Source organism: Mobula hypostoma, chromosome 4 (genome assembly GCF_963921235.1).
Source record: "Mobula hypostoma chromosome 4, sMobHyp1.1, whole genome shotgun sequence".
NCBI classification, from domain to species: domain Eukaryota; kingdom Metazoa; phylum Chordata; class Chondrichthyes; order Myliobatiformes; family Myliobatidae; genus Mobula; species Mobula hypostoma.
The window spans coordinates 41,842,045-42,078,364 of record NC_086100.1 but is presented as its reverse complement, the minus strand read 5'-3'; the positions used below and the strand labels follow the sequence as shown (position 1 = coordinate 42,078,364).

Here is a 236,320-nt window from a genome sequence, read left to right as displayed (position 1 = left end):
TCAAAGTTGCTGGTGAACGTAACTGGACAGTTGCTGGACGAAGGGTCTCGGCCTGAAACGTCGACTGTACCTCTTCCTAGAGATGCTGCCTGGCCTGCTGTGTTCACCAGCAACTTTGATGTGTGTTGCTTGAATTTCCAGCATCTGCAGAATTCCTCTTGTTTGCGTTTTTAAATATCCTTCTACTCTCAGGTTTTGTTATTATTAGCATGCAGAGATGATTCATATCACAGTGGATAATTTTAAATATTTAGAGCCTATATGTTACTGCATACTCTGGTGGATGTAGCCAATTCTTCCTTAAAAAAGTCAATATTCAGAAACTTTTTTTGAGTTCCTCAGCTATGAAGTTTTAGCTAATCTATACGTCAGCAAACAAAATGTTTCATTTGTTAACTCACTACGAGGCATCTACTAATCTACATTTGAGCAAATCAGTAAATTTAAAATGTTGCTTCCTTCCATACAGGCGAAGTCCAGATTGTTTAACTTACTGCAGACTTTTATAGCATTTGTAGTTCTTGATCAAACACTTGCAAGATTCTGTATACATGCTTTCTTCTCACCACTGATGTAGTAAAGCATTTTAGATTGGTACATGGGAAGTCACACAGAGCTACCACTCCATCACACTGCATTGCCACAGATATATGGCCCACATAGAGCTCTGGTTAGAAAGGTATTTTGCTAAAATCAACAAAAATGGTTATTTTATCTGTCGAATATGTAGTAGTATGAGCTAACATAATTTTTTTAAATTAGGCACAGATCCATCCAACTCAGAACATCTGCAGTAAAACTTTAAACATGCTTGTGCTACAGCAGCTTTAATAAAGTACTTCACAATTTACTTTGCCTCATAGTTGGTCATTTTACAGCTGTAACTGTGTCTTTTCATTGGGAATATTTGCTGATTGAGGACTCCTAGTTTGCTTATCCTTCCTGTAGTTCTGTTGGTTTGTCATGTGTTTCTGTGATATCATTCTGGAAAAACATTGTATCATTTCTTAATGCATGCATTACTAAATGACAATAAAAAAGGACTGTGTCCTCATAATCTAAAAAAGTAATCCAGGTCTCAAGAGGGCACAGAGCACCGCTGCCATGATACCCGTAAGTTCTTGATTTTCAAATCACATTTTACTCATTTGAAGGCAGTGGTTAATTTAACTACTGATGTTTGCCTTTGCCATGAGGTAACAACTTACAGAAAGAGGTCTACATTTTCAGAGTCTTGCTATAGATCTTTACAGCCTCCGTAAAATCCTCCAAATTCATTAAAAGGATAAGAGAACCAACATCAGTGACCTCTCCCAGTCCAAAATCCCCAGGACCCAGTTACTCTCAAGTAGCTACGTTAGACAGGCCACATTGCTTGCAGGCCTAACACCAGATTCCCAAAGCAGATGTACCATTCCAAGTTTGGTCATGGGAAGGGATTACCAAACAGACAGAGAAATGTGCTCAAAGTCGCATGTGGAGGAAATATACATGTGCTGAAACAAAGTGCCTACTCTAAGCTAGTGTCAGTCGGGTTGGATAGGAAGTGGCTCAAAAATTGCTGGTTGGAAATTTAAACCTGAGAGGGTAACGGTGGTGGCAATACAGGCAAAACCCTACATTACTGAAGGGGGGGGGAGTGGGTTGTGTTCCAAAAAATTGTCCGAATCAAGATTTTTCCATAGCACAAAAAAAATACAGTGTATGTGCATGTCAAGAAATGAAAGCTGAAACTAAAGCAAATACTGACACATAAATTCCATGAGAGTTAAATTTTAATCTGTATCTCATATTAGTTGGCATGATTTGTAAAGTTAAATATGGGTTTATTGAGGGGTTGCCTACATATAAACCACATTTCAAATGAATATTTGATTGCAAACTTTCAAGCTTCCATTTCCATTGGAGGTAACCCTTTCCAGTTTAGGACAGCCATGGTAGATATTACATGCACAAGCAGAACAAAATGGATGTCTTAACTGGGAATGAGAGACAACTTCCAGGCAATACATTACAGAGTGGACATCTCTCCAATACAATGCACAGGTTTCTGCAGCGGTCCATAAAGCAACACTGGAAACTAAAATACTCAGAGATCAGATTGTCTTTTGATTGTCACATCTATCAGAAGCTAACAATGCAATGTTAGAGATAAAAATTTCATTTATCACACCATTGTAGAGAATGATATTCTGTTTACAATACTGCAATTATTTTAGATTTCCAAGTTTGTAGCTGGTATATTATCAAATTCCTCATTGAAAGCTGTGTGCCATTATTACACTTTCACATTTATCCACATATTTCAGTCCAATGTCAAAATCTGTTATATTTCTTCAGAATCTAATTTGTTTGTACATAAATGCTGAATTGAGTTAATCATCTCCTAAAACTTTTAAGTGCTGTATTAAGTGATTTCATAATCTAGAAATTTCCAGCTGTCATTTTAATAATACCCAATGATCAGGAATACAAAAGCAAAAATGATGTGACTGTTTAGAATTCAAAGTAAGAACAAAATGCTGGAAACTCTTTCGCAGCAGTCGTCATATTAAGACAAAGAAAAAGTTAATGGGGCACGTCAACAGCCTCTTTCTACGCAAACAACAGGAATTCTGCAGATGCTGGAAATTCAAGCAACACACACCAAAGTTGCTGGTGAACACAGCAGACCAGGCAGCATCTCTAGGAAGAGGTACAGTCGACGTTTCAGGGTCTCGGCCTGAAACGTCGACTGTACCTCTTCCTAGAGATGCTGCCTGGCCTGCTGCGTTCACCAGCAATTTTGATGTGAACAGCCTTTTTCTTGTATGTTCTGATATAGAATCACTGATCTGAGATAACTTTGTTTCTCTTACACAGGATTTTGTTGACAGGATGAGTATTTTCAATATAGAAAGATAATGTGGCCATTATGGAGACTCAGGAGCAAAAATAGCTGCTGAATATGGCAAATGTTTCAAAAGGGGCACAGGAAGAGAGGCAAAAGCGATGGGGGCATGGCATTGCTAATCAGGGATAGTATTACGGCTGCAGAAAAGGAGGAAGTCATGGAGGGATGGTCTGCTGAGTCATTGTGGGTGGAAGTCAGAAACAGGAAAGGGGGCAATAATTCTACTAGGTGTTTTATAGACCCCCCCCCCCCCAACAGTAACAGAGACATCAAGGAGCAGATAGAAAGGCAGTTTCTGGAATGGTGCAATAATAATAGGGTTGTTGTGTTGGGTGACTTTAACTTTCCTCATATAGACTGGCATCTCCTTAGAGCAAGGCGTTCAGATGGGGTGGAGTTTGTTAGGTGTGTTCAGGAAGGTTTACTGACGCAATATGTAGATAAGCCAGCTAGAGGAGAGTCTGTACTTGATCTGGTATTGGGAAATGAACCTGGTCGCAGGTGTCAGATCTCTCAGTGGGAAAGCATTTTAGAAATAGTGATCACAACCCTATCTCCTTTACCATAACGCTGGAGAGGGATAGGAGCAAACAATTTGGGAAAACATTTAATTGGGGCAGCAGGAAATATGATGCCATTAGGCAGGAAATTGGGAGTAGATGTTCTCAGGGAAATGCATGGCAGAAATGTGGCAAATGTTCAGGGAACATTTGCATAGAATTCTGCATAGGTATGTTCCATTGAGGCAGGGAAAGGATGGTAGAGTTAAAGAACCATGGTGTACAAAGGATGTAGAAATATAGTTAAGAAGAGAAGAAAAGCTTATGAAAGGTTCAAGAAACTAGGTACTGTTATAGCTCTAGAAAATTACAAGAGTGCCAGAAAAGAGCTCAAGAATTAAATTAGGAGAGCTAGAAGGGGCCACAAGAAGGCCTTGGTGAGCAGGATTAAGGAAAACCCCAAGGTATTCTACAAGTCTGTGAAGTGCAAGAGGATGAGCTGTGTGAGAATAGAACCAACCAGGAGCAATGGTGGAAACATGCATGGAGCCGTAGGAGGCAGCAGAGGTATTTAATGAATACTTTGCTTCAGTGTTCACCAGTGTAAAGGACTTTGGCAATTGTGGGGAAGACTTACAACAGACGGAAACGCTTGAGTGTATAGACATTAAGAAAGAGGATGTGTTGGAGCTGTTGAAAGGTATTGTTAGATAAGTCTCTAGGACCAGACGAGATATACCCCAGGCTACTGTGGAAAATGAGGGAGAAGATTGCTGAGCCTCTGGCGATGATCTTTGCATTATCAATAGGGGTGGGAGAAGTACCAGAGGATTGGAAGATTGCAAATGTTGTTCTCTTGTTCAAGAAAGGTAGTAGAGATAACGCAGAAAATTATAGACCAGTGAGCCTTACTTCAGTGGTAGGCAAGTTGTTGGAGAAGATCCTAAGAGGCAGAATTTATGAGCATTGGGAGAAACATAATTGGATTAGGCATGGTCAGTCAGCATTGGCTTTGTCAAGCGTAGGTTGTGCCTTACAAGCCTATTTGAATTCTTTGAGGAGGTAACAAAACACATTGATGAAGGCAAAACAGTGGCTGTAGTGTATATGGATTTCAGTAAGGGATTTGATAAGGTTCCCCATGTAAGATTCCTTCAGAAAGTACTGAAGCATGGGATGCAAGGAGACCTTGCTTTGTGGATCGAGAATTGGCTTGCCCACAGAAGGCAAAGGGTGGTTGTAGATGGTTGTATTCTGCATGGAGGATGGTGACCAGTGGTGTTCTGCAGGGATCTGTTATGGGACCCCACCTCTTTCTGACTTTTATAAATAACCTGGATGAGGAAGTAGAAGGGTGGGTTAGTAAGTTTGCTGATGACACAAAGGTTGGGGGGGGGCGTTGTGGATAGTTTGGAGAGTTGTCAGAGGTTATAGCTGGACATCAATAGGACTGGGCTGAGAAATGGCAGATGGAGTTCAACCCAGATAAGTGTGAAGTGGTTCATTTCGGTAGGTCAAATTTGAAGAAATAATATATTATTAATGGTAAGACTCTTGGCAATATGGAGGATCAGAGAGATCTTGAGGTCCATGTCCATAGGACACTCAAAGCTGCTGTGTAGGTTGACAGTATTGTTGAGAAGGCGTATGGTGTGATGGCCTTCATCAACCGTGGGATTGAGTTCAAGAGCTGTGAGGTGATGTTAAAGCTATACAAGACCTTAGTTAGGCCCCATGTGGAGTACTGTGTTCAATTCTGGTCACCTCATTGCAGAAAGGATGTGGATACTATAGAGAGAGTGCAGAGGAAATTTACAAGGATGTTGCCTGGATTGGAAGGTGTACCTTATGAGAATAGGTTAAGTGAATTTGGCCTGTTTTCCTTGGAGTGATGGAGGATGAGAGGTGACCTGATAGACATGTATAAGATGATGAGAGGTATTGATCGTGTGGATAGCCAGAGGCTTTTTCCCGGGCTGAAATGGCTAACACGCAAGGACTTAGCTTTAAGGTGCTTGGAAGTAGGTACAAGGGGGATGTCAGAAGTAATTTTTTTCACACAGAGTGGTGGGTGTGTGAAATGCACTGCCAGCGATGGTGGTGGAGGCAGATACAATAGGATCTTTTAAGAGGCTCTTAGATAGCTACATTGAGCTTAGAAAAATAGAGGGCTATGCAGTAAGGAAATTCTAGGCAGTTTCTAGAGTAGGCTACATGGTCAGCACAACATTGTGGGCCGAATACTCTATGAATCCTGAGTAATGTATGTTACGTACCCCGTAACTGGGTTGCCAAACCAGCAGAAATGGATCACTCAGTTGGAGTCTGGATTACTAGAACTAAGAAAGTTTTATTAAAGAAACAAGCAACACAGTACTCTAATCAAAAGGATAATAAATGCAACAGTTCAGCAATGATAAACATACATGTACACAGAATTAAGATAACAGGATCAATCAAGCTCTATCATTGTCTAGGGGTAAATGACCAGTTTCAAAGTGACGCAAAGTTCAGTTCAATTTAGTTCAGTTCAGTTCGCAGTAATCGCTGCCGTGGCGATGGACAGTGTGGGGGAAGGAGAGAGAGAGCAAAACGAATGAATATTCAAAAACGGCTTCCACACAGACCTTCGCAGTCAGCTTTCGGGCGAGTCCTTTGTGATGTCATCTGAGGTCACCGACCGTGACCCCTCCGTTTCCAGATACGATCGTTTCCCTGCGGTGAACCCGGCACCCAGGCAAGGGTGGACACACACCAGGTTCCCGCCGATCGTGCCTTTCCACCCTGTGCGGCTATGGCCTGGTCCCGCAACCGGCCTTCCAAAACTTCCCACCGACTTGTGAGAGACGCACCGCTTCCAGGGTCTCGTTACCTCGGGTGTCGTGTGTGTCCTGCCTTAGCGAACCTGTCCCTTTTTATCCCCCTGCTGGGGTATCGCCTGTCCATCACTTCAAACAGTTCAGGGTTCAAAGGGGGAGCCGATCTTGACAGCTCTCCTTCTGTTAGACTCTCCCGTCCCTTCATTAACATCTCCAAATGCTGCTCCATTGTTTTCCTTATCTCTCTCTCTCTCCTGAAGACAGGTGGCAGACCAACTGCTGATCCCCACTGGTGCCAGCACAGGACAGCTAACATCTTAATCTATGTGTATTCTTGTCACATGTATAACCTGACTTATGGAAATCTCACTTTATGCAAATTTCCCCCTACATTTTAAAAGCATTTTTCAAAATGGTGCGGTAATAATAAAATGGTTCATGTTATTCATTAATGACTGAGTATAATATGTATTCCTTTGGGTGGTGTTAGCTGATAATTCAGTGAAATAAAAGACTTCTATCAAGTGTATTTAGAGCAATCTAAAATGGGTAGCTGTAGAAAATGGACATTTCTGGTACAGAGGTATTGGCTTACAGACAGTAGTCAGGAACAGAACTTTTACATAACTTGAGGACTGCGTGCATTGTTTATTCTTTTTCCATTTGTATTTACTGAAAAATTACTCTTCAAATACTGTTAATATTTTACCAAATCCTTAGTTATATCTGCTACTTATATGAAAGAACATTTTGCATGTAATAATAATTAAGTTTACAGGACATGTGGTACAATGAAGGGGCATATTTGAAGAAAATATTTTCATTAGTTGATAGTGGACACAAACTGATTTTCATATCACAGGAATGTATTTGTAATCCACATTCTAAACAGACTCAAGAGACTTGATGTGAACAAGTGAATTAGCTTTGAAGATGAATGTAGTAATCTAATATATTTGTAATAAAAGTATGCATTTTATAACTATATTTTAGAAAAGTTGTGACTTGCCAAGCAATGGTTCTGAAAATTTATTTTGTATAATTATTTTTGTGCAATTTTGAAATCCCCACTTTGTATGGTGACAGTTCTGAATATTTCAGAATTGGTGGCATCAGCTTTCTAAACTTGAGCCCTTACAAATCTCTTAAACCTGGGCAAATCTTTTTATTAATCTCTGATAAAGAACCATGACATAGTTTCATTTTCTGTAGAATTATGTTTATGCTATATGATTGCCAGATCCCTCTTTTAAACATTAAAAATTCTAATGTCCATCATTAACTCTTAGTAGTCCCAAATACCGCGTATTATAAATGGTTTGCTGTGTAAATAATGAAAAATTTTAAAAGAGCATACTAATGATCTGGGGTCATTTTAAATGTGTTGAGAAACAGGCTTGTGATTTTATACAAACATTTCACACATATTTTAAATAGATTTTTGTTCCAAATGGAACAAATATTATAATTGTGATAACTGGTTAATTATAGAGTATAGAGCATTTTCTCCCAATTTTTTTGTTTTAGTTTTAGCTTTAGTCATACTTTATTGATCCCAGGGGGAAATTGGTTATGAAATGTTCCCTTTCATAAGAAATTAACATATCAGTCAGGTTCCACAAATTGTTGTACCTTTTCTGTAACTTTATGTTCTTCACCTATGAATCCATGGATGGCATTCATTCAAAGACGGTGTCACAACTGACTTTGGATTCATTGTTAGTTAATACTTACATAGATTTCATGACACAGGAACATATAGCGTTATAATAAATGAACCATGTAAAGAGCTGATGATGGATTTCCTACAATACACATTATCTATTTCCTTGAGCTAACAATAAAAAGGAACTAGCCTCAAAATTACAGAACCCACAGCACAGACATAAATCAAATGGCTCAAATGATTAATGCCAACATTTATGCTCAAACTGAACCTCCTTCCTTGCTTCTTTATCTAATGTTATTGAGATATTATAGTCAATAGACTATATTAGTGCTTTCTAACATGAAGGAAAAGAGAAAAGGATTGGATATTCAGCATGACAGGTGAACTTCAGGTCAATGACCTTAATCAGGACTGGAAAAATGAGAATACGAACATGTTTTGAATTGTATAGAGTGGGTGGTGAGAGATGAATGCTTGAATGAACAAAGGGAATATCTGTGATAGGGTGTCAATAATGGTTAAATATAAAGGAGCAACACACACAAAATGCTGGAGCTCAGCAAGTCAGGCAGCATCTATGAAAGGAGGTTAACAGTTGACATTTGGCACCATGGATGCTGCCTAATTTGCCAAGTTCCTCAGCACTTTGTGAGTGTTGCTCCAGATTTCCAGAGCTTGAAGTCTCTCTTGGATTAAATGTAGAGGGTTAGATTGAATGCAAGATTGTTCAAAAGAAACAATTGTTTTCAGAGTCTTCACAGAGAGGGGAATAAATGCTAATTAATCACAACTGATCTGTCTGCAGGCATGTAATTGGAGTTGAAAAATCCAACATGCTGGAACTGTGAAATGCAGAACACAGCACCTGCTGGAACTTTGAAATAAAAGAGACATTCAGTGGATAAAACAACATCAGCTGAGCTGATGTGACAATTTATGGCCTTACTATAGAAAGGTTAGTAATTTGAAATTATTGAATTCAAAATTGAGTCTCAACTTACAATTTAAGTCTCAGGTTGCAACATACCTTGATGGATGATGAAATGCTGTTCCTTTGCTTATTGCTCTGATGAAGCCCAATGTAAACTTAAGAAATAGCATCTCAAAAATCTATCGAACAAACTGGAAGAGACAGTTATTAAGAATGACAGATTTTTTTACAGCATAGAAAGTGGCCGTTGGATCTGTGTCAAATCTATATAAGCGTAATCAAGATATTCCTACCCCAATGTCCCCCTCCCCAAAGGCTGCCGAATTCTCTTATCAGATACCTAGCTAGCTTTCTTTTGAATAACTTATCCATGAAACTAAAACCCCTCAATAGTAGAATGATTTTGTTATATTGCTTCTATATCCTCTTAAAAACAGTCACATCTTTCCCAGAGTGGGACACCCAGAAATCAACATAATTATTTAGTTGTTGCCAAACTTGTGTTTGATATGTAAATAAATATTTAATGTCCAACTATAGGAAGTTTGTTACTGGATTAATGGGAAAAAGAAATAAAATACAAAGGAGAACTAAAAATAACGTAACATTGAGTGAATAATGACTAACTGGAACCTGATTTAAAAACTAAGAAGGACGCAAGCATGATTAAAGCTGAGGTACCAGATGAGAGAAAAGTTTATTTTATGGGATTGAGCATAGGTCTCTAGTATGTTGAAAGAGTTAGGAGTAGGAATAAACCATACAGCTCCTTGAACTTGCTTTGCAATTTAATGTGGTTGTAATTTAACTGATATTGGTTTCACCTCTGCTTTCCTGCATGTTCCCCATAACCCTTGATTGCACTGTAGACCAAAGAGTATTTATCTCAATAGTGAGTACATTAAACAATACATTACTCTTGCGACTTTTATAAATGACCTGGATGGATGGGTTAGTAAATTTGCTGATGACACAAAGGTTGAGGGTGTTGTGGATAGTGTAGAGGGCTGTCAGAGGTCACAACAGGACATTGATAGGATGCAAAACTGGCCCGAGAAGTGGCAGATGGAGTTCAAACCAGAGAAGTGTGAGGTGGTTGATTTTGGTAGGTCAAATATGATGGCAGAATATTGTATTAATGGTAAGACTCTTGGCAGTGTGGAGGATCAGAGGGATCTTGGGGTCTGAGTCCATAGGACACTCAAAGCTGCTACGCAGGTTGACTCTGGTTAAGAAGGCATACAGTGCATTGACCTTCATCAATCATGGGATTGAGTTTAAAAGCAGAGCGGTAATGTTGCAGCTATAAAGGACTCTGGTCAGACCCCACTTGGAGTACTGTGCTCAATTCTGGTCGCCTCACTACAGGAAGGACGTGGAAACTATAGAAAGGGTGCAGAGGAGATTTACAAGGATGTTGTCTGGATTGGGGAGCATGCCTTATGAGAATAGGTTGAGTGAACTCGGCCTTTTCTCCTTGGAGCGACGGAGGATGAGAGGTGTCCTGATAGAGGTGTACAAGTTAACGAGAGGCATTGATCGTGTGGATAGTCAGAGGCTTTTCCCCGGGGCTGAAGTGGCTAGCAGGAGAGGACATAGTTTTAAGGTGCTTGGAAGCAGGTAGAGGGGAGATATCAGGGGTAAGTTTTTTACGCAGAGAGTGGTCAGTGCGTGGAATAGGCTGCCAGCAGCGGTGGTGGAGGCGGAAACGATAGGGTCTTTTAAGAGACTCCTGGATGGCTACATGGAGCTTAGGTAGTTCTAAGGTAGGACCCTGTTTGGCACAGCTCTGTGGGCCGAAGGGCCTGTATTGTGCTGTAGGTTTTTCTATGTTTCTATTAAACAATACATTTTACACAACTATCTTGGATAGCAAATTCCAAAGATTCACAACTCTTTGAGAGAGGAAATTTCTGTTATCCTTGCCTGAAATGCCCAATTCCTTATTCTGAAACTACGCTATTTGGCTGTCAGTTCTCATGAGGAGAAACATCTTTGCATCTACATTTTCAAGAGCCTTCAAACCACCTCTCACTCCAAAAAAATCCAACTTTTTCTCATTAGGCAACTCATTCATCGTCAGAATCAACTTGCTAAACTGACGTTGTACTGCCTCCAAGTTCAAGTTAAAGGAGCTGGTGGTAGACCTGAGGAGACCAAAGGTATCAGGGGGTCAGTGTGGACATGGTAGATGATTACAAATACTTGGGGATACAAATTGACAATAAATTGGACTGATCAAAGAACACTGAGGCTGTCTACAAGAAGGGACAGAGCCGTCTCTATTTCCTGAGGAGACTGAGGTCCTTTAACATCTGCCGGACGATGCTGAGGACGTTCTACGAGTCTGTGGTGGCCAGTGCTATCTTGTTTGCTGTTGTGTGCTGGGGCAGCAGGCTGAGGGTAGCAGACACCAACAGAATCAACAAGCTCATTCGTAAGGCCAATGATGTTGTGGGGATGGAACTGGACTCTCTGACGGTGGTGTCTGAAAAGAGGATGCTGTCTAAGTTGCATGCCATCTTGGTCAATGTCTCCCATCCACTACATAATGTACTGGGTGGGCACAGGAGTACATTCAGCTAGAGACTCATTCCATCGAGATGCAGCACAGAGCGTCATAGGAAGTCATTCCTGCCTGTGGCCATCAAACTTTACAACTCCTCCCTTGGAGGGTTAGACACCCTGAGCCAATAGGCTGGTCCTGGACTTATTTCATAATTTACTGGCATAATTTACATATTACTATTTAACTATTTATGGTTCTATTACTATTTATTATTTATGGTGCAACTGTAATGAAAACCAATTTCCCCCCGGATCAATAAAGTATGACTATGACTATGACTATTCTTAAAAAAGGAGACCAAAACTGTATGCATGTGGCACCACTGTCTTCCACATTTCTGTAACCTTTTTTTCAATTATACACCTTCTTTCTTGTAATAAAGGCCAATATTCATTTTCTTTGTAATTCCTTTCTATCCAAACATCCTAACTGTTGCATAAACAAGACTACTCAAAATTATTAAAAATATAATAAGGTTCCATTTAACGTTCTTTTTAACGTTCCTTTCAAACAGCCCAACAACGAACACTAAAATGAAGTGGTTCATTTCTATTGCACCAGATCTAATCTGTAATCTCAGGATATTCCTATTCTGGACAACAGCCTGTGGAGCCTCACGACAAAGCTCATGCTGCAGGTTCTGGACTTCCTCATTTGTAATAGAGTCTTGACCTTGCAGGCATTTAAGTTGGGCAAAGGTCAGATTTTGTACACAGAACTTTTAGCAATGACCAGCAACATCTGATCCATTGGTTCTTTCACTGCTCATGCAAACTGACCTGCTAAGTGCTTACAACATATTACAAAAGGAAAGCAGAGAGCAACAATTCAAGGATTTTTTTTAAAGAAATTAAAGGAAGGTACCAGAAGAAATGGCTTCACCTAGTGTGGTAAGAGTACATCTTACCAGAAGAGGAGGTTATTTGAGAGAAGAGTGTAAATATATATCCAATATTCTTTATAAGTGGGTGAAAGAGAAAAGAGTAAAGGTGATATTCCTGATAGAAATAATCCACTGGAAGTAAGGGATTGTTAACATCTCAGATTGAAACCCTCCATCAGGGCCTGCTAAATTCCTTCGGCAGATCGTTTGTCACTCCAGATTCTATTACCTGCACAAGTGCTTTTAAGAATTGTTTGAACGAAATGTCCTGTTTCTATTACATAAATCTTAAATGATCTTGTGTAAAATAGCTAGATTTTTGAGATGAGCAGAAAAAAACAAAACTTTCTTTCTGGGAAATTTTTGTTGCTAATTGGAACTGAGAGGGAGCTAATTGGAAAAGGAAATAAGAACTCCTGCAACATGTAAACAGTTCTTCAAGCAGGGTTATGGAATTAGAAAGGAAATAACATACTATATTAAATGTTGATTATGGAGATTATAATTAATTACAGATATTCATTGGAGTGATCAGTTAGTCTCACAGATTTCAACACCGGACTATTTCTATGCACTGTGTATATCGATGATTTAGAAATAGACCTAAAGGGAATATATTTTGATAATAAGCAACCAGCACTAACTGTACAATTTGTGGAAGCAGACTCTGTTGGGAAAAAGCAGAGGGATTTGGGGATATATGTTTACAAAATATTAGATGAAACATCTAAAACTGATAACAATTGTATTAACAAAAATAATGGAATTTTAGTTTTTGTCAGAAGAGGAATAGGATAGAAAAATCACATGGTAATATGAGGCAATGAAAAACCTTAACAAGACTTCTGAGGGATACTGTGTATACTTTTGGACTTCACCCTACAAGCTAGATATCAGATACAATTTGGGACTGCAATTGCCTACAAAAGAACAGTGACAATTCTTATTGACCACAAGGAACTTTGGGACATTTTGATGATGCAAGACATACTATTTAAATACTTTTTAAAATTTCATGCTCAGAATGGAAAAGGATAAACAGCAAAGTTGCTTCAGCATAATTTTTTCCAATGTATTTATTCAAGGGATGTGGATATCATTGCCAAAGCACTTTGAAGGCGAAGAAATCCACAATACACTGCAAGAACAAAGCAGATTTTCTCCAAGTCACTGTGGTACTTGGCACTCTAATTTATAGGAATCCTCAGTTCTGATAAAAGACTTAACACCATAAACCATAGGAGTAGCACTGTTCCCGCTAAGCTGCGCAGGTACAGGCCATGCGGTAACTGAAATGCTCCCATGCGTGTAGCCTTTGTTATTGCACAAATAGAATTTGAAGCTATGCTATAATCATTGTAAAATGCCCCGTAATTGTGTGCTAATGAATATAATCCATAGATTTTCCAAATAATAAATATACACGACCTTTACTTTGAAACATTTTAGAGCTGTGACATATTTACAGTATCAGTGTTTCAAGTTACAACACCGTTACAAATGGAAGTCTGTAGCTCATTATTAATAAACCACCACCCCACTGAACACTGACGCCAGCTAGTCAAAACATTTTATTTTTGCCATTGCGCCTATCAGTTGTTTTAAATGCCCAATGTCATTTACTTGTGTTGTGCATTGTGGTTTGTGTTTGTTTGAAGTAAAAAATTCTATATTCTGACTTATTGTTAAGTAATCTTTCAACAAAATCTTGATTTAATAAGAATGTTTAAATTTTAAAAATTGTTGGTACAAGATAAAAAATATTTATTACAAAACAAAAAAAAACAGCAGTTTTCAGGCAGTGTAAAAATTTCTTGCTTAGTGCAATGGTTAGTCTGCACAGTTGTAAAAAAAATTAGAGGGAATGTTGAAAGCAGAATTAGGCAATTTGGCCTTTTGAGTCTGCTCTGCCATTCCATCATGCCTGATTATTATCTCTCTCAACCCCATTCTCCTGCCTTCTCACCGTAAAATTTGATGTCCTTACTAATCAAGAACTTATCAACCTCTGCATTAAATCTATCCAATAGTCTCCACAGCTATCTGTGGCAATGAAATCCACAGATTCACCACCCACTGGCTAAAGAAATTCTTCCTCATCTCTGTTCTAAAGGCATCCTTCAACTCTGAGCTGTGCCCTCTGGTCCTAGACTCTCCTACTATAAGAAATGCCTAGACAATACAAACACCCATGTTTGTATTCCCACAATCCTAATTAATAAGTTACAGAACTGGGCTTCTGTACCTCCCTCTGCAATTGGATCCTTGACTTGCTAACCGGAAGACTACAATCTGTGTGGATTGGTGACGATATCTCCTCCTTGCTGACAATCAACACTGGTGCACCTCAGGGGTGTGTGCTCAGCCCACTGTTCTACTTTCTCTATACCCATGACTGTGTGGCGAGGCGTAGCTCAAATACCATCTATAAGTTTGCTGATGATACAACCTTTATGGTAGAATCTCAGATGGAGACAAGAAGGCGTACAGGGGTGGGATATACCAACTAGTGGAGTGGCGTCACAGCAATAACCTTGCACTCAACACCAGTAAGATAAAAGAGCTGATTGTGGACTTCAGGAAGGGTAAGACGAAGGAACACATACCAATTCTCATAGAGGGATCAGAAGTGGAGAGAGTGAGCAGTTTCAAGGTTCCTGGGTGTCAAGATCTCTGAGGATCTAACCTGGTCCCAACATATTGATGCAGCTATAAAGAAGACAAGACAGCGATTATACTTCATTACAAGTTTGAAGAGATTTGGTATGTCAACAAAAACACTCAAAAACTTTTATAGATGTACTGTGGAGAGCATTCTGACAGGCTGCATCACTGGTATGGTGGGTGGGGGTGGGGGTGGCTACTGCACAGGACCAAAAGAAGCTGCAAAGGGTCGTATATCTAGTTGGCTCCATCTGGGGTACTAGCCTGCAAGTGCCCAGGACATCTTCAAGGAGCAGTGTCTCAGAAAGGCAATGATATTATGCACTCAACAAAATATTAGTTTAGGGGAAAGGTTTTGATAGAAATTTAAGGGAAGAACTTCTCTGAACGATTGCACCTATTCTCACTAAGCAATAATAATTTCCTTTAGTTTAGCAGTAATATGGTAGATCTACTAGAATTGTAACATGAAGGAGAGACTGAATTATGGCTGTTGTGAATGAGAATAGAAAGCAAACAAATTAGTGTATTTTTGAGCCTTGCTAACAAAGAAAATCATTCACCCATCCAAACCTATCAGTTTAACAATAGCAGTAATTTAATAAACTTACCCAAGACATTTATTGCCTATCTTCCCTCTGCACTATCAATCCTGATGCAACTCGACTCAAAACATTCAACATCCTTTTGCCTCCATCGAGGCTGCATGAACCACTGGGTTCTTCCAGAGGTACGTCTATCAAGGCTATGCATCCAAATAATGCATAAAGTTCCCTATAACCTTTATTTTTTTATTGTATATTTGTCAAATATTGTCTAAGATGGCACTGGTACACATCAGCAGATCTCTGCAAATCTCAGAGATCTATGTGGTGGCATGTGTGTACTTGCTTAATTTTACTTTGAACTTTAAAGCTTTACTTTGTATATTTATAAAATGTCTGTATTCAGAATTTTAAAAGTTTGTTTTGGTCTATATAGTACTTTGTATCTATGCTCCTTTCGCTTATTAGTGACTTTTGACAGCACCACTCATTTATCTTTGGAATAATTGACATACAGGAATATATTCTTTGTGAAGCACACTGAGATATTTAAAAATGATGCAATAAAGCACTATTTTAGAACATTTCTTACTTGACTAATGCATTTCATGTAAAGCTTTTTCTGGGTACTTCAATAAATCTATTGAAAGTATTGTATTAATTTTCTGAGTAAAATACAGCACATTCTTTAATGTAGTCATCAATCTTAAGGAAAGATAAATCTGTAACCATAAAGAAAAAGCACCATCCAATGGACTAAAGCCAAATATTTCAAACCCACTTTGAGAGAAGGCAATTATTCAGTTTTCTCATTTCTGTGCAGACAACTAAAACATGTAAAACACACTAAAAAGGTTTGCTAATCTTCAATGTTTTAAGAGGAATATTGTAATTTCATCACCTTTGATGTTATGCTATATTAAGATTATTTAAATCAGATCAATGTGTTTGTCCATTGCATTCAATTCAAATATCCACAAGATATTTTTGTAGCAATCAGCTTTGATTAGCATTTTCATTTGAGTCAAAAGCTGGAATCAATTTGTGTGAATCATTTATAATCTTTTGAGCGACATCTTAATAGTCTGGGCTATAGATCCAGGATTCAGGTCATTAATTCATTTTTCAGTTGTCAAATAAAATTTAAGCAAAATGCTTCAATGGTCAGGGTGCTCAGGAATTGGCAAAGAAGTTGTAGTTTTGATGCTTTTCGATAGTGACCATAAATATAGATTAATGCTGTTCCTCTAACTAATCAATATAATTGTTAATTGGTTACCGATATGGTTTACAGTCAACTTCCATGAAATGGAGTAAAAAAACGCATGTCACACAATGTAATTCCACCAAAATTGTAAGAAAAAAATGTCTTCCTGCTTTCTTTTTGTAATGGCACATATCTGGCAGAAGAAAGATTGACAAATCAGGCTGATCTCAAGTTCAAATTGTGCATTTAAAAAAGTAAGAAATAAGACAGATTCTTTCTTTCTCAGGTGTTTATCTAATTTCCATGAAATGAGTTAGTCTCCTTTCAAGAACTTGACTCACTTTGTTCTCTGTGGCAATTCCCAGGATAAATTCCGAAAAGATAATTTTTACACAAAACTTATTGATGTATACTTACATTCAACGATGCGCCAAACTGTTTCTGTTCCAGTGGCATGCTGCAAATAGCCAACCACTGGATAAATATCATGTCAATCTAAGCCTGTTCCCTTACATCAAGATACCACATTCTTTCTGCTATTTATGCAGGACTTCCGTGCACTTTCAATGCATAGACTGGAAGCTCTCAATGATACTGTGAATACTTCTTTTCCATTTTGAGCAGTCATGGCCTCAAAATTCCCAAGAATCATTGGGAATATCACACAATTTCAAGGATACTTTGAGCACATCTTTGAGACCTTTCCTCTCTCTGTCTAGTAATCATTTTCTGCCACAGAGCTGCGAGTATGTTATTGGATATGCAAACAAATGTAACCCACTCAATGGAAAATGACAACCAAAACTATACATGATACTCCAAGTATAATAGAACCAAGATTCAAAAGTTCAAAGTAGAGATTTATTTTCTCGTGGGCATTCACAGTAACTACAAAGAAAAACAGTAGAAGCAATGAAAAACCACACACAACAAATATGGACAAACAATCAATGTGCACAATACAACAACCTTTGCAAATACAAAAAAATTAAATATTTAAGCAATAAATATTGAGAACGTGAGTTGCAGATTCCTTGAAAGTGAGCCCATAAGTTGTGGAATCAGTTCAGCATTGGGGGTGAACGAGATTATCCCATTTCAAGAGCCTGGTGGTTGAGGGGTAATAACTGCTCCTGAACCTGGTGGTGTGGGACCTGAGGTTCCTGTATCTCCTTTCCATTGGCAACAGTGAGAAGAGAGCATGGCCTGGATGGTGGGAGCCCCTGATGATGGATGCTGCTTTCCTGTAACAGTGCTCGAAAGATCCTGTCAAAATATGAAGAGATAAATTTAATGGGGCAAGCACAGTTAGAAACAATGGGTCAAACAGGATATCCTTGGTTTGTAATTCTGGGGTAGGGGAAGACGGCATTACAAGATTTGGGAACCATCAGTTTGGAGGCTGTGGAGGGACGATCTCCTGATCTGTGGTGGTACAGGAGAGAGCGGCCTATGATTATTTATAAGGTCATAATCCAGGGGTCAGAATGAGGAGGCGTTGGAGAGCTGCTGTCTAGCCTCTGCGAGGTAGAGCTCAGTCTGCCTCCATCATGGCACTATTTACTGAGGAAGATTAAAAGTTTGTTTGTGGCCAAGGAATATCTTATTAGAAATTAAAACAGCTGCAACATTTTACAACATCTCCTGTAAACATACCGTTCCCTCTTCTCAGTTCCTTCATGTCCACCTCATCTGTTCCCAGGATGAGGCGTTCCTTTCCAAGACATCAGAGATGTCCACTTTCTTCAAACAACAGGGTTTTCGATTCCTCTACCATTGATTCTGCTCTCATCCACACCTCCTATATTTCCCAGACATCCACACTCATGCTATCTTCCCAGTACCTTAACAGAGATGGAGTTCCACTTGTCCTCACCTACTATTTCACAAGCCTCTGCAACCTCCACCATCTTCAACAGGATCCTACCACCAAACATACCCTTACCTCATCCCCACTTTCCACAGGGATTGTTCCTTCCATGATTCCCTTGTCCATTTGTCCCTCCCAGCAAGCAGAAGACGTGCTACACCTGTCCATTCACCTCCATTCAGGGCTCAAACAGTCCTTCCGGGTGAGAAAAATACTTCATCTATGAATCTGTTGGGATCATCTACAGTATCCAGTGCTCCTGATGCATCCCATTCCAACATGTTGGTTCGTAGCCTCCTCTTCTGCCACAATGAGGCCACTCTCATGTTGGAGGAGCAACACCTCACATTCTGACAGGTAGCCTCATACACTGATTTCTCCAACTTCAGGTAATTTTTCTCCTATCCCCTTCCCTCTTCAATTCCCCACTCTGGCCCTCTTACCTCTTCTCCTCACCTGCCTATCACCTCTCCCACCCCACGCCATGCCACTGCTCCTGACCTTTCTCCCATGGTCCACTCTCCTCTCCAATCAGATTCCTTCTCCAGTCCTTTAACTTTTCCACCTACTACTCCCAGCTTCTTACTTCATCCCCTCCCCCCCCGCCCCGCTCCCAGTCACCTGGCTTCACCTGTCACCTTCTAGTTTCTACTCCTTCTTCTCCCCCGTCTTCTTATTCCAGCTTCTTCCGCGTTCGTTTCCAGTCAAGATGAATGGTCTCGGTCCGAAATGTCGACTGTCCATAGATTTCCATAGATGCTGCCTGGCCTGCTGAGTTCCTCTATTTTGTGTGTGTGTTGCTCTGGATTTCTGGCATCTGCAGAACCTCCTGTGCAACATACTACAGTAAATTGCCATGTTTTAAAAGATTTACAATAGTTCATGTCATACTCCTCTAATCTCCGAGGTGGAGATAGAAGAGACTGCAGATGCTGGAATCAGGAGCTCTTAATCTCCGAACAGTCAAGGGTGAGTGCTGCAAAGTGTTGGGGAGTGAAGTACTGTACGTGGAACCATCCCACTCGAGTCCGGCCGCCCTCCTACACCACCTGGGGGAGGTCCTACAAAGACCGGGAGCCTTACGACACTTTACGGCGAGTTGCGCTGTTGTTGTTTGCCGTGTGTTTTGCTTACCGTTGCCAAGGAGCTGTTTCCGGCGAACGGCTGGCCGACTGCCGGCGATGGGGCTTCGTTGCACGGTGGCAAAGCTCGAGTTATTCAGTTGTAAGTGCTATAACATACGGTAGCCAAATAACTGTTCTGAACTGGAGCTGAATGGGGATCAGTAATTATAAACAGGATGGGCCCGATTAGCTCGGCCGCATGTTTCCAACACCTTATTCAGGTTATCTGGAAGGATCAGTTTTAACTAATGAGAGATCTTCTTGATTTGTATGCGTTTGTTCTTCTTTCGCGCTTTGTAAGTGACTGTTTTCTGTAGTATCAGGAGAAATAAATAAAGACGTGTTCTCTCTTGAGAAAGGTGCGGCTTTGAAAAAAAAGCATTAATAAAATAAATTCCATGTTATTGCATCACAACCCGTGAACTTCCTGTGCTACAGCACAGCGTCAGTCCCCCTACATCGTTCAAGAATGACTATCCTTTTCAAAGGGTGATAGAGAATGTTTCCCTTACCAATGATGCCAACATCAAATTAGTCAAAATAAAACCAAATAAGGTGATGTCCTAGTTCATGGAAGGCAGAGTATGTTCCGAGTCCCGATGAAGGGTCTCGGCCCGAAACGTCGACTGTTTTTTCCCCTTTATCGATGCTACCTGACCTGCTGAGTTCCTCCAGCATTTTGTGTGTAATGCTCAATATTTGCAGCATCTCTTCTGTTATATTCACTTCCATAATTCTCAGCCACAAAGGAGATAGATTGGCATATTCAACTCCCACCACCGCCCTTCCTCCCCACCCCCACCAAATTTGCTTTGGCAGACAGAAGCATACCAAAGGAAAGAGTTCATCTGATTTTCACTGCTCCTGTGCTGCCAAGTGACCAACAAAACAAGCATAGGACAACAGTAGTGATGGGTTTACATTGCAGGGCATTTGTTCTGTACATTAAGTACTTCCGTTTAAATTAAAACTATCTCAGTCATGTGAAGACGGGTGCTTGTTATTCTTTCGGTATTCATTTTATGATATACATATGCAGTTTGTTTTCAAACATTCAAGGTATTTGTTTTACATTTTTGTCAATTGTTTATGTGCGTGGGGGGGTGGTATTCTGGTCTACAGATTTTTTCTTGATACCTTAAGTTTTTTTTTACCCGTAATGAACTTTGCCAAACTCATCTGCTGGTTTTTAAACAAAATTATGAAATAGAAGGGGAACAAAGGAATGAATATGAAATGATATGAGAAAATCTAGTGTGCATGATTCGTGGCAATGCGGTGGCTTCCCTTTGTTCTTGGTGTTATGCAGCTCAGAAATAGGCATTTTAAGCTGACCAAGGTGCCACCTTGATTGAACTAATTTCTTTTGCCTGCATTGGGCCTACGTCCCTCTAAACCTTCACTATCTGTGATCCTGTCCAAATGTCTTTTAAGTGTTCTGATGATATCCATCTTGACCACCTTGATTGGCAGCTCATTCTTCCTGCTCTCACATTGAACCTTTGGCCTCGTTTAAGGCTGCCCTGCCCATGGAAAAACACTGTCCATCCACCTTGCCGATGCCCCATGATTTTATAAATCTCTTTTATAATAACAATAGGTTTCAGGAAATAATTGTTCTTTTCTTTGATTTCCCTAACTTCATGACCTCCATGGTAAATACAGATAAAATGCATTCACTTACAATCTTAATTATTTCTTATGATTCCATACATAGGTGAGCGAGTCCCTAAGGACCCGTTCTCTCCCTAATAGCCCTTTTTCACTTAATATACTTATAAAATCACCTAGGATTCTCCTTTATCTGATCTGCCAGATATATCTCATATCCTTATGTGTTTTTTTTTGTTTTAATGTAGATTGACAATGAGGTGATAGTACAATTTATGGATCATGGGGGACAACTTGACGTATGAAGCTGAACTAAATGGTTTGATAAAAGAGGTAGGTTGGAAAGAGTTTGCCATTTTGGACATTAAAAGATTTCTAACCTAAATTATTAACAATAAGCCAAATTTACACCGTCCTTGTCACTACTGATTCTGCAAGATTGCTCTTTTGATTGTAGATGTGAAGTAAATGTTACAAAAAGTTCAATCTTGTCCATGTCAGTTGATATACCTGTTGAATGAGTTTAATTAATGATGGGCAATCTCCTTGATTCCTGGAAATTAACTAATACAGCCTGGTGTCACATTTCCACAGATTAGAACTGTTGTTTCATATCTTTAAAATGCAATATTTTGAAATAAAAATAATTATGTTTCCACATTTTTCCTCCTCTCATTCTTAGTCATTTTTTGATCCCTTATAACCTTTTTATTTAGTCATAGTCATACTTCATTGATCCCGAGAGAAATTGGTTTTCATTACAGTTGCACCATAAATAATTAAATAGTAATATGTAAATTATGCCAGTAAATTATGAAATAAGTCCAGGACCAGCCTATTGGCTCAGGGTGTCTGACCCTCCAAGGGAGGAGTTGTAAAGTTTGATGGCCACAGGCAGGAATGACTTCCTATGACGCTCTGTGTTGCATCTCGGTGGAATGAGTCTCTGGCTGAATGTACTCCTGTGTCCAACCAGTCCATTATGACATGTCCAAGATGGCTTGCAACTTGGACAGCATCCTCTTTTCAGACACCACCGTCAGAGAGTCCAGTTCCATCCCCACAACTTCACTGGCTTTACGAATGAGTTTGTTGATTCTGTTGGTGCCTGCTGCCCCAGCACACAACAGCAAACATGATAGCACTGGCCACCACAGACTCGTAGAACATCCTCAGCATCGTCCGACAGATGTTAAAGGACCTCAGTCTCCTCAGGAAATAAAGACGGCTCTGACCCTTCTTGTAGACAGTCTCAGTGTTCTTTGACCAGTCCAGTTTATTGTCAATTCGTATCCCCCGGTATTTGTAATCCTCCACCATGTCCACACTGACCCCCTGGATGGAAACAGGGATCACTGGTGCCTTTGCCCTCCTCAGGTCCATCACCAGCTCTTTAGTCTTTTTTCACGTTAAGCTGCAGATAATTCTGCTCACACCATGTGACGAAGTTTCCTACCGTAGCCCTGTACTCAGCCTCATCTCTCTTGCTGATGCATCCAACTATGGCAGAGTCATCAGAAAACTTCTGAAGATGACAAGACTCTGTGCAGTAGTTGAAGTCCGAGGTGTAAATGGAGAAGAGAAAGGGAGACCTTGTCTGACCTTGAGTAGGAATTAAATTTCTGCACTCTATATTTCCAAGTTTTTTCACTTTAATTTCACAATCTGTAAACTTAATTATTGTCCCAGTTAATTGAGATAACTGATTTCACTTGTTGTGTCTGTTTCAGATATTGGTCTTTTAGGCACTTAATATGAGTAAAGTTAGAAAATCTAATCATATAATAAAATTAATGACTATGCCCTGCCACAGAAAACTCTGATCCCTGATTATTGGGAAACTGGTTTGAGGAAAGGGAGACTTTTAATACAAATTGACACCAGTGAATACACTAATTCAAAGAAATGGAATCGTAATTTTCATCCTATTCTCATTTTGAACCTGAGATAACTTTGTTTTCTCTTGCTGTCACGAATAATAACATTTACCGTTAATCATTTCAATGTTGACACTTTTAATAAATCTACACCTTAAACTGTTAATGTTTCTCATGCAGTATTTAAAGTTTGCAGCTTTTGACGAAACAGTGAACGCGTTTGATGAGGAATGCAAGAACAAGGGAAAGACCATCCCAAAACCACCAGTGAGTGCTGGCCAAAATTCAAAGACATTGCGCATTCAGGTAAAGTGTGTTCTTTGTACCATTAAATGAGATTTGTTTAAGTAAAACGGACTGCAGTTAATATTACATTCTGAGGTATTTTTGAAAAATTTTATGTATTCAGCATTACAATAAATATCTTAAAATGAAACATGTTTTTAGGTAGATTGATAATGACAACATTATCAATGTCATTATCAGGCTGCATGGCACACTGATCTGAAAGGTTAGATTGCATGGGATTTGGGTGAACTAGTGAGATCGATTCTGAATTGGTTTAATGATTGGAAGCAGAAGATGATGGTTAACATCCAGTTCATCCAGTAGGGTGCCCAAGAGGTCAGTTTTGGTACCTCTGTTATTCATTAAGCATGTAAATGTTTTGGATATGAATGTAAATTGCATGTTTAGTAAGTTTGCCGATTATACTAAATTAAAGAATCATGTTGACCTGTACTGAAATATGCCTTTTTTGTTTTATATTCTGTGTTTTTGATTTTTTTTGTTGCTCTTTGTGTGATTATTTTTTGCGCGTGGGAGGGATTTGATGCTTTTTCTTTGATTGGGTTGATTCCACGTTCCTTTGTTTCGTGACAGTCTGTGGGGAAGACGACTTTCAGGGTTGTACACTGCATACATACTTTGACAATTAATGTATTGTGAACTTTGATAGTAAAGCAGGTTGCAAATAATTGCAAAGAGATCTTGATCGATTAGGGAGATGAACTGGGGATTTCAATTGAAAGAAATTGAGCTGATGCATTGTGGACATTCATACCGGGGGGGGGGGATAGAAGTTATACAGTAAATGACAGGGCACTGATGAGTGTGGTAGAACAGAGGGACCTGGGAGTACAAGTGCACAGATTGCTGGAAGTAGGCAGGAGGGTGATGAAAGCAGTTAGCATGTTGACCTTCAGTCGGGACAGAGACATTATGTTGCAGTTATATAATTTGTTGGTGAGGCCACACTTGGAGTATTGCGTGCAGTTTTGGAGACCCTGTTATAGGAAAGGCATTGCTCAGCTGGAGAGGGTACAAAAGAGAGTTATGAGGATCCTGCCTGGACTAGAGGTCCTGAGTAATTGGGAGAGGTTGGCCACACTGGATCTTTGTACCCGAGTGTAGGACAAAGAAGGGTGACCTCATATAAGTTTAAAAATCATGAGGAGTATGGATAATTTGGACAGTCATATTCTTTTCCCCAGGTTTGGGAGTTTAAAAGAAACCTGAGGCATCCAAACCAGGACCACCAAACTCAAACAGTTTCTTTCTCTAAGCAGTCAGACTGATCTACATCCACACCCACTAACTCCAGCATGACTTTATTATTTTCTGTCAGTCACCTTAAGTGCAGTCTCGCATCGCTTTTAAGGACATACAATCAATTTATTAATATAAGCTGTCTTATGTATTTCTGTTCATTGTATTTTTTTTATTATTGTTGTGTTCTTTATCTTAGTGTTTTTTTTTTGGGCTACATCGGATCCAGAGTAACAATTATTTTGTTCTCCTTATACATGTACAGGAAATGACATTAAACAATCTTGAGAGGTAACCTCTTTACATAGGGTAGTGAGTACTTGGAATGAGCTGCCAGAGGAAATGGGCAAGATGGATCCAATTGCCACATATAAGAGGCAATTAGAATGGGTACATGGGTAGGAGGGTTGTGTGGAACTGGAACTAGCAGTGGTTGGCATGGACCAATTTGGCTGAAGGCCTGTTTCATGCTGTATTACACTAATGTGTTAAGTCACTCCTTACTTTTCAAGAATGTGATCAAATGGATAACTGAGGCTCCAGTATGACTCAATCTATGACAAAGCTGCCAGTTTGATTTTTCATTCCATCCACTGTCCTATATATTCATCTGCTCGACGCAAACTACCAACTGTATTGCATTTGCTTACTAAGTCTACTTTGATAGTATCTGCCAAATCCATAGGCAGCTTGTATATGAAAACCCTAAATCTTTATTGTTCCCTTCAATTCTGACTCTGGAAATACATTCCTTTTCCATCATCACTGGGCTCAAGTTTTGGAACATTCTACCCAATAACTTTATGGGGATATTTTCACCAGAATGTTTGTAGCAGTTCAAGAAAGTAACTCACCATGCTGTTTAGGTCAATTGGATATAAGGAAAAAAATACTGGTTTTGCCAGTGATGCCTGTATTCCAAGAATGAATGACAAATAAGCTAATAATTAAACTGAAAGTTCAAAATTTATTATCAAAGTGTATAGATGGCAACATGTACTACCCTGAGATTCACTTTCTTGTGACCATTCACTGTAAATAGAAAGAAACATTAATAGAGTCAATGAAAGGACAAACAACCAACACACACAAAATGCTGGAGGAACTCAGCAGGCCAGGCAGCATCTGTGGGAAAGAGTACCGTTGATATTTTGGGCCAAGACCCTTCAGTAGGACTGGAGGAAAAAAGATGAGGAGTAGAATTAAAAGGTGGGGGGGGAGGGGAGGGAGAAACACAGGGTGATAGGTGAAACCGGGAGGGTTAGGGGTGAAGTAAAGAGCTGGGAAGTTGACTGGTGAAAGAGATACAGGACTGGAAAAGGGGAATCTAATAGGAGAGGACAGAATGCCATGGAAGCAAGAAAGTGGGAGGAGCACCAGAGGGAGGCAATGGGCAGGCAAGAAGATAGAGGGAGGGAAATGGAATGGAGAATAGTGAAGGTGGGGGGCATTACCTGAAGTCTCATGCCATCAGGTTTGAGGCTACCTAGACAGAATTTAAGGTGTGGCTCCTCCAACCTGAGTATGGCCTCATCGTGACAGTGGAGGAGGCCATGGATAGACATATCGGAATGGGAAGTGGAATTAAAATTGGTGGCCACTGGGAGATCCTGCTTCTTCTGGCGTAGGTGTTCGGTGAAGCGGTCTCCCAGTCTACATCGGGTCTCACCGATATACAGAAGGCCACACCGGGAGCCCTGGACGCAGTATATGACCTAACAGACTCAGAGGTGAAGTCTCTCTAGGAAGAAGTACAGTCGACGTTTCGGGCCGAGACCCTTCTCCAGGACGAAGGGTCTCGACCCGAAACGTCGACTGTACCTCTTCCTAGAGATGCTGCCTGGCCTGCTGCGTTCACCAGCAACTTTGATATGTGTTGCTTGAATTTTCAGCATCTGCAGAATTCCTTGTGCAGAGGTGAAGTGTTGCCTCACCTGGAAAGACTGTTTGGGGCCCTGAATAGCAGTGAGGGAGGAGGTATATGGGCAGGTTTAGCACTTGTTCTGCTTGCAAGGATAAGTGGCAGGAGGGAGATCAGAGGGGAGGTACGAATGGACAAGGGGGTCGCTTAGGGAGCGATCCCTGCCGAAAGCAGAAAGTGAGTGGGAAGGAAAGATGTGTTTTGTGGTGGGATCCTGTTGGAGATGGCAGAAGTTAAAGAGAATTATGTGCTGGACGTGGAGGCTGGGGGGGTGGTAGGTGAGGACAAGAGGAACCCTCCCATTGATAGGGTGACGGGAGGATGAGATGAGGGCAGTGTTGATGGTGCAGGAAGGGAAGCCCCTTTGTTTGAAAAAGGAGGACTTCTTCGTTCTGGAATGTAAAGTTTCATCCTTAGAGCAGATGCGGTGGAGAGGAGGAATTGAGAGAAGGGGATGGTGTTTTTACAAGTCACAGGGTGGGAAGCGCTATAGTCCAGTTAGCTGTGAGAGTCCTTGGGTTTATAATAGACATCAGTAGATAAGAGACAGAGACAAAGAGATCAAGAAAGGGGACAGAGGTGTGGGAAATATGCCAGGTAAATTTGAGGGCAGGGCGGAAGTTGGAAGCAAAGTTGATGAAGTCGATGAGCTCCGTGTGGGTGCAGGAAGCAGCAGCAATGCAGTCGTCGATATAGCGAAGGAAAAGTGGGGGACGGATACAAGGGTAGGCTTGGAACATAACCAAAAAAGACAAACAACCATGTGCAAACGACATCAAACTGTGCACATACAAAAACAAAATATATATAATAATTAATAAATACGCAATAAATATCAAAAACATGGGATGAAGAGCCCTTGAAAGTGAGTTCATAGGTTGTAGAAACAGTTCAATGTTGAGCTGAGTGAAGTTACCCCCTTTGGTTCAAGAGTTAATGGTTGAGGGGTAGTAACTGTTCCTGAAGCTAGCGGTGTGGATCCCGAGGCTGCTGTACGTCCTTCCTGTTGGCAGCTGCAAAAAGAGAGCATGACCTGGATGGTGGGGCTCCTTGATGGTAGATGCTGCTTTCCTTTGACAGTGCTCCATGTAAATGTGCTCAATGGTGGGGAGGGCTTTACCTGTGATGAACTGGGCTGTATCCACTACTTTTTGTATTTCTTTTCCGTTCAAGGGCATTGGTGTTTCCATACCAGGCCATGATGCAACCAGTCAGAATACTTTCCTCCGTGCATCTATAGAAGTTTGTCAAAGTTGTAGATGGCATGCTGAATCTACATAAACCTATAAGAAAGAAGAGACACTGCCATGTCTTTGTAACGGCAGTTACATGCTGGACCCAGGACAGATCCTCTGAAATGATAATGCCAAGGAGTTTAAAGTTGCTGTCTCTCTCCGCCTCTGATTCCCCTATTGAGGACTGGCTGATGGACCCCCAGTTTCCTTTACCTGTGGTCAATAATCAGCTGTTTGGTTTTGATGACATTGAGTGAGAGGTTGTTGTGGCACCATTCAGCCGGATTCTCAATATCCTTTCTGCATGATGATTTGTCATCAGCTTTGATTTGACCCACAATTTAAATATGGCATTGATGCTGTACTTAGCATCACAGTCATACGTATAAAGCAAACAGAGCGGTGGGGGGGGTGGGGGCTAAGCTCACACCCTGTGGTGCGCCTGTGCATCAAGGGATCCCGAAGTAGAAGAACAACTTCTCTTGGAAATCATTATCTTCATACCACCATTTTTTTAAAAAAGCAGACAAGTAACTTTGTTATCCCATTTTTCAATAGAAAAATTTACTTGAAGCATTTGATGAAGGAAATAGAAAGGCATTCTTCAAACTTTGGGAGCAGCACATTTCACCTCATGCTGGAGAAAATGATCAGCTGCTTAGAAAGCTGGAGTTTCACCTTCATGTTCATTTTGTCATTTATCCTTTGAAGAACACTAGTGGAAAACCTGTAAGTTAAATATAAAATACTGAATTATTTTCTTAATTTCCATGTAACCAATATATTTTAAAATTTTCCTGAATTTTGTACTTAAATTTACCTGTACCTTTCTTTTGTAGAGGCTTGGAGGGTAATAATATTGTTACAAAATGAAATTGTTTTAACTCCTTTTTATTGGATAATACAGTACTTTGTCCAGCATTAATTAAGCTATTTGAGAACAATGCCTGCCTTTCTGTTGGCTTTGTGGATATGCCTGCCTTTTTGTTGGCCTTGTGGATATGCCTGCCTTTTTGTTGGCTTTGTGGACATGGGCACCGGTATGGGTCTTAGCTATGCCTGCCTTTTTGTTGGCTTTGTGGACATGGGCACCCGTATGGGTCCTAGCTATGCTTGCCTTTTTGTTGGCTTTGTGGAACAATCTATGTTCCAAATCTATTCTGGTATCTATCCCCCACTTTTCCTTCGCTACATCGATGACTGCATTGGCGCTGCTTCCTGCACGTATGCTGAGCTTGTTGACTTCATTAACCTTGCTTCCAACTTTCACCCTGCCCTCAAGTTTACCTGGTCCATTTCTGACACCTCCCTCCCCTTTCTAGATCTTTCTGTGTCTATCTCTGGAGACAGCTTATCTACTGATGTCTACTATAAGCCTGCTGACTGTCACAGCTATCTGGACTATTCCTCTTCTCACCCTGTCTCTTGCAAAAATGCCATCCCCTTCTCGCGATGCCTCCGTCTCCGCCGCATCTGCTCTCAGGATGAGGCTTTTCATTCCAGGATGAAAGAGATGTCCTCCTTTTTTAAAGAAAGGGGCTTCCCTTCCCCCACCATCAGCTCTGCTCTCAAACGCATCTTCCCCATTTCACGCACATCTGCTCTCACTCCATCCTCCCGCCACCCCACTAGGAATAGGGTCCCCCTTGTCCTCACCTACCACCCCACCAGCCTCCGGGTCCAACATATAATTCTCTGTAACTTTCACCACCTCCAATGGGATCCCACCACTAAGCATAGCTTTCCTTCCCCCCCCCTCTGCTTTCCATAGGGATCGCTCCCTATGTGACTCCCTTGTCCATTCATCCCTCCCCACTGATCTCCCTCCTGGCACTTATCCTTGTAAGTGGAACAAGTGCTACACATGCCCTTACGCTTCTTACACTTCCTCCCTTGCTACCAGTCAGGGCCCTAGACAGTCTTTCCAGGTGAGGTGACACTTCACCTGTGAGTGATATACTGCGTCTGGTGCTCCCGATGCAGCCTTCTATATATTGGCAAGACCTGACGCAGACTGAGAGATCGTTTCGCTGAACACCTACGCTCTGTCCACCAGAGAAAGCAGGATCTTCCAGTGGCCACACATTTTAATTCCACGTCCCATTCCCATTCTGATATGTCTGTCCACGGCCTCCTCTACTGTAAAGATGAAGCCACACTCAGGTTGGAGGAACAACACCTCATATTCCGTCTGGGTAGCCTCCAACCTGATGGCATGAACATTGACTTCTCAAACTTCCGCTAATGCCCCACCTCCCCCTCGTACCCCATCCGTTATTTATTTATATATAGATATTTTTCTCTCTCTCCTTTTTCTCCCTCTGTCCCCCTCACTATACCCCTTGCCCATCCTCTGGTTCCCCCCCCTTTTCTTTCTCCCTAGGCCTCCTGTCCCATGATCCTCTCATATCCCTTTTGCCAATCAACTGTCCAGCTCTTGGCTCCATCCCTCCCCTCCTGTCTTCTCCTATCATTTCGGATTTCCCCCTCCCCCTCCCACTTTCAAATCTCTTACTAGCTCTTCTTTCAGTTAGTCCTGACGAAGGGTCTCGAACCGAAACGTCGACTGTACCTCTTCCTGGAGATGCTGCCTGGCCTGCTGCGTTCACCAGCAACTTTTATGCGTGTTGCCTGAAATTCCAGCATCTGCAGATTTCCTCATGTTTGCGTATTTGAAAACAATTTCTTTTTGGAAGCTTTGTATTTCAGAAGTTAGAGCAACCATATAGATATTGATTAAATCAAAAGAATAAACTTCAAGAAACAAAGTTTTATGTTTGACCAGAATAATATGTATGGAGTGTGGAGGGAGCACTTAATCTGTACATTCTTCACTTTCTTGTATTTAATATTTAGATCATTTTAAGAAGCAACTCTCAAGTTGAAAAGTAGTTCTTCACACAGACATAAAGTTCAAAATGTACCTATATCATGTACTTAAATCACCTGCTCAAAATTGAAAAATATGTGTTTTCACATGTTATTTCTATGATGTATTGCTCTTTAGTTGTCAATAGACAATCAATATGGTTGCTATTTGCCACATCTGGGGCATTTGTATCTGAATACCAAAGCAAGTAGATATTTCATTGTCAGCAATGGGCTGTGTTGAGGTAACAAAATTTATCCAGCAGATGGTGCTGATTTATCTTTGTATTTTTAATAGTTTCACATTTCTGTATCACTGAAAAATTCAAGGACATTTTCTTGATTTTATTTGTAAATGTTGAATATGGTAGGAATGGTCTAGTTGTTCAAGGCATGTCATATCAACCAAAGGTCTTGGGTTCAGTTCTTACTGTTTTGCGTTTGGTTTAACTTGCCACATTGGGTAACCAAAGGGAATGATCACTTTGGTGAGAATTTAGTGGACTGCTGATTACATAGGAAATTATCTTAATGTTGTGCTTGTAATGATGAGGGTATAAAAGTTGGATATCAGTTTTCTTTTAAATTTACAGTGCTAAAACTTTGCAAGATAACAGTGTAGGTATCCCTACATGTCAAGTTGATGATTCACCTCAATATCCTCCTGATTTCCCCCATTATCACTCCATCTCTTTGTCCTACCTTTGTCCTACCTTCTGTCATCTTTGTCATCTTTGTCCTACCTTCTGTCAAGTTAATTCATCTTATGTAATATGAAGAAATGGTTGTGCATTCTGGATCCCAAAACCAATTCCAGTATCATTTTGGCTGTAATGGCATGGACATTTGCTTTCCAATTCACTGTATCTCTAGTTAAGTCATTTTAATAGAGATGCAGCACTTTATCTGCAATAACCCATTCTACTCTTCATTACCCATCTGAAGGGATCTTGGTTTAATTCCCATTCCAAGATATGAATATGTTAATTACGTAGGTGAAAATCCAAATAAAAAATCAAATGCACAAAATCTGAAATAAAAAACAACATAAAAAATGGTGAAAACTCTCAGCTAGTCCAGCATCATCTTTGGAAGGAAAAACAGTTAACATTTCATGTCCAAATTGACATCAATATTGGACTTACTGCATTTTCTACCAGTCACACATCTATGATGAGCTCAACGTTTCGCTCACTATTAGTACAAGCTAACTTATAGGCATGGCCAGGTAAACAACACATGACATAGACAGAAAAGCATAATCACCATCTATCTTCCCCATTAACCCACTGGATCTGGTTTTGGCCAGTCACAGATGTTCTCTTTGTACTGTCTACCCTTTCACCACTTTGCAACAAATATCCTCTATTATCATAAAGAACTGTAAATAATTTTTCTTCCTATACCCCATTTCAACAAGGAAGCATATATTAAAAGAACTTCTATAGTACTAGGGTCCATATTTAAATTCAGTTTGCAAGCTCTTCCTCGGGTATTTAACTGGTTGTATTGTTTGCAATGTTTTCAAATTTGCTAGCATAGCTTGACTTCTGTAAATGAAGCACACACCTGTATTTAGATTTGACTTTGAGAGGAATCTGATCATGTGCTAGCAGGGAACTTAATATAATGATGGTGAATTTTTTTTTAAAACAGCTTTTTTAACTCTATAAGAATATAACATACATTTTTAAGTTGTATTACATTGTACCTTTCAGTAACAAGCAGTCACATTGCCTTGGTTGATGTAAAGTTGCTGCTATAGAAGATGAATGTGATGAATTGCAATGGAATATATTTTTGATTTTTTTTCTGTATTTGTAAAATCACAAAATAAAAAATTTGATACAGAAGTACAGGTAAAACGTGTAGTTCAGAATTATCTCAGCACTTAATAATTTTGTGTTTGAGATGGAATTCCTCTGGTACCTAGCTGACTGTTATGTTGTAAATGGAGTATCTTTGCCAAGACTGAAACTGTTCTTGGAGTGGAGATCATGCCCAACCTGATCTTCTAGGCTAGTTCTTCTGCTCTACATTATCCAACTTCCACGTTCTTTATTCTGTCTTCATCTTCTGACTGTACCCATTCACTTATTAAACAGATAACCCTGTTTTATAGCATATTCCCCATGGTCACCCTCATTTTACCTTATGTTAGCTATGCCCCATCCCCACATTCTTTGCAGATTTACAAACTGCTTTTATCCCCATTACAGTTCTAATGAAGTGGCCTGAAGTGCTGAGCTTTTTTGAAGCACTTACTGTTTTTTATTGAAAACTTCCTCTTTAACTTATGGTCAGAATACATAATTGTTCATTCTATATCATTTCTTTTGTGAGAAGCAGACACCACCACTTTTACAGACTATTAATTTAGATGAACACTATTTATCAGATTGATATACATACTAAAATATGCAGTAGTGGACGAAGCATAAAAATTGATACAAGTGGTTAGCTACAAGAAATTAACATAATTATTTAAAATATATGTTTCTCATCTCGTAAAAGAAAATTTGCAAAGAAAAGTAGAGTAGCAATGGTTGATTGAATGGAAGACATCAGACAGCATCTCAAGAGTCACATAAGTCTGTGTTAAATAAAGTGTGTTTACTAAATTGAAGCATGGTTAATTGAACCTCTTTTTGTTAATGCTAATGTCTTTTCAACAGGACAAAGATGATTTGGAAGAAAGAACTTCTCATTTCAAAACATACCTAGAAACTAGAGGTGCAGCATTAAGTCAGACAACAGAGTTTTTGCCGTTTTATGCACTGCCATTTGTCCCTAATCCCACAGTACACCCTTCTTTTAAGGTGCTTTTTCAGGTATGAGCTACTTTATACTATAGTTTACTGGATGATGGTGATTTAGTAACCTGTGACATTTGGATATATAATAAGTTCTTTACATTTTTATGGTATTTTCTTTTATATACGGATTAAATCTCAAAGATGAGATTTTCCCCTTGGAGCCTATAAAATAAAGGAATCTCTATTGTGGGGAAGTGTATGCTGACAGAACCATTAGCTTTTTTCTCAGGATAACACTAAGATTGATGTATCTTGTGTCAGAGTACCGCCTTTTTTCCCTTAATAATTTCTCTGAGTAATTTTTTGTATGTCACTGTCTTTTTCACTGGTTCATTGAAATTGTAAGACAGTATACCAATGTCCTTCCTTGCTGCTCGTAATGCTGCTGATATTTAGGGCAGCAATGAATGTCCTCCATCTCTGGCAGTGTTCAGGGCTTCTTTCATTGTGTTAGTAGCTTCCTTTGGGTTTCCACTACTGTCAGTCGTGCAAGTCCCTGGTGGAGACTCAGGAATATTGAAGCACTCAGATGTAGAAAGAGTCTTCATTGCTGTTTCAGTAACAGTTTTGTTTTACCAGTCAGGGTTGTTAGCCCGAGCTGAGTCCCTGAACCTGGACGACCAGGGGACCACTCTTAGTCTGTCCTCTACACTTTGACCTGTTTGGCGTAGATGACCCTTCCAAGAACCAAAGCATAAAGCCCTGACCCCTGCCAACGTAGGAGTCATTGAGGTATGCAAGCCTCCAAAGCACAACAAATTTGTGGTCCTTTTGGAGGTACTAGTGTCCAGTTTAATGATAACTGAAAGCAAAATTAATTGGTGTTAATGGCAGTCACTTCTTGAGATCATGAATCTGTATGAAGAACAAGTCTGGCAACTTTTTAATTTAAATTTTGCCGTGTTAATTTTTTTTTACATTCTTAGCATTAACTGATGATCAACAAGAAAGAGTTAGGTAGTAATTTCACATGTCCAAATCAGCCAAAATTATTTCTAACAAATGAATTACATTGAAGAAAATAAACATCAACATTTTGAACACTGCAAGTTTCCAAAATCAGGAATAAAATGGAAGTAAATAGAGTTTTTTTTTTACAGGTGATGGGTGAAGGATTGTCAGGATTTGTTCCTCATGTTGTGTTGCTAATCTTTAGTGTCCACTGTTGAAGGGATTTTACAGATTTTCATAATGACACCTGAGATCTGGACTAACAATTTAAAGACCTGAGTTCAATTCCTACCATGGCAGTTTTGAATTTAAAATCATTTAATAATCGAGTATTTTGGGGCGGAAAAAGGAACAATCAGCCGTCTTAGTAAAAACTACTGAAAAATCCATCTAGTTCAGAGGAAAATATTTGCCATCCTTAACTGGTCTGGCTTGTTTGTGACCCCAGATCAATTCTGTGATTGACTCCTAAATGCTCTCTGAAATGGCTACCAAAACATTCAGATATATCATCACTACTACATTCATATAGAGAAAAACAATACAACCAGACATCACCTGCTGTTTTGATTTAGCCACCAAATTTAGGGAAGACAAAGTTGCTCACGTCACTGTCAACAAAGTGCTTCTCACAGTAAGTTAGGAGAGCTGTCAAGCAATAGACTGATATGGTCATAGAGCTGTACCTTACAGTCAATGTTCCATATTCCTATCTCAATCCCTAGATGTGTCCTGTCCTATCAGTATGATAGACCCACCAGAAGTGGCAGTACAGTAGCATATAGGCAGGAGATAGTATTCCTGAGAATTTCACTCTGGGTCCATCAAATCTGTCATCAGTCGTGAGTGCTTCTATGCCCATGTCCAAGAGTGGCTTGCAGGCATAACTATAGAAGGAGCTCTAAAGAATATAGTGCTAGACTGGACCTGTAGCAGGTAATAAATAAACTAACATGTGAAATAAATCTTTGTCCTCGTGAGTCGTATGTGTCAGATACATTTGTCCATGTATATGTATATATGGTATACTAACTGCAGGACGGGTCCCTGTGGAGACCAAGTTCCAGCTTCACATTGATGACAGTGCCCACGATATTGTTGGCACTTGAGTCTATCTAATTGAGATAGATTCAAAACAGATATGCAGCAGAAAGCCCGGCAAGGATCAGATACTGTGGACCACCAGAAATGTACACTACTATAATCTATAATCTCATGCATATCCATCATTTTACCAAGTTTGGCCCATTGAAGGGAGCAGAAGGGAATTCTGAGTGTAGCACCAGTCATATGTAAAACTGATGGAAGTGTCAACCAAGTGAACAGTACAACATGTAAAAAAGGAAAAATAATCATTGGGTTGGACTGAAGCTTTATCCAGTCATGTCTAATTATGATTGATGACCAACAGTTAAATACCTAACAGAAGAAGAGATTCCAAGAATATCCTCAGTCTCAACGATGATGATGCCCAGCATCTGTGTGCAAAATAGATCTTGGCTTCCCCTCTAGCCTCTACCATCACAAAAGTCAAAAACCAGCCATTACATTTTCTGACATTACATGGAGTGAGCAGACTGAGAGCACTTGAGACAGTGATTATTGACCCAAACAACTTCCCAATTGTATTACTAAATAAAGACCTACAAACCAAGAGTACCTGCTCCCTTGCCAAGCTCTACCAGCACAGTTACATCAACTTGATAATGTGAAAATCTGCTTGTGTATGTCCTGTTCACAAAAAGCAGTCAAGTCCAATTCTAGAATTTGTCATGCCCTCTCAATCATCTGTAAAGTGATGGAAGTAATGATGAACTGTGCTACCAAATAGCACTTATTTACAAACAAGCTATTTGCTAATGCCCATTTTATGTTTTACCAACCTTAGCAGAACATTGATGTAAACATGGACCAAACTGAATCAGAAACAGGTTGATTATCACTGACAAATGTTGTTAAGTTTGTTGTTTTGCACCAGCAGTACAAGACATTAAAAACTACTGTAAGTTTCAAAAATAAATAAACAGTGCAAAGAGATGAGTATTGAGGTTGTGTTCATGGACTGTTCAAAAATCTGATTGTAGAAGGGAAGAAACTTTTCCTAAAATGTTGAATGTGGGTCTTTAGGTTCCTATACTTCCTTTCCAATGGTAGTAAAGTGAAGATGGCTTTTCCGTCATGCACAAGGCACAATTCAGAGATGTGGTGGAATTCTATCCACTGGTATGGATGAGTGCTGCTCGGACAGCTTCGTACCCCACCCACACTCTGTGTGTTATGGCACTGTTTACAAAACACAGTGCAGGTATCCCCTATGTACTCCAACAACTCTTCGCAAACCATTAGCCTTTGCCACCAGAGATGGTGAGAGCATCAGGCATGTGGGAACAACTCCCCTCCAAGTTAGTGCATTGGAAATATATCACTAGTATTTCAGTGTGGTTATGTTTAAATCCTCGAGCTCCCTGCTGAACAGCACTGTGGAAGTATCTTTATCAGACTTCAGCAGTTCAAGAGGGTGGTTCACTATCACCTTTGCAAGAAGCATTGCGTGCAGTAAATGTTGGCCTTGCTTGCGATGCCTGTAACTCAGAAAACGATTACATCTTTTAAAAATCATTTAAAATTCTATCAGTGGCACACTGAAATATTAATTCTTAAGGGAATAATATTGATCATGTCTGTTGAACTTTCATCCTTCTCATTCAGGACTAAAAGTCTTATAACTGCTAAGAATAATATTTAAGCCCTGGAGTTTTTCCAAGGTCAGTTGTGAAGTAGAAAATGGGGGGGGGGCGGGGCAAAAGGATTAATTTACTCTCTAGTTTTATTATTCCTTTGGGCAGATACATACAATACTGTGCACAAGTCCTAGACACATGTAAAAAAAAATTCTGTAAGGCAAAGATGCTTTCAAAAGTGAAGAAATGAAAAGTTACCAAATAACAAAAAAATTACTATCGAGAGCAGTAAACAGTAAAAAAACTAAATTAAATCAATATTTAGTGAGACTGCCCTTTGCCTTTAAAACTGCATCAATTCTCTTGGGTACACTGTCGTGCAGTTTTATAGGAAAATTGGCTCGTTCATTGCTCTAAGCACCTTGGGGAACTTGCCACAGTTCTTCTGCAGGCTTTGGCTGTCTCGCTGGCTTCTGTCTGCAGGTAATCCCAGGCAGCGTCAATGATGTTGAAGTCAAGGGTTTGTGGAGGCCATACCACCTGTAGCAGAACTCCTTGTTCTTTGCACTGAAGATAGTTCTTTATGACCTTGGCTGTGTGTTTGGGGACATTGTCCTGCTGCAGAATGAAGTTAGGACCAATCAGACACCTTCTTGATGGTATCGTGTGATGGGTGAAAATTCGCTACTTCTCAGCATTGAGGACTCCATTAATTTTCACCAGATCACCAACCCTGTTTGCAGAAATGCAGTCCTAAACCTGCAGGGAATCTCTGCTGTGCTTCACTGTTGGCTATAGACACTCATCTATGTCGCACTCTTCAGCTGTTCTATAGACAAACTGCCTCCTGTTTGAGCCAAAAATTTCAAATTTTTGCCATTTTTCAGCATTTCAATCCTTGTGTTTTTGTGTATAGATGAGTCTGTTGGCTTTGCTTCCAGTTTGGAGGAATGGCTTTTAGCAGCCAATTTTCCATGAAGACCTCTTCTGTCAAGACTTCTCTGGACTGTAGAGGAGTGTACCTGGGTTCCAGTGGTTTCTGTAGGTTCAAAACTGACAGTAGTGCTGGACTTCTTCCAAATTAGAAGGGACATCAGATTGATGTTTCTTGTGTCTGCTGCACTCAATTTCTGTGGCCGACCACTGCATTTCTGGTCTTCCACCTTGCCCATTTCTTTGAGCTTCTTCAAAAGAGCTTGGATATCACATCTTGAAACTTGTCTGCTGTGAAATTTCTGCTTGGGAGAGACCTTGCTGATGTGAAAGAGACCTTACTATCTTGTTGCTGTGCTCACTCTTGCGTAGAGTATAAGAGTTGATGATTTGAAGGATAAACTGTCACATCTGCCACACCCTCACCTTTTAGTTTAATTGGTCCTTCACTCAGTTTGATTCCTTCTGCACCCATTTTTGATTTGGTTCATTCAACTCATTGTGTCATTAGCGCCTGTCTGTTATCTTTGTTTAATCATGCACTGGGTTATATACCTAAAAAGTAATCTAATTTTTATTTGAAAAGTGGTCTGTTACTTAATATGTTACTTTCTTTAATGAAATACGAACATTTCTCTGTAATATTTTGTTTGGAAAATGTGCTTGGAAATCTAAAGTTTGCACTTTTCTACTGACACACTAATGCAGAAAACAAAAATAAACATCTAAAACAAAATTTATATGAAAAATCTAGGGTGCCTAAGACTTTTGCACAGTACTGCAGTTCTAGGACAGTAAAAGATTTTGAAATTGTTGTATTACTGGGATAAAAAGGCAAGATGCATATTCCATCATAAAAATATATAGTTGTCCTCTCTTCGACGGGAGTTCAGTGAAACCATCTCTCACTGCTCCCCATCTGTAATTTCTTCGGCTCTTCAACTTTTCGACCGCACTTTGACTCAAACTCGTTATCACAGCCATATATCCTTTCTTGGAACGTGCCTCCGTCGCCAACTTACTCCAGTTGGCTTTAGGATTCATTTCCAAGCCTCTCAATTTGGACCTTCTGAGGATCCCAGGTACTCACATTTTATTGACTCTGCCTCTCGCCACTTCTCCCGTCAAGCTCTGAAGGCGACGCTCTCCACCATGAGGAGGTACTTGGTGTCCCTATCCCAGACCCTTCCACACCTTCGGGACACTTTCTTCGCCATCTGTAATGGTCCTACCCGTTATTTCATCCTCCGTCAGATTCACGCCTGCAATCGCCGTTTTTTTGACTTTGTCATGTTAGGCAAAGATCGCAAGATTCTACATCTACGGACTCCAGAGCCTGCTGGCCCCGACGCTAGCAGGCATGAACTTCAAATTGCGGCCCCTGCCATTGATCTCGGCGGCTCCAACACCTCAGGACATATTCAAAACCCGGACTCCAGCAACGACCATGGACACATTCGAAGTGATTGCGCAACCACCAACTGCGACTCCAGCCTTGAACTCCAGGCCGGGTCTTTATGTGCTGCTATTGTGACTCCCGTTTCCCCTTCCCCCACCACCACTCCGCAGCCCCGTCTTCCTCAGATCCCACCGTCAACTCCTGGGCCCTCAGAGGCTCCATCTTCCTCTCACCCCAACCCTCCCCTCTCCACTGACACCCCCAGCCTCCCCCCTCCCGCCTCTGATCCCAGCTCTCAAGATTCCAGCCTTGAACTCCAGGCCGGGTCTTTATGTGCTGCTATTGTGACTCCCGTCTCCCCTTCCCCCACCACCACTCCGCAGCCCCGTCTTCCTCAGATCCCACCGTCAACTCCTGGGCCCTCAGAGGCTCCATCTTCCTCTCACCCCAACCCTCCCCTCTCCACTGACACCCCCAGCCTCCCCCCTCCCCCCTCTGATCCCAGCTGTCATCCGTGCCGGGTCTTTACCATCCCCTCCGACCTTCAACTGTCGGAGGCAGAATGCTCTGTTCTCAGTAAGGGCCCCTTCGCCCACACCTCAGCGAGTTCCGTGTTCGCCATGATGCGGAACTTTTCTTCCGCCGTCTCCGAGCCTACTTCTTCGGCAAGGACTCTTCCACCCCCACCGATGACCCCTTCTCCCGTCTTCAACCCTCCTCTTCTTCATGGACACCCCGCTCTGGTCTTCTGCCTGCTCTGGATCTCTTTATTGCTAACTGCCGACGGGACATCAACCGTCTCGACTTCACCGCACCTTGTCCCCATTCCAACCTCACTCCTTTGGAACGCTCTGCTCTCCACTCCCTCCGCACTAATCCTAACCTTATTATTAAACCCGCTGATAAGGAGGGTGCTGTTGTAGTCTGGCGTACTGACCTCTACCTTGCCGAGGCACAGCGACAACTCGCGGATACCTCCTCTTATTTACCCCTTGATCGTGACCCCACTAAGGAGCACCAGGCCATTGTCTCCCACACCATCACCGACTTTATCCGCTCAGGGGATCTCCCATCCACTGCTACCAACCTTATAGTTCCCACACCCCGCACTTCCCGTTTCTACCTCCTACCCAAGATCCACAAACCTGCCTGTCCTGGCTGACCTATTGTCTCAGCTTGCTCCTGCCCCACCGAACTCATTTCTGCATACCTCGACACTGTTTTATCACCCCTTGTTCAATCCCTTCCGACCTATGTTCGTGACACTTCTCACGCTCTTAAACTTTTCGATGATTTTAAGTTCCCTGGCCCCCACCGCTTTATTTTCACCATGGATGTCTAGTCCTTATATACTTCCATCCCCCATCGGGAAGGTCTCAAAGCTCTACGCTTCTTTTTGGATTCCAGACCTAATCAGTTCCCCTCTACCACCACTCTGCTCCGTCTAGCGGAATTAGTCCTTACTCTTAATAATTTCTCCTTTGGCTCCTCCCATTTCCTCCAAACTAAAGGTGTAGCTATGGGCACCCGTATGGGTCCTAGCTATGCCTGCCTTTTTGTTGGGTTTGTGGAACAATCTATGTTCCGTGCCTATTCTGGTATCTGTCCCCCACTTTTCCTTCGCTACATCGACGACTGCATTGGCGCTGCTTCCTGCACGCATGCAGAACTCGTTGACTTTATTAACTTTGCCTCCAACTTTCACCCTGCCCTCAAGTTTACCTGGTCCATTTCCGACACCTCCCTCCCCTTTCTAGATCTTTCTGTCTCTGTCTCTGGAGACAGCTTATCCACTGATGTCTACTATAAGCCTACTGACTCTCACAGCTATCTGGACTATTCCTCTTCTCACCCTGTCTCTTGCAAACACGCCATCCCCTTCTCGCAATTTCTCCGTCTCCACCGCATCTGCTCTCAGGATGAGGCTTTTCATTCTGGGACGAGGGAGATGTCTTCCTTTTTTAAAGAAAGGGGCTTCCCTTCCTCCACTATCAACTCTGCTCTTAAATGCATCTCCCCCATTTCACGTACATCTGCTCTCACTCCATCCTCCCACCACCCCACTAGGAATAGGGTTCCCCTGGTCCTCACCTACCACCCCACCAGCCTCCGGGTCCAACATATTATTCTCCGTAACTTCCGCCACCTCCAACGGGATCCCACCACTAAGCACATCTTTCCCTCCCCCCCTCTCTCTGCATTCCGCAGGGATCGCTCCCTACACAACTCCCTTGTCCATTCGTCCCCCCCATCCCTCCCCACTGATCTCCCTCCTGGCACTTATCCGTGTAAGCGGAACAAGTGCTACACATGCCCTTACACTTCCTCCCTTACCACCATTCAGGGCCCCAAACAGTCCTTCCAGTGAGGCATCACTTCACCTGTGAGTTGACTGGGGTGATATACTGCGTCCGGTGCTCCCGATGTGGCCTTTTATATATTGGTGAGACCTGACGCAGACTGGGAGACCGCTTTGCTGAACATCTACGCTCTGTCCGCCAGAGAAAGCAGGATCTCCCAGTGGCCACACATTTTAATTCCACATCCCATTCCCATTCTGACATGTCTATCCATGGCCTCCTCTACTGTAAAGATGAAGCCACACTCAGGTTGGAGGAACAACACCTTATATTCCGTCTGGGTAGCCTCCAACCTGATGGCATGAACATCGACTTCTCTAACTTCCGCTAAGGCCCCACCTCCCCCTCGTACCCCATCTGTTACTCATTTTTATGCACACATTCTTTCTCTCACTCTCCTTTTTCTCCCTCTGTCCCTCTGAATATACCTCTTGCCCATCCTCTGGGTCACCCCCCCCTCCTTGTCTTTCTTCCCGGACCTCCTGTCCCATGATCCTCTCGTATCCCCTTTTGCCTATCACCTGTCCAGCTCTCGGCTCTATCCCTCCCCCTCCTGTCTTCTCCTATCATTTTGCATCTCCCCCTCCCCCTCCAGCTTTCAAATTCCTTTCTCACTCTTCCTTCAGTTAGTCCTGACGAAGGGTCTCGGCCTGAAACGTCGACTGCACCTCTTCCTATAGATGCTGCTTGGCCTGCTGCGTTCACCAGCAACTTTGATGTATGTTGCTTGAATTTCCAGCATCTGCAGAATTCCTGTTAGTTGTCCTTATTATCCATTAACTCTTCATATTACCTCTTTCAGTAAGAGTAGTTTCCTTCAATGGAAATTGGTTTCAAGTTGGTTTTGGATTTATGTCAAAAATGTTGGATCTTCTAAACAGATCTGATTCTGACAGGTCAGCCTCTATACACTTTGCTATTAAGTATACTGGTACATGAATAGGAGAGGTTTACAGGGATATGGGCATAACTCAGGCAAATGTGATAGTTGCCAGGGATGAGTTGAGCTAAATAGGCTTATTCTATACTATATAATACTCTTGACTCTGGCTAAGTAATAAGTAAAAAGAGCCAAGTAACATCTCAAAACTGTTGCACCATTTATAAAATCATAGATGAACCTTTTAAAGTTCAGTTTACCACTGGATTCTTGGATCAGCTTGATAATTCAAGCTCATAGGACTAGATGTTTCAATCCCTTTGATAAGAAGAACGTAACTAGGTCATAGCATAGAGTTCTTGACGTGGGGCTTGATTCGTGGCAGATGCTTCCCGGGGTCATCAGGTAGGCACCCCTCTTCTTAGATGTTTTGTCAGTTTAAGCCCACTACATTTCCAGAGGGCTCAACAGTGCGACCAGGCATCCCCGGTGCACCCTCCTTCACATCTGGCCACCGATGGGTCATTTTACTCTTCATCCATAACTTGTGGCTGCTTCGCTCGGCTATCTCCGAGAGTTCTTTTATAGCTTGCCGCTGGCCCTGGCCTTGGACTCCCAATCCCTTCAGCAATCTAACCATGGAAATAGCTACAAATCGTCTGTAGCCAACCTCTACTGGGAAAGTCTGGACCTTCCATCCATGCTGCTTAGCATCTGTCGGCAGCTCAGTGTATCTTACATGTTTCCGCTCATACACCTAGCAGACTGTATCTTTCCAGGGCACTGTGAGCTCTGAGATTACTACAGCCTTCAGACTGCTGGATCACAAGACCAAATCTGATCTGAGGGTGGTAGTGGCTATTTCCGTGAGAAATATTAGCCTTTTGTCAAGGTCAACAGCCACGTTCCAGTCTCGAGCAGGTTCCAGTTTGCTTGACACCAACCGTGTCACTGGGGGAGGCACTGTCTGTCCTTGCCGGACAAAGGGAATGTGGATCTTCCAGCCATATGGGGCTTAGAGTTGTTATTCAGCCTTTGCTTCTCCACAATATGGCGGCCCTTGCACAGTATGGAAGAAATATCTGCCAGTTTTGGTTCATTTGGCCTCATTGTTACATTTGAATTTAAAATCTGTGAATTCAAGTTCAGCTGCAGAATTAAAATTTACAAACTAAAAATTTAAGCTTTCAGAGAGTAGAACTGCAAGAGGTATTCTCTTCAGTTGAGACTCTTTTTGAAAAAAAAACCTTCACCTATTCTCTCAAGGTATCAAATAAAAACAACATACAGGGAGCCCGGGGAAGGTGTGCTTTGTGGTCCTGGCGAAAATTTATTAATTGATTAGTAATGAAAAACGTAGATTATCTCATCATTGTCCCATTGTTGTTTATAGGGGTTTGCTGCTCTTCAATTCATTAGAGCAATGACTACATTTTGAAAGGACTGTAAAGTTTTGGAGAAATCCAGAGATAGTGACAAGCGCTGTTAAAATGAGCAAATGTATTGTAGTATTCTGCTGTCGTGCAGCAAATGGCCTGCTACTACTGTAGTTTGTAACTTCCTATATCATATAATTTTTCCCCAGATAAAGGTTCTTTGTCCCTTTGCGCCTCACATCGCAAAGGTTCAGAATAACCTTCTGCTGTCCAAATAGGTTAGATTACATAGATGCTAAGGTATCAATTCTACCATTATTTAAACCAAGTATTTCAGGTTTTTGTTTCTCTATTAGTTTTTCCAAGAATCAAATCTGTCATCAGTACTTGGCATTGGGTGGCAATCCCGAATAAATATTGTGCTGCACTGTTCTTTTCAATGCAGCTATCCTATAGAGTGAAATCTTGTAATTTTTAGAATTCATGGTAAGACCAACAAACAATCTGCTTATGTTTAGGTGATCCTGGAGAAAACAATAAAACAATCAAATATAAATTGTCAAGATTGAATAGCTAATATACTAATTGGGAAGGTGGTCCTACTGTAAAAACATTCTACCGAAATTGTCTAAGAACCATTGGATTTAGTTATGTGTTGGCACAAAACAATGCAGTGGGATTATTTTCATGATCAAATTGATTTAGAACAATGACTGCGAATTGTCCTTGTGAAGCTGGCACAATGAACATTACTATTGATTCACATATTCTAAGAGGATATGAAAAATATTGGCACAATGTTTTTTCCTGGTGAATGATGAAAAATGTATTCATGATGACATGCATAATTCTTATGTTTCTGTAACACACTTCTCCAGCTCCCAAAATTGAGCAAATATGCTCTTGCTTCATTTGTTAATTATAATAAGGTAGTATAGCAAATTTGTCTAATTTTAAGATTAGCAGTAAATAATGGGTTTATTTATTACTATCAAAAGTTAACATTTGATATCTGAATGTTGCTTTCTATCAGCTCTAGACAGAGCCTATTCAGCTATTGTAAGGACATTAAGTAAGGGGATGTTATACTTCTAGCAATTAATGCCAATTTAATCTGTTCTAGCACTCATAAATTATGGATTTCCAGGATTATTTTTTAACTTCTACCTTGAAATGTTTCAGGAATAATGGCTATTTTTGCCTTGCACTTATTTTCTTATAATGGTTCTTTTAATTTCACTTTGTTTTTCAGGATTCTTGGATTCCTGATTTGAAGATGAAATTGCAAAAATTTCTTTCTGCGAGTTTAAACGTTCCCAGTGCCCCAAGGCTGCTGTCTTTATTTGTATCCTTTTTTAAAAAAATCTTAATCTCCTTGAAAATGTTTATCTTTTATGACTGAGATTTAGTCCTCCAAAGGCAGGTATTAGAATAATACAGCACAGGAACAGGCCCTTCAGCCCACAATCTTGTGCCGAACTCACTAAATTAGTAATCAAATGCCTAACCAAACTTGTCCATTTTGCTTACACAGTGTGCATATCCTTATATTTCATGCACGTTCATGTGGCTATCTAAGAGCCTTTTGAACGCCTCCACCACTACCCTGGGCAGTGTATTTTAGGCACCCATCATTCGTAAATATCTCCTTTGAACTGACCCCATTTGACTTAAATTCATACTCTCTGGTATAAGACATTCCAATACCGGGGGAAAACTCCATCTTTACCATCCATGATCTTATGAATCTGTATAAAATCTTCCCTCAGATTCCACTACACCAGACAAAGAAAATTAAGATTGTCCAATCTCTCTTTATAGCTCATGCCCTCTGATGCGGGCAGCATCCTGACAAACTTCTTCTGCATCCTCTTCAAAGCCACAACATCCTTTCTATAATGGGGGTGACCAGAACTGAATGCAATACTCCATATGTGGCCTAACTAGAGTTTTATAAAGCTGCAACATAACTTTCTAATCTTTGAACTCCATTCCTCAACTTATTAAAGTAAGCATGCCACACGCCTTCTTTACCAGCCCATCAATCTGTGTGGCCACTTATGGATTTGGACCCCAAGATCTCTCTGCACATCAACACTGTTCAAAGTCTTGCTATTAATAGTGCATTGTCTTTGCACATTTGCCCAGACTAAACTCTTATCTGCTATTTCTCCACCCATATCTGCAACTGTGCTGTATCCTGCAATATCTTTGCCAATCTTCTGTGTCAACACCAATCCATATATCATCTGCAAGCTTACTAGCCTACCTATCTACATTTTCATCCAATTCATTTATATGGACCACCAACAGCAGTGGTCCCAGTACAGTTCTCTGCAGAACGCCCCTGGTCACAGACCTCCAGCCAGAATAAACCCCATCATCATTACCCTCTGTCTCCTATGGGCAAGCCAATTCTGAATGCATATGGCATATTCACTGTGGCTCCCATGCATTATAGTCTTCTGGATGACCCTCCCATGAGGGACAATGGTCAACACCTTACTAAAATCCTTAGCTCTACCTTTATCAATCATCTTCATCACTGCCTCAAAAATATCAAACAACTTAGTAAGAGTAAATTAGTAAATATTTGGAGTATAAGCAGTGGGGAGAGGATGCGTATAATGGAAAGATAAAATGCTGCAAATACTGATGGTTTAGAATGAAGGCACACAATAGTGAAAACACTCCGGCAGCACTTGCAGAGAGAGTAGTAGAGCTGAACAATAGTAATGGATATATAGTCCTTTTTCCGAGAAGATAGACAACAGATGGACATATGAACAAGCTAATTTATTAATTATTTGGCTGCTTTATTTTTCTGATGTTACTGTTTGTGGTTAGTCTCAGCCTTCTTACTTGAGGAAAGTTTAATTGCCTGTGAGATGGGTATGACAGAATATCTCATTTTGTATAAATTGCGAATAAGTGGGAGAGAGATGAAGAAAACAGAAGAAATACCTGTTATAGAATGGAGGTCAAGAGACAGTGAATGACACAAGTGATGGATAAATCTATTGATCTGGAATCAAATCTAATGAACCCCTGTTGCACTCTTTATCTCAAGTCTATTCTTTCTTAGGTTGGAAGACCAGAAATGTATAGTTTTCCACATACTCAAATCCTCTTGCCGTGTAAGCCATATGGCTTCCTAATCGCATGGTGTAACCACATGTTCACTTATGCCCATGTCCTTCTGAACACCAACATCATTCAGTCTCTCACCGTTTAAAACAATACTCCACTTTTCTATTCTTTTTATCTCCTCTTATTTTTTTTTATTTTGTATTTCATCTGCCTGATAGATATCCATTCATTCAGCCCATGAAGCCTTTGATGTTAAAACTTGGGGTACTAGCAGGATATAGAGGTTGTTAATTTATATTACAATTTCTATAAAAGTTAAGTGTTTGCTGAATGTAAAAGTAATTATCCTTGACCTATCTTTCAAAGAAAGAAAATGGACACGAGTACAAAGGTAATGCTGTTCAATTTAATTTGTGACTTTTAAGATTGTTATTCATTATTTTCACACAAAAGATGGTGAACTTGTAATCATCCAGACATTACAGAAACCTTTTAATCCTTTTTTGGGGTGAAAATTTAAACATTTGACAATTTACTACAATTTTCAGATGATTTTCGATATTTTCAGCTGCTTGCCCACTTGAATATTTTATTTGAATAATGGTACAAAAATACTACTGTCTTTTGAAAGTCCAGTGGTATAAAAAAATTATATAAACAAAATTATTCACTGACAGTGCCCATCTTATTGTGTTATATAGTATTCCATTGTATAAATGGAGTAACTGGTCCGACCGGTTTATGTTGATGTTAATGACCCAATTTACCATCTTCCCATCTTTCCTCATTCAATCCTGGTGTCTTGAAATTGTTGGAGACGTGTTGATAAAAACAGTGTGTGCTGAATTTTGTAAGTTTTACATAAGGCCTTCAGTTCATAAAGCTGGGAACAAAATAAAGAAGTAGATCATGACCCAATATAGCATGTCCATGACTCCTCGTGGCAAGTTACAGTCATGCTTGAGTATTTGTTATTTGGGAATTGTCTGTCATCATCACCAGGGGGTTTCACAATCTAGGCTTCAGTTCAATATTGCAAACAAATTACTATCCTTAGTAAGTCTATATTTGCTTTATCAAATTGAAAGAAAACTCTTTTTTGGTTTGTGTTCATTTAGGGATTTTTTTTTGATGGGGAAATAGGAACTTTCCCATGGGGGTGGGGGTAGAGAAATTAACACCAGAGACCCTGAGTTGGCTAAAATTATAAGAATAAACAGCAAGAAGACATGACAAATTTTCATAAACGCAAGAAATGCTGTAGATGAAATCCAAAGCAACTCACACAAAATACTGGAGGAACTCAGCAGGTTAGGCAGTATCTATAGAAATGAATAAACAGATGACATTTCAGCCTAAGACCCTTCAGGGCTCAAAATGAGAGGGGAAGGAGCCAGAACAAGCTTGGGGAGAGGATGGAGTACAAGCTGGAAAGTGGTAGGTGAAGCTAGGGTGGGGGAGTGGGAATGAAGTAAGAAGCTGGGATGTGATAAGTGGAAAAGGTAAAGCCTGGAGATGAAGGAATTTGAAAGGAGAGGAGAATGAATATTGGGAGAAAAGGAAGGCGAGGGGACACCAGAGGGTGATGATAGGTAGGTGAGAAGAAGAAAAGAGTAGGAGGGGGACCAGAGTGGAGAACTGAAGAAGAGAGAAGTGAGAGGGGGAGAAAATACCAAAACTTGGAGAAAACAATGTTAATGCCATCAGGTTGGAAGCTACACAGATGAGGTTTTCTCCTCCATCCTGAGAGTGGCCTCCTCGTGGCAGTAAAGGAGGCCAGGCACCAAAATGTTGGAATATGAATGGGAATTGGAACTAAGATTGATGGCGATCAAGAAACCATGCTTTCAGCAAATGGAGTGAAAGTGCTCGACAAAGCTGTTCCCTAATCTACGTCTGGTTTCACTAATGTAGTGGAGGCCGAGTCCAGAGTAGACGAACCTAACATAGTTACAGGTGAACAACAGGAATTCTGCAGATGCTGGAAATTCAAGCAACACACATAAAAGTTGCTGATGAACGCAGCAGGCCAGGCAGCATCTCTAGGAAGAGGTGCAGTCGACGTTTCAGGCCGAGACCCTTCGTAAGGACTAACTGAAGGAAGAGTGAGTAAGGGATTTGAAAGTTGGAGGGGGAGATCCAAAATGATAGGAGAAGACAGGAGGGGGAGGGATGGAGCCAAGAGCTGGACAGGTGATAGGCAAAAGGGATACGAGAGGATCATGGGACAGGAGGTCCGGGAAGAAAGACAAGGAAGGTGTGGGGGGACCCAGAGGATGGGCAAGGGGTATATTTAGAGGGACAGAGGGAGAAAAAGAAGAGTGAGAGAAAGAATGTGTGTATAAAAATAAAGTAACAGATGGGGTACGAGGGGGAAGTGGGGCATTAGCGGAAGTTAGAGAAGTCGATGTTCATGCCATCAGGTTGGAGGCTACCCAGACGGATTCTTTTTCTCTCTCTCCTTTTTCTCCCTCTGTCCCCCTCACTATACCCCTTGCCCATCCTCTGGGTTCCCCTCCTCTTTTCTTTCTCCCTAGGCCTCCTGCCCCATGATCCTCTCATATCCCCTTTGCCAATCACCTGTCCAGCTCTTGGCTCCATCCCTCCCCCTCCTGTCTTCTCCTATCATTTCGGATCTCCCACTCCCCCTCCAACTTCCAAATCCCTTACTCTTCCTTCAGTTAGTCCTGACGAAGGGTCTCGGCCTGAAACGTCGACTGCACCTCTTCCTAGAGATGCTGCCTGGCCTGCTGTGTTCACCAGCAACTTTTATGATAGTTACAGGTGAAGTGTTGCTTCACTTGGAAGGACTGTTTGGGGCTCTGAACGGAGATGAGGGAGGAGGTGACTGGGCAGGTGTAGTACTTCTACTTGCAGGGATAAATGCCAGGAGGGAGATTGGTGGGGAGTGACAAATGGACAAGGGAATTACAGAGGGAGCAATTCCTTTGGAAAGCAGCAGCTGGAGAGAGGTAAAGATGTGCTTGGTCATAGGGTTCTGTTGAAGATAGCAGAATTTGCAAAGATGTGCTAGATGTGGAGGCTCGTGGGGTGGAAGCTGAGGACATGAGGAACTATCCCTGTAGGGCAGTGGGAAGATTGGGTGAAGGTGGATGTCTGGGAAATGCAGGTAAGGGGAATATCAATGGTGGAGGAAGGGAGTTTTGGGGTTTCCCTTCCTCCACCATCGAATCAAGAATGGAGTTTCCCTTCCTCTACCATTGATTAAATTCACTTAGTCCATTTCTGACACCTCTCTCCCTTTTTTTCAATTTCTCTGTCTCCATTTTTGGAGACAATTTGACTACGGATATATTTTATAAACCTCTTGACTCCCATGGCTATCTTGACTATACCTCTTCCCACCTGTCAACTGTAAAAATACCATTCCCTTTTCTTAGTTCCTTCATCTCCACCGTATTTGTTTCCAGGATGATTCTTTCCTTTCCAGTATATCAGAGATGTCCTCCTTCAAAGAATGGGGTTCCTCTCGATGAAGGGCCTTTCATCTGACTACTATCTCCCCTGGTGCTCCTCCTCCTCCCTTTTCACTCATGGTTCACTCTCCTCTCCTGTTAGATTCCTTCTTCTCCAGCCCTCTACCTTTTCCACTTCAGCCCTTTGGCTTTTCCATCACATCTCAGCTTCTTTCCTTATCTTCCCCTCTCCCCCACCCACCTGTCTTCACCTATCACCTGCTACCTTGTATTTCTCCTTCTTCCACCTTCTTATTCTGGTTTCTTCCCCCTTCCTTTCCAGTCTTGATGAAAGGCCTTGGCCTGAAATGTTGACTGTTTATTCAGTTCCATAGGTGTTCCTTGACTTGCTGAGTTCCTCCAGAAATTTGTGTGTGTGGCTCTGACAGTTTTTCATATTTTCTTATTACTTAGCATATTCTTATTCACCCTATATTTCCATCAGCTCTTCACAGATTATACCACTCCGTAACACTATGGGCAGTTTACACTAGCCAATTAACCTAACAATCCTGAACCACATTTCCATCTTGCACCCACACTGTTTGTTAAAATCTGACCACAAATAAAACTAAATCTATCATAGAAAGTTCAGAGAGGAAGTAAAAGAGATAATGAGAGAGAAAGAGGGCATGAGAAAAGATTCGGCAGGAAACACAAAAGTGTGTCTAAAAGTACTCTAAAGATGAAGCAAAAAAGGATTTTAAGAGAAAGGAAGAGCCTTCTGAGGATAACCAGGAAATCTACTCATGGAGGCCAAGGCATGACTGATGAACTAAGTGAATATTTCACATTGGTCTTTACCATGGAAGAATCAGAATCAGGTTTATTATCACTGACATGTGTCGTGAAATTTGTTGTTTAGCGGCAGCTGGACAGTTCAACACATAACATTTGGATACATACAGTAAAAAAAAATTTTAAATGATGCAAAATAAAAGGTCGATCAGATGTCTACAAGTTGAAGTCCGATGGACGTAGCCCTGGATCTGCCAGAATACTGGGGAAGTCAGAGCCTGACTAGAGACCCAGAGGCTGGGGCTGGAGGACTGTCTGTTTGTGTGAGTGGATGGGAAGGAGGGAAAAAGCTTGTCTTGTTGCTGTACTGTTGTTGTTGCTTGTGCTGTTCTGCTGAACATTTTGGGCATGCTGTGTTAGCATCAGAATTTGTGGTGACACTTGCGGGCTACTCCCAGCACATCCTGAGGCTGTGTTGGTTGTTAATGTAAACAATGTATTTCACTGTATGTTCCGATCTGCATGTGATAAATAAATGCGTCTGAATCTGAAATAGTGAGGTAGTGTTCCTGGGTTCACAGACCAGACAGGAATCTGATGACAGAAGGGAAGAAGCTGTTCCTAAAACATTGAGTATGCATCTTCAGGCTCCTCTACCTCCTCGCTGATGGTAGTAATGATCAGAGGGCATGTCCTGGATGGTGAGTGCCCTTCATGAGACATCACCTGTTTAAGATGATGGTGGGGAGGCTAGTGCCATGATGGAGCTTGTTGAGTCTGCAGCCTTCTGCAGCGTTTTCCAATCCAATGCATTGGTACCTCCCTGCCAGATGGTGATGCAACCAGTCAGAATGTGGTACATCTGTAGAAATTTGCGAGAGACTTTGGTGACATATCAAGTCTTCTCAAATTCCTAATGAAGTATAGCTGCTAGCCTGCTTTCTTGATAATTGCATCAATATGTTAGGCCCAGGATATATCTTCTGAGATGTTGACATCCAGCAGATACTTGAAGCTGCTCACCCTTTCCACTGCTGACTCTTTAATGAGGAATACTTCTCCTGATTTCCCCTTCCCGAAGTCCACAATCAGTTCCTTGGTCTTACTGACATTGAGTGCAAGGTACCACTGAACCAGCTAATCTATCTCAGTCTTGTATGCTTCCTCATTATCATCGGAGATTGTGTCGTCGGTGATTTTGTAGATGGCTTCTGAGTTCTGCCTTGCTGCACAGTCATGAGTGTAGTGAGATTAGAGCATTGGGCTAACCATGTGTCACTGAAGTGCATCTGTGTTGATTGTCAGCGAGGAAGAGATATTATTTCTGATCCATACGAAATCACTGGAGTCCCAGTAAAAGAAGATGTAATTGTGGATGAGATAGAAATTGAACTTAAAGTGGATAAAGTAATTATTATTGGGACCACTGCTTTTCTTAACTTTGGTGTACTACCCCGTAGTATTGTACTATTTTCCAAATTTGCAGATAATAAAATTTAGAGGCATAGTGACCTGTGAGGAGATTAATGGCATATTTCAAGGAGATATAAACGGGCAGGTAGAATGGCAGATGAAATTTAAGCATTATACTTCAGTGAGAAGAATGGGAAAATGCAATATAAATTAGAGGTCAGATGTCCAAAATGGGTAAACAAACTGAAAAACCTTTGGATGTAATTGCATAGTTCAAAAAAATTGGTAGAGTGAGGAAATGATCAAAAAAATCACATGGCATCCTGACCTTTAACCTGGCAAGACACTATCAGGCAGACACTGGCCTTGACACCAACAATCAAAATGTCACAAGAAAATTGTTTCATGTCGGGTGGTTAGGATGTGAGGAATCACAGTGGAAGCAGATTCAATTATAACATTCAACAAGTGCTGAATGACTAGTTTAAAGGAAAGAATTTGTAGGGTTTTTGGGGGGAGGCCTGAGAAAGGCACTGGGTAGATTGCTTAGATCCAGTGTGGATTTTTTTAAGATCAATAGCCTCCTTCCATGTTATGACTGTACTATGTTTCAGGAAATTACCTTCGTCCAGGTAGGATGCATCCTAGTTGCTGAGGGACTGGACCAAAATGCAGAGGCCTTGGTAATCATCTTCCAGGATGGTGTCTAAGGACTGTAATGGTTTGATAAATGCACAAATGGTAGAAGCATGCAGGATCGGTTGGGAAAACCAGACTGGTAATGGATCTCAAGAGACTGAGTTTGTTGTATGCCTGAGAGATGGCTTTTTAGGTCAGTTTGTCAGTGAGCCTACTTGGGGATCAGCTATACTGGATTGGATGTTACGTTATGAACTGGAGGTGATTAAGGAGCTTAAGGTAAAAGAACTAAGGAAGCAGTGATCACAATATGATTGTGTTCAACTTGAAATTTGATAGGGAGAAAGTAAAGTGTGATGTAGCAGTATTTCAGTGGAGTAAGGGAAATTACAGTGGTATGAGAGAGGAGTTGGCCAAAGTAAGTTGGAAGGAGCTGTTGGCAGGGATGTCAGCCGAGCAGCAATGGCATGCGTTTTGGGGAAAATGAGGAAGGTGCAGGACATGTGTATTCCAAAAATGAAGAAATACTCAAGTGGTAAAATAGTACAACCATGGCTGACAAGGAAAGTCAAAGCTATTGTAAAAGCAAAAGAAAGGGCATACAACAAAGCAAAAATTAGTGGGAAGATAGAGGATTGGGAAATTTTTAAAAACCTATAGAGAGCAACTAAAAAATTCATGAGAAGGGAAAAGATGAAATGTGAAAGCAAACTAGCAAATAATATCAAAGTGGATAGTAGAAGTTTTTTCAAGTGTGTTAAAAATAAAAGGGAAATGAGAGTGGATATAGGACTGCTAGAAAATGAGGCAGGAGAAATAATAATGCGGGACAAGGAGATGGCTGATGAACAAAATGAGTATTTTGCGTCGGTCTTCACTGTGGAAGACACTAGCAGTATGCCTGATAATTTAGTGTGTGAAGGAAGAGAAGTGGGTATGCTTACTGCTACAAGAGAGAAGGTGCTCAAAAAGCTGAAAGACCAGATGAACTGCACCCTAGGGTTCTGAAAGAGGTAGTGTTAGAGATAGTGGTAGCATTAGAAATAATCATTGGACCCTGGTATGGTGCCAGAGGACTGGAAAATTGCAAATGTTACTCCATTCTTTGAGAAAGGAGAAAGGAAATTATAGACCAGGTAGCCTGACCTCAGTGGTTGGGAAGATGTTAGAGTCGATTGTTAAGGGTAAGGTTATGGAGTACTTGGTGACACAGGACAAGATAGTACAAAGTCAGCATGGTTTCCTTCAGGGAAAATCCTGCCTGACAAACCTGTTGGAATTCTTTGAGAAGATTACAAATAGGATAGATAAAGGGGATGCAGTGGATGTTGTATATTTGGACTTACAGAAGGCCTTTGACAAGGTTCCACACATGAAACTGCTTAGCAAGTTAAGAACCCATGGTGTTACAGGAAAGTTACTAACGTGGTTAGAGCATTGGCTGATTGGTAGGAAGCAGCAAGTAGGAATAAAAGAATCCTTTTCTGGTTGGCTGTCAGTGACTAGTGGTGTCCACAGGGGTCGGTGTTAAGACCATTTCTTTTTATGTGTATATAAATGATTTAGATGATGGAATAGATGGCTTTGTTGTCAAATTTGCAGATGATACAGAGATTGGTGGAGGGGCAGGTAGTGTTGAGGAAACAGGAAGGCTGCAGAAGGACTTAGATTAGGAGAATGGGCAAGAAAGTGGCAAATGAAATACACTGTTGGGAAATACATGGTCATGTATTTTGGCAGTAGAAACAAATGTGTGGACTATTTTCTAAATGGGGAGAAAATCCAAAAATCTGAGATGCAAAGGAACTTGGGGGTCCTTGTGCAGAACACCCTGAAGGTTAACTTTCAGGTTGAGTCGGTGGTGAGGAAGGCGAAGGCCACGTTCGCATTCATTTCAAGAGGTCTAGAATACAAAAGCAAGGATGTGATGCTGAGGCTTTATAAGGCACTGGTGAGGTCTCATCTTGAGTAATGTGAATGGTTTTGGGCCCCTCATCTTAGAAAAGATGTGCTGGCATTGGAGAGGGTCCAGAGGAGGTTCACAAGGATGATTCCAGGAATGAAAGGGTTACCATAAGAGGAACGTTTGATGACTCTGGTTCTGTACTCACTGGAATTCAGAAGAATGAGAGGGGATCTCATTGAAACCTTTCGAATGTTGAAAGGCCTAAACAGAGTAGATGTGGAAAGGATGTTTCCCGTGGTGGGAGAGTCTAAGACAAGAGGGCACAGCCTCAGGCTAGAGGGGCAACCTTTCAAAACAGAGATGCGGAGAAATTTCTTTGGCCAGAGGGTGGTGAATTTGTGGAATTTGTTGCCACATGCAGCTGTGGAGGCCAGGTCGTTGGGTGTACTTAAGGCAGAGATTGATAGGTTCTTGGTTGGACATGGCATCAAAGGTAATGGGGAGAAGGCTGGGAACCGGGACTGAGGAGGAGATATAAAAAAAAATAGAATCAGCCATGATTGAATGGTGGAGCAGACTCAATGGGCCAGATGTCCTAATTCTGCTCCTATGTCTTATGGTCTTATATTGATGAAGCAAGTTGAACATGACAGCTTTTCGTTGAAAATGTCTGCATGAAAAGAATTCATTTCATTTATAAACAAGAACCAATTAAAGATAATTGTGTTGACATTACATTAGCAGAATTGGTGCATCAACTCCAGCGACAGTTAACAGAGACCCAGCAGAAAGCAGCAACATACATGAAAAGTTACAACAAGTTACAAGCGGATTACCATAACCTGATTGGAGTCACTGCAGAGCTAGTTGATTCCTTAGAAGCTACAGTAAATGGGAAGATGGTGAGATATTTATCAACTAATTGGTTTATACTTTTGATGTATCATTTTGTGATTGTATAAATATTTTAAAATTTGAACAACAGTGCTGTAAAAATATCAGTGAATAATCTGTGATGTATGATTTTTATGATCTTCCTCAAAGTGTTTCATGTATGTCATTGATTTTTATGTGAATAGTTCATACAAAATGTATTTTAATGTAAATTCAGCAGTAACTTTTCAGTTGACATAATAAGGATGTCTTGATCATTAAGTACCATCTAACTATCTCTCAATTACATATTCTCATACCACTTGACACCTCTTCATTCTAGAAAGGTGTATTCTTCTTAAGTACATTAGGTGATATATCCTCCATAATGTTGTGTGGTTGAGAATCTCTTGGGTTTATCATTCTCTGAGTGTAGAAATTTTTCTTCATCTCAGTCCTTAGACTTAATGACAAGAGATTCTACTGATGCTGAAAACTCAGAGTAACACACAAAAAATGCTGGAGGAACTGCAGGTCAGGCCGCATCTAGGGAAAGGAAAAAGAAGTCGATATTTTGGACTGAAACCCTTTATCAGGACCAGAAAAGAAAGAGGAAGAAACCAGACTAAGAAGTGGTGGGGGTGGGGGAGAAGCAGTACAAGCTAGAAGGTAATAGGTGAAGCCAAATTGGGGGAAGGTGGGTGGGTGGGGAAGGGGGAATGAAGTGAGCGGTTGGGAGGTGATAGGAAGAAAAAGTAAAGGACTGAATAAGAAGGAATCTGGTAAGAGAGAAAAGCGTACCTTGGGAGAAAGGGAAGGAGATGGGGGCATCAGAGGAAGGTGATAGGCAAATGAGGAAAGGAGGTAAAAGGGTGACTAGGTTGGGGAATTGAAGAAGAGGGAAGGGGAAGAGAAGTTAATGTTCATGCCATCAGGTTGGAGGCTACCCAGGTGGAATATGAGATGTTGTTCCTCCAACCTGAGAGTCGCCTCATCATGGCAATAGAGGCGGCCATGGACCAGCATGTTGGAAGGGGAATTGAGATTGAAATTAAAATGGTTGGCCGCCAGGAAATCCTGTTTGTTGTGGACAAAGTAAGGGCACTTGGCAAAGCAGTCCCCCAATCTTCTTTGAGTCTCTCTGATGTAGAGGAAGCCACAAGGGGATGATACAGTGGATGACTGTGATTGACTCAGAGATGAAATGTTCCCTCACCTGGAAAGGCTGTTTGGGGCCCTGACTGGTGGCAAGGGAGGAGATGAATGAATATATGTAGTACCTCTTCTGCTTGCTTAGATAAACGCCAGGAGGGAGACACGTACAAGGGAATCACGGAGATAGCTGTCCCTGTGGAAAGCAGGGAGTGGGGGTGTCAATAAAGATGAGGTAGGATCCTGTTGAAGATGGTGGGTTGTGGAGAATGATGTGCTCGATGTGGAATCTCATGCATTATAGCTGAAGACAAGGAATTCCATCTCTGTTAAAGGCGGCATGAAAATGGGATGGTGCGAATGTCCAGAAAGTGGAGGAAATGTGGGTGAGGGCAGACTTAACCCTTATCTCAAGACTGTGACATCAAGTTCTAGAATCCCCCAGCCAGCAGAGGACATTTTATCCTCATCCAGTCTGTCCAGTACTCTCAGAATTTTGAATATTAAAATGAAACCCTCATTCTTCTAAACTCCAGTGAATTCGAGCCAAATCAAGCTGATCTCTGCTCATATGACTGTCTTGCCATTCCCAGGACTTAGTCAGGTAAACCTTCATTCCAGTTGCATCAAAGTTTCCTTAGGTTGGAAGACCAAAACTATATACAACGCCCCTAGTGTGATAATCCTAGAAGGATTATCCTTCTCCCTGTGCTTAAAAGATCCTGCAGCTAAGGCCAATGAACCATTTGCCTTTATAATTGCAAGCTGCACCTGTATTGTTTGCTTTCACGTACTTGTGTATGAAGATGCCCAGGTGCCTTTGTACATCATTTTTTCCCAATTCTACAGCCAATTTAAATAATACTCTTGACATCCTCTAGATAATTTCACTTCAAATCTCCCATGGATCATTGCATATTATTGCTTAGGTGCAGCCATGAATTAGGAAGTAAATGGTCAAATTAGAAGTGTAGTTTTACTTTGATTGTGAATTCAAAACAAATAGGATTTGCGTATCATTAAAGACTTTAGAATCATTTGCTAGGTACTTGCTGCTATTTAATTCATGATTGCCAAAATGTATACAAAAATGCATTAGAGTAACTAGCAAAGCCATGTACAGGTTTCCCCCGCTATTCGAAGGTAGAGCGTTCCTATGAAACAGTTCGTAAGCCGGAATGTCGTAAAGTGAAGAAGCAGTTACCATTTATTTATATGGGAAAAATTTGTGAGCGTTTGCAGACCCAAAAAATAACCTATCAAATCATACCAAATAACACATAAAACCTAAAATAACAGTATCATATAGTAAAAGCAGGAATGATATGATAAATACACAGCCTATATAAAGTAGAAATACTTTTCTACAATCTTTTCCACACTATTCTCGGTAACGAAAATCTCGTGGAAGCACTCTCGGCAGAAACATTCTCTCCAGTAACTTTTAAGCTATGAAGCTGCCAAATCATACCAAATAACGCATAAAAATACACAGCCTATATAAAGTAGAAATAATGTATGTACAGTGCAGTATCACTTACCAGAATTAGGAAGACAGCGCCGGACACACTGATGGTGTGTTAGGCTCAGTCATCAGAGGCTGGGGTGGTGCAGTGGTCCCCAACCTCCAGGCCGTTGACCGACACCAATCTGCGAAGCATTCAGCGGTCCAGCGGTGGCCGGAACGCACCCAGCACATCTTTAAGAAAAAAGCTGAAATAAACGAGTTAATTAATTAGGTGCTGCCTGGCACGTAAATGTCGGCACAGGTCAGAGGCGACGCAATCAATCGCCTCTGATCTGGGCTGACATTGAAGGCTGGGTGGCACCTAATTAATTAGCTTGTTTATTTCGACTTTTTTCTTAAAGATGTGTTGGGTGCATCCTGGCTACCGCTGCATTCTCCACGGCAATGTATCGGTCCGTGGCCCGGGGTTGGGTGGTGGGACACTGAGGTGTCATCTCATTGTTGTCTATTCCCATCAGGGCTGCCAGATCATGTTCATGTCTGCCTCGATGTCGAAGGTCGAGATTCATCATCTCCTGTGGCTGATGCAGAAGGCTTGAAAAACGACAGTATGCTTGACTGCTTAGCCTCGCGCATTTTTCTATCATCTCATGCAGTTGCTTCATGTTCAGTTCCTGGATGACTTCACTTTCGGTCGATTCGCTACTGCATTTGGTTTTGATTGTTATCCTTTCCTCTTCCAATTGCATCAGCTCTTCATTTATCAGTTCTTGGTCATGGGATGCCAAAACCTCTTCAACATCATCTTCCTCAATTTCCAAAAGCCAAACTCACTTTGTCCTTACTTCGTTCACCACAATCAAAATGCTTAACTATGTCTAGTTTTACGCTAAGTGTAACACCCTTACGAGCTCTCTTAGGCTTTTCCGATACCTTGGAACTCATCTTGCTGCTCACAGGCACGTGTTTAAACAATGCCGGCTAGAATGCAGTTCCGGGGGAGGAACTTGGCTGCTCAGGGCGCGCGCTGCCTTTTTTTGTAACAGTGAAAACACCTTCTGTTAGCGAAAACAGGTAACTAATGTAGGTCTTTCGTAACAGCGAGGTTTTGTAAAGCGAACGTTCGAAAAGCGGGGGACACCTGTATTTAATATTTATATTAAAATTGTTAATTTATGTTCTCATTGCAATAGAATGCCCAAATGATCTGATTTTAATTATCTTTATGATGTAAAGTGTCACTTTTAGATATTTGGGGATAACTTTTGAAATCTTTAGAAAGATGAATTTCGAAAGAAATTCAAGATAGTCACAAGGACTAGTTATCTCTTCAAGTGAACATGTCAGTGCTGAAGGCAAATCAGTTTAGTTAACATTACACGTCATATATAGCACATGTCTATAACGACCTAATAGCAAACAACTACACCTGACTTCTTAGCTGAGGCATTCTTTGATCTACATAGAACATGCAAAAAAGGTAAAAGCAGTGAGAAAACAGAACAGTGCTTAACATATTTACATTTCTATTTCCTGTTAATAGATCACCCCAGAGTACCTTCAGAGTGTATGTGTTCGATTGTTTAGTAAACAAATAAGACAAAACATGGCCCAAAGTATTGACTTCACAAGGCCAGGCACAGTGAGTACAAAACATTGATTTTTTTTTACTAATCTAGTGAAATAATTCTGAAATATTCCTGAATTGTGAGTAATTATATGTAATTATTCTGCTTGTTTTCAAATACTGGGTTCAGTTTGTAAAGTGATACAGTCCTACAGCATGGAAACAGGCACTTCATTCCTTCTTGTCTTGTGGACATTGTTGCCCACCGAATTAGTCCCATCTCCCTGTCTTTGGTCCATGGTCCTCTAAGCCCCTATACTATCGATTTACTCATCGAGATGGTTTTTAAATGTTCCCTGCCTCCACCACTGTTTCTAGCAATTCATTCCACATTACCCTTTACATGGAGAAACTGCCCCTGATGTCCTCTTTGAATCTCTCACCTCTGATCTTAAACATCTGCTGTCTTGTTTTACCACTCTCCCTTTGGAAGGGAGAAAACTTTGCTTTCTCATGATCTTGTATACCTCTATCAGGTCACCCTTAATCTCCTAAATTCTATGAATAAAGTCCTAGTATATGCAACCACTCCTTGTAACTCAGGCCTCCAAGTCCAGGCAACATCCTGCAGTCTTTCTGGTTCACTAGCATCTTTCTTGTTATTGGGGGACAAAAACTGTACACAGTACTCCACCCACAGAGACTCTGTAGACAATCCCTCCATGATGTCCACCTTTTCTGCAGCTGTGACACTATCTCTGTTCAACAGTGCCACGCCCCCAGCTCTTTTGCCTCCCTCCCTGTCCTTTCTGAAACATCTAAAACCCGGCACTTGAAGTAACCATTCCTGTCCCTGAGCCATCCAAGTCTCTGTAATGGCCACAACATCATAGCTCCAAGTACTGATCCACACTCTAAGCTCATCCGCTTCGTTCACAATACTCCTTATGTTAAAATAGACACATCTCAAACCGTCCGTCTGAGCGCGTCCCTTCTCTATCACCTGCCTATCCTCCTTCACACACTGTCTCCAAGCTTTCTCTATTTGTGAGCCAGGTGCCTCTTCCCAAGTCTCTTCAGTTCGGTTCCCACCCCCCAACAATTTTAGTTTAAACTCTCCCCAGTAGCTTTAACAAACCTTCCCTCCAGGATATTGGTCCCCATGGGATTCAAGTGCAGCCCGTCCTTTTTGTACAGGTCACACCTGTCCCAAAAGAGGTCCCAATGATCCAGAGATCTGATTCCCTGGTCCTGCTCCAATCCCTCAGCCACACATTTATCCTCCACCTCACTCTATTCCTATACTCACTGTTGCGTGGCACAGGCAGTAATCCCAAGATTACTACCTTTGAGGTCCTGCTTCTCAACTTCCTTCCTAACTCCCTGTAGTCTTTTTTCAGGACCTCTTCCCTTTTCCTCCCCATGTCATTGGTACCAATATGTACCACGACCTCTAGCTGTTCTCCCTCCCACTGCAGGATATCATGGACGTGATCAGAAACATCTAGGATCCTGGCATCTCGGAGGCAAACTACCATCCGCGTTTCTTTCCTGCATCCACAGAATTGCCTGTCTGACCCCCTAACTATAGAGCCCGTATCACTGCTGCCATCTTCTTCCTTTCCCTACCCTTCTGAGCCACAGCGCCGGACACTGTGCCAGAGGCACAGCCACTGTTGCTTCCCCCAGGTAGGCTGCTTCTGCCCCCCCCCCCACCACAGTACTCAAACAGTAGTACTTATTGTCAAGGGGTACAGCCACAGGGGTACTCTCTAGTACCTGACTCTTCCCCTTCCCTCTCCTGACTGTGACCCACTTGTCTGTCTCCCGTGGCCCTGGTGTGACCACCTGCCTATAACTCCTTTCTATCACCTCCTCACGCTCCCTGACCAGACGAACGTCATTGAGCTTCCTAACGCGGTCCCTTTGGAGCTGCAGCTCGACACACCGGGTGCAGATGTGGCCGTTCGGGAGGCTGGGAGACTCCAGGACTGCTCACATCGGACACTAAGCACAGAAAACCGGCCTCACAGACATACTACTTCCTTTCCGCAATTAACACAGATAAACCTACCTTGCCTCATTACCGCCTTATCTCATTGAGCCAAAGCCCTATCACTCTGCTACCTCTCACTCCGCTGCCCACTCCGAACACTGCCAGCTGGATATGGTGGTCTTTTTAAACTTTTCCCACTGTACTGGCTGACGTCACATGCCTGCGCAGTCTTGCCTCTCTCAGATTATGAAGACACGTAGTCCTCTTTTATTGTCATTTAGTAATGCATGCATTAAGAAATAATACAATATTTCCTCCGGTGTGATATCACAAAACACAGGACAGACCAAGACTGAAAAAACTGACAAAACCACATAATTATAACGTATAGTTACAACAGTGCAACAATACCATAACTTGATGAAGAGCACAGTAAAGTTCAAAGTCTCTCAAATGTCCCATATCTCACACAGTCGGGAGAAGGAAGAAAAACTCTCCCTGCCATGCCCGACCACAATCCGTCTCTGAGTCATCTGAAAACTTCAAGTCTCCGAATCAGCATTTTTCACCGGAGGGCTGTGCACGTGCAGGCACATCGCCATCTTCACCTCCTGCCCTTTTACCCTGAGTAGTAAAATGCCTTCACTCCGGAAATCCTTAGCTGTTCCACTCGCAGCCTTCTTGCACCGAATCAGAGACTGAATATTATCAGCTGTCTCTTTGTACTCCTCTTATCAGTTGCATTATCTTTAATGAAATTCAAATATCAATTTACAATAGGTAGCCATTATTGCTTGTGATCAAAAATTAATTTCTACCTTAGTTGTCTCTGTTACTAAACGAGCAATTAAATAACAGTCCAATTGAACTAGTAAATCATAGAATATGGTTAAGTCCCACCATAATAATTTGACAATTCGTTTGTTTTTTAATTTTTCTGTATAAGTCTGTTACTAGTAACAATGATCATGAAGCTGTTTGGCTATAATTAATAACCCAGCACCTCATTCATGTACTGCAGGAAAAGAAAGGCTGATGGAACTTAACTATGACATGTGTGAAGTATTGCACTTTGGGAAGGTAAACCAGGACAGAATTTGCACAACTATTTGTCAGAGCCCGGAGGAATGCTATAGAACAGGGAGACCAAGAGTACAACTACAGAGTTCCTTGAAAACGGTGACACAAGTAGACAGAATAGTGAAGAAAATATATGGCAAGCTTGCATTCGTCGATTGGAACATCACTTTACACCTGTGCAAGATGCTGCTGTGACTGCATGTGGAATATTGTGTGCTCTTCTGGTCACCAAGTTACAGGAAAGATGTTTTGTAGACTGGACAGCTGAGATGTAAGGAAAGATTGGATAGGCTGAGAGTGTTTTTGCTGCATATTAAATCATGAAGAGCGTAACTAAAATGAATGGTCACAGTCCTTTTCAGAAGATAGATGAGCTTAACACTAGAGGGCATAGTTTTAAAGTGAGAGAGGAAAGATTCAAAGCTTAAAAGGGTGTTGGATATAAGGAACAATCTCTCAGGATGTAGTACTGGAGGAATAATTAGAACATTTAAAGAACATTTAAAATACTTTTATCTGTCTACATTGATCAGAGAAAGTTTAAAGGGTTAAGGGCAAAACACAGGACTAGCTTAAACAGGCATCTTGCTTGTCAAGGACAGATTGGGCCAAAGGACATGTTTCCATGCTGTATGACCCCAAAGGATAATTTGATGTCCATATTTGTTTCTACCTACGCAAACACGAAGAAATCTGCAGATGCTGGAAATTCAAGCAACACACACACACACACACACACACACACACACACACACACACACACACACACAAAATGCTGGGGAACGCAGCAGTCCAAGCAGCATCTATAGGAAGAGGTACAGTCGATGTTTCGGGCTGAGACCCTTCGTCAGAACCAACTGAAAGAAGAGATAGTAAGAGATTTGAAAGTGGGAGGGAGAGGGGGAGATCCGAAATGATAGGAGAAGACAGGAGGGGGAGGGATGGAGCTAAGAGCTGGAAAGTTGATTGGCAAAAGGGATACAAGGCTGGAGAAGGGAGAGGATCATAGGACGGGAGGCCTAGGGAGAAAGAAAGTGGGGGAAGCCCAGAGGATGGGCAAGGTGTTATAGTGAGAGGGACAGAGGGAGAAAAAAGAGAGAAAAAAAGGGGGGGGAAAAAAGAAAAAATAAATAAATAAATAAGGGATGGGATACGAAGGGGAGGTGGGGCATTAACGGAAGTTAGAGAAGTCAATGTTCATGCCATCAGGTTAGAGGCTACCCAGATGAAATATAAGGTGTTGTTCCTCCAACTTGAGTGTGGCTTCATCTTGACAGTAGAGGAGGCCGTGGATAGACCTATCAGAATGGGAATGGGACGTGGAATTAGAATGTGTGGCCACTGGGAGATCCTGCTTTCTCTGGCGGACAGAGCGTAGGTGTTCAGCAAAACGGTCTCCCAGCCTGCATCGGGTCTCGCCAATATATAGAAGGCCGCATCAAGAGCACAGGACGCAGTATATCACCCCAGCTGACTCACAGGTGAAGTGTCACCTCACCTGGAAGGACTGTCTGGGGCCCTGAATGGTGGTAAGGGAGGAAGTGTAAGGGCATGTGTAGCACTTGTTCCGCCTACAAGGATAAGTGCCAGGAGGGAGATTGGTGGGAAGGGATGGGGGGACAAATGGACAAGGGAGTCACGTAGGGAGTGATCCCTGCGGAAAGCAGAAAGAGGGGGGCAAGGAAAGATTTGCTGAGTGGTGGGATCCTGTTAGAGGTGGCAGAAGTTACAGAGAATTATATGTTGGACCCGGAGGCTGGTGGGGTGGTAGGTGAGGACCAGGGGAACCCTATTCCTAGTGGGGTGGTGGGAGGATGGGGTGAGAGCAGATGTGCGTGAAATGGGAGAGATGCGTTTGAGAGCAGAGTTGATGGTGGAGGAAGGGAAGCCCCTTTCTTTAAAAAAGGAGGACATCTCCTTCGTCCTGGAATGAAAAGCCTCATCCTGAGAGCAGTTGCAGCGGAGACAGAGGAATTGCGAGAAGGGGATGGCATTTTTGCAAGAGACAGTGGGAAAAGGAATAGTCCAGGTAGCTGTGAGAGTCCATAGGCTTATACCTTGCCCATCCTCTGGGCTTCCCCTCCACTTTCTTTCTCCCTAGGCCTCCCGTCCTATAATCATGTCCCTTCTCCAGCCTCGTATCCCTTTTGCCAATCAACGTTCCAGCTCTTAGCTGCATCCCTCCCCCTCCTGTCTTCTCCTATCATTTCGGATCTCCCCCTCCCCCTCCCATTTTCAAATCTCTTACTATCTCTTCTTTCAGTTAGTCCTGATGAAGGGTCTTGGCCCGAAACATCAACTGTACCTCTTCCTATAGATGCTGCCTGGCCTGCTGTGTTCACCAGCATTTTGTGTGTTTGTTTCCACCTATGTGTTATTGGTCACCATATCCTTTAACACCCTTTCAATAAACTATACAATCAATAGTTAAAGAAAATGTACTATCTCTGACTTGAGGGGAAGTATGCATGAGGAATAATTCTTCCTGCAAAATCTGTATCATGTCAGTAAATTTAAAAAAAAACAAACAAAATATAAGTCTTGAAAAGGTACTTTACCCCTTGTTCTTTATCTCAGGGACATCTGATATTAGGTCACCTGAAATATATCAGCAGGTCTGTGATATATGAGGAAATTGTCTCGTGAATAATTAAATAGAACATAGAATAGTACAGCACAGTACAGGCACTTTGGCACACGTTGTTGTGCCGACCCTCAAACCCTGCTCCCGTATAAGCCTCCGCCTTAAATTCCTCTATGTACCTGTCTAGTAGTCTCCTAAATTTCACTAGTGTACCTGCCTCCACCACTGACTCAGGCAGTGCATTCCACGCACCAACCACTCTCTGAGTAAAAAACCTTCCTCTAATATCCCCCTTGAACTTCCCACCCCTTACCTTAAAGCCATGTCCCCTTGTATTGAGCGGAGGTGCCCTGGGGAAGAGGTGCTGGCTGTCCACTCTATCTATTCCTCTTAATATCTTGTATACCTCTATCATGTCTCTTCTCATCCTCCTTCTCTTCAAAGCGTAAAGCCCTAGCTCCCTTAATCTCTGATCATAATCCATACTCTCTAAACCAGGAAGCATCCTGGTAAATCTCCTCTGCACCCTTTCCAATGCTTCCACATCCTTCCAATAGGGAGGAGACTAGAACTGGACACAGTACTCCAAGTGTAGCCTAACCAGAGTTTTATAGAGCTGCATCATTACCTCGCGACTTAAACTCTATCCCTCGACTTATGAAAACTAACACCCCATAAGCTTTCTTAACTACCCTATCTACCTGTGAGGCAACTTTCAGGGATCTGTGGACATGTACCCCCAGATCCCTCTGCTCCTCCACACACCAAGTATCCTGCCATTTACTTTGTACTCTGCCTTGGAGTTTGTCCTTCCAAAGTATACCAACTCACACTTCTCTGGGTTGAACTCCATCTGCCACTTCTCAGCCCATTTCTGCAACCTATCAATGTCTCTCTGCAATCTTCGACAATCCTCTACACTATCTACAACACCACCAACCTTTGTGTCGTCTGCAAACTTGCCAACCCACCCTTCTACCCCCACATCCAGGTCGTCAATAAAAATCACGAAAAGTAGAGGTCCCAGAACTGATCCTTGTGGGACACCACTAGTCACAACCCTCCAAACCGAATGTACTGCCTCCACCACGACCCTCTGCCTTCTGCAGGCAAGCCAATTCTGAATCCACCTGGCCAAACTTTCCTGGATCCCATGCCTTCTGACTTTCTGAATAAGCCCACCATGTGGAACCTTGTCAAATGCCTTACTAAAATCCATATAGATCACATCCACTGCACTACCCTCATCTATATGCCTGGTCACCTCCTCATAGAACTCCATCAGGCTTGTCAGACACGATCTGCCCTTCACAAAGCCATGCTTACCACAGACGTAAGGCTCACTGATCTATAATTACCCGGACTATCCCTACTACCTTTTTTGAACAAGGGAACAACATTCGACTCCCTCCAATCCTCCGGTACCATTCCCGTGGACAACGAGGACCTAAAGATCCTAGCCAGAGGCTCAGCAATCTTCCCTCGCATCGTGGAGCAGCCTGGGGAATATTCCATCAGGCCCCGGGGACTTATCCGTCCAAATGTATTTTAATAACTCCCAACACCTCCTCTCCCTTAATATCAACATACTCCAGAACATCGACCTCACTCATATTGTCCTCACCATCATCAAGTTCCCGCTCATTGATGAATACTGAAGAGAAGTATTCATTGAGGACCTCGCTCACTTCCACAGCCTCCAGGCACATCTTCCCTCCTTTATATCTAATCGGTCCTACCTTCACTCCTGTCATCCTTTTGTTCTTCACATAATTGAAGAATGCCTTGGGGTTTTCCTTTACCCTACTCGCCAAGGCCTTCTCATGCCCCCTTCTTGCTCTCCTCAGCCCCTTCTTAAGCTCCTTTCTTGCTACCCTATATTCCTCAATAGACCCATCTGATCCTTGCTTCTTAAATCTCATGTATGCTGCCCTCTTCCACTTGACTAGATTTTCCACCTCACTTGTCACCCATGGTTCCTTCACCCTGCCATTCTTTATCTTCCTCACTGGGACAAATTTATCCCTAACATCCTGCAAGAGATCTCTAAACATCGACCACATGTCCATAGCAGATTTCCCTGCAAAAACATCATTCCAATTCACACCGGAAGTTCTAGCCTTATAGCCTCATAATTTGCCCTTCCCCAATTAAATTTCTCCTGTCCTCTCTGATTCTTTCCTTTTCCATGATAATGCCGAAGGCCAGGGAGCGGTGGTCACTGTCCCCCAGATGCTCACCCACTGAGAGATCTGTGACCTGACCTGGTTCGTTACCTAATACTAGATCTAGTATGGCATTCCCCCTAGTCGGCCTGTCGACATACTGTGACAGGAATCTGTCCCGGACACACTTAACAAACTCTGCCCCGTCCAAACCCTTGGAACTAATCAGGTTCCAGTCAATATTAGGGAAGTTAAAGTCACCCATGATAACAACCCTGTTATTTTTTCACCTTTCCAAAATCTGCCTCCCAATGCTCCTCTGTATCTCTGCTGCTACCAGGGGACTATAGAATACTCCCAATAGTGTAACTGCTCCCTTCCTGTTCCTGATTTCCACCCATACTGACTCAAAAGAGGATCCTGCTACATTACCCACTCTTTCTATAGCTGTAATAGTATCCCCAACCAGTAATGCCACTCCTCCTCCCCTTTCCCCCCTCACTATCTTTTTTAAAGCACTGAAATCCAGGAATATTGAGAATCCATTCCTGCCCTGGTGCCAGCCAAGACTCTGTAATGGCCACTACATCATAATTCCATGTATGTATCCAAGCTCTCAATTCATCACCTTTGTTCCTGATGCTTCTTGCATTAAAGTACACGCACTTTAGCCCTTCTACCTTTACACCCTTTATTCTGCTTCTCTTTCCTCAAAGCCTCTCTATATGTTAGATCTGTCTTTACTCCATGCACTTCTTTCACTGCTCTATCGCTCCGGATCCCATCCCCCTTGCAAATTAGTCTAAACCCTCCCGAACCATGCTAGCAAACCAACCTGCAAGGATATTGCTCCCCCTCGAGTTCAGGTGCAACCTGTCCAATCTGTACAGGTCCCACCTTCCCCAGAAGAGATCCCAATGATCCGTTAGCCATGCATTCAACTGCCATCTCCTCCAATTCTTACCATCACTATCACGTAGCACTGGCAGCAATCCTGAGAATGCCACCCTTGAGGTCCTGTTCTTCAGCCTTCTTCCTAGTTCCCGAAACTCACACTTCAGGACCTCATCCCTCTTCCTGCCTATATCGTTGGTGCCAAGATGTATCACGACTTCTGGTTGATTTCCCTCTCATACCAGGATGTCGTGCACCCGGTCAGAGATATCTCGGACCCTGGCACCCTGGAGGCAACAAACCATGTGGGTGTGCTTCTCACGTCCACAAAATCTCCTGTCTGCTCCCCTGACTATAGAGTCTCCAATGACGACAGCTCTCCTCTTCTCCGTCCCTCCCTTCTGCACCACAGGGTTAGACTCAGTGCCAGAGGCCCTGCCACCGTGGCTCACACCTGGTCAGTCGTCCCCGCCAACAGTATCCAGGACGGTAAACTTTTTATTCAGGGGAATGGCTACAGGGGTGCTCTGCACTACCTGTCTGCTCACCTTCGCTTTCCCCCCTCTAACTGTCACCCAACGACCTGCTTCTGGCAGCCAAGGTATGACTACCTCCCTGTAGCTCTCAGCTATGACTGCCTCATTCTCCCTTACGAGTCGAAGGTCATCTAGCTGCTGCTCCAGATTCCGTACATGGTCTTCCAGATCGTCCAGCCGTATGCACTTCTGGCAGATGTGACTCTGTGTGAGAGGGGCATTCCCCCAAGACTGGCACACCTCACATGAGAGGCACATCACCGTCTCAGGAGGCATTGTAAAGCCTAACTGGGAGCAAGCTTGTCCTCCGCCTCTTCTCGTCGAAGCCTCTCAAGTCAAAGCCTCAAAGCTCCACTCCTTCTTTGGCCCACCCACTCACTGGCCGCTTTCCACAGGCCGCTCTGCTTGGGCTACCCCTCTATTTATTTGTTTGAGCTGTTCAAATTGCTTGGTCACCTGACCTCGATTGCCCAATCAGCTGCTTTCTGAATCATGAATCATGAATAGTTTGCTCAGCTTTTCATATTTTTCCCTATTTCACCTTATTTTATTAATATGTGGAAATAATTACTCAATTCCCTCGAGTTCCAATGCCGTTGGAGTTGTTAGTTTGATGCAACCACCCCTCTCCACCAAGGGTATAAACATACATACTACCTCAATGAAAGTAAGTGTGCTTCTGAGCATGGTCTGTGGCTCTGTGCGCAGAAGAATTCAGCAATGTAGGTAAAATAGTAATTTCCCTTGAAGATTTTCAGCAAAGTACAGGGTCCAGAAGTGGTAGAAATGAGACTTGTCCACTCTCTGTTGGTCAACCTTTTAAGCTATGTTCACCCTCTAAGCCAAAACTACCTGTCTGTTAAGTTTGATTTATCCATTACTTTTGTAGTGGCTGACTGTGCTGTTACTAGCTAAGCATTGTCATTAAAAAACTAGCTCTTATTTTCAGATTCCTTGACTTTGCTCATCCACATCTCAAACTCCTGAATTTAATTCTGCATTATTCACACCATATCTTCAGTATCCAAAACCATAAGCTCCAGAATTCCTTTTCTAAATCTTTCTTTCTCTTTATACTTCTTACTTAAAGACATCAATTGAAAATTTACATTTCACACAAAATGCTGGAGGAACTCAGCAAGTCAGGTAATTGAAACATCTGCAGAGAGCTGTTGTCTTGGTTACTTTACCCAGTTTTACCTTCCAGTTTGACGTGGCGTCAGATTTTGATTGATGGTGCTTCTGCAAAGTACTTTGGTATGTTATAGGTGCAAGATTAATTTTCTTGTTCAAGTAATGCAATCGTATGTTAACAAAAGTATCTCATTGTATAGTTTTACCTTTAGTCTCTCTTTTACAAATTTTATTTTCTATTTGTCAGATGTCATAATAGCCATTATGATGTTATTTACTGTGAATTTACTATCAGATCTTATATTTGTTGCCTTAATTATCTTGATGGCAGATTAAATATCATTAACATTTACATTTGTTATATTGGACTTTTTAATATGAGGAATATTTAAAAATTTGCTTTCAACTATATATGTAATTGCAGTTTTAATAATTTTGTTTGCATTTAAGCTTCATCCATTTGCTCTCAACATTTTCACGTATAGCTTTTCAGTTTAATCATATCCTTCTGTGGTTGGTGGAAGCTAAAGGGCTACATCTACATGTTTTATTTGCTTTAATATATTTATTATTAGGATTTAAAGGTTATTTTTCAGATTTTCTAACTTATCTGAATGTTTTCTATTTGTTGTCCGATTATCTATCCAAAAAAAGGATGTTTACATTAAGAGTCCTTGTAACAGTGAAGGATCTGTGAGTTTCTAAATTTCTTTCTGGACTTCAGAATATCTGTTCCTGTCCTACCTTTTTTTGATTTCTATCTAATTATATGTTTTTTTGCCATGTACACAGCATATTATAAATTTAATGTTGAAATAATTACATACTGTCTTCCAGGTGTTCTGAGAAGCTTAACTAAAATTAAGTAGGATCTAATTAAAGTAATCAATAGATCTCAGGAACTCAAATTTTAATGTGATTGTCAGAAAATGTTGCTGAAAATAACAATGGATTGCAACAGTTAACTAATGAATGGTCATTCAGTTTCTCATTCCTGTTGCAATACTGTAAGTGAAAAAGTAGTGTCACTATCTTGTCTAATTTTTCCTAAACCTAGAAACACCAAATGAAATTAAGTCATACTCTCGGCTCACTAGTACTGATTCGGCTAAATGATTGACAGAATGCAGGTTTTGGTTTGGATTTATTGAATAAGGAACTTTTTAATGGATTATCAGTTTGAGTTCTGCATTGTGCAGAAGCAAGTTTGCATTTGGTCAATACTTAGTGGAAGTCCCCACTCTTCAGAAATGTTGTTAATGGCACCTGGTAGCAGTGAACTTTAAAACAAATTCCTCTATAATTACCAAACATTGGAAATCTTACTAATTAAAATTAATTTGATATACTTATTAGAAAAATTGGATAAATCCCCTTCACTACAAAAACCCTACCTGTGCTGCATATGGCCCAAGTTAATTCTATCTGCATATGTGAAGAGGAAAACATTTAATTCAGAATTAATTTCAGCTAAGGTTTATATGGCAGTGCATCTCCCTCACAAATTTTTACGCTTCAGGATATTTTCTGTTAACTCCTTTGATGAAGCTATTTGGCCTGTATTTCTTAATTTACTTTATAACATGATTCTATGCTGGTGTGCTAATTTTCTTGAGCTACTTACAGCCAATGTATAGCATGAAGCTTTGGATATGCCTTATCTTGCTTGTCATTAAGTGCAATGCATGTTATCGGTACGAAAAAACGTTTGGGTTCGCTAATGAAATGCCAAAATTACCATTATTCATAAAAGTCTTGCACTTGGGTATCTGCTGATAATCTTTCCAAGTTCGTCCTATAATACTGCATGTATCAATTGATTCAATTATAATTAAACCAGTCTATTTTAATAATTCATTTTCTTTAAAAATAGGCGTCATCAATGCTGAGGGCATCCATAGTTCCTACCATGTAAGTCAATGCTTAATGGAGAAGTTCAAATTGAATTTGTACTACTGCATGAACTGTGGTGCTATTTTTATTTCTTACAGATCCAAGATATGGTTTTTAATGTTTACTGCAGTACTCTTTCATTGCTGATCGATTGCTGTGAAACAAGTCTGATTCAGTTATTTGAAAATAAAATATATGGGTGTCTTGTGAGTTTAGCAGTTAGCACAATATTATTACAGTTCAGGGTGTCAAAATTCAATTCTGGCGCATCAGTAAGGAGTTTGTATGTTCACCCTGTGACCATGTGGTTTTGTTCTGAGTGTTCTGGTTCCCTCCCACAGTCCAAAGATATACTGGTTAGTAGGTAAATTGGTCATTTTAAATTGCCCTGAGATTAGGCTAGGGTTAAATAGGCAGGTTCCTGGGTGGTGCAGCTCGTTGAGCCAGAAGGACTCGTTCCATGCTGTATCCCTAAATAAGTAAATAAATAGACCTCTCTGGTATATTATTTGAAACATATTTATCTATCTCATTTTAGGATTAACAAGATGCAAGTTTTTCTTCTCGCTTAAGACTGAGATATGACACTGCTTATTTCCAATTATTGCTTGTTTTAGAATTTATTTAAGGGTAATAAGCAAGATTAACTTAAGAATATTACTTATATTCTTTTAGACCATTAGATGTAGCAGCAGAATTAGGCCATTTGGCCCATCGAGTCTGCTCCACCATTTCAACATGGCTGATCCAATTTTCCTCTCAGCCCCAAACTCCTCCCTTCTCCCCATATCTCTTCATGCCCTGACCAATCAAGAATCTATCAACCTCTGCTTTAAGTACAGATAAAGACTCGGCCTCCTTAGCTGCCTGTGGTAAAGAATCCCACAGATTTGCCACTCTCTGGCCAAAGAAACTCCTCCTCATCTCCATTCTAAAACAATGTCCCTCTGTTCGGAGGCTGTCCGCTTTGGTGTTAGACTCTCCCACCACAGGAAACATCCTCTCCGCATCCACTCTGTTAAGGCCATTCACCGTTCGATAGGTTTCAATGAGGTCACCCCTTATTCTTCTGAATTCTAGTGAATACAGGCCTAGAGCCATCAAACGCTCTGCATATGGCAAGCCATTCAATCCTGGAATCATTTTTGTGAACCTCCTTTGAACCCTCTCCAGTTTCAGCACATCCTTTGGTAGATAAGGGGTACAAAACTGCTCATAATACTCCGAGTGAGGCCTCATCTGTGCTTTATAAAGTTTCAACATTACATCCTTGCTTTTATATTCTAGTCCTCTTGAAATGAATGCTAACATTGCATTTGCCTTCCTCAGCACTGACTCAACCTGCAAATTAACCTTCAGGGAATCCTGCACAGGGATTCCCAAGTCCCATTGCACCTGAGTTTTTTGTAATTTTTCTTCATTTGGAAAATAGTCAGCCCTTTCATTTCTTCTATCAAGTGCATGACCGTGCACTTCTTGACACTAGTCCATCAGTCACTTCTTTGCCCATCTTCCTGATCTAAGTCCTTCTGTAGCCTCTCTGCTTCCTCAAAATTACCTGCCCCTCCACCTATCTTCATGTTATCCGCGAACTTTGCAAAAATGCCATCAATTCCATCAACCAAATCATTGTCATATAACGTAAAAAGAATTGGTCTCAACATAGACCCCTGTGGAATGCCAGAAAAGAATCTTTCTACTCCCACGCTTTGCCTCCTGCCAATCAGCCAATGCTTTATCTATACTAGAACCTTTCCTGTAATATCATGGGCTCATAAACAGCCTCGTGTGGCACATTGTCAAAGGTCTTCTGAAATCCAAGTGCACAACATCAACCTTTGTCTGTCCTGCTTGTTATTTCTTCAAAGAATTCCAACGATTTGTCAGGTACGCTTTTTTTCCCAAGCTGACTATGAACTATTTTATCATGTTGCTCTAAGTACCCTGAGACCTCATCCTTAATAATCAACTCCAACATCTTCCCAACCACTGAGATCAGACTAACTGGCCTATTGTTTCCTCTCTTCTGCCTCTCTGTCTTCTTGGAGTGAGATTTGCAATTTTCCAGTCTTCTGGAACCATTCCAGAATCTGGTGATTCTTGAAGGATCATAACTAATGCCCTCATGGTCTCTTCAGCCACCTCTTTCAGAACCCTGGAGTGTACACCATCTAGTCCAAGTGACTTATCTACCTTCAGACTTTTCAGTTTCACAAGAACTTTCTCTCTGGTTGTGGTACGAGGGGTGATTGATATGTTCGTGGCCGAAGGTAGAAGGAGTCAATTTTAGAAAACCTAGCACATTTATTTTTCAACATAGTCCCCTCCTACATTTACACAGTCCAGCGGTCACGGAGCATACGGATCTTGGACCTCCAGAAAGTGTCCACAGATGGGTGATTGATAAGTTTGTGGCCTAAGGTAGAAGGAGATGAGTTATACAGCTCTCGTTACATGCACATGCAGGACAACTCTTTGAGTGATTATCCAGAAAGTTTGAAGTTAATAACTCATCTCCTTCTACTTTAGGCCACAAACTTATCAATCGCTCCTGATAAGTTATTAACTGATGAGTTATTAACTTCAAACTTTCTGCATAATCACTCAAAGATTTGACCTGCATGTGCATGTAACGAGAGCTGTATAACATCTCCTTCTATCTCAGGCCATGAACCACGAGCTGCTCTAAAAAGCCATCTTGTAGGCACTCTAGAAACTCCCCCTCCTCAAATCCAGCACTAACCTGATTTTCCAATCTACCTCCATATTGAAGTCCCCATGACTATTGTAACATTGCCCTTTTGGCATGCATTTTCTATTTCCTGTTGTAATGCGTAGGTCACATCCTTACTACTGTTTGGGGATTTGTATACAATTCCCAGCAGGGTAATCTTATCCTTGTAGTTCCTTAGCTCTGTCCATAACGATTCAACACCTTCTGACCCAATGTCACCTCTTTCTAATGATTTGATTTCATTTTTTACCAATAGAGCAATGCCACCCCCTTTTGTATTCCTGCCTGTTTTTTCAATATGATGTTTATCCTTAGACATTAAGCTCCCAGCTATAATCTTCATTTAGCCATGATTCAGTGATGCCTACATCATACCTGCCATTCTACAATTGTGCTGCAAGTTCATCTACCTTATTCCATATACAGGTGTCCCCTGTTTTCCTAACGTTCGCTTTACAAAACCTTGCTGTTACGAAAGACCTACATTAGTTACCTATTTTCGCTAACAGAAGGTGTTTTCACTGTTAGGAAAAAAGGCGGCGCGCAGAAAAAGCAGTGCGCGCCCCGAGCAGCCAAGCTCCTCCCCCAGAACTGCATTCTAGCCGGCATTGCTTAAATATGTGCCTGTGAGCAGCCATTAGTAAGATAAGTTCTAAGGTATCGGAAAAGCCTAAAAGAGCTTGTAAGGGTGTTACACTTAGCGTAAAACTAGACATAATTAAACATTTCGATCGTGGTGAACGAAGTAAGTACAAAGTGAGTTTGGCTTGTGGAAGTTGATGAAGATGATGTTGAAGAGGTCTTGGCATCCCATGACCAAGAACTGATAGATGAAGAGCTGATGCAATTGGAAGAGGAAAGGATAACAATCGAAAACGAATGCAGTAGCGAACGGACTGAAAGTGAAGTCGTCCAGGAACTGAACGTGAAGCATGAGATTTTTGCTGCAATAATTGAAGAAAAGTACGACTTTAATTTTCAAAGGGTACGTCGGTTTAGGGCATATTTGCAAGCTGGTTTGAGTGCTTACAAAGAACTGTATGATAGAAAAACGCACGAGGCTAAGCAGTCAAGCATACTGTCATTTTTCAAGCCTTCCACATCAGCCACAGCAGACAACAAACCTCAATCTTCAACATCAAGGCAGGCAGAGATAGAAGAAGATGACCTGCCTGCTCTGATGGAAACAGACGACGATGAGATGACACCCCAGTGACCCACCACCCTAAGCCCCAGGCCATGGACCAATACATTGCCGCGGAGAATTCAGCGGTAGCCAGGACGCACCCAATACATCCTTAAGGAAAAAGCTGATTAATTAGGTGCCGCCCGGCACGTAAATGTCGGCCCAGATCAGAGGCGATTGCCGATTGCCGATCACATTGCCTCTGTTTGCAAACTAGTTACCTCACCTTCAGCACTACTATCCGTCTTTCTTACAATACTTCCTTCACTGAAATATACGCAACTCAGGACACTAGTCGTAGCATGTTCAACCTTTTGATTCCTAACTTTGTCTGAGGTCTTATCAACATCTGCCTCCACAACCTCTCCACTAACTGTTCTGGCATTCCGGTTCCCATCCCACTGCAACTCCAGTTTAAACCCTACCGTGCAGCATTAACAAACCTTTATGCTGGGATATTCCAGCAGAAGTGGTAGAGGCAGGTTCGATATTGTCATCTAAAGTAAAATTGGATAGCTATATGGACAGGAAAGGAATGGAGGGTTATGGGCTGAGTGCAGGTCGGTGGAACTAGGTGAGAATAAGTGTTTGGCCCGGACTAGAAGGACCGAGATGGCCTGTTTCCGTGCTGTAATTGTTATATGGTTATATGATATTAATTCCGCTCCTGTTCAGATGCAAACTATCCCCTCTGTACAGGACCCACCTTTCCTAGAAGAGAGTGCAATGATCCAAAAATCTTCTGCCCTCGCTCTGCCCCGAACTCCTCAGCCATGTATTAAACTGTATAATCTTCCTAGTTCTGGCCTTACTGGCACGTGGCACAGGTAGCAATCCTGAGATCACAACCCTGGAGGACCTGCCCTTTAACTTAGCACCAAACCTCCTGAACTCCCAGTGCAGAACCTCGTCACTCATCCTACTCATGTCATTTGTACCTACATGCACCATGACCTCTGGTTGGTCACCTCTCCCACTTAAGAATGCTGAGGCCTTGATCCAAGATATCCCGAACTTTGGCATGTGGGAGGCAACATACCATCCAGGAATCTCATTCTCGCCCACAGAACTCCCTGTCTGTTCCCTTGTCACCACAGCATGCCTCTTCCCCCTCCTTTCCTTCTGAGTTACAGAGGTAGACTCAGTGTTGGAGACCCAACCACTGTAACTTTCCTCTGTCAGGTCATTCTTTCCCCCCCTCCCCCACCCAGATGGTGTCTAAAGTGGTATATCTGTTGTTGAGAGGGATGATCACAGGAGTATCCTGCACTGACTCCTTAACCCTTTTCTTCTTCCGGACTGTCACCCAGTTTTCTGTGTCCTGGGTGTAACTATATGTCCTATTTATCAGAATCAGAATCAGGTTTATTATTATCGGCATGTGTTGTGAAATTTGTTAACTTAGCAGCAGCAGTTTAATAAATAAATAGATATATATATATAAAATAATATAGAAAAAAACAAAATATTAATAATAATAAATAAGTAAATCAATTACAGTATACGTATATTGAATAGATTAAAAATCATGCAAAAAAACCCAGAAATAATATGTATTAAAAAAGTGAGGTAGTGTCCAATGGTTCAATGTCCCTTTAGGAATCAGATGGCAGAGGGAAAGAAGCTGTTCCTGAATCGCTGAGTGTGTGCTTTCAGGCTTCTGTACCTTCTACCTGATGGTAACAGTGAGAAAAGGGCATGCCCTGGGTGCTGGAGGTCCTTAATAATGGATACTGCCTTTCTGAGACACCACTTCCTAAAGATGTCCTGGGTACTTTGTAGGCTAGTACCCAAGATGGAGCTGACTAAATTTACAACCCCCTCAGCCTCTTGAATGATCCGGTGTTCACCCATTTCCAGCTCCAACTCCTTAACGCAGAGTGTTAGAAGCTGCTGCTGGATGCATTTCTCGCAGCTGTAGTCATCAGGGACACTGGAGGTCTCCCTGCCTTCCCAAATCCTGCAAAAGGAGCATTCCGCTGTCCTGCCTGGCACCTCTACTGTCCTAGCTGAGCAGATATAAGAAAGGAAGGCAAAAAACCTAACCTTGAGCTTTTCTTTCCTTTGGTTTCTCTGACTGAAGCCTCCCTTCGTTAAAACCTCAAGATGATGACTATGACTCTGTCCACAAATGATGGCTGCTGTACTTTCCCCTGCCTTCCTTTAATTTGCTCTTAATAATCAATCCCAAATGCTGATTGGTCACTGGTCAAAGATTTTTTTTGCTGTAGCAACCTGCTGCTGCCTGATTGAAGTCCCTCCTCTCAAAACTTCTAATGTCCAGATTGGCTGCCGGTCAAAGCTCTTTAGTTCCACTCCTCAAAGTTTCTTTTTCTTACTTATACTTAGTAAGCACATTAGCTTAGAAATTTAATCATTTTGATACCCTAGAGCAAAATGTGATAATGATTGCTTCAGACTGCTTTGCATTGCTCCGAAAATTTAATCAGGCCCTTCCTAGAGTGATTGATTAACCATTGCACAAGAGATGACATTCTTCACACAGTGCTCGATTTGGAATACTATGAGGATAATGAGACCCAATTCTCCTTGGAATGACCATCGTTGACCATATGCTGGGTTTTAATAATCTACTATTACATTGAGGCTCAAGTAAGTTAGGTGTGGTACAAGGGTAATTGGTTGGCACCCATCACCAAATTTTCTGTCATTTTCCCCTGGCTGTACTCTTTGATGGTCCCATTACTGTGATTTCCCCTACAGCTCTGGTTCTATAGGATTCTGACCATCAATTTTCCCAGTCATTGTCCCCATCCATCTCATGGTCCAGAACCGTTTCCTCAGTCACTTGGTTCTTTTATGTTTGGACCATTACTCCCCCACCACCTTCTTCCTCCCAGCCACATCCCTGATCTTCAGCTGTTTAATGGATTAGTGTTCAAAGCCAACTACTCCTGGTAAAGTCGATCTGTCAGATCTTTGTGGCCCAGGAGACTCTCATATATCACTTCAAATTCCAGTTTCTTAGGCAGACCCTTGTTCTACACATCTCTCCAATCTATTTACCTAGCTTGCCTAGTGGAACTCCTGGTACTGATCCTTAACTAATGACTGTCAGCCTTTCTTCTGCTGTGCACGGCCTCTACTTCTTTCCTGGATCCAATCCCTGTTCAGGTAACACATGCTCAACTACAAACATGTGTGGTGTGCATTCAGTAACATCCAGTTTACTAAAATTTGCAGTGCCAGGCTACAAACAAAACAGTCCTTGGTGCATCACTACAAAAACCATTCAGGTGTATGAGAATTTCAAGACCTTATTCTTTCCCTTCTCAAAGATGCTAGTGAAAGAATTTCTGAAGGAGATTTTGCCCCAGAATCAGAAGGTTGTCAGTCAATGCACCTGAAATGAAAATTCAATTTCTGTCTCCACAACTGCTGCCTGAAACGCTCTGTATATCCAGCATGTTCATTTTTTGTTTTCCAGTATCTTTTTTTTGCCTTTTGAATCAAAATTCAAGTCAATAACTTTTCATTAGTATGAGGAAAAGCTTGAAAGCAATGTAAGTTTTCCATAGCAGAGAGGGGGAAAGAGTGGAGAGAACAAAGGAATTGTTGGTGGCAGTATGAAGGCCGAGAATGAAGAATGACACAAGTGATACCAGTGAGAGGGGGTGGTGAAAGATTGTTAATTGCTGCTGATCTGTCTGGATGAGATGAATGAGAGCAGACGAGAGAGTGGATAAAAAGCAGGAAATGAGAGTTACAAAATACAGCAGATGCTGGAAATACCCAGCAAATAATTCAGTGGGGGAGTGGAAGAACAGTTAACGTTACAGCTTGATGATATTTTTATCAGTACTTATAAAAAACAGCTACTAGTCATTGATAATACCTGAGGGCAATAATGTGCCTTTTGTAGGTAGAAGAAATTAATTTTGTTAGGCATTTAATTAATTCACACAACTTCATGAGACAAAAGCGCTTGTTTCTATGCTGTACTGTTTTACGTTGTATGGGCAAAGAACTAGCAGATAGAGTTTAATCATAGGCACTAGCCTCCCCAGCACTGAGGACACCTTCTAAAGGTCATGCCTCGAAAGTTAGCATCCATTATGTAGGACTCCCATCACCTAGGACATTTCCTCTTCTCATTGCTACAATCAAGAAAGTACAGGAGCCTGAATACAACACACTCAACCTTTCAGGAACAGTTTCTTCCCCTCTGCTATCAAATTTCTGAATGGACAGTGAGACCACGAACACTTCCTCCGTATTTTTTCCATCTCATTTTGCACTTTTTTTTTACAGTATATACTCTATGCATATTGTAATTTATAGATTTTATTACTAATGCAATGCACTGCTGCCATAAAACAACAAATTTCACGACATGTGCCGATGATATTAAACCTGTTCCTGATTCTGATTCTGGAAGATCAGATGCTGTTCCTCAAGCTTGCATTGGATTTACATTGAAGAAATAAAAGAAGAAATTGCTGGGACCTAGACAAAGACTTTTGTATCTTCACTAGCAAAAGCCAAGGACCCAGAGTACTGGAAAGTAGCCAATCTTGTTCCTTTGTTCAAGAAGGGAAAAAGAGATAATCCAAGAAATTATTAGAAGATGAGCCTCACATCAGTGATATGGAAGCTATTGGAAAGGATTCTTAATGATAGACTATGGCAAACTTACTTGTATTTTTTTGAAAGGATGACAATTGTAATTAATAAAAGTAGAGCAGTGGATGTTGTCTACATGGATTTTAGTCAGACAGTTTGCAAGTCCCTCATGGTAAGATAATTCAGAAGGTTAAGGTACATAAGATCCACAGTGACTTGGTAGTTTTAATTCAGGTTTGGCTTGACCATAGAAAATGGTGGGGGTGCAAGGGTGTTTTTCTGGTTGGAAAACTAAGACCATTTATGTTCTGCAGAAATTAGTGCCTGAGCTTTGTGATTTGGATGAAAATGAAGATGGAGGTGTGTTGGTAGGTTTGCAGCTGACACAAAAATAAGTGGTTGTGGACAGTATAGAGAGCTATCAAATGATACAACAGAATATAAATCAGTTACAGATGCGGCTGGAGGATTTGTGATAGGTCTTGAGCCTCTACTTAGTGGTAGGTGATACAGGTCTCTGATAGATATTTGTACGATTATGAAAGGCATCGATAAAGTAGACAGCCAGCCAGTATTTTTTTCCCAGTGTTAAACTTTCTGATACTAGAGAGTATGCATTTCAGGTGGGGGGGGAGGGGTAAGTTCAAAGGAGATGAGTGGCGCAAAATTTTTTTTTTAACAGAGAGTGGTGGGTACCTGGGATGCGCTGCCAGGAGTGGTGGTGGAGGCAGGTATGATAGACGCATTCAAGCGATCTTAGATAGGCAGAAGGGATTAGTTTAAATTAGCCGTTTAATTAATTCACACGTTTTCTGGGACAAAGTGCCTATTTCTATGTTGTACTGTTTTATGGGCAGAGAACTAGCAGAGTTTAATTCGAGCAAGTGTAAGATGTTACACTTTGGTGGCTCTAAATGTAAAATATATGTTTAATGAAAGGACCCTTAACAGCACTGATGGTACTGAGGAATCTTGGGATCCATGTCTTGGGTTGTTTTATATAAAGCACTGGAGGCTGAGGAGAGATTTATAATTTATGAGAAGCTTAGAAAGGGTACACAGTCAGAATCTTTTTCCCAAGGTAGAAATGTCAAAAACTAGAGGAGATGTATTTAAGGTAAGAGGGTAAAGTTGAAAGAAAATGGGCAGAGCAAGTTTTGTTTTACATAGAGAGTAGCAGGTGCCTAGAATGGACAGGATGGGGAGTGAAGGAAGCAGACTCAATAGTGGCATTTAAGAGGTTGTTAGACACTGAGGCTGCAGTGAACGGAGGGATATAGGTCATATACAGACAGAAGAAAATTAGTCTAATTCAGCAACATGTTTGGCACAAGTTTTGAAGGCCAAGGGGCTTGTTCCCAGGGCCGGACTTTAGGCAGGGCTAGGCTGGGCTGGGCTGGGCTGCAGCCCAGGGGCCAGAGCTGCAGAGGGGCCCAAAATAGGTAGCTATCATCATGGCGGACAAAAAAAAAATACAAGGGTGGAGCACAGAAAAGAAAAAAGAAAGAAGAAAAAGAAGACCGTGAGAAAGAAGCATTAAAAAAGACACTGAAATTGACAGAATTTTTTAGACCTGTTCTCGATGATGCAGCACTGCCATCACTCTTGTCACAGTCTGAGACTGGTGAACAAATGGAGACTTGTTCAACAGCTAGCACCAGCACCAGCGTTAGCACAGGACCACCGTCCTTGCCACAGTCAGCAGCTAACGTTGAAGAGGCAAAGAGCATGACTTTGGGATTCCTGACCACAGAGGCCTCCGAACAACCAAGTCGGGCCGCCATTAATGTTAACGTTACCGCTACTGAGGATCCTTACAGCACTGATCCTGCTCTCTGGGGAAAGGAAACGTTAGATGATTCAGTCCGAGCATACTGGGCTAAGAAAGGGCTGGAGTCCTGCCAGAATAAGAATGTAGATATCAAAGCTTCGGATCAAGTATATAAACAGCAGAGACAATTTTTCTCTAAATTTCACTTCAAACACGAGGTTGTAAATGGTGAGTACATATCAAGGCAATGGCTCTTATATTCCCCTTCCACCGGCTGTGTGTTTTGCATGCTGCATCTTCAGTGATGGTAACTGTCAGTCCATCTTCGAAACTGGCTTTAGCAACTGGAAACATGCCGCTGAGCACATAGGAGAGCATGAAAATAGCGAACACCACAGGAAAACAATACTGACCTACGTTACACTAGTGTCTAGCAGCAGAAGAATAGATACAGAACTACAAAAACAGTTCGAGTCAGAGTGTGTCTACTGGACCGACATATTGAGAAGACAATCCTGACAAACCGAGTTAGGGAACTGGAGCTGGATGAGCTTCGGATCATTCGGGAGGCAGAGGCAGAAATAAACAGGAGTTACAGGGAGATAGTCACCCCTAAGAGTCAGGAGCCAGGTAGCTGGGTGACTGTCAGGAGAGAGAAGGGGAATAGACAGAATGAGCAGAGCACCTCTGTGGCCATTCCCACCAATAATAAGTACATCATTTTGGATACTCTTGATGGGGACGACCTACCGGGGACAAGTTGCAGTGGTTGCGTCTCTGGCACCGAGATGGGACCCTCAGCTCAGAAGGGAAGGAGGGAAAAGAGGAGAGCAGTAGTGATGGGGGATTCGATAGTTAAGGGGACAGATAAGAGTTTCTGTGGAAGAGATCGAGAATCCCAGATGGTCTGTTGTCTCCCTGATGCCAAGGTCCGCGATACCTTGCATCGAGTTCTCGGTATTCTCAAGAGGGAGCGTGAGCAGCCGGATGTCATGGCCTATGTAGGGATCAATGACATGGGTAGGAAGAGTGAGGAGATCCTGAAAGGTGAGTTTAGGGAGTTAGGCGCCAAGTTAAAGGACAGAACCTCCAGGATAGCAATCTCAGGATTGCTCCCAGTGCCACGTGCAGGCTGGTTTAGAAATAGTAAGATAGCGCAGATCAACACATGGCTGAAGACATGGTGCAGGAGGGAAGGCTTCAGATTTATAGATAATTGGGCAGTTTTCCAGGGAAGGTGGGACCTGTTCTGGCAGGGCGGTTCACATCTGAACTGGAGGGAGACAAATATTTTTGCAGGTAGGTTTGCTAGAGAGGCTCCAGTGGATACACTCCAAAGTGTACTAGATACAAGGGGGGAGGGGAACCAGAGTGCAGGAACAGATGAAGGGGAGAAGGAAGAAAAAGAAAATAATAGAGTTGTTTGCACCGTTAGTGATAAACAGAGAGTAAGAGGTGGAAAATTTCTTAAATGCATTTATTTTAATGCTAGGAGCATTATGAGAAAAGTAGATGAGCTTAAAGCATGGATTGATACCTGGAAGTAAGATGTGGTAGCTATTAGTGAAACATGGTTACAGGAGGGGTGTGATTGGCAACTAAATATTCCTGGATTAATTGCTTCAGGTGTGATAGAATTGGAGGGACAAGAGGGGGAGGTGTTGCATTGCTTATAAGAGAAAATATTACAGCGATGCTCTGGCAGGCTAGAGTAGAGGGCTCGTCTAGGGAGGCTATTTGGGTGGAATTGAGGAATGGGAAAGGGGTAGTAACACTTATGGGGGTATATTATAGACCACCAAATGCGGAGCGAGAATTGGAGGAGCAAATTTGTAAGAAGAGTGCAGGTATTTGTAGTAAGCACAAGGCTGTGGTTGTGGGAGATTTTAATTTTCCACACATATGATAAAGTTTAAGGGAATGGGGGATTCTCAGATTCCTGTAAACAATGGATTAAGTACTGACTATGTCTGTGACTGCAGTGTGTTTGAATAATGTCTCACAGCTGCTTTCTTTGGAGCAAGATGATTAAAGTTCGCCCAGATCCACATAAGATGTCTCTGGGCTTTTCACAACTTTTGATTTTGAAAAAAAGCAGTACCTGATGGAAATTAGACAGAACATTCCTTTCTTAATTAAAGCATAAATTTGACGGATGTTCTTATCTTTGTAATTAAGTTGTGGCTCCAGCAAACCAGATAGGACATTTCCTTTTTATTTAAGGTGGCTGGAGTGTCTAACAAATTGATTGTACTTTTGTATCAACAGTCCATTGACTTGACCGGAATGGTTATCAAACTGATTGTTCTTTTGTATCGGTGGCCTTACAACTTCTGACAGTTCTGACATCGGGCAGTGAACTTGTAGAACTGCCAGGGAGATGAGAAAGAGTCTCTCCCTGATGTCGGGTCCAAATTCACTCACCGGCTGAGCTGGAAGAAATAAACGGGTGAAAAGATAAGTAACAATCTTTTTGTGCTGTCGTTATTTGATCCAGCAAAGTTACGTTTACAAGTAGACTGGGGAGCCCATACTGTAAAAGGGCTGGATGGTTTGGAGTTTTTAAAATATGTGCAGGATAGTTTTTTGCAGCAATACATAGAGGTACCAACTAGAGGGGCAGTGTTGGACCTCCTGTTAGGGAATGAGATAGGTCAGATGTCGGAGGTTTGTGTTGGGGAGCACTTCAGGTCCAGTGATCACAATGCCATTAGTTTCAGTATAATTGTGGAGAAGGATAGGTCTGGACCTAGGGTTGAGATTTTTGATTAGAGAAAGGCTAACTTTGAGGAGGTGCGAAAGGATTTAGAAGGAGTGGATTGGGACAGTTTGTTTTATGGGAAGGATGTAATAGAGAAATGGAGGTCATTTAAAGGTGAAATTCTGAGGGTACAGAATCTTTATGTTCCTGTTAGGTTGAAAGGAAAGGTTAGAAGTTTGAGAGAGCCATGGTTTTCAAGGGATATTGGAAACTTGGTTTGGAAAAAGAGAGATATCTACAATAAATATAGACAGCATGGAGTAAATGAGGTGCTTGAGAAATATAAATAATGTAAAAAGAATCTTAAGAAAGAAATTAGAAAAGCCAGAAGAAGATATGAGGTTGCTTTGGCAAGTAAGGTGAAAATAAATCCCAAGGGTTTCTACAGTTATATTAATAGCAAAAGGATAGTGAGGGATAACAGTGGTCACTTAGAGAATCAGAGTGGACAGCTACGTGTGGAGCCAAAAGAGATGGGGGAGATTTTGAACAATTTCTTTTCTTCGGTATTCACTAAGGAGAAGGATATTGAATTGTGTAACAGGTAGGGAAGTTATGGAAACTATGATGATTAAAGAAGAGGAAGTACTGGCGCTTTTAAGGAATATAAAAGTGGATAAGTCTCCAGGTCCTGACAGGATATTCCCTAGGACCTTGAGGGAAGTTAGTGTGGAAATAGCAGGGGCTCTGACAGAAATATTTCAAATGTCATTAGAAACGGGGATGGTGCCGGAGGATTGGCGTATTGCTCATGTTGTTCCATTGTTCAAAAAGGGTTCTAAGAGTAAACCTAGCAATTATCGGCCTGTGAGTTTAACGTCAGTGGTGGGTAAATTGATGGAAAGTATTCTTAGAGACAATATATATAGTTATCTGGATAGACGTGTTCTGATTAGGAACAGTCAACATGGATTTGTGCGTGGAAAGTCATGTTTGACAAATCTTATTGAATTTTTTGAAGCAGTTACTAAGAAAATTGACGAGGGTAAAGCGGTGGATGTTGTCTATATGGACTTAAGTAAGGCCTTTGACAAGGTTCCACATGGAAAGTTAGTTAGGAAGGTTCAATCGTTAGGTATTAATATTGAAATAGTAAAATGGATTCAGCAGTGGCTGGATGGGGGACGCCAGAGAGTAGTGGTGGATAACTGTTTGTCAGATTGGAGGCCGGTGACTAGTGGTGTGCCTCAGGGATTTGTACTGGGTCCAATGTTGTTTGTCATGTACATTAATGATCTGGATGATGGGGTGGTAAATTGGATTAGTAAGTATGCAGATGATACTAAGATAGGTGGAGTTGTGGATAATGAAGTAGGTTTTCAAAGCTTGCAGAGAGATTTAGGCCAGTTAGAAGAGTAGGATGAAAGATGGCAGATGGAGTTTAATGCTGATAAATGTGAGGTGCTACATTTTGGTAGGACTAATCAAAATAGGACATACATGGTAAATGGTAGGGCATTGAAGAATGCAGTAGAACAGCGGGATCTAGGAATAATGGTGCATAGTTCCCTGAAGGTGGAATCTCATGTGGATAGGGTGGTGAAGAAAGCTTTTGGTATGCTGGCCTTTATAAATCAGAGCATTGGGTATAGGAGTTGGGATGTAGTGTTGAAATTGTACAAGGCATTGGTGAGGCCAAATTTGGAGTATTGTGTACAGTTTTGGTCACCGAATTATAGGAAAGATGTCAACAAAATTGAACGAGTACAGAGAAGATCTACTAGAATGTTACCTGGGTTTCATCACCTAAGTTAGAGAGAAAGGTTGAAAAAGTTGGGTCTTTATTCTTTGGAGCGTAGAAGGTTGAGGGGGGGACTTGATAGAGGTGTTTAAAATTATGAGGGGAATAGACAGAGTTGATGTGGATAGGCTTTTTCCATTGAGAGTGGGGGAGATACAAACAAGAGGACATGAGTTGAGAGTTAAAGGGCAAAAGTTTAGGGGTAACATGAGGGGGAACTTCTTTACTCAGAGAGTGGTAGCTGTGTGGAACGAGCTTCCAGCAGAAGTGGTTGAGGCAGGTTTGATTTTGTCATTTAAAGTTAAATTGGATATATGGACCGGAAAGGAATGGAGGGTTATGGGCTGAGTGCAGGTTGGTGGGACTAGGTGAGAGTAAGAGTTCGGCATGGACTAGAAGGGCGGAAATGGTGTGTTTCCGTGCTGTAATTGTTATATGGATATATGGTTATAAGAGTGGTGGCGTTTTTGGTGGAGAGGGGGCTGGTTGTCCGAGGCTCCAGTGACATATTTGGCAGGCACGGTAACTACATGGGCATTCCAGAGGTAATAAGTGAGTTTGACCCATTTTTGAAGGCACACAGACAGAAATTTGGAAATGCAGGATCAGGCACCCCTTTATATCTTTCACCTAAAACACGTGAGGAGTTTATTGAGCTCATGAGCGATCGAGTTCTGTCAGAGATCATCAGTGAAGTCAAAATGGCCAAATACTTCTCTATTAGCATCGATTCAAGCACAGATGTTGCACACATAGATCATCTCACATTCATTTTACGTTATGTGTTTACTGATGGAAACATTCAGGAGCGATTCTTACGATTTCTACCCATTGAGAGCCACATGGGGAGGCTTTATGTGAGTCTGTGCTCAAAGTTTTAGAAGAGGTGAATATTGACATAAGCAACTGCAGGGGGCACTGCTATGACAATGCTGCAAATATGTCCGGTGCATACAAAGGCTTACAATCCCGCATCAAGGAAATCAATCCACTTGTTGAGTGGGTTCCATGTGCAGCACACACATTGAATCTTGTTGGAATCAACCGTGTTAACTGTTGTGTTGAAACAGCTGATTTTTTTCAGCTTCGTGCAGTATGTGTTCAACTTTTGCTCCAAGTCAACTTCTAGGTGGAAGGTGGTGATCGCAGGACTTCAGCCTGATGCGAACAAGCGCATTGAAACTCTGAAGTCTCTCTCTAATACTAGATGGGCTGCACATGCAGAAACTATACAAAAAAATGGACAAGCTTGAGATAGCTTTTCTGAGCAAATTGTGGCATTGCGTTGTTCAGCGCGTTGAAAGTGCAAGTGTTGCATTGCAAGCTGTAAATCTAGACCTGTGTAATGCTGTGGATTTGGTAAGATCACTACGGGGATACATAGCAAGCTTGCATGATCAATTTGAAACTATGTCTCCAACAGTCTCACAAGTGTACAAAGAAGACACCTAACGACAAAGAAAATGTAAAGCCTTTCTGGGTGAATCCACAACACCTGATGTTGGCTTGTCAGCCAGAGAAAAATTCTCAGCTACTGTTTTTTTGATCATGATGGATAGATTCCTTACAGAAATTGATTGCAGATTTGCATCATATATAATGATCTTAACAACACATTTGGCATCCTAAACAATACCCCTTCTCTCTCTGTACGAGATCTGCGCAAGAGAGCATCTGATCTCCAAAGCAGATATTCAGCTGACCCGGAGTTAGACTTTGTGGAGGAGATTGTCCATTTCAGGGAATTTGTAAGTGGCAAAGATATTTCATCCACAACAGAGCTTTTACGTTCCTCTGAGAGAAAAAAAAAATTGCAGGTCATCTTCCCAAATGTAAGCATTGCTTTGAGGCTTTATCTGACTCTCCCTGTCACAAGTGCAAGTGGTGAGCGATCTTTCTCCAAGCTCAAACTGGCGAGGAATAGGCTCAGATCCACAATGGGACAGGACGGGCTGAATCATCTTACTCTGATGTCAGTTGAAAGTGATCTTGTTCGGAAACTGGATTTTAGTGATCTGATCAAGGACTTTGCTGCAAAGAAATCCAGAAGAACTAGGCTTTCATTTTGAAAAACAAGCATCTGACTTTGTAAATATCTAGGCTTGTGTGTCAGTGTTGTTCCTGTTTTTTGTGGCAAAAGGCTAATAGTTGACTGTTTACAAACCTAGTCAGTAATAAGTGGTCTTTACTCTGCAAGCCACACAGCACAGCAATAGGTTAGTATGTGCTAGATCTCATTTTTCAAAAAGATTGTTGGAGTATTGTCAAATTTCCTAGTTTGCCATAGTGCCATCTCTCTTGGCCTTTTTGTCTCTCATTTCCATTTTACTTTCTCAGAACACACGGTTGAGAAAAATACCTAGATAAAAATGTTTGAGAAATAAGGCCTATGGTATGTGCAGCAATAGCTCAATAAATATTTAAGATTGGGTTCATCAGTACTCCAGTGAAGTTTTAGTTTAATTTGTGTGGTCCAGGATCTGGAGAATGGCATGAATCCATGAGGAAATTTGTTGAATGCCTACAAGATAGGTTTTTAGAGCAGCTTGTGCTTGAGCCTACTCTGGAAAGGCTATCTTCGATTGGGTGTTGTATAGTAACCCAGATCTTATTAGGGAGCTTAACGTAATGGGATCAGCAGTGATGGATTGGAGGAGGGGATGACGGCAGAGCAGAGATGGCTGAAGCTTCTGGGAACAGTTCACAAGGCGCAGAACAGATATGTCCACAGAGGAATAAGTTCTCAAAACACAGGAATAGACAACCGTGACTGACAAAGGAATTTAAGGACTGCATAAAAGCCAAGGAAAGGGCATATAAGGTAGCAAAAGTAAGTGGGAAGTTGGATGATTGGGATGCTTTTAAAATCCAACAAAAGGCAACTAAAAAAGCTGTGAGGGAAAAGATTGAATATGAGGGCAGACTAGCCAATAACATAGAGCAGGATGCCAAAAGTTTTTTTCAGTTATATAAGGAGTAAAGGGGAGGTGAGAGTTGATTATTAGACTGTTGGAAAATGATGCTGGCGAGGTAGTAATGGGGGACAGGGAGATGGCAAATGAACTTAATGGGTATTTTGCACCTGTCTTCACTGTGGAAGACACTAGCAATGTGCCAGAGGTCTGTGAGTGTCAAGGAGCAGGAGTGAGTGCCATTGCTATTACAAAAGAAAAAGTGCTAGGCAAACTCAAAGCTCTTAAGGTGGATAAGTCACTTGGACCATATGGACTACATCCTAGAGTCCTGAGAGAGATAACAGATGCATTGGTCATGATCTTTCAAGAATCACTTGATTCTGGCGTGGTCCTGGAGGCTGGAAGATTGCAAATAGCACTCTATTCTTTAAAAAGAGAGAAAGACAAAAGAGAGGAAATTATAGGCAGTTAGCCTAACTCAGTGGTTGGGAAAGTGTTGGAGTCTATTATAAAGGATGAGGCTTTGAGGTACTTGGAGACTCATGATAAAATAAGTCAAAGTCAGTATGGTTTCTGTAAAGGGATATCTTGCTGACTAATTTGTTAAAGTTTTTTGAGGAACTAACAAGCAGGGCAGACAAAGGAGAGGCAGTGGATGTCATTTGCTTGGATTTTCAGAGGCGTTTGATAAGGTGCTACACATGAGGCTGCTTAACAAGATAAAATCCTATGGCATACTGGCATGGATAGCAGAATGGCTGACAGACAGGAGGCAGTGAGTGGGAATAAAAGGGGACTTTTCTGGTTGCCTGCCAGTGACTAGTGGTGTCCCTCAGAGGTCAGTATTGGGACCGCTACTTTTCACATTGTTTGTCAGTGATTTAGATAATGGAATTGTTGGGTTTGTGGCAACATTTGCGGATGATATGAAGATAGGTGGAAGGGTAGGTAGTGCTGAGGAAGCAATACGATTGCAGTAGGACTTAGACAAATTGGAAGAATGGGCAAAAGGGTGGCAGATGGAATTCAGTGTTGGGAAATGAACGATAATGCTTTTTGGTAAAAGGAACAATAGTGCGGACTATTATCTAAATGGGGAGAAGGTTCAAACATCAGAGGTGCAGAGGGATTTAGGAGTCCTTGTGCAACACTCCCAGAAGGTTGATTTACAGGTTAAGTCTGTGGTAAAGAAGGCAGACGAAATGTTGGCAGTTATTTCAAGGGGAATAGAATGTAAAAGCAAGGAAATAATGCTGAGCCTTTTAAAGACACTAGTCAGCTCGCACTTAAAGTCAACAGTTTTGGGCCCGTATCTCTGAAAGGATATGTTGTCATTGGAGAGAGTCCAGAGGAGGTTCACGGGGAATTGATTCCAGGAATGAAGGGATTGATATATGAGGAGTGTTTGGCAGTTTGGGCCTGTATTCACTGGAATTTAGAAGAATGTGGGAGGATCTCATTGAAACCTACTGAATGTTGAAAGGACTAGATAAAGTGGATGCGGAGAGGATGTTTCCTATGGTGGGGGTATCCAGAACTAGAGGGCACAGCCTCAAAATTGAAGGGCGACCTGTTAGAACAGAGATAAGAAGGAATTCTTTTAGCCAGAGAGTAGTAAATTCATGGACTGCGGTGGAGGCCAAGTCTATGCATATATTTAAGGCGGAAGTCGATCATTTCTTGTTCAGTCAGCGCATCAGAGGATATGGCGAGAAGGCAGTATGGGGTTGAATGGGATTCGCGATCAGTCATAATGGAATGGCAGAGCAGACTGGACGGGCTGAATGGCCTAATTCTGCTCCCAAGTATTATGGTCTTAATGGCTGAGCTGAACTGAAGCTGATAGTCAGGATCCTTCTGTGAAATGGCTGGTGCTTTAAATTGCAAGTTCCAGAGACTGAGGTAAGAACTTTCATTAGAAGTAGAAAGCCACCACTTAGATCTTAGCCATAACTCCAATTGTCTGCCTAGTTCTATGTATTTTTATGCTGCTAGCTAATGAAAATCTGACTGAAAGTAAAATACTGTTGATGTTAGATATTAAATAAATACCAGAAATAATCCACAGATCACAAGAACAAGAGCATCTGTGGAGACAGGTCGACGCCTGAAAATTGACTTCTTTCTATCTTAAAAACTTTATCTATTCAAACATCTCATCCAGGAGAGAATTATTGATTCCTCTTCCTTGATATCCATCATAAATAGTCCACTTTTAAGACCTTTATTCCTGATTGTACCTTTCAGGGAAAATTGTTTTGCAAGGGCTTTATTAAATCCTTTGAACCATTTACACATTTCAGTCAGCTTGCCTTTATTTGTTCTCAAGCAAAGTGTTAGTCCTTCAGCCAGGACTCCAAATTTGGGCCACCGGTACCATCTGGGGGGAATAATTCTTATAGTGTTTTTGGCAAGGCATACACCCCTAGTGCTAGAAAATATGTGACAGCATTGCAGTGGTGGTAGCTTTCTGTGAGGGGGACTGGGAGTTGCACCTCCATGCTATAAGAACCATGATCCCATGGTGCTTTGCCAATGATAAGATGAATTATGCCAGGTACCTGTCCCTTTACTTTGCTCAGATGATGAACCTCCCAGAGAAGAATCCTTCTGTGTATGAGGCCTTCAAGACAGGCCAATTCTCAGTGCAGCTGTCAAGTAACAACCCCTTTGGGCAGATCCCTGTGGACCAGGCTATTGAAGCCACAGTGAACCAAGACACACAGACTCCTGGAGGCACAACACGGTTCAGCCTGAATGCTGGAGCTATCAAGCATTACTACATAACAGCTGAGCACTGCAGTGCATTCCTGGGACAGTTAAGGGAGATGGTGCAAGGCAACAAATCAGAGCTCTGTCATGTGGAGCTACAGCGGCCAAGAATCCAGAAAGATGAGGAAGCAGTTTCACCAGTAGTTAGCCTCATATATGAATGGGTCAACCAACTTGCAGAAAAGCTGGACCTCCTTAGCATCTCTACGGCAAAGGCAGCCCCCAAAGACATTGCTTCCGACCTGATGAAGGCATATGTGATTGGTGAGCAATGCTATGCAACCTTCAAGGATGAGAGACTAGAAGAAGATCCACCAGCAAAGAAATTCCATGACCCAATGAAAACCAACAAGCTGAAAACATTCAGCGATATGTGTAAGAAGAGAGAAGTGAAATCAAATGGGAGAGTGATCATCTTGAAAGCAGACAGGTCTTTGTTTGGACGCATCATAGTGATGGCACAAGGGCGCAGTCTACGTATGGAGGATATCCTTTATCATTCCCTTGGACCATTGCCCTGGGCCCTGTCCACACCAGAAGGATTGCTGAGAAAGACAAATAAAGCTACTTTAGCCACAACCTTGCAGAAAAATGTAGCAGTAGAAGAGCAACTCCCAGGAAACTCTGCTACACTGGTTGATGGAATGAACTTGGTCCAAAGAGTGAAAGGTGATCAAGTTACTTTTAGAGATGTTGCCACAACAATTCTGGGTATGGCTCTGCAGTCAGAGTAGCAGAATAGATGTTGTGTTCGACACATTCAAGGAGAACTCTATCAAGAATAGTGTAAGATCTCTACGGGATGAAGAGACTGGTCATAAGTTGCAAGGTATCATAGATGATGAGGCAGTGGAGGAGCTTTCTGACCAAAGTCAGTAACAAAACTAGTCTCATTAGCTTCATAGTCCATGAATGGAGGAAGGCGGAGTACAGAGCAAAGCTACAGGAGAAGATTCTGTATGCAACTGTGAATGACAAGTGTTATAGAATCACATCTCAAGACAGTGAGGAGGTGTCAGCTCTTCAGTGTCAACAAGAAGAAGCAGATGGCTGCCTACTTCTCCATGCTGCCCATGCCACGAGAGAGGGATACCAATCTGTAGTGATCTGCTCAGAAGTCACAGATGCCTTTATCATGTCTAGCATTTTGTGACAAGATTGAGGCCCCATTGTTCCAGAAGTGTGGCACTAGAACCCATACAAGGCTTGTAGACATCAGGAAGGTTGCTGCCACTGTTGGCACAGAGGTTTGTAGGGTTCTCATCGGGTTGTACGCATATACAGGATGTGACACTGTAAGAGCTTTTGCAGGCAAAGGGAAGACAAGTGCCTTAAAACTTCTGACCAGCAATAGGGAAACTCAGGACACATTCTTAGAGTTGGTTCAGGAATGGGACCTCTCCCCAGAACTGATGGACAAACTGGAGGCATTTACATGTCTCCTGTATGTCCCAAAAGCATCAACCACCAAGGTCAATGAGCTCAGGTATCACCTTTTTTGTGCCAAAAAACATGAGATTGAAAGTCATCAACTCCCACCACGCAAGGACTGCTTAACAAAACATGAACAGCAAGCCAACTACCAGGCTGGTATATGGAGAAGATGTTTGGAAAAGGACCCACAAGTGCCAAGCCCTGTTGGCAGAGGATGGAAGATGGAGAGAGAAGAGGAAGCTGAACAGTTAGTGGTGCACTGGATGGAAGGCCAGCCAGCACCCGATGCCATCCTGGAACTACTGGCCTGTAACTGTCCAAAAAAATGTTCACTCCCAAGATATATGTGTGTTGCAAATGGCCTCAGGTGTGCTGTCATGTGTAGTCTGGCTGACTGTGAGAACCAGGCACCCACCTCAGAGAGTGTGGAAAGTTCAGATGAAGATGTGGAAGACTTGGAAAATTATTATGATTCTTAATAGGTTATGAAAGTATGGAAAACAAAGTATGGAAAACAGTCTTTGATTAAATATATTCATTTTACAACCAAATAGGGCCTAGGTTATGGCCGTGTGGTACCCCACATGTGAATTATTGTACTGTGATTCTATATGCTATGACAAAAGCTTAAGATTGTTTTGATTTGATACAACAATATGGAAAATATCATGACATTGATAAAACTCCAGATATCTCTCCAAATGAGGTTTTTTACCTTTGGGAGGTGGGGTAACATTTTCTGCTGTACTGTTGTTAATATGGAATATATACAAAAAGTGATTACTTATTTGAATTAATAAAGCTACCACTGGTGCATGGCTGTCACATATTTTCTAACTCTAGAGATGTATACCTTGCCAAAAATCACTATGAGCGTTATTCCCCTCAGATGGTGCTGACCAACCCTACTGGCTCACGGACTATGTAGCAACATTTATCCAAACTCTCTACTTACTTGATTTGACTAATTGAATTCTCGTTTCATTTCAATATGCTTGTTTTCCAAAGACTAGCAGAGCAGTGCCAATTGAGTTACCAAACTTTAATTCCTGGAGTCTCTTTTCAATCTCCATGTTACTAGGTAAGAAGTTACTTAGAGCAGTGGTCTTTGATAGGGGACATGAATGAACTGTCTGCTGGAACCACTAATGCAATATTATACAGCTTAGCCTTGGTTGGTTAACTGATTTTAGTACTAAAGTAAAAAGAAGAAGTTTATGAAGCATAATTTCTAACTGTAAAACAAATATTTGTCCCAATAGAAAACTGGTCAACAGCACTGAATATTTTTTTTATTTAATGAAGTAAGTAATGTAAAAAATAAAGGAAGAGGGTAACCTTATTTGTTTCTCACTAATTATGCCTCACAGTTTGCTAACTTTCTGGCTGATATTATAATATTTTGGATATTTAAATACATTTGTACATTGAGGAACTTTTCCAAAGCAAGACTTCTATTCAGTACTATCAGAATATTTTAGTTTTCAGATGGGAAATTAAGTACTTACATATTTTATTCACTGGAATAACTGTAGAAATCTTAGTCACTGTAAAAATATAAAAAATATTTGTCTCTATAATGGAAATAAGACATAAATTAATTATCTGTTCTATTGATATTGGTTGAGCAATATTGATCAGCAATCCAGGACAGCCCTTTGTCGTATAGAACTGTACAACTTTTTTCAATCATCTGAAAGCACACAGGACCTTGATTTAACTCATCAACTGAAACTTGATCATTTAACATTCACTTCAATGCAGTCAACTGTACTGCATTGAAGTGAATGTTAAATGATCAATGACAATGACAGTCACCATGACCTTGACACTTATAAGGAAAGCAATCAACACACGTGAAACTTTATTTGAAGTCTCAGGAGATCACAGGTCTTGATGAGGTCAAATAATACAACCTGTGTTTGTTTCTTTAAAAGCATGGTTTCAGAGAAAGAAAAATTAGTCATACTCTGGGGAAAACTTTCAAACTACCAAGACTGAAAATTTTATTGCAGCTGAAATTTTTGAGTCATTTGGACAGTTTTATTCTAGAAATACAGGAAATGAAAGTCCTGTCGAGAAGCTAAGAGACACATTTTCCATGCTGAAACACCCAGATGGGTGCCAATAGTTACTGTGCTGCAGGTTAAGTTAATTTTCAACAACACAGATGGGCATGTCCCGATTTCATACTTCATACTTCTCTGTTGAATATCTAGCCGATTATATTGCATGTGTACTTCTCTTACAGATATTCATAGCCATCTTGGGTTTTGATAAAAGATAAGCCTATCAGAGAGGACCTTCTAAAAGCAATTGTTCAACATTAATTTTAAGAACACATTTAATGTTTCTTTTTAAATATATTGTGCAATGATTTTTATTTGTATGTGTGTGTGTGTAGTGGATTCGAGTTAATTGGGCCATTGGTTAATCAGGGCAACCACTTTACTTACAAATTTTAAAGAACAAAAGGTAATCAAGAAAATAGCTGAGATTCCCTTCATTTTTTCGGACAGGTGCCTGTGGCCAAACAGTTTCTACTAGTATCACTGATAGTTAGTGAGAAATATGCAGAAAGGCAATTCATAACAGTTTTGCTCACTGCGGTTTCAAGCGTTTAGGTTTGGAAATGTCAGAAATGAGTGGGAGTGAAAATGAAGCATTTCACTGCTTCAACAAGTTAGGACTATGAAGAATTTGAAGGTATCAACAATTGTCTTGAATGTAACCTTTGGTCACCGTTGGACGCTCAGCTTTCACTTATGGCTCCAAGTAGCTGTTTGCATGTGACAGTGGCTACACCCTGGTACACTGCTTCGACAGGTGGGCTAAACCAGGTGAGTGTAGCTAGCGGGTCTTGTACCTTCGTGAAATAGCGATATGCCCATCTTAGCATTCTAAGTCTGTTCTAGTGGAGGGTTGATGAGATCTTCAGCAAGATCCAACAACCAGGAAGGCTGTTCTGTCATGCTCCGTGGGCAGCAAAGGGCATGATGAGGCACAGAAGAAAGCATAGTCATCCACTGCAACCAAGGAAAATCCGAGATGTAGTGACTACTTGAACTATGGATACAGACTTCTGAGGTCAAGAGACTGGAACAGTCCCAATGCAGCAGCTTTTGCAGTTTAAAATCTCTTCCACACAGGTTTCCTGTCATTGTCGGATACTACAGACAACCACCAGTCGGATTGGTAATGTTCTCATTTGTTCTGTATTTCATTTAAGTTTCATTTAAATAATTAGTTACTCAGTTTGCCTTTTTTATACCCTTTTAACTATTTCCATGAAATTTCAGCTATTTGGGCCAAAATGTAGTGGTCCTGATGTGTCCCAATTAACCAGAATCCACTGTATATATAATTGTTGTATATTCTCACTTAAGTACAAAAGTTGCAAATATTTCTAATGAAATTATTCTAAGAGATTTTCACTTTTGGTACTTCCACTGTTTTGTCAAAGATAACTTTGGGGGGGGAAAAGCTTATGATTGTCTCGTTTTCTCAATCATTTTAATTACCAAATCAGCCTTACAAATTACCAATAAAATTGAGCTATTTTCATTTGCTCTTATTTAATTAATTTTATATTCTATTTTCACGAAGTAAATTGGTTAAATTTTCTGTTAGTACCCTGAAGTGTGGTAAGACTGTAAGGTTATTGCTTCTAATAATATTGTTTCTAATGAATGTTTGAAATCTTTAGGAATTCTAATGATGTACCTTTATTAGCATCTCTTGATTATGAAAAGTTGAAGAATGATTTAATTTGTGGAAATGATCGGCTTAAGGCACTTCTTCTGCAAGCACTCCGTTGGGTATGAAATATAGTTTAATTTTGTAGTTTCATTTAATTTTGATGTTTTTGCTGTTTGAGGCATGTGTAATGATGGATTGTTTTCATGTTTTGAATTGTGAGTGTTTATAGTGCAGTCCAATATGTACAACAGTTGAAAGTTCTGAAAACCTGCAATGGTTTAATTTTGTTCCTACCATCTTAAAGGCTATGCTTCAAGTTATTTTATATCACTCTTGCCAGAAAGCTTCGTGTTTCCATCGTAATTTTCCTGCATCTTTTAATCTCACTGGAAAATGGACATTTAATCGCAGCTGGGTAATATCTTCTCCCTGTGAGGTTGTGACTATCATGGCTCTTTAAAGGCATGTACACCACATCATAGATCCACTGAGATATTGAGGGATATGATGTGATGAGGCATCGTATTGTAGAATAGTTCCATCTGAGAAGATTAGCTGAATTGTTGTTGTATAAAACTGACTATTGAGTCCATACTACCTCTTATGTCAGAGCAATCCAGCTACTCTCGCTCCTCTATGCAAAAGTTTTTACTGACTAAGTTCAGAATCTTGTCCAGTTACTTTTTGAATGCTATAAATAAACCCCTCAATAATGCAGGGCTTTCTAGGTACAAACCATGTACTATGTAATTTAAAAGGAAAGCTTTGCTCATGCCATTCACTTCTGGTTCCTCTGTCAGTCACCTTATTTCCATCCCTCCTCTTTCTTCATTCTTCTACTAATGGAACTGTTTCTGTCCAGCCATTTTGTCTGATTTTATCATTTGAATACCTTGATCAAATTTACTCGCAACATCCACGTATTCAAGCAGAACAACTACTGCTTCTCCACTCTATCCATGTAACTAATGAACACCAACTCTGGATTAACCTTAGTAAGTTTCTCTTGCATATACTCCAAAGCCTTTACGTCCTTTCTTAAGTATGCAGTCCAGAATTCAACACAAATCCCTAGTTGTCAGTGAACCTTTGTTTTATAAAGAGTCATTATTGACTTCCTTGCTCTGTAAGTTATACCTCTAATGTCTGGAATCCCTCTGAACATGGTGGACAAATTGAGAAAATTGTTTTTAAAAAATCAAAGAACAACATACATTTATCCTCTGCTCTTGTTTATTTTATACCCTCTAGTTTATGTTGCCTCTTCTCATTCATTCCATTAAAGTGTAATGCTTCAAATATCTTAACATTTCTCTGACCATCTTCCTGCCCCCTCTATATCTCCTTGAAGTCTATTGCTCTGCCACTCACATTTCACTATCCCTTCAAGATTTGTGTCATCTGAAAATGTGAGAATTCTGCCCTGTATATTCAAATTCAAATCATTAGTATTTATTAATAAGGCAGTGCCCCTACTAATGACCATAATAAATTCTACCTTTCGCTGCTACTCTTTTTCTTGTTACAGTAAAACTCTGACAATCAGTCACACATGAGACTAAGGTGGTACTGGATGGGCATAGTTTCCTGATAATTGGATCCTATTTCTACCAATGTACATTTAATTCATTTTTAAAAAGATCTGTATTACTATAATAAATATTTCAGTGCCAGAGATAAGTTTGAAGTGAGCACAAGAATGGAGACCCCAGTGAATGGAAAAGGCACAGGGAAACCATGGCCCCGCAAATGGAAAGGGGGTGCAACGAACTTGATCTGGGCCAGCCAGATTCTGAACTTTGTGGATTTTCCTGCATTCAGATAGTGGGTTAACATAGTTTAAGTGTACTTGTGTAATTTTCTACCTATCTTCCTTTTTTTCTGAACTAGCGAGGCATTGATAAGATTGTTCTACTCGGGTCAAAAGACTGATAAACATCCTATTAGATTAACTGTTATGACCATTTTCCAAGACCTTCAATCTTGATGGCAAACCAAGTTCTTAAATCATGATTTCATTTCATAATCCATTTTATATAATTATATCTTTCTCTCATTTTGCCTGCTCTCCATCTTTTAAGAACTAGATATTGATGGAGAGACTGCTTCAAGAATAATATTTAGAGTTCAGGACTCCTTCCAGATAGTAGGTTTGCTAAATGAGGGATGTTTAGGCAGATGGGATCTACTCTTTCGTGAGTTTAAAAGACTGAAGGGAGATATCACAGAGTTATACAGCACAGAAGTTAGCCCTTTGACCCACCACATACATGCCAGTTTTTTGTGCTCATCTTTAATTCCATTTGCCTGAATCAAATCCATGTCCTTGCATTCTTTGGCTATTCAAAATGCCATTTTTAATCTCTCTTGAGTATGGAGATTGTACATGACTCAACCATCTCCTCTGACAGAAAGTTCCAGATATTAATCAGTCTGTGAAAACAACAACATTTCCTCATTAAAATTCCTTCCTCCCGTCTTAAGTGCATGGGGAAACCAATGGGAGAACGATTCTTACCACGTACTCTATTTCTGTCTCTTATAAATGTATATACCTCTATATAGGTTGCAAAGAAGACATTTTATATGAATAATTGATAACTTACATTTGCAAAGCCTATGATTAATCAGCTGTTTTCATTACCAAAATTTAAATTCATCATTCCACAGATATTCCAGAGGTTTTTGCTTGATTTATTTATTCCTGATTTTAAATGTATATTGCTTGTCAATTTGAAAGTGAATTAGAATGGTAGAGTGATATAGTTGGTATTCATATATTAAATACGATTAGTTTGATACAGTATTAGAAATCACTTTAATATTTTGTTTCTACTCTTGTAGCGGCTGACACAGTCTCAACCTGGAGAACAAAGAGATACAGTCCTTCAGGCTTACGTTAACAATGATCTGCTGGAATGTCACAAAAAGTACCAGGTTAGCTGATTTTGATATAGAACATGGGACAGTACAACACAGGAATAAGTCCTCTGCCCCACAGTATATTCACAGACCATGATGTTGATGTGATTAATACCATCTGCCTGCACATAGTCCCTCTATTCCTTGCAGTTCATGTCTAAATGCCTCTTAAGGTTGCTGACGTATATGTTTCCACCATCTGCCACTGTCTGCATTTAAAATAAAAAGACATGCCTCTTTTAAAATTTCTCCTTCACACCTTAAACCCATGTTCTCCATTATTTGACATTTTCACTCTGGGATAAAGACTATCTACACGTTTCTAATTTTATATACTTCTATCAGGCTGTCCCTCAGCTTCTTATATCTAAACAATGTCTTTTTAATCAAAATTATTTTGACTGTGAAAATACGGTGTTGCCATTTTTGTAGTGTACCTAAATAGCTTTGTCTTTTCTCATTTCCAGCAACCTATTTCTTATGTCACTGGACAAGAGAATTAGAAATGTATTAATGTTACAGATGACACCAAATCAATTTAAAAATAATTCTCCTGTTCTAGTTACCTAGATCACTTGTGTCTGGGTTTGCTAAAGCTGTTGGGATGATTTAAACTAATTTGGCAGAGGGATGAGAACTAGAGTAATAGGGCTGAGGATGGGGCAGTTGGTATGCAAGTGGATATAGTGTGTAGTGAGACTGCAAGGAAGGACAAGCAGATGAGTCAAAGTAAAATGTGTTATCAGAGTACGTACGTGTCACCACATACAACCCTGAGATTCTTTTCCTGCAGGTATACTTAGCAAATCTATAGAACAATAACTGTAAACAGGATCAATGGACAACAAATTGTGCAAATGTAAATATAAATAAATAGCAATACATAACGAGCATGAAATAACAAGATAAAAGAGTCATTAAAATGAGTGTAGTTATCTCTTTTGTTTGAGAGCCTGATGGTTAAAGGATAGTAACTGTTCTTGAACCTGGTGGTGTGAGCCCTGAGACACCTGTACCTTCTGCTTGATGAGAAAAGAGTATGGCCTAGGTGGTGGGGATCTTTGATGATAGATGCTGCTTTTCTAGAGCAAAATATGATAATAATGATAGAACAAAATTGTAGTAACTAGGGTAAGTTGAAGTGTAACAGGGCAAAATCAAAAAGGGTGACAAATACAGGACTGAAGAAGTTATATTCGAATGCACGCAGTATATAGAATAAGGCAGATAATCGTAGCACAGTTAGAGATTGGCAGGTCTGACATTGTAGGCATCACTGAGTTGTGTCTGAAAGAAGTTCGTAATTGGAAGCTTAACATCCAAGGATGCATATCATAACGAAAGGACAGGCAAGTAGGAAGAGGGTGTGGTGTGCCTCTGTTGGTAAAAAATGAAATCAAATCCTTAGAAAGGTGACATAGGATTGGAAAATATAGAATCCTTGTGAGTAGAGTTCAGAACCTGCAAGGGTAAAAAGACCCTGATGGGAATTATATGCAAGCCTCCAAACAACAGCCAGGATGTGGGATACAAATTACAATGGGAGATAAAAAAGGCAGTGTTGTGATATTCATTCAGGTAGATTGGGAAAATCAGGTTGGTGCTAGATCCCAAGAGCGAGAATTTGTAGAATGCCTTCGAGATGTTTTTTAGAGCAGTTTGTGATTGAACTCTCTTGGGGTAAGGAAATTGGGTGTTGTCTCATGACCCAGATTTGATTAGTGAGATTAAGGTAAAGAAACCCCTCAGGATGCAGTGATCATAACATGATACAATTCACCTTGCAGTTTGAGAGAGAGAAGCTAAATTCAGATTATCATTAGCGGAATATCTTCACCTCCGGGGCACCTAGGCGCGACTCAAGTAGCAGCAATACTCTCAATGGATACAATTAAATATTCCCATTTCAGCCTGTCACAGTTAAAAAGCAGAACTGCTTCCATGGTCAGTACAGTCAATAAAGGTGTCTTAATTCATTTAAACAAACTATCACTGCTTAAAACTGATGGAAACAACACAGTTTGTGGTCGGAAGTGCCCATGGAGGACACCTCGGAGGAAGCACGGGCATAGATCTGGATTACAAATACGAGGGGACTTCCAGGTGATCAAGGGAATGGCGGCGTAAGGAAAAGGTCTCTCGACAAAAAAGAAGGTAAACTGCCCCAAAATCGAATTTAGACAAATACTTAATATTGCAAAACTATATTAATAAAAGGGGCAAGGATGATGTCTAAGAACAAGATTAAAAAGTCTGCTCCGAAGGCTGATAAACATAAAGGGACGCAGCAAGGTGACGGGCCTAGCTCCCCCACGACAAGCCAGGACGGAGATAATGAGGGGGAACCAGTGACTCTGTCTTTGATTCTCGGAGAGATTCGCGAATTCCGACAAGATAACAGCAAACAGCTGGAAGATATTAAAGGAGAAATAGTAAAAATTAACTCGCGGATAGATGAAGCCGAAGCGAGGATTGTTGGAATTGAAGAGAAGCTACAAAACGTCGAGGAAGTGATAGCAGAAATGCTGAAGCTGCAAGACCAGCTCCAGTGGAAACTAATAGATCAAGAAGGCCACTCAAGAAGGGAAAATGTGAGGATTTACGGAGTTCCCGAAGGAACCGAAGGTAAACCCGGATTGATGATTCCCTTCATAGAGAAGCTGCTTAGAGAGAATCTTGATATACCGGCTGCAAAAGACCTACAGATAGAAAGAGCTCACCGCGCGTTGGCACCACAGCCCCCGGCAGGCGCCCAGCCCAGATCGATTCTGGTCAGATTTCTCAGTTACAGAACGAAGGAAGAGGTGCTCAAACGGGCATGGCAAAATAAAGGTTTCATGTGGAACAACTGCAAACTCAGTTTAGACCACGACTACGCACCGGGGATTCTTGCCAGACGGAAGGAATATACGGAAACATGGAGAGTCCTGAAGGAAAACAACATCAGATTCCAGACCCTGTATCCAGCTCTGCTGAGAGTCTTTTACAACGAAGGGACAAAAACTTACGCTACGGTGGAGGAGGCAACGTCGGACCTGGCGGACCGGGGCCTACCTATTAAAGTTATCACTGAACCGGAGTCGCTACTGGAGAGGATTCAGCAGAAGTCGTGGCAGTTAGTGGGGCGAGGACGCTCCACTCGAACCAGAGTGTCAAATTACAAGGAAAAGCTGCAAATATTCAGACGCGAATGTACAGAGAATACAGATTAATTAAGAGAAATGACTGAAAAGAGTAAATCAGACTTAAAGGTAAAATGAAAACTGGTAACTGAAAATAAACTAGGCGGAATAACTTGAATGATAGCAATTTGGTCGAGACATAAATAGGAGAAAATTCTCTATGATTATTCAAACTGCTGAGGGCCCTCTAACACAGGGTGAAGATAGAGGTTATCCCTCTGAACTGAGGCGGGTCGGTGCTCAGGCCTCACTGTGGGAAGTCGGGAAAAATTTTCAAATGTTACACGTTCAAAAATGTCTAGGGTGTGGTTATATGTCTTGGTTTACTGTTGAGAAGGGATTGCTTACCGTTTGGTTAGAAAAGGAGAGTGTTTTTTTTCTACTAGAGAAAAATGCAAACTGAATTGGTAAAAATAATTTCCTATATTAATGGGGTTTTGAATCCAATTAAAAGAAATAAGATTATGTCTAAATTGAAATAAGAGAGGGCACAAATAGCTTTCCTCCAGGAAACACATATGAGCCAATCTGAACATGGAAAATTAAAAAGAATGGGCTTTAAGCATGTATTTTATTCATCATATAAATTGAGTCACAAAAGAGGGGTAGCTACTTTAATATCAAGTACTCTTAATTATGAACATATTTCAGAGACTAAAGACAAAGAAGGACGGTTTGTAAAAATCACAGGAAGAATAGAAGGTACAGAAATAACATTGCTGAATGTTTATGCTCCTCCAGGTTGTGAATGGTCATTTTATAGACACATTTTTGACCTAATGGTCAGTTCTCAAGGGGTAGTAATTTGTGGAGGGGATTTTAATATTAGATTAAATCCTGTATTAGATTCTTCAAGAATAGTTACTCAGAATAAACCTCTGACTTGGAAAATGAATTCATTGATGGAGGAGTTGGGAATTATAGATGTCTGGAGGGAATTACACCCTACTAGTAAAGATTATACACATTACTCTTTCCCTCATTCAGCCTATTCAAGGATAGACTATTTCTTTATCTTTAATACAGATAGACTCAGGATAAAAAACTGTAATATTGCAACAATTGATCTGTCGGATCATAGCCCAGTCTCTATGTCTCTAATCCTGGAAAGGAAAATGAGGAAAACACTATGGAGGCTAAACTCACATATACTCAATAACCCAAAAGTAATGGAGAGATTAAGGGGAGAAATCAAAGAATATCTAGACCTTAATGACACGGGAGAAACATCACCAGTGATCTTATGGGATACATTGAAAGCTGTACTGAGAGGGAAAATTATTTCCATTACCACTCACATGAAAAAAATCAATGCACAAAAATTAGCAGACTTTCAAGGAAAATTAAAACAACTTTAAGTTGTAGATAGCAACAAAAGTAATTCAAATCGAAAACAGGAAATTAGGAAGTTGCAAAGTGAAATTGACGATACGTTGGAAACTCAAAGAAATTTTCTTTACCTGAGACAAAAGAATTATGAAGTAGGAGGTAAATCAGCTAGATTATTAGCATATAAATTACGAAAACAACAAGCAGACAATACAATTCATAAAATAAAGAATCCAAAGACAAAGCTTGTGGAGAGTACAATAGGGAAAATTCAAGAGAGTTTTGAAACATATTATCAAGAGCTGTACTCCCAACCCCGGGCCCCCAATGAGCCCTATATAGACAGTGTATTGAATTTTTTAGATCTACCTAAACTTACAGATTTACAAAATGAAAGTTTATTAGAACCAGTAACTGTCAAAGAACTGAACGTGGCCATCTCCAGGTTAAAGGCTGGAAAGTCCCCGGGTTCTGATGGGTTTACCTCAGAGTGGTACAAGTCCCTGAAGACACAGTTAGCCCCATTACTACTTAACACCTTTAATTGGATCTTGCAGAGAGGAGAAACTCCACCTTCCTGGAGAGAAGCGATTATTTCAGTTATTCCTAAAGAGGGTAAAGATAAACTAGAATGTGGCAATTATCAGCCAATTAGTGTTCTTAATTTAGATTACAAACTATTTACATCTATATTAGCGCGCAGATTGGAAAAGCTTTTACCTGGCCTAATCCACTTAGACCAGACTGGATTTATTCAACAAAGAGAAACACAGGACAACGTAAGGAGAACTCTACACATATTAGAACAGGTTAATAAGAACGAGACAGAGACAATGGTAGTAGGATTGGACGCTGTGAAAGCTTTTGATTCGGTTAGTTGGGCATTCCTATACAGAGTGTTAGGAAGATTCGGCTTTCAAGAAAAGTTTATTAAAGTAATTCAGATTCTATATGACAGCCCTACAGCCCGAATTAAGATAAATGGGGACCTCTCTGACTCCTTCATCTTAGAGAGAGGCACTAGACAGGGATGCCCAATTTCTCCTCTCCTTTTTGCGCTATATATTGAACCGCTTGCCCAACTAATAAGACAGAGCGAAATCGTAAAAGGTATCAAGGTGGCAGGGATTGAACAGAAAGTGGCATTATTCGCAGATGATGTTTTGGTCTATCTGAGTGAACCAGAAAAATCATTTATAGGATTGTTTACACTGTTGGATGACTTTGGGAAAATATCAGGTTATAAAATAAATGTAAAGAAAACGCAGGTTATGTCCCTAAATTATACACCATCCAAAAAATTGCAGGATACATACGATCTTAAGTGGGAAGCTAAATCATTAAAATATTTAGGAATAACCCTGCCGAAGGATCTTTCAACACTGTCACAGGTAAATTATGGGCCATTAATCTCAGAGATAAAAGCAGATATGCATAGATGGAATCTTATCCCCTTTTTAAGTTTAAATTCAAGGATAAATACTATAAAAATGAATATTCTTCCTCGGTTATTGTATCTTTTCCGTACTTTACCGGTGGAGGTGGATGATAATCAATTCAGGGAATGGGACAAATGGATTTCCCGCTTCATTTGGCAAGGAAAGAAACCTAGAATTCGATATAACACCTTACAGTTAGGGAAGGAAGGAGGAGGATGGTTCTTCCTTGCCTGAGAAATTATTTTTATGCCTCGCAGATAACCCCTCTGTTATATTGGTGTAATAGGGAATATAAGGCTAGATGGAAGGAAATAGAATTTGGATTAGTTGACAGTTTTCCTCTACAGGCCTCAATAGCTGACAAAGGATTGATGGCCCAGTTGGAAAAATTTAAAAACAGTTGGATAAATCTTACATTGAAAGTATGGCAGAAGGTGGTCAATTCATGTGGAATTAATAACATGTTAAAACTCTTTAGATGGTGTGCATATGATACCGAATTCCTTCCCAATAGAGGAGATAAAAGATTTGAGCTATGGATAAAGAAAGGTCTTACAACCTACCTCTCAATTATAGATAAAAGAGTATTACAAAGTTTCCAAATCCTGCAGGACAAACATGGCCTAGAACATAATGACTTTTTTAGGTACCTTCAAGTACGAAACTATGTTAACCAGAGTTGTAGATATACAGACCTATCAACAGTAGAATTAGAATTTTTCAAGATTCTGAATTCCGCTTGCAGTTCAATACCTAGTAAATCAGTTTCTCGAGTATATAATGCACTCTCCCATGCTAAAAATGTAAATACACTGTATATTAAAGAGAAGTGGGAGAAAGAAGAGGGGTTGGTACTTTCAGAGGAGGCTTGGGGGAAAATCTGCAGCTTTCAATGGTCCTCGACTAATTCTTTGACTTGGAGAGAACATTGTTGGAAAAACATTATAAGATACTTCAAGACCCCATATCAGGAAAAATATAAAGATGCAAACGTGACGTGTTGGAGAAGGTGCGGCTCCAAGGAGGCAAATCATTTTCATATTTTCTGGGATTGCCCTAAATTAAGTCTATATTGGGAAGGTATTCATAGAACATTAGTTAAGGTACTTAGGTCCCAGATACCTCTGAACTTTGAGATGCTCTATTTGGGGCATGTATTGTTTCTTGAACAGAAGGAAGATATAAAGTTGCTGCAGGCCCTCTTAGCGGCAAGTAAGAAATCAATCACTAGAAAGTGGCTAAATCCAATACCACCTACATTAGAAGATTGGCACGAAATTATCTTGGAAATATTTAAAATGGAAAAGTTGACCTACTCCCTGAGAATTCAAAAAGAAAAATTTTATCAAATCTGGAATAAATGGATTGAATATATAACCCCAATGCGAGCAGACTTTAGATGACTCTCCTAATGATTTATACTGCTCTTCTCATCAACACAGTAACATCACTAACGTAAGCACCCCTAGTCTAAATGTCTTTTTTTTTGTTTTCTTTTGGAAAATAGAGAATTAACACAAGTAAAGGGAAAGATTTGGAAAAGGGATAAAAAATGAAAAAATTAAGTAAATAAGTACATAGGGATTGGATAATTATGTCTGCGGGCAGGAGCAAGCATGAACAAGTTAGGATATAAACACCTACAATGGTTGTTACATAGGCTTATATACAACATTTTGGACCAGTGGAAATGGTCCGGAAGAGTTATATGGAAACTATTATTACCATTTTTCTTAACAACTAATACCATTACTTAGCCTAATAGATTAGAATTACCACAGTACATAATTATCTATTTAAGTCTAATTTCCTTTTATATCATCTCAATGTGTACTTAAGAATGTATAAATAATTATAGTGTGAAAAAAGTACATGATATTTGTGAATTCCTTATCCAAATAAAAATAAAATTTAAAAAAAAAAGGATTACAAATGCCTTTAAGGAAATGGAGTTTTAGACTCCCTATACTGACTATCATGCTGGCAAATGTGCAGGCTCTGGTGAATAAAATCGGTGATCTCAGAACCAGGGTGCTGAATCAGAGGGACATTAGGACCGCGTGTGTCCTTTGTTTCATGGTATCCTGGTTAACCCCTTCCATACTGGATGCAGCGATTCAGATCGGCGGGTTTACTATACACCATCAGGGTAGATCTATAGAGTCTCTGAAAAGCAGAGGTGGAGGAGATGCCTCGTGATCAACCCTTGTTGGTGCACATATATATCAGTGCTGTCCCAATTCTGCTCACCAGACCTGGAATATCTAGCAGTAAAGTGCTGTCCTTTTTACCTACCACGGGAATTCGTTGGGGTCATTCTGATAGCAGTTTACATTCCACCTCAGGCCAATGTCAGACAGGTTTCTGATGATCTGAGTAATGGGATCAACATGCACGAAACAGCACACCCTTCACCATCGTTTTGGGAGATTTTAACCAGGCCAGTCTAAAAAAAAAATCACTAAGCTACTACCATCAAAAGGTCACTTGCAATACCAGAGGAAACAACACACTGGACCATTGCTACACCATTATCAAGAATGCCTACCGTACTCTTTCACGCCCTCACTTCGGGAAGTCTGATCACCTGGCTGTTACTTCTACTCCCTGAGTATAGGCAGAGACTGATGACTGCAGCACCAGCAGTGAGGACCAAGAAGGTTTGGACAAGGGAAGCACAGGGATGCCTACAGGACTGCTTTGAATCAGTGGACTGGACTGTATTCAGGGATTCATCTTTAATCTGAATGAGTATGCTGCAGTTGTTACCGACTTCATTAAAACCTGTGTGGATGAGTGTGTGCCGACAAAGACTTGCTGTACATTCCCAAACCAAAAGCTGTGGGTGAACCAGGAGGTACGTCGTCTGCTGAAGGCTAGATCTATGGCATTCGTCTGGCAACCCAGGCCTGTACCAGAAAACCAGGTATGATTTGCGGAGGGCTATTTCAAGGGCGAAGAGACAATTTTGAATGAGTTTGGCGGTGATATCAGATGCACGGCAACTCTGGCAAGGTCTGCAAGACATTACTTCCTGCAAAGCGAAACCCAATATTATGAATGGCAGTGATGCTTCACTGCCAGATGAACTCAACGCCTTCTATGCCCGCTTTGAAAGGGAGAACACAAATACTGCTGCACCTGATGACCCTGTGATCTCCATCTCAGAGGCCGATGTTAAAGAGAGTGAACCCTCGCAAGGCAGAAGGTGTCGATGGAGTACCTGGTAAGGCTCTGAAAACCTGTGCCAACCAACTAGCAAGAGTATTCAAGGACATTTTCAACCTCTCACTACTACGGTGTAAGTAGTTCCCACTTGCTTCAGAAAGGCAACAATTATACCAATACCTATGAAGAATAATGTGGGCTGCCTTAATGACTATCACCCGGTAGCACTCACATCGACAGTGATGAAATGCTTTGAAAGGTTGGTTATGACTAGACTGAACATCTGCTTCAGCAAGGACCTGGACTCATTGTCATTTGCCTATCACCACAATAGGTCAACAGCAGACGCAATTTCAGTGGCTCTCCACGCGGCTTTAGACCACCGAGACAACACAAGCACCTACATCAGGATGCAGTTCATCAACTATAGCTCAGCATTTAATACATAGAAACATAGAAAATATACTGCACAATACAGGCCCTTTGGCCCACAAAGCTGTGCCAAACATGTCCCTACCTTAGAACTACCTAGGCCCTCTATTTTTCTAAGCTGCATGTAGCCATCCAGGAATCTCTTAAAAGACCCAATCGTTTCCGCCTCCACCACCACCACCGCTGGCAGACCATTCCACGTACTCACCACTCTCTGCGTAAAAAAACTTACCCCTGACATCTCCTCTGTACCTACTTCCAAACACCTTAAAACTATGCCCTCTCGTGCCAGCCACTTCAGCCCTGGGAAAAAGCCTCTGACTATCCACACAATCAATGCCTCTCATTATCTTCTACACCTCTATCAGGTCACTTCTCATCTTCCGTTGCTCCAAGGAGAAAAGGCTGAGTTCACTCAACCTATTCTCATAAGGCATGCTACCCAATCCAGGCAATATCCTTGTAAATCTTCTCTGCACCCTTTCTATGGTTTCCACGTCCTTCCTATAGTGAGGCAACCAGAACTGAGCACAATACTCCAAGTGGGGTCTGACCAAGGTCCTATATAGCTGCAACATTACCTCTCGGCTCTTAAATTCAATCCCATGATTGATGAAGGCTAATGCACTGTATACCTTCTTAACCAGCCGTCCCCAACCACCGGGCCGCGGACTGGTACCGGGCTGTGAGGAAACGATATAATTTGGCGATATGAGTCAGCTGCATCTTTCCTCATTCCCTGTCACGCCCACTGTTAAGCTTGAACACACGCGAGGTCATTAACAACGCGTCATCCATGTCAGCGCGGGAAGAAGATCAACTCCTCAAGCTTGCAAATGACGGTGGGCTGAAAAGTATGTTTGACATAACATCTCTGCCGGCATTCTGGATCAAAGTCAAGGCTAAATATCCTGAGATAGCCACGAAAGCACTGAAAATGTTGCTTCCATTTCCAACATATCTCTGCAATGAATGCAACGAAAACTAAATTGCGGAATAGACTGGACATAAGGAACCCCCTTCGAGTATCGCTGTCTCCCATCACCCCTCGATAGGACCATCTTGTTGCAGGAAAACAAGCCCAGGGCTCCCACTGATTCAGCAATATTGCTGTGTTGCAATGATTTTATATGTTCATACGGGGAAAATATGTGCCGTGTGTTTAATATCCAAACATTACTTAAAACGTTATGATGCTATTGACTGATAAGTGACTTATATAACCATATTTCAATTACAGCACGGAAATAGGCGATCTCGGCCCTTCTAGTCCGTGCCGAAAGCTACTCTCACCTAGTCCCACTGACCTGCACTCAGCCCATAACTCTCCATTCCTTTCCTGTCCATATACCTATCCAATTTTTCTTTAAATAATATCGAACCTGCCTCTACCACTTCTACTGGAAGTTCTTTCAACACTTACATCAAGCTCCCCCTCCTCCCCTGATGATTGACTTATCACTATATTCACGCGAGGGAAATATGCGCTGTGTGTTTAATATTAAATTCGTTAGATAAACCCTTTTAGAAATGAAATTGAGTGTATTAGCCCCTTATTACCAATATTCCAGTCGTGATTAACGCCCCCCCCCCCCGGAACAGAAACGCCAAAAACGATTTGCAGAGAATAATATCGGCAGGTACACACATATGCGCAGGTCACGCATGTGCACTGGTGCCTGCGCAAGGCTTCGTGGTCATTGTAGTCTTTCTCAGGGTAAACACAACGTATTTTTTGACTGCTACTCTTGTCCGTTGGCAACCCTACCCCCCCCCCCCACCCCCGGGTCGGCTGGTCCGCAAGAATATTGTCACTATTAAACTGGTCCGCAGCGCAAAAACGGTTGGGGACCCCTGTTCTTAACCACAGAGTCAACCTGCGTAGCAGCTTTGAGTGTCCTAAGGACTCAGACCCCAAGATCCCTCTGATCCTCCACACTGCCAAGAGTCTTACCATTAATACTATATTCTGCCATCATATTTGACCTACCAAAATGAACCACCTCACACTTATCTGGATTGACCTCCATCTGCCACTTCTCAGCCCAGTTTTTCATTCTATGAATGTCCCATTGTAACCTCTGACAGCCCTCCACACTATCCACAACACTCCCAACCTTTGTGTCATCAGCAAATTTACTAACCCATCCCTCCACTTCCTCATCCAGGTCATTTATAAAAATCACAATGAGTAGGGGTCCCAGAACAGATCCCTGAGGCACACCACTGGTCACCAACGTCCAGGCAGAATATGATCCATCTATAACCACTCTTTGCCTTCTGTTGGCAAGCCAGTTCTGGATCCACAAAGCAATGTCCCCTTGGATCCCATGCCTCCTTACTTTCTCCATAAGCCTTACATGGGGTACCTTATCAAATGCCTTGCTAAAATCCATCTATGACTCTACCTTCATCAATGTGTTTAGTCACATCCTCAAAAAATTCATTCAGGCTCGCAAGGCATGACCTGCCTTTGACGAAGCCATGCTGACTGTTCTTAATCATATTATGCGTCTCCAGATGTTCATAAATCCTGCCTCTCAGGATCCTCTCCATCAACTTGCCAACCACTGAAGTAAGACTCACTGGCCTATGATTTCCTGGGCTATCCCTACCCCTTTCTTGAATAAGGGAACAATACTATCATTCCCACAATCCTGATTGAGAAGTTGCAGAACCTGGGCCTCTGTACCTCCCTCTGCAATTGGATCCTTGACTTCCTACTGGAAGACCACAGTCTGTGATGACTGGTGATAACATCTCCTCCTCGCTGACGATCAACACTGGTGCACCTCAGGGGTGTGTGCTTAACCCACTGCTCTACTCTCTGTATACACATGACTGTGTGGCTAGGCATAGCTCAAATACCATCTATAAATTTGCTGACGATACAACCATTGTTGGTAGAAACTTGGGTGGTGACAAGAGGGTGTGATAGGCCAACTAGTGGAATGGTGCCGTGGCAATAGCCTGGCACTCAACATCAGTAAAATGAAAGAGCGAGATCATAGAGGGATCAGAAATGGAGAGAGTGAGCAGCTTCAAGTTCCTTGCTGTTGATCTCTGAGGATTTAACCTGGTCCCAACATATCGATGTAGTTATAAAGGAGGCAAGACAGCGGCTATACTTTATTCGGAGTTTGAAGAGATTTGGCATGTCAACAAATGCACTCAAAAACTTATATAATTGTACCTTGGAGAGCATTCTGACAGGCTGCATCACTGGTATAGAGGGACTACTGCACAAGACCGAAAGAAGCTGCAGAAGGTTGTAAGTCTAGTCAGCTGCAGCTTGGGTATTAGCTTACAAAGATCCAGGATATCTGTAGGGAATGGTATTTCAGAAAGGCAGAGTCTGTTATTGAGGACCTTCAGCACCGAGGACATGCCCTTTTCTCACTGTTACCATCAGGTAGGAGGTACAGAAGCCTGAAGGCACACATTCAGCAATTCAGGAACAGCTTCTTCCCCTCTGCCATCCGATTCCTAAATGGACATTGAAGCTTTGGACACTAACTCACTTTTTTTAATATACAGTATTTCTGTTTTTGCACATTTTTTAATCTATTCAATTATACATAATTGATTTACTTATTTATTTATTATGTTTTTTTCTCTCTGCTAGACTATGTCTTGCATTGAACTGCTGCTGCAAAGTTAACAAATTTCACATCAAATGCCAGTGATAATAAACCTGATTCTGATTCTATTACAGTGAAGTAAAGGGAATTACAGAGAAATGCGAGAGGAGCTGGCTAAAATTGATTGGAAGCAGACACTAGCAGGGATGATGGCGCAACAGCAATGGCTTGAGTTTCTGGGAACAATTCAGAAGGTGCAGGATAGACACAACCCGGAGAAGAAGTATTCTAAAGGGAGGATGAGGCAACCATAGCTGACAAGGGAATTCAAAAATAGCATAAAAGCACAAGAGAGGGCATATAATATGGCAGAAATTAGTGGGGAAATAGTGGATTTAGAAACTTCTAAGAACCAACAGAAGGCAACTATAAAAGGGCATAGGGAGAGAAAAGACAAAATATGAAGGTAAGCTAGTCAATGTTATAAAAATGAATAGCAAAAGTTTTTACAGATACTTAAAGAGTAAAAGAGAGACAAAAGTGGAGATTGGACCACTGGAAAATTATGCTTGAGAGGTATTAATGGGGGACAAAGAAATGGTGGCCATAATTAATAAGTATTTTGCATCTGTCTTCTCTGTGGAAGATGAAAGCAGTATGCCAGAAATTCGAGAGTGTCAGAGGGCAAAAGTGAATGTAGTTGCTATTTCTGAGGAGAAGATGATTGGGAAGCTGAAAGATCTGTAGGTAGATAAGTCACCTAGACCAGATGAACTACACCTCAGGGTTTTGAAAGAGGTAGCCAAAGAGATTATGGAGGCATTAGTAATGATCTTTTAAGAATCACTAGATAAGGGAACAGTTCCAGGGGACTGGAAAACTACAAATGTCACTCAACTCTTTAAGAAAGGAGGGAGGCAGGAAATTTTAGGCCAGTTAGCTTGAGAAAATGTGGTTGGGAAGATGTTGGAGTCCTTTATTAAGGATGAGGTTTTGTGTACTTGGAAGCACATGATAAAATTGGCCAAAGTTGGTATGGTTTCCTTAAGGGGAAATCTTGCTTGACAAACCTGTTAGAATTCTTTGAGGAAATACCAGGCAGGATAGACAAAGGAGAGTCAATGAATGTTGTTTACTTGGATTTTCAGAAGGCCTTTGAGAAGATGCTGTACATGAGGTTGCTTTGCAAGATAAGAGCCCATGGTATTACAGAAAGATACTAGCATGGATAGAAGATTGGCTGACTAGCAGGGAGGCAAAGATTGGGAATAAAATGGGGCCTTTTCTGGCTGGCTGCCAGTGACTAGTGGTGTTCCGCAGGGGTCGATGTTGGGACTACTACTTTTCAAGTTACCTGTCAGTGACTTGGATGACGAAATTGATGGCTTTTTGGCCAAGTTTGTGGACAATACAAAGATAGATGGAGGGACAGGTAGTGTTCAGGAAGCATGGAGTCTGCAGGAGGACACAAACAGGTTAGGATAAATGGCAAATGGAACATAATGTGGGGAAGGGTATGGCCATACACTTTGGTAGAAGGAATAAAGACATAGGCTATATTCTAAACCAGGAGAAAATTCAAAAATCAGAGGTGCAAAAGGACTTGTGTGTCCTCATGCAGGATTCCCTAAAGGTTAACTTGCAGGTTCAAACGGTAATAAGGAAAACAAATGCACTATTAGCATTCATTTCGAGATGACTGGAATATAAGAGCAAGGATGTAGTACTGAGGCTTAACAGGGCATTTGTCAGACTGCACATTCTGAGCAGTTTTGGGGCCAATCATGCACGTCCTCTCTAAAGCCATGCCACACAAATTTTAGTGCAACCAGTTTATGTGAGGCCTTCCAGCCCGGACGCGAAGGGCCATGTATGGAGTCAAAAACAGTCCGCCTCTACTTTGCGTACACTATGGGGCGATGACAGTATAGTCAACCCCTATGTGTATGGCCTCAGTGGCTGGCCGTGAGAGAACCAGCCCATTATTTTTCTCCGTGATATGTTGTATATCAGTTGTGAACTCTGATATGTAGACCAGCTGGCATTGCTGCTATGGCGACCAAGAGTCTGATATTTTGGCTGTCACATGCACAAGGGGTTTGTGGTCAACAAATGCTGTGAAGTGACGACACTCTAGAAGAAAACGAAAGTAGTGAACAGCCAGATAGAGATGGAGAAGCTCATGGTCAAACATGCTGTTCTTCCTTTCAGGGGGTGACGGAGCTGCCGGCTGAAGAAGGCACGCGGCTGCCACACACCTCTGACCAACTATTTGTGCACAGCATAGTCTGAAGTGTCAGTAGTACTGGCTATCAGTGTGTTGGGGAGCGGATGCGTCAGTAGGGTTGTGTTGGAAAGAGCTTGTTTGGTATCATCAAATGCGCTGGTCATGTCTGCTGACAGGACAAGCATGTGATTAGGGATATTGCCTTTAAGTGCACTATTCAGCACCTCACAGAATGAAGCAGTGATAGAAATTCACCATGCCTAAAAGCTCCTATAGTTTTTTTAGTAGTGCAGGATGATGGGAAATCCATAATAGTGGCTACGTTTGATGGGAGGTGTTTTGCACCTTCTGTGGGGATGCGATGGCAAGAAAGTCAATGGTTGACAACCGAAACTGGCATTTAGCAGGGTTAGTAAACAACCTGTATTGGCTTAAGCACTTGAAAGTGTGTGGAGATAAGTGTTCGGATTTGGACACTGGCGACAAGTATGTCATCCAAGTAAACAAAAAGAAAATCTAAGTCTTTTTATGCAGAGTCCATCAGCCGTTGGAAAGTCTGTACTGTGTTTTTCAGCCCAAACAGCATGTGCAGAAACTCAAAGAAACCAAATGGGGTTATCACAGCTATTTTGCGAATGTCCTCCAAGCACACAGGCACCTGATGCTGGCCCCTAACTAAGTCAACTTTGGAAAAAATTAACTTAACGATTAAACGTGCCAAGAAGTCTTGGATATGTGGTTCCAAGTAGCAATCAGGAATGGTGACCTCCTTAGGCATTGGTAATCGCCACATGGGTGGCAACCATTATCGGAGTTAGGGTCCATAGGGAGAGGTGAAACCCAGGGGCAATTCGACCAGTGTACAATGCCAATTCCATGTTCGCAAACTCAGCCTTCGTGGTTGGCAGCTTTTCTGATTCCAGTCTACGCGTGCGGGCATGGACTGGGTGGCCAATTATAGGAATGTGGTGCTAGACCCCATGTTTTGTGTCTGTAGTGGAAAATATGGGGTTGGTGAGGTTTGGGAATTTACCAAGCAGTTGAGTAAACTCATATGCAGTGGTACATGCACTTGACAGAGTTGTTCTGTGGAACTTATTGGGGAGCAGGGTAAAGACCCAAAATCCTCGACGCTGACAAGCTGTCAGTTCTTAAGATCATCTAATAGTCCTTGGGCATACAGGAAATCTACACCAAGCAGAGGTGCAGCCACTTTAGCCAGGATGAAGTCCTATGTGTAACATTGTCCACTGAAGCAGAACATCACCCGTCGTGTCCAGAGAGTCTCCATCCTGCTGCCTTTGGTGACCTCCATTGAGGTTTCGTCACTGTTTGCCTTCTCATCAATAGGCGATGCTAGCAGCACACTCACTTGAGCACGTGTGTCACACAGGAAACATGTTCTGAAAAGGTGTCCGTAATGAACATTAGACAACCCTGGCAGCTGGAACCCATGATGTTCACAGACCTCTGATGTCCAAATGTGCTGGTATTGTCAAAGCTGCAAGGCGGTCGGCACTCCCTAGCGTTCGTACAAAAGTAAGCATGGTAAACACACAGGCCTGATGTCGTCTTTTTCGGAGCCACAGGCGTTCTTATGTTGGGGACCTTGCTGTTGGGCTTATTGAGGTAGGGAAAGGAGAAAGAATTTTGCACTGCTGCCTGGCTAAGTGGAGACTATCAGCCATTATAGCAAGCTCCCTATAGTCTTTCATGGGTGCATTAGCAGGGCAATGTGAACTTGACCAGGCATTCACTGCATGAAGAGTTCATTAAAAATAAAACAAGAATGGTGATTTTCCAGGAGAGGCAGTATGTGATCCATTTGCTCCAACAGCTTAGCATCACCCAGGCCAGGCAAGGAGAGCAACTGTTTGCCACACTCAGACTCTGATAGTCCAAAATTCTGTAAAACGTGAGTTTTCGGCAATTGGTGGGTGTTCTAGTAGACTCACCACTCTCGAAGCCATGGAATTAACTCTGGAGTCGTCCTGGAGCATCAGAATCACCAATGTAAGATTTTGCAAATGAAAATGGTGGAGGCATTTTATATTTGAGAAAAATCGTAACAACTCATTTATTGTACTCCAAACACTGAACACAAACTGTGGTAAAAAAAAAATGTAATTATGTCATCATGTCAGACCAGCCTCTAAAAGTGAATCCTAACTTAATGTCAGTGGTTGTGAATTATGTACATTTCCACCAATAACTTTACCCTACGCTTAAAGATCAGTTATCACTTTGGGTAGTTGTGGACTTAAATAATAGCTTTCTGAAGAAATGGAGTACTCTGTGGTGGAGAAAAGTGTTTGCTATTGAGACTCTTGTTAGATTACATTTTTGTTTCTTTACTGTTGGACACAGTGCAGGAACAGAGTACTTGGAATGATGTTACTTGTCAGTTCAACTGCATGAGTACATTTTTCAATTCTGATTTGGCAATAGCTTCAACTCATGAAAGCAGATATTTCCATAGTTTTGGATGTCCCTATTACATAGTATTGATAAGTTTATTCTATCTTTGGTGGGTTCATGTGAGAAGGTAAGACAAGAAACGGTAGTTCAGTTTTATGAACAGACTAGTAATCCAAAGGCCTGGATTTTAAATTCAGGGAGTGTGAATTCAGAACTGCCATAAAAATTTAAGATTTTTAATTTATTTTCCAAAAATGCCAATCTGGAGATGAGAATCTGCTATAAATAGGTAATCATGATTGTTGTAAAAATCCAACCAGTTAACTCATGGAACTGTATCGTATAAATTCCTTTTTCATCCTTAGAGATTTAAACAGCTAAAGGTGGTAATACACCTGACAATTAACCTCAATTTTTATTGTTGCCAAGTTTCCACTTTACGACTTCATATGTTGTGGTACATTCAGCCCTGTTTCTCACCCAAATATAAGGTAAATCTAACAAGAATTGTGAGTGTTGCTCACTCAATCGTATTAATGTTTCCTGAGCTGGAAGGTAGCCAAAGTTTCAGGAGTTTTGTTCATTTTAATTTTATTTTTGTTTCTTTTAACATTGCTTCTAGCATACGGTCTATTGGCCTTCATCAATTGTGGAATTTAATTTAGGAGCCAAGAGGTAATGTTGCAGCGAAATAGGACCCTGGTCAGACCCCACTTGGGGTACTGTGCACAGTTCTGGTCACCTCACTACTGGAAGGATGTGGAAACCATAGAAAGGGTGCAGAGGAGATTTACAAGGATGTTGCCTGGATTGGGGAGCATTCCCTATGAGAATAGGTTGAGTGAACTTGGACTTTTCTCCTTGGAGCGACGGAAGATGAGAGGTGACCTGATAGAGGTGTATAAGATGATGAGAGACATTGATCGTGTGGCTAGTCAGAGGCTTTTTCCCAGGGCTGAAATGGCTGCCACAAGAGGGCACAGGCTTAAGGTGCTTGGGAGTAGGTACAGAGGAGATGTCAGGGGTAAGTTTTTTATGCAGAGAGTGGTGAGTGCGTGGAATGGGCTGCTGGCAACGGTGGTGCAGCCGGATACGATAGGGTCTTTCAAGAGACTTTTGGATAGGTACATGGAGCTTAGAAAAATAGAGAGCTTTGGGTAACCCTAGTAATTTCTACGGTAGGGACATGTTCGGCACAACTTGTGGGCCGAATGGCCTGTATCATGCTGTTGGTTTTCTGTGTTTCTATTTAACTTTACTTCATTTTTTGTGGCCCTTGGGTCACTGAACTGATTGCTGATACATTCAGCAGAAAGGAAGGGGAAGGCAGTTCGCAGTGGATCTAATACCATTTGGATTATACCTTCCTGAATTGCTTTGGCTGTTGTATAGCTCTTAACTATTTATGTATTACAATCTAAATGCTTGAGATTCTGTGATCAGCCACAAAGCAATGGTGCTCACCACTGACTTCAAAATTATACAAAACATGGAAGATTCTTGGTTTGGATTTTCCCTTACCCCATGATTGTCACTGGTTAGTCATCAATTCAAGGAGGTCTCTGATGTTCAGCCCACATTAATGAGTAGTCAGTCACATTGGAGAATTGTTACACATAGAAAACAAGGAACTGGGAAGTGCATTTTTAACAGACTCAAACATACTCCTACACAAAGTTAAAAGTTAAAACAAAGTAAAACCTTAATTATCACAAACTTATAAAAAAATTAAAATTATTTTAAATTTATTGGGGTTGAGAATAATGGAGGAGGAAACAACTACTGTGTCTACACTTATAATAGTAGTATTGTAGTGCTAGGGATGTTTTCAGGCCCTAAGCATGTCTGTCTGTCTAGGTACCATATCCGATGCGGACCTTGGTGACCATGGTTTTCCATATAGATCTAGCCATCGTTTTTTGGATGACTTCCATTTCCTCGATGTGCAGCCATCTGGCTGTGCTTTTGATGTACATAAGCCGAGGTCTTCCTCTAAGTTTGTTCCTCTAGGTTTGCTCCTCTCAATCTTTCCAGAGAGTATGAGTTTTTCTAGTTCATCTTTCCGCATGATGTGTCCTAGGAATCTGAGTTGTCTTTCTCTTATTGTTGGTATGAGTGATCGAACTGCTTGGGCTCTTCTGAGAACTTCTTCATTTGATGTGTGTGTAGTCCATGATATTTTTAACATTCTCCTGTAGAACCATAATTCAGCTGCTTCTAGTCTCTATTCCATTGTTGGAGAAATGGTCCAGCATTCACTTCCGTAAGTCAGGATAGAATAAATGTAGTACTGCAGTATTCTGTTTTTAGTGTACGTGCTCATCTTTCTGTCTGTCAATATGGTCTTCATTTTTTGGAAAGCTTCTTTCGCCATTGCTATTCTGATCATGACATCAAAAAATTATTTACCACCTCATTTAAACAAAGAATAATGTTATTGTGATTTTTGTACAGCAAGTACATTTCAATATGCCTTGTTCTGCTTAGTTCACTCGTTTCTAAAAATTATTTTTGAGAAGTTACTAAACAGTGCTTCCTGTAAAGTAAAATAGTTAATCTCTGACAACAACATAGGTTTATACGTTTCACTGCCCAAGTATGTGTTTCAGAATTTGCTGTGATTTTCACTAGTCCTCTGTGCTATAATATTCAGTGAGGCGGAGTGCCTTGGATCTTGAGCTTGGAATTAGCTTGTCTGCAGTCCATTCACAGACTTCCATGTCTGCTTGCATGGAATCACAAGACTTCAAGTTAATTATCTGTATCTCAATCTCTGTTTACAATGCATCAGTTATTTGAAGTCTTATCATTAATTACAGCCTTTTCTGTATTATGCATCCAACACGTCCCATGATCCTCTCATATCCCTTTTGCCAATCAACTGTCCAGCTCTTGGCTCCATCCCTCCCCCTCCTGTCTTCTCCTATCATTTCGGATCTCCCCCTCCTCGTCCCACTTTCAAATCTCTTACTAGCTCTTCTTTCAGTTAGTCCTGACGAAGGGTCTTGGCCCGAAACGTCGACTGTACCTCTTCCTAGGGATGCTGCCTGGCCTGCTGCGTTCACCAGCAACTTTTATGTGTGTTGCTTGAAATTCCAGCATCCGCAGATTTCCTCGTGCTTACATTTGCATTCAAATGGCTTGGGACTTAAATACGTCCGTGAGACCATTAGACATGGAGCAGAATTGGGCTATTTGGCCCATCGAGTCCACTCTACCATCCAGTCATGGTTGATTTTTTTTTATCCCTCTCAAACCCATTCTGATGTCTTCTTCCTGTAACCTTTGACACCTGTAACCTTTATTAATTAAGAACTTATCACCTCCACTTTAAAAATACCCAACGACTTGGCCTGCACGGCCATCTGTGACAATGAATCTCACAGATTCACCAGTCTGCTTACATGGATGTGTGCTCACACACACACAAGAATCAGCCTATCCCACTCTTGTCCATTTTTTCTCTCAGCTCCATGGCAATCTTTTGTGCAGCAGTTCCATCCAGAAGCAGCTGGTCTACAAAGTTTATGCTCTGAATTACTGTCGATATATAAGAATTATGTTTGTACATTTGTCCTGTGTAGTTGGTATTGATTTGCTCGCATACCCCAGAGATGTGTAGTATGGTTGGTTAATTGGCCACTAATTGGTTGGAGGATAGTGGAGAGTTTGTGGGTGGTATTTTTGGGAAAGTAGGGAGGATAAAATGGGTTTAGTCCTGAATTGATGTAGAATAGGCCGTTGAAGATCAGTGTAAGTTCACTGGGCTGATGGGACCGTTGCTATGTTATATAACTAAGGCAATCGACCATATGGTTCCAGATGTCTTTGCTTTGAAAAACACATGGCTTGTATATAATTTCAAACCTACTTTTAAGTAAGATATTGAAGTCAAGTGTTTTCCTTTTGCAGAAAAGTGTGATAAATTTGTTAAATTCAAAGAGTGAGATCGTCCGACAGTATACAGCACGACTAATCAATGGTTTTGCCTCGCTATCACATGGTAAATCTTTTTTAATCATATAAAATTTTACTTGAATTTTGAAAAATTTCTGTTCAGTTTTTTTGCTGTTCTACAAACAAGATATTAACATTAGTGATGTTGTTGACTAGTTCCTTTTAACTTTATCTTGTGTCTATCAGGCCGAACATATTTGGCTCAGAACATGGTATTACTGAAGATACTGGAAAAAACACTAGAGACTGAGGAGGAGGATTCCATAACTAGAGAAAATGTATTAGGGGCTCTGCAGAAACTTAGCCTCAGGTAATGACAATGTGTATTAATACAATGTAACAATGCAGATTCAAAATCCAAAGGATTTAGAACCAATAAATTATTTTTTTGAAATGGACAAAACTTGGTTTATGAGGGAGGTTTTAAGAAAGACTGTTAAAGAAAGGTAAAGAAGTTTACATATTTAGGGGGTCAACTCTGTGGAACGCAGGATCTAACGAGTAAAGGCATTAAGGAACATTGCAATATCAACCACTTTCTTGAAATGCAACCACCCCCACCTCCCGAAACCAGGATGTTGCCTGTATTGCAGTAAATGAGCAAAACTGTGGTCAAAGACAGGGTTTAAGTGATGTTTTATTGAATAAAAAATTAGCATGTTTAACATGTTTAGTGAGAAAATTTGGAGTTTAGACATTAGACAGCTGAAGGCAGGCTCCAGTGGTTTGACCATCAAAATTGGAGATGATCAAGAAAATAGAATTGGAATTTCCTTTTGTGTTTAGACCATATTTGTTTGTAAAATACTGATTGCTGCTGGGTAGTTTAAACCAGGTAAATAAGTTAGATGTGCAGTAAGAATAAGACTATTGCAGTGTTTTCATAAACACAAGAATCTCTGCAGATGCTGGGAATAACAAAGTAACTGACACAAAATGCTGGAGGAACTCAGCAGATTGGGCAGCATTCAAGGAAATAAACTAAAAGTCGACATTTCAGGCTGAGACTCTTCTTCAGGTCATGAAGAAAGGTTTTGGCCTAAAACATTGACTGTTTGTTCATTTCCATGGATGCTGCCTGACCTGCTGAGTTCCTCCATAATTTTGTGTGTGTTATAATGTTTTCATTACTGTTTTGGTTATTTTCCCTTGAAATAAAAATTTTGCCACTGAGATTGTACTTGTAAAATTTTGCAACATCGCTATAAAGATGCTTTTCCTTTTAAGACGAAAACTACAATCAGCTATGATTAGAGATGACATTATTTTCTGGCTGACAAGAGTTCTAGAGGATTCTGATTCTTTGTCGGATTACACTTTGGAATACTCTGTTGCGTTGTTCATGAACCTCTGCCTTCGGACCCAAGGTAACCACCATGATATGGTAATGAGCTTTCCTAGTAACTAACTGTAATTAAAAACTACTCATTAAACAGGGCTGTCATCGTCATTGTATAATAAAAGATGTAAGAAAAATAGTTTTGAGTGAACCAGGCATAGCAAAATAATGACCCTGTTAATGAAGTACTGAGAATTGATTCTGCTATACTTAGACTACAATGAAAAAACTTCTCTATAAGTTATGCAAATATTTTGTTTCTAAATTCACCTTTTCACTAGCCATTTGTCATTATAACTTTCAAAGTGCTTTATAAGATCCATTTTATGATGAAAGGTCTCTCCTGAAAGGCTAACTCTGATTCTCTTTCCATGAACGGGCTTGACCTACTGAATATTTTCAGTTGTCTCCATTTTTATACAAAATACGATGTTCCATGTTTCAGGATCTCTAATAAGGAACTAAGCTGATAGTCAGCTGAATTGGTTAACATCAACATCTGGAGATATAGGTTCATCACACAAAGAATTGGACTCAGTTAAAGAATCTAGCCAGATCTTTTAAGCACCAAATTTTGATATTTTGATATTTATTCATACTGATTCTTGTGGTAACTCATTTTGTGTGAACCTAGCTGCAAGGGTTATGGAGTTAAAATACACCCAAAAGGGTGGTAACAGGTCTGATTGGCAGACTGATTTTACAAATCTTGGTTGTGAAAAGGTGTAGGAATTTAGAGGCCAAACATGTGTATCCTGTTCACTTTGTTTATTTTCTTCCAGGCTTTAGCTCAGACTAAGTAATGTAGTCAGGAAGAGCAACAAGACTTTATGTTGGCAACCAGTTTGCAATTTCATTTCCAGTTGATTTTCTACTCAAAATGGTGGAAGACAACTCCAAAATTCAGATAACTTTAGTTTTAGAAGACCATTTTAAAAGCAAACCATCATTAGTTTTATAGATTCTGAAGTTATTTTATCCTTTTGATTATTTGGCAATATTTTTTCTCTATGACATAAATGAAATTAAATACCAAAATATACATTTAACACAGGCTATAATATCAATAGAGGTGTGATTGGACAACCTGGTTACTTAGTTACTATTGAAATATTATTTATAAGTATTTCCATATTTTAACCAGCTGAAGTCTGAAGGAAACCTTTTCTACTACTTTTCAGGTAAACGGAAATGTGTAGAAGATGGCAAACGAGTATTGAAGGTGTTGTCTGATCTTTTGGGTCATGATAATTATGAGGTAATATAACTTTTGTTTGTTTGTTGCTGTTCCTAGCCGTATTTCTTCAGTAGATGCCACCAAACTGTAGATTTCACCAAATGTCAATTATTAATGTTTAAAGCTGCCTTCATTTTTAGATTTCTTTCTCATTGTAAATCTGCCTTAAGATCACATGAAGTTTTGTTAATTATACATGCTAGCAAGCTTATCCATGCACCTATACCTCACCGTATTTGTGCATATGAATAAACTCGACAACCCTGAAGTTGTCAATTAGTTATGAAAAAAATTGTTTTCCATGCTTTGTAAACCATGGCCTGATTTACTGATTGCCATCTCCTTCTTTTAGATAAGGCCATATGTGAATGGGGCCTTGTACAGCATTCTTGCCATCCCTTCATTACGTGAGGAGGCAAAAGCAATGGTAAGTACCTTAAGAGGGAGTGGGCAGAAAAAAATTTTTTTTTTTTAATGATGATTTGTTTTGATTTCATTGTGCATTTTTTCTAAAACATTTTTTAGGGTATGGAAGAAATTCTACTGTGTTTTATCAAAGAGGGGAATTCAGAGATGAACAGACAACTTGAATTTATTATAAAGCAACTGAATTCAGGTTAGTATACCAAAGAAGGTGTGCAGATTACTTCCTTTGCTCTAGTACACCTGATAATCAGTAGTATACAGATTTGGATAGCACAGACAGTCCCTGGTTGGTTAGGGATTATATTCCTGAGAATTGTCATTTATACAGAGAACTGGCATTTATACAAAACATAGAAAACCTACAACACAATACAGGCCCTTCAGCCCACAAAGTTGTATCCTTACTATAGAAATTACCCAGGGTTACCCATAACCCTCTATTTTTCTGAGCTCCATGTACCTGTCCAGGAGTCTCTTAAAAGACCTTATCGTATCTGCCTCCACCACTGCCACCGGCAGCACATTCCACACGCTCACCACTCTCTGCATAAAAAAACTTACCCTTGACATCTCCTCTGTACCTGCTTCCAAACACCTTAAAACTGTGTCCTCTCGTGCTAGCCATTTCAGCCCTGGGAAAAAGCCTCTGACTATCCACATGATCAATGCCTCTCAGTATCTTGTACATCTCTATCAAGTCACCTCTCATCCTCCATTGCTCCAAGGAGAAAAGGCCGAGTTCACTCAACCTATTCTCATAGGGAATGCTCCCCAATCCAGGCAACATCCTTGTAAATCTCCTCTGCACCCTTTCTATGGTTTCAACATCCTTCCTACAGTGAGGCGACCAGAACTGAGCACTGTACTCCAAGTGGGGTCTGACCAGCATCCTGTATAGCTGTAACATTACCTCTCTGCTCCCAGACTCAATCCCATAATTGATGAAGGCCAATGCACCCTATGCCGCCTTAACCACAGAGTCAACCTGCACAGCAGCTTTGAGTGTCCTATGGACTCAGACCCCAAGGTCCCTCTGATCCTCCACACTGTCAAGAGTCTGACCATTAATACTATATTCTGTTATCATATTTGACCTACCAAAATGAACCACCTCACATTTATCTGGGTTGAACTCCATCTGCCACTTCTCAGCCCAGTTTTGCATCCTATCAATGTCCCGCTGTACCCTCTGACGGCCCTCCACACTATTCACAACACCCCCAACCTTTGTGTCATCAGCAAATTTACGAAAACTATCCCTCCACATCCTCATCCAGGTCATTTATAAAAATCACGAAGAGTAGGGGTCCCAGAACAGATCCCTGAGCCACACCACTGGTGACCAATCTCCATGCAGAATATGAACCGTCTACAACCACTCTTTGCCTTCTGTGAGCAGGCCAGTTCTGGATCCACAAAACAATGTCCCCTTGGATCCCATGCCTCCTTACTTTCTTATTTTCATTTTTAAATCTTTTTATTAATTATTATTGAAAATCGACAACAAAAAAATACATTAAAATAATCAAGTCAATGTATCAGTATGTATAATAAGAGTCAAACTATTAACCAAGCTAAACAGTATATCAATAATAATATAATAAACAAAATTTTAAAGCTTTTTTTTGGAAAAAAGGAAGAAGGAAAAAAGAACCCCTGCAAACTAAAGCAAAACAAAACCCCTGCTAACAAAAAAAAGAGAGGAAAAAAACCCATTTGGAGCACAAACTCGGAGCTATACACCATACAAGCTTCCATAAAAGAAAGACATCAATCTGCCAACCAAATCCATTTACCCAAGAATCAGAAGGGGACCATCTTAATTAACTCAAATCAAATGATAGTAGCAGGCAAAAGAGCCCCACCTTTTCTCAAAGTCAAATCGAGGATCAAAAGTTCGACTTCTGATTTTTTCCAAACTAAGACATAGCATCACCTGAGAGAACTATTGTATCAAAGTGGGAGCAGAAGCATCTTTCCATTTTAATAAAATAGCCCTTCTAGCCAATAATGTAACAAATGCAATTACATGTTGGTCTGATGTAGAAATACCATGAATATATTGAGGAATTATACCAAACAAAACTATCAATTTATTAGGTTGTAAATTAATTTTTAAAGCTTTAGAAATTATAGAAAAAATAAATTCCAAAACTGTTTCAATACAGAACACGGCCAAAACATATGTGTCAATATAGCTATCTCAGTTTTACATTTATCGCACTGACTATTAACGTTAGGAAATATTTTAGACAGTCTCTCCTTTGTCAAATAATAACGACGTACAATTTTAAATTGAATTAGAGAATGACTGGCGCAAATCGAAGGTGAGTTAACCAACTTCAAAATTGGCAACCAATCCTCTGTTATCAAGATCATGTTAAGCTCTCTTTCCCAATTTTGCTTAATCTTAAATAGAGAATAATTATCCTGTTGTAATAGTAAATTATAAATTTTCCCAATAAAACATTTCACTAAAGGGTTCATTTTTAAAATAATGTCTAACGGGTTAGAATCTTGTATATATGGAAAATTACTTAATTATTCTTGTAAAAAATGTCTGACCTGAAGATATTGCAAAAAGTGTGAGTGTGAAAGAGTATCTAGTTACTAATTTCTCAAAGGACATCAATGGGCCTTCTTGAAACAGATCCATAAAGGAATAACAAGCAACACACATCAAAGTTGCTGGTGAACGCAGCAGGCCAGGCAGCAGGACTTCCTGACGAAGGGTCTCGGCCTGTAACGTCGACTGTACCTCTTCTTAGAGATGCTGCCTGGCCTGCTGCGTTCACCAGCAACTTTGATGTGTGTTGCTTGAATTTCCAGCATCTGCAGTATTCCTGTTGTTTGCATAAAGGAATAAATTCCTTTATTCCTCCAAAAAGAAAAGGTAGGATCACTAAATGAAGGTTTAAATAAATAGTTTCGATAAATTAAACTAAGGAGGTTAAATTTTATTAAGATTAAAAAACTTACGAAACTGGTACCAAATTCGTAATGACTGCTTAATCATTGGATTTATATTTAAAATAGAAATTTTGGCTAGTTGTACAAGTAAAGAAGCTCTTAGTAACGAACTTAAGTAAAGTTATTTCACAGCTTTCAATTCCAGATCAACCCATGGTGGTAGTTCATTTTTATCAGTTCAATATAACCAAGAACACGCATAGTGTATATTCACCGCCCAATAATATATTCTTAAATTAGGCAAAGCAAGACCTCCAACTCTTTTTGGTTTTTGTAAATGACATTTTCCAATTCTTGGTCTTTTATTATTCCTTACTTTCTCAATAAGCCTCGCATGGGGTACCTTGTCAAATGCCTTGCTGAAATCCATAAACACTACATCTACTGCTCTACCTTCATCAATGTGTTTAGTCACATCCTCAAAAATTCAATCAGGCTCGTAAGGCACAACCTGCCTTTCACAAAGCCCTGCTGACTATTCCTAATCATATTATGCCTCTCCAAATGTTCGTAAATCCTGCCTCTCAGGATCTCCTTCATCAACTTACCAACTACTGAGTTAAGACTCACTGGTCTATAATTTCCTGGGCTACCTCTACTCCCTTTCTTGAATAATGGAACATCTGCAACCCTCCAATCCTCTGGAACCTCTTCCGTCCCCATTGATGATGCAGAGGTCATCGCCAGAGGCTCAGCAATCTCCTCCCTCACCTTTCACAGTAGCCTGGTGTACATCTCATCCGGTCCTGCTGACTTATCCAACTTGATGCTTTCCAAAAGCTCCAGCACATCCTCTTTCTTAATATCTACATGCTTAAGCTTTTCAGTCTGTTGCAAGTCATCAGTACAATCGCCAAGATCCTTTTCCGTAGTGAGTACTGAAGCAAAGTACTCACTAGTTACTTCTGCTATCTCCTGTGGTTCCATACACACTTTTCCACTTTCGCACTTGATTGGTCCTATTCTCTCACGTCTTATCCTCTTGTCCTTCACATACTTGTAGAATGCTTTGCGGTTTTCTTTAATCCTGTCTGCCGAGGACTTCTCATGGCCCCTTCTGGCTCTCCTAATTTCTTTCTTAAGCTCCTTCCTGCTAGCTTTGTAATCTTCTAGATTTCTATCATTACCTAGTTTTTTGAACCTTTCGTAAACTCTTCTTTTCTTCTTGACTAGATTGCTTTTGGACACCACGGTTCCTGTACCCAACCATCTTTTCCCTGCCTCATTGGAACATACCTATGCAGAACTTCACGCAAATGTCCCCTGAACATTTGCCACATTTCTTCTGTACATTTCCCTGAGAACATATGTTCCCAATTTATGCTACCAAGTTCCTGCCTGATAGCCTCATATTTCCCCTTACTCCAATTAAATACTTTCCTAACTTGTCTGTTCCTATCCCTCTCCAATGCTATAGTAAAGGAGATAGAATTGCGATCACTATCTCCAAAATGCTCTTCCACTGAGAGATCTGATACCTGACCAGGTTCACTTCCCAATACCAGATCAAGTATGGCTCTCCTCTTGTAGGCTCATACAAGTCAGAATTGAACACTTACAATGAGGGTAACTTAACGTGACCATTTATTTATTGTCTTCCCCTGTGTAGTTACAATGGTACAAAATCAGAATTTCCTGCATCCAATGGCTAGTTGTGATGGCCTTTAAGTAGCAATGGATGTTCCATTGTTTAATAAGGTGTTTTAAAATTGTCACTTCTCAGTTTCCAAAGCAATTGTTTTATGTGGACTCTTGCTGTGAGCTAGCAGGTTCATTCTTAGAACATAGATCTTAAAACATTACAGCACAGTACAGGCCCTTCAGCCCACAATATTGTGCCAATCTTTTAACCTACTCTAAGATCAATTTAACCTTCTATCCTTACAAAATCTTGCATTTTTCTAACATTGTACCGATGTAAGAGTTTCTTAAATTCCTCTGATGTATCTGCCTCTACCACCACCCCTGGCAGGGTGTTCTACACACCCACCAGGCAATATATCTGTTTGATTCCTGCAGGGAGGTAACATGCAAAGTTCATTTTTGAAGATTGATTGTCTTTTGAATTAACTAGCTACTAGCTCTCTTCCATAACTCCTGAAGATGCTTGCATTTCTATAACTAACTTTCATGTTTTGGAAATGCTTTAAACATTTTAGGGAGAATTTGCATAAAGTCAAATTTCTGTAAGGAATATCTTCCTTCATTTGTGTACATTGGCAATCTGTTCAATTCAATTTCTCAGAATGACAGCAAACATGAAAAGGAATCCAGAAATACACTGTAGGCATATGAACAGGAAAGGTCATAAAGAGAGCTTTTGACACATTGGCCTTCATAAATCAAAGTATTGAGTACACAAGTTGGGATGTTGTGTTGGAAGTTGTATAAGATGTTGATGAAGCCAAATTTGGAGTATTGTGTGCAGTTCTGGTCACCTACCTACAGGAAAGATGTCAATAAAATTGAAAGAATACAGCAAAAAATACTGGGACTTGAGTTATAGGGAAATGTTGAAAACTTTATTCCCTGGAGTATAGGAGAATGAGGGGAGATTTGATAGAGGTATGCAAAATTATGAGAAGTACAAAAAGTAATGGAATCAGCCCAATTCATCATGGGTAAAGTCCTTCCCACCATTGAGCACAACTACATGGAGAGCTGTCAAAAGACCCCTGTCATCAAGGACCCCCACCATCCAGGCCATGCTCTCTTCTCACTACTGCCATCAGGAAGATGGTACAGGAGCCTCAGGACTCACACCACCAGGTTCAGGAAAAGCTTTTACCCTCAACCTTCAAGCTCTTGAACCAGAGAGGATAACATCATTCAGAGTCACTCAGTCCCAACACTAAACTGCTCCCACAACCTCTGGACTCACATTCAAGGACCCCATCTCATGTTCTAGATATTTATTGCTTATTTATTTATTATTAAAATTATTTTTCTTTATGTAGTATTTGCCCAGTTTGTCGTATTTTGCACATTGGTTGTTTGTCTTTATGCACTGTCCTCTTTTGTGTTTCTTTGTATTTATTGTGCATGCTTGCAAGTAAATCTCAGGGTTGTATATGATGACAAATGTACTTTAATAATAAATTTACTTTGAGCTTTAAACCTTTAGAACTTTGAGATTTGGTGTATGCAAGTAGGTTTTTTCCACTGAGGTTGGGTGAGACTAGAACTAGCGGTCATAGGTTAAGGGTGGGTATATCTTAAGCACACGGATGGGAGGGCTGTGGTTCAGGTGAGGGTCATTGGGACTAGACAGAATAATAACAATTCTGCATGGACTTGATGGACCTGGGACTGTTTCTGTGCTGGAGTGCTCTATAACTCCATGACTCTAAGCGTTTTTACCAAAATGATTACAAGCACCAGGAACTTCATATATGGAGATAGACTCAAGACACTTGAAATGGAGGAGGTGAAGAGGGATCTGATGAAGCTATTTTAAAATTATGAACAGTGTAGACAAAGGGAATCAGAAGACAGAGAACAGAGTTGACTATAAGAACCAAAAATGGTATGAAGAAGCTTTTTTAAACACAGCAACTGGTTAGTGCCTGAATATGTCTTTTAGTAATAGTAGAAGAAGCAGATTAAATTCAGAAGAAAAGAATTTTCAGCTACCAATTGATTGGACCGAATAATGTGTTTCCATGTTGTAACTAGTCTTTGATTCTGTGATCTGGCAGAGGAGATGCTTGAAGATTCAGATTCCGATGATGAAGGGGAAGATGATGATGATGATGAAGTAAGTGCCATTTTCATTGGAAATTAATAAAAATAGAGAACTCTGACTTTTTTAAAATTAGTACACCCTATCCTCGTTATATGCAGGGGATACATTCCTCGATGTCGACACATAATGTCAAATCGCATAATGTGAATAATTATTTAAATGGAGGAAATAGGGATGCGTTCCAGAGGGCTTCCTAAATATGCTTTATCTGTAATTTATTCACATTTTCATACCAATACGACACAAAAGCAGTACTACAAGACAACATTTGTATTATATTTAATCAATTTAAGGTAATATTCAATGTAATAAATCATAGAAAGTTAACATCCTCAGGTGTACAGTACTCACCAACGGTGGCAGGTGTGTTCGCTCTGGGAGAAGAGTGGTTGTTGTGTCAGACAGCTTTACATGGATAAGATGGATGGTTGTGGTCGTCAGGATCATAACAAGCACAGCAAGGAGCAAAGGAAGACTCATAGAACTCTTAGAACTGCCGGCAGCAGAAGTTGACACTGATTTGAAGAAATTGGTGAGGGTTGTTTGCTTGGCAGCATTTTGTTTTTCAGCATAAATTTGCTTGTAGGGAAGAAGAGTTGATGGCAGAGAATGACTGAAATGCTGACCCCGTTCTAGACTTGGGTCCATGTCCATTGCCATTTGTGCCAAATATTCCAACTTCCACCATTTCCTCACCGTTGGTAAACTCCCGAGATTTTCAAAATCGTCTGTTGCTTGCAGCATCTGAGAGATAGTTTGCAGTTAAAAAAAAAAATGTACACCTTGAATGTGGACTACACCTTGGTTGAGTGGTTGAATCAACGATATTGTGTTAGGTGGCAGGAAACGCACTGTTATGTTAAGATGAATGCTGTCGAAATGTTTAGGATGGGCTGGCAACAAAAGAACTTTAAAGGCAAGATTCTGTTCCCAGCAGTATCGTCCCAGAGCTGTGTTACCTTCAGCTGATGCCGCACTGTTTATAATTTCCAACTTTTTTTCAAGTGTTAAAGCGGTTCTCTGCTGCTCGGCTGATGGCCCAGGACATGACATCGGACGCTTAGGAGGCATAGTTAAATGTTTCAAGCACAAAATCACTGCATCGTAGGTAAAACCAACAAAAGTTTAAGAGCGCAAGATCGCGCATCCACACCTTGCCAAAACCAATGCAAGACTGGCGGAAGTGAAATTGTGAGGAGCGCGCCCCTGACTTGTATCGACGGGAAAGCAGTGCTCCTCGCATAACTGTGAGTTTTGGATGCATATAAGGAGACGTTGGTAGATATAGGTTCCTCACATAACTGTGAATCCACATTGTCTGAAGACGCATATAACGAGGATAGGGTGAACTGACATTAAACATCCTGTTGCAGCCTGCATAGATTTTCAGTTGTCAAAATGTTCATATGCATATAAACATTATATAATACATAAAATTACTTTTCAACTATTGTGATGATGGCTGGTTCTTCTCTTGCGAAGATCAGGGGGATACAAGGGTCCTCAGGAGTGATGGCAAGATTGTTTGTGACTGTAGAGGCAATTCTGGATATGCAGACTCTGAAAGCAGTATGGACACGGAGCAGCTGGAATGCAGGCACTTGGGTAGTAGCATCCTTCCTGCGTTTTCAGCAGTCACTGTTCTGGATTCCTCAAAATTCTTTGCTGCTATGTAGATCAGCATTCTCCAGTGATCTCTGATCTCTGTCACAAGCCAGCTGTTGCCACTCGTTGACCTCGATATTTGCCTGAGAGAGCTGCTGCTTAAGGTGGTCTTTGTACCTCTTGCACGCGACACTGTGATCTCTCTTGCCCTGAGAGAGTTCTCCGTTGAGTATAGTACTGCTTTCGGTAACCCGGAGTTGTCCATGAGAGACATGTGGCTTGACCAGCAGAGCCCCTTGAGCAGCAAAGTGGCTTCAGTGCTTGGAGGTTGAGTCTCCTCCAGGACCTGGTCATTGGAGACACGATCCTGCCGGCTGATACCCATGATGGAGCGGAGGCAGCACTGATGGAAGTGCTTGAGCAACCGGATTTGCTTGCGGTACAAGACCCAGGCTTCGGAGCCATGTAGCAGCGTTAAATCTTGGAAAATATTGCAAGGCTAGGAGAAGCAGATGTGAATTTGTTATTAATATTGAGCTACCTGCACTCACTGACTGTGGAATTTTGTCTGCTGGGTCCCCTTCACAGTGAGAACTCAAAACCCAGACGTATCAATAAAGTTTCCACATTTTGTTATCGTGGGATCATGTTGGTGCGATTAAAAATTCATTTTTTATATATAAAAGATCTCCAGTTTGAAAGTCTCGGCCCGAAACGTCGACTGTACCTCTTCCTAGAGATGCTGCCTGGCCTGCTGCATTCACCAGCAACTTTGATGTGTGTTGCTCCAGTTTGATCATACAGGTTTAAAATCATGATAAAGTGTGTTTTAACCCAATTGATATTTTTTCGGCACTTTGGATGTCACTGTCGAGGCTTCAGTCAGAGAAAGCAAAGGAAAGAAAAGCTCAAGGTTAAGTTTTTTGCCTTCCTTTCTTTATATCTGCTCAGCTAGGACAGTAGAGATGCCAGGCAGGATAGTGGAATGCTCCTTTTGCGGAATTTGAGAAGGCAGAGAATTTGGGCATACAGTGTCCGTGATGACTACAACTGCAAGAAGTGCATCTAGCAGCAGCTTCTAACGCTCTGCATTAAGGAGTTGGAGCTGGAAATGGATGAACTCCGGATCATTTAAGAGGCTGAGAGGGTTGTAAATTTAGTCAGCTCCATCTTGGGTACCAGCCTACAAAGTACCCAGGACATCTTCAAGGAGCGGTGGCTCAGAAAGGCAGCATCCATTATTAAGGACCTCCAGCACCCAGGGAACGCCCTTTTCTCACTGTTACCATCAGGTAGGAGGTACAGAAGCCTGAAGGCACACACTCAGCGATTCAGGAACAGCTTCTTTCCCTCTGCCATCCGATTCCTAAATGGATATTGAACCCTTGGACACTACTTCACTTTTTAAATATATATTATTTCTGGGGTTTTTTTGCTCGATTTTTAATCTATTCAATATACGTATACTATAATTGATTTACTTGTTTATTTAATATTATTTTTTTCCTCTCTCTTCTAGATTATGTATTGCATTGAACTGCTGGTGCTAAGTTTACAAATTTCACATCACATGCCTGGGATAATAAACCCGATTCTGATTTATTTTATCACTTAGAAGTTGCTGTTTTTAACTTGTGTAATTAGGAAAGAAGCATGAAAATATGGACAACATGGTTTATTTATGTAATTTATTAAAACAGGATGATCCTGATGCAATGGAAGCTGACTTGGACAAGGCTGAAATATTAAAACCTCAACCTGGAGAGCTATCAGGAGAAAAGCTACTGACGGCTGAGTACCTTGGGGTGGGTGTTCATTATCAGACATCTGGAAGCACTGTAAGTTGAATACTGAAGATTACTATGAAATATGTAGGTAATTATAAAATCAATAAAAATACTTAAAAGATAGGAAGCCTTGTATTTCTGTGGTAGCTTTCATGACCTTTGGATATTGGAAAGGATTTTACACTTGGTGATGTACTTTTGATATAGGGTTAGTGTTGCAAGGCAAGAAAAGCAGTGAGTATCCTTGTCCATTAGGGTCCCAGAAAGGTAACGACCAGATAGATCATCTACCTTAGTTGTATTGATTGTTTAACTGACTAGATATAGGCCACCCTGCGACCCTTTCTCATTTGTCCTAGAAAAATTATATAATATTTGATATTTCAAAGTTTAAAGGAGAGATTTATTCAAATTATTTAAACTGTTATGTGGAACGAAGTATAGCTATAGGATTATTTCTGCCATTTGAGAATGGCCTGGTTACGATCAGAAGTCTAGGCCAGGCTTTTCATGAGCATAGGAAATTCTAACAAGATTGAAATTTGGAACTCCCTTCAAAAAACATTTGATATAGGTTAACAGTTAATTTCCATCAAAGCATACAGCACAGAAATGGGCCTTTTCAGCCCTCTTCATCTTTGCTGACTGTGATGCCAATCTTTGCTAATTCCATTTGCCTGTATTAGACAAACATTTTTCTAAACCTCTCAAATCAGAGTATTTGTTTAAAGCCTTTTAAACTTGTAAATTAACCTACTTCCATTTTCTCCTGTGGCTACTAGTGAGAATATTCGCCATGCTTAGTGAAAACCTACCTTTTAAATCCTCTTTATATTTCTGCCCTTTCACTTTAAACCGATGCCATGTCATTCCCTGTCTGAGGAAAAATATTAATGTCACATGTACCAAGTTGCAGTTTCAAGTTCTGATTATCTATCGTCCCTATGCTCCTCATAATTTTGGAAACCTCCATATAAATACAATCAATTTAACTAACGCATGATATTGAATGCCAGGTAGGCTTGACTGTGCTACCATTCCCATGTTCCTAAGCAGATAGCTCAATGTTACACACTTCGGATGAAACTGTATCAAGGACTGCTAATAGATTAGAAAACGTAACACCATTTTTCTCTTGATACATCACATAATATGCTCTGTTGCATTACATGCTTGCAATTTTTAGTAATTCACATGATAAAAGGCATTGTTGACAGTGGTTTCAAGCAGTCATACTTGTCAGTCACTTACTTGGCCATATATAATTCGAGTTTCACAAGGACCACAAGGCTGCAGGCCACATCACTCCCTTAACTGGGTCTATGCTGGTGGACGTTGGGGAATGAGAAGAGATCTTATAAAAACATATAAAATTATGAAGGGATAGATAAGACAGAGGCAGGAAGGTTGTTTCCACTCGTAAGTGAGCCTCAGGATTTGGGGGAAACTCCGGGAGGTTTAGGACATTGATGAAAAAGAAACTGCTTTTTCCAGAGAGTAGTGAATCTGCAGAGAGTAGGGAAGCAGTAGAGGCTACTTCATTAAATATATTTGAGACACAGTCAGATAGATTTTTGCATAGCAGGGGAATTAAGGGTTATTTGAAAATGGAAGGTAGGTAGAGCTGAGTCCAAGGCTAGTTCAGCCATGATCTTTTTGAATGGTGGAGCTGGCACAAGGTGTCAGAAGGTGTATTCCTGCTCCTATTTCTTTTGTTCTTATTATGTTTTATGTTGAGAAGTACCCAGGCAGTGGATGAAGATCTTGTATCTCTGTACTGAGAAAAGGGCATCTGTCCATGATCTTTTTCCAAATTGTCATGTTGAACAACATAAAGCAATAAAGAAAGATTGTCTGAAATACCTAGGTGATCAGATTCTTTGTGGAATTTCAATATTTCTATGCACTCTATGTACCTCAATAGTGAAATATAGATAGTGCAGCTGTTCAGCCAAGTGAATGTTGATAGCATTCCTCAGATATAGTGTGCCATGTTCCTTGTCAATTATTCACTGAACAGCCTTTCTAAATAGAAAAAAAGGTACATTTCCAGAAGTTTCACTTTTTTAAAAACTACTTAAGAAAAATCACAATTAGTGCTCTGTAGTGTGGAGTTATTGAGAACAGTGCATAGTTTTGGGTGACTAATGATCTCTGTGACCTTGCATATTAGAGGAGTGTAATCAGTACTGCTGTCTTGCTAAGTGGAATGCACTACTCTGTTTGAGTCACAAGCTGAGTCACAGCCATTCCTTTAAACCAGAGGCTGCCATTGACTTGAAACTTGGCTATAAGATCAAGAGGCTAAGTATTCTGTGATAAATGACTTGCCTCCTGAGACTCTAAAGACACAAGAGAGTGAAAGAATACTCCCTGACTGCCAGCAACATTTACTGGACTTGGTATCTACAGAACAATGCAGACCAACTGACTTTGCCCCATCCACTGTTGCAACATTATTTTCTCAATCCATGGTACACAGCAGCTGCATTTGTACCAAACACCTCCAGCTTCTCCAAAAGTGCTTCCAAAACGGCAACTTCAGCCATCAAAGACAGAAAATGTATGAGAACATTCCCCCCTGAAGGTTCTGTACTAAATTGCACATCATGCTGGCTTGGTATACATCACCATTTCATCATTATTTCAAGGGTCAAATTCTAGAATTGTCTACCTGATAGCCTCGTGGGAGTACTTTATGGATAAAAATCATCATCACCTTCTGAAGGGTGACTAGAAATGGGTAATCAATTCTGGCTTGCTAGTGACACCCACATTCTGAAAAACCTATAAAGTACTATTTAATGAAAGCTTCCAGACCTTTCCACCAAGTAGGCACACTTGTAATGAGTTTTTTTTTTACTTTGTTAATGCAATTGTTTAACAAAATATTTAATGTTGTAAATGTACTTTTAGCTGATTAGTTCTAATAGTTAGTTGTGAAATGGACCATCAGGGCCTTTTTAGGGTCGGAATCTGAAGATATGATATGTTAAAATATCTTGGTATAACAAATAGCATCTTTTGAATGCTTAATATCATTGAATGTGCCTATATTAACTGGATTAGTGCAGAAGCTCTCCTGATTTCTTGTCTGTACTTGAAAACCAGAAGAGTTACATATATGTGCCCTTCAAAAGCCATGAGAATTGACAGTTATAGCAGGAAAAATGTTCACATTTTTTTTAAACAGTGAGTTTTCTATTGAACAGATAATGACGAACACATTGAAGGCAAGAAGAAAGCTCGGACCATCTTTGAAAGAAAGTACTGATGAGCCCCTCCAGCGACCAGTTACACCGAGCATGCACAGGTTGGGTTATGTACCGTAAGTAACTGCCAAGAACTGAATTATTAATGTAAGGAAGAAAAGCTTAGACAGGTTCTCCGCAGCTCATGAATGCCCAACTTATGGACACCCTATAACATATGAGTGAACTCTGCAGACCGGCTGTTCAGGCATTTTCAGTTTGGTGGGAACAGAACATTCCTGTGTGCCTTGTGTGTTTACCCCATCTTCCCTCCCTCCCACTCCAGTGCTGCACCAGCTGGGGGTAGATTGACTCAAGCAAAACTGGAAGTATTGAGCAGACTTGCTCACTCATCAAGTCAGTGGGACAAGCTGCCAACCATTCTTCCTGTGCCAGCTCACTCCCCCACCTCAGCTGTCTCTGTGATCCTCTTGCAGCAACTTACTTGTTCATTTCTGATTTAACAGTTCAGGTTACAAACAGTTCTAAGGAATAGGACCCTGTCAGCATCTGGGGACTGTCTGTAATTTGTTTTTGTTTCAGATGACATTTTTTTTGCTGGAAAACTATTTACAGATTTATAAGTCATAATGTGTTAACAAATGGCACCGCTGTAGCATGATGTTTGCTATTACAGCTCAGGCGTCAGAGTTCAGAGACCAGTTCTAGTGTTCCATGTAAGAAAGCTTGTACGTGCTTCCCGTGAAGCGCATGGGTTTCCTCCGGGTGTTTCAGTTGGTAGGTTAATTGGTCATTGTAAATTGTCCCATGATTAGGCTAGGGTTGAATTGAAGGGTTGCTGGGCAGCGCAGCTCAATGGGTCAGAGGGGCCAGTTCCATGCTGTATCTCTAAATAAAATAAAATGCTCTATGGCAGCTTGTTATTGTGATTTTTGAATAGTCATGTATCAATAAAAGATACAGGATAAAATTTCCATTATGCAACTATTTGATTTGCAGTATATAACCATTGACAAATAATGTACATGTTAATAGTGCTGATGAAAGCTGTAACTAAAGATGTATTAGTTATCTCGTAATGAAGAAAAGAAATAAAAAGGGAAATGAAAGAAAGAGAACTCTGGCTCTGCGACCCAGAAGGGAAGTGGGAAAAAGAGGTGAGCTCCAGTGAAAAGGGATTCATTATTTAGGGGGACAGAAAGGAGGTTCTGTAGACGACAACAAGATTCCCTGATGGCATGTTGTCTCTCAGGTGCCACAGTCCATGACATCTCAGAATTGGAATCAGGTTTATTATTCCCGGCATGTGACATGACATTTGTCAACTTAAAGCAGCAGCAGTTCAATGCAATACATAATATAGAAGGAAAAAAAACAAAATAATAATAAATAAATAAATTAAATTACAGTATATGTGTATTGAATAGATTAAAAATTGTGCAAAAAATAGAAATACTATATATTAAAAAAGAGAGGTAGTGTCCAAGGGTTCAATGTCCATTTCGGAATCGGATGGCAGAGGGGAAGAAGCTGTTCCTGAATCACTGAGTGTGTGCCTTTAGGCTTCTGTACCTCCTACCTGATAGTAACAGTGAGAAAAGGGCATGCCCTGGGTGCTGGAGGTCCTTAATAATGGACGCTGCCTTTCTGAGACACCACTCCCTGAAGATGTCCTAGGTACTTTGTACGCTAGTACCCAAGATGGAGCCAACTAAATTTACAACCTTCTGCTGCTTCTTTCAGTCCTGTGCAGTAGCCCCGCTGCCACCCCCCATACCAGACAGAGACGCAGCCTGTCAGAATATTCTCCACGGTATATCTATAGAAGTTTTTGAGTGTATTTGTTGACATACCAAATCTCTTCAAACTCCTGATGAAGTTTAGCTGCTGTCTTGCCTTATTTATAACTGCATCGATATGTTGGGACCAGGTTAGATCCTCAGAGATCTTGACACCCAGGAACTTGAAACTGCTCACACTCTCCACTCCTGATATCTCTATGAGGATTGTTGTGTTCCTTTGTCTTACCCTTCCAGAATTCCACAATTAGCTCTTTCGTCTTACTGATGTTGAGTGCCAGGTTGTTGCTGTGACACCACTCCACTAACTGTACGCCCTCTCGTCACCACCTGAAATTCTACCAACGATGGTTGTATCGTCAGCAAATTTATGGATGGTGTTTGAGCTATGCCTAGCCACACAGTCATATGTATATAGAGAGTAGAGCAGTGGGCTAAGCACACATCCCTTAGGTGCGCCAGTGTTGAATGTCAGCGATGAGATGTTATCACCAATCCGCACAGATTGTGGTCTTCCGGTTAAGAAGTCGAGCATCCAATTGCAGAGGTAGGTACAGAGGCCCAGGTTCTGCAACTTCTCAATCAGGATTGTGGGAATGATGGTATTAAATGCTGAGCTATAGTCGATGAACAGCATCCTGACATAGGTGTTTGTGTAGTCCAGGTGGTCTAAAATTGTGTGAAGAGCCATTGAAATTGCATCTGCCATTGACCTGTTGTGGCAATAGGAAAATTGCAATGGATCCAGGTCCTTGCTGAGGGAGGAGTTCATTCTAGTCATGACCAACTTCTCAAAGCATTTCATCACTGTAGATGTGAGTGCTACCAGGCAATAGTCATTAAGGCAGCTCACATTATTCTTCTTAGGCACTGGTATAATTGTTGCCTTTTTGAAGCAAGTGGAAACTACTTTTGCCCATAGCGGTGAGAGGTTGAAAATGTTCTTGAATACTCCTGCCAGTTGATTGGCACAGGTTTTCAGAGCCTTACCAGGTACTCCATCGGGACTTTTTGCCTTGCAAGGGTTCACTCTCTTTAAAGACAGTCTAACGCCGGCCTCTGAGACAGAGATCACGGGATCATCAGGTGCAGCAGGGATCTTCACAGCTGTAGTTGTGTTCTCCCTTTCAAAGCATGCATAGAAGGCATTGAGTTCATCTGGTCGTGAAGTACCGCTGCCATTCATGCTATTGGGTTTTGCTTTGTAGGAAGTAATGTCTTGCAAACCCTCCCGGAGTTGTCATACATCCAATGTCGCTTCCAACCTCGTTCAAAATTGTCTCTTCGCCCTTGAAATAGCCCTCCACAAATCATACCTGGTTTTCTGGTACAGGCCTGGGTCGCCAGACTTGAATGCCACAGATCTAGCCTTCAGTAGACGACGTACCTCCTGGTTCGTTCATGGTTCTTGGTTTGGGAATGTACAGTAAGTCTTTGTAGGCACACACTCATCCACACAGGTTTTAATGAAGTCAATAACAACTGCAGCATACTCATCCAGGTTCGGAGATGAATCCCTGAATACAGTTCAGTCCACCAATCCAAAGCACACCGATTCTCAGATCAAGTGCCTAGCATCCTTAAGTTTCCACATATTGACTGGGACTTCCATACAGTAAAAGAACTAGATGGGATCGAATTTGTCAAATGTGTTTAGTAAAGTTTCCTTAGTCAGTATGTAGAAGTCCCAATAAGAGAGTGCGCAATACTTGATCTGCTATCAGGGAATGAGACCAGGCAGCTGACAGAAGTTTGTGTAGGGGAATACTTTGCATTCATTGATCATAATGCCATTAGTTTCAAAGTAAATATGGAAAAGGATAGGTCTGGTCCACTGGTTGAGATTCTAAATTGGAGAAAGGACAATTTTGAAGGTATCAGAAAGAATCTGGCAAGTGTGGATTAGGACAGGCTGTCTTCTGGCAAGTGCGTATTTGGTAAGTGGGAGGCCTTCAGAAGTGAAATTTTGAGAGTACAAAGCTTGTATGTACCTGTCAGAATAAAAGGTAAAGATAACAAGCGTAGGGAGCCTTGGTTTTCAAGAAATATTGATGCCCTAGTTAAGAAAACAAAAGAGGTACATAGTAGGTACATGTGGCGTGTGGCCAAGTGGTTAGGGCGTGGGTTCGAGTCTCGGCCAAGGCAGCGTGTTGTGTCTTTGAGCAAGGCACTTAACCACACACTGCTCCAGTCCATCCAGCTGAAAATTGGCACCGGCAAAATGCTGGGGGTTAACCTCGCGGTAGACTGGCATCCTATCTGGAGGGGAGTCTTGTACTCTCAGTCACTTCACGCCACAGAAACCGGCATAAGCACCAGCCTGATGGGCCACAAGGCTCGGGACAGACTTTTTTTTAACATAGTAGGTAGGTAGGAAAAAATTAGGTACTTATGGAGTATAAGAAATGCAAGAGAACACATAAGAAAGAAATTAGGAGGGCTAAAAGAATGCATGAGGTGCCCTAGCAGTCAAGGTGAAGGAGAAGCCTAAAGGATTCTACAGATATGTTAAGAGCAAAAGGATTGCAAGGGACAAAATTGGTCCTCTGAAAGATCAGAATAGTAATCCATGTGTGGAGCAAAAGAGATGGGGCAGATCTTAAATGGATTTTTTGCATCTGTATATACTCAGGAGACGGATACAGAGTCTATAGAAGTTAGGCAAAGCAGCATCAATTTCATTGACCCTACACAGATCATAGAGGGGAATTGGTTTCTTGTCTTGAGGCAAATTAGGGTGGATAAATCCCCAGGGCCTGACAAGATGTTTGCTTGGACCCAGTGGGAGGCAAGTGCTGAAATTGAGGGGCTCTAGCAGAGATATTTAGATCACCCTTTGCGACAGCTGAAATGCTGGAGAATTGGGGGATAGTTAATGTTCTGTTGTTTAAGAAAGGCTCTAAAAATAAATCAGGAAATTATAGGCCAGTGAGCCTGGCATCAGTAGTGGGAAAGTTATCAGAAGGTATTCTAAGGGACCAGATGCATGAGTATTTAGGTAGACATGGACTAATTAGGCTTTGTGCATGGTAAGTTGTGTCTAACCAATCTTATAGAGTTTTTTGAGGAAGTTACCAGAAAAGTGGATTATGAAAACAGATAATTTAGCAAGGCATTTGAGAAGGTCCCGCACGGGAGGTTGGTCGAGAAGGTTCAGTGGCTTGGTATTTAAGATGAGGTACTAAGTTGGATCGCTGATGACATTTGCTGATCGTTTGAATAATCAGAGGCTTTTTCCCAGGGCTGAAATGGCTAGCACAAGAGGGCACAGTTTTAAGCTGCTTGAAAGTAGGTACAGAGGAGATGTCAGGGGTAAGTTTTTTACGTAGAGAGTGTTGAGTGTGTGGAATGGGCTGCCGGTGACGGTGGTGGAGGCGGATACGATAGCGTTCTTTAAGAGACTCCTGGACAGGTACATGGAGCTCAGAAAAATAGAGGGCTATGGGTAACCCTAGGTAATTTCTCAGGTAAGGACATGTTTGGCACAGCCTTGTGGGCCAAAGGGCCTGTATTGTGCTGTAGTTTTTCTATGTTTCTGTGACATCAATATTGGCGTTGTAGTGGGCAGCAAAGAAGACAATCAGAGCTTGCAGCAGTATCTGGACCAGCTGGAAAAATGAGCTGAAAAATGGCAGGTGGAATTTAATGCAGACAAATGTGAGATGTTGCACTTCAGAATAACCAGGGTAGGTCTTACACAGTGAACAGTAGGACTCTAATGAGTGCTGCAGAACAAAGGCATCTGGGTCCCGAATTCAGTGAAAGTGATGTCACAGATAGGTAGGGTTATAAAGAAAACTTCTGACACATTGGTCTTCATAAATCAAAGTATTGAGTACAGGAGATGAGATGGAATGTTATTTTAAAGACATTGGTGAGGCCTAATTTGAAGTACTGTTTGCAACTTTGGTCACCTACCTACAGGAAAGATGTAAATAAGGTTGAAAGAGTACAGGGAAAATTTACAAGGGCGTTGCTGGGACTGGAGGACCTGAGTTACAAGGAAAGATTCAATAGATTAGGACTTTATTCCTTGGAATGTAGAAGATTAAGGGGAGATTTGATAGAGGTATAGATAGGGTAAATGCAAACAGGCTTTTTCCATTGAGGAGTGGAACTACAGCTAGAAGACATGGGTTAATGGTGAAACATGAAAAGTTTAAGGGGAACATGAGGGGAAACTTCTTCACTCAGGGGGTCGTGAGATTGTGGACCAACTGCCTGCAAAGTGGTGCATGCGAACTCAGTTTCAGCTTTTAAGAGAAATTTGGATAGGTACATGGATAGTAGGGGTATGGAGGGCTATTGTCCCTGTTCAGGTCGATGGGAGTGGGCAGTTTAATAGTTTGGCAATGACTAAATGGGCCAAAGGGCCTTTTATGTGCTGTACTTTTCTATGACTCTGACTTTTAACTCAAGATTATATTTTAAAGAAATTAAGAGAATTGAAGTAAATCAGAAAGTAACAGGCAGAATAATATATGAATAGAAGGGTTGTGTATTTTGTGTTACATTGAGGTTTTATGATTATTTTGATGAGTAGTAATTTTTACTTACTCATCTAAATATATTTGTTCCTGATTTTGTAGGTTGGGAACTGCTCTGGAAAAACATGAATGTAGAAGTCCTAGCACAGAGAGCAACCTGTATTCACAGCAAAGCTCTCGACCACCTACTCGAAGTGGGAGCAGAACAAGTGATTCTGAGTTTGGGGCTTCACCAGTTCGTAAGTTGAAAAACCATATTGATTGTTTAGAATATTTTTTATTTATATATATATATAATAAAATTAATAATATAATTTTTATTGATCCTTAGCAATTATTTCCACACAAGGAGATGTTAATGAACTCTTCTCCCCCATAAATATCAAAACTCCATTCCCATCTCCCTTCTCTCCCATGTCTCTCACTGCCTCTTTCCCCTTCCTGACCTTCCCACCTCCCCTTCCTGACCTTCCCATCTTCCCTTCTCAAACAACCCATCATTCTCTAGTTCTAGAGCACATATTCAGTACTATAGCTGGACGTAGTTGGGCCCCCATGCCTTTGCTATGTCATCGATTTCAGCCACATCTGTGAGCTGAATCAAATTCACTGAAGATTGGGTTCTCTTATGATAATAACCCCCAGAGGAGGCCAAGATGATTGTTAAGTGATTCCTCTAACTGAAAGGAGTTGAAAATGCTGTTTGATCTTCTGTGTTCATTTTCTGGGCTCTATTGCTGAGGATGAGAATATTCATAGAATCTGCAGCTTCCGTTAGTTGCTAAACACCAGAGTTAACATGACTCATTAATTTTAAGGTGATCAGCTATATCTACTATATTTTGGTTAGTAATCCAAACCAACAGCTGACCAATTAAAAAGCTGGACTACTTCTTGATTCCCTGTGTCCTCATACCACCTAGGGCCATGTGAACAAGACAAAAATATGTTCCTTTATGGAGTCCCATGAGTTGTAAGGAAAATTTAGAGGATAACTACAGGAGTCCTTAAAATGTTAATATATGCACTTTAATTCATAAAGTTTTAGATACTTGGTTAAAGCTGTTCTGGTCTGGGGTCCAGTACTATCCAGAGAGTTGTTCTTCCTCTCTTATGCAGAACAAAATATGCAACCCATAGAACTACACTCTACTTCTTCACTCTTCCTCCTGTTACTACAGAGTTAGTACAGTGAGAGTGACTCTGGGGGCTGTGTTGTGTTCTTTGTATGAATTGTGGGAGACCTCCAGCCTCTCAGTTAACCACATCTGCATCAGGTGCACCAAACTGTGGCTCGTCAGTGAATGTGTTAAGGAACTGTAGCTGTAGTTCGATGACCTTCAGCTCATACAGGAAACTGATGAGGTGATAGATAGGAGCTACAGGGAGGTGTGCACCCCTAAGTTTCAGGAGGCAGGCATCTGGGTGACTGCCAGGAGAGGGAAAGAAAATGGGCAGCCAGTGCAGATCACCCCTGTGGCCATTCCCCTCAACAATAAGTATGCCACTTTGGGTACTGTTGAGGGTGGGGTGGGGGGAGGCGGGGCGGGAGATGACCTACCGGGGAAAAGCCACAGTGATCAGGTCTCGGGCACTGTGGCTCAGAAGGGAAGTACTGCAGTAGTGATAGGGAGTTTCATAGTTAGAGGAGTGGACAAGAGAATCTGTGGATGTGTTAGAGGCATCTGGATGGGATGGTATGCTTCCTTGCAGGTGCCAGGGTTAAGAATGTCTTAGATAGGGTCCATGGCATTATAAGGGAGAGGGTGAGCAGACGGAAGCCTTGGTACATATTAGCACCAATGATATGGATAGAAAAAGGGAGGAGGTTGTGAAGAGAGAATTTAGGGACCTAGGTAGAAAGCTGAAAAGCAGGACCTCCAGAATAGTAATCTCTGGATTACTGCTTGTGCCATGTGCCAGTAGAAACAGATGATTTGGTAGATGAATGCATGGCTGAGGAACTGGTACAAGGGGAATGGTTTCAGATTTCTGGATCACTGGGATCTCTTCTGGGCAAGATATAGCTTAACCCAAGGGGGGGACCAATATCCTAGTGAGCAGGTTTACTAGAGCTGCTGGGAAGAATTTAAACTACAGTCGGCCCTCCTTATCCGCGAGGGATTGGTTCCAGGACCCCTTGTGGATACCAAAAAATGCGAATGCTCAAGTCCCTCATTCAACCTGTCTCAATGCAGTGAACCTTAGGACCCAACGGAACTCCGGACCTTATTTAACCTGTTTCAGTGTGGTGGACGTTAGGACCCGGTGGCGGGTGTTCATGAAAATAATCACAATAATAATAAGGTGGCTGTTCATGAAAATAATCACGATCATGATTGAAAATAAAGTGGAAATAATAAAGCGATCGGAAAGAGGTGAAACGCCATCGGTCATTGGAAAAGTGTTAAATTACAGTCGGTCAACGATCGGAACAATTTTAAAGGATAAAGTGAGAAAGGCCCTGCCCCGATGAAAGCTACAATTATTACTAAGCAACACAGTGGTTTAATTATTGAGTTTTGGGATTTTGAGTTTTTGATCCTTCACATCAACCCAGCACAGATGGAAAGCACGCTCGGGAGCGGCCTGTCACTGGATTGAACTCGGAAACTTCCCTTCCCGAGCCTGGCGCTGAAACATACACTTCTTAAGTGTTTTATATGCATAGAAAGGTAAAATATATAGTATATACTAAGACAAACGTTTGACTGACGCTAAATAATACCGGATGTACCTGTTCCGACTTACTTAGTAAGAGAACTTCTGTTTTTTTTTCAATCCCAATCCACGATAACTTACGCACATCCTCCCGTCTACTTTAAGTCATCTCTAGATTACTTATAATACCTAATACAATGTAAATGCTATGTAAAATAGTTGTTATACTGCATTGTTTAGGGAATAATGACAAGAAAAAAAGTCTGTACATGCTCAAACAACAAGTGTTGGAAGAGCACTTCCGGGTTTTCTTGATTCGTGGTTGGTTGAATTCGCGCATGCGGAACTTGCGGATAAGGAGGGCCGACTGTAATTTGGCGGGGGGAAGGAAAGCGGAGTGATAGAGCTGAGGATGGAGAAGTTGGTATACAAGCAGATGCGGTGTGTAGTGAGACTGTAAGTACAGGCAGATGATGGAACAAATTTACAGTTGGTTGAATGAGTTGCAGTGTAACAGGGAGAAGACAGAAAAAGGTAATGAATCCAGGAGAGAAGGTGTTATATTTGAGTGCACACAGTATACAAAATAAGACAGATGATCTTGTAGCACAGTTAGAGATTGCAGGTATGACATCGTGGGCATTACGGGGCCCTGGCTGAAAGAAGATGATGGTTTGGTGTTTAACATCCAAGGATAGACATTGTAGGCAGATAGGCAGAGGGGGTGGCATGGCTATGTTGGTAAAAGATGAAATCAAATCTTGAGAAAGAGGTCACATAGGATCAGTAGATCTAAAATTGTTGTGAGTAGAGTTAAGGAACTGCAAGGGTAAAAAGACCCTCATGGGAGGCATCCGAATATTAGCCAGAATGTGGATGACAAATTACAATGGGAGGTAGAAAATTCATATCAAAAGGGCAATGTAATGGGGGATTTCAATGTGCAGGTAGATAGGGAAAATTAGGTTTGTGCTGGATCCCAACAGAGAGAATTTGTAGAATGCACATGCGATGAATTTTTGGAGCAGCTTGTGGTTGAGCCCACTAAGGGATCGGCCGTTCTCATTGGTTAGTTGGGTAATGTATCAGATTTGACTAGGGGGCTTAAGGTAAAGGAACCCTTAGGAGACAGTGCTCATGCAATGATAGAATTTACCCTGCAGTTTGAGAGGGTGAAGCTAAAGTCGAGCTAAAGTCAAATGTTTCAGTATTACAGTGGAGTAAAGGGTATCACAGAAGCATGAGAGAGGAGCTGGCCAAAGTTGATTGGAAGGGGTCACCAGTAGGGATGACAGCAGAGCAGCAATAGTTGGAGTTTCTGGGAGCAATTTGGAAGACTCAGGATAGATGCATCCCAAAGAAGTAGTATTCTAAAGGCAGGATGATACAACTGTGGCTGACAAGGGATGTCAAAACCAACATAAAAGACAAAAGAGCAAAAATTAATGGGAAGTTAGAGGATTGTGAAGCTTTTAAATACCAACAGAAGGCAACTACAAAAGCCATAAGGAGAGAAAATATGGAATATGAAGGTATGCTAGCCAATAATATAAAAGATACAGCTGTCCCCCACTTTTCGAACGTTCGCTTTATGAAACCTCACTGTTACGAAAGACCTACATTAGTTACCTGTTTTTGCTAACAAAAGGTGTTTTCACTGTTACAAAAAAAGCAGCACGCGCCCCAAGCAGCCGCTCCTCCCCCAGATTCGGAACTGCATTCTAGCTGGCATTGCTTAAACACGTGCCTGTGGGCATCCATTTGCAAGATGAGCTCTAAGGTATCGAAAAAGCCTAAAAGAGCTCATAGGGTGTTACACTTAGCATAAAACTAGACATAATTAAGCATTTCGATCGTGGTGAACGAAGCAAGGACAAAGTGAGTTTGGCTTGTGGAAGTTGACGAAGATGATGTTGAAGAGGTTTTGGCATCCCATGACCAAGAACTGATAGATGAAGAGCTGATGCATTTGGAAGAGGAAAGGATAACAATCGAAACCGAATGCAGTAGCGAATGGACCAAAAGTGAAGTTGTCCAGGAACTGAACGTGAAGCAATTGCGTGAGATTTTCGCTGCAATGATCAAGTATGACTTTAATTTTGAAGGATTGCGTCAGTTTAGGGCATATTTGCAAGATGGTTTGAGTGCTTACAAAGAACTGTATGATAGAAAAATGCGTGAGGCTAGCAGTCAAGCATACTGTCGTTTTTCAAGCCTTCCACATCAGCCACAGCAGACGACGAACCTCGACCTTCAACATCAAGGCAGGCAGACATAGAAGAAGATGACCTGCCTGCCTGATGGAAACAGACGACGATGAGATGACACCCCAGTGTCCCACCACCCCAACCCCCGGGCCACACACAGATACCGATTTGCAGAGAACGCAGCGGTAACCGGAAGGCACCCAGCACATCTTTAAGAAAAAAGCCGAAATAAACAAGCTAATTAATTAGGTGCCACCCGGCACATAAATATCTGCCCAGATCAGAGGCAATTGCCGACTGCGTTGCTTCTGATCTGGGCCGACATTTACGAGCCGGGCAGCACCTAATTAATTAGCTTGTTTATTTCGGCTTTTTTCTTAAAGCTGTGCTTGGTACATCCCGGCCACCGCTGCACCCCTGCATGCTTCGCGGATCGGTATTGGTTCACTGCCTGGAGGTTGGGGACCCGGACCACTGCACCACTCTAACCTCCAATGACTCAGCCTAACACACCATCATCAGTGTGCTCTGCGCTGTCTTCCCAATTCCGGTAAGTGATACTACACTGTACATACATTATTTCTACTTTATATAGGCTGTGTATTTTTATGCGTTATTTGGTATGATTTGGCAGCTTCATAGCTTAAAGGTTACTGGAGAGAGTGTTTCTGCCGAGAGTGCTTGCGCCGTGTTTTTGCCAAAAGCACTTGCGTGAGATTTTCACTATGGAGAACAGTGCAGGCAATCATTGTAGAGAAGTATTTCTACTTTATATAGGCTGTTTATTTATCATAGCATTCCTGCTTTTACTATATGTTACTGTTATTTCAAGTTTTATGTGCTATTTATACTTATACTTTATTGTCGCCAAACAATTGGTACTAGAACGTATAATCATCACAGCGATATTTGATTCTGCGCTACACACTCCCTGGATTACAAATATTAAATATTAAAAATAGTTAAAATGAGTAAATATTAAAAATTTAAATTATAAATCATAGAAAATAGAAAAATGGGAAGTAAGGTAGTGCAGAAAAACCAAGAGGCAGGTCCGGATATTTGGAGGGTATGGCCCAGATCCGGGTCAGGATTCGTTCAGCAGTCTTATCACAGTTGGAAAGAAGTTGTTCCCAAGTCTGGCCGTACGAGTCTTCAAGCTCCTGAACCTTCTCCCGGAGGGAAGAGGGACGAAAAGTGTGTTGGCTGGGTGGGTCGTGTCCTTGATTATCCTGGCAGCACTGCTCCAACAGCGTGCGGTGTAAAGTGAGTCCATGGACGGAAGATTGGTTTGTGTGATGTGCTGCACCGTGTTCACGATCATCTGCAGCTTCTTTCAGTTTTGGATAAGATAACTTCCATACCAGGTTGTGATGCACCCTAGAAGAATGCTTTTTACGGTACATCTATAAAAATTAGTGAGGGTTTTAGGGGACCGGCCAAATTTCTTAAGTTTTCTCAGGAAGTAAAGGCGCTGGTGGGCCTTCTTGGCAGTGGACTCTGCTTGGTTGGTCCAAGTCAGGTCATTTGTGATATCAACCCCGGGGAACTTAAAGCTTTTGACCTGTTCCACTTGCACACCACCGATGTAAATTGGGTCGTGCGGTCCGCTACTCCTTCTGAAGTCAACAACCAATTCCTTCGTCTTGATGACGTTGAGGGATAGGTTATTGTCTTCGCACCATGCCACCGGGTTCTTAATTTCCTCTCTGTACTCAAACTATTAAATTGTTTGGTATGATTTGGTAGGTTGTTTTTGGGTCTGCGAACATCACAAATTTTTCCCATATAAATAAATGGTAATTGCTTCTTCGTTTTATGACATTCCGGCTTACGAACTGTTTCATAGGAACACTCTACTTTCGGATGGTGGGGGAAACCTGTACCCAAAGTTGTTTTCAGATATATAAAGTATAAAAGAGAGACAAGAGTAGATATCAGATCCTGGAAAATGACTCTGGAGCTGTACTAATAGGGGATAAGGAAATGGCAGACAAACTGAGTAAGTATTTTGCATCAGTCTTCACTGTGGAAGACACTAACAGTATGCTGGAAGCTCGAAAGTGTCAGGGCAGAAGTGAGTGTAGTTATTATTCCTAGGGAGAGGTGATTGGGAGGGTGAAAGGTTTGAAGGTAGATAAGTCACATGGACTATACCCAAGGGTTCTGAAAGAAGTAGCTGAAGGGATTGTGAAGTTATTATTAATGATTCAAGAATCACTAGATTCAGGCATGGATCTGGAGGACTGGAAAATTGCAAATGTCACTCCACTCTTCAAGAAGGGATGGAGGCAAAAGAAAGGAAATTATAGGCTTTTTAGCCTGACCTCAGTGGTTGGGAAGATGTTCGTGTCGATTGTTAAAGATGAGGTTTCAGGTACTTGGTAAAATGGGCCAAAGTCAGCATAGTTTCCTTAAGGGAAAATCTTGCCTCACAGATGTTTTGGAATTCTTTGAGGAAATAACAAGCAGGATAGACAAAGAAGAATTGGTGGATGTTGTGTACTTGGATTTTCAGAAGGCCTTTGACAAGATGCCACACATACTTTATACTTTATTGTCGCCAAACAATTGTTACTAGAACGTACAATCATCATCGCGATATTTGATTCTGCGCTTCCCGCTCCCTGGATTACAAATCAATAATAAATATTGAAAATTTAAATTATAAATCATAAATAGAAAAATTGGAAAAATGGAAAGTAAGATAGTACAAAAAAAATGAGATGCAGGTCTGGATATTTGGAGGGTACAGCCCAGATCCAGGTCAGGATCCGTTCAGCAGTCTTATCACAGTTGGAAAGAAGCTGTTCCCAAATCTGGCCGTACGAGTCTTCAAGCTCCTGAGCCTTCTCCCCGAGGGAAGAGGGATGAAAAGTGTGTTGGCTGGGTGGGTCGTGTCCTTGATTATCCTGGCAGCACTGCTCCGACAGCGTGAGGTGTAAAGTGAGTCCAAGGACAGAAGATTGGTTTGTGTGATGTGCTGGGCTGTGTTCATGATCTTCAGCAGCTTCTTCTGGTCTTGGACAGGACAACTTCCATACCAGGTTGTGATGCACCCTAGAAGAATGCTTTCTACGGTGCATCTATAAAAATTAGGGTTTTAGGGGACATGAGGCTGCTTAGTAAGATAAGAGCCCATGGTATTACAGGAAAGGTACTAGCATTTATAGAACATTGGCTGATTGGCGGTGGCATAAAGTGGGTATAAAGGGAGCCTTTTCTAATTGGCTGCTGGTGACTAGTGGTGTTCCGCAGGAGTCAGTGTTGGAACTGCTTCTTTTTACATTGTATCTCAATAATTTGGATGACGAAATTGATGGTTTTGTGGCCAGGCTTGCTGATGACACGAAGATAGGTGGAGGGGTGGGTAGTGTTGAGGAAGCAAGGAGGCTGAAGAAGGGACTTGGAGAGATTAGGAGAAGGGGTGAAGAAGTGGCCAGTGGAATACAGTCAGGAAATGTGCGGTCATACACTTTGGTAGAAGGAATATAAGTGTAGACTATTTTCTAAATGGGGAGAAAATTAAAAAATCCTAGGTGCATAGGGACTTTAGAGTCCCTGTGCAGAATTCCCTGAAGGTTAATTTGCAGTTGAGTCAGTGATGAGGAAGGCAAGTGCAATGTTTAGTATTCATTTTAAGAGGATTCAAATATAAAGACAAGGATGTAATGCTGGGGCTTTATAAGCAACTGGTGCGGCCTCACTTGGTGTATTGTGAGCCATTTTGGGCCTCTTATCTAAGAAAAGATGTGCTGATACTGGAGAGGGTTCAAAGGAGGTTTAGGAAAATTATTCCAGGATTGAAAGGCTTATCATAGGAGGACTGGACCAGTACTCGCTGGAATTAAGAAAAAGGGGGATCTCATCGAAACTTATCGTATGTTGAAAGGCCTCGATAGTGTGGAGGTGGAGATGATGTTTCTGATAGTGGGGGGTGTCTGGGACCAGAGGGCACAACCTCAAAATAGAGTGACATTCATTTATAATGGAGGTGAAGAGAAAGTTATTTAGCCAGAGGGTGGTGAATCTGTGGAATTCATTGCCACAGGTGGCTGTGGAGGCCGGGTCATTGAGTGTCTTTAAGATGGAGAATGATGGATTCTTGATAAGTCAAAGACTGAAAGGTTTGGTAAGAAGGCAGGAGAATGGGGTTGAGAAGCAAATGGATCAGCCATAATGAAATGGCAGAGCAGACTTGATGGGCCGAATGGCCTGTTTCTGCTCCAATGTCTTATGGTCTTACAACGGGCAGAGAAAGAAAAATGACTGAATGAATATCAGCAACAAGATAATCTCACTAAGCAGTGCAGTTTGGCTGTGTTATTCTCTCATCATTTCAGATAATTCCATATTTATGGATCAAAGAATAAGCCCAGTGATTATGTGCATGCTGCAAGTGCAAGGCAGAGACCGTCATCACATTAGGAATTAAACTTTACCACTGTGGAACTCCATCACACCCCCACCCAAATTAATATATTTGGGATCACTACTAACCAAATACCTGACTTAGAATGGACACCAAATCTGCAAGAGCACATCAGAGGCTGGGTTTCATGCAACTAAGAACTGAACTCTGACTTCCAGCCACACTGTTGTCCGAGTGCATGCAGCTTCAACCACAGGAAAAACAGTTTCACTCAGGATAACACGAGGAAATCTGCAGATGCTGGAATTTCAAGCAACACACATCAAAGTTGCTGGTGAACGCCAGCAGGCCAGGCAGCATCTCTAGGAAGAGGTACAGTCGACGTTTTGGGCCGAGACCCTTCGTCAGGACTAACTGAAAGAAGAGACATTTGAAAGGGGGAGGGGGAGATCCAAAATGTTAGGAGAAGACAGGAGGGGGAGGGATGGAGCCAAGAGCTGGACAGGTGATTGGCAAAGGGGATATGAGAGGATCATGGGACAGGAGGCCCAGGGAGAAAGAAAAAGGGGAGGGGGGAAACCAGAGGATGGGCAAGGGGTATAGTGAGGGGGGCAGAGGGAGAAAAAGGAGAGAGAGAAAAAGAATGTGTGTATATAAATAAATAACTCAGGATAAAGCAGGTTGCTTGACTGACACTCTCACCAATCACACTGAGCATTCACCACTGATACAATATGATGTCTCTGTGCACCAACAAATCACTAAAGTTTCATTGGAAAATCCTAGGAAGCCCCAGTAGATGATGGATAAGATTAGCAATTGGCATGTTGCAGTACCATCTATAACATATTTGCGCACCATTCAAAGTTAGAGATATGAATGTTGCTCAATTTTACCTCAGTAGAAATCATAGAATATACCACAAAAACATTGTTGTCGCTGTGACTTCTCACCACCTCCTCAAGGGCAGTCATTAAGTGCTAAACTGTCCGATAACACAGATATCCAGAGTAAAACACCGAGGGAGTGAAATCCCACCCCCCATCGCCTCCGATCTGCTAATAAGGACTTATGGTTTCTTCCTCCTGTAGTCAATAATCAGCTCTTAGATTTTGCTGATGTTAAATGAGAGGTTGTTGTTGCAGCACTATTCAACCAGATTTTCATCTGCTTTCCTACTTGCTGATTCGTCACTGCCTTGAATTTGGCCAACTACAGTGGTGTCGTCAGCAAATGTAAAAATGACACTGGAGTTGTACTTAGCCTCACAGTCGTTGGTCTGAAGCAGGTAGAGCGGGGGCTAAGCACACAACCTTGTTGTGCACCTGTGCTGATGGTGATTGTGGAGGAGATGTTGTTGTCAATCCATACTGACTGGGGTCTGCATGCGACAAAATCAAGAATCCAGTTGCACAAGGAGGTATTGAGCCCTAGGCCTTGGAGCTTATTGATTAGTTTGAGAAGATGATGAATGTTGAGCTGTAGTCAATGAGGTGCAACCTGATGTATGTATATTAACTGTCCAGGTGTTCCAGAGCTGAGTGAAGAGCCAATAAAATGGCATCTGCTGTTGACCTTTTTGACAGTAGGCAGATTGGAGTAGATACAAGTCAGTCCTCAGGCAGGAGTTGAAATGCTTCGTGACCAACCTCACGAAGCACTTCACAGTGGATACAAGTGTTACTGGATAATAGTCGTAGAGACAGGTTATTGTTTTCTTCTTGGGCACCAGTATGATTGAAACCTGCTTGAAGCAGGTGGGTACATCAGACTGCTGAAGTGAGAGGTTAAAGATGTTAGTGCACACTCCGGACAATTGATTAGCACAGTTCCTCAGTATTCTGCCAAGTACACTGACTGGGCCTGATACTTTTCATGGGTTCACATGGATGGTCTCAGAGAGTGAAATCACAGGGTTGCCAGGGGCTGTGCGAGTTTGTGAAAATGCTTCCATGATCTGTTGGTCAAGGCGAGTGTAAAGGATGTAAGATCATGTAAATACCATTCCAAAGAAGGCACAATAGCACCTCTACTTTCTTGGAAGTTTCAGTAGATTCGGCATGTCGTCTAAAACTTTGACAATCTTCAACGGATGCATAGCGGTAAGTAGCATCAATGCCCAATGGAAAATCCTATAAAAAGTGATGGATACAACCCAGTTCATCACAGGCAAAACCCTCTCAACCATTAAACACATCTACAAGGAGTGTTGCCACAAGGAAGCAGCATCCATCATCAAGGACCCCACCATCCAGACCATGCTCTTTTCTTGCTGCTGCCATCAGGAAGGAGGTTACAGGAGCCTTATGTCCCACATCACCTGGTTCTGGAACCATCAGGCCCATGAACCACATCCTCCTGCCCAACATTTGGCACCTTATACATACCTTTTGAAGTTGTATAAGACGTTGGTGAGACCTTATTTGGAGTATTGTGTGCAGTTTTGGTCACCAACCTACAGGAAAGGTGTAAAGAAATTTGAAAAGGTACAGAGAAAATTTACAAGGATGCTGCCAGGACTGGAGGACCTGAGTTATAAAGAAAGATTGAATAGGTTAGGACTTTATTCCTCAGAACGTAGAAGACCGAGGGGAGATTTCATTGAGGTATTCAAAATTATGAGGGGTATAGACAGGGTAAATGCAAGCAGACCCTTTCCATTGAAGTTGAGTGGGACTACAACTAGAGGTCATTGGTTAAGGGTTAAAGCTAAAATATTTAAGGGGAACATGAGGGGAAATTTCTTCACGCAAAGGGTCATGAGAGTGTGGAATGAGCTGCCAGTGCAAGTAGTGCATGTGAGCTCGATTTCAATGTTTAAGAGAAGTTTGGATTGGTACATGGATGGCAGGGGTATGGAAGGCTCTGGTCTAGGTGCATGTTGATGGGAGTAGCTAGTTTAAATGGTTCAGCATGGAGTAGATGTGCCAAAGGGCCTGTTTGTGTGCTGTACTTTTCTATGACTATAATTTCAACAAACTTGAAATTTCTCATTAATGCTGAAAAAAATTAAGGTTATTAATTCAGGTTTTTTTGTACAGACATAGTTAGTTGCATTACGGTTGATATTAATGTCTTGCCATCAATATAGGAACTATTTTGTTTGCTCAATTATTATCATCCATTGAGTTCTTCAATTATTCAATGTCCTGTTGCTATTAGTATGCTAAAAATTGAATTGATTGACCTGAATTCTTTTTTCAAAACTCAATTTTTAATGGAAGTGTTATTTTCTTCTGTAGATTTTGATCACAATTCTTCAATTGATAATTATGATCGTGAGCTTCTACCGGCTTCAAGTTCATTCGATATGGGGGCATCTGAGAAACTAAACAGAGGATCTATCAGGTAAGAAGGCATTACAAATAATATTGTGAAAATATTCTGTCAAATAAATTTTATGAACATTTGACAAAAATGATTGACAATACAAGTAAACAACAGGAATTCTGCAGATGCTGGAAATTCAAGCAACACACATCAAAGTTGCTGGTGAACGCAGCAGGCCAGGCAGCATCTCTAGGAAGATTTACAGTCGATGTCTCAGGCCGAGACCCTTCGTCAGGACTAACTGAAGGAAGAGTTCGTAAGAGATTTGAAAGTGGGAGGGGGAGGGGGAGATCCAAAATGATAGGAGAAGACAGGAGGGGGAGGGATGGAGCCAAGAGCTGGACAGCTGATTGGCAAAAGGGGATACGAGAGGATCATGGGACAGGAGGTCTGGGAAGAAAGACAAGTGGGGGGGGAACCCAGATATATTGGCGAGACCCGACGCAGACTGGGAGACCGCTTTGCTGAACACCTACACTCTGTCCGCCAGAGAAAGCAGGATCTCCCAGTGGCCACGTATTTTAATTCCACATCCCATTCCCATTCTGACATGTCTATCCACGGCCTCCTCTACTGTAAAGATGAAGCCACACTCAGGTTGGAGGAACAACACCTTATATTCCATCTGGGTAGCCTCCAACCTGATGGCATGAACATCGACTTCTCTAACTTCCGCTAATGCCCCACCTCCCCCTCGTACCCCATCTGTTATTTATTTTTATACACACATTCTTTCTCTCACTCTCCTTTTTCTCCCTCTGTCCCTCTGAATATACCCCTTGCCCATCCTCTGGGTTCCACCCCCCCCCCACTTGTCTTTCTTCCCGGGCCTCCTGTCCCATGATCCTCTCGTATCCCTTTTGCCAATCACCTGTCCTGCTCTTGGCTCCATCCCTCCCCCTCCTGTCTTCTCCTATCATTTTGGATCTCTTCCTCCCCCTCCCAGTTTCAAATCTCTTACTAACTCTTCCTTCAGTTAGTCCTGACGAAGGGTCTCGGCCCGAAACGTCAACTGTACCTCTTCCTAGAGATGCTGCCTGGCCTGTGACAATACAAGTACTTGTATTTCAACTGATTGGTTCATGTGTTCCCTGCAAGAAGTTAATCATTCCACACATAATTATATTATAAAGTATATCGTACAATATTTTGTTCTTGATTTAATTGGGAATATGTTTCATCTCACATTTCTGCAGCCACTTTAAATAAAGCCTTCAAATAATTCTGGTATAGTCTGTATCAGTGCTGCAACTCAGCATGATAGGTTTTTGTCCTTGTCGTATACATGTTGAGAAACCCCCTTTTTCTGGGCATCTCTATAGATGCAGCTGGTTAGCCCCTCGCTAATAGCCGCTGGACTCAATGGTGAGAAAACCACCTTTCCCAGACTCTGTATGTCTGTGGTAGATATAACTTGGATCCCACCAAGCCTGGGATGTTGGGATATCTCATCCACCCAAATCCCGGTCTGTGGGAATACTGTGTAATTACTGCCCCCATGCAATCGCCTATTGGCAAAGAATAACAGACTGTACACTGCATACAATAATAAAGAAAGTATATTTCTGAATGTTAACCAAACAGTTATTTTAAAAAAGGGCCCATCATAATTAAAACAGTCAAATATGCACAGGTTGGAGCTCAAATCATCCAAAAGCCGATGTGTCCAACGTACTCACATTGGTAACTCTTATTCACTGATCGCCAATAGAATTCTCCCTCTTGGACTCCATTGAATCGCACATTCCCGTCAGTTTGAATACTACAGGCAGTTCTCTTGAGCTGCTTCTCTCTCCATCTCCCACCGAAAAAGACCTCAACCCACCTCAGTGTCTGTCACAAAATCTCTCCCTGAGCACGCTCTAGAACCTTCTCCCAATTCCACCATCCTGATCGGATAACACGACATTACTAAGTATGAGCATCACAATCCCTTATCTTTAACGGTAACCCAAACACAACCAGCTGCTTCTACAGAAAGCCATTGAATGTAACACCCTACAACATTAGCAGTAAAATCTCAACCACGTGTTACATAAGTATGCCCCAGAAGGAAATTCTAAAGGGACAGGGAAAGGATTTTGCATCCGAAACATCACCACTCTTGATTTTCTTTCCAATTAAATTAAGAACAGAAGAAACTTAAGAAAGAGAGGCAGAAGGCTTCTCTGCTCCATCGAATCTCTAATTAATCATCATCTCCAATTCCTCCCAAATCCGAAAACTGTCATTCTGATCCAGGGAAGCCCTCTGAGGCAGAGAATTTATAACCTTTTGAACAATAAACCTTTCCTCATCTAAATGCTAAATGGCTATCTTCTCATCCTCGGATTGTGCTGATCGCATTCTATATGCAGTATCTGGAGGAAATATCTGTTGGCATCTACCCCATCTATTTCTTGTAAAATGTATAATGTAAAGAAAATCTACTATATGTTCCTTCTTGCCCAAATTTTCTCCATCCCTTCTGCCTGGCTGGTAAAGATGAAAAATCCTTTAGTTAATGGCAAGTTTTGTGGTGCTGCAAAAGTTGACGAGTTTATGGCTAGATTCCATTTCACTTCTTTCTGGAAGTTTTGAAGAAAAATCTGTGTTGTTTTTTCTTTATTTTAATTTCTAAACATTATTGCATCTAATATTTAAGATATTTTTATTAAAATTTCCAATTTCCTGTAGCTACAATATTTTGCCTTTGTGTCATGTAAAGATGGGATTAATAACATTTAAGAAAAATTGATTATGTTATGAATATTTTCGATTTGTTAGTGGTGTAACTTTAGATGAATTTTGCTAATGCTTGAGAAAGAATGGCATTGCAGTCGTGAAAAAGTTACCTTTATGTCAAAAGGATTAAATGGTGGTTAATTGGCAGGTGTTACTTAACCCTAAAATTTGTCACACGAGATGTTTGGTCTTTTATTAATCCATAATATTATATCTTCCCTTGCAGGCAAAATGACTATATGGCTGCATTCAACAGTAGGCCCAAGATCCCAAGGACTCCAGATATATCTACAAGTCCACGGAAAGTCAAAACTCAAACAATTGTCCCTCAGTTTTCTCAGTCTGGCCCTCAGCAAACAAGTCGTCCAAGTTCTGCTGGGTCGTCTAATAGAAGCAGACAGAGTAAGTGATTTAAAGCAGAGAAGCTTAAAGGTTCTATGTATTCTCACAATTTCCTATCCAAAATGTTCTGTTAGACACTGCATCATAGTGTGCTGAGATGTAGATTAGAGTCACTGATTCTTTCATGATGAATAGCATGATAATCAGCACTAAATACAGTGACCTGCAGAGAGCTGGAGAACGGCAGGTTCAATTTCAGCCTGGTGAGTTAGCAGGATTGGTCCATTATGGCCAAAATGCCCATCTGAGCTGGTCTCACTTGCCTGCATTGGGCCCATATCCCAATAAACCTTTTCTGTCCATGTACCTGTCCAAATGTCTTTTAAGCATTGATATTGTACCTGCTTCAACCACTTCCTCTGGCAGCTTATCCTATACACGCATCACACTCTGCGTGAAAAAGTTGCCCCTCAGGTTCGCTTTGAATCTTTCCCTTCTCACCTTAAACCTATGCCCTCCAGTTTCAGAATTCCCAACCTTGGGGAAAAATTATTATTGATGCTCCTCATGACTTTATTAATCTCTATAAGGTTACCTCAGCCTCAAAAACCCCAGTCTGTCCAGATTCTCTTTGTAATTCAAACTCTCCAGTACCAGTAACAGCCTGGTAAAGTTTTTCTACACCCTCTCCATCTCAACGATATGTTTCGTATAGCTAGGTGACCCAGGTAGATTGAGCCATAAAGAGAGTCTTTGGCACACTGGTCCCCACAAATCAAAGTACTGAGTCCAGGAGTTGGGACACCACACCAAAGTTGGCAAGGCCTAATTTGGAGTATTGTGTACAGTTCTGGTCATGTACCTACAAGAAAGATATCAATAGGATTAAAAGACTGCAGAGAAAAATTACAAAGATGTTGCCAGAATTTGAGGACCTCAGTTGCAGGGAAAATTTGTATAGGTTAGGACTGTATTCCCTGGAGCATAGGAGAATCGGGTGAGATTTGATACAGGTATACAAAATTATGAGGGGTATAGATAGTCATAAAGAAGTACTGCAAAATAAACAGGCCCTTTGGCTCATCTAGTCCATGCCTAAACCATTTAAATTACCTATTCCAATCGATCTGCACTGAGACCATGGCCCTCCATACCGCTACCATTCATATAGCTAAACAATCTTCTAAAACACGTTGAAATCAAGGCATGCACCACTTGTGCTGGCAGCTCATTCCATACTCTCTTGACCCTTTGAGTGAAGTAGTTTCTCCTCATGTCCCCTTTAAAATTTTCACCTTTCACTCTTAACCCAAGACCTCTGGTTGTAGTCCCACCCAGCCTCAGTGGAAAAACCACCATCAATGCTGGCCTCACCCACATCTCTTCCATTTCACACACGTCTGCCCTCACCCCATCCTCTTGCCACCCTGCCAGAGTTCCTTTTATCCTCACCTACCACCCCAGTAACCTCTGCATCAAACGCATAATTCTCTAACTTCTGCCATCTCCAACGGGATCCCACCACCGAGTACATCTTTCCCTCCCCCTACTTTCTGCAGGGATTGCTCTGTACACAATTCCCTTAACCCATGACCTCTGGTTGTAGTCCCACCCAACCTCAATGGAAAAAGCCTGCTTGCCTTTACCCTATCTGTACCCCTTATAACTTTGTATACCTCTATCAAATCTCCTCTCAATCTTCTACATTCTACATAAGATATCGCCAAGACGGATCGATGTTTGACCTGAGACACCGTGCTGCAAAGACCTAAAGGTTGAGGAGGCTCATCACTGAAGCTGTTTGCTGATGACTGTGCCCTCATGGCCCACCAGCAGAACCACCTGCAGACGATTGTCGACAGGTTCTCCGCAGCCTCAAAGCTGTTTGGCCTGACAATTAGCCTCGGTAAGACAGAACTTCTCCTACAACCTGCAGCAAACAGCCACCCTCCCTCAGCCATGCGTCACCATCGATGGCACTGTCCTGAAGAATGTGGAGAGCTTCAAGTATCTAGGAAGCACCACCTCCAGTGCCGGATCCCTTGACAAAGAGATCATAGCAAGGATCCAGAAAGCCAGCCAGGCACTCAGGAAACTCCGTGTCAAAGCTCTGGAGCACAAGGACATTCAGATTTCAACCAGACTCAAGGTGTGCAAGGCTGTGGGCCTCACCTCTCTCCTGTATGGCTGCAAAACCTGGACCCTGTACTGCAGGCACATCAAACAGCTGGAGCAGTTTCACATGCTCTCTCTGTGGTCAGTCATGAGGATTCAATGGCAGGACTGAATCACCAACCAGGAAGTCCTTGACAGAGCCAACAGCACAAGCATTGAGGCAAGGATCCTCCAGGCCCAGCTACGCTGGACTGGCCATATAATCCGCATGGGTGAAACAAGAATCCCCAGGCTGCTGCTATACAGTGAGCTTGAGCATGGCAGTTGCAATCAGGGCCGCCCCAAAAAAAGATTCAAAGACAATCTGAAATCGTACATCAAATGGGCAGACCTCCAGCCTCAACAACTTGAGGAGTCCACAGCCAACAGGGCTGTGTGGTGCACCTGACCAGAAAATCTGCATCTGACTTTGAGGATGACCGAAATCAGCGCCTTGCAGCAGCATGAGACTGACACCACAAAGCTGTGTATGCACCTGTTCTAACAACCGTTATTCCATGTCCAACCTGCAACCGCATGTGTGCTTCGGCCTTTGGCCTCTGAAGCCACATGTGTATCCACAGATGACTGCACAATGTTTAGTCTTCCCCAGACACAGAGAGACAACCACCACCCCTTATAATTTTGTAAACCTCTATCAAATCCCCTCTCAATCTCCTACATTCTAAGGAATACAGTCCTAACCTATTCAATCTTTCTTTATAACTCAGGTCCTCTAGAACTGGCAACATCCTTGTAAATTTTCTTTGTACTCTTTCAACCTTGTTTACATCTTTCCTGTAGGTAGGCAACCAAAACTCTGCACAATACTGCAAATTAGGCCTCACCAACATCTTATACAACTTCAACACAATATCCTATCTCTTGTACTCAACACTTTGATTTATGAAGGCCAGTATGCTAAAAGCTTTCTTTACAACCCATCTACATGTGATGCCACTTTCAACAAATTATGGACCTGTGTTCCTATATCCCTTTGTTCTACCACACTTCTCAGTGCCCTACCGTTTACTGTGTAAGACCCACCCTGGTTGATCCTACCAAAATGCAAAACCTCACAATTGCCTGCATTAAATTCCATCTGCCATTTTCCAGCTGATGCAAATCTCTCTGCAAGCCATGGTAGCTTTCCTCGCTGTCCACTACACCCCCAAATTTGGTAGTATCACCTGCAAATTTGCTGATCCAGTTAACCACATTATCATCCAGGTCATTCATATAAATGACAACAAAGGACCCAGCATCGATCTCTGGGGTACACCACTAGTCACAGGCCTCCAGGAAGAGAGGCAACCCTTTGCTACCACTCTCTGGCTTTTCCCACAAAGCCAATATTTAATCCAATTTACTACTTCATCTTGAATGTCGAGCAACTGAACCTTCTTGACCTCCCATGCGGGACCTTGTCAAATGCCTCGCTAATGTCCATGCAGACAGATCCACTATCTTGCCTTCATCCACTTTCCCGGTAACCTCCTTGTGAAACTCTATAAGATTGACTAGATGTGGCCTACCGTGCACAAAGCCATGCTGACCATCATGAATCAGTCCATATCTATCCAAATACTCATATATATCCAGTCCCTTAAAATACCTTACAATAACTTTTCTGCAACTGATGTCAGACTCACTGACCTATAATTTCTTGGTTTATATTTAGAACCTTTTTTAAACAGTGGAACAACTTTGCCTATCCTCCAATCCTCTGTTACCTCCCCTGTCACTAGGGACGATTTAAATATCTCTGCTAGGACCCCAGTAATTTCTGCACTTGTCCTCCGTTGGTCTGAGGGAACATCTTGTCAGGCTCTGGGGATTTATCCACCCTGATTTGCCTCAGGGTAGCAAACACCTCCTCCTCTGTAATCTGTACAGGGTCCATGAAGTTGATGCCACTTTGCCTCACTTGTATAGACTTCTTCTTCTTCTGAGTAAATACAGATGCAAAGTTATCTTAAGATCTCCCCTATCTGTTTTGTTGTCTCACATGAATTATCATTCTGGCCTTCCAGAGGACCAGTTTTGTCCACTGCAATCTTTTTGCTCTTAACATATCTGTAGAATCCCTTAGGATTGTCCTTCACCTTGTCTGCTAGAACAACTTCATGCCTCCTTTTAAGTGTGAACGGTAAAATATTTAAGGGTAACATGAAGGATAACTTCTTCATCCAGAGGGTGGGTGAGTGTGAAACGAGCTCCCGGCAGAAGTGAATGTGCATTCAGTTTCAACATTTAAGAGAAGTTTGGATTAGTACAACTTCTAATTGTATTAATTAGAAGCGGTATGGAGGGCAATGGACCAAGTGCGGGTCAATGAGACTAGGCAGAATAATAATTCATCATGGACTAGATGAGCCACCCACCTTACCTGGCCACACCTATCACCTGCCAGCTCGTACTTCTTGTCCCTCCCCCACCTACTTATTCTGACTTGCGCCCCCTTCCTTTCCAGCCTGATAATGGCAAGGGGAGAGAGAGAGAGAGAGAGAGAGAGAGTGGAAGGGAGAAGGGGAGAGAGTTTGGAAAGGGAGTGAGAGAAAGGCAAGGGGAGGGGGGAAGAGACAGAGCCAGAGGGAGAAGGAATTTGCACTGAAAATACAGAGAAGTGAAAGGATATTGTGCCCAATTCAGAAAGAAGTAACATTGTGTTTGGAGATGAGCCAGATCATGCCCGTGTAAAATTCTAAGCAGCATTCCACCAAGATTACACAAGACCTCTCAAATTCTTGCCAAGGGACTTCGAACTTTCAGAGCCGACACTGATCCTGAGATGTGTCGCGGGAGGAGGAGGTGATGGACAGGAGAGATATCGCTGTGCTCAGTGAGGTCCCTCCAGGTGAGTGGAAGGAAGATCTCTGCACAGCCCAGGTTACACTCATTGACAGAAATTATGGGAGATGTGGGCATCAGACCTCATCCCACACTCGCCATGTATGCTGGTTTTGGGGGGAGGGTGGTGCATGGTGTGTTGATTGAGCAGACTGCTCTGTCCTGGACGGTGGCGAGCTTTGAGGGTCGTTGGAGCTACCCTCACCCAGGCAAGTGGAGAGTGTTCCAACACACTCAATAGTCTGAACTGACTTTATTGTTTTACACACACACACAACATGCTGTATGTGCACAGGTTTCAATAGAGAACTTAATTGCAGCAGCATGGCAGGCATATTGGATCCTACAAGCAGTGTTTGCAAGAAAATAGATACTTCATTTATCCCAAAGGATACAGTGTCACAGGGCATTATGTCAGTGGTGTTTCCTACACAACTCCCTTGTCCATTCGTCCCCCCCATCCCTCCCCACTGATCTCCCTCCTGGCACTTATCCATGTAAGCGGAACAAGTGCTACACATGCCCTTACACTTCCTCCCTTACCACCATTCAGGGCCCCAAACAGTCCTTCCAGGTGAGGCAACACTTCACCTGTGAGTCGACTGGGGTGATATACTGCGTCCGGTGCTCCCGATGTGGCCTTTTATATATTGGCGAGACCCGACGCAGACTGGGAGACCGCTTTGCTGAACATCTACGCTCTGTCCGCCAGAGAAAGCAGGATCTCCCAGTGGCCACACATTTTAATTCCACATCCCATTCCCATTCTGACATGTCTATCCACGGCCTCCTCTACTGTAAAGATGAAGCCACACTCAGGTTGGAGGAACAACACCTTGTATTCCGTCTGGGTAGCCTCAAACCTGATGGCATGAACATTGACTTCTCTAACTTCCGCTAGGCCCCACCTCCCCCTCGTACCCCATCTGTTACTTATTTTTATGCACACATTCTTTCTCTCACTCTCCTTTTTTTCCCTCTGTCCCTCTGAATATACCTCTTGCCCATCCTCTGGGTCCCCCCCCCTTGTCTTTCTTCCCGGACCTCCTGTCCCATGATCCTCTCGTATCCCTTTTGCCTATCACCTGTCCAGCTCTCGGCTCTATCCCTCCCCCTCCTGTCTTCTCCTATCATTTTGCATCTCCCCCCCCCCTCCAGCTTTCAAATCCCTTACTCACTCTTCCTTCAGTTAGTCCTGACGAAGGGTCTCGGCCGGAAACGTCGACTGTACCTCTTCCTAGAGATGCTGCCTGGCCTGCTGCATTCACCAGCAACTTTGATGTGTGTTGCTTGTGTTTCCTGTTCAATGTTTTCATTGTCTAATTGAAGCTTTCAGAGGGAAATGTGATGCTGTAAAAATTAACATGGTAATTGGAATAAAATAGCCCATTAAATTTTAAGTTTTTGTTGTACTTTTACTTTCTGGTCTTCTTTTGAAACCCTTGAATACCAAAAAGGCTGTTCAAGAGAGTTCAGATTTATGAAGACTAAATGTTATTCCTGAGCAGCGTAAAATGGTGTTGAATAACATTCAAAGGCTTAATCATTGTATCAGGTCATTGGTGGTAAAGAAATACGACACAAATGCATTTTCATCAAAATTGCGAAGTCGTCAGTTGGACTGTTCTTGTACATTATTTACTTCCCTGATGCTTAATTTTTACAGTTTATTTATAACTTTCATTACATTTCTGTGTGGTTCTTTTGGCGACATTCATAAATCCAAGGTAAGACATAAAAGGTAGATTCAAGACCAATTCAGGACTTAAGCACATAGATAAAGTAAAGGCATCCGTTAGTCTTGTGAGACCATGGATCTGCGCCTGGAAAGTCTTCACTCTCCAGGGCGCAGGCCTGGGCAAGGTTGTATGGAAGACCAGCAGTTGCCTATGCTGCAAGTTTCCCCTCTCCACGACACCAATGTTGTCCAAGGGAAGGGCATTAGGACCCATACAGCTTGGCACCAGTGTTGTCGCAGAGCAATGTGTGATTAAGTGCCTTGCTCAAGGACACAACATGTTGCCTTGGCTGGGGTTCAAACTCATGACCTTCAGGTCGCTAGTCCAATGCCTTAATCACTTGGCCACGTGCCCACACAAGCACATAGATATTAGTGCAACAAAATAACCAAGTCTGATCCAGAGACATACTGAATGAATTCAGTGAGCACTTGTGAAATCCAACACAAAGTGGTTCAAAGCACCAGCTGAGTTTGTAACTTTACTGAGGGGAGCTTTAATGTATTTTAGAGCTTCAAGGGTGTCAAAGGAGATTGAGACAAAAGTAATGGATGTATGATGAAGGTTAGGTAAATAATTTAAGTAAGAACTAGGCTGAAAACAGAATTGTCAGTGTCATTTCCAGTGAACAATCAGTGATCTTTGAAGCTAGTGTACCTACACTTTCCTCCCAAAAGTGAATGATTAATTGTAATCCTAAAAGCATTTCATATGACCAATTTACTACTCACACTTGCCCTCATGTACTTCAGATTCTAAGAATTTAATTTATCTGTCTTTTGGTTTACAACTTGCCTATTAAGTCAGCTTAGGCTGTTACAGACAAAGCAGTCTTGGGGAGCATTGATAAGACAGGGCTAATTCCTGCAGTTCTTGTATATTTTGATCCTTACCATAATGACAGGCAGTCACCCATCTCCTTAACAAACATTACTTTCTGCATACTGTACTGGAGGATTAGGAGGCCACCTGTTGTTCAACAGATTGTATTTTTGAGGCCTCATTCCTTGTCCCCTGTCTCTGCATTTTCTTGCATGATTTTTAAAAATCTTTGACATGCAGTTACTTGCACTTAACCCCAACTTGTTTGTTCCTTTTGTAGACAGCCAGTCATACAGGAAATAACAAATCTTTCCTCGGGAATCACCTGTTGAAGTTTCACAACATAGCCAATTTCCTGTAATGATCATGCTTATCAAATACTATCGACAGAGCTCAAGTTAGAAAATTCATTTGGAGAATGCAACACAATAGAAGGACTGTGCTGTAAAATTCTGCATGTGCATTTTTGTATAACATGACTGACAGAATACTTTGGAAATAATTTTTAAAGTGTAAATAAGAGTAATTTATTCTTTTGTTTTTATAGCACTTTCATGTGCTGGTGTTTTTATTTGTTTTAAATGTAAAGATCTTAGCCTCTGTTCTTGATAGCTTTAAACTTGTGTATTGCACATTTATAATAGTAATTCTTTTGCGAAATCTTGTATTTTGCCATATTGTTTGATTCTGAAATAATTAAAATATTGCTTTGAAAACATAAAAGAATGGTCATTTGTCTGAAATAAGAACTGTATTAGTGCAAAAACTGGTTTTGAAAAATGTGCTCATGTATCTATAGTGTTTTATATGTGATGTAATGAACTGTGTTTTATCAATGAGAAATAAAATCTGACATCAATTGTCTCATTTTGACTTGTTGAGGATATCAATAGAAAATTTACTTAATTATCACAATTCCTATATATACTTAGCTAAGGATATTAATCCCAAACACAGAATAAACCTCACTTCATTCTATCAATATGAAATTTTGATGGTGTGGATTTAAGGTTCGTCCATTGTCGTCGATGAAGACCTCAACACCATTAGTACTTTTATTTTACGAGGTCGAGTTGCTAGCTCGACACTCAACCTGGCATGGATGGAAAGCGTGCCCAGGAGCGGCCTGACTGGATTTAAACTCGGGAACCTTCGCTCTGGAGTCCGGTGCTGATGTCACTGCGCCACTGGCCGGCTTGATGGCGTTGAGACTAGCGCATGATTTGGATTTTCCCAATTCCCATCTAGATCCAGTGGCAAGACAAGAGTTGAGACAGCTGGAGATGGGACTGGGCGCAGTGGATGACCAGGACGTCTTCTGTGTCTTGTCGTGCTCTACACGTTCCACGACGCTTGCAGAGACCGCCTTCTTGACCATTGGACCTTCCATTGGTCTCGTTTGCTCAATCCGCCGGCGTCTGTCTTCACATGCTGGGACAGACAACTCCCTATCTCACCGAGGGTTTGAGACCCATCGGCTACCTTCACCTGGTTTAGCTGGCTTGTCAAAGCCGTTGCCTGGAGTGTGGCCGCTTTTGCATGCAAACAGCTACGAAGAGCTACAAGTGAGAGCCGAGTGCCAGGTGGGGACCAAAGGTGGACTAACTGCCTTGAAAAGGACGGGACATGTTCCCCCACCAGAGGTGCTACCCCTCCCTGACACCCCATACACCCTTTATTCATTAGTCTCACAGCCTTTCTGATTTCCTACTTCTTAACCAGGTCCTCAACTCTCTCAAAAGCCAAGGTTTCCTAAACCTGGTATCCTTGTCCTTGCTTTGTATTCTGACAGGAATATACAAACTCTGTACTCTCAAAATTTCACTTTTGAAGGCCTCCCATTTACCAAGTACACTTTTGCCAGAAAATAGCCTGCCCCAATCCACACTTGCCAGGTCATTTCAGATACCATCAAAGTTGGTCTTTCTCCAATTTAGAATCTCAACCGAGGATCAGACCCATTCTGTTTGATAACTACCTCAAAGCTAATGGCATTAAGGTCACTAGAAGCAAAGTGTTCCCCTACACAAACCTCTAGCTTCCTTTGACTACACAATATCATAGTTTACTATATGTGTTTCTAATTCAATTTGATGTAAATGTTTGTATCTTTGTTTAGTATTCTGTATTTTAAATGAATTTTTGCTCTCTGAGAATTGGGTTTTTCTTGATAAACCTAGGGACCTTACATTTACCAGAGATCTGGTAAATCACTTTGACCTGGTTCCCATTGCTTGTAGGGAAGTGCTAATCACAAAAACTTTGTGGGAAACATTACTTGTTAACTACAAATTCTGTGCCAATAGATTTCCTAATAGGCAATGCTATTACTTAAAATATGTCAAGTTACAGTGTTGTTAATAGTTGTTCCTTTAAGATTATCAAAGCACTAAGTGAGGCACTTGGCATCTAGACTCTTGGCCATTCTTCCAGGGTTGTTGTTGAGTAATCCTTCTCAATCACATGATGTAGAACATACCATGCTTGTAAATATGAAAGTATCATGCAAGTCAGGACATGCAAATAAACACAACCCCCCTGCCCCCTCCTCCCCCAAGGTTCAGTCTCTCATTGGAATTCCTAAGGCACGGCTTCTTAATAGAAGCAATTGCTTCAAGTTGAGGGCTGATTTGGGACAGCTTTGCTTTTGATAAATGAAACCAGGTAACTCAGTTCCCTGACAGATGATGACACAATTAACTTTTTTCATTCATGGCTACAATAGCATGAGTATTAACAGTAGTTCAGTCACATTTTTATTTTTCACATGTGAAAATAGGCTTCTAACTTACAGCCCAAAATTCCTACAGTTTCACTTTACAAAGGTAATTCAATGGCTATTTATCAAACCCTGGCCAATTCTCCATGTGACATACACCGCCATTTCAGTTCATCAAGTATATGTCAGCTCACAGAGAAATGTTATTCTCCTTCTTGCTCTGTAATCTATTCTCCTTAGCGGCATCTCCACTCCTCGATTCTACTGTTCCCCTACAGATCAGAAGAAATTTACGATAGCCAATTAATGTGTCAGTCTGGGATGTGGGAGGCAACTGGAGTATTTGGAAAATCTACACGGTCATAGGGAGAACATGCAAACTCTATTCGCCCTCTGACAACACCAAGGGTTAAGGATTCAGCCAAGTGTAAGGCAGCAGTTCTGCCAGCTGCACCATTGTGATATTTATCTTGTCGACAGGGTGATGGGCAGTGTATCATTTCAGGATTGGGAAAGAGATAAATGGAAAATAAGTTGCACTGGGCCAAGATAAAAGGGATGATGTTCAGTTTGCCGAGGCGAGTCTGCTGTTAAAGCAATCGAGTTGGTAGATTAATTGGGGAAGACAGATAAAGACAAACAAGGGGACAGGTAAACACTGTAGAGTGCAGCTCAGAGCTGTTGAAACACAAGACCAAAAGCAGAATGGTGGAAAAGCCAATCAGTTGTATGGAAAGAAAAAAAGTTAATATTACACTGATGTTTAACTTCATAGTAGGACTGGATAGTGCAGAGACAATGAAACAAATTATATGGAATTCATGTCGATATCGATCCCCAAAACTATAATGTGTCCAATTGGAAGATGTGGTACCTTACCTCAAGCTACCATTAGGGCAGTACAGAAAGCTGTGGATAGCTTGGTCAGAAGAGGAATAGATTACAGAATTAAAGTGACAGCAGAATCAACTCACACCTGGCCCCATTCACAGCAGAGAGGGTAATAGAATATTGCAGATAACTTTCAACTGTGCTGTACAACAGTTTCTAATGATGGAATTACATATTTGGAAAACATCAATATTTGGACATTTTAACAACAATGGTCCAATCCACAGCATTAGGAAGCAAAGTTGAAAAGACTCTGGTTCAATGCTGTATTTTCATATTTTAGAACAAACACATGTTATTAGTAATAGGCTCCTGGACAGATGTCTCTCAGTCCATATGAGATAAAACATTTTTGATCTACTCAAGACAAGAGTCTGGAAGGTAATAATGAAAATGGAATCCACGTTGGTAAATCTAAAGTCACAGAAAGGGTGGATGGGTTAAGCTCTTTTCTACCATATTAAGATTCTCCAACACCATTAGTCTCAGCCCTTGCCCCAGTTCATTTGCTCACAAATCCTTCCACCACACCTTTGCTGGATGAAATCTGATTGTTCTTGCTTTTACTGCCACCTCTATCCTTAAATATAAAATCAACTAAATTCTGCTAGCCATGTAGCAACTCAAACCCATCACTCCATGCTAACTTAATTCTCAGTCCAGTAAAAGTTCATTCCTAATCTTCACAAACTTCCAGGGAAGTGGGTACACTGCTGTGGCTTCTTCATCATTGCACTTGCATGCTGGGCCTAGGACAGATCCTTCCCATCCTCATTCTTAAATCTTAACAAGACCTGGTCCTTCTCTTCCGATCCTTAAGTTCAATAATCTCTCCCAAAGTTCTACAGACTCTGCATTCCTTCGTCTCTGACCCCATTTGTCATCACTAGTCCATTGCTGGGCACAGTTCGCATCAACCACCCTCCTTTAATATATTCCATAAAATCATTCTCCTCGACCAAGTATTTGAAAATCTTTTCTAAAATCTTCACAGAAAGTTCATTATCAACCTTGTGAAGCAATCTGTGGCTCTTTACCACTTTAAAAATGTCATCTAATTGTAAATTTCTGCTGAGATGCTTTGAATGGTAGAAAGTCTATTCCAGCCACCAGACTTTTTAAAGAAAGGATCCACAACTAATTGTCAATGAAGTAACAAACAGAATAGGTTTTCCCCATTTAGTAAAACATTAATATTTCAATTCAAGTTACCCAAAGGGGCTTTTTAAAAAAAAACAGAGCTTAGATAAAGGTAATGATCTTTGTTGTCAGTATGGTAATCATTGAAAATAAAAATAAAGTGTTATTTTATTGGGAGGTAGTATCAATATTTCTACAAAGTTATAAACAATCCTTCCCTAGTTGCCTACACCGCGCTGTATCGCTAAATAAATAATAAAATAAGGCCTTGGCAAATGAAAGCATTCTTTCATAAATCTTGCAGATTGTATCTCATCTTTCTTTGCTACAATCTCAGGAATTTTTGCCACTTACATGCTTGCTTTGTCTGCTTTCTGTTGGTACATACTGTTTTCTTCATGTAACAATGAGGATCAATTTCTTTGTACAAGCCTTGATCCCAATTCCTTTTTCCAAGAATATGAATATTAAGGTCCAATCTTCAGCATTGGACAACAAAGTTAAAATCACTAATTACATTGTATATCTTAATCCTTTACAGGAAATTTTGTGTAATTAGTAATAGTCTGCTGGACAGAAAGTACCTCAGTCCATGTGAGATAAACCGGGAGAGAGAATCGGGAAGGCAGCAGTCAACAAAGAATTGGTAAACAAATGACTACACTTTCACATAATTTGGGTATTTCTGACTCTTCCTAAATTCCCCCGAACCAAGAAGAATCCACATCAGTAGATCTGAAGTCATATACAAGCAAGATAGATTAAGGTGTTTTAAATCATATCATAATTCTTCAACACCATTGGTGGAATTCAAACTCATAGCTATGGATCAATAATACATTAAACATGACGCTAGATAAGGGCCATGCAATCCCAAATGGAGTAAATTACATTTGGAATTATAATGCATCTTGCTCATTATTTGAAGAGCAGACCATTTACTTGAATACTAATCGGGCAACACCAAGATCACCAGGTTCCCTGCATGATGGAACTTGTGCATGGTGATGTTGACGGAGAATCATAGAATGAATCAATGAATGGCAACATGGCAGGAACTGTGGTTGTTGAGGGTTTCATAGAAGGAAATGACAGTCTAATAGGCTTAGAGCTTATCAACACAAACACTGACGGCTGATTCAAACAGATATCGACTGAGACCTTGAAAGGTGACTTGCCTTTCGCAATGGAAGGTAAACCTGGTAAGACAGGAACTGACGAAAGTCCAGATCCACAGCACCATCTTCCATCTGATTGATATCATGTGTTTGTGCTGCCAGCTGCCAAGGTGGAAGGTGCATGCAATGGATAGAATATTCAAAGGCTTTGGTAGAATTAGCTGCTCTCACAAACTCAGGAAATTCAGATATGAACTGAATAAATTATCAGAATAATTGATGACAAATGTTGAATAGGTTTTCCTGCTTGGTCAAGTTCTCTCCTTGGTCAAAACAGCGCATAATTTGTTGCGATGTCCTTCAGCAAGGATATGCAGCATAGAAATATCCATCCAAATCACACAATTCAGTGACAATTACAGACTGTGTTCAGGTAAGGAAGATTTTCTTAATTCTTGTGTTCTCAGTGTTGTGAGAATACAGTCAACCTGTGACCAAGCAGGCAAAAAAAATGCTGCTAGGTATTATGTGACATCAGAGATCCACCTTGCTACTTCAGACTCACAGCAATGTGGCTGGAACATAACCGTTTTTTGAAATGGAGAAAATACATCATCTATCCCTTTGCCTTCACAGATGCTGCCTGGCCCACTGAATTCCTTCATCAGTTTGCCTTTTGCTCCAGATTTCAGCATTTGCAGTCCCTTGTATATCCATTTTTGGAAATGATCTGACAAGACACCAAGGTGCATGGAACTGTTATAAAGCTTGCAAGTACCCCAATTACAAAAAAATGTAGCAATCAAAAGCAGTTTACTCATTCCTGTCATTACTCATACACATGTGATCTGGTCATGCAGAAACTTCAAAGGGGAAGGGGGAGGAGGTGTTGCTCACCATAATCACATTGGATTTTCTTTACAGACTTTTAAAGATAAAATACAATCTAATTATCTGATAGTTCAGTTAAAGTGATATTAGTATGATCAGGCTCAGTCCTTGAGAAGTTTTTTGTCTCTCTTCATCATATGCTGTGGTATTTAACCATCCCACTTGCTATACTTACTGAGGAGAGTATTGCTTCTCAGTATATTGTTTCATGCACTTTGTCTAAGTGTTTTATGTGCTTCATTCAGGCCCCTGTTTACCATAAAGATTGCACTCTTTGTATTCCAGTTATCCATCCAGGGACATTCCAGTAGCTTACTTGTTTCTCATCCCATACTGATGTAGATCTGATTTACTGGGTAAGATAGAAGTCCACTTTGGTCTGAGGCTATGTTTCACAGTATAACATACAAGTTAAATTCTTTTTAAAGTTACCTTAAATAGTGACCATATTGAAATTGCAGCAAAATCTCACTTGGTCCAGGAACACCACTGGGATTATGAAATGGGCCCAGCAGAGATTGCATTTTCTGAGTAAGCTTAAACAAGCATCACTCCCCACTAACATTTTAACTACATTCTACAGAGGCGTGGTTGAGAGTGTACTGACCTTTTGCATCACAACCTGGAACTCCAGCTGCAGTGCTGTCGACAAAAATGCCTTGCAGAGGGTGGTTAGGGGAGCAGAGAAGGTTATTGGGGACTCCCTACCTTCTGTCCAAGACCTCTTTCAGAGTCGATGCCTCCAGAAGACACGGTACATCATTAAAGACCCCTCACACCCTCTCCATGAACTGTTTGTTCTTCTGCCATCGGGCAAATGTTACAGGAGCATCAAAACTACAACCACAAGGCTACTAAACAGCTCCCTCCCACAGGCAGTCAGACTGCTAAATAGCTGCTCTACCTGACTCTGCTTTGGACACTTTTAACTTGCACTGGACACTTATAACTTGATTTTAACTGACATGTGGCTGTTGTGTTTTACTATTTATTGTTATGTTTATTATTTAGTGTTGCCTTTGTTATGTTATGATTGCACTGCTCCTGAGAAACGCTGTCTCATTCTGTCCTGCAGAGCTGATGTACGGTTAGAATGACAATAAAGTTTTTTGAATCTTGAATCTTGAATCTTGAAAAGCTCATCTGCGATTGATTCAAGTTTCAAGGTCATTCGTCAGTCCACAAGTGTAAAGGAGCCCAAAGTGATTGTTACTCCAGATCCAATGCAGCATAACAAAAAAAAAACACAACAAGCATAAAACACTATTCATATCAATACACAAGCTCAGCTTATATACAGTGTCTATAAAGTGTATTCACCCCCTTGAAGTTTTCATGTTTTATTGTTTTACAACATTTAATCACAGTGGATTTAATTTGGCTTTTTTGACACTGATCAACAGAAAAGACTCTTTTGTGTCAAAGTGAAAACAAATTTCTACAATGGGTCTAAATTTATTACAATCATTAAACACAAAATATCCAATTGCATAATTACTCACCCACTTCAAGAGAGTGTTTAGTCGATCCACCTTTGTCAGCAATTACAGCCTTGAGTCTGTGTGGATAGGTCTCTAACAGCTTTGCACATCTGGACACTGTAATTTTTCCCCATTCTTCTTTACAAAGCTACTTAAGCTCTGTCAGATTGCATGGGAATCATAAGCCCTTTTAAGTCCAGCCACAAATTCTTAGTTGGATGGAGGTCTGGACCCACTGCAGAACATTAACTTTGTTGTTTTTAAGACATTCCTCCATAGCTTTGGCTTTATATTTGGATTATTGTTTTGCAAGAAAACAAATCTTCTCCCAAATCGCAGTTCTCTTGCAAACTGCATCAGGTTTTCCTCCGGGATTTCTTTGTATTTTGCTGCATTCATTTACCCTCTACTTTCACAGGCCTTGCAGAGCCTGCTGCAGTGAAGCAGCTCCACATATGATGCAGCCACCACCATGCTTCACGGTAGGGATGGTGTGTTTTTGACGATGTGCAGTGTTTGGCTTACACTAAACATAGTGTTTAGTCTGATGGCCAGAAAGCTCAATTTTGGTGTCATCTTCTTCCAGCTGATTTCAGAGTCTCCCACATGCCTTCTGCAAACTCTAGCTGAGACTCGGCGCAAACTTTAGCTGAGACTTTGCGCAAACTTCCCAGTACTGTGACTTTAGAGATAGACTTTCTGATGCATTAAGGGACAGGCTTGTATGTGGCATGCATAGTGAAAGCACTCATAAGAGGCTATTATCTGAAGGAGACCTAATCTTAGAATGGATGTTGACTATCGCAATGTCATTAGAGACTGCAGCAAAGGATGCCTCAAGAAGAGGAAGTTAGAACGTGAAATGCACAAATTGTCCCTAAATGGTGCAAAAAGCCAAAAATGTTATTGATGTGGCAAATCATCTCTTTCTCTCTCTCTCTCTCGCTCTATATATATATATAGAGAGAGAGAGAGAGAGAGAGAGTCAGACAAAAAGCACAGCCAAAAAGAAAAACTACACTGAGTGAACAAAACTATGCATGTGCATAAAGTGACCAAATGTGAAACAGACAACACAGAAGCTGACGAAGATGAGCTGTCATGCTATTATTGGAAAACATTGCAACACTCCGTTTTCTAAGTGTTTATCTTAGTGTGTTTTTATTGCGCATCGTGTTTATTCAGGTGTTTACTATGCATTAAGTGTCTGTTATTGAGTGTGTAGGGATTACTATGGTATTTTGCTATGTAACTATTGATTCATTAGTTAGAATGAAACCTGTGTACTTTTGGCCTCTTGAGAAAGAAGAATTTAACCAAGTAGATTGATTCATTAGCTAGAGTAAAATTTACAGCAATATGCTAATGCAGTTAAGCGAGAAGGGGGGCTATAAAAATGCAGTGTGAGAGAGGCAGGCAGGCATACAGAGGCTAGCCCACTGTCTGTCTCAGCTTTGATTTGCAAATTAAAGTTTAAAATTTCTTGAAGAATCTTCGGCGTCTCCTTTGTCATTTGTAAAACCACAACAAAGCTGGCGTAGTTGGGCAGGATCGGGAAGCAATCCGTGGAAGAAGGAAATGGCAGATTGAGGGCGCTTCCTGGTCCCTGGGGGACCTCCACAGAGCTAACAGAGTTCAGGGTGCACCCAAACAGAGGTAAGCGCTTTTTAGCGACAACTTGGACTAAGAATTCAGTTGGTTTTTGGGGAGATCTCGGGGACTCAGAAGTGTGAAATAACTGCCGAAGGGTCTCTCCGATTCAAAGAATCTGGCAGAATTGAGGGTTAAAAGGAGGCTCGGAGGATTAATCAAGAACACTGCAGTGAGGGGGGTGAGTATGAATAAGGTAACGAGAAGTTAAGAAAAATTCCACGTGGTGTTGGTAAGTCCCTGTGTACACCGCTTTGTATGAGACGAAGGTCTGAACGGGCAGGGAAAGAAAGAAAAGGGAAAATCCTCGTGAATACCGCCTTAAGAAAAGTAAGGGTCTGAATAGACGAGGTGCAAAAAGAAGGTTCTGCGGATACGGCCCGAGAAAGGGGTCTGCACGGGCAGAACAGAATAGAAGATATGGATAGCTTAAGTAGATAATTTAGATGTGGGTGAGAAGGAACCATAAGGCTTGTTAGAGAAATAGGTCTAACCCGATAGTTAAATATGCTTTGCATATTTGGTTTCAATTCAGAAAATTTTTTGATCTTAATCAATTCGGGTTAGCGATTCCTATTTTAGGTAACATTTTTTCCTCCCTCTTTTACGGATCGCGCTTTTCAAACTTGGAAGACTAAGGGTATTTTACGGTTTTTGGATTTATTTTTAGATGGTTCCCTTATGTCTTTTGAACAATTATCTAATAAATATAACTTATCAAGAATACATTTTTTTAGATATTTACAAGTTAGAAATTTCCTAAGTACTATACTTTCTTCCTTTCCAATGCTTCCTCCTACATATATTTTAGATTCGATAATTAACCTCAATCCATGTCAGAAAGGTGCATCGGCTATGATTTATAATATTATTATGAAACTTAGGAAAGCTCCATTTGATAAGATTAGGGTAGATTGGGAACAGGAATTGGGGCTTACCATTTCTGTGGATGATTGGGGGCAGATTTTACAATTAGTTAATACTTCCTCTATTTGTGCTAAACATTCCCTAATTCAATTTAAAGTGGTTCATAGAGCACATATGTCCAAAGATAAGTTAGCGCGTTTTTACTCGCATATTAATCCTTTTTGTGATAGATGTTCGGGGCAGATAGCCTCTTTAACTCATATGTTTTGGTCTTGTCCTACTTTGGAAACTTTTTGGAGAGATATTTTTAATATTATTTCTAAGGTATTAAATATAGATATCTCTCCTCACCCTATTACTGCTATCTTTGGACTACCTAAAATTTCTAGTAATCTTTCCCCTTCAGCCCGTAGAATGATTGCATTTCTTACTTTAATGGCGAAAAGATGTATTTTACAACATTGGAAAGAGCTTAATGCTCCAACTACCTTTTTTTGGTTCTCTCAGACGATTTTATGTTTGAATCTGGAGAAAATTAGAAGTAACCTTTATGATTCTTCATTTAAATTTGAACAGATTTGGGGACCTTTTATTCGATATTTTCATTTAATGTAATATATACCCTTCTTGTTTTTTTTTCACTGTTTTTAATGGAGGTCGGGATTGAGGATGTGATTTTAAGTTTAACTCTGTTTGGTTTCAAGTTAGCCCATTGCTTTGCTTTGCTTTTAGTTAGTTGCACGGTGGGTTTTTTTTGGGTTTTTTTTTCTTTTTTTCTATTGATATATATATAAAATTTAGTATACTATTATGTTACCTTGGTTTCTTATGTTTAAATTACATTGTTTGTAGTATTTTTTTTTGGTATTGATACCTTCTGGAATTTTATTATATTTTAACATTGTATTAATGTTTATATGGCTTACCTTTTTGTATGCTTATTCAATAAGAAGATTTAAAAAGAAAAGAAAGAAAGAGAAATAGGTTACAGAAAATAGTATTACCGAGGTGTGAGACGTTAAGAATATCTTAACGGGGAAGAACAATATGACAGGGAAAGGAATAGCAGTAGAAATACTAAGTAAAATATTCCCCAGTGTGTCAAGGTAAGATCGCGGAAATTTCAGAAACATGGGGAAAAAAGAACCAAAAATCTGGTCACAAAGTGGCCGAAAGAAGGAACATTTGGTGTAAGTTTATGTGAGGAAATGGAGGCGCTGATTAAAAATCACAAACCAAGAGATAAATCCAAGAAAAGAGAGAAAAAAGGAAAATAGGAGATAGAAGTGTTAAAACTCTTTAGGATGGAGGGAGAAAGATTGAGAAAGAAAGGAAGAATATCACTACCAAGTAAAGAAGACACTGAGAAACAAGAAAAACAGTTTGGTAAATCACAGGAGAAACAGAATAAGGAGCCGACTCTATACCCAGACCTGAGAAATGTAGAAACCCTTCCCCCTTATTACAAGAAGGAGACTCTTAAACAGTGCCCTGTATTATCAGGAGAAATAGAACTTGGGGGAAAGTTTAAAGTCTGGGATACCGAGGAGGAAAGAAGAAAATATGAGGAGGAGAGAGAGGCACTGTGGAAGGAGATGCAGGAAGACAAGAAAAAGGTAGAACGAGAAAGTAAGATAATAAGAGAACGTATCAAAGAGTTGTGGGAATTGAGACTGAGGAAAAGTCAGGAGGATTTCCTGTTACAGGAACACGACACTGAACAGGCTGGAAGAGAAGATGATTTATCAGAAGAGCACGAGTCAAGTAATGAGTATGAGGGTATAAGAGAGTGTAGACAGGGGATAGAAGAGTTCCTTGAAGGGGAAAAAGAGAGTGGAAAGGGAGATAAGAGAAGCGGAGAAAGAGTATAGGAGATTACAGCGGGAATTGGGTTTCCCACTGGGTTTCCAACAACAGTTTGAGGAATTCGCGAGGACCCGAGCAAATGCTAGCCCGAATCAGAAAGAGAGGACTCGAAGGAGATGTCAAGAGAAAATAGGAAAACAAGGGAGAGAGCAAAGCCCGGAGAGGTTTGTGTGGCAGCCGGTAAGAACGAGGTCAGAAGGGGATGAGGAGTCGGGTGAGGAGGAAAATCAGAATACGGGGAGAGAAGGGAAAAAAGTGATGCCGTTGTTAGTAAAAGGGTCAGGACAAGTACAGGATGTTCCTTGGGGCTCCCAGGACCCGGAAGGGCTGAAAAACACCCTGCCTAGCTTACATGAAGGAGCAGGGAAGTGGATTAGAGCCTTTGAAGAAGAAACTACGGGACGGTTATTGGCTATGGAAAACTTGAAGGCACTGCTGATAAGGTTGATGGGAAGCTCCAAATTAAAAGAGCTGATGGAAACGGCTGGACTACTAAATGCGTTCAACCCAATGACTGACGGGACCAGCTTTGACCGGGTGAGGCAGAAGGTATGGCAGGCCCTCAGGAAGTTTTACCCACCCTAAGTGGACCCCAAAGCTTTGAAAGGGGATCCGCTGGGGGGACACTGAGAATCCTGTAGCCTACGTAGAAAATCAATTTGAAAAGATGGAGGCTGGAGACTGTGCAAGAAGTGGAAGACAACTCGTTTACGACCATACTGTTCCGAACCACCGTTTTGGACGCAATGCCTCCGGAAGTTAAATCTAAACTGGAGGAAGTGGTCGGACTGATGTCAAAGAACTCATAAGCATTTAGAGACCACCTAGTCCATGCGGTTGAGAAATATCAGAAAGACAAACGGAAGCTGATTGAGCAGCAGGAAGAGGTGCAAAGAAAGCTAATGCAAATGCAGCTTGAAGAACTCAAAAAGAAGGAAAATAAGAAGGGAAAAAAGATGCTGCCAGTAGCACCCGATTTGAGTCCAACCGTTGAAATGAACGAAACACCACCGTATGGAGGAACCGGTCGCGCTGTCAGACAGGGGCCAGAAAACCCCATGCCAATAATAAACGTCTTTGGAGGAGCATTCCCACGAATGCCCTATCAGGAACAGAGTAAATTTAAACAGCAGCCCAGACAGGACTGGAAACCCCAAGGAGGGGGCAGAGAGGTTATGGACAAAGAGGACCAGTGAGGAGACAAGGGGAGAGAGAGAGCTAGAGAGACTGTGCTGGGGGCGTAACCAGCCAGGACACATGAGAAGAGACTGTCCACTCAGGTCATGGCCCGTCACGTACCAGCAGGGACCGACGAGAAGGGAACCGCAGGTTAGCCAAGGATCAGCCCCCACGGGCTCAGGCAGACCCGTGAACCCCTATGTAAGATGCTAGGAGTGCCCAGAGAACCCAGGTGGGAAGGGACATTACCCAGTGATAACAAGGGAGGCGGAAATAGCATTTAATACTATTAAACAGGAATTGCAGTCAGCCCCAGCGTTAGCTTTGCCTGACTGTGAGAAGGACTTTCATTTGTATGTATCCAACCGCAGGAAAGCTATGTCGCAGTGGTTCTAACACAAGAGACGGGCACAGGAAAAGCAAAACAACCAATAGCATACTATAGTGCGAAATTGGATGAAGTGGCTCAGGGGTACCCACCCTGTTATCAGGGACTAGCAGCATTATACTATGCCTATGAAAAGGCATCATCCGTGACCACGGGCTACCCTGTGATCCTGTACACACACCACAAGGTAACAGAATTACTGGAAAGAGGTAAGTTCGTGTTGACACCAGCCAGAATAGTAGCAGATCAGATGTTATTGACATTTCCAGATATAACTATACAGAGATGTACTACCAGTAATATAGCTGATTATGTCCCCTTGGGTCATGAAGGGGAATCCCACGACTGTGTAAGGGAAACAATGGCATTTGCCAAATTAAGAGCAGATTTACGATCCGAACCACTAGAAGATGAAGATAAAAAGGTTTTGTTTGTAGATGGCTCCTGTTATAGGGATTATGATGGAAATCATGCAAGTTTCTCAGTAATGCAGCAGGATCAGACAAATTTTAAGACTATTAGAATGGAAGTTTGCCCCCAACTGTGTTCCGCCCAATTAGCGGAAATCAAAGCCCTGACAGTAGCATGCGAAATGGTGGAAGGTGAGAAAGTAGACATTTATACTGATTCGGCATATGCGCATGGAGTGTGTCATTTGTTTGGGGCAGTGTGGAAACAGAGAGGCTTTAAGTAGAGTAATGGAAATCCCATACAGCACTGTCAGCAAATTTTAGATTTAATAACAGCGATGATGAAACCCAAATGTGAGGAATTCTGCAGATGCTGGAAATTCAAGCAACACACATCAAATTTGCTGGTGAACGCAGCAGGCCAGGCAGCATCTCTAGGAAGATTTACAGTCGATGTTTCAGGCCAAGACCCTTCGTCAGGACGAACTGAAGGAAGAGTTAGTAAGAGATTTGAAAGTGGGAGGGGGAGGGGGAGATCCAAAATGACAGGAAAAGACAGGAAGGGGAGGGATGGAGCCAAGAGCTGGACAGGTGATTGGCAAAGGGGATATGAGAGGATCATGGGACAGGAGGCCTAGGGAGAAAGAAAAGAGGGGGGGAACCCAGAGGGTGGGCAAGGGGTATAGTCAGAGGGACAGAGGGAGAAAAAGGAGAGTGAAAGAAAGAATGTGTGTATATAAATAAATAACAGATGGGGTACGAGGGGGAGGTGGGGGCATTAGCGGAAGTTAGAGAAGTCAGTGTTCAGCAAAGCCTCAGCAAAGACTGTCTCCGCTCTGAGGACTATCTTCACCAGAAACGGTTTACCAGAACAAATTGTGAGTGACAATGGACCACAGTACATGTCAGAAGAATTCCGATTATTCATGAAGAAAAATAGCATCAGACATTTCAAATCAGCTCCGCAACACCCAGCAACAAATGGATTAGCTGAAAGGTTTATCCAAACCTTCAAGAAGCCCATTGAAGTGATGAACAAGGAGGACATTTCTTTACAGCACAAGGTGGACAACTTTGTTTTCGTGTACCAGGACTCTGTTCGTGCGATGACAAATCAAATACCTGCAATCCTGTTCCAGAACAGTAATCTGAGATTTCATATAGACCTCCTGAAACCAGAACTCTGGAGGGAAGTACAGAGTAAACAGTTCAGCCAGTAGCCAAGTGAAGCAGCAAGGATTTTCGAGATTGGACAGGAAGTCCTTGCGTGTGATTATTGAAAAGACAAGTGGACACCGGGTAGGTGAACAAGAATTGGACAACTGACGTACACAGTAGATGTTGGAAATCAGACATGGAGATGTTATGTGAACCAGATACTGGACATTCAACCAAAAACATACCTGACTCAACTACATCCACCAAACTTACCTCTCAGTGATAATCATGTCACTGACAACGATGGGACATGGGAAACCAAGAACGTTGTCTAAAACAAGACATTTACCAAACCTGATACCACTTCACAGGTCCAGAGGTGTGACAAGAACATTATTGTTGGCAAGATACCTGTCAAACCTGATACCACTCAACAGCTCCAGAGCTGCTATCCTGAAAGAAACAGAGCACCACCCAAAAGACTGAACCTTTAGAACTGTGAAGTTAGTTATGACTGTTATTGTGGAAGTATATTTATTTGGAATATGGGTTTATGAAAGGGAAATTGAATGTTTTGTATATATACAGTTTTATGTTCCATCAATGTAAAGGGGGAGGAAGAGTAATGTATGGATCTATTTCCTTCAGACCATTGACACCCTCCCCCTGAGCACTACGTATTGATCTGTTGTCTGTGCATGCGCTGTTGTCTACACATGAATATTCTTCTCTCTCTCTCTCACTGCAATGCGAATACGCCAGTTAAGTCCATCTCTTGTTGAGTCTTGTGCACAGACTCAACAGTATTCACTGCATGCAAAGACTGCAAAAAAAAAATTAACCAATTCTGAATAGCTCAGGGAAGCATTTGAAAAGTCACCTGGTCTTTGAATAACCATTTAAGTTTCTCATTGAATGTTAACTACTGCCTCAGAAACAGATCAGTGAATTTAAAGTGGTAATATATACATTTTCAAACAACAGGAATTCTGCAGATGCTGGAAATTCAAGCAACACACATCAAAGTTGCTGCCTGGCCTGCTGCGTTCACCAGAAACTTTGATATATACATTTTCAGCCATTTTGTTCCAGTTATTTCATTACAGTGGAGAACTAAATTTTAAATCCAAATGGTTTCATTTTTTGCAGAAAACTTTAAATTTTTTTTATATATGTTGTGAGAAGGCAGCCTCAAAGAATTCAATTTCTTCTAAGGTGATCATCAAACATATTTTCACGTTCTTAGCGAAATTCCAGGAATGATCCATGGTGAATTTAAAGGAATTCATTTTCAATGCTCAGAGGAGCAATATTATAAGGAAATAAATCAATATATTTTTGTACTTGCCATTCTGAATAATTACAGAAATCTTCAATTGTTTTGAGCTTTTCAATAAAATGTCAGTTTAGCACATTTTCCTTTTAAAAAGAATCATAGAGAACTACAGCACAGAAACAGGTACTTCAGCCTGTCCCAGCCGGTTTCCACCATAGTCGGCCATACCTCTCTCATCCATGTATCTATACAAACTTCTCTTAAATGTTACAATTGAACCCACATCTACAGAAAACTGATCATTGCCCTAAAATGCTAACTCAATTTCTCCCTCCGCAGCTGAGGTCTGATTTTCTGAATCATCTTCTGTTTTATTTCAAATTTTCAATATCTGCAGTATTTTCTTTATGGATTATATGTAAGCTGGAGAAGGACTCTCTATGAGGGGACTGCACAGCTCAAAGAATACCTCCAACTGTGCCACTGAGTTGAAGCAGCTTTAACGGAAGGAGAAACTGGGAAAGGCCCGACCAGCTACATCCACCACCACTTTAATGACCTACACCTGCCAACATTGCAATTGGACTTGTGGATCATGGATTGGCCTCTTCAGTCAGATTAACCACCAAGAGAAGAATCATACTCAACTACGAGTGATCGGCGATGATGATACTATGTAAAATATCTACACAGGCACGCTTAAGATTTGTCAGATTTAAATTTTTGCACTTCTTGAACTCAAGGGCCTAGAAGTTGCTTCACGACTTTTTGTTTTGATGTGAAAACAACATACTTTATTGTCACCAAACAATTGGTACTAGAACGTACAATCATCACAGCGATATTTGATCCTGTGCTTCACACTTCCTGGATTACAAATATTAAAGATATTAAAAATAGTTAAAATTAGTAAATATTAAAAATTTAAATTATTAATCATAAATAGAAAATAGAAAAATGGGAAGTAAGGTAGCGCAAAAAAACCGAGAGGCAGGTCCGGATATTTGGAGGGTACAGCCCAGATCTGAGTCAGGATCCATTCAACAGTCTTATCACAGTTGGAAAGAAGCTGTTCCCAAATCTGGCCGTATGAGTCTTCAAGCTCCTGAACCTTCTCCCGGAGGGAAGAGGGACGAAAAGTGTGTTGGCTGGGTGGGTGGTGTCCTTGATTATCCTGGCAGCACTGCTCCGACAGTGTGCGGTGTAAAGTGAGTCCACGGATGGAAGATTGGTTTGTGTGATGTGCTGCGCTGTGTTCACAATCTTCTGCAGCTTCTTTCAGTCTTGGGCAGGACAACTTCCGTACCATAACATTATTAAGCACCTAAAAGTTGTGTATGAAAATCAAGCAGGAACTTCAATTAACATACATCAAAGTTGCTGGTGAACGCAGCAGGCCAAGCAGCATCTATAGGAAGAGGTGCAGTCGACGTTTCAGGCCGAGACCCTTCGTCAGGATTAACTGAAGGAAGAGTGAGTAAGGGATTTGAAAGTTGGAGGGGGAGGGGGAGATCCAAAATGATAGGAGAAGACAGGAGGGGGAGGGATAGAGCCGAGAGCTGGACAGGTGATAGGCAAAAGGGGATACGAGAGGATCATGGGACAGGAGGTCCGGGAAGAAAGACGGGGGGGGTGACCCAGAGGATGGGCAAGAGGTATATTCAGAGGGACAGAGGGAGAAAAAGGAGAGTGAGAGAAAGAATGTGTGAATAAGAATGAGTAACAGATGGGGTACGAGGGGGAGGTGGGGCCTTAGTGGAAGTTAGGAACTTCAATTGTAAAGTTTCCCTGTGGAAGGCCACTCTGAAACTGACAAGGTCAACACAGTACTCCTGACTGAAGCATTGCAAGTTCTCGCGGTGTCAGAATGTTACACGACAGATATGATTTTGGCAGATAATTCTTAGAGAGGGACAACACAAGACAAGCTATACTTTTATAGCCATAGCAGAGTATTAATAACAGGAAGGGGGTGAAAAAGTGCTCCTGAGGGGGTCACTGGGACCCTATTGGACTGATAAAGAACAATACTTGCAGGTAGCCCATTCTTTGTGCAAGAGGACCCTTCAGATTCTTCCGTTAAGAAGTTGCCAGTGATATCTCTGCACGTCTATGGATGCAGTCTGAATGTTTACAATGACGTTCCCACTGTGCCTGTGCCCACTCTGTCTGCTCCTGAGGCTGACAAGTAAAGTAAATAAAGCCTTCACCCGAACATGGAACACGAATGAGCTTCCTAATTCAGATCACAAATTGTGAGATCTGGCAGAAATCAGCAACTGCTTAAAAACAAAACTCCTAATTGGGGAAATGTTTCATTGTTAACGACCTTTTTTAAAAAAATTTTATTCTGCAGTTTATACATTGTTGAGATTCTTGTGGTTACAAGTTGGAGAGATTTTCCTTTTAGTAATTTGTTTTCCTACATCAAGCTTCAGTGTGGTTCACAGTAGGTACTCCTGCATCTCTGAGTGTGTCCATGAGCAGCATTCACTCTCTATGCTGAGATTCCAACACACTTATGAGAGGCGAAAGAATGTTTTCCACTGATCTGATAATCTTCCAGAAGAAGTTGCTGTCTGTCTCAGTATCTGCCCTGGAACATCCTGTGCAATACAGAGTCCTTTGTCAGACAGACCTTTGAGATGAATTTCACCTTCCAGACCTGCAAGGCAAACAGACTAAAAACAAAGTGGTGGGTGACTAGTTCCTGGGCACCAGGACCACACAGAGGGCAGTGTGCTGGAGACTGAAATTTGATCTGCACATGAAAACTCTGACAGTAGGTGCCCTACCCGCGACCATGCAAATGAAGTCTTGCTGTTTGCTTGAGGGTTCTGCGAATTTGTGTGCAAAATCAGTCGGTCCACTCTGACCTTCCCAAGGTTTCCCAAGATTGTCACTTCTTTGCTTCTGGCCTTCTAAGTTGATGGTCACAGCATCCAAGAGCTGGTGTGTATTGCATACAGTGTTGTTAATGGTATCTCTGAATGATTGTGTCAGACGCTGCATCACTCCTGCACTCTGGCAGCTGGAATGGGTCAGACTCTGCATTATTCCTGCTCTTCGGGAATTGGGGTGTATCGGACACTGCATTATTCCTGCTCTGTGGGAACTAGAACATGTCAGACTCTGCAGTATCCCCATGCTCTGGAAAGTGGAATGTGTCAGATTCCGCATTAATCCTGCTCTCTGGGAATTGGAGTGTGTTGGTGTCGACATTACTCTCGATCTTTGGGAACTGGGCTGTATTGGACTCTACATTACTCCCAGCAAATGACACAAAATGCTGGAGAAATTCAGTAGGCCAGACAGCATCAATGGAAAAGAGTAAATAGTCAAGGTCTTGGGCCACAACCCTTCAACAGACTGGAAAAAAGATGAGAAGATAGGGTAAGAGGGTGGGAGGAGGGGAGGAGGAAGTACAAGGAGGTAGGTGAGAGGTGAAACTGGGAGAGGGGGAGGTGTGAACTAAAGAGCTGGGAAGTTGATAGGTGAAAGAGATAAAGGGCTGGAGAAGGGGGAATCTGATAGGGAAGGGTAGAAGATCATGGAAGAAAGGGAAGGGGAGGAGCACCAGAGGGAAGTGATGGGCAGGTAAGGAGATGGAGAGAAGGAAATGGGAATGATAAAGGTGGGGGCAATTACCAGAAGTTTAAGAAATTGATGTTCATGCCATCGGTTGAAGGCTACCCAGATGGAATACAAGGTGTTGCTTCTCCATCCTGAGTGTGGCTTCATTGCGGTAGTAGAGAAGGCCATGGACTGACATCTCACAATGGGAATGGGAAGTAGAATTGAAGTGGATGGTCAACGGGAGATCTCACTTTTCCTGGCAGTTGGAGCACAGGTGCTTGGCAAAGCCACACTGGGAGCACCGGATACAGTAGATGACCCCAACAGACTTAAGGGTGAAGTGTTGCCTCACCTGAAAGGACAGTCTGGGGCCGCGGAAAATTGGTGTGTCATGGGAGACAGAAGATCAAAAGCAGTAAGCTGGCTGCTGGCTGTGTGCTCAGAGACCCGAATTCTTTAGGCACAGAGCTCGAAACAGGCAACGCAACAGACCTACACCATAAATCAATGAGTTGTTTTGTTATGTCTCCCCTCTCGCTGTGAAATGGGGATACCTCTTTTTCCCTTATTAGGGAGATGGAAAGCCTGTGGTATGTCGAATTACTAGGTGAACGAGTAGTCTTTGGGGTACTGCAAGTATCTGTCTTTATTGAAGCTTTGCTGTATGCTTGAGTGCTCGGTGGGGGGTGCTGATGCTTTTTTTGCTGGTGGGGTGGGGGTGTGTTTGCTTTGCTGCTGCTTGTGCATGGGAGGGGGGAGCTGGGGGGGCTTTTTCGGTTCTAACTGCCACAATGTGGTGCTGGGAATGGACCCAAATGCGAGTCACAGACACTGAAGTACAAGGAACAGGACTTGACTAGAGTAGGGACGTGACAGGATTCAGACCAGGAGCAGGGGCAAGAATGCAGACTTGGGCTGGGGAAAGCGGGACCAGGACTACAAACCATGGACTAGGAGGCAAGGCTTCGACTCCGAGCCTGAGACTGGACAAGGACCCAGAACCTGGGTCTTGCCTCGGGCTCGGACCCCAGAAACAGGCAAGGATATGACCTGGCTGCAGGCTGGCATCTTGGGTCTTGGAGCTTGGCTGCAGGCTGGGGTTCTTGGAGCTTGGCTTCAGAATCTTCAAGGCTTGGGTTCTTGGAGCTTGGCTGCGGGATCTTTGAGGTTTGGGTTCTTGGAGCTTGGCTGCGAGATCTTCGAGGCTTGGGTTCTTGGAGTTTGGCTGTGGGATCCTTGAGGCTTGGGTTCTTGGAGCTTGGCTGCCGGCTGGTGTCTTGGATCCTGAGCTTACAGAGGCTGATAACTCGGAGGCTGGAACTCGGAGACAGACTGGGAACTGTACATTAACATAGAGCCGGGACTTATCCTTCGAAAAGCCGAGACTCATCTCTAACACAACACCAACATGAGACAGGACAGTACATAGACATAGAGCCGGGACTTATACTTAGACAAGCTGGGACTCAACTTCTCCACACCAAGGTGGGACAGAACCATTTGTAGGGTAACAACAGAACAGCCAGACTTACCCAACAGAGGCGAGGGACAAGACAAGACAGATCCCCCCCGCAGGGCAATGGCAAAATGTCCTGGTTTACCCCACAGAGGCGAGGACAAGAAGAGACAACACCAAAGAACGACAGACAGTTCCATCTCTGTTCCGGGGTAGCTCCGAGTCTCAGTTCGACCAGCAACCTCAGCTAGCTACGGAAACAGCCGGATCCCTACCTAGCTCAGAGTAGCTGGCAGCCACTCAGCTGGCCTAGGAAACAGCCGAATCCATACTGCAAAGACAGCTCTGACTACTGACAGCAAGGCTCCATGAGGGGATGGTTCCCCAACGCGGCCTAAAGATGGCAATTGGCTGCTCTAGCCTTCCACCAGCAGGGCGTTCCCAGGGGATCTTGACAAAACAAACCAGCAGCCCATACACAACCCCAAGGCTACTTATATTCCAAGCCCCAAGATGGGAATCAGGTGCCTATGATTCACTCAAATAAGGGACAGCTGGAAGACCCGGAGTCCTGAGTCCACGGACAAGACCGTGAACCGGAATACGGACTTCACGGACCGGACCATGACACCAACATTTAAGCATCATTCATTCTTTGGAGCACTCCTCTGTTTTCATGGATGTTTGCAAAGAAAAAGAATTTCAGGATGTATATTGTATACATTTCTCTGACATTAAATGTACCTATTGAATGGCAGAGAGGGAGGAGATATGGGGGCAGATATGGCACTTTTTCCGCTTGCAAGGATAAGTAATCAGTGGGGAGGGATGAATAGACAAGGGAGCGATCCTTGTGGAAAGTGGATGGGGGGAAACGTGCTTCGTGGTGGGATCCCGTTGGAGATAGTGGAAGTTACAGAGCATTATGTGCTGGACGCAGAGGCTGCTGGGTGGTTGGTGAAGTCAAGAGGAACCCTATCCCTGGCGGGGTGGCGGGAGGACGGGGTGAAGGTAGATGGAAGAGATGCGTGCGAGGGCAGGGTTGATGGTGGAGGAAGGAATGTCCCTTTCTTTGAAGAAGGAGGACGCCTCCGTAGTTCCACTTCTATATTACGCCCGCTGTCTCGGTGCCGGACTCGGCAATACACCTGATTTCTGGGAGCTGGGCTGTATCGGACACTGAATTATTCCCGCTCTCTGGAAGTTGAGAGAGACACGCTATCTCTCTGTTGGCAAATAAATCGCAGAGTGGACAAAGAACAGACAACATTGAGCTCTCAGCACACACCCTCAGCCGGAGACTCAAATCTGGATGTTTGCTCTCGGTCAATCATTGTGTCATTTCCCACAGCTGTGCCGCGCCGCGCAGCTCGGGAGGAGGGCTTGTTCACAACCGAGTCAGCCTCGCACTCGCTGCTGGTGGAAAGCTTTCGCATTAAGGTAACTTCAACATTAATGTCAACTAACAGCACTGTAAAAGGAACTGAATTTGAGATTGTGTTGCATCGCAAAGCAGACACGATTCAAGGATCTCATAGAACTCGATGTTACCGAAAACTGACATATACTTAAGTGTTTTTCACCCCGGTGGTTTATGTTCACTTGGTGAGTAAATAAAGTGAGGCTGGGGGGAAAAAACATTTTTTTAAAGAAATCATCAAACTCACCCCAACCCCGTCAGAAAAAAAATTCTAAAAGGACGAATTGCATGTTGTGGTGTGTCGCGAAATGGGGTTTGTTAAAATACTGTATCACCCTGCCCACAAGTTTACCTGGTCCATTTCCGAAACCTCCCTCCCCTTTCTAGATCTTTCTGTCTCTGTCTCTGGAGACAGCTTATCTACTGATGTCTACTATAAGCCTACTGACTCTCACAGCTATCTGGACTATTCCTCTTCTCACCCTGTCTCTTGCAAAAACGCCATCCCCTTCTCTTAATTCCTCCGTCTCCGCCGCATCTGCTCTCAGGGTGAGGCTTTTCATTCCAGGACGAGGGAGATGTCCTCCTTTTTTAAAGAAAGGGGCTTCACTTCCTCCACCATCAACTCTGCTCTCAAACGCATCTCTCCCATTTCACGCACATCTGCTCTCACTCCATCCTCCCGCCACCCCACTAGGAATAGGGTTCCCCTGGTCCTCACCTACCACCCTACCAGCCTCTGGGTCCAACATATTATTCTCCGTAACTTCTGCCACCTCCAACGAGATCCCACCACTAAGCACATCTTTCCCTGTCCTCCTCACTCTGCTTTCTGCAGGGATCGCTCCCTACGCGACTCCCTTGTCCATTCGTCTCCCCCCACCCCACCATCCCTCCCCACCGATCTCCCTCCTGGCACTTATCCTTGAAAGCGGAACAAGTGCTACACATGCCCTTACACTTCCTCCCTTACCACCATTCAGGGCCCCAGACAGTCTTTCCGGGTGAGGCGACACTTTACCTGAGTCGGCTGGGGTGATATACTGCGTCCGGTGCTCCCGATGCGGCCTTCTATACATTGGCGAGACCCGACGCAGACTGGGAGATCGTTTTGCTGAACACCTACGCTCTGTCCGCCAGAGAAAGCAGGATCTCCCAGTGGCCACACATTTTAATTCCACGTCCCATTCCCATTCTGATATGTCTATCCACGGCCTCCTCTACTGTAAAGATGAAGCCACACTCAAGTTGGAGGAACAACACCTTATATTCCTTGCGGGTAGCCTCCAATCTGATGGCATGAACATTGACTTCTCTAACTTCCCTTGATGCCCCCCCTTCCCTGGTAACCTATTCTTCATTTATTTATTTATTCTCTCTTTTTTCTCCCTCTATCCCTCTCACTGTAACTCTTTGCCTGCTCTCCATCTTCCTCTGGTGCTGTCCTCCCCCTTTCTTTCTCCCTAGGCTTCCCATCCTATGATCCTCTCCCTTCTCCTGCCTGGTATCCTTTTTGCCAATCAACTTTCCAGCTCATGGCTCCATCCCTCCCCCTCCTGTCTTCTCCTATCATTTTGGATCTCCCCCTCCCACTTTCAAATCTCTTTCTATCTCTTCTTTCAGTTAGTCCTGACGAAGGGTCTCGGCCTGAAACGTTGACTGTACCTCTTCCTATAGATGCTGTCTGGCCTGCTGCGTTCCACCAGCATTTTTTATGTGCGTTCATGAATTTCCAGCATCTGCAGATTTCCTCGTGTTTGCATTTGTTAAAATATATTGTGTTTGCTCCAAAATCATTTCATATGAAGCACTCTAATGCCTATGTTGCTAATGCACAACGTCGTTTCCTAATTGGTTTTACTACAATATTTTGGTATGAATGATATTAACTTTACAAAGTGCAAGCAAAGGGGGCAATATTATTGAGGCACTGAAGACAGGAACGGAACTGAGAACCAGTAGCGAGAATCTTATCACGTCGCTGGGTGATCAACGATGGGGATAGATTTAGACGGGCAAATGTGAGGTGAATTCACAGTGATATGCTGATGCTATAAATTCTTCTGACCTGCCTATTACTTCCCCCCGGGTCCCCTCCTTACTTTTCCCCAATTGTTCTCTCTCCTCTCCAGCCCTTGACCATTCCCATCCACCTATCACCTTCTAGCTAGTCCCCTTTTCCCCTTCCCCTACCTTTTCATCCTGGCATCTTCCTTTACACTTCTTTCTCAGTCCTGAAGAGGGTTCTTAGTCTGAAATGTTGACCGTTTACTCTTTTCCATAAATGCTACCTGACCTGCTGATTTTCTCTCGCATTTTGTGTGTGTTGCTCTGGAGAGCTATGAGCCGTGTAGGAGGGAAGGGTTAAATTAATATATAGGTCAGCATGTCATGGGCAGTATTCTGCTGTACTGTCCTAAATGTCTACATTTGAGGCTGACACAAATTCCATTGAGTGTTGTGATTTATGAAGTGAAGTTGCAGGCAAATGTAGTGAGGTGGTGGAATTACTTTATGAGGCAGTATGGATATGATGATTCATAAGGAGGTATGGAGGAGGAACTTGCTGGTTGAGGAAACAGGGAGAACATGCAAGTTTTACACGGATGGTACTCAAAGTTAAGACCAAATCTTTATGACTGAGTTATCTGCTGCATGAATCTGCCACCAATCAGAGACCAGAAGGAAATCTGATCAAGAGAGTAGCTTCCTTACCAAGTACTCTACAACATTTGTTACCAAGGCAAGATACTACTTTCTCAGCAAAGGAAGAATTATCATGCTAGATCTTGCTGGTGGAAGTCAATATTTAGTAGATGCACCTTTGGCAGCAAATACAGCTATGAGTCAAGTCCTGCTGAAGAGTCTCGGCCTGAAACGGCGACTGTACTCTTCTATAGATGCTGCATGGCCTGCTTAGCTCCTCCAGCATTTTGTATGCGTTGCTTGAGTCAGTGTGAATGGGTCTCTATCAGCTTTGCACATCTGGACACTGCAATTTTTCCCCATTCTTCTTTACAAAACTGCTCAAGCTCTTCAGATTGCATGGGGATCATGAGTGAACAGTCCTTTGAAGTCCAGCCACAAATTCTCAATTAGATTGAGGTCTGGACTCTGACTTCACCACTCCAGGATATTAACTTTGTTGGTCTTAAGCCATTCCTCTGTAGCTTTGGCTTTGTTTTGGGTCATTGTTTTGCTAGCAAACAAATCTTCTCCCAAGTTGCAGTTCTCTTGAAGACTGCATCAGGTTTTCCCCCAGGATTTCCCTGTATTTTGCTGCATTCATTTTATCCTGTACCTTCACAAGCCTTTCAGGGCCTGCTGCAGTGAAGCATCTCCACAGCATGAAGCAGCCACCACCATACTTCACGGTAGGGATGGTGTCTTTTTGATGATGTGCAGTGTTTGGCTTATGCTAAACATAGTGTTTAGTCTGATGGCCAAAAAGCTCAATTTTGGTTCCATCAGACCATAGAACCTTCTTCCTGCTGACTTCAAAGTTTCCCACTTGCCTTCTGACAAACTGTAGCCGAGATTTCATGTGTGTTTTTTTCCAACAGTGGCTTTCTGTTTGCCACACTCCCATAAAGTTGCAGCTGGTGAAGCAGCTGGGCAACAGTTATTGTATGTGCAGTCTCTCTCATCTCAGCCACTAAAGCTTGTAACTCCTCCAGAGTTGTCATAGGTCTCCTAGTGGCCTCCCTCACTAGTCCTCTTCTTGCACAGTCACTCAGTTTTTGAGGATGACCTGCGCTAGGCAGATTTACAACTGTGCCATATTCTTTCCATTTCTTGATGACTGACAACTGTACTCCAAGGGATATTCAGTGACTTGGAAGTTTTCTTGTATCCATCTCCTGACTTGTGCTTTTCAACAACCATTTGCAGAGTTGCTTGGAGTGCTCTTTTGTCTTCATGGTGTAGTTTCTGTCAGGACACTGACTTACCAGCGGTTGGACCTTCCAGCTACAGGTGTATTTTTTCTACAATCAATTGAAATACCTTGACTGCACACAGGTGATCTCCATTTAACTAATTATGTGATTTCTAAAACCAATTGGCTGCATCAGTGATCATTTGGTGTGTAATATTAAAGGGGGTGAATACTTACGCATTCAATTATTTTGTGTTTTACATTTGTAATTAATTTTGATCACTTTTAGAGATCTGTTTCACTTTGACACGAAAGAGTCCTTTTCTGTTGATCGGTGTCAAAAAAAAAGCCAAATTAAATCCACTGCAATTCAATGTTGTAAAACAATAAAGCAATAAAACTGGGGCGGGTGATTACTTTTTATAGAAACTGTATACACACACACACACACACACACACACACACACACAATTCTGGGCTTTATCAACAGAGGACTGGATTATAAAAGCGTGGAAGTTATAATGACCCTTTGTAAAACATAGGTCTGTCCTTAACAGGAGTACCTGTGTTCAATTGTGGTCATCATATTATAAGAAGAATGTGAAGGCATTAGAGAAAGTCCAGGACGTTTATGAGAACAGTTCTTCAGAAAAAGGACTGCAATCACTAGTACTGGTTAGAGAAGCAGGGGCTGTTTTCTTTAGCAAAAGCTGAGGGAGGATTTGATGGATGTAAACAAAATGAATAGGAGCCAGCAGAGTGGACGGTGACAGGTTGTTTCCGCTCATGAAAGGGTGGTGACTGAAAAGTCATGGGGATCAAATGGCATTGATGCAGTGCAGTACAGGAACAAGCCCTTTGGATCTTGTGGGCATATGAACAAATTTTGAGACAAAAATTATGACAGCAATAAAATAAGATACAGTGGACAGGAAATGTGCAAATGTAAGATTTTAAGTTTTAGACAATCTGGAATATTAATCTATATTCTCACAACAACCAAATACTGTATATTCTTTCGTATACTGTTTCAGTTCCCAAATGCCATCAATTTCTGAACCTGCATTTGGCTTTGCCGGAATGGGTAGAACGTTTTCTTAATCTGATCAGGTGTGATCTGTGAAAATACACTGTCTGAATGATTGGGAAGGGATCTTTCTTTAGATGCCCTTGGACATTGGTGTCCTAATCTTTTTACTGCTCAGTCCTCCAGCGTTGGGAAGACCCTAGCTTCTGTTTCCAAGCTAAAATTAGAAAGTTTCTCCGAATCCCAACTCCACAGAAGCTCTCCTTGAGATGAAGAATCACGTGGACAAAGTTAGTGGCCAATCAAGTTTCAGGGGACAGGTGTGGAGTTACTTTCAAAAAAGAGTTAGCCATCTAATGTGGGAAGCAGTTCTGAGTCTGAAAAGTGTTCAGTGTAGTCACGAATGCAAGCAAGCTGAACAGAAGAAATGGTGATCTGTGCACCCAAAACTGATCACTGTTATTTCTAGAGCTGTTTTTAATTGTGGCAAGCTCAAAGCACTATTCATGTATCAGTTTCTCAACCACAATTGCTTTGGCCTTTAGGATTTGGTCTTACTCAGATGTATGCCTTGAAGCATTTACAGTAAAAGAGTAAGGATGAATTGATATCATTATTCAGAGTTTAGTGAACTGTGTTGCTGTTGTTAGGGTGTCTGATTCTTGAAGGTGTTTCCTTGATGAAAGTTTAGTGAGGGAATCTGATCATCGGAATCAGATTCAGGTTTAATATCAGCGGCATACGTCATGCAATTTGTTTTGTGGCAGCAGTACTTTGCAATACATAACAATAAAAACTAATTATAAAAGGAAGTATATATATGGTTAAAAATAAAATAAACAAGTAGTACTCATGGGTTCATTGTTCATGGTGCAGAAGGTAAGAAGGGAGAAGAGGGGAGCGGTAGTGATGGGGGACTCAATAGTCAGGGGAACAGACAGGAGATTCTGTGGATGTGAACGGGTCACCCAGATGGCATGTTGCCTCCCAGGTGCCAGAATCAGGAACGTTTTGGATCACATCCACAGCATTTTGGAGGAGGAGGGAGAGCAACCAGGTGTCTTGGTATATATTGGTACCAATGACATTGGAAGGAAAATCAAAGAAGTCCTGAAGAGAGAATTTAGAGAGCTAGGAAGAAACCTGAGAAGCAGGACCTCAGCGTAGTAATTTCTGGATTGCTACGTGTGCCATGTGCCAGTGAGGGTAGAAACAGGATGATTTGGCAGATAAATGTGTGGCTGAGAAGCTGGTGCAGGGGGCAGGACTTCGGGTTCTTGGATCATTAGGATCTCTTCTGGGGAAGGTATGACCTGTACAAAAGGGACAGGTTGCACCTGAACCCGAGGGGGATTGATATTCTTGAGGACAGGTTTGTTAGGGCTGTTGGGGAGGATTTGAACTAATTTGGCAGGGGGATGGGAACCGGAATGAAGGGACTCAGGATAGGATGGATGGTAAAAAAGCAAAGATAGCATGCAGTCACACTGTCAGGAAGGTCTGGCAGATGATGGGTCAAAATTGCAGCCAGTAGGGTGAGTATCAGTGCATTGGGGATACAGAATCAAAAAGGGTAGCAAATCCAGTACTCAAAGTGTTATATCTCAATGGGCGGAGTATAAGAAATAAGGTGGATGATCTTGTTGCACTTTTACAGATGGTCGGGCATGTTGTTGTAGCCATCACTGAATTGTGGCTGAAGGATATTTGTAGTTGGGTGCTGAATGTCCAAGGTTACATGTTGTATTGAAGGATAGGAAAGTTGACAGAGAGGGTGATGTGGCTTTGCTGGTAAAAAATGGCATCAAATCAGTAGAAAGATGTGACATAAGACTGGAAGATGTTGACTCCTTGTTGGTTGAGTTAAGAAACTGCAAGGGTAAAAGGACCCTGATAGCAATTATATACAGGCCTCCAAACAGTAGCTGGGATGTGGACTACAGATTACAATGGGAAACAGAAAAGGCATGTCAAAAGGGCAGTATTATGATAGTCATGGGAGATTTTAACATGCAGGTCAATTGGGAAAATCAGGTTGGTAATGGATCTCAAGAGAGTGAGTTTGTTGAATGCCTGTGAGATAGTTTTTTTAGAGCAGTTTGTTGTTGAGCCTACTAGGGGATCAGCTATACTGGATTGGGTGTTATGTAATGAACCAAAGGCCATTAGGGGGCTTAAGGGAACCCTTAAGAGTCGGTGATCACAATATGATTGAGTTCAACTTGAAATTTGATAGGGAGAAAGTCTGATGTAGCAGTATTTCAGTGGAGTAAGGGAAATTACAGTGGTATGAGAGAGGAGTTGTCCAAAGTAAATTGGAAGGAGATGCTGGCAGGGATGACAGCAGAGCACCAAAAGCTTGAGTTTCTGGGAAAAATGAGGAAGGTGCAGGACATGTGTATTCCAAGAACAAAGAAATACTCAAATGGCAGAATAGTACAACCATGGCTGACAAGGAAAGTCAAAGCTAATGTAAAAGCAAAAGAGAGGGCATACAACGAAACAAAAATCAGAGGGAAGATAAAGGATTAGGAGCTTTTAAAAATCTACAGAAAGCAACAAAAAGAATCATTAGGAAGAAAAAGATGAAATATGAAAGCAAGCCAATAACCAATATTAAGGAGGATAGAAAATGCTTTTCAAGTATATAAAAAATAAAAGAGAGATTAGAGTATATAGGACTGCTAGAAAATGAAGCCAGAGAAAGAATAATGGGGTTAAGGAGATGGCAGAGTAACTAAACGAGTATTTTGCATCAGTCTTCACTGTGGAAGACACTAGCAGTGTGCTAGGTGTTGGAGGGTGTAAGGGAAGGGAAGTGAGTGTAGTTACTATTACAAGGGAGAAGATGCTCAAAAAGCTGAAAGACCTAAGGGTGGATAAAGCACTAGGGCCAGATGAGCTGCACCCTAGGGTTCTGAAAGAGATAGATATTGTGGCGGCATTAGTAATGATCTTTCAAGAATCATTGGACTCTGGCATGGTTCCGGAGGACTAGAAAATTGCAAATGCAACTTCACTCTTTAACAAAAGCAGGAGGCAGCAGAAAGGAAATTATAGACAAGTTAATCTGACCTCAGTGGCTGGGAAGGTGTTGAGTCAATTGTTAAAGATGAAGTTATGGAGTAGTTGCTGATACGGGACAGGATAGGACAAAGTCAGCATGGCTTTCTTAAGGGAAAATCTTGCGTGACGAACTTCTTGGAATTCTTTGAGGAAATTACAAGTAGGATAGATAAACGGGATGCAGTGGATTTTCAGAAGACCTTTGACAATTTGCCGCATGAGGCTGCTTAGCAAGTTAAGAGCCCATGGTATTACAAGAAAGTTACTAGCATGGATAGAGCATTGTCTGATTGCTAGGAAGCAGTGAGTGGGAATGAAAGGATCCTTGTCTGGTTGGCTGCCAGTGACTAGTGGTGTTCCGCAGGGATCAGTGTTGGGACCGCTTCTTTTTATGCTGTATATCAATGATTTATGTGATGGATAGGTGGCTTTGTTGCAAAGTTTGCAGGTGATATGAAGATTGGTGGAGGATCAGGCGGTGTTGAGGAAACAGGAAGGCTGCAGAAGGACAAACAGATTAGGAGAATGGGCAAAAAAGTGGCAAATGAAATACAAAGTTGGAAAATGCATGGTCATTTGGTAGAAGAAATAAATGTGCAGACTATTTTCTAAATGGGGAGGAAATCCAAAAATCTGAGATGCAAAGGGGCTTGGGAGTCCTTGTGCGGAACACCCTAAAGGTTAACTTGCAGGTTAAGTCATTGGTGAGGAAGGCAAATGCAATGTTAACATTCATTTCAAGAGGTCTGGAATATAAGAGCAAGGATGTGACGCCGAGGTTTTATAAGGCACTGGTGAGGCCTCACCTTGAGTATTGTGAACAGTTTGAGGCTTCTTATCTTAGAAAAGATGTGCTGGCATTGGAGAAGGTCCAGAGGAGGTTAAAAAGGATGATTCTGGGAATGAAAGGGTTATCATATGAGGAGCATTTGGCTCTGGGCCTTTATTCACTGTAATGTAGAAGGATGAGGGGGGATCTCATTGAACCCTTTCAAATGTTCCAAGGCCTAGACAGAGTAGATGTGGAAAGGATGTTTTCCTATGCTGGGGGAAGTCTAGGGCAAGAGAGCACAGCTTCAGAATACAGGAGTGCCCATTTAAAACAGAAGTGTGGAGAAACGTCTTTATCCAGAGGGTGGTGAATTTGTGGAATTTGTTACTACACGCAGCTGTGGAGGCCAGGTCGTTGGCTGTATTTAAGGCAGAGACTGATAGGTTCTTGACTGGCCATGGCATCGGAAGTTAGGGGGAGAAGGCCAGGGAGTGGGGCTGAGGAAGGGAAAAAAGGATCAGACATAATTGAATGGTGGAGCAGACTCGATGGGCCAAATGGCCTAATTCTGCTCCCTTGTCTTCTGGTCTCATTCAGAAATCTGATGGCGGAGGGGAAGAAGCTGTTCCTGAAACACTGAATGTGTGTTTCTTCAGGTTCCTGTATGTCTTCCTTGATGGTAGTAATGAGACGAGAGCATGTCTAGGTGATGAGGGTCTGTAATGATGGTTGCTGCCTTTTTGAGGCATTGCCTTTTGAAGGTCTCCTCAGTGCTGGGGAGGCTAGTGCCCATGATGGAGCTGGCTGAGTTTATGACTTTCTGCATTTTTTCTGATCCTGTGCAGTGGCCCCTCCATACCAGACAGTGATACAACTGATTAGAAAGCTCTCCAAAGTGCATCTGTAGAATTTTGGCGGAGTCTTTGGTGAGGTGCTATATCAATTCTTCTCAGAACTAGTTACAAACTTACACTTTATACTTCCTGACAGTATGTAAGTTGACTATCTTGATCAGGCTTGTGGCTTCACTTTGAACTTAAAGTTGTACAGCACAGAAATACACTGAACTTCACCATGCTGAACAACTTCCTGGGTAAGTCCCATTTGCCTATGTGTAGCCCATTTCCTATCCTAAAGTTCCCTAGTAAACTTTTCCTATCCATCTTCCTGTCCAAATATCTTCTAAATGTGTAATTATGCCTACCTCTACCTCTTTCTCTGGAGCTCATTTCATATACCCACCCTCTGTGTGGAAAATCTTTACATCTTCTCCCTCTCAAATTAAACCTATACACTTTAGTTTTAGACTCCCTACCCTGAGGGGAGGGATATGGTAGTGGCAAGAGAAATCGGAGGCTGTCTACACCGTCTATGCCCCTCATGACTTTATAAGCCTCATAAGGCCACTCCTTACCCTCCTGCACTCCAGGGAAAGGAGTCCTAGCCTATCCAGTATAATTTTGCTTATAATTTGGGTCCTCCAATTCAGGCAAACTCCTTGTAAATCTTTTCTGCAGCCTCTCTAGCTTAATCACATCCTTCTTATAGCATAGTGAGCAGAACTGCATGCACTTCTCTGGTTACAGTATGTTTTCACTAACATTTTCTCCCAACTCTTGTACTGAATGTCATGGCTGGTGAAGGCAATCATTCTATGGAGGTCATCTTCACCACCCTGTCTAACCATGCTACTAATTTCAGTGAATTATGTACTTGTATCTCAAGGTCTTCCTCTGTTCAGCAACACTTCCAAGGGCCCTGCCCTCCCCTGTGTATGTCCTGCCCTGATCAAGCCTGCAAAATGCATCACTTCACACATCAAATTTAAATTTCACTTTCCCAGATAATCCCTACACTGCTGTAACAGGTGCATTTAGATGTAGTTAAGGGTGCCTGCGTGCGCCCAAACAGTGTAAGTTCCCATAACTTCACCTGTATCACGGAGGAAGTAAATAGAGAACTTTCTTCTGATGAAGATGAAGGAGAAGAAGGGATGAAGGAGATGAAGATGCTGTATGTGGGATGGGAGTGCAAAGGGAATGAGTATCCTTGCTGGAAATGGCTCCGATGGGGCCAACAAACTGGAAATTACTACAGTGGTGGAGGATGTTGTAGGGGAAAGAGTACAGAGGGGTGTGGATTGTGCTAATGTGGTAACAGGAAACCACAGACAAAGCCTAGAAGTAGTGACGTAGAACGCAGTAGTGATGACACCCAATTTCCGGAACTTCACAAATTGTGTTGTAGCGTGCATCCAGTGTTGTATTAACATTGGATTTGCTATTCAATCTGTGGATAATCATTTTGCTCTGTAGTCAGGACTTAGTCTGCTATTCAATTAAGTCTTCCTGTAGCCACCATTCTGCTATCAAGATGTAATCTTATTGGTAGTACTGTCAACTGGGAATGTAAAAGCTGTACCAAATTCATGCTCAGGTACATCAGCTTTGACTGGTTTCCTGGTGTGCAGCAGTATTTTTTAAAGTAAATCACCCAATATTTTAAACACCAACTCCTTGTGGCCTCTCACTTTGCTCCCACAGTGTGGTGGAGGGCATCCGAACTGTCATAGACTAAGTGGAGGGACAAGAACAAGCTGAAGTATAGATATACCAGGCCATTCCTGCTTGTAGATCATGAGAGGAGCCTGACATTGGCTGTGTGTGGGACATGAGACAGCAGGCTGTGATGGGGAGATCGACAGAAGAAGTTAGGTCAGAGCTTATCAGGGAGACAATGGCCTTATGTTCAGAAATGGGGTCACAATCAAGAGGAAAGTATGAGGATTTTTCAGAGAGCTGGGGGTTGGAGGTCAACAACAACTGTACTGTCCTCATCAGTACTATATAATTAATGGGTTAGAACTGTTTACAAAAGCTTGGCAACATGGGTGAGTTGTTAGTTGGCTTTGTTTTATCCTGGAAGGTGGATTTCCATACCTGATGGGAGAACAAGCAGGTTCCATGCAGCTTGATACTCATTGACTGTGATGTAAATCTGAGCATCAAAGAACTGCTACAAGGTCTGTCTAAATTTACTTTTTACAGTTTGCTTAAAGAGAGTAAGTATTGTTGGAATATCTAACACTGATATAATATTTGCAATTGATTTCAGGTGAGGCAACGGCCATTGCCTTGTCTCTATGGGATTTCTAGCACATCACCTTCAAATTTCTGTCTGTTGTTAATTGAGCTGACCTGTTGGTGCTTCAGTGAGATTTCTTCATGCTTGGGTAGAACCACTCTCCTTCCCTCTCTCCATGGACGTGCAAATTCCAGCCTTTTGGATACTTCTCCAGATCCAATATCAATGACTGAACTGAATCTATCTCCACTCCATTCCAGACTCTGAATACTCACTGCATGAAACTCTTTCGGTTCTATTTCCAGTCTCTTTCTTTCTGGAGCTCCCTTTCTTCTTAGGCTTACTGTCACTGGGGGGAGTTTCTCTGTACTTAACCTGACTGGTGCCTTCCAAAAGTTCTATTTCATCTCCTTGCAACCCCCTCTGATCCAAGGAAAACAACTACAAATTTCTCCATTCTATCTGTTAAACTGCCCTGAAGACCCTGAAACATTCTTGATAAATGTCTGCTGCACCTGCATTCCAATTGTGATTGAACCAGGGTTTTATTAAGGCTCATCATAACACTATAACTCTTCTATTCAATACCTCTGTTTGGAAAGAATAGAATCCCACAAGCTATTTCAACCCTCTCCAATTTCAATTAGCTATGCACAAAAAATCAAGGTCTGTTCTTGCACCCTTTTTAGAATTACGTTGTCTAGTTTGCATTGTTTCTTCTCATGCGTCCAATTAAGAAATAGAACGTTTTGTACTTCAATACACTACATTAGTTTTAATTTGCTGTCTATCCCAGGCACCTGTTTCTATCTTGTTGCAACCTACTGCCATCCTTTTCCATGTTCAATACACTTCCTGGTCTTATCATCAAAACATTTAGAAATTACACCCCAAGTCCAAGTCATCAACAAAGAAAGGCAGTGCTCCTCGGGGAGCTTCATTGTACACTTACAAACAAGTGTTTACCACAAGTGCTTCAAATTAATAAATTGGAACAGGAGTAAGCATTTGGCCACTCAAGCCTACTCCACCATTCAAAGAAATCATGGTTGGTCTTTTTGTATTCTCAACTATCTTCCCCATGTAGTATAGTAACTTTACCCGCTTAGTGGAAACTTCCTATCTTTACAAATATTAAAGTTCCTGTTGATTATTTTTTCCTTTGTCTTCAATCATGATGGCAAGTCTATTATTTGGCACCATATTGAATAATCTTTGGAAAGTCATTCATACCATATCAGTTACATTTCCCTTGCATTTCTTCAACAAGATATTACCAAGTCAGTTGGACATTATTTTCCTTTTGACAAATGAATGCTGGCTTGAGAGGATGCAGAGGAGATTTAGCAGGATGCTGCCTGAACTAAAAGGCATGTCTTATGAAGACAGGTTGAGTGAACTAGGGCTTTTCTCTTTGGAGTGAATGAGGATGAAAGGTGACTTGAGAGAGATACTTTATACTTTATACCTTATACTTTATACTTTATTGTCGCCAAACAATTGATTCTAGAACGTACAATCATCATAGCAATATTTGATTCTGTGCTTCTCGCTCCCTGGATTAAAAATCGATAGTAAATATTAAAATTTAAATTATAATTCATAATTAGAAAATAGAAAAATGGAAAATAAGGTAGTGCAAAAAAACCGAGATGCGGGTCCGGATATTTGGAGGGTACGGCCCAGATCTGGGTCAGGATCCATTCAGCAGTCTTATCACAGTTGGAAAGAAGCTGTTCACATATCTGGCCGTACGAATCTTCAAGCTCCTGAGCCTTCTGCCAGAGGGAAGAGGGATGAAAAGTGTGTTGGCTGGGTGGGTCATGTTCTTGATTATCCTGGCAGCACTGCTCCGACACCGTGCAGTGTAAGGCGAGTCCAAGGACGGAAGATTGGTTTGTATGATGTGCTGCGCCGTGTTCACGATCTTCCGCAGCTTCTTCTGGTCTTGGACAGGACAAATTCCATACCAGGTTATGATGCACCCGAGAAGAATGCTTTCTACGGTGCATCTATAAAAATTAGTGAGGGTTTTAGGGGACAGGCCAAATTTCTTTAGTTTTCTCAGGAAGTAAAGGTGCTGGTGGGCCTTCTTGGCTGTGAACTCTGCTTGGTTGGACCAAGTCAGGTCATTTGTGATACTGACCCTGAGGAACTTAAAGCTTTTGACCTGTTCCACTTGTGCACCACCGATGTAAATTGGGTCGTGCGGTCCGCTACTCCTTCTGAAGTCAACAACCAATTCCTTCATCTTGCTGACGATGAGGGATAGGTTATTGTCTTCGCACCATGCCACCAGGTTCTTAATTTCCTCTCTGTACTCAAACTCATCATTACCCAAGATACGGCCTACAATCGTTGTGTCATCAGCAAACTTATACAGGTTTCCCCCGCCATCCGAAGGTAGAGCGTTCCTATGAAACGGTTCGTAAGCCGGAATGTCGTAAAGCGAAGAAGCAATTACCATTAATTTATTGGGAAAAATTTGTGAGCGTTTGCGGACCCAAAAATAACCTACCAAATCATGCCAAATAACACATAAAACCTAAAATAACAGTAACATATAGTAAAATCAGGAATGGATATGATAAATACACAGCCTATATAAAGCAGAAATACTTTTCCACAATCATTGCTGCACGGTTCTCGGCGAAAATCTCACGCAAGCGCTGTTGGCAGAAACACGGCGCAAGCGCTCTCCAGTAACCTTTAAGCTATGAAGCTGCCAAATCATACCAAATAACATATAAAAATACATAGCCAATATAAAGTAGAAATAATGTATGTACAGTGTAGTTTCAATTACCCAGAACTGGGACAGTGCCGAGCACACTGATGATGGTGTGTTAGGCTGAGTCATCGGAGGTTTGGGTGGTGCAGTGGCCCCCACCCTCCAGGCAGCGAACTGATACCGATCCGCGGAGAATGCAGGGGTCCAGCGGCAGTCAGGAGGCACACAGCACATCTTTAAGAAAAAAGCTGAAACAAACAAGCTAATTAATTAACAATCGCCTCTTTTCTGGGCCGACATTTATGTGCCAGATGACACGTAATTAATTAGCTTGTTTATTTCAGCTTTTTTCTTAAAGATATGCTGAGTGCCTCCTGGCTACCGCTGCATTCTCCGTGAATCGGTATCTGTCCGGGGCCTGGGGGTTGGGGTGGTGGGACACTGGGGTGTCATCTGTTTCCATCAGGGCAGGCAGCTCATCTTCTTCTATGACTGCCTGCCTTGATGTTGAAGGTCGAGGTTCGTCATCTGCTGTGGCTGATGTGGAAGGCTTGCTTGACTGCTGAGCCTCGCGCATTTTTAGATCATACAGTTCTTTGTAAGCACTCAAACCATCTTGCAAATATCCCCTAAACCGACATACCCTTTCAAAATTAAAGTCGTACTTTATCATTACAGTGAAAATCTCACGCAGTTGCTTCACGTTCAGTTCCTGGACAACTTCGCTACTGCATTCGTTTTCGATTGTTATCCTTTCCTCTTCCAATTGCATCAGCTCTTCATCTATCAGTTCTTGGTCATGGGATGCCAAAATCTCTTCAACATCATCTCCGTCAACTTCCACAAGCCAAACTCACTTTGTTCTTACTTCGTTCACCACAATCAAAACGCTTATGTCTAGTTTTACGCTAAATGTAACACCCTTACGAGCTCTTTCAGGCTTTTCCATACCTTAGACCTTATCTTCGGAATCCAGGGGAGAGTGGCTGCTTGGGGCGCGCGCTGCATTGTCGCGTGCTGATTTTTTTTGTAACAGTGAAAACACCTTCTGTTAGTGAAAACAGGTAACTAATGTAGGTCTTTCATAACAGTGAGGTTTCATAAAGCGAACGTTCGAAAAGCGGGGGACACCTGATGGAAATTTGGCTACACAATCATGGGTATACAGTGAGTACAGCAGGGGGCTGAGTACACACCCTTGTGGGGCACCGGCGCTCAGAGTGATTGTAGAGGAGAGCTTGTCCCCTATTTTTACAGCCTGGGTCCTGTCTGTGAGGGAGTTGAAGATCCAGCTGCAGACCTGAGTGCTAAGGCCCAGGTTCCGGAGCTTAGGAATCAGTTTATTTGGAATGATGGTATTAAAGGCAGAGATGTACAAGAAATAGAGTAGATAGCCGGAAACTTTTTCCCAGGGCAGAAATGGCTAATATGTGGGGACATAACTTTGAATAATTGGAGGAAAGTACAGATGGGATGGCAGAGGTAAGTTCTTTACACAGAGTGGGGGCTGCACAAAACACTCAGTCAGGGACGGTGGTAGAGGCAGATGCATTAGGGGCATTTATGAAAATCTTAAGCACACGGATGATAGGAAAATAGGGGATATATAGGAGGGAAGGGTTAGATTGATCTTAGAGTAGGTTAAAAGGTCAGCACAATATTGTGGCTGAAGGGCTTATACTGTACTTTAATATTCTATGTTCAAATATCTAGCATGATAATTCTTCCTTTGCTGAGGAAGTAGTATTTTTCCTTAGTAACAAATGTTGTAGAATACTTGGTAAGGAAACTGCTCTCTTGATCAGATTTCCATCTGATCTCTGATTGGTGGCAGATTCATGCAGCAGGTAACTCAGTCATCCAGATTTGATCTTAACTCTGGGCACCATCTGTGTAAAGTTTGCACGTTCTCCCTGATGTGCTGGTAGGTTAATGGTCTGTGGTAGATATTAGTCCAAGTAAGTAACAGAAAGGAATCAAAGGGGAATTGATAGAAATGTAAGACATAGAAACATGGAGAACAACTCGGGGACTTGCAAACTGCCTGGGTTAAGAACAGCTGACAGGGCAGGGCCAGAACCCTGCTATAACCTGGGGCAGAACTGCACATGGAGAATATTTTTGGACTTCCTTTTTCTTTTGTGCTCACTTTGACCTCAATTTTTTTTTGGTCCTTCTAGATTTGTCTGTTATCAGCCTGACTCTGACCCTGTGTCTTTTGCCTTTCCATTCGACTCTATTTCACTCTCAGATGGAAATGTTTTAACCATACCCTGTGGAACTTAATCCTGGTTGTTTACAGAGTAAATAACTCTGAGCACTCAGTAACCAAGGGAGTGATCTGAGCTAGAGTGTCTGATTTACTCCAGCCACTGCTCACTTGGACTGTTAATGTCCATTTGTAATGTAATGCTTCCGTCGAAACTATTCAGCACTGCTGTCTCAATGCCAACACTGAGAGTACAGTCCGTTAGTCGTTAATAAATATACTGAATAGCTCAGCTCCCAACTCTAATAAAGAGATTTAAAGATTAGTTTTATATGTCACGTTCAGTTCCGGTGTCCTCTGTAAGGAGTTTGTCTGTTCTCCTTGTGACTGCATGGGTTTCCTCCGGGTGTTTCAGTTTCCTCCCAGTGTCCAAAGACATACTGGTTAGTAGGTTAATAGGTCAGTGTAAATTGTCCCATTATTAGGTTAGGGTTAAATAGGTGGAGTGCTGGGCAGTTCGGCCTGTTCCTCTCTGTATCTGAATAAAATTTAGTAGTGTAAGTACATAAGAAGGGTGGGGGAAATAAAGACAGCACCCTGAAAGACTAATAAAGATAAAGGCCTCCCTTTTATATCGCAGCTTTCCTTGCCCTGGCCAGATGCTGCAGCTGAACGAGGTGTGCATGCAGTTGTGCCTGGGATATTTTATGCTGTTCTGGTTTCCATACCAGAGGAAGGGCAATTAGGCTAGAGAGGTAGAGAAATATTCAGGAAAGTGTTGCTGGGGCTATAGGGTTTGAGTTATCAGGAGGGAGTGGAAAGGCTGGCACTGTTTTTTCTGGAGTGAAGCAGACTGCGGGGTGTCCTTGTAGTGGTTTATAGAATCATAGGGGCATAGGTAGGGCACACGGTCATGGTTATCTGCCCGGTAGTAAAGTCCAAATCTAGAGGGCATGGGTTTAAGGTGAGTTTAAAGATGTAAAGAGGACTTAAGGGACAAGTCTTTCTAGCAGAGGGTGTTGAATATATGGAATAAGCTACCAGAGGAAGTTAAAGGTCATTTAGGTGGGTTCATTGATAGGAAAGGTTGAGAGGGATGTAAGCCAAGCCGGCAAATGGTGATAGCTCAGGATGGCATATGGATGAGTTGGGCCCAAGGGTGTGTTTCAGTGTTTATAGCTCTATGATACTGCTGGACCTATTTTCCCATTGTAAAAGGCCTTTCTCAAACTGATTCTTTTAATCTTAGTGGTCCATATGCTTTTCAACAACAACAATAATGATCACGTAACCACTTTAAGCTGTTGTCCCCAGGATACTTGCTACAGTGGCTTGGCCCATTTCCCAAGTGTAAGTCCAGCAATGTTACAATTTAATAAATTATTTATTGTTTTACTTACCCTGGGCCATGTGCTTCTTTAAACTGCTCAAGGTCCTGTTAATGTAATGCGAGCAAGTGGAACTGGGCACTAAGAGATGGGCTGCTGAGTGCAATGATATTGCAGACTGGAGACGTGTATCAGTATCAGCATCAGCATCAACAATCCTTCTGCGAAGGTATCCAACCAGTACTGGCAGCTTTACACCTGACTGGAATACAAAATAAGACAATCATTCTTGCCCTTGATGGAAACAGTAGCTAAACTGGTGTAAGAGCAGGTGAGGATGTGACCAATGTAGTTATGCTACCAAAACAGAGTTTGTAGATTCAACTGAGGGTTCAAATCCAACGTAAATAATTTGATATTTTTAAAAATTCATTTGTTTTGTACTTGAGGTAAAAAGAGACAGGTTTGCTGATATTTGTCAGCAAATGTATAAGTAACTAGCTTGCCCTTTGTCGTGAAATGTTGATTATTGCCATACGTGTACTTGCCTCTTTCAGAAACTTAGAATATTAAGTGGTGTGTGGGTAAAGGAAGGAATCCCTTTATATTTATACAGAATGGCAGAAATGTGATGACTAGTTCTGAGATTTTTGATTGAAAGTAGTTATTTAACTGAATTATCTATATAATCACTGAATTAATGTTTCTGTTTCATCACTGTTAGTGAAGATGTACTTTAGGGGGAAGAAACAATTAAAAGTTTGCTTTATCATCTCCATTGTGCTTGTGGCATTGGCTGTGCTGCAGAGAAACAGCAACACAAACCAGGAGTTGCGGAGTATCTCCCAGAGGTCCAGCTCTCCAGGGGGCAGACGGGTTGTCAATCTTTTGAACTTCTTCACGCTGATGGACAACTCCTTGAGTCCGAATAAAACAGAGACAACTGCCACAGAGACAAAATCAGTAACAAGGAGGAAAACCAAACAATGGGATGTAACAGCTGTCAACTGTACTCCCAGCAACGTCACTCGCACTGAGTGGATGAATGGCTTGGAACCAAACTTCGAACAGTTCTTACGATACAGACACTGCAGGTATTTTCCAATGATTCTCAATCATCCTGAGAAATGCAGCAGCAACATCTACCTTTTGATCATTGTTAAATCCATCATAACACAGTATGATCGAAGAGAAGTGATCAGGAAAACGTGGGGCAAAGAAATGGAGCTGGATGGGAAGCAAATTAAAACATTGTTTCTTTTGGGCACTTCATCCATTGAAAATGAAAAGCTGCATCATCAAAAGCTCTTGGAATATGAAAACATAATTTATAAGGATATTCTCCAGTGGGACTTTATGGACACTTTCTTCAATCTTACCTTGAAAGAGGTTAATTTTCTCAAATGGTTTTCTACTTACTGTGAGAATGTTGAGTATATATTTAAAGGAGATGATGATGTGTTTGTGAGCACAAAGAATGTTCTTGAGTTTCTTCATGCACCCAACTTTCAGAATCTTTTTGTAGGTGATGTATTGTACAAGGCCAAGCCAATTAGAAGGAAGGAAAATAAATATTACATACCTGAAGGATTATACAATAAAACTTACTATCCACCATACGTAGGAGGTGGTGGATTTTTGATGGCTGGTTCACTGGCAAGGAGATTACATAAAGTGTCAGAAAGTTTAGACCTGTACCCAATTGATGACGTTTTCTTGGGGATGTGCCTGGAACTGTTGGGAATAACTCCTATACATCACTGTGGCTTTAAGACCTTTGGACTTGTGAAGAACAAAAACAGTAAGATGAATAAAGAGCCTTGTTTTTACAAAAGCATGTTGGTGGTGCACAAATTTCTGCCAACAGAGCTTCTAAAAATGTGGAAATTAGTTCATAGCAGCATTAGTTGTTCAAAGAAAATTAAAGTACTGTAGGTATGTCACCAAAACTGTTCTGGAGTTGGGTGTAATTTGTAATGTGAAAGCAAAATCTTGCGATATTCCATAAAGAAGAATGTGCATTTAACTTATTTTTCCATCAACAATCTCAATCTTTAATCTTTTTTCACCTGAATCTTTGACTTGTTATATAGAATTAAAATGATTCCAAGTGGATTTGTATTTATGTATTATTCATTGCCCAAAAATGGAATGATAGAAATGTAACATCTTCATCAAAATATGTAGAGATATAATTTTTAAGAACTTAATTTCACAATAATGAAAAAAAATTACAGTATATCTGAATATTGGCAGCACACCCCTAAATCTCTTTGATGACTGCTCAGATCTCTTGATCATGTTTTTTTGAAGAGATGTGGTTAAATATGAATACCATTGAAGTTGAAGTAGTGACTGTGTTTATAAAAGAAAACTTATGCTTTCTCATCAAAACTGTTCTCTGCAGAGGCTCTATGCAAGTTTCCATATCAGCTTTAAATCCATTCTTCATACGTTAGAGGGAATGAAATTGTGTAATTATTCATTTGTGACCTTGTATTTTTAATACTCCGCACACCTTTTGTGTTTCTTCTCCTAAAACACATGTAAAAAAAGTTTCTTCCGTAACACAAGCATGGATCTAGTTTGATTGGACCTTTAAAATCTGTACCTACATGATGGCATGATCTGAATTTCTCTAAAGAAGTTCTCTTCATAAAACAGTCATTGCAATTCAGGTCAGTGGGTACTTGGTGCAAATATGTCTTTAGAACCTTTAAAAGGAATAATACACAAATCCTGGGGGTGTGGGGTGGTGGTGAAGCTTATTTTCTTAGCAAAGTGGTTTCAAATGGAAATTAAACATCTCCATGGTACTTGAGTTGTCAGTCAAACTCAGGTCTTCTTAAACTGGGTGGATTGGCTTGGTTTTGAGTGGCAGTCCTTCCTGACCATACAAATGACCATGTACCTAGAATATGAAATAGGATTCTTGCCCTTTGCTGAATGCTAGTGGACTTCTTTCCATGACACATACCAGCTAAGCAAACCTTTTTAGAATTCTAAGCCAATGCCTGTTAATTTAATGTGCAATATTATGTTAGATGTTCGTTTGGCTCAATATCTTAAGATGTTGCTTTCTGAAGTGGATTTCCCAAATACTGTTGTAGTTTGATTCACAAAAGCGGCAGTAGCATTGTGACTTGGCCCATAATCTAGAAATGTCAATGGTTGAGAGATGGGAGTTTCACTACAAATTCTTTTAAGAAAGTTCTAGGAAATATTTGGAATCAGCAGTGAGCGGTGATAACATGTACACCCTGGTTTAAGAGATATTTGGTAGGAAATTATGACCACTGAATGAAATGTCCATGACTAGTTCATGCCTGGGAAAAGAAAAATTATGTTGTACCTCATTGGGGCATCATGTGCCAAGTTCAGTTCCAGATAGGAAAAGTAAATATTCACTAACCCTCAAGCATCTGCGGTGTTCAGTAGTTTAAAGAAATAATTTGGGCAGTTTTAATTCTTTCAACCCTTAAGACATTTTAATTTAAGACTAACATATTTCTAAAATTGTTTTTAATACGTTCATTTATTATAGTTTGTACATTTCCTGCCTTTGAAATCAATGGGAGAATATCCCCTGTCTCTCACCGAACATGGTACAGATTTCTGTTGTGAGTGTAGGCCATGAAAGTAGCATGTAGACCAAATTTTCTTTCTCATGTGGAACTCCATAAAGAGTCAGATGATGAAGTGCATCCTAGAGCCCAATGGGAGAGTAATCGTCAATGTCTAGTTTTCTGTTTTTGTTTCTGTGTGCTGTAAGAATCCTGAAGCTGCTGCTAATCCTAACTAAGTCTCAAATATACTTTGCAATAGAATCAAAATATGGCAGACTGATTTAATTGCAAATTTTGCGATAGTGAGAGAACTTCATTCCTTATTAATCACTTGTTATTTTAAAACTGTCTTCAAGTTTATACATTAATTCATTAAACATATTATGCAATTGAATGAACTGTGATCTCCCCAAGAACCCAGCAAAATTATGCTGTCCATTTCAAGCCACCGAGAAATTTCTTGCCACCCCTCCCTCAGAACCCAATAATTGATCTACTTCCTACTTTCATTTCTGGTGGTTACTGACGTGATGTAGTGTCAATAATTTCTAGAAAGCTCCTGTGCACCGGATTCATTGCATTGTCCAGCCAGAACCATCATTTTATCAAAGAATTTGGTCCAGTTTGTTGATCTTCAGTTCCGGTATTGGAGAGGTCACTGCTGTGGGGTAGATTCTATATTGTAATATCTTCCTTGATTGTTGAATCTACAATCCACTGAAATAACTTAGGGGGGGGAGGGGGAACTGGTGCCTCATGTATGGAATCACTGAGAAAGAAGGATAACTCGAGTTTTGAGTAAGTTCATAATTTGTCGAGCTCTGAAGTTAAAACTCATTGGAAAATTTTGTAAATGGGAATGTCTGCTTCTGAAGTATAGCAGGACAATTACGTTTCAGTTCGTGCATGGAACTGTTTCATTAACTTAAGAATGGTTACTGGCAAAGTTTGCATGTGAGGTACTCTGCCGTGCAGCTGTGAAAACAATGATGTATTCTGTTTACCTCAAAACTACTGGTAGGTTGACAAATGTTACAAGTGCCAAGCAACTCTTTGGGCTCCATGTCAGGATCCCTGCCTAGATCTTAAACTGTAGCTTGCTTTTTGCACAGAATAAACATGAGAATTAGCAAACTTTTGACATTTTGAAAGGATAGCCAGCAACAGAAGTTAAATAGGTCCAATGAAGGATGAGATCACAACAGTGAGTGATATTATTGGCTCAGTAGCCCAAAATATGGAATTACTTTGGGTGCAGATAAGAAACAGTGTAAGAGGTTTCTCATAGGACCAGTGCATTGGCCCCCATAGTGTGGCTATGCAGTAGATTAGATTGTAAACCAAGAAATTATGGGGTTCTGTAGTAGCTTGGTATTTTAATCAACATTTAGAATGGACAAATTATATTAGCAAAGTTACTTCACCAGGTGAGTGTGCATAGGTTGGGGTGGAGGTGGGGAACTGGTTAACCAACTGAAAACACAGTTAGTATAGATTGGTAATTTTTGGATTGACAAGGTGCCCCAGGGATCTGTGCTGGGTCCTCGACTATTAATAATCGCTGTTACTGATTTGCATCTCAGGATGAAGCATGCTGTAGCCAATTTGTTAATGGTACAAAGGCAGATGGGTTAGCAGATGTGAGGAGGGCACAAAGGCAGCAAAGGGATATCAACAGGTTAAGTGAGTGGTAAAAATGTGCATGTGAAAATGTCTCTTCAATGTTGTTGCTATTTCTGCCTCCACCACCATCTCTAACAGCTCATTCCAGATACCAACTATTCCCTGTGTGAAAAGTTACCCCTTGGATCCCCTTTAAATGTCCTCCCTCTTGACTTACACCTATGACCACTTGTTTTACACACCCATACCAACAGAACCAGACTCTGTTTATCCTCCCTGTGCTTCTCACAATTTGTATTGAGTAAATGAATTGTAGAATCTGGTGGAAACATGAGGAGAATTAAACAGGATTAGCGTAGATAGGTGTTTGATGGTCGCTATGGATTTAATGGACCAAAGAATAAGTTTCCCTCCAGCATGGACCTTTGACTCTGATATGAGGTGATCTAATTGAAACATCTAAGCTTCTGGAGGATTGATAGGATGGCTGCTGAAAGGATATTCCTTTAAGTGCAGTATTGTAGAAATAGAGGGGCTGGTTTCAGAACAAGGGATTATCTATTTTGGATATTGATGAGGATGAATTTCTTCTCAGAGGGTTGAGGCTCTTTGGAATTCTCCACCCCAGAGAGCTGTGGAGGTGGAGTCACTGAATATATTCAGGTAAAGGCTGACAGATATTACTGGTTACAAAGGTAGTGGGAGACAGCGGGAAAGCGGTGGTACAGCCAAAGCTGAATCAGCCTCCATCTTATTGAATGACAGAGCAATATGACCAATTTACAGCAAAACCATTTCAGTTATGTATGCCCACAAACCTTAACATCTCTCTCCAGTTCATCCCTTCTGTTTTACCCTGAACGTTATTTCACACATTAGAGGGAGACAAGCAACATTAAAACATTGCAAGCGACTAATTTCATGCTTTATTAAATTGCTTTAGCTGATTTATTCTGAATTGTTTGCTTTGACTTATATGTCAGTTTTGTACTTGTGCTTAAATTCAGTTTTGTAAAACTATTTAAATATTTAAAACTATTTAACTATTAAACAGGAATAGATGAGACAGGAAGTTGTTAATTAAGATAAAGCAATGAATAATCTATTTTTCAGCTACGTTTTCAATGGTAGGTTGTTCATAATGCACATTTTTATATTGATGTTCAAAACAAAATCTTGGAAGATGTAATTTATGTCTATTATGAAACCACTTTCAAAGCAGTTCTGAGCTCTCGATCTCACTAATTATTTTAAATTTTGCTTCAACTTTATCAAATGTTTTCTTGACCTATTTTTCCCTCAGAAATGTAACCCATATTTAAAGGTGATTATGTTTGAGATATGATGCATTGAATTGAATATGTATCTGTATATGCTGATGGGCATTAGCATGATGGTAAGATTGATCCATCAAAATTACCTAGAGTTAACTTTCCATCAAAGAATAACAGGTCCACCTCATTTACTGGCCTGCATTCATCTGTACGCAATGTGCCAATCTCCCACTAATACAAGTGGTGATTTTCATCAGTAATCTAATCAATGATCCTTTCATTAAATTATTTAGATTGATCTAAATTGAAATCCAGTGTAGATAAATGCTTTGCTTGTGGAGATTATTCACATGGAAACATTTTATTGGTAAATGCACTGATCAAAGGTCATTGATTAAAAGCAAATACTTCACTGCTTAATCCTTGGTTACTGTACATCCATGCTGCTAATACATGGTATAGAATTACAAAATCTAAACACTGAATGGTGTCACTCATCAAAATCTGTTAATATAGCAGGTAAAGAATGCTGTTTAGGAAAAACGCTGAAATTGAACAAGTAGTTTTTTTTATTTTGAATAAATCATCTATGTCATTCTTGGGTTGCACCCAATTTTGATGTTGCAAGTCATTGCTGTATGTACTGCCTTGCCCATTTAATGCATTTCAAAAGAAAAGGGTCACCAGAATAGCTAAGGTTTCATTGAAACAGTTTTGGTCTGATTTACACCCGGGTCAAATGGTTAGAATGGGACCACTCAGTTCCTCTTTTGACCTGGTCTAATTTCACTCGCCTCTTAATGCTTTCCAGGCAGTATCCACAGTCAGATCTTATAAGTCTTCTACTTCTGGCTTTTGCTGCAACCCAGCACCACGTTTGATTTTGAAGGACATCCTTGTATTTATTTGTGTTATTTTTTTAAAGATGGATGTTCTATGATGTTTGCATCTGTTAGTGAAATGATAAATTGCTCTTAGCCCTCAGAACAGAAAGCAGACTTTATTTGACCTCTCAGCTCAACGGCATTCCAAAGCTCAATGGCAAGGTGTTGAAGAAATTACTCTGATTTACCATTAAAAAATTTTGTCGCCAATCACTATGGGAGACTTTACTCTGTTAGGGAACAGAAATAAAGACACAAGCCTCTGTATATGGTTAACCCTTTTATTACGTGATCACGGGGAGCCGTTGTCTTATGACTCCGACTATGTCAGGTTACATTTTAAATTTATACAGTAAATTTTGGGCAAAAGCCTACAGCTAAATATACATGTTCAGTAATTTCAAAAGCACTTGATAGGTATCAGCAAGTTCTTCCTGTGTGATGCACAAAATTAGAGATACAAGTCTATAGTTAGTCCCTCTATTTGTTACTTGCTAGACAATCTCGGAAAAAGGTTAATAATATCTCATAAACAACAGGAATTCTGCAGATGCTGGAAATTCAAGCAACACACATCAAAGTTGCTGGTGAACGCAGCAGGCCAGGCAGCATCTATAGGAAGAGGCGCAGTCGACGTTTCAGGCCGAGACCCTTCGTCAGGACTAACTGAAGGAAGAGTAAGTAAGGGATTTGAAAGCTGGAGGGGGAGGGGGAGATGCAAAATGATAGGAGAAGACAGGAGGGGGAGGGATAGAGCCGAGAGCTGGACAGGTGATAGGCAAAAGGGGATACGAGAGGATCATGGGACAGGAGGTCCGGGAAGAAAGACGGGGGGGGGGTGACCCAGAGGATGGGCAAGAGGTATATCCAGAGGGACAGAGGGAGAAAAAGGAGAGTGAGAGAAAGAATGTGTGCATAAAAATGAGTAACAGCTGGGGTACGAGGGGGAGGTGGGGCCTAGCGGAAGTTAGAGAAGTCAATGTTCATGCCATCAGGTTGGAGGCTACCCAGACGGAATATAAGGTGTTGTTCCTCCAACCTGAGTGTGGCTTCATCTTTACAGTAGAGGAGGCCGTGGATAGACATGTCAGAATGGGAATGGGATGTGGAATTAAAATGTGTGGCCACTGGGAGATCCTGCTTTCTCTGGCGGACAGAGCGTAGATGTTCAGCAAAGCGGTCTCCCAGTCTGCGTCGGGTCTCACCAATATATAAAAGGCCACATCGGGAGCACCGGACGCAGTATATCACCCCAGTCGACTCACAGGTGAAGTGATGCCTCACCTGGAAGGACTGTTTGGGGCCCTGAATGGTGGTAAGGGAGGAAGTGTAAGGGCATGTGTAGCACTTGTTCCGCTTACACGGATAAGTGCCAGGAGGGAGATCAGTGGGGAGGGATGGGGGGGACGAATGGACAAGGGAGTTGTGTAGGGAGCGATCCCTGTGGAATGCAGAGAGGGGGGGAGGGAAAGATGTGCTTAGTGGTGGGATCCCGTTGGAGGTGGCGGAAGTTACGGAGAATAATATGTTGGACCCGGAGGCTGGTGGGGTGGTAGGTGAGGACCAGGGGAACCCTATTCCTAGTGGGGTGGTGGGAGGATGGAGTGAGAGCAGATGTACGTGAAATGGGGGAGATGCGTTTAAGAGCAGAGTTGATAGTGGAGGAAGGGAAGCCCCTTTCTTTAAAAAATGAAGACATCTCCCTTGTCCTAGAATGAAAAGCCTCATCCTGAGAGCAGATGCAGTGGAGACGGAGGAATTGCGAGAAGGGGATGGCGTTTTTGCAAGAGACAGGGTGAGAAGAGGAATAGTCCAGATAGCTGTGAGAGTCAGTAGGCTTATAGTAGACATCAGTGGATAAGCTGTCTCCAGAGACAGAGACAGAAAGATCTAGAAAGGGGAGGGAGGTGTCGGAAATGGACCAGGTAAACTTGAGGGCAGGGTGAAAGTTGGAGGCAAAGTTAATAAAGTCAACGAGTTCTGCATGCGTGCAGGAAGCAGCGCCAATGCAGTCGTCGATGTAGCGAAGGAAAAGTGGGGGACAGATACCAGAATAGGCACGGAACATAGATTGTTCCACAAACCCAACAAAAAGGCAGGCATAGCTAGGACCCATACGGGTGCCCATAGCTACACCTTTAGTTTGGAGGAAATGGGAGGAGCAAAAGGAGAAATTATTAAGAGTAAGGACTAATTCCGCTAGACGGAGCAGAGTGGTGGTAGAGGGGAACTGATTAGGTCTGGAATCCAAAAAGAAGCGTAGAGCTTTGAGACCTTCCTGATGGGGGATGGAAGTATATAAGGACTGGACATCCATGGTGAAAATAAAGCGGTGGGGGCCAGGGAACCTAAAATCATCGAAAAGTTTAAGAGCGTGAGAAGTGTCACGAACATAGGTCGGAAGGGATTGAACAAGGGGTGATAAAACAGTGTCGAGGTATGCAGAAACGAGTTCGGTGGGGCAGGAGCAAGCTGAGACAATAGGTCGGCCAGGACAGGCAGGTTTGTGGATCTTGGGTAGGAGGTAGAAACGGGAAGTGCGGGGTGTGGGAACTATAAGGTTGGTAGCAGTGGATGGGAGATCCCCTGAGCGGATAAAGTCGTTGATAGTGTGGGAGACAATGGCCTGGTGCTCCTTAGTGGGGTCACGATCGAGGGGTAAATAAGAGGAGGTATCCGCGAGTTGTCGCTGTGCCTCGGCAAGGTAGAGGTCAGTACGCCAGACTACAACAGCACCCCCTTTATCAGCGGGTTTAATAATAATGTTAGGATTAGTGCGGAGGGAGTGGAGAGCAGAGCGTTCCGAAGGAGTGAGGTTGGAATGGGGACAAGGTGCGGTGAAGTCGAGACGGTTGATGTCCCGTCGGCAGTTGGCAATAAAGAGATCCAGAGCAGGCAGAAGACCAGAGCGGGGTGTCCATGAAGAAGAGGAGGGTTGAAGACGGGAGAAGGGGTCATCGGTGGGGGTGGAAGAGTCCTTGCCGAAGAAGTAGGCTCGGAGACGGAGACGGCGGAAGAAAAGTTCCGCATCATGGCGAACACGGAACTCGCTGAGGTGTGGGCGAAGGAGGACAAACGTGAGGCCCTTACTGACGACAGAGCGTTCTGCCTCGGACAGTTGAAGGTCGGAGGGGATGGTAAAGACCCGGCACGGATGACAGCTGGGATCAGAGGGGGGAGGGGGGAGGCTGGGGGTGTCAGTGGAGAGGGGAGGGTTGGGGTGAGAGGAAGATGGAGCCTCTGAGGGCCCAGGAGTTGACGGTGGGATCTGAGGAAGACGGGGCTGCGGAGTGGTGGTGGGGGAAGGGGAGACGGGAGTCACAATAGCAGCACATAAAGACCCGGCCTGGAGTTCAAGGCTGGAATCTTGAGAGCTGGGATCAGAGGCGGGAGGGGGGAGGCTGGGGGTGTCAGTGGAGAGGGGAGGGTTGGGGTGAGAGGAAGATGGAGCCTCTGAGGGCCCAGGAGCTGACGGTGGGATCTGAGGAAGACGGGGCTGCGGAGTGGTGGTGGGGGAAGGGGAAACGGGAGTCACAATAGCAGCACATAAAGACCCGGCCTGGAGTTCAAGGCTGGAGTCGCAGTTGGTGGTTGCGCAATCACTTCGAATGTGTCCATGGTCGTTGCTGGAGTCCGGGTTTTGAATATGTCCTGAGGTGTTGGAGCCGCCGAGATCAATGGCAGCGGCCGCAATTTGAAGTTCATGCCTGCTAGCGTCGGGGCCGGCAGGCTCTGGAGTCCGTAGATGTAAGATCTTGCGATCTTTGCCTAACATGACAAAGTCAAAAAAACGGCGATTGCAGGCGTGAATCTGACGGAGGATGAAATAACGGGTAGGACCATTACAGATGGCGAAGAAAGTGTCCCGAAGGTGTGGAAGGGTCTGGGATAGGGACACCAAGTACCTCCTCATGGCGGAGAGCGTCGCCTTCAGAGCTTGACGGGAGAAGCGGCGAGAGGCAGAGTCAATAAAATGTGAGTACCTGGGATCCTCAGAAGGTCCAAATTGAGAGGCTTGGAAACAAATCCTAAAGCCAACTGGAGTAAGTTGGCGACGGAGGCACGTTCCAAGAAAGGATACATGGCTGTGATAGCGAGTTTGAGTCAAAGTGTGGTCGAAAAGTTGAAGAGCCGAAGAAATTACAGATGGGGAGCAGTGAGAGATGGTTTCACTGAACTCCCGTCGAAGAGAGGATCTAAACTTCTTCGGTGTAGGCATCACCGGAAGAGGCTTCGCAGTAGTGAAATAATATCTCATTACTAGCATGATCTATGTCTGACTATTGTTAGCGCACACAAGTAAGGCAACAACTGCCTCTTATCCCATCACCCTCATGACCCAAGTCTTGAGCAATATCTAGCTAGACAACAACATGTAACTCAACATGTAATCTTAACTTATCATTTTCTTCCACACAAGAAAAGTTCAAGTAACCTCATATTTAGTAAATCCCCCCTCCCATCCTCAAAATGGAAATGTAGAGCCATTTTTGTAAATAAAATCAGTCTTGTTAAAGCTGATGGTCTAGTAGCCATTGTTGTGCTCTAGAAGCTTAATTGGACAAGCTACATAAATGTTATGACCATGGGAGAAGATCAGAGGCTGTGTACCCTGTAATGATTGACTTGCCTCCTGCTTTTCATATTACCAAGCTCCAGCAGTACTTTGCAACCCCATAAACTTCACCACCAAAAAAAGCAAAGTCACATCGTAACGCCATCTGCTTCAAGTTCCCTTACAAGCTACAGACACTTCTGCTTTTGACACTGTATGTATTGCATTTCCTTCATTCTCACTTGTTCTAAATCTTGAACTCCTTAATTAAAACCACTGTGGCAATTTGCTTGGATTTGGTTCATTATAGTTACATATACCGCGATACAGTGAAAAGATTTGTTTGCATACCACCCAAATAAATTATTCCATACATAAAGGTAATTAGAAGGAAGCAAAATGTAATGTTAAAGTTAGGGAGAACATGAAGTTCAGGTAGTCAAATAAACTCAAGGGCCACAGTGAGGTAGATTGGGAGTTCCAGCATTCCTCTTTAAGCACATGAGAGGTGTGTTAATGAGTCTGGTAACAATGGGATAGAAGCTGTCCTTGATTCTGGTGGTACGAGCTCTCAAACTTTTAAATCTTCTGCCCGTGCCATCCTGTTTTGGGTGACTATATCAGTTTCCAAATAGAAGGGTAGATAAACACCAATGAGATGCCCGGTGTCATTTAAGCTGACAACTTTGGCAGATATGGCAGGTATGACATTGTGGGCATCACTGAGTATTAGCTGAAAAAGATCATAGTTGGGAGTTAACATCCAAGGATACACAGATAGGCAGAGGGGATGGGCTAACTCTGTTGGTAAAAAATGAAATCAAATCCTTACAGGGAGGTGACATAGGATCAGAATGTGTAGAATCCTTCTGGGTAGAGTTTAGTAACTGCAAAGGTATAAAGACCTTGATGGAAGGTATTTAGCCCCCAAGCAGTAACCAGGATGTAGAATAAAAATTTCAATCTGAATTAGAAAAAGCATGTAATAAGGTCAATGTTATGGTAGTCGTGGGGGATTTCAATACGTAGGTAGATTGGGAAAATGTGTTGGTGCTGGGTCCCAAGAGAGGGAACTTGTAGAATGCCTATGAGGTGGCTTTTTAGAGCTGCTTGTGGTTGAGTCCATGAAGGGTAAGGGCAGTTCTGGATTGGGTGTTGTGTAATGAACTAGATTTGATTTGGGAACTTAAGGTAAAGGAACCTTTAGGAGATGGTGATCATAATATGATAGAATTAAACCAGCATTTTGGGAAGGAGAAGCTAAAATTGGATGTATTAGTAATACAGTGAAGTAAAGGGAATTACCGAGGCGTGAGAGAGGAGCTGGCCAAAGTAAGTTGAAAGGAGACACTAGCAAGGATAACAGCAGAAAAGCAATGGCTGGAGTTTCTGGAGGCAATTCCAAAGTGCAGGACAGATACCTCTCAAAGATGAAGAAGTACTCTAAAGAGGGGATGATGCAACCATGACTGACAAGGGGAAGTCAAAGGCAGCACAAAAGCAAAAGAGCAATATAGCAAAATATAGCAAAAATTAGTGCAAAGTTAGAGGACTGGGAAGCCTTTAAAAACCAATAGAAGGTAAATAATAAACAAAAACATAAGGAGAGAAAAGATGAAATATGAAGGTGATCTAGCCAATAATATCAAAGATGATAGCAACAATGTTTTCAGATATATAAAGAGTAACAGAAAGGCGACTGGATATTGGACAGCTGAAAAATTATGCTGGACAGGTAGTAATGGGGGACAAAGAAATGAAGCACAAGCTTAATAAATATTTTGTATCAGTCTTCACTGTAGAAGACACAAGCAGTATGCCAGAAGTTTGAGAGTGTCTGGGCAGAAGTGAGTGTAGTTGTTGTTAACTAAGGAACTGAAAAGCTTGGGAAGCTGAAAGGTCTAAAGGTAGATAAGTCACCTGTACTACAAAGTTTGCAGATGGTGTACACTGCATGGTTCTGAAAAATATAGCTGATGAGATTGTGAAGGCACTAGCACTGATCTTCCAAGAAATCACTAGATTCAGGGTTGGTTCCAGAGGAATGGAAAATTACAAATGTCACTCTACTCTTTAAGAAAGGAGGGAGACAGAAGAAAGGAAAATTATAGGCCAGTTAGCCTCACTTCAGTGGTTGGGAAGATGTTGGAGTCCATTATTAAGGATGAGGTTTCGGGGTACTTGGAGGGACATGATAAAGTAGGACAAAATCAGCAAGATTTGCCTGGCAAATTTGTTAAATTCTTTGAGAAAATAACAGGATAGACAAAGGAATGTCAGTGGAATCACAAACAAGAGAAAATCTGCAGATGCTTGAAATCCAAGCAACAGACACAAAATGCTGGAGGAACTCAGCAGGCCAGGCAGCACCAGTGGGAAAGAGTAAATGGTCAACGTTTCGGGCCAAGACCCTTTAAGACTGAAAAAAAAAACATTGACAAGTCAGACTAAGAATGTGTGGGGAGGGGAGGAAGAAGTGTAAGGTGAAACTGAGAGGGGGGAGGAGTAAAGTAAAGAGCTCGGAAGTTGATTGCTGAAAGAGATACGGAGCTGGAGAAGGGGGAATCTGATAGGAGAGGATAGAAGACCATGGAAGAAAGGAGCACCAGTGAGAGGTGACGGGCAGGTAAGGAGATAAGGTAAGAGAGGGAAATGGGAATGGGGTATGGTGAGGGGAAGGGGAGCAATTACCGGAAGTTCAAGAAATTGATGTTCCAGCCATCGGGTTGGAGGCTACCCAGATGGAATATAAGGTGCTGAGAGCCAGCCGATGTTGTTTACTTGGATTTTAGAGGGCACTTGACAAGGTGTCGCACATGAGGTCGCTTAAGAAGAACCTGTGGTATTACAGGAAAGATACTAGCATGGATAGAAGATTGGCTGAGTGACAGAAGGCAAAGACTCAGATTAAAAGGGCCTATTTTGGTTGGCTTCCAGTTACTTGTGGTATTCCACAGAGGTCAGTATTGGGATTGCTTCTTTCCAAGTTATATGTCAACGATTTGGATGATGGAGTTGATGGCTTTATGGCCAAGTTTGTAGATGAGGCAGGTAGTGTTGAAGAAACAGGGAATCTGCAGAAGGACTTGGAGTATGGACAAAGAAGTGGCAGATGAATATAGTTTAGGGAGGTGTACGGTCATGCACTTTGGTAGAAGGAATAAAGGTGTAGACTATCTTCTAAGCAGGGAGAAAGTTAAAAAATCAGAGTTACAAAGGGACTTAGGAGACCTTGTGCAGGATTCCCCAAAGGTTAACTAGCAGGCTGAGTTAGTGGTAAGGAAACCAAATGTACAGTTGTCATTCTTTTCAGGAGGACTGTAATATAAAAGCAAAGATGTAATGCTGAGGCTTTATAAGACATCAGTCAGATCACACCTGGAGTATTATGAGCATTTTTGGCCCCTTATCTGAAACAAGATGTGTTGGCATCGGGGAGGGTCTAGAGGAGGCTCATGAGAATTATTCTGAGAATGAAAGGGTTAACATATGAGTAGCATTGATGGCCCTGGGTCTGTACTCTCTAGAATTGAGAAGAATAAAGGGATCTTATTGAAACCTATTGAATATTGAAAAGAACCAAACAATCCCCCTCCACCACCACCACCACCCTCCTCCATCTGACAGAACATGTCCTCACCCTGAACAATTTTTCCTTCAGCTCCCCTCACTTTCTCCAAACCCGAAGGGTAGCCATGGGCATTCACATGGGCCCCAGCTATGCATGCATCTCTGTTGGCTATTTAGAAAAATCTTGTTCAAAGCCTTCCCCGGTTATACTCCCCAACTCTTCCTCCACTACTTTGACGACTGCATTGGCACTGCTTCATGTACCCATACTGAGCCAGTCAATTTGATCTATTTTGCCGCTAACATCCACCATGCCCTTAAATTGACTTGATCCATCTCTGACGCCTCACTCCACTTTCTGAATCCCTTTTTTCTCCATCGCTGGAGACAAACTGACAACCGACATTTTTTATAAACCTACTGATTGGTATGATTATCTTGACTATACCTCTTCCCACCCGATCTCCTGTAAAAATGCTATTCCCTTTCTCTCAGTTTCTTTACCTCTGCTGCATCTATTCCTAGTACACAGCTTTCTGTTCCAGGATATCAGAGATGTCCTCCTTTTTTAAAGAACAGGGTTTCCCTCCATCTGTTGGTGATGCTGCCCTCACCCACATTTCCTCCATTTCCTGTACATCTGTGCTTACCCCATTTTCCCGCCACCATTTCCTCAGTGGTCCTTACCTACCACCCCTTCAGCAAACATAATATCCTTTGCAACTTCCACTATCTCCAAAGAGACCCTACCACTATACATATCTTTACCTTGCCCACCCCCACCCCACTTTCTGCGAGGATCGCTCCCTCTGAAATTCCCTTGTCCGTTCCTCCCACCAAGCACTTATCTCTGCAAGTGGCTTAAGTGCTACGCCTGGCCATACACTTCCTCCCTCACCTCCATTCTGGGCCCCAAACAGTTCTTCCAGGTGAGGCAACGCTTCACCTGTGAATCCGCTGGGGTCGTTTATGGTGTCCGGAGCTAGCGATGTGGCCCCCTCTACATTGGTGAGTTCCATCGTAAACTGGGGCACTGCTTCGTTGAGCACCTCCACACAAGCATGACTTCCGGTGGCCAAGCATTTTAATCCAAATTGCCATTCCCATTCCAGCGGGTTGGTCCATGTCCTCTACCTGTGCCAAGATGAGACCACCCTCAGGGTGGAGGAGCAACACCTTATATTCTGTCTGGGTGCCCTCCAACCTGATGGCATGGATATCGATTTTTCCTTCCGGTGAACAAATTCCCCCTCCCCTTCCTCTATTCCCCACTCTGACCTTTCACTTCTTCTCAACTGCATAATACTTCCCCCTGGGTCACCCCCCCCCACCTTCCCTTTCTCCTATTGTCCATTCTCCTCTCCTATCAGATTCTTTCTTCTCCAGTCCTTGACCTGTCCCACCCACCTGGCTTCACCTATCCCCTTCCAGCTGGCCTCTTACCCCTTCCCCCAACTTATTTATTCTGGTATCTTCCCCCTTCCCTCTCAGTCCTGAAGGTTCTCGGCCTGAAACACTGGCTGTTTACTCTTTTCCATAGATGCTGTCTGACCTGCTGAGTTCCTCCATCGTATTGTGGGTGTTGCTTCAAATATTGAAAGGCCTACATAGAGAGGATGTAGGGATGATGTTTCCCATAGTGGGTGAGTCTAGGACCATGGGGTACAGCATCAGAACAGGGAGATGTCCATTTAGAACAGAGTTGGGGAGGGTGGTGAATCTGTGGAATTCATTGCCACGGACTGCTGTGTAGGCCAAGCCAGCAAGTATATTTAAAGCTGAAGTTGATAAGTTCTTGGTTAGTCAGTGCGTCAAAGGTCATGGGATGAAGGCAGGAGAAGGGGACTGAGAGGAATAATAAATCGACCATTTTGAAATGGCAGAGAATACTCGATGGGCCAGGTGGCCTAATTTTTATCCTATGTCTTATGGTACTATGATCTTTTGTCTAATGTGCAAATGATGTGCTTGGTACTGATCCCAGAAACTGTCTGTGCTGGTGTTGAAAGTTATTGCTGCCTTTGGAGATAAAGGTTGTATCAGTTCCTTCAAGCTGCCAGCCTTCAATGTGTTTTCTTGTGATCGCAAGACCCTGGTAGGATAAAATGCTGCAAGTCTAGTTCATTGGTGAGACTGATGGTAGGGGAACCGCGTGGCCTCAGTTGTGGCATAGACCAGGCCCTCATGGCCGACATCGCCTGTTACAGCCACCCAGGGGAGAAGGCACTGGAGGCAGTGTGGGAGAGAACAGAGGCTGGGCAGGCGCACTGGAAACAGTGCTGGATTGGGGGCTGCCCCTCCTCTCAGTGCTTCTCTCCAGTATTTGCTGCCTGGGAGACAAACTGGATAGCGTTCATTAACGGAAGTTAGAGAAGTCAATGTTCCTGATGGCATGAACATTGACTTCTCTAACTTCCGTTTATGCCCCTCCTCCCCTTCTTACCCCAACCCCTATTTATTTATTTATTTGTTTGTTTGTTTGTTTGTTTGTTTGTTTGTTTTCCTTTTCTCTCTCTGTCCCTCTCACAATAACTCCTTGCCTTCTCTCCATCTTCCTCTGGTGCTCCCCTCCCCCTTTCTTTCTCCCTAGGCCTTCCATCCCATGATCCTCTCCCTTCTCCAGCCTGGTATCCCTTTTGCCAATCAACTGTCCAGCTCTTAGCTTCATCCCTCCCCCTCCTGTCTTCTCCTATCATTTTGGATCTCTCCCTCCCCCCCCACTTTCAAATCTCTTACTAGCTCTTCTTTCAGTTAGTCCTGACGAAGGGTCTTGGCCCAAAACATCAACTGTACTTCTTCCTATGGGTGCTGCCTGGCCTGCTGCGTTCACCAGCATTTTGTGTGTGTTGCTTGAATTTCCAGCATCTGCAGATTTCCTCGTGTTTGAGTCTTCATTTGAGGCTGACACAACACAAGATGAGGAACTGCTATACACTTCTTGCAGAAACATGGTTCCAGGACAACATCCCATGCTCCATCAGCCCTCAGGCCTTGCCACTCAGGGACTGGTGCTAATATTATTTTGTGCCTGTAAGACCATAAGACTTAGGAGCAGAAGTAGGCCATTTGGCCAATCAAGTCTGCTCCGCCATTCAATCATGGGCTGATCCACTTCATCCAGTCATCCCCACTCCCCTGCCTTCACCCCATACCCTTTGATTTCCCCCGGCTAATCAAGAACCTATCTATCTTTGCCTTAAATACACCCAATGACTTGGCCTCCACAGCCGCTCATGGCAACAAATTTGACAGATTTACCACCCTCTGACTAAAGTAATTTCTCTGCATCTCAGTTAATAGGATGTCTTTCAATCCTAAAGTCGTGCCCTCTTGTCCTAGAATCCCCTACCATGGGAAATAACTTTGCCATATCTAATCTGTTGAGGTCTTTTAACATTTAGAATGTTTCTATGAGATCCTTCCTCATTCCCCTGAACTCCAGGAAATACAGCCCAAGAGCTGCCAGACGTTCCTCATACAGTAACCCTTTCATTCCTGAAATCATTCTCGTGAATCTCCTCTGAACCTTCTCGAATGTCAGTATATCCTTTCTAAAATAAGGAGCCCAAAACTGCACACAATACTCCAAGTGTGGTCTCATGAGTGCCTTATAGAACCTCAACATCACACCCCTGCTCTTATATTCTATACCTCTAGAAATGAATGCCAACATTGCATTTGCCTTCTTCACAACTGACTCAACCTTCAGGTTAACCTTTAGGGTATCTTGCACAAGGACTCCCAAGTCTCTTTGCATCTCTGCATTTTGAATTCTCTCCCCATCTAAATAATAGTCTGCCCATTTATTTCTTCCATCAAAGTGCATGACCATACACTTTACAACATTGTAGTTCATTTGCCTCTTCTTTGCCCATTCCCCTAAACTATCTAAGTCTCTCTGCAGGCTCTCTGTTTTCTCAACACTACCCGCTCCTCCACCTATCTTTGTATCATCGGCAAATTTAGCCACAAATCCCTTAATACCGTAGTCCAAATCATTGACATCGTAAAAAGTAACAGTCCCAACACCAACCCTGTGGAGCTCCACTGGTAACCGGCAGCTAGCCAGACTAGGATCCCTTTATTCCCACTCTCTGCTTTCTGCCAATCAGCCAATGCTCCACCCACACTAGTAACTGCCCTGTAATTCCATGGGTTCTTATCTTGCTAAGCAGCCTCATGTGTGGCACCTTGTCAAAGGCCTTCTGAAAATCCAAGTACACCATGTCTACTACATCTCCTTTGTCTATCCTGCTTGTAATTTCTTCAAGGAATTGCAGTAGGTTTGTCAGGCAGGATTTTCCTTTCAGGAAACCATGCTGGCTTTGGCCTATCCTGTCATGTGCCTCCAGGTACTCTGTAATCTCATCCCTAACAATCGATTCCAACAACTTCCCAACCACTGATATCAGGCTGACAGGTCTATAGTTTCCTTTCTGCTGCCTCCCACCCTTCTTAAATAGCAGAGTAACATTTGCAATTTTCCAGTCATCTGGTACAATGCCAGAATCTATCGATTCTTAAAAGATCATTGTTAATGCCTCCGCAATCTCTCCAGCTACTTCCTTCAGAACCCAAGGGTGCATTCCATCAGGTCCAGGAGATTTATCCACCCTCAGACCTTTGAGCTTCCTGACCACCCTCTCAGTCATAATTTTCATGGCACAAACCTCACTTCCCTGACACTCTTGAATGTCCGGTATACTGCAGACATCTTCCACTGTGAAGACTGATGCAAAACACGCATTCAGTTCCTCTGCCATCTCTGCATCTCTCATTACAATATCTCCAGCGTCATTTTCTATTGGTCCTATATCTACCCTCGACTCTCTTTTACCCTTTATATACTTAAAAAAAGCTTTTAGTATCTTCTTTGATAATAGTCACCAGCCTCCTCTCATAATTCATCTTTTCCTTCTGAATGACCCTCTTAGTTTCCTTCTACAAGTTTTTAAAAGCTCCCCAATCCTCTATCTTCCCATTACCTCTGGCTACCTTGTATGCGCTCTCTGTTTAAGCTATCATAACTATATGTGTTGTATACTGTGTGTGACTGTATGTACTGTGTCTTGCACCTTAGCTGTATACATTGCGTATGGTTGAATGGCAATTAAACTTGAATGCGTAAAAAGGGATGGAATTTTCCTCTTAAGTTTGGCCCCAGTTGCCTCTCAAGAAGAGAAAATCAGAGGCTTTAAGTCGAGGAAACAGAAAACAATGCTAACCACTTCACTATCCCCAAGTGAGCCTTAAACTAATTAGTTTCTGAATTCAGGTTGTGGCATACAAGCAAGGATCTTAGTGCAAGCTAATTCCCTTATGCTCTGAAGGAAAAAGATCATATATTACATCCCTCCATGATACAGAAACAAAGTACCTGTTTTAAAGTGTATCGACCAAAAGGAAATAATTTACTGTGATTAATGAGTTGCTAGACATTTGAAAGCCTTCATTGTCCTGCTGAGTGCTGACTCACTTATCTCCAGGACTTTTAAGTTGATACCAAGGTTACACCTGAGAGTTTGTGAGTTATCATTCATGTATCTATCCAAAGAACTATTCAAGTTTCTAGGACATAAAATGTTGTTACACATGAATCACAGCTAGCATTAATACTTCACATGAGTCAATGTTAATAACACAATTACATTCTGATAATCTGCTGGAAGATTGCTCAGAAATCCCACTATTGGCATCTTGGCTCGTTCCTGTGCATCCTCTGATACACTGGGCTCTAGTTCCCACACTCCACTTAGAAGCTTCCTTCTCCCTTCAACACACTAGTGTCCTAATTCTCCTGTCCTCTTAAAACTCAGTGGGGTCCTTTCCCCGCACTCCCTGTAAACTCACTGGGGCTCCAGTTACCACAATCCCTTGAAATTCACTAGGGCACGATTTTCATGTTCACTTTAAACCTGTCGAGAGTTCACGGGAAATTTTATTATATCACTTTGTAAGGTTTAAAAGAAAGTGAATGAAATTGTGTTGGAGTATTAATAAGAATTTCCAGAAACCCCAAAGATCTTTCATTCCCACATCACCCAGGTTTCAACTGTGCCAGATTAATGGAGTTTTGCTGTATTATTTACATTTTATTTGGTTCGTTCATGTCACAAAGGCATCTCAGCAGGTTTTACAGAGGCTAAGTTGCAAGTGAGTGAAAAGAAGTTCAACCATGTGTCATAGTAATAAGGAATCCTAAAAGATGAACACACGGTAAAATATCAAGCAACCTGGAGCATACAAGCCGATAAGAGAGGGTACACTGCATGCAGTGACAGTGGGAGGTGTGCAATAATGTAGTGCACTGTTGAAGTACAGACTTAGGGAATGTTATTACTCAGTTGCAGTGATAGATGCCGTACAGAATTATTGATGGAATAATTTAGTCCCCTCCTTACAATGGTTCTGGCTGCTATTAATAATGGATTCAGCAAATATGTACAGGTTAAAAACAAAAAAAAGAACAGATGCTTGGAAATCCAAAATAACAATCCTTCATCAGAATTAGAATAAGTTTCATAAAGGGTCGTTTATGGGACTCATGAATCTGTTTCTCTCTCCAAAGATGCTACCTGACTTGTTGAGTATCCCCAGTATTTTCAGCTTTGAATAACAGAATAGTTATATACATCCATGCCATGTCCAGATCTATGTTGAAACATTTTGTGCACCACAGCCCTGAGTATCATCAGATTGTGTCGAGGGAGAGAGAGTTTAAAAGAAATGAGTAGGGGTAGTCAGCACATTCTGCATATTTCCCGAGGAGACATTGGATTGTGCATAGTTAGGCACTGACAAGGGCCTATTAAAAAGAAGTTAGTTTTAAGCAGAGTGGCTATTTTGGGAGCGGCCATTGTGCAAGTGGGCCAGTGTTAGAATGGGGAGATAAGGCTTTGGCTCATCGAGGTTTTGGAAAAGAGAGGTGTAGGCTGTAGGTAGATTTTTTTTGTTATTTATTCTTTATTTCTTTCTTACAGCATATTTAGAGCCGTAGGGATGTCAGACAGGATACCGGAATGCTCCTCTTGCAGGATGTGGGAAGGCTGGGAGGCCTCCAGTTGCATCCAGCTGCAGCTTCTAATAGACTGTGTTAAGGAGATGGAGCTGGAACTGGATGAACACAGGATCATTCGGGAGGCTAAGGGGTTAATAAGAGGTACAGAGAGGAAGCTGCACCCAGGGTTCAGGACACAGGTAATTGGGTGACCGTCAGGAGCAGGAAAAGTGCTGGGCAGTCAGTGCAGAGTACCCCTGTGGCCGTTGCCTTCAACAACAGGTGTACCGCACTGGGTACTGTTGGGGGATAACCTAGCAGAGGAAAGCCAGTGCTGTCAGGTTCTTGAGTCTGGCTCTGTGGCTCAGAAGGGAAGGGGGAAAGAAGAGATGAGGTATAGTGATAGGAGATTCATTGATTAGGGGAACAGAAAGGAAGTTCTGTGGATGAGAACGATTTTCCAGGATGGTTTGTTGCATCCTGGGTGCCAGACTCAAGGACATCTCAGGTTGAGTCTGCAGTGGGAGGGTGAGATGCCAGAGGTCATGGTCCACATCTGTACCGATGACATGAGTAGGATGGATAACCATGTCCTGTGAAGTGAGTTCAGGGAGTTAGTTGCTAAGTTAAAGGACAGGGCCTCAGGGGTTGTGATCTCAGCATTATTACCCACGACACATGCTAGTGAGGCCAGCACATGACATGGTGAGGCAGAAATAGGGAGGTCAACATGTGGCTAAGAAGTTGGTGTAGGAAGGAGGGCTTAAGATTTTTGGATCTTCCAAAGAAGGTGGGACCTTTACAGAAGGGACAATTGACTCGAGGGGGTCTAATATTCTAGTGGAAAAATTTGCCTGTGCTGCATGGGGTGGGTGGGGTGGAGGGAGGGGGTTGGGGGTTCAAACTAGAGTTACAAGGGGATGGCAACCAAAGCACCAGATCAGGTAGTGGGGTGGTTGTGAAGAAAGATGTTGTGAAACCTACATACATACTAGGTCAGGAATCCAAAGGTTAAGCATGGTGGGACAAATGTTCTGATCTGTGTAGAATTCAATGCAAGGAGTATCATAGGAAAGGCGGATGATTTTAGGGCATGGATCAGCATGTGGAATTATAACATTATATCCATTAGTGAGACTTGATTACAGGAGGGGCAGGACTGGCAGCTCAATATTTTGGGGTTCAATTGTTTTAGACATGATAGAGCAGGAGAGATTAAAGGGGGAGGTGTGGTGTTACTAGTGAGGGAAAATGTCTCAACAGTGCTCAGTCAGGACAAATTGGAGAGTTCATCCAGTGAGGCTTGATGGGTAGAATTGAGGAATATGAAAGGTATGACCAAGTTAATGGGATTATATTTTAGACCACCAACAGTCTGTGGGATTTAGAGGAACAAATTTGTAGAGAGATCACAGTCTGTTGCAAGAAACACTAGGTTGTGATAGTAGGTGATTTTAACTTTCCACATATTGACTAGGACTCCCATACCATAAATGGGCTGGATGGGAAAAGAGTTTGTCAAATGTAATCAGGAAAATTTCCTTAATCAATACATAGAAACCCCAGCTCGAGAGAGTGTGATACTAGATCTCCTATTCCTGAATGAGACTGGGCAGTGACAGATGTTTGTGTACAGCAACACTTTGCATCTAGTGATCATGATGCCATTAGTGATGTGTATTTAATATTTCAGTAATATTTGCGTAATACTAGACTATGACTATGACTATGACTAAATATATTGTTTGATCAGTTTAGGAGAGTGGGCAAAGAAATGGCAGATGAGATACAATGTTGAGAAATGTACGGTTGTACATTTTGGGAGAAGAAATAATCGGGCAGATTATTATTTAGATGGGGAGAAAATTCAAAAATCAGAAGTGCAAAGGGACTTGGAGGTCCTCGTGCAGGATACACTAAAAGTTAACCACCAGGTTGAATCGGCAGTAAGGAAAGCGAATGCTATATTGGCATTCATTTCAAGAGGAATAATGTATAAGAGTAAGGAGGTGTTGATGAGGCTCTATGGGGCACTGATAAGACCTCATTTGGAATACTGTGTGCAGTTTTGGGCCCCCTATCTTAGAAGGGATGTTCTGATGTTGGAGAGAGTTCAGAGAAGATTTACAAGGATGATTCCTGGAATGCAGGGGCTAACATATGAGGAGTGTTTGTCGGCTCTTGGACTGTATTCATTAGAGTATAGAAGAATGAGAGGGGATCTCATAGAAACATTTCGAATGTTGAAAGGGTTGGACAGAGTAGATGTGGAAAGGCTGTTTCCCATGGTGAGTGAGTCCAGGACAAAAGGCCAAAGTCTCAGAATTAGAGGGTACCCATTTAAAACAGAGATGAGGAGAAATTTTTTTAGCCAGAGGGTCGTGGATTTATGGAATTCATTGCCACATACAGCTGTGGAGGCCCTATCATTGAGGCTGTTTAAGGAGGAGATTGATAGGTATCTAATTAGTCAGGGTATCAAGAGATATGGGGAAAAAGTCAGAAATTGGAACTAGATGGGAGAAAAGTTTAGCTCATGGGGGAGCAGACTCGATGGGCCGAATGGCCTACTTCTGCTCCTTTGTCTTGTGATTAAGCATTCTTTGTTCTGGACATGATTCATTAAGGGTTAAATGTAAAAGAACGTGAATGGCATACGTCATTATGCCACCCTATCATAGGTACACACAGCTCTGAAGTAAAAACAAACTAGACACTTTTTCTCAGGCTCCTGTGTTTTTCTTTCAATTAATTACTGGAGTTTCAAAACATACAGTGGAGATGAGGATGTTCTAAAACAAACCTGAGACAACTACCTATGTGTTGCAGTGCAGTGAAAGTATTGCTGGAGCATTTAGAACCAAACCATTATTGATTGCAGAACACTAGATTTCATAAGCAGAATCGAAAAAAGGGGAGTCCATGTCAGGGTGTGTAGCTGGATTGAAGCAATTGTCTAAGCATTGCCAGGTCAGTGATAGGTTTAATGATGCACAGAGAGATAGTTTAATTTCTGGAATCTTACAAGAAATCATTCAAAAATGGCTCCTAACTGAAGCACAGCTCACATTTAAGAGAGCAATTGAATTCACAGTATAAATGGAAACATTAGCCAGAGACGAAATTGAGTTGCAGTCAGGAATGAAAGTGAGGGTGAACTAAATCATAACATCTAAGCAGGGGCCGGCTGGTGGCACAATGACATCGGGGCCGGACCCAGGATCGGAGGTTCCCAGGTTCGAAACTAGTCGGGTCTGCTCCTGAGTTATCTTTTCATCCGTGCCGGGTTGAGTGTCGAGATCGCAAGTTGACCTCGATAAATAAAAGGAAAAATACTGTGAAAATATCTGTGTGAGGAGTGGCGCGCCACACAGTCTCTCTCTTGCTTCGCACCTTGTAAAAGCCATGAAAAAGACATCATCACAGAAGCACACACGGAGGCACACGCGAAAAACTAAAATTTTTTAAAATAACATC

The 236,320-nt window shown here is 41.8% G+C and overlaps 2 protein-coding genes across 10 annotated transcripts; both read left to right on the top strand.

Moving 5' to 3' along the window:
• The first annotated feature begins 19,207 nt into the window (after positions 1-19,207).
• Positions 19,208-169,658, top strand: LOC134345281 (lisH domain-containing protein ARMC9). 9 transcript variants are annotated; one of them, XM_063045701.1, is made up of 26 exons: positions 19,208-19,519; positions 21,534-21,618; positions 23,343-23,468; positions 28,425-28,595; positions 33,410-33,565; positions 45,383-45,475; positions 47,587-47,611; positions 56,134-56,294; positions 60,429-60,527; positions 71,496-71,534; positions 72,715-72,752; positions 98,339-98,450; positions 101,176-101,268; positions 122,942-123,032; positions 123,173-123,296; positions 124,214-124,353; positions 125,507-125,583; positions 125,915-125,989; positions 126,088-126,178; positions 132,657-132,715; positions 136,009-136,146; positions 139,308-139,423; positions 145,696-145,832; positions 158,076-158,181; positions 161,114-161,289; positions 169,075-169,658. In XM_063045701.1, exons 2-26 carry the CDS (start codon positions 21,568-21,570, stop codon positions 169,095-169,097), a joined length of 2,517 nt encoding a protein of 838 aa, XP_062901771.1. In that variant the 5' UTR covers positions 19,208-19,519; positions 21,534-21,567; the 3' UTR covers positions 169,098-169,658. The 9 variants fall into 9 exon arrangements, with proteins under 9 accessions (XP_062901771.1, XP_062901772.1, XP_062901777.1 ...); XM_063045702.1 differs by lacking the exon at positions 19,208-19,519 and adding an exon at positions 19,674-19,774 and having other exon boundaries at positions 56,137-56,294; XM_063045707.1 differs by lacking the exon at positions 19,208-19,519 and adding an exon at positions 19,674-19,774 and having other exon boundaries at positions 136,009-136,113; positions 139,308-139,408.
• A 41,445-nt stretch (positions 169,659-211,103) lies between these two features.
• On the top strand, positions 211,104-212,328 carry LOC134344770 (UDP-GlcNAc:betaGal beta-1,3-N-acetylglucosaminyltransferase 7-like). The gene has a single exon (XM_063044858.1). It carries the CDS (start codon positions 211,104-211,106, stop codon positions 212,307-212,309), a length of 1,206 nt encoding a protein of 401 aa, XP_062900928.1. The 3' UTR covers positions 212,310-212,328.
• The last annotated feature ends 23,992 nt before the right edge of the window (positions 212,329-236,320 follow it).

What these genes read in the sequence shown, in the direction of transcription:
- LOC134344770 (XM_063044858.1), top strand. Translation starts at nt 211,104, where the DNA reads ATGTACTTTAGGGGGAAGAAACAATTAAAAGTTTGCTTTATCATCTCC.
- LOC134345281 (XM_063045701.1), top strand. Translation starts at nt 21,568, where the DNA reads ATGGGGGACAACTTGACGTATGAAGCTGAACTAAATGGTTTGATAAAA. An exon ending in TAAATGGTTTGATAAAAGAG is followed by an intron (nt 21,619 to 23,342) that starts GTAGGTTGGAAA and finishes TTTCTCATGCAG; the next exon opens with TATTTAAAGTTTGCAGCTTT. An exon ending in ATCAGACATCTGGAAGCACT is followed by an intron (nt 136,147 to 139,307) that starts GTAAGTTGAATA and finishes TCTATTGAACAG; the next exon opens with ATAATGACGAACACATTGAA.